At 36.2% G+C, this 255,333-nt stretch overlaps 1 protein-coding gene across 1 annotated transcript; it reads left to right on the plus strand.

Moving 5' to 3' along the window:
- Window positions 1-14,571: 14,571 nt before the first annotated feature.
- LOC150100651 (glucose-6-phosphate 1-dehydrogenase-like) lies at window positions 14,572-236,119 on the plus strand. The gene is made up of 11 exons (XM_090401922.1): window positions 14,572-14,966; window positions 27,270-27,307; window positions 69,421-69,529; window positions 96,160-96,377; window positions 130,092-130,250; window positions 146,848-146,973; window positions 159,672-159,765; window positions 172,522-172,738; window positions 196,923-197,128; window positions 218,616-218,785; window positions 235,504-236,119. The coding sequence occupies exons 1-11, from the start codon at window positions 14,841-14,843 to the stop codon at window positions 235,592-235,594; spliced, it is 1,554 nt and encodes a 517-aa protein (XP_090258048.1). The 5' UTR covers window positions 14,572-14,840; the 3' UTR covers window positions 235,595-236,119.
- Window positions 236,120-255,333: the final 19,214 nt, after the last annotated feature.

A 255,333-nucleotide genomic window follows, 5' to 3' on the forward strand; every position in this document is an offset into this window, starting at 1 on the left:
TCGGCATGAAACATTCAGATCGTAGTTTTCGATCTTAGTTTCGCTTACTAGCTGAAAAACAATAAGGGATTTTTACCCCCTTAACTTGGCAATGAACATGTTAAATAATCTCCAGGAATGGCCCCTCGTTCTCTCCCTTCCCCCACTGGTCTTAAAAATGTCATCAGTATCAATCCTGGAAAATCCTTTTAATAATTTATATGCTTCTATCATATCTCCTCTCCTACATCTATCAGCTAGTTTTTGGAGCCCACATTGCAGCTCGACTCGCCGATATTCGTTTGCGCATGTCATTGAACGTAATAAGTGAATCTGACACTGCTCGTTTGAGCAGTGAGCAGTGTCGCTACATATAAATAGTATGTTTGCGCGCGCTATTTCTGTGAGATACGAAACTTTTGTTATTGGTGTGTATTCGTGGTGAGGGTGAATAATTTTTTGTCAATCTTATTTTATTCTGTTAAAATAACATATAATTATTTATTTATTATAGATACAAGGCTGAATTATGACGAGTGTCACTGTTGAAAAGATGACTAGTGTCAGATTCACTTGTTAGTGAATATGACTGCTCGTTTGAGCAGTGTCAAACAGATCAACTGTATGCATGCGCGCGTTATTTCTGCGAGATACGAAACTTTTATTATTGGTGTGTATTCGTGGTGAGGATGAAATATTTTTAATAAAGCAATTTTTTAATATGTAAATTTATTTATTAATAAATTGGTTATTGATTAGGGAAAAAAATAATATTTTTTATATCCAGCATCACCGGCCGCCGCTGGATTTTATAATGCCATATTTTTGAGATGGATGGTGAGTGGATGTGCTATGGATATAACAACCTGAAAAAGTTGGTTTCTATTAGCCCGCAGTGTAAATGGAACCATCTTGTTTACGTTCGATATGTATATCAAGAAAGAAAATACCTTTTGATTATTCTTTTTCTAGTCTGAACTTGATGAGAGGATGTAGATTGTTGATATTTTTTTTAAAAATGAGAAGGGTTCTTGTTCTGTGTGACTCTGACAGCAAAGAAGTCATCAATATATTGTAGCCAGATTGCTAGTTTAGGACGAAGAGCGAAAATTTTATCTTTTAAGTGCGAAAATTTTATCTTCAATTAAAAAGTTGTCTAAGTTAGGTGATAAAGTGAGCCTATCGCTGTTCCTTCCTCTTGTTTATATATTTTCTCTTGTGAAGTAATTGCAAATTTGAATAAGTCAACAATATTGGGTGGAAACGTTCGCTGTATTTTATTCTTGTAAGGAATTCTATGGACTTTTTTTACTGAAGAAGCTGAGTGGCCAATGAAGGGATGGAGAAGGTTAGAAAAAATCTTGATATTTTATATGTGGGACCGAATATAGAACAGGCCTAAGTTACTATTATGTAATTTAGATGAAATTCATCTTCCCTTTCTTTCTTGAGTTTACAGGACAAAATTCGAATTTCCGACAGAAAACTCCAGTTACCAGTGCCAGAGATCAATTAACTTGGAAATCGATCGTAGGAAGGTTTTAAAAAGTTCCCCTATACGGCACTAAAATTGAACTTAGCTGTTTCTTCCATTGGCCTTGTGCTATAGATGCAAACGCTACTTCCACATGAGATACACACGCCTTTAAAATTATTTAAATATTTAAATTATTTAAGTTGCAAGCATGTGAAAATGGCTATCAGTTCAATGTCAGTGAATGAAAAGTTATGCACTTTGGCATAATGATTTAATTTGGCAAGGAATAGCATGAATTTTAAAGGGAAGTAATGTCTGAACAATTTGCCCATATTTTATAACAATGTTAAAGCTGAGTATGATAAAGGGAATGGCTACACGATGATAATATTGGAATTTGTTAAAGAATTTGATATAGAGAAGCTCTAAAGAAGAGCTATATATATAAAAAAAAAAACTATAAATAGCAGAAATTACTTGAAGGTTGCTACTTCGAATGTAAGAGGTTTGAATAAATCCGGGAAATTGGCTAATGTGATAAGAGAAATGGAGGGACTGAATATTGGTATATTGGGAATAAGTGAAACCTTTTAAAAGGATTCATCTGACTTTGAGTCAAAACTTCAAAATGATCAAACATAAATTTTAATCTTCAGGTGGAGAAATATCAAAGAGAGGTGTAGTGTTCAATGTGGAGAAGAAAATTAGTAACAAAATCACTTATGTAATTAAAAATCAGTTACAGTAATAGCAATTCTAGTGAATGCTAAGCATATCTATGGGCTTGTAAATGAAGTGGTGTATGAAGGTAGCTGGAGGCAAGAAAAACCGAGTTATAAGTGTAACAGGCGACTGGATTCCAAAAGTTGGATCAGAGAGAACATCTAAACATGTGCGACCATTTGGACTTGGAATTCGGAATGACAAAGGACAAAAATTAGTTGACTTGTGCAACAAACACAGTCTCATTAAAACTAACACTTATTTTGAACAAAAACCAACAGCAAGATACACCTGGGAAAATCCTGATGGAAGATATAAAAATTAGTCAGACTATATTGTGATCAATAAGCGCTACTTCAATGGAGTAGGAACTCAAAGGGCATGTCAAGTGCTGACTGTGGATCTGATCATAGACTAGTCCTAGTAATGATAAATATTCGTCTAAAAACAATAAAAATTAAAAGGAAACAAACCTCTAAATGAGATTTACAAATGCTACAAAATGCAACAGTAAAATCAAAATTTAACGAAAATATTTCTGAACAACTGGCTGCATAGTTACAAAAATCGAAGTGAACCTTCCCAATGGAAAAAACTACAAACAGCTATCATTACTTCTGCTAAGAACCATATCAGTAAACATGAAGAAAGAAAGGGGAAAAAAAAACATGGATAACTCAAGAAGTAACTGACCTTATCGATGAAAGAAGAACGTGGAAAAGAAGAGCAAATGAAAAAGAAAGATTAAGATATAAAACAATGGATAAGAGAATTAAATTATGCAAGAGATTGAAAGAAGAATGGATAAATAACTAATTCGCTGAGATATAAGTGCTACAAAAAAAAAGAACAAAACCAGAGAATCATTCCTGAAGGTGAAAGAACTTAATGGAAATGCAAAACGAATACAATCTAACAGCATGAGAGACAAAGAGGGAAACATAGTCGTCGATAATGAAAGATAAATGAGAGGTGGGGGAATATTTATCAAATTTCTATGATGATGAGAACCTGAGCGACGATATGCGACACCTTAGGTTATGTGCAGCAACAGATAACACTCTACCTACAAGAAATGAGATACAACAAATAATCAAGAATCTTCCTAATAATAAATCCCCTGGGCATGATAACATCCCTGTAGAACTGCTGAAAGCTTTGACTGGTTACAATAACACCTACTTAGTAGACATCAATCAGCACATCTATAAAACGATAGAATTATCTGAATCTTTTACAACATCGCTCTGCATACCAATGACAATTTTCACCCATAATGGTGAAGATTACAGAATGGTGAGCCCAATCACTCATGCATCTAAAATCATTTTAACCGCTGTTAGAAAAAGTAATCGAAAGCGCTTTAAACGGTGAACTACGTGAACAACAGAAAGGCTTCAGAACAGAGCTGGGATGAGGATGAGGCAAACGAGGCACTTGCCTCAGATGAACAATGAGAAAGGGTGGCAAATTGGTGAAAAATAAAAATTAATAACTTGCAAAATAAAAAAAATAATAAAAAGCTAAATGTATCTTGCAATGTTCGTCATATACTTTAAGCAAACTAACGATTTGCGTCGCACGCTCTCGCTCGATACACTCGTATGATATCGCCCTAGTAAGCAGTATGGTAAGCGAGTTTGGGCATGTTCGTTGTACATTAATGTGCATTATTTGTGCAGTTTGTTAGTATGACAGCGAACAGAAGGTATTATTTTAAATACGTTAAACTTAAGGTAAGTTTTCTATTATATAAATTTGTAAAAATGTTTCATTGTATGTTACATTATATTATGACTGCAATATTATTTTCCATTTTTATTTGTAATGTAATCAAAAGTGATTACATTACAAATATATAATTTTTCTTTTTCAGATGAACTAATGGCGTCAAGGAAACCCAGTGGTGCTGGATATAAGAAAAGAAGAAAATTGAGAAATGAAACAAATCAACATAGTGTAATACAGTTGCAAAATTGGCTAAAAAACGGAGTACTTTAAATACAAGCAGTTCACTCGAGACAATACCGGTCGAGGCTCAAGAAGAGACGATTGAATTTGAAGAAAACACTACCATTGAAGATCAAGAAAAAGGAAGGAAAGTTGAAGAAGAAGAAATTGAAATACGAGAAAATTCGACAGAACAAGAAAAAGAGGTATTTAATTCTATTAATTTCAACGATCCTCCTTCATGGCCGCCTATTACGGATAAAATTAGATGTGTTCTAATTGAACATGGACCAGAACAAGGAGAAGACGCAGATTTTAGGGAATCTGCTTCAGAGGATGGCAGGAGATTTTCAAAGGAAGGGTTTTTTAAAAAATGTTCCAATGGAGAGCGAGTCCATCGTAACTGGCTCATTTTTTCAAAAATATCTATGTCGATTTATTTTCCATGTATCCTTTTTAGTAAAGGAGGTAAAACGGATTCTGCCATCTGCAATCAAAGTCGAGGATTTAAAGATTGGAAAAAATCTAAATCGATTTTCCGATCATGAAAATTCTGTATTTCATCGCGACACGTATCTCCATTGGAAATGCTTTGAAAAGAAACTTAAAACTGGTGGTTTTATAGACGATTTGTTGCAAAACGCAATACAGACAGAAAAGGAAAGATGGCGAAATATTTTACGTGTTGTGTTGGATGTAATTTTATTTTGTGCAAAGAATAATTTACCTCTTAGAGGTACACAAGAAATTATTGGAAATCCGAATGCAGGAATTTTTCTAAACTTGATTGAATTAATAAGCCGAAATTTCATACTTATCTAATAAGATTCAAGACGAATTTCTTTTACTCTTAGGGAACCATGTTCGAACTGAAATTCTTTCTAGAATTAAAGAATCGAAATACTTTTCCTTGATGTTTGACTGTACACCTGATATATCGCATCACGAACAAATGTGCCAAATTATTCGATATGTAGTTATTAGGAACGATTCTATTACGATTGAAGAAAGCTTTGTAGATTTTATAGCGATAAAAGAAAAAACTGGTAGCGGTTTAGCCTATGAAATTATCAATAAATTAGAAAAAGATGGACTCGATATTCTAATCGTTAGAGGTCAAGGATATGACTGTGGCGAACATGGCGGGTTTATAATGGAGTACAAGCCATAATTTCTCAAAAAAAATTAACAAGCTATGTACATTCCTTGTGCGGCTCACAGCCTTAATTTGGTTTGTAAAAATGCTGCTTCTTCAAATGCTAACATCATCACATTTTTCGGAATCGTTCAGTCGACGACTAGATGGGACAAACTAATGTCTGTATTAAAAACAACTTTAAAAGGTCATACAGACACACGATGGGCCTCAAGAGCAAATGCCATCAAGGAATTGCACCAACAAATACTCCAAGTGTATAAGATATTAATTGATTTGAAAAATGAGCAATCATTGCAATGTGCTGAAATTAAAAGCATATTGAAACAAATAAATTTTAAATTCTTATGTATGTTATCTACATGGAATTTAATATTGCAAGAAGTTGATAAAATAAACAAAACTTTGCAATCAAAAACGATAACTATAATTAAAGCTTCACGTTTAATAGATGGATTATCGAATTCCTTGCAGCAAATGAGAGACACCATATAGAAAAATATTTTTCTAAGAGTGAAAATTCGGCTTCAGAAATGGAATTGTCTACAGATTCTGAAAGCAAACGAAGCCAAATTATTAAATTAGATGATCAATCTCAGCAATCAGTTCCTTATAATGATAAATATTTATTTACAGTAGAAATGAAAGGAGTAATAGATATTTTAATAACACAACTTAGATGGAGATATGAAAAACTATATGGGATTTCCTCTGACTTCGAATTTTTAACAGGTGAAAAATTAAAGTCGATGGATACAGAAAATTAAAAAAAAAAGCAGCTTGTGATTTATCCCTTAAATATCCAAACGATATAAATTCTGTAGAATTATTATCAGAAATAATCCGTTTCAAAAATCACGCAATGATGTTACTTCCAGACCTTAAAGCAGCTACAAATTTAGATCTTTTAAAAGCGATTCGTGAATATAGTTTAGAACACACGCAATTTACAGACATAGAATACCAGTTATGGTGGTGGTGGTGGGCGGTAGATGGCGTTGATTCGTAGTAGAGGTTCGGTGTAGTGGTTGAGACAGTTGTAGGCATCCTCCCGTGATGAGTCTTCGGACTACTTGGAGGTGTCAGGAATAATAATAATAATATTTAAGATCGTCACAGATATGGCAATTTTATCAATCGAACAGGAATTTACAAAACAAATTAATTTTGATAAAATAATTGATGAATTGTCTTCACTAAAAGCAAGAAAATTAAAAATTTAAAAAAAAGATTTTATATTGGGCATTTATTTATATAAGTATTATTAATATTATTTTATCTCTATTATTAAATTAAATTACTGAAAAATTTGTAATATTCTGATTCATCTCATGTGTAATATTTATTTTGTTTTTCTTTTCTTAAGGTTGGAATGATTTTATTTTTAATATGTGTAATTTTATGTTCCTACTACTATTGTACTATTACCGTTCTGTGACTTTTTTATTTACTAATTAATAAATTTATTTTGTTCCCAAAATCATTTATTTATTTATTTTCTTTTAAATACTTATTAGAAATAAAAACTATATACATAGGGGCGAAAATTTATCCTCCTGCCTCAGGTGAAAATTCACCTGAGGCAAGAGGTTAAAAATTCACCCGGCTCTGCTTCAGAAGAGGAATGGAAAGCATTAATGCTATCCTAACATAAAAATATTACCGGAAAAAAAAATCACGTAACGCTTTTTATTCCCTTATAGAACACAGAACAATACTGACTGATGGGTGAAGCATAAATGCTTTTCATATTTATTCCCCTCCATCTGAAAAGGAAAATTCTTTGAGTGGAGAATTATTGAGCTTTAAGCTTGCCCTGAAAGGGCAGTGCGATTAACTGTGTTCAGCTGAGCATAGAATTGATTTGGGTCTCTTGTGATGCAGAAATCTGCATCATTATAGTCTGAAGCTTGCTATCAGTGGATTCGGATGATTAATTGTCTTGATGAAGAACGTTTCAGCTAGGTCGTGAAGGAGGGCTATGATGTAGGGAATGTTGACTTCTCTGAGAATCTGGGAGTTTCTGATAAACCACAGGGCATCCAAACTCGTTGTCAGACATTTGTTCTGTATTCTCTGCAGCTTTTGAATATTTGTGTTCGAGGTATGGCTCCATGCAGGAGATGCGTAAGTGATGACTGGGCGTATTACCATCTTGAATATGAGTAGTTTGTTCTGAGTATCGAATTTACTTTTTTTGTTGATCATTGGGTAGAGCTGCGCTATTACTTTGGATGTTTTTGAACTTATGTGTTCTATATGATTGGTAAATTGTAGTTTTTTTTATCGAGAATTACGCCGAGATATTTGACTGTATTCAGCCATGGGATTTTAACCTCCTAGTAAATGTATATCTTCCTTGATTTGAGGCTTTTTTCTCGTGAACAGTATGGCTGAACTCTTCTGTGGGTTGGCTTGGATTCTCCAGTCCATCAACCATTTCTCTAGTGTGTGAATACTGTTTTGGAGTCTTTTCATAGCTAGTTTGGGGTGCATTATTAGCAAGACCTGAGAGATCTTGCTAATAATGCAGTATTATCTGCATATAATGCAGTGATTGTTGAGCTTGGGTTTTGAGGGATATCAGCAATATAGATAGAAAACAGCAAGGGGGACAAGAGTGAGCCCTGTGGCACTCCTGCCAGAACCTTGCGTCTGGTTGACACAGTTTCGTTTATTTTGACTTGCATATATCTGTCTCTGAGGTATGAGTGAATTATTTTAACTAGATTAGTAGGCATACTGAATGTGATGAGCTTGTAGAGAAGATCCTGATGCCTCACTTTATCAAAAGCCTTTGCAGCATCTAAAAAGACTGCAGCTGTATGAAGGTTCCGGTTGAAGCCTTCGGAGATGAATTCGATCAGCCTGTAGCTGAACGGTGGAGTGGTTTTTTCTAAATCCAAATTGCTCATTTGGGATTATACCTAGTTTATTCGTTTGCGATTGAAGTCTTGTAAGCAGGACCGGCGGAAGCGGGCAGGCAAAGCATGCGGGCGCCGTCGCTGGGGGCACGGTTCATAAGTTCATTTAAAAAAAAAAAAAATTTATCATAAAAACAAAAAATTCTTAGAATGATCAATATTAAAATAAGTAATGCCGGATACACCGAAATAAAAATTTAAACAGTCGGCTTGTTTACAATTTTGCAGCGAGAGCAGGCTAAATGCTTGCCTGCAGATTGTTGTGTCTACTGCAGTCTATCTAAAGTGAAACGGTGAACGGTTTTTATGCGCAGAAACGAATTTTCGTACAAAACATTTGTTGCTAGTTAACCAGTCATATGGTACGCATCTCAGTAGGCTACTGACAGTAGCGTAGTGTGGACTATTATTTCGTATCTGTGTCGTGTTGTGTAATAATTTCTTGTGGGTATAAAATAGAAATGGAATCAAAAATTAAAAAAGTTATCCGGTGCACAAAATCGTAAGCGTCATGCTGCGAAAGAAGCAGATATTAAGAAACAAACTGGGGCTCTTAATAAATTTGTTAAAATATTAAAATATTCTGATGCAGATTGTAACCAACTCGATACATCAGAAATTAGAGTTGAAGAATCATGCACATCATCCAGTTTGCATGAAAGTACTATAGCAATTGTTGAACAAGATAACAAGATGCATGATTTAAGTGAAAAACAGTTAGGAGAAGATTTAGTTGTAGCTGACCACGAAACTAACATATTGTTAGTCTCTGTAAATTTAGAACATCCAGGTGAATGGGGAAATATTGATGAAAAATTACGAGTTGTTTTAATTGAAATGGGGCCTGTTCAAAAGAAAAACATAATATATCCCAGAGATACATAGGGTCGTAAATTTGGCAACACGTATTATAATAGAAAAATGGAAAACGGGGAGCTCGTGCCAAGAACATGGCTCATTTATTCCGAAACTTTAAAGTCTGTTTTTTGCTTTTGTTGCAAATTTTTCGCACCTACTGCAAGTAGTCTTGTAGAAGGTTATAACGATTGGAGAAATGTCAGTACAACTTTGCTTAGATATGCGACTAGCTTAACTCACATGAAAAATTTCTTAAAATGGAAGGACCTTGATAAAAATTTAAAAAACAAAACTACTATTGATTGCAAGACTCAAAGCATGTATGAAATGGAAAAGAAACATTGGACGAGTGTTTTAGAACGCGTGATTGAAATTATAAAATTCCTTGGTAGCCAAAATTTAGCTTTTCGCGGATCATCTGATAAATTATATGAAAGGAATAATGGCAATTTTTTAAAATTAGTCGAGCTGTTTGCGAAGTTTGATCCCGTTATGGAAAATCATGTTGAAAGGGCCCTAAAACGAAACAATAGAGTACACTATTTGAGGAAAGACAGTCAAAATGAAATATTGGAAACTTTAAGTAACGCAATCAGGGATACAATTTTATTATCCATTCAAAAATGTAAATATTATTCCATAATTTTAGACTGCACACCTGATCCAAGTAAAACAGAACAAATGACCATTATTATTCGCTTTGTTTCCTGTGACAATGGAATTGTCAAGATCAGGGAAAAGGTTTTGCAGGTATATCAGATTCGAAACGGACGTGGTTAATGTGCAACAATAATGGAACAACTGGAAAAATGGAACATTCCCATTGAAGTCATGCGAGGTCAAGGGTATGAAAATGGGGCAAATATGAAAGGGAAAAAATATGGGCTCCAAAATTTGCTTTTGAACAAAACTCCTCGAGCGTTTCACGTGCCATGTGCTGCTCATACTCTAAATTTAATCATTAACGATGCAGCCAAAGTGAATGCAGATACAATTAGTTTCTTTGCAATTATTCAAGAAATATAAAATTTCTTTTAATTCTCTTACAAACGTTGGGCAATCCTTTTAAAGTTCGTAAAAAAACTGACATTGAAACAGCCATCAGAAACGTGATGGGAAAGTAAAATTAATGCAATCCGCCCTCTACGATATCAGTTAGGAGAAATTTATGATGCACTTTTTGAAATTTTAATAAAGAAACTCAGCATGAAGCACAAACATTATGTGCTAAAATAAAGGACTACAAATTTATTTGCTCTCTTATAATTTGGCATGATTTACTTAACAGAATAAACTCTGTGAGTAAAATGCTTCAAGACAAAAATATGAACATTACACTTGCTTTAGAATCTATCGAAAACTTTAAAAATGTTCTTACAAGATCAGATACAAATTTTAAAGAAGTTCTAAAAACGGCAAAAGAACTGAGTGAAGAGGTGGATGGAGAACAAGAATTTAAAACTGGTACGGAAGTTCGACGACGAAAGAAGACACGACAATTTGACTACAAGCATCACGACGAAACGCCAGAAGATAAATTTAGAGTGAATGTGTTTTATACACTTCTAGACGTTGCAATGTGTTCGTTCATAGAACGTTTTGAACAACTAAAATCATATTATGATAATTTCACTTTATTGTATAGATTACTACAAATTAATAACGAAGATTTACAAAAAAATTGTGACGATTTAGAAATTCTCTTGAAGGACGGCGACAATAAAAAAGTAAATGCAATAGAACTATATGACGAGTTATGTGCTTTCCGGGATATTTTACGGAAGGATAATTTAAATATTAAATCCTTTCGATATTCTTAATTTTATTGTGTCCAATAATTTATCTTTCCCTAACTTTTCAATTGCTTTAAGAATACTATTAACCTTACCTGTTAGTGTAGCAAGCGGTGAACGTTCCTTTTCCAAGTCAATTGATTAAAACCTACTTAAGTACAAGTATGTCACAAAAAAGGCTTGTTAGTTTGGCGTTAATAGCTATTGAAAATGATATATGTGCGGAATTAGACGTTAAGACCATTATTTCTAATTTTGTGAATATGAAATCAAAAACCCTAAAATTTTAATTAAAAAAATTTCAAGTATATTTATGTAATTTAATTTATTCTAATATGTTCTAATTATTTCTGAATTCTTTTCTTATTTTCTCATCTATCTTGAATTTCTTTTATTTTCCTAGAAGATAGTTCCACTTATAAAAATTATTAAAAAACTTTTACAAGTTACTAAGAATTTAATTGTTGTTGTTGTTGTCTTGTCCTTTGAAGAGTCCTAGATGCCTCCATGTGCTCCCCACACTGCCTTGGCCATGTCTATGATTCTGCTTGTATAGAGCTGTTGTTCAGGATTAGGATCCATTTCTTTCAAGGCCACTGCAATTGCTGCACAGGCAAAGATGTGAGTGGGTGTCAGTTCAGTATTGGGGCGACTCTTCATTAAAAAATTGGATGGCGTTGCCACGTTAGTCATCTTGAAATCGGACCATAAGAAATTTGGTCAAGAGCTTCAAGGGTTCAGGGGAGGGTGCGAGGAGGTGTGGTCGGACTCCCCTCAATAAGAATTTAGTAACTTGAAAAATGCAAGAATTTTTTAAACTTTAGTTGAAATAAATTTTAACTTTCATTAAAATTCATTTTAATTTTGTTAGCGATTTAGGTCGGTGAGAAAGCTATAATCCCTGTATCATTATATTCAACGATTAAAGTGAAGTGGCTTTATCAAAATTTGCTTTAAATTTTGAGAATTTTTTAAATATTCGGGTTTTTAACGATTATCCCGCCTAGTCAACACCCATTTGTTCGTTACATTTAGCGAACCAACATGTGGCTGTTCTGTCAAAATTTATTTAAGAAATTTCAAATAATTTAATTTTTTATTATCATAAAAGAACCACACACGCCCGGATTGTTACAGGGGCACTTAGATTGAAATTGTATGCGGGCAGCAAAGACCCTAGTGCCGGTTCTGGCTGTCTCCATATTGTGCGTCTAAACACAAATACTGGTATCGTCGTCTAAAAAAGTGTCGATTTTTTCTCAAATGGAAGAAAAAGAAAATTTACTTCTGAAGAAAGGTTTCGAAAGCTATCCTTTAACTGACCACTAAATCGAAAACGGTCTTTGTTAGGGCAGTTTAGCATTATGGTAGCAGACACGTTACAAGATTTCGCTCGCTCTTATTGTGAAGGAGAGCATAATATAATCTTATATCTAAATCGAAGATTTTTCATTTGTAAAAAAATAAAGTTAGAAATTAATTTATTATTGTTTATTTTATGTATTATTATTATTATTATTATTATTATTATTATTATTATTATTATTATATTTGCTTTCAAAGAGTCCTTGGACTTATCGTGAAAGGGCACACAACTCACAGTCTCCTCCACTTGATCCTCTTACTACACATTGCCATTTACACACAGCGACATCTATCCACCACTAATAGTATTTTTGTCTGTAAACTGCATGTCCACACACACACACACACACACACACACACACATTCCCCTATATGAGAAGAGAGAGCATGGTAGACAACTACTGCCATCTCGTGGCTCTAAATTACAACACTCGTATTATTGTATACTACTGTGAGTTCTAGGATCGATTTTCTTCAAGTATGGAGTTTTAAAAATAATAATAATAAAACATGTTTCTGGGACGAAACATCATACTATGATGCATTTAGTGGCCATGTTAGAGCATACACACATATGCTGACATCTGATTAGTGAGATATTTGCCTGCTGGTGAGCCAACACAACATTTTTTCAAGCCTTGTACAGTATAAGTGAAATTTTAAAAATCACTTATAATATTGTGGTTTGTTTTTCTTTAGCAGATTATGACTGAAAACGTCGAAAAACAGCGGTATATTTCTTTGTTAAATTTAGTTAAGTAAAAAAATAATCCTAAAAAAAAAAAACAGAATTAACCTAAATTCCCTCCCCTCCCCGGAGCGAAAATGTGAACCTCATAGAAAGTAGAGTTCTCGCTTATTCTGACGTCATCGAGGTTCTGAAGAACGAAGAAGGAAAATAATACAAGACATCAGCAATGAATTATAAATAATGTAACGAGGACATGTTATTTTGTCTACATTTCTTTGTGTACAGTTTCTCTACATTTTGCTAGTTAGCAAAACATGTATTAAGGAAAGGGTGAAATTATCATCTAATTTTTAACAAGTCGATACTGCCTTACTCTATTACTTAATTTATTTTGTTTCACTAAAGCGGCGTAGCTATGATCAGTGACATAACTAGCTTTTAATGGGCTCTCTGCAAGATTTTATTTTTGCCTCCCTCCCTTCTTTTGAAAAAAAATATATATATATATATATATATATATATATATATTGGGTGTGGTATTGGAGAGAATATGAGCAGATTGACCTTGAGATGCGGTGATTAATACACTTGGAGGGTAATGGATGGCATTGCTGTAGCCAATGAAGTTCTAACTGAGGCTCGGCTATTGCTGTTACCCTCCTGCCATGATCAGAGCTTTAATAGCTTAATAACACCTTATCCCTACACTATCCTCTACAGATAACGGGAAAGATGGAAAGCATTCTTGCTTCTTTGTATGTGGACTCCTTGGAGTTGCCCATAATAATAATAATAATAATAATAATAATAATAATAATAATAATAATAATAATAAATACGACAGAAATAGATCGGTTAATTTTTAACTTTAACCAAAAACGTCACGGAATCGGTCCCCGCGGCCGATTTAAAATTAGAAAATTTAATTTTTCAAATTTTAAATCAGCCGTGGGAGTCGATAATAATTTCAAAATTAAAAATTTTTAAATTAATATAATACTGTTTTTTTTTTTTTTTTTTTTTTTTTTTTTGATACTCCATTTCAGGTCCCCTTCGTCCTGGGCGTCTGCACTGGCTATGATTTGAGACAGCTTCCTATAAGACTTTTCCATAGAACTCACTTAGTGAATCGTGCTGAAAATTTGAGCGAGTAAAAAAAAAAACAAAAAAACTTTGGGTTTGTTGAAGGGGAATACGGAGGAGATTTTAAAGGTGGAACCACTGGTCACTTTAATTTCGCAACACTGGTTTCGTTTTCTGTTGGAGAGTACTGATGTAACTAGCAAAAACTGATACTACACTGCGTAGCGAAGCAAAATCAAAAGTTCATTTTATCATTATTTTATTTTTTCTAAGAAAAAGAAAATAGAAAATTTTAACAGATACATAATTTATAATTGACAGATAGTTCTGGGGTGTGTCATGTAGTAATAATAAATAAATAACATGATTGAGGTTTTAGCATCCACACATCAATGTAATTCGCGTTGCTATGAGAGTCAGTAGTGCAAATTGTAGAGCGAGCAACTATTGTCCTCTTTATAGATTACCTGTACTTTATCCTGGCGGAATTTAAAAGTGACCTTCTTTGGCACATGTACCTAACAAGTTTATTAACAACAACAAAATTTCATTGCAGTTGCACCACAGCTCAGGAAAGGCTGTTCCAAAATCGGCATTCTACTTATCATTACGCTCACTTAACCCGTGGTTAGAGTTGTAGCAAATAAGCCAATATCGTATACGTAAATCGTTACAAAACAAGGTAACGTAAACAGTTATAAGTCATAGTTTAAAATTTCGTAATTTGAGTTCTTTACTAATCAGCAATCTGGGGTGTGTTCAGGGCATTTCGTCCAAGCGCACCTTTCATGTGCCCACTGGTGAGCTTGAATGTGCGGAAGTAACAGGTAGTCATTTCGAAATGCCCGGAGAGGATAATACTGTGACATCGCAAGGCATTGCCTTGATTAAGGAATCTATCAATCAGTTAAGAAGTGATTTTAAATCACGTGGTTCATGTTATACATTTGTGATTTTGGGTGCTTCGGTAAGTATTTAATTGAAAACTTTTTTTTTTTAAATCGTCAAAGGAATGAATTTAAAAGTTTGTCTCATATTTTAAATATATGTTTTAGGCATTACAAAAATATTAGTTACAAAAATGGTAACAATAAATATAAAAATAAGTCAAGAAAAATTAAATTGAAGTTAAATTAAAATTTAACTATTATCATTAAAATTTATTAAATATAATAATAATAATATTATTATTAAGTGACACCCCAAACTTAAGTTTCATATGTCACATTTTCACTGAAATGTTCATTTGCTATTTATTTATATTTATATGTTGTATAATGTATTTAAATTGCTTAAATTAATTGTTTATAGAAGAAAAGTGCCTAAAACAACTTTAGTCTTCATTAAAGTTATTAAAAGAAAGAATAATAAATATATCCGTTATTGTTTTATAACCAAGTAACAAAACGATGTTTTCTTTTGAAACTTAAAAATTTGAATTTTTGAACAGTGAATACGACCTCAGCATTGCTCTTAAAAAAGAAAGAAAAAATCAAATCCCATATATTCACCTTTTAGTTGGTCCTTTTGGTTGAGATTTCACTTCCCGACAATCGCTCACCAAATATTTATGAAGCAAAACTCTCTCTCTATCTCTTTACTACTATAGAATGATCAGTAACAGTATCCCACTGAAGGACTCATTTAATGGGATTTTATACTACGATACACGGATTCTGCCGTGTCTGTCTGACAGTTTGGTCATCTTTTAAGAAACGCAATAGTCAGGAACTCCCCATCATTTTCAAAACTTTTAAATTTCATATACAAACATTTGCCAATGAAATATTTATTGTCCTTTCTTTGAATAGTTATTTATGTATTGTACGATGCTGAATTATGTTATTTACTTATGTATTTATTACATAATGTTGGAGTGTGTATTTAATGCATGTATATGTATTATAACACAGTGACGGCTGAACTGGATAAGGGTAATGGGTTTACGGTGATTCTACTGGACCTTGCCAAGGCCTTTGACAGGATACCACATGGAATTCTAATCAGTAAATTGGGGCATATGGGGATGGACATAGGGTTGGTGAGATGGATAGGAGGGTGGTTGACAGAGAGATATCAGAGAGTGGTTTACTCAGGAGTAGAGTCCACAAGACGGCCTGTGACTAGTGGTGTGCCACAAGGATCTGTTCTTGGACCACTGCTGTTTAATTTGTTCATAAATGATATAGGAAAGGATCTGAGAGGAACAGTTCATTTGTTTGCGGATGATGCGAAGTTGGGTAGGGCAATAGTGAATACAGATGACGTCAAATTTTTGCAGGATGATTTGGATAGATGTCTGGGCTAAGGAGAATGGATGTCAGTTTAATGTGGCAAAATGTAAGGTTATGCATTTTGGGGTGAAAAGATTGGAGGCAGTTTACTGCATTGGTGGAACCGTGCTCCAGGAAATTGATGAGGCATGAGATTTAGGAGTGTTGGTAGATAAGGAATTGAAATTTAGGGGACACATTGCAAAAGTGGCCAAATCAGCTCATCAAATCACTTGGTTGCTGAAGAATACGTTGACAAGCAGAGACAAGCAGGTTATTGTTCCTCTGTATCGAGCCTTGATAAGACCCCATCTAGACTACTGTGCTCAGATTTGGTCACCTAGGTTTCTTCTTGATGGGGAGGAGGTGGAGAGGATCCAGAGGCGAGTGACCAAGATGATAGCAGGTCTGTGGAATGAACCGTATGAGAACAGGTTGAGGATTTGTGGGTTGCAAAAATTGGTTGATAGGCGGAGGAGAGGAGATATGATTGAGACATTCAAATTACTAAAGGGTTTCTATAAAATTAATTCAGAAGATATTTTTGAGAACAGGGCTGGTTGTGGGAGGACTAGGGGACATCCATGGAAACTGGGCAAAAGTGTGGTTAGTAAAGGTGTTAGAGCTGGGTTCTTTACTTGTAGAGTAGTGAATGAGTGGAATGCGCTCCCTGAGTCTGTGGTGGATGCTGTGACAGTGAATGAGTTTAAGGCGAGGTATGATAGGTACTGTATGAATGTCAAATAGTTGTGATGAATATGATTTGGGGCCTCCCTCGATGAGTCTAATGACTCCCTGGAGTTGCCCGTAATAATAGTAATAATAATAATATGTTAACCCAAATATATTTTGGGTTAACATATATTGGATTTATGAACATGTGGCTGGATAGTTGCAAACTTTATTATTGGAATTGCTTGTTCATTCAGCAATAAGAATAAATAAATAAATATGTATATATCAATAAATAAATATGTATATATCAATAAATAAATATGCATATAAATAAATATATGTAGTCAATAAATAAATAAATAAATATATGTAGTCAATAAATAAATAAATATATGTAGTCAATAAATAAATATATGTAGTCAATAAATAAATAAATAAATATATGTAGTCAATAAATAAATATATATATATGTCAATAAATAAAATAATATATTTATATGTATATAAAGTACATTATTTACAGTATATATAAAGTAACTCTTTCAACACATTTTAACTCAGAATGTCTGTATTATTTTTGCAGAATTTATCCGATTTTGTGAATCTCGTTTATTTTTGCCTATTGTTGTATGAGTTTATATTCAGCTCTATTATTATATGTACAGTCTTGTTTCAGTTTTGTAGCATTTATTTAACATACAACATCAAGATTATTAAGTGCATTTTTCTTTTTCTTATCCCATATTAAAAACAGCAACAACAAAGTCAAGTTGCTGCTACTCTCTATTCTTGATGACTGAAATTATCAGTATTATTATTATTCGTGACACCTCCAAGGAGTCCGAAGACTCATCGCAGGAGGATACCTACTGTACAACTCTCCATCACTACACCAAACCTCTACTACCAATCATCTATATCAATGGCATCTACCACCCACCACCACTAGTATTTTTTTGTCTGTAAATTGTGTGTGTGTATGTGTGTTCTGAATGGCCGATTTGCCTGTATGCAGGATGAAAAACCCAAGTTTCCAGGAGGGAAAAACCCTGCTCAGCAGTGGCGCACTCAGGATTTAATCTTGGAGGAGGCCGAGCGCTCAGGATTTAACCTTTGGGGGGGGGGGGGAGCGAGTTGAGTAGACGTTTTGCGAATACACACTACACATCGCATACGACCTATAACTGAGCATCTGCAGTGATCGCTAATTCATAAGTAGCACACAACATAATAAAAAAAATGAATTTTAATTAGGAAAAGATTTTTGGAAATTTTTCTAGTGTTTTTTCCTTTTCTTTGGGGTGTGCCCGGGCCCCTTGGCCTCCCCTCTGGGTGCGCCACTGCTGCTCAGTATAGTATTATTTTTATGAACATGTGGCTGGATAGTTCCAAACTTTATTATTGGAATTGCTTGTTCATTCAGCAATAAGAATAATAGAAGGCCCATCTCCAATTATTTCGTTTATAATTTCTTTTATTATATATCCATTGATGATGATATTCGGCTTGTATCTTCCCCACTGCTGGGTGAAGGCCTTTCCTCATTGTAGTAGGGTTAAGTCCACTTCTTCCATAGTGATCCCATATTGGGTGAGAGTATATATATATATATATATATATATATATATATATATATATATATATATATTTGTATAAATGAACGTATGAAAGTGAAAGACAATTACAAACTTCAATGCCACAGATGAGATTTGAACCTACAGCATTTTGGTTGGAGTGTGGATATGCTAACAACTCGACCAACTAGGCTGTCATATGCATTGTTTGACTAAATAAGACGTGTCACCATCATCGTAGACCAGATAATAACTAAAAATATTTAATTATTACTTCTTATATTTTGCTGAAGTTAAATTTGCTTCTTCAAGGAAATCTATTTGTTAGACTCTGAAAATTGCATTCCCTTAATCTCTCTTCATATTCAGTATTCCAGATACCAGAAACTATCTTAGTCAATTGCCCCTTTAACCTTTTCTAACATCTTTTCATTCTTTGAATACCAGGTGACCAAGTCTGCACACAGTAAGTCTGATCAAAGCCTTATATAATGGAATCATAACATCCCTACTCCTGCATGTCATTGTTTGCCACATCATGGACATAATGTGCTGTGCTGTCCTCACAATTTAAGTAAAATTGTGAGGACAGCACCCACCAACACCCACCCCCCAGATACCTCATCTTCTCCACTTCCTCTAAGATATCATCACCAATCATGTGCTCTGCATCCCATCTGTGCTTCCCAAAATTTAAAACTTTACATTTTGCTACATCAAACTGATTGCTCAACTCATTTGCCCATTCACCCAGCATATTCAAGTCCACTTACAAGGCTACAACATCCATTCTACTCTTCATAGTTCTTAACTTTACATCATCTGCACACAACTGTATACCACCATTCAAGCCCTTCGCAGTATCACATATATACAAATTAAACAGCAGTGGTCCCAAAAACAGATCCTCAGGGCACACCACTAGTGTCTTTCCTCTTCTGGGATATAAACACCCCATACACAACACTTGCTGATACCTACCAGACAGCCAGTTTCCAATCCGGCATACTAATCTACTATCCAATACCATCTCTTCCAATTTAATTATCAGCTTATCCAATGTGTTTATGACCTTGTTATAATAAGTAAGAGGATTGCTAAAACATGATTTTCCTTAGCAAATCCATGCTATCCAATAAAAAGAATGCCACTGCTGTCAATCCAATTCTGAATTCTGATTCTCACTTTCTTGGAACATAAATTGCAGGTATTGTTCAGAGAACTAAACTCTAATCCATGTAACCAGTCTGTTATTCATCACTATCTTCTCTTTTTTTTTTTTTTTTTTTTTTGTTGTTGTTGTTTTATATTTATCCCATACACAAGTTGTAGAAGAACCTATTATCAGTGTCTTCTATGGAATGAAGGTGAGTATTGAGAAATAAGAAATCTGTTGACATTTTTCTTGAAGAATTGGAGGTTGTAGTTGTTGGGAAAAACTTTATGAGAATAGCTGTTCCAAAAAGCCGGCCTGGTTGGCTGAGTGGTTAGCATATCTGTCCTAAAACCAAAAGGCTGAGAGTTCAAATCCTGCCATTAGCATGGATATTTGTGATTGTCTGTGAAAATACTAGCTGTGGTGGTGTGTGGTTGGCCTTGGTGTAGATGATGATGATGGTAGTTGCAGTTTGCTGTTGTTGGATTGAGTGGTAGAGACAGAGAGCTGTAGAATAGGTGCGCTCCCTTGATGAGTCTTTGGACTCCTTGGAGGTGTCATGTAAAAGATCAAGGATTCCTTCAAGCAAACCTGTTCAGCAAAAAAGAATGTTGCTGTTGTCAATCCAGTTCTGAATCTGAATCCTGGCTCTCGTTTTTTTGGAACACAACTTGCAGGTTGAGACCAAAACAAATTTTAAAAAAAATCATCAAATTCTTGATATGTATTCTCAGAGTGTGTACAGGATAATTATGATAGTACTACATGAAAAAAAAAAAAAAGTTATACCATTTCTAACTTCTGATCACAATTTTCCTCCAAATGATTCTTTTATCTGTCAAGACTCCAACATTATCAGATATTATATTTCTGTATTTTAAGGCACTTTTTACTGTATCAATCCATCTACATCTTGGTGTTCCTCTGGGATATTTTCTAATATCCTCAAAGAGCATTTGTTTTGCTAAAATTTCCTCTCCTACTCTATTTAAGTGACCATACCACCCGAGATTAACTCTACTAATACATTCCTGAATTTAACAATGAAAAGTTTTTTTCCGAATATCCTCATTTTTAATGTGATACTGCCATTGATGTCATCTGCTCATTCCACTAATCTTTCTCAGAATTCTCATATCAAAGGTTTCCAGTCTTTGATCAGCTGTTTTATTTCTAACCCAGCTCTCAGATCCATAAGTTAAAACTGGTTTGAACAGTCTTGGATACAGCTAATTTAGCTCTTCTTCTTCCTTTTTTTGTATTAGGCCTATTGGCTTGTTAGGGTGGCTAGCCCTATGCCTCCCAGCGTGTCCTATGTCTGTAGATGCATGTGTTCACACGGCCGGTTTGCCTGCTTGCAGGAGGAAAAAACCCCAGATAAACTGGGGAGAAAAACTCTGCAGTCCACACCCAAGACCAGCTAACTTGTCTATGTCTGAGAAAGATCCTTAAGCTCCTCATGTTAGCGACAGGAATCGAACCCAGGATACTCCTTTCCCAGGCATATGATTTTGAAGCATGTAACCACTCGGCTAACTGCATGGACCAGCTAATTTAGCATTTTGACTAATTTCTTTTTTATTCCATATAAATTTTTTCACTTGACTTCCTACCATACGAGCTTTACTAATTCTGTTGTCTATTTGCATATTTAATTTCCATCTTTCCATCATCATCTAAAAATTGTGCTTAAATAGCTGAAATGTTTTACTTGATCTATAGATTCATCATTCACAATACAGTTGATGTTTTCAATGTTTCTGCCTATTTTCATTGTCTTTGTCTTTTTAATGCTGATTCTCATACCAAATTTATTACAACAGTTATTCAATTTAGTCGGGGAATCTTGCAGACTTGTGCTGGATTTATTCAGAAGTATAACATGATCTGCATAAAGTAAAGAGCTAAGATTAACATTGCTAATTTTGATATCATATTTAATACCACTTTCCTTCATAATGTGAACAGTCTCGAGAACTCATTTCCAAATACTGTAATAATACTTCAAATTTTCCTCACAATTGCTGTAAGTGTTGCTAGTTGTGAGAGGAGTTTTTCTAAATAAAGTTGATTACAAATTACCTACATTACTATGAAATAGACTTCGCCAATGTCATCGAAGATTTTGCTAACAGAAAAGCAAGAAAAGTAACATTTTAGAATGTTGAAATTAAAGTTTTACTTAAAAAAAAAAAAAGTGTTTTAATTTATTAATTAATGAGGTGGCAGGGTTTTCATGCTTGAAACTCTGCCACCTCCATTCATTCTGCAAAACAATCAAACTAGCAAGAGAATACTCTTAAAACTGCTTTTCTCTCTCTCTCTCTCTCCCCCTCTCCGTTTTTTGCTATAACAGAGGGAGAGAGGAGGACAGCTTTCAGCTTTTCAAGTGAAGGTAAGTTAATCAGTCCCAAGTGAAAGTGACAGGATTTTTCATCCCGAAAAAGAAGGAAATTAAATTAGTTTTCTTTGTTTTGCCTGTAATTCCAATCCAACCAAACCTTTCTCTTTTCAGTACTAAACAGCTGTCTATAAATGCAGACCTGCTTTGGCAGGATTCTGTATTTACAATATTGGGGATCCACTTTGCTCCCAGTTTCCTAAGTATTGTCCATTTTTCTTTCTGCTTAAGGCCATGTGTGAGATAGTCTATTTATGCTTCTCACTAGTTATTTGTGTAATTCATTGTTTCCATCCATTATTGCCATATTTGCATTCTTTTTTTTTCCCTCACTCTTAAATTAGTCTTATAGCATATCCAGTATATTTTGTTTATGTAGGTATTTTATTTCAAATGTAATGAGTATTTTCTTGTCTCTAGCATATTTAGGTCCCAAAGATTTATAATTGTCATTGGAATTATGGTAAGGTCTTTATTATTATTATTATTATTATTCAGGCCTTCATAGAGTCAAAAGACTCATCGTGGGAGGTCCTTCCTAAGAAACACAGTTTATCAAGACTCATCAAGGGGGGGGGGGAAGGTCCCCCCTAAGAAACACAAAGTCTATCACACCACTCCTTGACCGTTCTCGCTCTCACCACTCCATCAGGCAATGCATTCCATGGTTCAACCTCCCTCTATGCAAAGAAACCACTCCTCACCCTCTTGCTCACAGTTTCCTTTCGTAACTTCCAGGGATGGCCTCTTGTCATCACTCCTTCCTGCTGTTCAACCAAGCGAAATTATTGATTTCAGTTCATGAAGAATTGATACTTCACCAGATCTTCAGTAGTCTTCAATAATATCAAATTATGTTTAACCATTTCTAGGTAGGTTTCCATAATTATTCATTCTAAATAGTTGAATTTCTTCATAACTTGTTTGGAATATTGTTCCTCTGAGTTGATTTTTACAGAGTATCTTGTTTGGTTTACTGATTTTCATTAGTCCTGGTTGAGTTTATGGGCTGTTCTTAAACTTGTGCTTTTTTTTAATATTTTTAATCAGTGTGTAAATGTTTTATTTGATTTAGATAATTTTTCCTTTATTATCTTGACTTTTCCTGATCAGTATCCACTATGAACAACAAATGGTGAAAAGCCAAAGGAGAAAATAAACATCCATACGTCACTTGTATTAAGGAGAACTTGCAAAATCAGAAAATTTTGGCAATGGAATACGATGAGAAACTTTTGATGCAATCTCTGATCAACCTTTGAATGCCTCTGATCCAATCATATTGTTTGTTTCACCCCCCCCCCCAACCACCACTAATTCTCTTGTTCGTTTACTCCTCGTAGTCAAAGCGTCAGTCACCCTGTTCCTTTTCCATCCTGTAAAACAGACCTTGTGAAGAATGATCAGCATGGTAAGGAACTTCAACTTCCTGTCTACTAAAACTCCAAGATCCCTAGGCTCCATCAGTTTCTTCAAGCATAATTCCATCACTATAATACAACATTAGAAATCTAATCACACCAAAGTGCATTACTTCACATTTATTAACATTGAAATCACATCCAGTTTCATATGTCCACAATTCCAGCTTATTCAAATCATTCTGCAAGTACAGCATATCAGCAGCACTACAGATTACCCTACCTATCTTTGCATCATCAGCAAGTTGCTTATGTCACATGTCAAATCCTTCCAGTCATTAATGTGCAGATTGAATAACAATGGACCAAGGACTGATCCTTGAGGTACACCACTGGTTACCTTGTATCTTGGATTTGCACCCCACATATACCACTTTTTGATATCTGTCAGTCAACCATCCTCTTATCCATGCCAATAGTTTATAATTCAATCCCATATTCTCCAATTTATGCAACAGTCTTCCATGTTATATTCTGTCAAAAGCCTTAGCAAAATCCAAAAGCATCATAGTATATCCATTCCCCTTGTCTGAGTGGTAACATTATTATAGAATGTGATCAAGTTGATAAAACACAACCTTCCCTTAGTAAACCCATGCTATTCGTTGCAAAGTGGAGATTCTCTGTCGACCCATTTCTGAATGCAAGCCCTGACCAACTTTTCCAAAATCTTCACCACCACACCCGAGATACTGAATGGTCGATAGTTGGATACATCAGTCTTTGCATTACCCTTGAGATGGGATTACCATACATTCTTTTCACTCCTGTGGAATCTTCCTTGTTCTGAGACCCAAATTATATAGCCTGGTCAAAGGAATAGCTAGTTAAGCTGAACACTTATTTAGCATCCATACTCATATCCCATCAGTTCCCATTGCAGAATTTTTATTCAGTTTGCGCAACAGCTCTAGTAACTTCCTCCTCATCCACATGAGTTTCATCGTATGGTGAAAAGATAGTGGTGAGCTCAATGTTGCATATACCAGGCTGATTGCTTTAAAAAAAATAGCTGCTCATTAGTTGAACAATCACTTCTGCATCAGTCACCTGCATACCATCTGCATTCAGTTGAGTTATTCTTTCAAATTCATTCTTTCTTTTATTTGCATCATAATGATAAAATTATTTTGGGTTTGTCTTTAACTTGCAGAACCAGTAACTCTGTTGCTCATTTATTTCTTATAGTCAAAACATTAATCAACCAGTTCCTTTTCCATCCTGTAGATTTAGAAACCAGCTTGTAGCAGTGCAATGGATGAATGAATTTAAAGGAAGAGGTGTCGTTAGTGCATGGGAGATATTTAAGAAAAAAATTGTTGACAGCAGCGATGATAGATTGTATACCTTGAGTGAAGAAGATAAAGCAATTTGGAGCCAAGTGGATGACAAAAGGAATAAAAGTAGAATTGCAGAAGAAAAAGAGATTATGGAAGGCATATAAAGAGAGAGATGGAGAGCAGTTGCATGAGGAATATAAGGCCTGGTCTAGGAAAGTGATTAGTATAGTAAGGAGAGGAAAATTAGAATATGTGAGGAGACTGGCACTGCAATCCAAGAAGAATCCCAAGGAGTTTTTTCAGTATATGGCAAGCAGGAGGAAAAATGATAATGGGCAGATTATCTTGCAAGATGGAGATGGAAATTGGGTGATCAAAGCAGATGACAGAGTTTAGCTATTTAATTATCACTTTATTAGAGTGTTTCATCCTGGTACTACAGGCTTTATTCCTAAAAGGATAATGAGTGGTGAAGTGTTAGAAATGAACGAAAAGGATGGGCTAGATAGAATTTCACCACATGTTTTAAGGAAATGAACTGACTGTGCTGTTAACTTGGCTGTTTAATGAAAGCCTTGTAATGGGGGTCAGGTTCCTATAGATAGAAGGAGGGTAAGATAGTACCATTGCATAAGGGTAGTGGTAGAATGGAGGTATCAAACTATAGGAGAAATTGGTAAGAACTCATATATAGAATTGGGCAGATGAGAGTAGTATTATGTATGCAGGCTAGCATGGATTTGTTAAAGGGTTCTCTTGCTTTAGTAATCTGGTTACCTTTTACAATAGAGTAACAAGAGCAGTGGATGAAGGTAAGATATTCACTGTCATTTTTTTTTGGATTTTTCCAAGGTATTTGACAGGGTGCCACATGACAAGTTGATTCTCAAGTTGCATCATATGAGTTTGGATATCTGGTTATTGGATTTGGTTGGTGAATGGCTCTCTAATAGATATCAGAGTTATATATTGGGAAGCAGGGAGTAAGAAGGTTACAAGTGGAGTTCCACAGGGTTCAGTCCTGGGACCATTGCTGTTCAATCTTTACATCAGTGATATTGTTACCGGACTACAGGGAGAGGTTTAGTTGTTTGCAGATGATGTCAAGCTTTCGAGGATTATTAGTAATAGTGCTGAAGTTTTAGCTCTTCAAAAGGATTTGAATACGCTGGAAAGGGTGTGCAAATGCATGGGGGATGTCAGTTTAATGCAACTAAATGTAAGGTTTAAAATTTGGGATCCACAGAAGGGATGCTACATACTCATTTGGTGGAGTTATACTGGAAGAAATGGAGGAAGCTAGAGATGATTGTGGATAGATATTTAAAGTTCTGGGGACATGTTGCATAGGTTGTGAAAATATCTCAGAGAATTGTAGCAATGTTGAGAAGAATATTGACCATGAGAAATAAAAGTGTGCTGATCCCATTGTATACAGCTTTGATCAGACCACATCTGGATTTCTGTGGTCAGATCTGGTCACTGGAATTTGAAGGTGATGAAGTAACCTTGGAGAGGGTGCAGAGACGGATTACAAAAATAATGTCATAACTGTATAACGTTGATTATAAGGATAGACTGAGGGCATGCAGACTGCTGAGTTTGGTGGATAGAAGGCAAAGAAGGATATGATTGAGACATTTGTTGAAGGGTTATTATCATATTAACACTGAGGAGATTTTTCATATGGTATAAGGACAATAGGCCATCCCTGGAGGTTGGAAAACGAGGTGGTGAGTAAAATGGCAAGAAGTAAGTTTTTTGCATGGAGAGTGATAGGAGCATGGAACGCATTATCTGAGAGAGTGATGAATGTGCAGACTGTGAATGATAGACTTTGTGTTCATTAGTGTTGGCTCCAAGGGGGACAAGAAAAGAATAATAATAAAAATAAAACAGACCTTATGCACCTTCTCATTTACCATTATCTTGAATAATGGCTTCTATGTACATCATCCATCTTAGTCATTCATTACCTCTTTGTCTCTGCTATCTTTCATTCAATTATTTTTCATCCTTCCATTTACATCTATCATTCTAATTTCATTTTCAAAAAATTTCAACTCCCCAGGTGAGTTGAAGGGTTTTAATGATTTTTTGATGAGTGAATGAAGAGTTAATGAATACTATCCTTTATAACTGGCTGTGTGTGTGTGTGTGTGTGTGTGTGTGTGTGTGTTCTACACATCTTCCACATGCAAGTAGCATAGCATTTTTAATTAATTTTTAGAATATGTTTAAAAGGCCTGGCAATGATCTTCATGACAAATCAGACTTGTAATGCTTTATTTTATTAAGTGTTTTTTTATACTGATTTCGTTTGGAGATTTTAATTTTGCAGTTAATTTATATGTTTTGCTTTTTTTAATGTGCTGTATTTTGTACCTATCAACATTTTAGTGGCATACTTCTAATCTACTCATGAGGACTGAAAGAACAGAATGTCTTTATGGATTTTTATTTCTATTTTTTTTTTCTTTTAAATTATAGGGTGATCTGGCAAAGAAGAAAATTTATCCAACAACATGGTAATAACTTAATTGTATGGTAATAACCTAATTGATAAAGATTAAAAGAAATTAAGCACCAGCCATATTTAATTTTGTTTAATTTTTTTTTATTTTCATTCAAATTATGAGTATTTGTTCAATGGATCAATATGATTTAGATTTCAATGGTTGCAAAATTAATCACACCTCCATAGAATTAAATGACTCAGTGAAGAAGTTTCCACAACCATCTACATTGGGACAGTGGCACCTCTCACTGTCGCCTGTATACCTCATCAAGCCATCTTAAACATATTCACCATGTTCTCAGGCAATGTGTTCTAATCATCTACCACTCTCCATGCAAAAACCTATTCCTCCCATGCTCCACCCTCTATATAAAGCTTCCAGGACCCTGTCTCTCCCCCCATTCAATGAAAAATGTCTTTCACATCAATCTATTAACAACCTCTTACCAAAACTTATATGTCTCAATCATCCTCCTCCCCCCCTCTTCTATTCTCTGAACCTGCAAATTGTATTTCCTCAAGCTGTTTTCATATCCATCATCCCAGAGACCATGAACAACTTTAGTTAACTGTCTTTGGAATCTTTTCAGATTCCAAAGACAGTTAACTAAAGTTGTTCATACTTTTCAGTATATCTTCATCCTTTTGAAATCCAGGTGACCAAATCTCTGCACAGTAATCTCCGAGTATATGTAGGTTGATCAAGACCTTGTTGTCCTCCATACCATTGGATTGCAGTGGTGTTGAGGACATCATAATCCATTATGCTGTCTTCTCAATTTTAGCAGTCTTTCCTAAATTTTAGGTCCTTATCCACCATCATCTCCTCCACTTCCTCTAAGATATCCCACCAGTTGAATACTCTACATCTCATCTTTGCTTCCCAAATTGTAAATTACACTTCTATAGTCTAACCAAGTGCAAAATAAACTTCCAACATCTTTTTCTTAATCCAGAGTAATTTAATAATAGGGTGGTATACCTGTTGGCAACTTGTATAGGTAAATTACAATTCCACCTCTGGGTCTGGCTCCCACTGACGAGACCTCAATAAAGGTCGAAACTGGTCTGGGTAGCGGCCCTTACCTTAATGCATAACATTATACATGTCTGCAAGGAGATGTGCTGTGCATTATGGGAGATACTGAGACCAGGAGTGATGAGAGCTTGGTCCACCTTTGTTGTGAGTTGCCAAAGTGTTGTACCTTACCTCATTCCTGAAGCTATTTTCAGGTGCAAACTTTGTTTGCTTACACTTGGATAAAGGATTAAACTAAATTTATTATTGTAAATTACACTTTGCAACAACTGTTAACCTCACTCACATACCCGTTCATCCAGTCTGTTTGAGTTCTTGTAAAGAAACAGCATCTCCTCTGTTCCTCATACATCTTCCCAATTCTGCATCATCTGTGAAGATCCATATCACTATTCAAATCTATCTCAGCATCATTAATATACACTGGCACACTCAGAATTTAATCTTAGGGAGGGGGGGGGACGAGTTAAGTATACGATTTGAGAATACACACTATGCATTGCATATGACCTATGACTGAGCATCTGCAGTGATTGCCAGTACATGACACCCACGATCTCCTTTGGCCCGCCTCACGTTCAACAGTGGTCGTGATTCTCGAGAGCTATAGGGTATTCCCACCTTATGCGACTGCTAATTCATAAGTAATATAGAAATAGAAGATGTGATCACAATATAAATATAATATGCATCATCATCATGCATATCAAGGATTTAGGCCTAGCATGGCCTATTACGGCCTTAGAGGTCATCGTTGAATCGTTTAAGAGGGCGTCCTGGTTTTCTTTTTCCTAATGGCTTGTATTTTAAGGCTTGTTTTGGTAATCTTTCTGTTTTCATTCTTTGAACGTGTTCCATCCATTTATGTTTATATTTTTTAATTTTTTCTATTACTGGTTCTTGGTTTAATTCTTTCATAATTTCTTCATTTCTTTTGTGATCAAATAGGGTATGCTTTGCAGTTTTTCTCATAAATTGTTAGTCTTTGTTTGTCTTTTTGTTTTATTGTCCAGATTTCGCTTCCATACATTAAGACTGGTTGGGCTAATGTATTGTATACTTTTAGTCTGGTTTGTTTTTGAACTAGGTTTGGTTTAAATATAGAGTTAATTACACCTGTTATTTTTAAATATTTTGCAATTTTTACGTTTATATCTTTTTCAATTTAATATGTGATCGTACATCCTAGGTAGTTAAATGAATTCACCTGTTCTAAGATCTTGTTATCTATTACTATTTTAGTTCTTGCTGGATCTTGTCCTTTAAAGGCCATAGTTTTTGATTTTTCTGTTGATATTATCATACTATAATCTTTGGATATCTCATTTAGATCTAAAATAGCTTTCTGTAGTTTATCTTCAGAATTTGTAATTATTATTTGGTCATCGGCAAAGAGGAGAGTGTTTAAGTTTACTGTAGGAGAAAGTTTAATTCCTTGATGTAAATTTTTATTCCATTTTATTATTATTTCATTTAAGTAGATATTAAAAAGTGTTGCTGAGAGGGGACATCCCTGTCGGATCCCTTGGTTTATCTCTCTCGTATGTGATATCTCGTGATTTAATCTCATTTGTATTTGATTATTTTCATATATACTTCTGATAGCTTTTAGGATATTATTTGGTATTTGTCTTTCTTTTAATATGTTAAATAATATAAATAAAATAAAATAAACAATATAAATAAAAATAATAATTTTAATTAGCAAAAGATTTTTGGAAAATTTTCTAGTGTTTTTTCCTTTTTCTTTTGAGAGGGGCCAGGGCCACCTTGTAGTGGTGCACCCAGGGCCACCCCTTCCCTGGGTGCACCACTGAATATACAAGTTAAATAGAAACAACCACAAAATAGATCATTGGGTCACATCACTGGTGACTTTCCTTTTCTGGGACATTGTTTCCCTGTATGTAACTTGCTGATACTAGATAGCTACTCTCAAATCCAGCACACTAATCTGTTATCCAACCCCATCCATTCCAGCTTAAATTACCAACTTGTCATGAAGAAACGTATCAAATATCTTTTCAAAATATAAATACAGGTAACCCTAGTATAACACGGTACTCATACAACGCGGTTTCAATATAACACAGTGACAGTGTTATAATTTGTATATAAAGGGTAACTATAATGTAACTGTTATAAAGGGTAACTATAATTTGTAGACCGTGTCACGATCTACAAATTATAGTTACCCTTTATCTTCATATATATTTTTCACTGCGTGACTTAAAAATCAAATTTTATCTTTGTTAAATTTGCTTCAGCTCTATCGCGCATGTAGTTATAAGTTGTGAATTTTTAGGTGAAATACCCTTTAGCATGCATGTATCTTTCTCAAGCTATGTGTTAATCGCAAGCTGAGCACTTTATTTTCTAGTGAGTTACATATAATATCTGATGCTTTTTTTATGTAAAAATTTTATTTTTATAATAATGGCCACTTAGAGGGCTTTTGCGATATAGTTGAAAACGAAATTAGTGAATTAATTGATGGGGAAATAGATTTAAATTAGGAGGAATTGGTACAGTTAATAGGTGATCGAACTAAATGGCGGGGAAAGTTCTGCCGAAGATTCTGATTGTGATGAATCCGTTAAAGAATTCAGTTTAAAGAAATTAGCAGGATTGGACTTGGCAAGAAAGTTAGGAAGTTATTTTATGAATAATAATCCCTCAGTGGAGCACTTTGGAAAATTCACAAGACAATTGGATATTTGTTTAGCTCCATATTATGAACTTAATAAAAAATTGCAGCATAGTAGTAAGCAAGATCTTATTACAGACTTTTTGATAACTGAGCCAGACAAAGTATGCAATGAGAATTATACAAATGTTGTCTAAGAGATTTCAAGTGATGACAATGTCCGGCCACTCGGAAATAAAGAACATCTACGAAATGTTATTTTTGAAGACAGTGATGACGATTAAAATATGCATTTTATTTTATTTTGCCTAAAACATTTATGTATTATGCGCAATAAAGTTTACGTACATTTTGTAATTTTTATAATTTTATACTATGTATTTGTTTCATATATGTTTTTATATGTTTTCTTAACTTACATGAATTACCTGAATTAAATAAAATATATTTTTGTTGGATATGTCGCGATATAATATATTTTGGTTGCCTTCGGAATCGAATGCATAACGATGGAAGACAAAATGAAGCTAAGTTTTCATTACTGTATTTAGTTATATTTCATTTTATTTAGTGTACTTAAATGTTTTGTTTTGCTTGTAATTGTTTGTACTTTTTTTCTATTTATTTAACGGAATTTATTAATTGAATAATTAACGATTACGCTACTTGGCAGTAAGTAATGATGACGGATTCAGCAGCAGTCGCAAGTGGTGTATTGCCAAGTACTCTGCCATTTAAGAACTTAATTATTAGCAATATCATAAGGGACTCAGTGGCATGCAGTACTTGCGGTATGTATGCATCTCGGGAATTGGATATGTGGCTTGTGAAAGAGAGCGGAGAGCCTATATGCGCAAAATGCAGGCAGTTGGAGGAAATAAGTGCATTAGAAATATCGATATCCGACTTTGTTGCTCCAGGAATGGGGAATGAATGTAGGAAGACAAGTAGTGTGATAGGAGAGAATGAAAAAAAGATATATATGAATGAGAAAATAATAGTTGATAGTGTGGAAGGTGTGAGTGACTGTGAAAGTTTAGGAGATGGTTTTGTTTGGGAGAGTGAATTTAGATTAAGAGTTACTGACCTGCAGAGGGAGATAGATGAGTTGAAAGAGGAGGTGGAATGTCTTGTGAATGAGAGCAGAAGTATGAAAGATAAGATTAGGAGAATGGAAGAGATAAATGCAAGGAAAATCAGAGCAGGAGAGAGAGAGAATTTAGGGAGTATGAGTGAGAGATTTGGGGGTGCTAGAAGAGGAGAGAATGGAAACAGTAGAAGAGAGGGAATGAGAGAGAGGTATGGGAATGCTAGCAGATGAGAGGATGGAAACAGTAGGAGAGACGGAATGAGAGAGAGATATGGAAGTGCTGGAAGAAGAGAGAATGGAAACGGTAGGAGAGATAGAATGAGAGAGAGGTATGGGAATGCTAGAAGACGAGAGGATGGAAACAGTAGGAGAGACAGAATGAGAGAGGGATATGGAAGTGCTAGAAGTGGAGAAAATGGAAACAGTAGGAGAGAGGGAATGAGAGAGATGTATGGGAGTGCTAGAAGAGGAGACAATGGAAACAGTAGGAGAGAGATGTATGGGAATGCTAGAAGAGAGAATAGCAGTAGAGGAGAGAATGGAAACAGTAGGAGAGAGGGAAAGGTAAAATGTATAATATATGGCGACTCAATGATCCGTGGTGTTCAAGATAGGATGTGTGAGGAGTGTTTGCCAGGAGGAACAATAGAAAGGTTGGCTATGGCAATTAAGAGAGGTGAATGAGATGATTGTGATGGTAGGAACAAATGACTTGAGTGGTAATGAAAGTCAGGCAGCGAGAGATATGAGGTTTTTGCTTGAGACTGTACGGAAGAAGACAGAGAGAGGAAAAATAGTGTGTGTGTTGCCTAGGTATGATAATGATGAGCTGAGCAGAAGAGCGGTGATATTGAATGGCATAATAGCAAGAATGTGTGACAAGAGAGGAATGGTATATGTGGATGCTTGGAGTGCGTTTGAAGAAAGAGAGGAATTGCATGCGAGAGACCGTTTACATTTGAATGAGGAAGGACATAGGCATCTGGAGAGATTGCTGTTCTGAAAGAGTCAGTGTGTCCCAGGGAGGATGATAGCAGGGGTGGCCTCTTGTGGGAATGGATGCTTGGGAGAAGGGAGACGATGTCAGGTAACACTGAGCCCAGTGGAGTCTAGAAGGGATAATGCTGGGTATAGAAACAATGGCATTTATATGCTTTATACTAATGCCAGGAGTATCCGGAATAAGGGAGAGGAATTGGTGGCGCAGATAGCATGAGCCTGGCCAAAAATTATTGGGATCACTGAGACGTGGTTGACAGAAGGGGATATAATAAGAGGAATAGAAGTCGCTGGGTATAGCATTTTTTGTCAGGATAGGAGGGGAAAGCGTGGTGGTGGGGTACTGCTTATGATAAGTGATGACCTATGTCCTCTAAGAGTGGAGGCTTTGGAAGGAAGTGAGACAAATGATTTTGAGAGCATATGGTGTGAGGTAGAGGTGGGCAAGACAGGATATTTAGTGGGGTGTTGCTACAGACCCAGGAGCACGGAGGATGGGGACCAGGAGATGTTTAGACAGTTCAGTTTGGCAAGTGCAAGAAATATGATTGTTATGGGAGATTTTAACTGCAGTAGTATAAATTGGAGAGAGGAAGATGCATGTAGCAATAGTGGAATGGAATTTCTAGAATTCTTGAGGGACAAATGTCTTAGGCAACATGTAACAGAGGGAACAAGAGGTTCAAGAGTTTTAGATTTGGTTATAGCATCAGAAGAGTTGATAATAACTGAGATGACATTTCTCCCACCAGTTGGAGAGAGTGACCATATGGTTTTGACTTGGAAAATGAATAGACATGCAGGAGTATCAAAGAGACGGGAACTTATGTGGAATTATAATGCAGGTGATTATAATAGTCTTAGACGTCAATTTCGGGAAGTTTCATGGAGGGAGGAATTGGAAGGCCGAGATATTGTTAGTGTGTGAGAAATTGTGAAAGAATATTTGTTAGCAGCAATGGTAAGTTGTATACCACGAGTGAAGAAGAGGACACAATTTGGAGTAAAGTGGATGACAAACAATATTAAATAGCAATTGCATGTGAAAAAGAGTCTATGGAAGAGATATAAGGAGAAAGGTGAAGAGAGGATGCGTGAAGAATATAAGGTACAGGCCAGAAGAGTGACTAGTGTGGTAAGGAAAGCAAAACTGGAATATGAGAGGAGATTGGCCCTAAGATCCAAAGAAAATCCTAGGGAATTTTTTAGCTATGTATTTTTTATCCCACAATATCATTCTGTGGAAGAATGATATTGTGCGATAAAAATGGGAATAGAGTGACTGATGCAAAGGACATAGTGGAATTGTTCAATGACCACTTTATTGGAGTATTTCATCCTGGAGGAGTCAGTTTTAATGCTAGAGGGATAGGGCAGGTTTAAGGTTTAGAGGTACAGGAGGAGAGTGTGTTTCAGATACTGAGAACTCTGAATGTCAATAAAGCTTTTGGACTGGATGGTATTTCACCACGAGTTTTGAGAGAATGTGCTAAGGAACTGATAGTGCCTTTAACTTGGCTTTTCAATGAAAGTCTGGCTTCGGCAAAGGTGCCCAGGGAATGGAAGGAAGGTAAGATAGTGCCATTGCATAAGGGTGGTAACAGACTGGAAGTGTCTAATTATAGACCAGTCTGTGTGTCATCAGTAGTTGTTAAGATCTTGGAGAAAGTAGTGATTGACCGTATACAGCACGGGGCAGATGAGGATAATGTTTTCTGTGAGAGTCAACATGGATTTGTGAAAGGACGCTCTTGTTTTAGCAATATGCTAGCCTTTTATAATAAAGTTACAAGAACATTATATGAGGGAAAGGCATATACTGCAATTTTCTTAGACTTAGCAAAGGCATTTGACAGTATGCCATTGATAAACTGATATTTAAGTTGCAACACATGGGTCTGGATGTCAGATTGGTCAACTGGATTCAGGATTGGCTGTCTGATAGGTATCAGAGAGTTGTGTATGGTGAAGCAGTTTCAAAGAGACAGAAGGTTACAAGTGGGGTCCCACAGGGCTCAGTACTAGGACCTATATTGTTTAACCTTTATCAGGATTGGCTGTCTGATAGGTATCAGAGAGTTGTGTATGGTGGAGCAGTTTCAAGGAGACAGAAGGTTACAAGTGGGGTCCCACAGGGCTTAGTACTAGGACCTATAATGCTTAACCTTTATATCAATGACATTGCCAGTGGATTGGAAGGGTGGTATTCAGTTGTTTGCAGATGATGCGAAGCTGGGAAGGATTATTAGTAATAGTGCAGATGTGATAGCCCTGCAAGAGGATTTGAATAAGCTAGATAGATGGGCAAATGAATGAGGGATGTCAGTTTAATGCAGCAAAATGTAAGGTCTTGAGGTTTGGGAAACATCGATGGGATGCTGCATACTCTATGGGAGGTGTTATACTGGAGGAAGTTGGGGAGAGAAGAGATCTGGGGTTGATGATTGATAGAAACCTGAAGTTTAGGGGACATATTGCAAAGGTGGTGAAGGTAACACAGAGGATTGCTGCAATTATGAGAAGGACACTGATCTGCAGAGATAAGAGGGTTATCATTCCGTTGTATAAGTCTCTGATCAGACCACACTTGGATTATTGTTCTCAGATTTGGTCCCCAGGATTTGAAGGGGATAAATTAACTGTGGAAAAGATACAAAGACGGATAACAAAGATGGTCTCAGGACTGTACAAGGATAGTTATGAGAATCGGCTGAGGGAATGTGGACTGCAGAGTTTGGCAGATAGAAGAAGGAGAGGTGATATGATTGAGACTTTTAAACTGTTGAGAGGTGGTTACAGGGTTGACACCGGGGATTTCTTTCACTTGGTTGAACAGCGGGAAGGAGTGATGACAAGAGGCCATCCCTGGAAGTTACGAAAGGAAACTGTGAGCAAGAGGGTGAGGAATTTTTTCTTTGCATGGAGGGTGGTTGAGCCGTGGAATGCATTGCCTGATAGAGTGGTGAGGGCAAGAACGGTCAATGAGTTTAAGGAGTGGTATGATAGATTTTGTGTTTCTTAGGGGGGGGACCTCCCCTCGATGAGTCTTGACAGACTTTATGTTCTTAGGAAGGACCTCCCACAATGAGTCTTTTGACTCCATGGAGGCCTGAATAATAATAACAATAATGTCATTGTTGTTTATATACTTAAAAAAAAAAAAAACGATTTTGGAACATAATCCTACTTTTTCTATGTAATCTAAGTAAGTCTCAGATAACGCAATTTATATAGCATGGCTTTGTGGAACCTAACATCCGCGTTATACGAGGGTTATCTGTATACCACTCTGTATGCTTCTCTGCAGTCCAGTGCATTTGTCACCTTGTTATAACAAGTAGGTAGGTTGGTCAAACATGAATCTCTCCTTTAGTAAACCCATACTGTCCATCAATTTAAAGCCTTAGGCATTAAATTATAAGCCAAATTATAAATTTAAAGCTTATCACCTCCGTTATGAAGTAGAACAATTCTGTCATCTTTCCACTCCTTTGGAACTTGACCCAGTGTAACACTCATGTTAAAAAGATTCATCAAAGCTATTGTTGACTCCCTGGAACATTCTCTCAAAACAAGCAGTGATATCATTGCAATTAAAAAGTTGATCTGCTATGGGTTTTGCCAAAATATTGATTATATCAAGATTCTGCTGCAGAAGAACAACCATTCTGTTTTTGTCCATAGGAAACATATTTAAAACCCAGTGAGGATCCCACTTAAGGAATTTCACTGTTATTTGTAAGTACAGAACTGGAGATGGTCTTGCTCATGGTGGAGCAGCTAGCCTAATGAACAATCATACTCTCTTCCAACAGGTCCAGCTTAATGCTACTCTGGAAGCTGCAGTGATGTGCATATTCCTTGGGATTTCTTCTTACATTATGTTCCATTTATTTACCACTAGGTTATGTGTTAAATGAAATCGATCTTGATAACTTTTATCTTTGGAGTGTTGGTGGATAGGGAGTTGAAGTTTAGGGGACACATTGCAAAAGTGGCTAAATCAGCTTATCAAATCACTTTGACGAGTAGAGATAAGCAAGTTATTGTTCCTCTGTATCGAGCCTTGATAAGACCCCATCTCGACTACTGTGCCCAGATCTGGTCACCTAGGTTTCTTCTTGATGGGGAGGTTGAGAGGATCCAGAGGCGAGTGACCAAGATGATAGCAGGTCTATGGAATGAAACTTATGAAAACAGATTGAAGATTTGTGGGTTGCAGAAATTGATTGATAGGCAGAAAAGGGGAGATATGATTGAGACATTCAAATTGCTGAAGGATTTCTATAGGATTAATTCAGAGGATATTTTTGAGAACAGGACTGGTGGTGGGAGGACAAGGGGACATCCATGGAAGCTGGGCAAGAGTGTGGTTAGTAAGGGTGTTAGAGCTGGGTTTTTTACTTTTAGAGTGGTGAATGAGTAGAATAAGCTGCCAGTCTGTTGTGGGTGCAATGACAGTGAATGAGTTCAAGCCAAAGTATGGTAGATACTGTGTGAATGTCGAATAGTTGTGATGGACATGATGTTTAGGGCCTTTCTCGATGAGTCTAAGGACTCCTTGGAGTCACCCATAATAATAATCTTTAAACTTCCTGAGCCATACTTGTTATGAGTGATTTTAATGGGCACAACAGTCTGTGGGGTAGTACCAACACAAGTGGACAGTTTTGTATCATTTGAGTGAATGCTTGACAATAATGATCTCTCTCCCTTCTGAATAACAGACTCAATACTCTCTTCCATATGCCTCTCTGCTTATATTCTACAATAGATCTTACAGTCTGCTCCCCTGCCATTTTTACACTGCTTGTATGGGATGTCAAAGAGAACATATATGGAAGCAGTCATTTTCTTGTGATTTTCACTACATCCTCACAGTAACCATGTTATTCTACAATAATGGCCATGTGGAAAATTGACCAGGCTTTTCGAAATACTTTTTCCCCATCTTGCAAAATTTTATGCTGAAGCAGTCAGTCAAACACCTTGATATTAATGAAGCAGTGGAGTATGCAATAAATTGTATTATCCAAGCAGCAACAGTTCACAACCACAATTCCAAAATCATTGTCTTGATTTCCACTCTATCCAAAGCCTGGGTGGAATCCTGAGTGCCAAGCAGGGGTGCGGCGATCATATGTGCAATGTATGTGATGCACACAGGCACCAAAGAGGAGGAAATACTTAAAAAAAAACGTTTTTTTACGTGATTTTTTTATTGGAGGGGGATAGGGGCGGCAACTAAGTTTTGCACACAGGCGCTAGACACTACTGGCATGCTACTGGGTATAGGGGCTTCAACTAAAGTTTTGCACACAGGTGCCGGACACTACTGGCGTGCCCCTGGTGCCAAGCAGCCAAAAGAGATCAGAACAGAGCATAGCTGTATATTTTGTAGATATCTAACCACATCATATCTCATTGCTTTCATATGTGCTCAGGCCAAAGCATATGATGTTAGACATCAGAGTCATTAGCAATCTTGAATCCAATTTACTTCATCTGATAATTAAACAAAAGTTCAAAAATTGTATGGCCTAAAATCCAGAAAATGAAAGGTAGATATAGAACACATTTGTCTACCTTGAATCTTAATGAATGTATTGTTGCTTTTGGAAGAAAATTTTGCTAAAATCTCAGTGACAGTTTCATATCGTTCTGAATTTTTGATATTGAAAGAACAACATTAACAACAGCAGCTAAACATTTTTACAAATAGACTAGAGCCATACACTCAGCAATATGTTAAGGAGGAACTAAAAAGAGCACTGTTACTCTCTCTCGTTCCAATTCAGTAGGCCCTGATGATATTCATTATGAGATGATAAAACATTTTCTATCACCTTCTCTGGATTTCTTTCTTTTACTATACAATAGATTACTTATAGAGGAAGAGTTTCTGGATTCTTGGCATGAGTTACTTATCATTGTCATCCAAAAACCAGGAAAGGATTCAACAGCAAACAATTATTGACCTATTGCTCTGATCAACTGCCTTTGTAAGATATTGGAGAAAATGGTAAATACCAGGCTTCTCTGGTACTTAGAAAGCAGTGAACTTTTTTTCAACACACAGCGTGACTTTTGTAGACACTGTTCAGCATTGGACCATTTGATCCGTTTAGAAGTATATATATATAAGAGACACTTTCCTGAAAAATAACATCTGGTTTCAGGCCTCTTTGACACAAAAAATGCTTTCTTCCAGCTGAATCTTCCAAGTCCGAATGGGAAACATGTTGTACCAACCATATCATCAAGAGGATATTCCTCAAGGCTCTGTCTTAGGTGTGATACTTTTTGCTATCTAAGTTAAATCACTGAACAGCTTCCTCCTATAGTAGGCAATGCCCTTTATGTTGAAAACTTCACAATTCACAATATGAAGGGTAATTGAAAGACACCTTCAACAAGCAGTTAATCCTGTCTCTTCCTGGGTTCTTAGTAGCGAGTTCAGGTTTTCCAGCGGAAAAGTCTGTGTACACTTCTGCTAAAAACATATTCTTCATCCAGATCCTGATTTAAGAATGGGACAGAGTATTATTCTAGTACCACCAGAGGCCAAGCTCTTGGGACTCATCTTTGATAGCTTATGCTCCTTACACACAAAAGGGCACTACACATTCTTTACACTCTGTCCTCTACAAGAGGACAGTGTTTGTGTGTGTGGGTGCAGATCAATGTTACTTGCACTTTCATGTACTTGTTTTCTCAAAGCTTGATTATGGGTCTCAATGCTATACTTCTGCAGAGAGTACTCTGTGATGGTAGGATCCTATCCATTATCAAGGTGCTACTGGTGTATTTGGTACATTACCCATTTAGAGTGTTTATGTTGAAAGAAATAAACCTTTCTTTCTCTCACTTGCTCATCATTTATCATGCACTTTTTAATTCAAGCTTGATTATGGATCTGAAGTTTAAGTTCGGCAAGGGAGAGCATGCTCCAATGGTTGGATCCTATTCCTCATCAGGGTATACAACAGCTACTTGTGTTTTTTTTGCACATCACCCATTCAGAGTCTTTATGTTGAAGCAAACAAACCTGCTCTGTTGCTTCAAAGAAAACATAGTTGTCTCTTAATTATGCCCTAAAACTATTTTTTTCCAAAACATCAAACATGGACTAGTATTTTTTCTCTTTAGTGTGCTTGTAAAACAGATTATGCAATCTATTGGCACAGATGTTGACATTACCAGCACCAAACATTACAACATTCCTCCAGTGCAGCTGGCCTAGTTGGCTGAATGGTTAGCATATCCTCTCTCCAACAACAGGTCACAGGTTCCAAGCTGCTGCAGGCATGGATGTTTGTCATTGCCTTAACTTGTGTACAGCTATAACCTTTCATTTCAGTAAAATTATAGCTACAATGGTGTTAAGAATAATTACTTTAATTTCCTGACATTTTGTCCGTCATATAGTTAAAGCATACAAACAACACAAATACATACAATTCACAATTGAGATTGAAAAGCAAAACAAACTTCCATTTCTAGATGCACTTATCACACATCTTCCTTCTGGCAGTCTTTCCTTTGCTGTTTACTGGAAACCAACACATATTGGCCAGTATATACACATAAAATCCTACCACCACCCAATACAAAAACTAGGGGTCATTAATACGCTAAAAAACAGGGCTTTAAAGATTTGCTCCAATGAACACACGCTTAAAGATGAATTAAAAGTTATCAGCAATACCTTCCTAAAAAATGGGTACAGCCAAAATACTATCAAAAATTCTGTACAAGACCTCACTTAAAAACAAAAATAAACTATATTATAATAAAACTGTAATTATTCCACAGATTAAAGGGATATCAGACAAAATAAACAGAATACCACAGAAATACAATCTTAAAGCCACCTTTAAACCAAAATTAAAGATAATAAACCAAAAATACTACAAAATTAAAGAACTTGGTCAATTCATTCAAAGGTTCCACTCCCTCCGCTGGCCCACCCTGGAGTATACCATATTTATTGCACCTGTAATTTGCCATATATAGGGGAAACAGGACATACAGTTCCTATCATAGAAAAGGAACATAAACAACACATTAAATATAATAACTGTTGTCTTTCTGATCATGCCCTGAACACTTTACATAGAATTAACTGGAAAAGCACCTGTTGTTTACATCACACTAAAACATGATATTATTATTATTACGTGACACCTCCAGGGAGTCCAAAGACTCTTCGAGGGAGGGTACCCACTCCACAACTCTCCATCTCCACCACTCAAATTCACTAACTTCCACTGACCATAACTACACCAATGCTATCTACTGCCAACCACCATCACAAGTATTTCCACAGACAATCACAAACATCCATGCCCACAGCAGGATTCCAACCTGCAGCCTTTTGGCTGGAGAGGCTAACCACTCAGCCAACCAGGCTGGCACTTAAATTTAAGGAGGCCTGTGAGATTCTTATCAACCACCCTAATCTTAACAATAATGATGGTCTACAAATCACAAGAATATCACATATTCTACCCACTTAACCTTTCTCCCTAAGAGTTAACTATAAATAGGATCATAGGTAATCCAGGATCTTAAATCTAATATAACAATTGTCATGTTAAATTAGGACATCATTTTTACTGTAACAAACTATCTATATGAAAGAATGTTTCTCTGATATTGTCTTAAATAGAATATAGCTTTGATGTAGTTATTTTATTTCATTTATTTATTGTAATTTTATTTTATTTTCACTAGAGGTCAGGCGAGTAAAATAACTGTTGATCAATTCATTGTCTCTTTAGCATACTATGTGAAATGTAATCAATTTCCGTCATATGCTGTCCAGAATACTTATATTTTTTTTTGCAGGTACATTCCGAATAAAGTTATCCCTTTCATTTTCAAGCCATATTACATTTCAAAGAGTCAAGGTGACAATGATTTGATCAACTGTTATTTTACTGGCCTCTAGTGAAAAAAAAAAAGTACATCAAAGCTATATTCTATTTATAATTTCATCAGAGAACAAATTCATATAAATAAATTTAATACAGCAAAAGTAAAGATGGCTTAATCCATAATTTAACATGAGTGTTATGTTAGAGTTCAAATCTTAGATTACTTACAGTCCTAATTATAATTAACTTTTAGACCAAATGATTAAGTGAGTAGCATTGGTGCACCCAGGGAGGGGGCCAAGGGCCCACCCCCCCAAAAAAGAAAAAGACTAGAAAATTTCCGAAAATCTTTTCCTAATTAAAATTCTTCTTTTTTTATTTATGTTGTGTTCGTGTTTTCTATTTCTATACTACTTATGAATTAATGGTCATAAGGTGGGAATACCCTCTGGCTCTTGGGAATCACGGCCATTGTGATCGCAAGGCGAACGAAGTAGTGCTCGGGCGATACTTTGTTTGCCTGAGCCAGGCCAGAGGAGATCACGGGTATCGTGTATTGGCGATCACTGCAGATGCTCAGTTATAGGTCGTATGCAATGCGTAGTGTGTATTCTCAAATCGTCTACTCAACTCCCCCCCCCCCCTCAAGATTAAATCATAAATGCTCGTCCCCCCAAGATTAAATCTTGAGTACTCGTTCTCCTCTAAGATTAAATCCTGAGTGCGCCACTGGTGAGTATAATATGTGCCATCCATATTCTTGGGATTTTTAGACTACCATTATTGTTAAGATTTGAACAGTTGATAAGAATTTCACAGGCTTCCTTAAATTTATGCTTATACCAAGTTTGGTGTGATCTAAACAACAGGTGACAAGAAAAATTGATGCATTTGAAATGTGGTGCTGGTGGAAACTGTTACAAATATCATGGACAGCCAGGGTGACAAATTCAGAATGCCAGAGCTCATAAAACCAGTGACATCACTGGAAGCTAAAATCGCTAGACTATGACTAACTTACTTTGGCCACGTTATGCATACCAACTCACTAGAGAAATCTGTGATGTTGGGAGTGGTCAGTGGAACCAGAAGAAGGGACCAACAAAGAACACACTGGCTCGATACCATTTGAGCAGATATCAACATGAACATCAAACAGCTGAAAGAAGCAGTGCTTGACAGGACAGCATGGAGAACATTTGTTTACAAAGTCACCAAGAGTCAGACATGACTGAATGGTTAAATCAAACAACAGGTGCCTTTCCAGTCAATTCTATGTAGAGTATTCAGGACATGAACAGAAAGGCCAGATTTACCATAAATTTAATGTGCTTTTTTTTTTTTTGGATAGGAATTGTGCATCCTGTTTCACCTATATAGGGCAAATAATATAGGGCTTGACTAATAAATCACTTTTTTTTTATGTGATGTCTTTAATTTTGTTTACAATACAGTGAATATGGTATACTCTAGGGTGGATCAGTGGAAGAAGCAGATCCTTGGATAAGTCTAATAAGTTCTTTAATTTTGAGGGAGGTTTAAAGGTTCCATTAAGGTTGTATTTCTGTAGTATTCTGTTTATTTTGTCTGTTATGGCTACAGTTTTATTGCAATCCAGTTTATTTTTATTTTTAGGTGGAGTCTAGTGAAGAATTTTGTTGATAGTATTTTTATTGTAGCCATTTTTCAGAAGGGTATTGCTGATAACTTTTAATTCATGTTTAATTGCTTGTTCACTGGAGCAAATGTTCAAAGCCCTGTTTTGTGGTGTGTTAATAACACCTAGTTTTTGTGTTTCATGGTGGTAAGAGTTTATGTGTATATAATGGCCAGTATGTGTAGAGTTACGGTAAACAGTGAAGGAAAGACTGCCAGAAGGAAGACGTTTGACGAGTATATCTAGAAAAGGAAGTGTGTTCTGACTTTAAATTTCAATTGTATGCGTTTGTGTTGTTTGTTTATGTGGTTGAGGAAAGTGTCTAATGTCTGTCCGCATTGGGACCAGATAACGAAAACATCGTCAACGCCTAAGCCAGCCTTTGGATTTTAAAGTATAGGAATCTAGAGCACGTTGTTCAAAAGCTTCCATATAAAAGTTTTCAGTTGAGGGGGGGGGGGTGATAATGGTGAGCCCATGGCTGTGCCTTCTTTTTGCAGGTAAAAAGTATTTTGCCACACAAAATAGACAGAACGTAGTACATGGGCAAAGAGCGCTGTGAGTGGGATTTTTGTCCTATAAAAAAGAAGAATTGTGATTGGCACATTTGTGAAAGGGCAGAGACGTCAAAACTGACTAATAAATCACTTCTTTTTAGTGTGATGTCTTTAATTTTGTTTACAAAATGTGCGTCTTTATTATAGGAGGAATGACCTGCCAACTCTGATTGTTGACGTTAGTTTATTGGATAGATGATAATTGGGGATTATCAATACACTCAAACTATCGGCCGAAGCGTAGTTCCGCTTGTGAACAATCTCAGATAACAGCACCTATCAACTTGTGAACTATAACTCAACTAATTAGATTAAAAAGAAAACAGAAGAATTACTTAAATCAGTCGCATCCTGGCTCGCGGATTCAGTTAAAAAAGTACTTCGTTCGCCGAGAATTTATGGTTTGCCCAAAATTCACAAGCAAAACGTACCGCTTCGGCCGATAGTTGAAACCAAGAAACTAACGTCAACACTCAAGTTGGCAGGTCATTCCCCCCTTCTATATTAAAACACACTCCACACTTTGTAAACAAACTTAAAGACATCACACTAGAAAGAAGTGATTTATTAGCGCTCTTTGCCCATGTACTATGTTCTGGCTATTTTGTGTCTCAAAATACTTTTTACCTGCAGAAAGAAGGCGCAGCCTTAGGCTCACCGTTATCCCCGCCCCCAACTGGTAACTTTTATTATTATTTATTTGACACCTCCAGGGAGGGTTCACGGACAATTCATCGCGCGAAAATTTATCGCAGGGAAAATTCATTGCAGGAAAAAATCATCGCAGAAAAAATTTTGCTGAAAGCGTTATTCGCTAAAGGTGTGTGATATTTGATAATATATTTTATCTGAGAGATACCGCGAACTCCGATGTCAGTATAATATTGGTTTAGTTTTTTTTATTTGTTTCTTTTTTTCCCCAATAATTTCTAGGTGTATCCGAAAATAAATAAACCATAATGTATTATATATGTAGTGTTTATTTTATTTTATTTTATTTTTTATTTTTATTTTTTTTATCGCATTTCAGCACATACTAGTAATGAACGTATCTCTCGGATATGCGACCTAAGCTGCAATTTTTTCGATCGCGCACTTCCGCAGAGTTAAAGAAGGTACCAATGTACTTATCCATATTAGAAATACCGTACTTATTCAAATATAACTCGCATCACGCCTGATTTTACTTTTCGAAAAAAGGAATTAAAAAGTTTCGCATATACCTCGTACATGAAAAAAGCTTAAACACGTGCACGATAGTAACTGCTCCCTCGGTAATCAACACTCCATCCGCAATAGCAACTATATTGCAGGGGCAAGAAAAACAATTAATTTTATTATGTCAGTGAATAAGGCATGAGCAGTCTGTGTTTTATATTTCTCAACAAATAGTGTAATTAGAGGCAACTTGGATAAAAACGACACTAATGAATGAATCACATGTCCTTTCATTCAGAAACTATGCTGTATAGACTCAAGCAAGACCATATGGCAAACACAGTATCTAATTAAATCATCATATTAATTAGATGTGTGTGAGTTCGCAAAGCAGCAATGAAATTCAACCTAATGTGTTAAAATTCATGAACGTGCTAAAACTAAGAAATATATATATATATATATATATATAGAAACTGTTATGGCAGTTTCACATATGGAATTCGGTTGAAGAGAGTTAGCATTTCAACTCAACTGGCGACTTGCTTTTATCTTTCGATCGCGCGATCTTTTGTTAATACCGCACCAGTCATATGCACTTCTAATAACCTGTGTCCGCACGGTTAGCCTAGTGGCTATGCGCTTCACAACCATATGCTTGGGGAAGGAGTGTCCTAGGTTCAATTCCCATCGACGATGGGAGGAGCTCAAGGATCTTCCTCAGCCATAGCCAAGTTAGCCGGTCTTGGGCAGCAGGGTTTTCCCCCAGTTTATCTGGGGTTTTTCATCCTGCAAGCAGGCAAACTGGCCCCGTGAACACACACATGGATTACAGTCATGAATATCACCTTTAGGGGATTCAGCAGAGGAGTGGCGAACCAGCTGCATTAATATGCCAGAAACCCCCTGATTAGGAGGGGACTCAACCCGCCCTAGACAGATGAGAAGGAGAGAGAGGAATAACTTGTCATTGCTGTCTGTTTCCCATTAGGCTTAATTACCGTAAAGGGAGAAAAGTCACAAAACAGAAAAATGTTCCAGGGCCGGGACCCGGAGAGCCCTGGCTGAATTTAACCACTGGTTCCCAGAGTATAAAAGCTGCTGTTTGACTACTATGTTGGAGCTGCTACTGTGAATATATTCCTGCTTAGATATTTGAAAGTGAAGTTCTGTGCTGGAAATTTCAAATTAAACAGTTTTACATCACGTGTTCTCAGAAGTCCGATCCCCGACATTTTTTTCTTTTGGTAAGTGCTTAAAAGTTTGAAGTTTAAGAACCAATTTATAAATTAATTACAATTATTGCACGATGCCTCTGGAATTTATTTTAAGCGAGAAGATGAAGCATAAATTGATTGATAATGGTCATTTATTTATAAAAGACAAAGAAAAAAGAAAAGATTTTTTTTGGAAATGTGATCAGTTTCAAAAAATGCATTGCCATGCACATATTCATACAGCTGGTGACAGCATTTCAAACGAATTAACCAACATAATCATGCTGGTAACATGGCATGGGTTGAAGCAGCGAAGCTACTTAATGAGATTAAAGATCGAACCTGTACAACTAGCGATGGGACTCATCGCTAGTTGTACAGGTTCGATCTTATCATGGAATTATCATGGAAGCATACATAAAAATATCTCCTGCCATCATTGGCCAAATGCCGAGCAATGCCTCTGTAAAGAAGTCTATTTGAAGAACCCAAAATCAAGCAGGACAAGTACCTCCAAATTCGTTAAGTAATTTAATTATTCCACCTATATATAAAATCACCAATGGAAATGAAGAGTTCTTTTTGCATGACAGCAACGATGGCCGCAACAGATTGCTGATATTTTCTACTAAACGAAATCTACAGTTATTGTCGCAATCGACAACATGGTATGTAGATGGCACTTTTAAAACTACTCCACCTCTTTTTCAGCAGCTGTACACAATTCATGGCATTATAAACGATAAAGTGATTCCTGCTGTTTATGCATTGATGCCTCGAAGAAATTAAGATACATACTGTAGAGTTATAAACATGTTAAAAAATTTGGAACCAAATTTGTCACCAAATTTAATCATGACAGATTTTGAAGTGGCTTTAATAAATGCATTTTGTGAAGCATTTCCCAATAGTCAGCAAAAAGGTTGCTTTTTTTTTCACTTTTCCCAGTGTATGTTTTGCAACATTCAAGTAAATGGTCTTCAACAACGATACGAAACTGATTCCAAATATGCAATAAAAATGTGCATAATGTCGGCAATTGCTTTTGTGCCATCTACAAATGTTGTATATGCTTTTGAAGTGTTATGTGAAAATAATGACTATCCTGCTGAAGCTCAGTCTGTTCTGCACTGCGTGGAAGACACCTGGACTGGCAAACCTGATCGTCGATCACTTTGTCGTCCACCTCGCTTTCCCCATGCCTTATGGAATTGTTACTATGCTGCTCTGGAAGGGTTATCAAAGACAAACAACTCATGTGAGGGGTGACATTGTGCGTTCAGCGAACTAATTGGATCTTCTCATCCGACAGTATGGAAGTTTCTAAAAACTTTGAAAGATGAGCAACATTTCAACGAAGGGAAAATAGAGCAATATATAGCTGGCACTCAACCTCCTCCTGGTAAGAAACACTATCGAGATACTGCAAAAAGACTTCAGCTTATCGTTAGTGATTATGAAAATCGTGGAACTCTTGATTACTTAAGAGGAGTTGCCCATAATTTTTTATTTTGAAAACTTTGTGGCTGTGCATTTCACCTTTTTTGTTTCATTTTTTTTCCATACTGCTCAATTTTGAATTACACAATTCAAAATTGAGCAGTATGGAAAAAACAGTCCTTTTCAGGACTACAAATATTGATAGAGAGATGCCTGATTGTATTGATTCCAGTTCCTCTCGGGGATGAATTTTTAAGTTGTTTTAATAACAACAGAATAATAATTGCTTCTTTGAAGTGGCTAATAGTACAATTTTGAAGGAATAAAAACAGAACATCATGACATTCATGCCTTCTAGGTGCACAACACTTGTTTTAACGTGCTTTAGCAGATAACAAGCAGTTCAAATAATTTTAATTTTCACTAATTGATTTCATGTTATCTTTTCATGTATAACATTGTTTATGGTGTTCTTTTACCCCCTAAAAATAAGTCTCGATTATTACAACTGCCGATTGTTGTCAGAAATCTGACAACAATCAGCAGTTAGTTGGATATAACTATTCTCCCTAAATATTCTTAAATATAGTGCTCTTTCTCCCTCACCATCCTATCCTAGTTCTGTAACAATTAATATTCCATCTACAGAGCCTGTAGTAAGAAAGAACATGAATAACTTTATACGTAAATTTAAAAAAAAAAATTTTTTTTTTCACAATATATCCACAATGAATTTTCGTGCGATTAATTTTTCCCACGATTAAATTTCCAGCGATGAATAGTCTCCATGACGAATTTTCCTCCACAATGAATTTCTCCATGATGAAATTTTCCTCATGATGAACTGTGCGGACATGCCTCCAGGGAGCCCAAAGACTCATCGAGGGAGGGCACCTGCTCTACAGCTCTGTCTCTACCACTCAATTCACCAACTGACTGCAACTACACCAATGCCATCTACCGCTGACCACCAGCACTAGTATTTCCACAGACCATCACAAACATCCATGCTCACGGCAGGATTCGAACCTGCAACCTTTTGGCTGGAGAGCGGATACGCTAACCACTTGGCCGTGAGCTACATTCCTATACTTTAAAACTCAAAGTCTGGCTTTGATTATTATTATTATTACGGGCAACTCCAAGGAGTCCATAGACTCATCGAGGGAGGCCCTAACATCATGTCAAGAACAACTATTCGACATTCACACAGTATCTATCATAACTCGCCTTGAACTTATTTACAGTCATGGCACCCACAACAGACTCTGGCAGCTTATTCTACTCATTCATCACTCTCCAAGTAAAAAACCTAGCTTTAACACTCCTGCTAACCACGCTCTTGCCCAGCTTCCATGTATGTTCCCCTAGTCCTCCCACCACTAATGCTATTCTCAAAAATATCTTCTGAATTAATCTTAGAAACCCTTCAGTAATTTGAATGTCTCAATCATATCACCCCTTTTCTGCCTATTGATACATTGACGATGTTTTCTTTATCTGGTCTCATTGCTGCCACACATTAGATACTTTTCTTAGCGACATAAACAAACAATACAAATGCATACAATTGATATTGAAAGTCAGAACACACATCCTTTTCTAGATACACTTATCACACATCTCACATAGACTCTTACCACCACTCAACGCAAAAACTAGGTATCATTAACTCATTAACACACTGAAAAACAGCTTTGAACATTTACTTCAGTGAACAAGCACTTAAACATGAATTAAAAGTTATCAGTAATACCTTCCTGAAAAATGACTACAACAAAAATATTATCAACAAAATTCTTCACCAGACTCCACCTAAAAATAAACGTATCTAAGCCAGCCTTTGGATTTTAAAGTATAGGAATCTAGAACACATTGTTCAAATGCTTCTAGATTGCAGTGGCTGGCTAGATTACAATAAAACTAGCCATTCCATACATTAAGGGAAATATCAGATAAACAGAATACTACAGGAAATACAACCTTAATGCCACCTTTAAACCTCCTGCAAAATTAAAGAATTTATTCAACTCATCCAAGGATCCACTTCCTCCGCTGGCTCCGGTGGTTGATAAGTACTTCAACCACCTTTTGGGTGGTTGAAATACTTATCAACCACCCAAATCTTAACAATAATGGTAGTCTAAAAATCCCAAGAATATGGATGGCACATATTCTACCCACATAATCTTTTGGTCTAAGAGTTAATTATAAATTAGGACTGTAAGTAATCTAGGATCTTAACTCTAATATCACAGCACTCGTTAAATTATGGATGAGGCCACCACTTTTGCTGTATTAAAACTATCTATACGAACTTCTTCTCTGATGATTTTATAAATAGAATATAGCTTCAAAGCTGTATAACTGAGAGGAGACCTCCACATAACCTTTAAAGGAATGAGGAGAACCGACCAGGGCTTCTGACCTAATGTCCAATCCTCACCTTCTCATGGTGCACCCTGTTGGGTATCTACCTGGATACTGAACGAACGAGGATGGGCTGGCAATTTGGGATTTAGCCGACCAAATTGTATTCGTATTGGTTAAACCAAATGGATGTTCCCTACTGAATGTTCCTGGTAAGATATATGCAAATATACTTGAGAAACGGTTGAGAAGAATTGCGGAAGAAAAGCTTGGTGAAGAACAAGCTGGATTCAGGTCAAATATAGGCTGTCAGGATCAGATCTTCACTTTACGACAAATAGTGGAAAAATCATGGGAATATAACAAAGATCTGTATTTAAGTTTTGTCAATTTGGAAAAGGCATATGACAAGGTGCCAAGAGAGAAGCTATTCAATATGCTACAGTTATATGGTGTCAATGGGGCATTATATCAAGCAATACTTAGTCTTTATTTGAGTTGTAAGTCAGCAGTTAGAATTGAAGGAAGTACAGGAAGATGGGTTAATGTTAAATCTGGTGTGAGACAAGGATGTACATTATCCCCGCTGTTATTTATTATCAATATGGATCACATTATGAAGGAAAGTGGTATTAAACATGATATCAAAATTGGAGATGTTAATGTCAGCTCTTTGCTTTATGCAGACGATGCTATACTTCTAAATAAATCCGCTACAAATCTGCAAGATTCTCTGACTAAATTGAATAACTGTTGTAATAGATATGGTATGAAGGTCAGCAATAAAAAGACAAAGACAATGAAAATAGGCAGAATCATTGAATCAACTGTGTTGTGAATGGAGAACCTGTGGAACAAGTAAAACATTTCAGCTACTTAGGCATGATTTTTGCTAAAGATGGTAAATTAAATATGGAAATAGACAACAGAATCAACAAAGCTGGTATGGTAGGAAGTCAATTGAATAAATTCATTTGGAATAAGAGAGAAATTAGTCGGAACACTAAATTAGCTGTATACAAGACAATGTTCATACCAGTTTTAACTTGTGGATCTGAGAGCTGGGTCAGAAGTAAAACACTTGACCAAAGACTAGAGACTGCAGATATGAGAGTCCTTAGAAAGATTATAGGTGTGAATAGATGGCATCAATGGCAATATCATATTGAAAATGAGAATATTAGGAAAGAACTTGACATTGTCAGCATCCAGGAATGCATTAGCAGAGTTAATCTCAGGTGGTATGGTCACTTAAACAGAATGGGCATATAAAGATTAGCAAAACAAGTGTTCTCTGCCAAGTTGGCAGAAAAACGACCCAGAGGAATACCAAGATATAGGTGGATTGATACAGTACAAAGTCCCTTAGACGATAGAAATATTAGATCTGGTAATGTTGGAGTCTTGACAAGTAACAGACTGATTTGGAGGAAAATTGTAGATAGGAAGTTAGTAATGATGTAAATTTTTCATGTAGTACTATCATATCCTGTACACCCCTTGAGGGTACAGGGTAGGAATTTGATGATGTAGTTATTTTTTTTTTCTTTTTTTTTTTTTATTAAATGTCAGACCAGTAGAATAACAGTTGATGAAATCATTGTCACGTTGGCATACTGTTTGAAATGTAATATAGCTTGTCTCTGTATATATATATATATATGTGTGTGTGTGTGTGTGTGTGTGTGTGTGTGTGTGTACACTCCAGATGATGACTTTAATATGAATGGTCGAAATGTTGGGAAATTAAAGTAATTATTCCTATTACAGTTGTAGTCTCCATAATTATACTGAAATGCATGCTGGTCACTATGTAACACTAAAGGGAAGGATGCTGTAACTTTTGATGTGATGCAGTATGATCTTTGCTGTCCTTGTGCCATTAAAACCATAAGTTGTCGTCAACATCCTCCAAGACAGGTTTGCACTCTATCCTGCAGTTTCTCACTATATCAACTACAGAAGTCTCATACTCTCTCTTTCTCTACCTGCAATTATTTAAAGTGCACAGAGCAGTTTACTCTGAATTCTTGCCCGTCTATACTGACATCTCAAGATCTCATTCCTCTTTGGTTTTGCTGCTATGTGATCTTATTATGTCCAATCAGCTGCCACTTAAATGCACCACTACAAAAAATGTATAATTTATACAGATTCATTGATTCTTTATAGGCTATCTCCTCTCCTTTGTATACTCCATGTCCAGTGCTTTAGGAGGTTTTGCAACTGTTGTACAAAATGAAGACCCTTAATTTTGATGGTTGGTTGTGCTGGATTCCCAACCACATTCGATTTAAGGAAAGTGAGATTGCAGATGCAGTTGCTAGATCAGTTCTACTTTTTCCATTTATTGTTTGGCAGTCCCATCTACAGACTATAGACAGTTCAAAAGATCAGAGCTAATTATCCATTGGCAGTCTTCATGGTAGGAAGCATTGACAAATTGCATGAGATTAAGTCTGAAATTAAGCATTGGCAGTCTAGTCATCGTAGAAGTAGAATAGAGGAAGTTGTTCTTGCTAGATTCTGTATAGGTCACAGTCATCTTACATATTCTTATTTACTGAGGACTGAGATCTATGTGCAAAAAAAATGTAGCATGCATCTCACCATTTGTCATATTCCAGCACTTCACACAAGAGAGGAATGAAATTTATACTAAATCTAGATGAATTTATTACTCAGATAAATTGGATGATGTATTTAACTATTTACAAAGAATTAATTGATTTAAACACATTTGATTATGAATTCTATTCATGTGTAGATACTGCATTGCTTGACTTAATTTTTTTTATACATAATACATTATGTACTAATTTATCTCTTTTTTGTATGGCACAGTATGATCTTTGCTGTTTTTTCAGCAATAAACCATAATTCAACCAACCAACCAACCAACTCAGTATAATGCCATGCATTATGGTATAAAATCTACCAGAGCTGTTACATAATAATATATGGTGTCCTCAAGGGGATATAATCAATACTTTCCTTTAAATTTGGATGTTTTTTTTATAGCTTCTGCTCCCACTTCTAGCAGGGTGTGATGTTATGGAGCTACAGATGGAATATTTGAGTTCTGTCCAACACATAGTGCCTTAATCAACCTAATCCCTCCTGTATTGTTTTTGTATCTAATTCAGCCTAATGATTTTTTTTTCTCCTGCTTCACAAACTGTTTTGGTACATTTTCATACCCCCATCACTGTGAAGGTAGATTTCCAGAAATAGTATGAGTTAATTTTACAGTTATCTCTAAAATCATGGGAAGGAGAGCCCATAGCAGTTGCAAAAATTATGCACCAAGTTTTGCAGTTTGCATTTCGCTCTCTCTCTCTCTCTTTAAGCATTTTAACTTCCTTTACTTGTGGTAGATATGCATCTCCTAGGACAGTGTTTCTCAAACTTCAGATATCTGCGGACCCCTTTTTAAATTTTCATTATTACCAAGTACCACCTAATTAATTAAGTAAAAACTTAATTAATTAATTAATTAAAACGTATAATTAATTAAAATTAATAAATTAATTTAAAATATTAAAAAATTAAATATCTATTTTATTTGAATTTATATGTTCATGTAAACAAAAATATGATTTATTTTTAATAGAATAAACTTTATAAAGATACTATAAAGTTTTACTTACTTGAAATAATTTATCATCAATGAGAGATGTGAAATTGCTTATGGTGAGATAAAATTTCAGCAAAATTTGGCTCTATAGTTGTTAATTTCAATCTCAGATGCGGTTCGACATCTATAATGCGATTCCTCTTCTTCGTCTTAATATCTACAAGGGCAAAAAATCCAACTTCGCACAGATATGAACTTGGAAATAGAAAAATGAACCTTAGAGCTTTATCTGCTAATTCAGGAAATTCATTCTATATTTGTAGCCAAAATGATAACGTATTCTCACTGTGTTTATTTTTTAGGAAACCATCAGAAGCTAGTTCTAAAAGTTCTTCTTCTTCTATTGACGATAGACCCTTTGGCATAAATTTGTTTTTATTGAAAGGGTATCTTATCCACTCATTATTAATGTCCAATTCAGGGAAATACTTTTCTAGATTCATTTGTAAGCTATTTAAATGCTGCATGATAGTAATTTTCACATCATCATCAATTTGTTCATTTGAACTTGCGTGCAGTTCATGAGGCGATGGAAACGCTTCAAATTCTCCATTACCAACCTCTTTTTCCATAACTTAATTTTTGCCAACGTGGCGTTCACTTTATCTTGGACATGAAATATAGACATTTTCTTGCCTTGTAAAGATAAATTAAGACTATTTAATACAGGAAATATATCTGCCAGGTATGCTAATTGACTGAGCCATTTCCAATTATGTAAATGTTTTTTCAATTCAAACTTTTCATCAAGAAAAACTTGTAGTTCATTCCGAAGTTCAAATAAACAAGTAAAGACTTTTCCACGAGAAAGCCAACGAACATCGGTATGGAAAAGAAGTTGTGTATAGTTGCTTCCCATTTCTTTGCAAAGTTGAGAGAAAAGTCTGGTGTTTAGAGGACGGCCTTTAATATAATTTATGATTTTTACAGCTTCATCAAGAAATTTTCTTAGGTCTGTAGACATCATATGTGTAGTCAAAGTCTCCCTGTGTATGCAGCAGTGTGTCGACTTTGCATTTGGTGCAACAGCTTGATTCCTTGAAACAAGCCCTTTTTTAGATCCGACCATGGATTTCGCTCCGTCCGTGCTTATTCCAATACAACTTTTTTAATCAAGCTTGTTTTGATGCATAAAGGTATTTATACTGTTGAATATTTCTTCTCCTGTTGTATGTTCTGGCAAGGGTTGGCAATATAAAAGGTCGTCATGAATTTTTTGATTTTTTTTCGTACCTAACGAACACTAGAAAATTTGCAAAATTTGTAATGTCGGTAGATTCATCTACCTGCAACGCATAATAATGACTCTTACGTATATCGGATAACAATGTTTGTTTTATATTTTCAACCATTTCAGTGATTCTTCGATGAACGGTACTATTTGAAAGGCAGATCCGATCAAAAGATCTTTTTGCATTATCTTCGATCATAATTTCCACTATTATTTTTGCTGCAGGCGTGACCAAAGTTTCACCAATTGTTTCCGCTGCACCACTTTTTGCTATTAATAGTGACACACGATATGAAGCTTCTAAAGCTTTCATGTTTTCACCTCCTGACCCGGTCGACATCACTTTTTGAGATTCTTTTAAATTTTAAGTTTATTTTGAAAAAATTTGACAGGTTTGTCCTTGCATTCATTATGTTTCGATTCAAAATGGCAATTTAAATTACATGGTTTCATGCTTTCATTTTTTAAAGTTTCACCGCAAATTACACAAATCACATAATGGAATAGGTTCCTCTTCATTTCCCGTCCATGAAAATCCACATTTCAAATAATTTATATCGTACTTACGAAGTTTTCTCATCTTCTTCCTAGTTGGTTTTTTAGAGATGTCAGACAACACACACTTATCAATTTCACTTGATCCAGGTACAATATCAACATTTTCTTGTTGCTGACAGCTACTTCTGTCTTCTATGTTCCTCTCTTTTGCGCATTTTAAAAATCCAGTCTTTAACCAGTGATCCATACTTAAGAATTTGAAAGCTAAAAAAATTACCGTATTTAACAAACAGTCCTTCAACAAATGGCTAGTGAAAGCAGAAATCAAAACAGACAGCAATGGTAGGCCAGTAGAGATAAAGCAGCTATGAAGACGTTCGTATGATTGGTGCGGTATTAACAAAAGATTGCGCTACTAATTGACAAAGGTAAGCTGACAGTTCAGTTGAAATGCTAATTCTCTTCAACCAAATTCCTTATATAATATCTGAAACACATTCACTATATATTTCTTAGTTTTAACACGTTCACTCAAACAAAACCATATGTTGCTGGTGCACCATATGGTTTTGATTGTGTACTATACAGCATTTTATGTGGGAGGGGTCATGCGATTCATTAGTTAGTTCCGTTTTTACCCAGTTGTCTCTAATTGCACTGTTTGTTGAAAAACATATTACACAGCCTGCAGATGTCTCTGTAGCTTATTCAGTGATACAATAGGAACGTTTTACGATCTCAAACTTAAATTTTATTCCATGCATTAATGATGAATTGCCACGGACCCCCTGAAGACCTTTCGCAGACTCCCGGGGGTCCGCATACCACACTTTGAGAAACACTGTCCTAGGAGATGACAATTGAATGAACCACCACTGGTGGAAGAGGTTTACCCTTCTCAAGTTTTGATCAGAGAGACCCTTCTCCATCCTTATTCAAACATATGTTTCAGAAATGCTGTTTTGTGTTAGTATATGAACAAAATTTATTTATTTTTTTTAAATCTGAGTGTGTTAATGTAAAGTGAGTAGAACATTATTTGGATTATTGACTAATTCTGATATAAGGTACAGACTTTTTTATATAGAAGAGCCTGTGGAGTATTCATAACTGTAAATTCACACTTATGCCACAGTAATTAACTTTTTAATAACATGTAATTACTGTGGCATAGGTGTGAATTTATAGTTAAGGTACAGACTTAACTTGGAGTATGCCAGTTTTCTGAAAACTCTTTTGCACCTAGATTTTTAAATTCCTGGTATATAAATCTCTGTATCAGTGTTGTATCAAAACTTGCTATATTGCTTTTATTTATTGTAATGAACTGATAATCTTCATGAAGTCATGGAAATTATTATGGAAGGGCCCACATTAATTGTTATTTGCACAGTGTCTATCATACATCTCCTTACAGTCATTCATTCATTCATTCACTGATATTGCAGTCAATAGCTACCTTTTGTCACTATCCAAGCAAAATAAATATAATCTTCACATCCTTGTTAGCCACACTTTTACTAAACTTCCAGAGCTGACCTCCTTTTCTTTTCTCTCCAGTTCTTCTTTTTCTTCAACCCGGATCAGTCCACTACTGGACAGAGATCTTCAGCTTTCTCCATTCCATTCTATTTTCAGCTTTTCTCATCCATTGCATTCTAACAATCAACAATTTCATCTTGCCATCTCTTGGTTTTTCCCCTGGGTTTTCATTCTGTCAGTAAGTTAGGCAATGTCCAGCCCATCTCCATTTTGAATGCATAATGTAACTAATGATGTCCTGTATGCCTTCTTTTTTTTTATCTTATTAAATGGGAAGATATCCTGTCTTTAAATATCACACCAAACATATCCCTTTCCATTTTTCTCTGGTAACTTTAAATTTGTGAATTATATTTTGAGTTAAATTCCATATTTCATTGCCATGTTTAATTTCAGGGAAGATACACTGTTCAAAAACTTTTCCCTTCAAACTAATGGAAATATCACTTTTGAAGATACCTTTCATCCTTCCAAAACCATCAAGCCTAGCTGTTATCTTTCTTTTATTTCTTCTATTTTTGTATCTTTAATGTTTATGATTTGTCCTAGATAAATATATGAATCTTCCTTCTCCTATATCTTCCAGTATAATTCTTTTTTGGTGTTCAATTGTTATTCATTTCCTTTTGTTTAAATTCTTCTTCAACCCAATTTGATTGGACATTTGAGCTAATTCTCTTAATTTTATTTCTAGGTCTCTTGCATCTTCTGCATTAGGTATTGAAAAATTTCCCCCACCTGTTTTATAAAATCCTTTTAGCAACCTATATTGAATAATTATTAAAGATTACGCTACTCGGCAGTAAGGAATGATGGCGGATTCAGCTGCAGTCGCAAGTGGCGTATTGCCAAGTCCTCCGCCATTTAAGAACTCTATTATAAGCAATATCATAAGGGACTTTGTGGCATGCAGTACTTGCGACATGTATGCGTCTCGGGAATTGGATGTGTGGCTTGTGAAAGAGAGCGGAGAGCGTATGTGCGTAAAATGCAGGCAGTTGGAGGAAATAAGTGCATTAGAAATATCAATATCCGACCTTGTTGCTCCAGGAACGGGGAATGAATGTAGGAAGACAAGTAGTGTGATAGGAGAGAATGAAAAAAATATATATATAAATGAGAAAATAATAGCTGATAGTGTGGAAGGTGTGAGTGACTGTGAAAGTTTAGGAGATGGTTTTGTTTGGAAGAGTGAATTTAGATTAAGAGTGACTGACCTGCAGAGGGAGATAGATGAGCTGAAAGAGGAGGTGGAATGTCTTGTGAATGAGAGCAGAAGTATGAAAGATAAGATTAGGAGAATGGAAGAGATAAATGCTAGGCGAATCAGAGTAGGGGAGAGAGAGAATTTTGGTGTTAGAAGAGGAGAAAGGAAACAGTAGAAGAGAGGGAATGAGTGAGAGGTATGGGGGTGCTAAAAGAGGAGAGAATGGAAACAGTAGAAGAGAGGGAATGAGAGAGAGGTATGGGAATGCTAGCAGATGAGAGGATGGAAACAGTAGGAGAAACGGAATGAGAGAGAGATATCGAAGTGCTAGAAGAGGAAATAATGGAAACGGTAGGAGAGATGGAATGAGATAGAGGTATGGGAATGCTAGAAGACGAGAGGATGGAAACAGTAGGAGAGACGGAATGAGAGAGGGATATGGAAGTGCTAGAAGTAGAGAAAATGGAAACAGTAGGAGAGAGGGAATGAGAGAGATGTATGGGAGTGCTAGAAGAGGAGAGAATGGAAGCAGTAGTAGGAGAGAGAGGTATAGAAATGCTAGAAGAGAAAATAGCAGTAGAGGAGAGGGAATGAGAGAGACCTATGGGAATGAAAGAAGAGGAGAGAATGGAAACAATAGGAGAGAGAGAATGGTAAGAGGTATAATGTATGGCGACTCGATGATCCGTGGTGTTCAAGATAGGATGCATGAGAAGTGTTTGCCAGGAGGAACAATAGAAAGGGTGGCTATTGCAATTAAGAGAGGTGAAAGGGCGGATGAGATGATTGTGATGGTAGGAACAAATGACTTGAGTGGTAATGTAAGTCGGGCAGCGAGAGATATGAGATTTTTGCTTGAGGCTGTACGGAAGAAGACAGAGAGAGGAAAAATAGTGTGCATATTGCCTAGGTATGATAATGACGAACTGAGCAGAAGAGCAGTAATATTGAATGACATAATAGCTAGAATGTGTGACAAGAGAGGACTGGTATATGTGGATGCTTGGAGTGTGTTTGAGGAAAGAGAGAAATTGTATGCGAGAGACCGCTTACATTTGAATGAGGAAGGACGTAGGCATCCGGAGAGATTGCTGTTCTGAATGAGTCAGTATGTCCCAGAGAGGATGATAGCAGGGGGTGACCTCTTGTGGGAATGGATTCTTGGGAGAAGGGAGATGACATCAGGTAACACTGAGCCCAATGGAGTCTAGAGGGGATAATGCTGGGTATAGAAACAATGGCATTTATATGTTTTATACTAATGCCAGGAGTATCCGAATAAGGGAGAGGAATTGGTGGCGCAGATAGCATCAGCCTGGCCAAACATTATTGGGATTACTGAGACGTGGTTGACAGAAGAGGATATAATAACAGGAATAGAAGTCGCTCGGTACAGCATTTTTCGGCAGGATAGGAGGGGAAAGCATGGTGGTGGGGTACTGCTTATGATAAGTGACGACCTATGTCCTCTAAGAGTGGAGGCTTTGGAAGGCAGTGAGACAAATGAATTTGAGAGCATATGGTGTGAGGTAGAGGTGGGCAAGACAGGATATTTAGTGGGGTGTTGCTACAGACCCAGGAGCACAGAGGATGGGGACCAGGAGATGTTTAGACAGTTAAGTTTGGCAAGTGCAAGAAGAATGATTGTTATGGGGGATTTTAACTACAGTAGTATAAATTGGAGAGAGGAAGATGCATGTAGCAATAGGGGAATGGAATTTCTAGAATTCTTGAGGGACAAATGTCTTAGGCAACATGTAATAGAGGGAACAAGAGTTTCAAGACTTTTGGATTTGGTTATAGCATCAGAAGAGTTGATAATAACTGAGATGACATCTCTTGCACCAGCTGGAGAGAGAGAGTGACCATATGGTTTTGACTTGGAGAATGAATAGACATGTAGGAGTATCAAAGAGACGGGAATTTATGTGGAATTATAAAGCAGGTGATTATAATAGTCTTAGACGTCAACTTCAGGAAGTTTCATGGAGGGAGGAATTAGAAGGCTGGGATATCATTAGTGCGTGGGAAATTTTGAAAGAATATTTGTTAACAGCAATGGTAAGTTGTATACCATGAGTGAAAAAGAGGATACAATTTGGAGTAAAGTGGATGACAAACAATATTAAACAGCAATTGCATGTGAAAAAGAGGCTATGGAAGAGATATAAGGAGACAGGTGAAGAGAAGATGCATGAAGAATATAAGACACAGGCCAGAAGAGTGAGTAGTGTGGTAAGGAAAGCAAAACTGGAATATGAGAGGAGATTGGCGCTAAGATCCAAAGAAAATCTTAGGGAATTTTTTAGCTATGTGGCCAGTAAGAGGAAAAATGACTGTGGGATAAAAATGGGAATAGAGTGACTGATGCAGAGGACATAGTGGAATTGTTCAATGAACACTTTATTGGAGTATTTCATTCTAGAGGAGTCAGTTTTAATGCTAGAGGGATAGGGCATGTTCGAGGTTTAGAGGTACAGGAGGAGAGTGTGTTTCAGATACTGAGTACTCTTGATGTCAGTAAAGCTTTGGGACTGGATGGTATTTCACCATGAGTTTTGAGAGAATGTGCTAGGGAACTGACAGTGCCTTTAACCTGGCTTTTCAATGAAAGTCTGGCTTCGGCAAAGGTGCCCAGGGAATGGAAGGAAGGTAAGATAGTGCCATTGCATAAGGGTGGTAACAGACTGGAAGTGTCTAATTATAGGCCAGTTTGTGTGTCATCAGTAGTAGTTGTTAAGATCTTGGAGAAAGTAGTGAGGGACCGTATACAGCATTGGGCAGATGAGGGTAATGTTATCTGTGAGAGTCAACATGGATTTGTGAAAGGACGCTCTTGTTTTAGCAATATGCTAGCCTTTTAAAATAAAGTTACAAGAACATTATATGAGGGAAAGGCATTTACTGCAATTTTCTTAGACTTAGCAAAGGCATTTGACAGGGTACCACATGATAAACTGATATTTAAGTTGCAGCACATGGGTCTGGATGTCAGATTTGTCAACTGGATTCAGGATTGGCTGTCTGATAGGTATCAGAGAGTTGTGTATGGTGGAGCAGGTTCAAGGAAGCAGAGGGTTACAAGTGGGGTCCCACAGGGCTCAGTACTAGAACCTATATTGTTTAACCTTTATATCAATTGCAAGGGGATATTCAGTTGTTTGCGGATGATATGAAGCTGGGAAGGATTATTAGTAATAGTGCAGATGTGGTAGCCCTGCAAGAGGATTTGAATAAGCTAGATAGATGGGAAAATGAATGGGGGTGTCAGTTTAATGCAGCAAAATGTAGTCTTGAGGTTTGGGAAACATCGATGGGATGCTACATACTCTATGGGAGGAGTTATGCTGGAGGAAGTTGGGGAGACAAGAGATCTGGGGTTGATGATTGATAGAAACCTGAAATTTAGGGGACATATTGCAAAGGTGGTGAAGGTAACACAGAGGATTGCTGCAATAATGAGAAGGACACTGACCTGCAGAGATAGAAGGGTTATCATTCCATTGTATAAGTCTCTGATCAGACCACACTTTGACTATTGTTCTCATATTTGGTCCCCAGGATTTGAAAGGGATAAATTAACTGTGGAAAGGGTACAAAGGCGGATGACAAAGATGGTTTCAGGACTGTACAATTTTGGTTATGAGGATCTGCTGAGGGAATGTGGACTGCAGAGTTTGGTGGATAGAAGAAGGAGAGGTGATATGATTGAGACTTTTAAACTGTTGAGAGGTGGTTACAGGGTTGAGACTGGGTAGTTGTTTCGCTAACAGCGGGAAGGAGTGATGACAAGAGGCCATCCCTGGAAGTTACGAAAGGAAACTGTTAGCAAGAGGGTGAGGAGTGGTTTCTTTGCATGGAGGGTGGTTGAACCATGGAATGCATTGCCTGATGGAGTGGTGAGAGCGAGAACGGTCAGTGAGTTTAAGGAGTGGTATGATAGACTTTGTGTTTCTTATGGGGGGACCTCCCCTCGATGAGTCTTGACAGACTTTATGTTCTTAGGAAGGACCTCTCACAATGAGTCTTTTGACTCCATGGAGGCCTGAATAATAATAATATATGTAGCTATCATATCCTCTCTCTCTTCATTTTACTGACCAATTATCATAACCATAAATCTTAATATTGTTTCATGACAAGTATTCACAGATCTGATGCCACTTTTGTCATCCATCTATGAATCCTCTCCACCACTTTCTCATCTTTAAGAAACTCAGGTGACCAGATCTGAGCACAATAATTCTGATCTAGCTGTATTGTAGCACACTTGGATGTTGAAAAACATCCAAGTGTGCTACTCTTGAGCATATTCTCAATTATTCTATTTACTGCAAACCTGACTTCATGGAGATGAAGTCTGTTAAATGAAAGTGACATTTACTGTTTATTCCAGATGGTAAATGTGACTGATGTAAATGGTTCATGAACCTCATCTTCAAAAAGAAGTTTGCTTATGTATTGCCAAAACTGTTTTCTTGGTCTTCCTCTGTGTCCATTAGTTGGCCTCTAGAGACAAATCTTATAACATCCATTCAGAAGTTTATTGACCTCTATCATATCACCCCTTTTTCTCCTATTAACAAGAGTATGTAGCCCACATACTCGTAATCAGTAATCATAATCTAAATTCCATAATCCCCAATATAATCTTCGCAACTTTTATGTGTACCATTTCCACAGTTTTTTTTTATCCCCTTTGAAGTCCAAATCTGCACAGAGTATTACAGGTGCAGGCTTATTAAGGCCTTTTAAAGAGCAGAATGATTTCTTCATCCTTACATTTCAAGGTTTGCTTCAACATTTCAATTATTCTCTGAGTTGTATTGGCAATTTTTGCTATATGACCTTTGAACTTCCAATTGCTATCCACCATTATGCTAAGATCCTTAGCCTCATCAGTTTCTTGTAGCATAACTCTACTACTATAATATGCTGTTGGGAATCTCATCATGCCAAAGTGCAAAACTTCACTTAATAACATTGAACTGATAACCATTTTCATTTGCCCAAATTTCCAGCCTATTCAAATCATTCTGTAAGTGCTGGATATCAGTATCTCTGATTGCCCTGCTTATGTTGTTCATCTATTAGATCTGGCTTCATGTATAGATTGCAGTGGTCTAAGGACCAAATCCTGGAGTATACCACAGTTCACCTGAAATCTGGAGGATTCACCCCACCATATACCACTTTTGATACCTGTCTGTCAACCATCCACTTATCAAAGTCACTCTTATGATAAGTGATGACTTATGTCCTCTAAGGTTTTGGAAGCATATGGTGTGAGGTAGAAGTGACCAAGACAGGATATTTAGTGGGATGTTGCTACAAACCAAGGGACACAGAGGATGGGGAATAGGAGATGTTTAGGCAGTTGAGCTTGATAAGTGCAAGAAGAATGATTGTTATGGGAGATTTTAACTACAGCAGTATAAGTTGGGAAGAGGAAAATGCATGTAGTAATAAGGGAATGGAATTTCTAGAATTCTTGAGGGACAAATGTCTTAGGCAACATGTAATAGAGGGAACAAGAGGTTCAAGAGTTTTGGATTTGGTCATAGTATCAGAAGAGCTGATAATAAGTGAGATGACATCTCTCCCACCAGTTGGAGAGAGTGACCATGTGGTTTTGACTTGGAAGATGAATAGGCATGCAGGAGTATCAAAGAAAAGGGAACGTATGTGGAATTATAAGGCAGGTGATTATAATAGTCTTAGATATCAATTAAGGGCAGTTTCATGGAGGGCAGAATTGGTAGGCCAGCATATTATTAGTGCTTGGGAAATTGTTAAGGAATATTTGTTAGCAGCAATAGTAAGCTCTATTCCACGAGTTAAGAAGCAGACACAATTTGGTGTAAATTGGTTGACAAACAATATCAAACAGGAACTGCAGTTGAAAAAGAGATTATGGAAGAGATATAAGGAGAGGGGTGGAGGGTAGATGCATGAAGAATATAAGACACAGGCCAAGAGAGTGACTGGTATGGTGAGGAAGGCAAGACTGGAATATGAGAAGAGATTGGCACTAAGATCCAAAGAAAATCCTAGGGAATTTTTTAGCTATGTGACCAGTAGGAGGAGAAATGATTGTGGAAGAATGACACTGCAGGATAAAAATGGGATTAGAGTGACTGATGCAGAGGACATAGTGGAGTTATTTAATGAACGTTTTTTGGAGTATTTCATCCTGGAGAAGTAAGTTTTAATACTAGAGGGATAGGGTAGGTTCGAGGTTTAGAGGTGCAGGAGGAGAGTGTGTTCCAGATACCATGGATGTAAGTAAAGCTGTGGGACTGGATGGTATTTCACCATGGGTTTTGAGAGAATGTGCTAAGAACTGACAGCTCCATTGACCTGGCTCTTCAATAAAAGTCTGGCTGTGGAAAAGTGATCCAAGGAATGGAAGGACTGTAAGATAGTTTCATTGCACAAGGGCAGTAGCAGACCGGAAGTGTTTAATTATAGGCCAGTTTATGTGTCATTAGTAGTTGTTAAGGTCTTGGAGAAATTAGTGAGGGACCATATACAAATGTTGGACAGATGAGGGTGATGTTATCTGTGAGAATTAACATGGATTTGTTAAGGGGTGCTCTTGCTTTAGTAATATGATTGCCTTTTATAATAAAGTGACAAGAGCAGTTGATGAGAGAAAGGCATATACTGCCATTTTTTGGGGGATTTTGCAAAGGCATTTGACAGGGTGATACATGATAAGCTGATATTTAAGTTGCAGCACATGGATTTAGATATCAGGTTAGTCAACTGGATGCAGGATTGGCTGTCTGATAGCTATCCGAGAGTTGTGTATGGTGGGGCAATATCAAGGAGGCAGAAGGTTACAAGTAGGGTCTCACAGGGCTCAGTACTGGGACCTGTATTGTTTAATCTTTATATCAATGACATTGTCAATGGATTGCAGGGCGGGTAATCAGTTGTTTGCCGATGATGTGAAGCTGGGAAGGGTTATTAATAATAATGCAGATGTGGCAGTCCTGCAGGAGGATTTGAATAAACTAGAGACAGATGGGCAAATGAATGTGGGGTATCGGTTTAATGCAGCAAAATGTAAAGTCTTGAAGTTTGGAATCCATTGATGTGAGGCTGCATACTCAATTGGAGGAGCTGTACTGGAGTAAATAGGGAAGACAAGAGATCTGGGGTGATGATTGATAGAAAACTGAAATTCAGGGAGCATATTGCAAAGGTGGTGAAGGTAACCCAGAGGATATCTGCAATACTGAGAAGGACGCTGACCTGCAGAGATAAAAGAGTTATTATAAGACCTTGATCAGACCACACTTAGACTACTGTATTCAAATTTGGTCCCCAGGATTTTAAGGGAATAAATTAACTGTGGAAAGAGTAGAGAGGCAGATAACAAAGATGGTTTCAGGATTGTACAATGTTAGTTATGAGAATTGGCTGAGGGAATGTGGACTGCAGAGTTTGGTGGATAGAAGAAGGAGAGGTGATATGATCAAGACTTTTAAACTGTTGAGAGGCAGTTACAGGGTGGACATTAGGGAGTTCTTTTGCTTTGTGGAACAGTGGGAAGGAGCGATGACAAGGGGCCATCCCTGGAAGTTACGAAAGGAAGCTGTGAGCAAGAGTGTGAGGAGTGGTTTCTTTGTGTGGAGGGTGGTTGAATCCTGAAATGTATTGCCTGAGAGAGTGGTGAAAGCAAGAATGGTCAACGAGTTCAAGGAGTAGTATGATATACTTTGTGTTTCCTAAGAAGGACTTCCCACTATGAGTCTCTTGACTCCATGGAGGCCTAAATAATAATAATAATAATAAACTTATATTCTCTACTTTATGCAACAGCCTTTCATGCAGTATCTTATCGAATCCTATCGAATGCCTTAGCAAATTTCAACCGTATCAGTTTATCCATTCCCTTTATCCAACTCAGCTATAGCAGTGTTATAATATATGAGCAAATTACTGAAACTGATGTTCCTTGCACAGTATAGCTTGTCTGACTACTTATTTCTGTATGTGCATTCTTACCAACTTCTCTAAATCTTCACTACCACACCAGAGGTATTGATAGGTCAGTAGTTGGAGAAATCAGTTATTGTCATCCTTATACCTTGGAACTGTCATATATTCTTTCCATTCCTCTGGTGTCTTTCTTGAGCTGAGACTGAAGTTATACAAACATGTCAAAGAAGACCTAGCCATTTTGGCTGAATATAATTTTAGCATATGTGCTGATATTCTGTTTGACCCTATCGCTGAATTCTTATCCATGTTATGCAACCGCTCCTCAACCTCATTCTTATGCACCTGTAACTCTTCATCCAATGTAGTAGTAGTAGCACTGTGCATCATGTTACATGCACCTGGTGATATCCCCTACAAAAGTGAGCACTCATTAACTGAACAATCACATTAGTTTTTGACACTTGAGTACCATCTGCATTAAGTAAAGTTATTCTTCGACATTCATTCTTTCCTTTGCTTGCAGCATATGATAAAATTCTTTTGGATTGTCTATAGTCTTCATAGCCAATTTCTTTTCAAACTCTGATTTAGCTTTCTGCACAATTTAGCTGACCTGCACTTTATACATTTCATAACTTCTCTTATCCTTATTCTCATGATATTCCTTCCACATGATCATCTTCATGCAGATCTCTTTCTTAATAAAGTTGTACATCCATTTTACTCTCACCCTATTTATTCTTTGAACTCTAGGGATAAATTCAGATACTTCCCTCATTTAAGTACTTTTTTCCAAGATTCCCATGCCCATCTGATAACTTTCCCATAACTGTTCAGCATGCAACCTGTCCTAATTGGAACATCAATATAATTAGCTAATTCCCAGGAAAATACTGCATGATCACTGTCACCAGTGAGTGGTAAAATAGTCATATTCTTAACAGAAACCCTTTTTGATGTTATGAATAAATTTAACACTCTTTAACCTTGAGTTCATTCTTTCACATGCTGCTTGAGAAAGTTGTTTCATAAAAACTCAATAAATTCTACTTCATTCTTATCATGAGATTTCTTGTCTATCCAGTCAGTGCGTGGATAATTAAAGTTTCCCATAATGATCACTCCTTTAGTACCTATCAGAGTAATTTAGCAATGCATTTCCTTGTTCCCTGCAACCGAGTTTCCAGGTCTGTAGCAACACCCCACCATATACTTCACCCTGTTAGCCTCCACTTCCCACTAGATAGCCTCAAACTTACTGCTACATGGGACATTATTGCCAATATTGCTTTCATGCATTTCTACCCTAACTGCACTCAAATCATTGGATATCATTACTAGTATTCCCCATCTTCTCCTTCAGTCTTCTGTCATTCCTAAAAACATTATACACATTACACTTGATCCTAGTTACAACATCTGATTCTGTTAGCTAGTTTTCACTAATGCCAAACATCTTAGGCCACAATGTATTCAATAAAGCAACGAACTCAGTTCCTTTATTCTTATGCTCCTGGCATTTGTGTATAGACATAACAAATTACCACCTGGCCTTTTCCTATACATAGGAAAATATGCAATCTTATTGGCCTTGTTGTAGAACTTTCTCTTTTCCCTCCTGAACACACTTAAAATACGAACCTAAAGCATGCCATCCTTTTGCCAGATACATAGCCATGTCAAATGCCATTCATATCTTTATCACATTGGCATACCAAAGCTGAACTTTCACACACATTCTAATTATTCCTATCATGGTGATTTAGTTTTCCTGACTCTCTGTATTAGGTCTCAACCCAATAAGTAATTTTTCCAGGCTTCTGATGCCAAATCCATTTAAAACTACATTAGAGTTACAAAAGTAATAAAGCAGATACTTATATATGCACTACTTGGAAAGAAGTCAATGGGCACCCCATGGGTAAGGTGCATCGTGCCATGTAATGAGTCATGTGCTTATAGCTGGTATAAATTGGAGGAATATGATGCTTCCAAGTCAGTGCAACTGTGTCCGTGTGAAATGGCTGTGAGAAGAGAATTGACGGAGCTTGAAAGAGATGTTGTGTTAAGATGCTATGTTACAGGCCTGTCTATTTGACAAATTGTTGACAAATTGGGCCATCCCAGGTCAACAGTCAGTGATACCATACTGAGATGGAAGTGCAGAGAGTCACCTGCAGTGGATAACCCACCACATTCATCAAACGTGAGAATAGGGTGCTATGAAGGATAATATGTAAAAACTGTCATTTGTTGGCTGACACATGGAATGCAGAGTTTCAGGCATTGATTGGAACACAAATCTGCACAAACACATCCAAGTTCACAACATAGATGTCCATGGTAGGAAATCCATGTTATGAACCAATTTAACTCCTAAAAGTATAGTCCTTTTAGGTGTTAAATTGCTATTCATCATTACTTCCATTTTGTTAATATTCATCTTCAGCCCAATTTGACTGGACATTTAAGACCAGACACTGCCAAGAGAAGATGCATATATAATTAATAATATAATATAATATAATATAAAATTTATATTATTATTATATACATTTTTAAAGAGCCTCCTTAGCTCAGTCGTTATTATAGACAAAGCCCTTTGGTCGGAAAGAGTTGGTTCGATTCCCATCAGTGACGTGAGGAATCTTTATCTGATCTCTTTTGATAAAAGGTGAGTTAGGTGTCTCCCTTACGAGGTAGGGGTTTTTTCACCTGGAAACTCCAGTTTTTCATCCCTCAGAACAGGAAAACCAGCCCCCATGAACACACGCATTACAGACATAGAACACACTGGTAGGAATATGGCTAACCACCTTATCCACGAGTTACAGTTGCAGTTACAAGAGTAAAAAATCCTTGACACCATAAAAGGTAAAAGAGGAAAAGATTAAGTAGTAGAAGAAGAAATAAATTTTTAAAATTCAAATGGTAATTCAAATGGTGATAAATGTCAGGAAATTTTGCTATTGATTCCAAATTGCAATATGTTTATTTTATAGGTCTTTATTCTGCAATGATCTTCTTCCTGAAAATACTAATTTTGTAGGCTTTGCAAGATCAGCTCTTACAGTGAAAGATATCAGGTCAAAAGTAGAACCATATTTTCAGGTATGTTTTAGGACTTATATGGTATATTTATTAAAAATATTTAAAAAAGAAATGTGAAGCAAACAATTTGAATATTCTATGAAAGATATAAGTTCTACTCAATACTGCTAATTGATCATTCTTAAACAAGGATCCCTATTTGATTTTGCCAGGGAACCAGCTACTGGAACCAATTCTGAAACACACCCCAACTCAACATCACCAAAGTTCAAGATCAGTACTATCAACATAAGAAGCCTGAATGGCAAAGAAATGGAAGATAAGTATCAGATCGACATAATAGAGGTGACTGAAACAAAAAAGACAAAAACTGGTGAGATGTTTCTAAGCAATAAATACAAAATGTTATATTCAGGCAATACAATCAGGGAAAAGAAGGAGTAGCTATAGTATTCAATTCTAAATATGAGGCTAATCTTCTTTAATGGTAGACAATATCAAGTAAAGTAATGTGGGCAAATATCAGAATGGGGAACTGGACAATTAGACTTATTTGTGCCTATGGTTCCACAGAAGGTTCTACTATGGTAGAAGTGGAGGAATTTTTCGAAACTTTAGAGAAAGCAACTGACATAGTGAAAAATGAAAAGTTGGTCCTTGTTGGAGATCTAAATAGCAGAGTAGGAAATGATTGTCAGACATACAAAAATATTTTGGGAAAATTGGAGAAAAGAGCAAAACTAATAATAATGGCAAATATTTCTTGGATTTCTGCTCAGGACATGGACTGATTATTACTAACACAATGCGACGTAAAAATGTGCACATTCACATGGAGGGAAGAGGCAAGGAATAAGAATCAAGTCTCATTGACTATGTTACTGTTGATAATGATGTTTTTTCACTAGTGCAGGACCCAAAAGTATACAGAGAATTTTAAATAGCAATTATGATTTAGTTTTGAACAAAATAAAAATGAATTTCATACTGGGTGGGGATAATGTACGAAAGTTTTAAAAAGAATCAAAGTGGAACACAAGTGGAGTATACAGAGGATTTGAAATTGGAAATGATCACCATTTAGTCTTGAGCAGGATACAATTGAATTTCATATTGAAAAGAAGAATATGTAAGAAATCTTTAAAGTGAATAAAAGTTGAGCAGCTCACAGATGTAAACTGTAGACTAAAATACACAAACATTATTCAAGAAAAAAATGCACAAGTTTTAGAACAGGAACTAAACACCTTGGAGATTCATTGGCTAGCCCTGAAGAAAACATTGATTGATTCAGCCAGAGAGGCATATGGTGAGGTTGTCTGCAAGGATAGAAAAATCAGAACTCCTTGGTGAACACAGGAAGTTAAAGAGACAGTGAAGGAAAAGAAGAAAGCATATCGAAAGTTCCTGTCAGATAAGTCAGCTTGTACTCATAGAGAATACAGAGACAGAAAGCTAATTACTGTGTAAAACTAGCTGAAAAAAAGTCATAGGATGACTTTGGTAAGAACATAGAAAATAAATATCAAGAAGGTAGCAAGATATTCAGGTTATTGAAGAAGCTCAGAAATGGAGGAAAGGGTGCTGTAAAAGGAATTAGAGATGATAAAGGTGACATGAAAACTGGAGAATAAGATATCCTTGATGTATGGAGTAATGACTCCAAAAAATTGCTACATGAAACAAGCAGTGATAGTACAGTGGTAAAAAAACACTCAACAGTCATGCAGTCAGGAATACATATCCATACTTGAAATAGAAAAACCATCAAAAGCCTGAAATGTGCAGCAGGAGTAGATGATATTCAACTAGAAATGCTAAAGTATGGAGGTATAAATGTCTTGCAGTGGTTTCATTGCATAATTCAGAAGGCCTGGATAGAGGGACGAACTCCAGTCGGTTGGAGTAGTGCTCTTATAGTACCAATATATCTTCTTCTTCTTCATGCATTAGATGTAATATCTGTTGCAACCAAGACTTCATCTTCTTTAATAGTATCTTTTAATATTTTTCTAGGTCTTCCTGTTCTTCTCTTATTCTTTGATTTCCAATAGGGAAATAAAACTGAATGTGAGAATTACAGAGGTATTTCCCTCCTGAGTGTTCCTGGTAAGATTTATGCAAGTATACATGAGAAAGGTTGAGAAAGATTGTGGAAGGGAAGTTTGGTGAAGAACAAGCTGGATTCAGGCCAAATAGAGGCGGTCAGGATCAGATTTTCAATTTACGACAAATAGTAGAGAAATCGTGGGAATATAACAAAGATCTGCATTTAAGTTTTGTAGACCTGCAAAAGGCATATGACAAGATGCCAAGAGAAATGCTATTCAAAATGCTGCAGTTATATGGTGTCAATTGGGCATTATATCAAGCAATACTTAGTCTTTATTTGAGTTTTAAGTCTACAATTAAAATTGAAGGAAGTACAGGAAAATTGTTTCATGTTAAATCTGGTGTCAGGCAAGGATGTACATTACCCCATCTGTTATTCATTATCTATATGGATCACATTATGAAGGAAAGTGGTATTAAACCTGATATCAAAATTGGAGATGTTAATCTCAGCTCTTTACTTTATGCAGATGATGTTATACTTTTAGATAAATCTTCTACAAGTCTGCAAGATTTCCTGACTACATTGAATAATAATAAATTTGGTATGCAAGTCAGCAGTAACAAGACAAAGACAATGAAAATAGGCAGAAATATTGAAAATATCAACTGCATTGTGAATGAAGGACCAATACAGCAAGGCAACATTTCAGCTACTGAAGCACAATTTTTAGTGAAGATGGTAAATTAAATACAGAAATAGACAACAGAATGAAAAGCTGGTATGATAGGAAATCAACTGAATAAATTTATATGGAATAAGAGAGAAAGTATTAAAAACACTAAATTAGCTGTATACAAAACAATGTTCAAACCAATTTTAACTTATGGATCTGAGAGCTGGGTTAGAAATAAAAAACTGAAAACAAAGACTAAAGACCACAGATATGAGAGTCCTGAGAAAGATTAGGGTGTGTGTGAACAGATGGCAATATCATATTAAAAATGAGGATATTAGGAAAGAATTTGACATTGTTAGCATCCAGGAACATGTTAGCAGAGCTAGTCTCAGGTGGAATGGTCACTTAAATAGAATGGCAGAGGAAAGATTAATAAAAACAAGTGTTCCCTTCCAGGTTGGCAGGAAGAAGACCAATTTATTATTATTTAACACCTCCAGGGAAGTAACTTGCTCTACAGCTCTGTCTCCACCACGCAATCCACCAGCTACCACACTACACCAACGCCATCTACCGCCGATCACTAGTATTTCCATAGACAATTACAAACATCCATGCCCACGGTGAAGATGTTTGTAGCACTTTTAACTGTATTAATCCACCTATAATAGTGAATTAGTGGATATGCTAACCACTAGGCCAACCAGGCCAGCTATTATAGGTTGATCCACTAATTCACTATTATAGGTGGATTAATACAGTTAAAAGTGCCTTAGAATACAGAAATATAAGATCTGATAATGTTGTAGTCTTGACAGATAGCAGATTGATTTGGAGGAAAATTGTTGATAGGAAGTTAGTAATGATGTAAGTTTTTCATGTAATACTATCACAATATCCTGTACACCATTTTGATGGTACATGTCAGGAATTTGATGATGAGTCTCAGGCATATCGTAAAATGATATGTCTGAGGTCTATTTCATTTTGCAAGTATTGCATGCTACAAAGTCTTTCTCTATTGAAGTGTTGCCATGTGATTCCTATCTGCCTTGAATAGATATATAATTAAATTATATTGGAATTAAGAACAGACTATATTTCCTGGACTGAAATTGTCCAGAAATTGTTTATTATTATTATTACGGGTATCTCCATGGAGTCAGTAGACTCGTCGTGGAAGACCCAAACTAGCAAAACAATATTTGTCATATCTCTTCTTGAATTCATTTACAGACGAAGAGCTCACAACTAAGTTCAGGCAATGAATTCCACTCATTCACCACCCTCCGGGCAAAAAACCTTGTTCTCATACCCTTGTTAACCACACTCTTCTTTAATTTCCACGGAGGACCTCTTGTTCTTCCATCACTATCACACAGCTGAAACATTTCTCCTGCATCAATCCTATAAAAACCTTTCAGTCATTTAAATGTTTCTATCATATCTCCTCTTTTCTGCCTATCAACCAACCTCTGCAATCCACAAGCTCTCAATCTATCAATGTAGGGAGCATTTTTTATATCACTCACCAACTTAGTCACTCTTCTCTGAACCCTCTCCACAGCTTCCTCATCTTCAAGGAAGCCAGATGACCAGACCTGAGCACAGTAATCCAAATGTGGATGTATCAACGTTTTATTTTAAATCATTGTTTCTGTTTTGTCTCCACTATTGAATATATTCATATCTACTGTTTACTCCTGTAGGTTCAGATTGAACCAATTTAAATGGATACACATATCAGCCAAATATGCAGCTATTGTTTAAATGCTCACTTAGTTCAAGTTTATAACCTCTTAAAAATATTCCTATTTTGTTATGCAATAAAAAAAAAAGTAAAAATACATTTATGCAAGATAAAAAGCTACCTATGACCACTTATTACTTCATAAAGAATAGAAGAATAGAAAATATACAGTAATTAAGTATATACTTTATTAAAGTTGACAGTTTTGACCACTTTTTATGGCCACTTATTGCTGGCCTGGTTGGTCGAGTTGTTAGCGTATCCACTCTCCAGCCAAAAGTCTGTGGGTTCGAATCCTGCCGTGGGCATGGATGTTTGTGATCTGTGGAAATGCTAGTGGTGAGCAGTACATATGTATCCTTCTGATGATGACTTAATACAGGGGTCAAAACATCAAGTGTTATTTTATTAATAATTATCAAAATAATCATTTCAACACTTGTGTTTTGTGTCCCTAAATTCATAAATATGAAGGTAGATGCCATTAGTGTAGTTGGTGGAGACAGAGTTGTAGAGTAGGTGCCCTTCCTCAATCAGTCTTTGGACTCCCTGGAGGCATCACATAATAATACCTCAATAAATAATAATGTATTGTCTTCAGTTTTTTGTCTGCTTATGACTACATAATCAGCAATAATAGCATTTAATTATTAATATGGGAGTCTGTCCAAAATTTCCATTATATTTTTGTAACACAGAATCATCTGTACTTATTACATAGGTAAAGTGGATATTAAATCTAACATTATTTCAAAGCTGAATGTTTGTAGAAACTATGAAAGTTTCATAAGTTGAACCGAGAACTTACAGGTATACAATCCTTGGCATCCCCAAGTCACCTTAGTATGGACTACTTAAAAGATATGGGCATGGGCACTGTCCAAGCATCCATATATTTGCGTTTTATTAGTCCATTTGATAAAGGTTTCACTGGCCTGACAGCTGTTTTGAACTGGTTGGTTCTCTTCAGAGACCAGTCAGAAATCTTAAGAGAGCAAAAACTCTTGTACTTACTCCTGTACATTATTATCTGTACTTATTTCTACACATTTTGACCATTCGCTGATATTTGATGTTATAAATTCATTCAAATTTTGAAATATAGCATTATCAGTTTGCTTGTGTGTGTGTGTGTGTGTGTGTGTGTGTGTGTGTGTGTGTGTGTGTGTGTGTGTGTGTGTGTGTGTGTGTGTGTGTGTGTGTGTGTGTGTGTTAATAATGAATTGTATAGAATGAAATGTTGCTGATCATTATTTTTGAAATTGGCACAATTAATTAATTAATTCTTTAATGGTCTGAAGTGTCCACAATTTTAAAAAAAAACTAACGTTGCTTGATACAAAACAAATACTGTTTTTGCATGATTGCACAGCTAAAATACTATTTTTTTAATCGATTTCAAACTTACACAATTTTTTTTTTAGTCATGAAACAATTTCCTTACCCCCACTCATACTGATAACACTACCTTGTTTATTGGAGGAACGAATAGTAAGCTTCTAGTTCGATCTCTAGAGCAGGATTTCCTGATTATCTAGCCCATTTCTCATTCATAACACTAAATGCGCAAACAGCTTTTTAAAAATGAGTGAAATTTGCATTAAAAAAAATATTGTTGGTTGTTTTGAAAACAGTCAAAACATTTTCCTAAAGGTGTTCTTAATTTTTTTTCTAAGGTGTCATTGAAGTTTTGCAGGTTTTATATATTTATTTGACAACAGCTTATAATAAATAACACACAGTTGTGGCTGGTGAATATTCTCAGAACATTTAGATGTGAATTCTTAAGACAGATAGGCTTTGCTACATTTTTATTTTTTTATGTTTAACTTTTGTTTGAATCAGTTCTTTAGAGTATGATAAAGTGAGTCATCATTTGATTTACTATCAGAGACACTACTAGCTTCTGTTATCAGTAAATTTGTTTTTAACTTCTTCTTCTTCTTCTTCTGCAGCTTCTCCCACTTAAGTGGGGTCACTGTTTGTTATGAGTCTCCTCCACACCTTCCTGTCTTGGGCTGTCACCACATCCAAGTTCTTCATCTTCAAGTCCTCTTCTACCAGCTCCCTCCATCTCTTCTTTGGCCGCCCACGCTTCCACCTTCCTTGCACATCCATCTGCATGACCCTTCTTCCCACATATTCATCCTCCCTCCTCATCACATGACCAAACCATCTCAACCTTGCCTCCTGTATTTTCGCTCCTAAGTTCGTAACTTTCACTGTTCCCCTGACATAGTCATTTCTCAGGTGATCCTTTCTGGTCACACCGCACATCCACCTAAGCATTCTCATCTCTGCTACTTCCATCCTGCTGATGTTATTTTTCCTCAGGGCCACAGTTTCTATAGCATATGTCATAGCTGGCCTCACTACTGTCCTATAAATTTTGACTTTCAGATTGATCGGCACCCTCTTATCGCATAACACTCCAGCCATCTCCCTCCAGTTCCTCCAACCCGCTTGTATTCTGCATCCCACTTCCTTCTCAGCTCCTCCATCTTCTTCCACTGTTAAACCTAAGTATCTAAAGTCCCTCACCTTCCTGATGACATTCCCTTCCAGCTCCAGATCTGTCTCCTGGCTGCCGCCCACTGCGCAACACATATACTCTGTCTTACTTCTGCTCAGTCTCATACCTCTCTCTTCCAGTACTTTTCTCCATCTTTCCAGTTTAGTTTCCGCTTCTTCTCTTGAATCTACACACAGCAAGATGTCATCTGCATACAACATTGTCCAAGGTGCATCATCTCTCACCTCCATCACAATATTAAACAGAAACGGACTTAATGCTGACCCTTGATGCAAGCCAACTGTTACTTGAAAACTTTCTGTCTGTCCCAAACAGGTCCGAACACTTGTCTTCACATTTCTGTACATTTCCCGCACCAACCTGACATATTTCTCCAGCACCTTCTTCTCCCTCAGACACCTCCAGACTTCTTGCCTTGGCACTCTATCGTATGCGTTCTCCAGATCAATAAATACCAGATGTAGCTCCCTTTGTTTCTCTCAATATTTTTCCATCATCTGTCGTAACCCAAAGATAGCATCTGTTGTTGATCTACCAGGCATGAAGCCAAATTGTTCCTTTGCAATCTCCACCTCCTCCCTCAATCTACCATCAAGAACCCTTTCTAGGATCTTCATTGTGTGGGACATCAACTTTATTCCTCTGTAATTTTTACAGTCTTGTGCATCCCCTTTACCCTTGTAGATGGGAACAAGAGTACTCTCCCTCCATTCCTCGGGTATATTTTCCTGTTGGCAAACTTTCATGAACAGGTCCCACAGCAGGTCAATTCCCTCTTCCCCCAGTGCCTTCCATGCCTCCACTGGAATTCTTTCGGGGCCCACCGCTTTTCCATTCCTCATCCTCTTCATGGCCTCCGTCACTTCCATTCTACTGATGTTCTGCACCATCCCCTCAGAAGGCTGCCCATCTCCTCTGTGAGTCCTTGCATTTTCCTCATTCAAAAGTCCCTCAAAGTATATTTTCCATCTATTTCTTATGTCCACATCCCTCCATAATACTCTTTCTTCAGCATCTTTGATCTGCCTCACATGTAAGATGTCCTTAGCTGCTTTATTTCTACATTTCGCTAGTTGGTAAATTTTTCTCTGTCCTTCCTTTGTTTCTAATTGATCATACAGATCTTGATATGCCATGGCCTTCGCCTGTGCCACAACTCTCTTGGCTTCTTGCTTTCTCTCTTTGTACACCTCTCTATCCTCTTCCACTCTTGACTCATCCCACTTCTGCTTTGCCTTCCTCTTAGCTGTCACTGCCACTTGTACATCATTATTCCACCACCAACCCTCCTTCTGCTCTCTAATCTTTCTAGATGTCTCACCAAGCACCTCGATGGCACAGCTCAGGATTACTTTTGAATTATGTTTCCACCAATCTTGTACACTTTCCAGTCCATCCGAAATCCTCTCTAACACTCTCTCCCTAAAACGATTCCTCACACTCTCCTCTTTTAAGCGAAACCACTTAATTGTCTATTAATCCATTAATTTAACTATTAATCCATTATTAACACTGACTTATTTATCAAAAATAGTTTTAATTAATGAAGATGATGGTAAGGATATGATAGAAGCAAAGGAAATAATTGAATTATTGAGTGATCATTTTGCAGGTGTGTTCAAATTGGAATAATGCAGTGACATATGTGATTGGAATAGGTGTTCATGATAGATATTAAGTAACCTCATTATGAATACAGTTCATGAGATTGGATAGTATATCAGCTTATGGATGCAATAGGTATTGCAGTGTTCCAAACCAGGCTGTCTAACAAAATAAATAAATAACTTCTCGAGTTTGTATTATTTTGCTGGATTTCTAACCAGTATTTTCCAAGTACAAATCACAACTATGGAAAAACCTACAGCACCCAGTTAGATTATTATTATTTGTCACCTCCAGGGAGTCCAAAGACTCATTGAGGGAGGGCACCTACTCTACAACTCAGTCTCCACCAACTGACCGACACTACACCAACGCCATCTACCACTGACCACTACCAGTAGTATTTCCACAGACAATCACAAACATCCATGCCCACAGCGGGATTCGAACCCACAACCTTTTGGCTGGAGAACAGATATGCTAACCACTCGGCTAGCCAGGCTGGCCAGGCTAGATTGTTGTAGAAACATTTTAGTTCCATAAAAAACCTAAAAACCATAAAAAAACATCAAAGATCCAACAAAAAATCATTAAAAACACAACAGAAATTCAAACAAACAACCCACCAACATTAACTACAATAAAACTTAATGGTATAACTAACACGAAGGGGAAAAATACATTTATTAAACGGTATAACTAACACCAAGGTATGGTATAACTATCTATTAATATTTATTAAACTTTATTATATTTATTAAACGCACTAATATTTCTCTGGTTTGCAACCTGGCATCATCAGAGCACAATGATGACTGTGACAAGCAATGATAAGCCTTTCTTTATGAATCTGCCAACATTAATTCAAAGTTTCCACATCCACTTTGTCAGCATCCATGACCTGAACAGCAATATAAATGATGTACACTGCCACCTATAGTTATCTAAACTAGAATTACTATTCCTATAAGAACCTCAACAACCAAGCACTGTCCACCTCAACTACCCAAACTACACATTACACAGGTCTTTCCACAACAAGGGCAGCACTTATGCCATGCCAGAGTTTGCAAAACCTCCCTATGAAATCAACCTTTCCCTTTCATATGGTCTCTCTATCACTTTCCAAACTCTGTTAACCACTCTGACCTTTTCAACTATCTCTCTCTCTCTCTCTCTCTCTCTCCCCCTAAAGCTTTTGGGGTATTTTGATATTCTGCAATCAAAATACCTCAATAGCAAGGTCTTGGGGACTTGAATATCCACAACTCATATTGCTTCCCTTCTCCAGTTTCACTGATCAAACAGGCAGGGATGCTGAAGTGTTTGCCATTAACAATGACCTATCACAGATCATCATTCTTCCTACCAGAATACCTGACAACCCCCCCTCCAGTTTGCCAACACACTTCACCTCTTCCTAACAAGTTTCCCCTTGGTAACTCATATCATAACCTCATACAAGTCTCTTTTGCCACAGAACAACCTTCACTGACCAGTTCACAGTTGTGTGTCCTTTGATGCTACAAGAGTGCCAAATGGGATAACTTCCATGATTCTGTTCCTCCTTCCCATGGTTCAACTACTGTTTCAGTTCTTCTGATCAATACACCTGCTCAGACTGAATAACAGAAATCATCTTCACAGGAATGAAGGCATTCATTCCTTATTCCACTCCAAATTTTTAGCTACCACCCAAGCCTTGGTTCTCAAAAAAAAAGAGTGTCAACACTGTAAAAGAAAAAAACCTCTGCTTATCACAAATGTCTCAAGACCAAAACACTAGCTGCTTACTCTGCCTATACTGCAACCTGCGACAGTTGTAAAAGAATCACCACCAAATCAGACTTTGAAAGGGTCAAATGCAGCAAACTTAACTCCTATCCAAATGGTAGTTGCTCCTTCTCCCTTTCCAAGGCCATTGGGCACAACTTCTGCCCACCCAGATTTCCACCACTCTCACATCTAGGTGTTACTATAGTTATCTCACCTAAAAACAAGGCTGACTTACTGGCATCACTCTTCTCTTAAAACTCCTACATTGATGACCTGGGCAAAGTTCCCTCCACTCCACCAAGAATGGCTCCCTCCGTGTCACACATAGTCTTCTGCCAAAAAGAAATCCAAAGAATCCTTAATAACCTGAACACAAACAAGGTATCTGGTTTTGATGGTATCCCACCTATTGTGTTAAAAAAAATTGTGCCCCAGAACTAGCCTTTATAATATATAGGCTTTTCAATCTATCCTATTCAACTAGAATCGACCCTACAACATGGAAACAGGTCCACATCTAGCCCATTCCAAAGAAATGTGATAAAAGTCAACCAATGATGACGTTCTCCATAAAATTATGGAGAAGGTTATCAACCACCAACTCTTGAACCACCTAAAGACCTACTAACTAATCAGTGACCACAGTACAGATTCTGGCACTCGCAATATACAACTGATATTCTTCCTTTCACCTCCCACCTCTGTACTCAAGCCATGGAAAAATTTGGAGAAACTTACGTGGTTGCTCTCAACATTTCAAAGGCATTTGATTGGGTTTAGCACAGGGCTTACTTAACAAATTGCTATCCTATAGTCTGCAGCTGGATTGACAACTTTCTCACTGGTTGCTTACTACATATCATGGTGGATAGTTCCTCTCCTTCAGATTTCCCAACTGATGCAGGAGTACCTCAGGGAAAGGTACTCCTGCATCAGTTGGGAGATCTTTCACCCACACTCTTCTTGTATATAAATGACCTGCTCTCACAGACTTCCAATCCTATCCAGAGCTTTGCCAATGACAGTACACTCTATCCCTCCTTTTCATTTGACAAACGTTGTAGTGCTCAAGTATTAGAATCCTCAAGATTTACCATGACCAGTGACCCAAACTCTGATCTAGCTATATCCCAATTGGGGAAAGACAATTTTGTAAACTCCAATGCCACCAAAACTCAGTCCTGTCTGATCTCTAGCAGGAAAGAGCTCACATCCCCCCCCCCCCCAATAATTCAATAATACTGAGATATCCAAACACAATCAAATTTCTCTTCTTGGACTGACCTGCACCACCTTTGGTCTTACCTGACACAATTACATTTCAACTATAGCTAAAAAACTTATACAAACTTATACAAAATTTTGGTGCACCACCCCAAATATGGGGTGGTGCACCAAAATCCTCTCTCTCGCAGACATTCAGTTTCTGCCTTGTGCTTCTTCTCCAGATACTTTCATGAATAGTGCTCTGCTGAATTGGCTACTATTATTCCTCCACTCTCTTCCAAAATCATTAAATCAAGAGCTGCTGCTAACCAACACACTTTTATAGTCCATCTTAAACTCACTGAACCAACTTCACTGCCACCTCTTTCATTCCTTCTACTTCTGTTCTTTGAGACAGTCTCGCTACACATATATACACATTGCCTTCCCCCAAAGATTACAATTCTCAGCTGTTCAAGCAAAATGTGAACAGATTCCTCCTTTCTTTTATTCCTCTTGTCCACACATGACATTAATAGATATACTCTCTATCTAAACATGCTGTTTAGATAGAGAGAATATCTAAACAGCATGTTTAGATATTCTCTCTATCAAATTTGTGTATCACTAATGTACAAGAGAACAGCAGTAGCCAAAGCACGTACCACTGGTCATGCCTTCTCTTTGATTCAGCTCTGCCATAGACTACTCTCCAACACCTGACCATCAGCCAGTCTCTCTCTCTCTCCTCATCCATGCCACCAGCTTCATGTCCACCCTCATTTTCTGTAGCTTACGTAATACATTTCTGTTGGCTATTCTGTCAAATGTCCTTGCAAGATATAGCAGTATCATAGTATTAGTCTTTTCCCTTATCCAACTCAACAGCCACTTTTTTAATAAAAAGTAACTTAAAGCCATGCCGTCCTGCATAAAATACCATATTCCAATCCACCCATTCCTGGATTCTAACCTTAACAAGCTTTTCCCATATCTGAATCATCACTCCTGAGTAACTGGTCTATAATTTGCTACATCTCTCTTAGAAGCTCCTTTATGTGATATGATTATCTTGCTCTCTTTCCACATCCTCAGGACTCTGCCCATTCTGAGACTTTAAGTCTCAGAATGGGCAGAATTAAGTTGCTATACCCAATTAAAGCTATAACAATGGGCTCCAATTTCTCTTATCCTTGCTAACTTCTATCTAGAACACGTGTGTAGAGGCTTATATAGGAAGTATTAAATTCTATTTTAATTCTTTTTGAGTGTTGTAAAAAATCCATTAAGCCTCCAACATGAGATTCTATCTAGAACAATTGTAAGAGTTCAGTCCCATACAACTGCTGGTTATTCTAATTTGGACAAATTAGGCTGATCTGTTTCTATACACATCTCTGAACATCAATCTTAAATTACCTCCAAGAAATGCAGCAAATCTGGTCTAGCAGAAAGGATTACTAATACTAGCAGGATTTCTGGGATGATACCAAATTAATACACAGATGTCCCTTTAAAGAAGCACCCAAGTCCTCCTACACCCCTAATCTCAATCTTAATAATGGACTTTCTATGCCAAAACTTTGGGAAATTATTATCAAAAACTGTATTTGTTCTCACACACACATGCACATTTCATTTGATCCTAATAGTACTGTTTTTTTACCTAGCTGTCTCACGACTGCATACAAAGAAAGATTCTGTTCTCCATGTATCTTTAGTGTATTACAGTTGGAAATTTAAAAAAATCAAACAACAATGAAGGTACATGGAGAACGGAATCTTACAAAGATTGATTGTACTGTACTTCAATCAATCTAACTAAGATTGATTGAAGTAAAGTTTGTGATGCATGTGCTGAAATATCTGTGCTTCAATCAATCTTAGTTAATTCAATGTTCAACATTGATTACATGTAACTGTTTTAATGAAATAGTGGCAGTAGTTTAGAGACAATGTCATGTGAATTAGAGATGGATGAGATGAAATATCTAGTTGAGAGTTGCTATAGACTTGGTAACGTGAAGAGTATTGAGAAAGAAATGTATAGATAAATTACTCTGGCAAATAAGAAAAGTTATAATTTAATTATGGTAATATAGATTGGATTTGATCATCTCATCTGATAATGTTATTATAAATGTGATTGAATCCAGTAAAAGTGACCATGAAATGATCATCTGGATGGCAACCAGTCATATATGAGGACTTCTATGATGCATAACTGTGAGGTTGGTGATTATGAAAAATTCAGGAGACAACTTGAAGCTATATCATGGTATGAGGAATTGGATGGAAAGGAGATCATTGCTGCTTGGACCCTGCTTAGGAACTATCTGCAGAGGAACATAAAACTACACCTGGTATCATCTGTGGCAAGTCAGGACTGGACAGCTATGCTCTGAATACTCTTGCACACAGAATTAAATGGAAAAAAAATGTGCTGCACAGAAGTCACTATACATCTGAGAGACTATTTTTGGTATCAGCAATAAAATACTATCATAACCTCAATAAGTATGGTTGCATTAATTTGCCAAATATCTAGAAGACATTCTAAGACCACATTTAGTCTGACTTTTCTCAATTAAATGTTTCATCCAGTCCCTAGAGTGCACCTTAACAGAACATTAGCTCCTTTTTCAGTTTTGGTTTTAATTGTTTCTGTAACAATTTAATTGAGTGTTGTGTGTTTTACCACAGTTGTAATTTGTGCTCCGAAGATGCTGAGTTGAAATCTAGCAAAATATTAGTAACTTAATAAGTTGTTTATTTATTTCATTCCTCTGCTGTTGGTTATACCATTAAGCACTTTTTAATTTAAGTCTTAACACTGGCATAGTCCCAAGGGATTAGAAAGACAGAAAATAATCCCTTTACACAAAGGAGGTTCCTAGGGAGGGAGAGAGAGAGAGAGAGATGCTGCAAATTACAGACCTGTTGCTCAAGAGTGATGATCAAGATATGGGAAAAGCCAATTGTTAAAGTCAGAATCTAGGAATGGATGGACAGATAGTTCATCCATTCCTGGATTCATCCATGACATTGCTCCCAGTTCTATAAGAAAGTGACTGTTGAGTTTGATAAAGAGACAACACCATGATATTGCTAGACTTTGCAAATTATTTGACCTGACATCACATTCAAGTTATGTGGTATCTTGTTATGTAAGTTGGAGGAAATGTGGATAGACATGAAGTTAGTGACATAGATAAAAGAGTGTGGCTGATCATCAGGTATTAGAGAGCACTATATGATCAGAGTGAATCCAAGAAAAGGCATCACCAGTAGTGTGCCATGTAGTTCTATGCTTTGGCTATTGCTGGTCGCTTTGTGCTTATTTCTCTTCTCTCTGTTGGGAGCATAGGGCCTTGACCATAGATCTGACCATGTTTTGTGCCTCTCTCTTCATTTGTGTCAAATTCTTTCCAGTTTTTCCCAGCTCTTGTTCTATTCCTTTCTGCCAGCTCATCTCTGATTTACTTCTCTTCCTCTTTCCTTGCATATTCCATTCTAATGCCTGTTTGGCTTTGTCTTAGGATAGTGGTGGCAAACCTTTTTATGTACGCATGCCAAAAATTTACAAATCAATTGCTGACGTGGCTGCATGTGCCAAAATTTACCAATCGAGTTGCTGACGTGCCAGGCAGTTTTTAATAGGGGAAAAATTAATAGAAAATTAATCTAACTTTATATATTTATTTATAAATTTAGAATATATATATTTATTTATAATATTTTATAAATAATTATTTATAATTTTATAAATAATTATTTATAATTTTATAAATAATATTTTATTATATATATATATAAATTTATAATATTATTCAGTGTAAAATTGATTATTGTATTATTAAATTGATTTTAATGATGTTGGTTTGAGAAAAAAAACGGTAATGAGAAAAATATTTATGCATTGTAACTCACCATAGAAGTCAGCTGAGCAGGGGAAGTAGCAGAAGGATGTCAATTGTCGGCGAAACGCTTACCGTATTTACTTGAATATAGTATAAGCTGGGAAGAGGAAAATGCAAATAGTAAGAAGGGGATAGAATTTCTGGAATTCTTGAAGGACAAATGTTTTCAGCAGCATGTAATAGAGGGAACAAGAGGTTCAAGAGTTTTGGATTTGGTCATAGCATCAGAAGAGCTGACAATAAGTGAGATGACAGCTCTCCCACCAGTTGGAGAGAGTGACCATGTGGTTTTGACTTGGAAGATGAACAGACATGCAGGAGTATCAAAGAAAAGGGAACATATGTGGAATTATAAGGCGGGTGATTATAATAGTCAGGTATCAACTAGGGGCAGTTCCATGGAGGGCAGAATTGGAAGGCCAGGATATCATGCAATGGCTGTGTAGCTCGGTGGTTGTAGTGTTTGCACTCCTCAGCAGTAAACAGCTTGAAGACAGACTTCGAGGTGTAGTCTAGTCGCCGACTAGAGGAACTTGTACTAAGCCTTGTTTTTTTAAACGCCTCTGTAGAGCAATTGGAAGAACGACGGTATGTTGCGCCCTTCGATTAGAAAAAGCCTAAGTTTGATTCTCGTCATGACGGGAGGAATCTTTATATGGACTTTTTCAATTGAAGGTGAGTTAGCCGATCTCATACGGAGGTAGCAGGGTTTTTTCTCCCGGAAACTCAGGTTTTTCATCCTGCATACAGACAAATCGGCCCTTTAGAACACACACAATTTACAGACAAAAATACTAGATGTGGGGGTGGGGGGGATTGGGCAGTGGATGGCGTTGGTGTGGGTTAGTGGAGACAGAATGTTGTCTAGTGGGTGTCCTCCTGCGATGAGTCTTTGGACTCCTTGGAGGTGTCACGAATAATAATAATAATATCATTAGTGCTTAGGAAATTGTGAAAGAATATTTGTTAGCAGCAATAGTAAGCTGTATTCCATGGGCAAAGAAGCGGACACAATTTGGTGTAAAGTGAATGACAAATGATATCAAACAGGAACTGCAGTTGAAAAAAGAGTAAGCTGTAGTTGAAAACTACAGCTTACTGAAAGTTGAAAAAAGAGTAAGCAATAGTAAGCTGTGTTCCATGGGCAAAGAAGCGGACACAATTTGGTGTAAAGTGGATGACAAATGATATCAAACAGGAACTGCAGTTGAAAAAAGAGATTATGGAAGATATATAAGGAGAGGGGTGGAGGACAGATACACGAAGAATATAAGACACAGGCCAGGAGAGTGACCAGAATGGTGAGGAAGGCAAAACTGGAATATGAGAAGAGATTGGCACTAAGATCCAAAGAAAATCCTAGGGAATTTTTTAGCTATGTGGCCAGTAGGTGGAGAAACGATTGTGGAAGAATGACATTGCAGGATAAAAATGGGAATAGAGTGACTGATGCAGAGGACATAGTGGAGTTGTTCAATGAGCACTTTATTGGAGTATTTCATCCTGGAGGAGGTTTTAATACTAGAGGGATAGGGCAGGTTCAGGGTTTAAAGGTGTAAGAGGAGAGTGTATTCCAAATACTGAGTACTCTGGATACCAATAAAGCTGTTGGACAGGATGGTATTTCACCACCGGTTTTGAGAGAATGTACTAAAGAACTGACAGCTCCGTTGACCTGGCTTTTCAATAAAAGTCTGGCTGTGGAAAAGTGATCCAAGAAATGGAAGGACGGTAAGATAGTGCCGTAGCAGACTGGAAGTGTCTAATTATAGGCCTGTTTGTGTGTCATCAGTAATTGCTAAGGTCTTGGAGAAATTAGTGAGGGACCATATACAAATGTTGGGCAGATGAGGGTGATGTTATCTGTGAGAGTTAACATGGATTTGTTAAGGGGTGCTCTTGCTTTAGTAATATGATTTTCTTTTATAATAAAGTGACAAGAGAGCAGTTGATGAGAGAAAGGCATATATGCCATTTCTTTGGATTTTGCAAAGCCATTTGACAGGGTGCCACATGATAAGCTGATATTTCAGTTGCAGCACATGGGTTTAAATGTCATGTTAGTCAACTGGATTCAGGATTGGCTGACTGATAGGTATCAGAGAGTTGTGTATGGTGGGGCAATATCAAGGAGGCAGAAGGTTACGTGTGGTTCCACAGGGCTCAGTACTTGGACCTGTATTGTTCAATCTTTATATCAATGATATTTTCAATGGATTGCAAGAGGACATTCAGTTGTTTGCGGATGATGTGAAGCTGGGAAGGATTATCAGTAATAGTGCAGATGTGGCGGCCCTACAAGAGGATTTGAATAAACTAGACAGATGGGCAAACGAATGGGGGTCTCAGTTTAATGCAGCAAAATGTAAAGTCTTGAAGTTTGGGATTCATTGATGGGAGGATACATACTTGATTGGAGGAGCTGCACTGGAGGAGGTAGGGGAGACAAGAGATCTCGGGGTGATGATTGATAAAAAACTGAAATTCAGGGAACATATTGCAAAGGTGATGAGGGTAACGCAGAGGATTGCTGCAATACTGAGAAGGACCTGCAGAGATAAAAGAGTTATCATTCCGTTGTATAAGACCCTGATCAGACCACACTTAGACTATTGTTCTCAGATTTGGTCTCCAGGATTTGAAGGGGATAAATTGACTGTGGAAAGGGTACAGAGGCAGATAACAAAGATGGTTTCAAGACTGTACAATAAGTTATGAGGATTGACTGAGGGAATGTGGACTGCAGAGTTTGGTGAATAAAAGAAGGAGAAGTGATATGAACGAGACTTTTAAACTGTTGAGAGGCAGGTATAGGGTAGACATTGGAGAGTTCTTTCACTTGGTGGAACGGCAGGAAGGAGTGATGACAAGGGACCATCCCTAGAAGTTACAAAAGGAGGCTGTGTGCAAGAGAGTGAGGAGTGGTTTCTTTGCTTGGAGGATGGTTGAACCTTGGAATGCATTGCCTGATGATAATAATAATAATAATAATAACTTGTCCTCGAGTATAACTCGCATCCCTGATTTTACTTTATGAAAAAAGACATTAAAAAGTTTTGCATATATCTCGCACACGAAAAATGTTTTGAACATTGGTCAGTGAGTTCAATTATAGGCCTGTATTACATCCTGAATGAAGAACCTTTAAAAGGAAACAATCCATTCAGGATTTAACAAGTCAGAAAAATCAGCTGAGAGAAAAAACTTGTACTCAAGCAGAAGAAATAAAGTACTAACTGTAAATAGAAGTAGAATTACCTCCTTTTAGTAGAATTGTAAGACCATGTAAAGAACTTTGTGAATAAATTGGTATTATATGAATGCGTCATGTATATAATGAATGGGTAAATTAGATGTAAACAATAGTCCAAAGGTCACGGGCGGGCCTGAGGCATTGGCAATCACGGAAAGCGACGCACGTTCGTTTCCCGGAAGACGCTATGAGATCACGCAATGTGTCGAAATTCCGTAGACGAAACAATAGTGGGCAGGAAAAGATCACAAAAAGTAAGAGGGCACTATCACGGCTAGTAACAGGGTGGTAAAAAAAGGGGGGGGGAAGGAAGGGAGAATAAAAAAGGTTTGCACCCCTTTCTCAGGGCTTTTTTCTCGCCTATCGGATGATTATTCGACTTCTCCCGGGGACCGGAAGCTCCTGACGGTGTCTCTTGGCGATAGTACGATATCGGATGCTGCACTTTTCCCTACGATGTCTGAATTTCTGCCAGTACTAAAGCGTGAGATGTTGGCATATGCAGCCTTCGCTGAAAGTTCCGACGGAATAATATCGCAGATGTATATTATGAACCGGCAGCTAGAAACGAGGATGGCCCGAAACAGATCTAGAATAGACAAGGAAAAAATGCTAGGTGCAGAGCATAGTTTAATCTGGTGACCAGAGTTACCCACAACATGGATGCAGGCTTATGGAAGTATCGAGAGGTAATTGAAACAAAGAAGGACAGCTCAGACGGACCTGGAGACAGTTTCTCCTGTAATTATGCTAGTAGGGAAGTTTGCTTCAAAAGAAAAAAAAAATTATAGAGCTTGGAAGGGGATCACATGCACATAAAAGAGAGGGTACTTATATGCATGGAAAACACCAGAGAGAGAGGAAAGGCCCAGACCAACTGAGGGAGACGGTGTGCATAGAGATTCATAAATTCAGAACAGAGTAATGCCTTTTCAACATTGGTCTCAAAGAACCCTGATATATTAGACCATGCAGAAGAAAGGAGACAATCAGATGAAGGTGTTGCAGACAGGGATATGCGTGAAACAAGTGAGAATATACTGGTGATTAACTATGCTGGTATCTGGCAGAGTGTAAGTCAACCCCAGAGAACTGAAGGAAGTATAAAAAAGAAGTTTCTCTGATGAGGCAGAAAACTTTTTTCCCTTAAAGGGGGGGGGGGACCTTTGTTAGATCCTGAATGGAAGATTTTCTAAGAAGTTGTTCATTCAGAATCTAACATGAAAATTCTAACTAATTTAAGATAATACCTGCACACCAGCAGAAATAAGACCTTGTTTGTTGTATAAGAGAATGCGTAGTAATATGTGAATTGTATTAGAAATATTTATAGTCAAAAAGAAAACTAGAGAATTATGTCAGATTAATGATTCTATGTAAAAGAAATATTAGCTTAAATTTGTGTCCTATTAAGCTATCTCAAATAACGTAAGTCACCAGACAGGTAATGAGTAACAGTGCAAAGGTCGCATCTGAAACGCATGTATTGGTCATAATGCCTTAGGCTACAGCGCACGCGGAAAATAACGTAAGCGTGCTTTCCTCGAAGACAGCACCTAATAGCAATAGGGAGAGTAAGGATCATCTTAAAGGCATTAAAACTAAGGGTCATGCGAAAAAAAGGATACAGCAAAAAGAGGGCGCTAGAACATAGAATATAACGATGCACGCCATATTGCAAGGATTTTTTTGTTCCGGATTTCATCTCGAGGATTCTTGACCGGTGGTCGGAGAAAGGACGAGCCAGGATTCTATGATGTCGGACAGCGGGCTGTTTTCCTGATTATGCTGAACAAGATTCCATGCAGATCCATACGCGAATCATCAGCCTATGCAGAAATTGTGCCAGTCACTGGATGTCCCATCGGAAAGGAGCGGAGATAGCCCTCAGTCGCGGAAGAAAATAGTTCGAGTCCGGCAGCAGTAGAAAGGACGACGTAGCCAAAAGCCAGGTGCTGAGATAGCCGGTCGAAGGATGACTGGAACAACACGTGGTAGTTAATAGACCTTCGGATAGAACAAATTTGTCAATATCTGAAGAGGAGACAGCCCCAGAAAGAAATTAGAGGACTTGTTTCTTTTAGCAAGGAATAACCTTTAACAACCAGGGTAAGCACGTGAGTAAAATTAGGAATTGGCTAGAGATATAGAATTTGCTTTCCTTATAGAATGAACACGAAAGAAGTGATACAGATATTCAGGGAAATTTTGTAAGTCTTGTAGTTATTGTAGAGAGGTAAATTCATAAGGGAAATAAATTATTTTAGGAAGAGTAACGACATAACACCTGTAATCCTATACAAGGCAACTCATATATATAGACTAATGATTTCACATCACTTGCCTTAGTAGCCCATAATGCAAAGCACATATCCTTATGGACATATACAATGCTATGGAAATATGACTTCATTACTTCAACTTTGGTTTCACCTCTGAGTCTGGTTCCCACTGAAGAGACCTCAATAAAGGTCGAAACCGGTCTGGGTTGTTACCCTTCCCATACTGCATAGCATTATACATGTCCACAAGGAGATGTGCTTTGCATTATGGGATACTAAGGCAAGTGATGTGAAGTCAGTTCACCTTTGCCATGAGTTTCCCCAGTCCTGAAGATACTTCAGGTGCAAACTTTGTTTGTTCACTTGGATAAAGGATTAAACTAAATATATAATTTATGTCTAACCAAGTGAAAAAACTTCCAACATCTTTTTCTAATCCAGAGTAATATAATAATAAGGTGTGACACCTTTTGGCAACTTGTATAGGAAAATATAACTTCTGCATTACTTCAACCTTAGTATCACCTCTGGGTCTGGCTCCCACTGAAGAGACCTCAATAAAGGTCGAATCGGTCTGGGTAGTGACCCTTCCCATTATGCATAGCATTATACATGTCTGCAAGGAGATGTGCTTTGCATTATGGGATACTAAGGCAAGTGATGTGAATTCAGTCTACTTTTGCCACGAGTTTCCCCAGTCCTGAAGGTGCAAACTTTGCTAGCTTACACTTGGATAAAGGATTAAACTCATCATCATCATTCATCATCATCTTCCTTATACCCTCTTTTACCTTGCGGTGTCGAGGGTCCATTGATCATTGGACCTCACTCCGTTTACAGGATAAGGTGGTCAGCCTTATGCCCCGGTGTATCCTATGGCCTGTAGTGTTGAGTTCTCAAGGCCAGTTTGCCTGCATTGCGGGATGAAAAACCCCAGAATAAACTGGGGGAAAAACCCCGCTGTCCACACCCAAGACTGGCTAACTTGGCTATGGCTGAGGAAGATCCTTCAGCTCCTCACGTCATCGACTGGAATCGAACCTAGGACACTCCTTCCCCAGGCATATGGTTGCAAAGCGCATAGCCACTAGGCTAACCGCACGGACAAGGATTAAACTAAATATATAATTTAATGTTTGAACATGTTCATGTCGAGGCGATAACTTGCTCCCCACAGTTAACAACCACGCCCTCCCCAACAGCCATTATACTGCAGATGCAAGAAAAACAAGTAGTTTTATTGTATCCCTGAATAAGCTACAGAGCCTTTTGCAGTCTGTGTAATATATTTCTCAACAAACAGTGCAATTACAGACAGTTGGAATAAAAATAGTGCTAACTAATGAATCACATGTCCCCTCTCACAGAAACTATGCTGTATAGACTCAAGCAAAACCATATGTTGCATCAGAAACACAGTATCTAACTAAAAGCTATTGCCCAATTTTTCAATTACATGATATAAGTGCTTATTTTATTGCATTTGAAATTCTCGATGTCATTATGACAGATCACAAAGGCTAACTTCAAATAAAATTCTATCATGAATTGAAACATGCCATATAATGCATGTGTGAGTTAATCTGCCAACTCAAATAAACAGCAATAAAATTCAACCAAGGGTTGAAACTTTGTGTGAGTTGAGCCTGCTGGTAATGAGAAGTTCCCTCGGAACGACAAACGACACCCCTTCGTGAATGTGTTAAAACTAAGAAATATATGGTGAATGTTGTTATGACAGTTTTAGATGTTATAGAATTCGGTTGAGAAGAATTAGTATTTCAACACAACAATAGTCGGTTGCCTTTGTCTTTGGGTCGCGCAATCTTTTGTTAATACCGCACCAATCATATGCACGTCTTTATAGCTGCTCTCTCATGTAAAACAAAATTTAACTTGTACACATTGTAACATGTGTACAAGTGAAATGAAAAAAAAAAAAAAATAGGCTGAATAATTTACAAGCGTATAAAAGGATATCACCTGTAAATGGTTGATGTGCCAGCAAAATTCTGAGAAGAATTAGTATTTCAACACAACAATAGTCAGTTGCCTTTGTCTTTGGGTCGCGCAATCTTTTGTTAATACCGCACCAATCATATGCACGTCTTTATAGCTGCTCTCTCATGTAAAACAAAATTTAACTTGTACACATTGTAACATGTGTACAAGTGAAATGAAAAAAAAAAAAAATAGGCTGAATAATTTACAAGCGTATAAAAGGATATCACCTGTAAATGGTTGATGTGCCAGCAAAATTCTCGGATGTGCCACCTTTGGCACGCTTGCCATAGGTTTACCATCTATGTCTTAGAACATGCCCTATTGAAATTGTTCAGTTTTTCTTAGACATAGAATTGTTTTATACATAATTTGAAAATTATATATCAGTTACTCTGATTTCCAGTACTTTGACTGATGTGGTCTTGTATCAGCAACTAGAGAACTCAACAGATGTTTTGCTCTGGGTTGAAAGCTTCTATGTGATCTGAAATGCAACTGAGTATTATGATTAGGATAATTGTCTTTCTTTTCAGAAGCACTTTAAGAAATCTTCATACATTCTTCTATAAGCAAAAGACCATTTGGTTACCTGTACTACTGTGTTACCCTTTTTTGAAATGAAATTCTCTTTACTTGTCTCAGAGGGATAGCAAGATTTTTTATACAAGAAAAGAGAGATGAGAGAGAAAAGAGAGAATGTTGGTGCTGGTAGAATGGCCTCAAACACACAGTGATTGTTATGTTTATACACAAATGTAAGGAGTATTCGAAACAAGAGAGCTGATTTGTGGCATTGATTGAGACACTATGCCCAAAGTAATTGGAATAAGTGAAGCTTGGTTGTCTGAGGAGGATGTGATGTCAGGAATAGAATTAGAAAGATATATAATTTTCTGGAAGGATAGAGATGTGAAATGATGAGGGAGAGTGCTGTTAATATAGACTGGAAGGAGGAGATAGTGTATGGGAACAAGGAGAGCAAGTTTGTGGAATTTCTGAGAGATAAGTATCTTATGCAGCATGTGATTGAAGCAACTGGAGGCTTTAATATTTTGGATTTGGTGATAACTTCACAAGATGTAGTTGTTAGTGAAGTGTTGACACTTCCGCCAGTTGGTGAGATCATGAGATACTTGTTTGGGAAGTGATGAAACAAGAAAAAGGTCACTGCCAAAAATGGATACATGAGAAAGTATAAAGCAGGTGATTATAGGAAGCTCTGTAGTCAATTAGCATCAGTATGCTGGGGAGATGAGCTGAGTGAAAAAGATATTGACAATGCATGAAAACTCACAAGGCAGTATCGGACAAAAGCAATGTAAGACTGCATACTGAGAGTTAAGCAAGTAAATAGAGTGGGAGTGAAATGGATGAAATCAAGCAATTCTGTGCTGGAAAAGAAAATGTTATGGAGGAGGTACAAGACAATTGGTGGTAATCAGATCCATGAAGAGTATAAAGTGCAGGCTAGAAAGGTGATGAGCATGGTAAAGAAGGAAAATGTGCACTATGAGAGGAGATTGGCTGGTCAGGCCAAGATTAACTCAAGAGAATTTTTCTGCTACATGGCAAGCAAGAGGAAGAATAATTATGGCAGACTAACATTGGTGGATAGTCATGGCAGCAGACTAACAGCTGCAAAGGATATAGTAGAATTAGTGAATGAGCACTTTATCAGCATATATCATACTGGAATAAATGATCTGGTACAATATATAGAAGAGAGGCAAGTATTAGGAAAATTGGAAGTGAAACAGAGGTGTATCAGATGTTGGTTGGGTTTGACATGAATAAGGCTATGGGAATGGATGACTTATCACCACATATTCTTAAGCAATGTGTACCACAGTTGGCTATGCCCTTGACCTGTTTATTTAATGAAAGTCTTGCAGTGGGTAGGGTTCCTAAGGAGTGGAAAGAAGGCATAATAGTACCACTCCATAAGCATGATTCTAAGACAGAAGTCTTCAACTATGGGCAGTCTGTATAACTGCAGTTGTGGTCAAGGTGTTGGGGAGATGGTAAGGAATAGAATACAGAATTGGGTTGATGGACATTCTTTATGAATGGTCAGCATGGATTTGTAAAGGATAGGTCCTGCTTTAGTAATTTACTTGCATTTTATGATAAGATGATGAGTGTGTTAGATAAGGGAGAATCGTATACAGTGATATTCTTAGACTTTGAAAAGAGTGTGATAGATAACCACATGATAAGTTGGTGTACAAGCTGCAGAGGATGGGAATTGATAGTATATTGGTTAGATGGATTAGAGATTGGCTCCCTGAACAATACCAGCAGGTTGTGTATGATGGAGCAGTGTCTCACGAAAGAAGGGTAACCAGTGGTGTGCCCCAGGGTTATGTTCTTGGACCCCCTGCTACTTAACTTGTTTGTAAACAATATATCATGTGGACTGACTGGGGATCTTCAGTTATTTGCTGATGATGCAAAGGAAGAATTATAAGTAGCACTGCTAATACTGAATCTCTTCAGGAAGATTTGAATAGACTTTTGACTTGGACAAAAGAGTAGGGTTGTAGTTTTAATATCAATAAGTGCAAGGCGTTGCAGTTTGGAGTGCAGAAATATAAGGCTGTGTACTAAATCGATGGTGCTATACTGCAGGAAGTGGATGAGATTCGAGATTTGGGAGTGATGATTGACAGTAGACTGAAGTTTAGAAGGCATATTGCTGGTGTTGCAAAGGTTGCACATTGTAGTGCTGCTATGATAAGAAATACTCTAACATGCAAGGATAAGGAAGTGGTTGTGCCACTGTATAAGGCACTGGTCAGCCCACAGGACTGTTGTGCTCAGATCTGGTCATCTGACTTTCAATGTGATGTGGAGACATTGGAGAGGGTCCAGAGACAAGTGACTAAGACAATATCAGGAGTTTGGAATGCTGGCTATGGAGAGAGAGAGAGAGAGGGGGGGGTTGAAGAAATGTGGATTGCAGAGTTTGGTGGATAGGAGGAAGAGAGGTGATATGATAGAGACATTTAAGTTAGTGAGAGGATTTTATCAGATTAATCCAGAGGGGATTATAAAAAGAATAGAAGGTGAGAGGGGGAAGAACCAGAGGTCATTCCTGGAAGTTATGTAAAAGTGTGATGAAGAAGGGTGTGAGGAGTAGATTTTTTACATGGAGAATTGTCAGTGAATGGAATGCATTACCAGAATGTGTTGTTCATGCAAGGAGTGTTAAGGATTTTAAGATTCTGTATGATAAATATGTTGTTAGTTGAATGAACCTCCCATGATGAGTCTGACTCCATGGAGGGTGTAATAATACTAATAATAAAACTTTTTTTTTTATTTCCTTCAGACCTAAATTTAAGCTAATGAACATGAACAAATATTAACCTGTATAAACAAAATACATAGAAGTCTTCATTACTTTTCCACTAAACTAGCCAGTCAGATGGTGCATGTGGATATTATGTTTCACCTTGGCATTCAGGATAATGTGGTTTACTAGACAGTCATTTCTTAAAATCCTCTTAGTCCATTTCATAACCTGGGTGAAAGAATGGAACATGACCCACAATATTATTAATTTCAATTTCTTTCTTTCTTTCTTTCTTTCTTTTTTTCCCCCTTATTTAATGACTGTCTTGTTGCAGATTAAAGAAGAGCATAAGGATAAACTAGAAGCATATTTTAAGGTCAACTTTTACATCAGTGGTTCTTATGATGAAGCATCTAGTTTCAAAAAACTTAATGAAGAAATTACAAAACTAGAACTTGGATCGCAAGCAAATCGGCTGTTTTACTTGGCTTTGCCACCAACTGTTTTTCAGAATGTTACAAAGAATATTCATGAACATTGTATGTCAGAAAGGTAAGAAAAAAAAAATCAGAAATTGCTTTTTTTCTCTACAAGAACACGAATTAATTTAGTTATATTAAAAACTAGTAACACACACTTATAGCATTTTATTTTATTATTATTATTTTTTTTTTCATATTGCCTTATAGTTGATGATCTACCAGCTGTATTACTAGATTATATTCAGTTCTTTTATTATACTCGACAAGAACTTATATTCTTGTTTTCTTTCATACTTTACTTCAGTATAAGTAATTAAAAGTTGTACGTAGTATCTCCTATGCAGAACATACTTCCTCACCATAATGTGTAAAAATTGCTTCCTAGTTTGGTTTTAATTTTTATTGAAGTTTCATTAGTTGGAAGCCAGACCTGGGAGATTATATCCATTTTTGGATATAACTATCTGAAATTCTGTAGTGCTGATTTGCCCAGATTCTATTATTATTATTACTGTTATTATTACCCCAAGACCTCATGGAGTCAAAGACTCATCTTGGAGGTCCTTTTATCACACACACAGCTCATCATACCGTGTCTTAAACACACTCAAACTCCTTGTAGACACCTCACTCTCAGACAAGGCATTTCAATCATTTACAACTCTGCACAAAAAAAAATTTGCTTCTCACTCCCCTACTCACACCATCTTTATACAGTTTCCAGGGATGACCTCTGGTTCTCCCCCGATCTCCCACTATTTTCTGTAGAACTTCTCCAGCATTGATCCTATAACAACCCCTTACTAACTTGTAGGTCTCTATCATATCTCTCCTCTTCTTCCTGTCCACCAGACTCTGCAAATTACATCTTCTCAATCTTTCTTCATACTCGACATTCCAGAGGTTAGAAACTACCTTAGTCAGTTGCCTTTGGACCCTTTCCAACACCTCTTCGTCCTTCTGTAAACCAGGTGACCAAATCTGGGCACAATAGTCCATGTGTGGCTAATCAAAGCCTTAATTCAGTGTCCTCCGCATCACTCCCAGAAGCCTTTAAGTTGTCTTCACAATTTTGGCTATGTGTCCCCTTAATTTCAGATCCTTATCCACTATCATCCCCAGATCTCTTATTTCCTCCACCTCCAATAATATATCCTCACTAAGCATAAATTCTGCATCCCATCTTTGTTTTCTAAATTTTAAAACCTTACATTTTGCAACATTGAACTCACATCCCCATTTCCGTGCCCAATTACTCAATTTATTCAAGTCTTCTTGTAAGGCCACAACATCTTCTCTACTCTTCATGGTTCATCCCAACTTTGCATCATCTGCAAACAACTAAATATCTCCATCCAAATCTTCACCCATATCATTAATATACAAGTTAAACAGTAATGGCCCTAAAACAGACCCCTGAGGCACACCACTAGCAACTTTCCTTTTCCTGGATATAGCTCCCCCATACATAACTTGTTGATACCTATTAGATAGCCAGTCTTCAATCCAATGCACCAATCTAATATCCAACCTCAACTGCTCTAGTTTGACTGTTAGCTTATCATGAGGTAATCTATCAAAAGCCTTTGCAAAATCCAAGTATATTACTGTGAATCCTTCTCCTCTGTCCAAGGAAGCAGTCACTTTATTGTAATATGTAAGTAGATTACTAAAACATGACCTCCCTTTAGCAAATCCATGCTGTCCATTAAAGATAATACCATTGTTGTCATTCCAATTCTGGATCTTAGTTCTCACAAGCTTCTCCAACAACTTAACCACAATACCTGACACACAGATAAGCCTATAGTTTGATGCTTGAGTTCAATCACCTCCTTTATGAAGTGGCACAATCTTGCCCTCCTTCCACTCCTTAGGAACTTGACCGAGTGCAAGACTTGTATTAAAAAAATTGTCAAGGCCAGCGTCAACTTCCTGGCACATTCCTTCAGAATACGTGGTGATATATTATCAAGTCCCACAGCCTTATTAACATCTAGTTTACTCAACTCCCCATACACCTCTTGCTCACTTACAGTCAATCTCTCCTCCCCATCATCAACTGCTCTCAATCTCTTCATGAAGTCACTTTCACAGGATTGAAAGACCTTTATGAACTGCTTATTAAGTACCTCCACCACACATTCTGCAACAGCTGTCTTTATACCGTTTTCTCCAATCAATGCCATCCTTCTATAATCATTCTTTCTTTTGCTGGCTACATATCAAAAGAACTCCTAAGGATTCTTTTTGGCTTAATTAGCTAACTGCTGTTCATACGTCTCTTTAGCTACCCTGACCAACCAAGTCACCTGCCTTGCCTGGTCTTTGTAAACCTCATGGAATTGGTTATTTCCACTTCTGTTGTACTGCCTCCATAATGCCCGTTTTCTCTGTATCGCATGCTTAATTTCTTTATTCATCCATCTCACACCTTATTTAACCTTCTCACCCTTGGAATACATTTAGACATTGCATCTACTAGATAGTTTTTGAAAATCCCCCAAGCTGCATTGATCTTTTTTACAGCTAACTCCTCATTCCATGTTACACCCATAAGCTCTTTATACTCCCCCACCCACACACACACTTCCTTGTAGTTCCACATATACCCTTTTCTCACAGAGGTCCTCACACTGCTGGCAACCACCCAGGTAATCACCTCATGGTCACTCTCACCAATTGGTGGATGATTTGACACCTCATTTATAATTACATCCTCTGATGAGATGACCAAATCCAAGACCCTCAATCCTCGCATGCCCTCTGTTACATACTGTCTAAGGTAGTTATCCCTCAAAAACTCAAGAAATTCATTTTCTTTACTTTCAGTTATCTCATCATTCCAGTCTATGTTGTCATAATTAAAATCGCCTATAATGATCACCCTTTTCTTATTTGCCTGGCTAATTTGATCATACATTTCATTATCACCACTATCCACATTACCTGGTCTATAACAACAACATTTGAGGCAGTATCGCACACCATACTGCCTCAAACCACTGGCACTATTTCGCTCTTGCATTTCTACTTTGTATGGACATAAGTCTTTCTCTATCATCAATATAGATTTTTAAAAGATAATCCTGCCCAATAAGGAAAAAGCTGAGATAGAAAAAGTAAATATTTCAATCAAGATGGAAAATGGCATTTTGAGAGGTTCTTAAAGAACTCATCATTTTCTCTTTTGAATTTTTAATGAAATCTGTGTCAGCTGAGTTAAATGCTGTTCAACTTTATCAGCTTGGTTGGCTGAGTGCTTAGCATATCAACTCTCCAAGCAATAGAGGCTGAAGTTCAAATCCTGTCACAGGCATGAATGTTTGTGAGCGTCTTTAGGTGTCTCTTCCTCACTTATTGAAGGCCTGAAGTGGCTTAAAAAAATAAAAAAAAGTTCAATGTTTGGTGAACTTTTTTATTTTTTAATAATAAATAATAAAAGTAAATAACAAAAATATATAAAATATATAAAATTACAGTTTGATGCCTTCATTTTACCAATAACTTTATGCAATGGCACTATCTTACCTTCCTTCCTGCCACTCCTTAGGGAATCTTCCAGTTGAAAAACTCATTAATCATCCAAGTCACTGGCATTACAAATACATTCCTTTAAAACAATTGTGAAATTTCATCCAATTTCCAATGTCTTGTTGAGCATCCATCCAACTTCATTTCCATGTCATCTGCATTCAGTCACCTAACCACCTACCTCATCTAGCAAGGCCAGGTATTGATATTTATTTGTTATTGTAGTCATCCCACAATGAAAAACTCCCTGGGATTTTCCTTTTGATACACCTGTGTGCTTTTAATTATGTGTCTCATTCCTACTTTGAGCCTATTATTGATAATGCAGAAAAATATCTTGTAGTCAATATTAGACAGAGAAATATGTCTCTAGCTGATGATTAAGGTATAATCTCTATTAGGTTTGGAATGAGGACAGTATGGATTGCTATAAATTCATTTGGTATGTCTTCTGATGAGAGAAAATAATTAAACAGTATAACTAGAATGGAAAGAATAAAATCCCAGCCCATGCTGTAAAGTTCTATCTCTAAACCATCAAGTCCTGGGGATTTTTTTGTCTGTCATTCTTTATAAGCCGTGGTAACTTCAGATGCTCTAACGGGTCTGTCAAGCCCATCTCAGATATGAACAGAAAAGCCATTAATGTTTCAAAGAGTTATAATTTCCAGCAGTACTATTGTCTTCAAACAGATATTTATAGTGTTTTTGAAAGCAGTCAAAGATGTACTTAAGAGGTGAACATGTCTTCACTATCAATGCAGATTTGACTGATAGGCCTTTCTTCACAGAATTTAGTGAACTGTCTATTGAAGAATGCATCTGAAGGGCTATGCTAAGCGTTGCTGTATTTTCAAATTTCTTTATTCTACTTGTTTCTGCCTTTCCACTTCTATCTCTATGTTAATGTTTCTAATGATATTGCTACATTCTAAGCCATTGCATTGGTTTGCTACAAACCAGCATCTCTCTATATACAGGTCTTTCAATTTTTTTTCTTTTGAGGAAAGCCTGTTCCTTTCCCCATTCAATCATATTCTGTTTTACTGTTTGTTTGAATTTTAACCACATATCCCAGTTCCAGGTAACATTATTCCAGTTTGAACAGAGAGTCTGGAATTTGGTTGAAAATATCAGTGCTTTGACTAAATTTCAAACTGAATATTTGTTATACAGTGCTTCATCCAAATCCTGCTTCAACGCATCCCTAATGTTAACTAAGTATAGAGAGAGAATCATTAGTTAATACGAAATATGAAAGTGTTGTATGTAATATGATCTGATTTTACAGTAACATGCTGATCCAGTAATAAATATCTAAGTGCATCATAATCAAATTATGATATGTATCCACAAAGGTGTGAGTACTAACTTCCCATTGACAGTTTTCCTCTTAAATTAGTCTTATCTGTGAGGACTCTCATATTTCATTTTTCTGCCTCAATCTTTACTATACTGTTGGCTTCTTAGTAAGTGCTTTATATTTCTCATGCAACTGCTTCCCACTTCTCTTCATCTCTCACTCACTCTTGATACCGTTTTCAACTTTTTTTTTCATCTGCAGTTCCTACTCTTTTTTTATATGAATACTTCCCACAAAAAGGCTATAAATCCAAGTACATTAGTATTAATTTTGTGGATGGGCTGAGGGTAAGATCGAGAAATCCTGCTCTAGAATCCATATGTAGAATACAGAGTATGTAGAGTATAATATACATATTGTGCTCTCTTGGTTTATGAAGAAATATATGTTTATGTGAGCTATGCGAATAATAGAGACTGAATGTTATTTCTTTGTTATAAATATCAAACTGTGCATTAACAGTTACCATACAATTCTGATTCCTATCTGTAGGAATCAGAATTTCTAATATTCTTATCCATTCTACCAAAGCACCCTTTTATGGATAGAAACCACATCATACTACTAACAAGCAATTCAGATCACAGATCTCTTTCCCTACAGTCCATGTCATATGACACGACAAAAATGCCAAATGGGATAATCTCCCAATTTCTCTTTATTTTCCTGATTAAACTTTCAGTCTCCATATCCATTATACAAGCATTGGATCTTCTATAAGTATACCAAGCCAGTCCACAGTGAAAATGAAACATGTCATAAATTGGCTGAGAACTAAAATCCCAGCCTCATTTTAGTCTTTACTAGGATTCTTTACATATATAACAAAGTTTAAAATGCTTATATAAAACCTAAAAACCAATCCAAACCATACTTTGAAAATGCTAAATATGAAAAGTTCCTATTTTTCATTTTTTTATATTAAATCGTACGTACATGAGAAATTACAAAACCTATGGCATATTAGTGCCACGTGTGGCCAAAAAGTTAAGGAGAAAGTACTAACAAGCCTATTGTGGTTCAGCAAATTTTAGTAGCAGGACAGTATATGATGTTAACCACAGCTGTAAATGTTTGTATAGGCATAAAGAAAAGCAGAGCATTGATGATAGCCAGTTCAACAAAATGCTACCTATAGAAAAGGCAGAGGACAAAACAGAACATCTATAAGAGAATGGAATAAATGTGTGTGTGTATGTGTGAGAAAGAGAGAGAGGTCATCAAACATTAGCCTAGTTGGCTGGAGTGGTTTATGTACCTACTCTTCAATCAACACTCTGCGGATTTGAATCCTACTGTGATGAGATAAATTGCATGTTCAGAGTTAGACCCTCCCTGTTTGTTGAGGCTTGAAGTGACATAACATTTCCATGATTAGTCTCTAGAGAAAGGTTTCCAGACTATGCAAAAAAAAAAAAATAAAAATAAAAAATGATAAAATTTCTTAGTTCACTCATGGTACTGATGTACTAAGATTTACAACATTTCATTGGGGGGGGGGGGAGAGTTAGTGTATTATCTTCATGTATTTTATTCTTTCTTTCTAGTCCCTTGCTAGTTCTACTGGTTGCAACTTCTGCCTCTTCTTGCTTTCTTCTTTTACATTCCAACTATGACATTGCCATATGACAGCTATCCTCCTGACATCATATTTTTTCTAACTCCTACATCAGTTAACAAAAAAAAAGGTCTCCATATATTACCCAATACCTCACACTCAGCGCATCTTATAAATTTTCAGCTATGAGAGATCAGGAAAATCTTCAGTAACCTGGATACTAAAAGTTCTAGTTCTGATGTTATCTTTCCTTCTCTCCCACTGGCTGTAAAAATCCTGAGGACATTTAGAGAGAATGGACAATTGAAGAGTAACTTAAGATGGTGGATAAATTCCAGAGCTTACTCCCTGTTTTAAGTGACTTTTAAATCTTTTCTGTTCTATACATATGTAACCTTGCTGCCTAGAAATTAGCCAATATTCAATCCATGCAAAAAAGAAAAGTGGTGACAAAGCTGTACCATTCAACCACAAGCCTCTTGCTCTGTCCTTCCAAACTTTTGTCCTTTCAAAATAATGGAGAAATCAATTAGCAGCCAACTTCTGCAAACCTAGATACTTTCTTCTTTATCATTGATTTCCGGTGTGGATTCTTCCACAGACTCTCCATAACAGATATTCTTTAGTCACCCACCTCTGAGCGCTACGGAAAGATTTAATTAAACCTGGCTCATCATCTTGATGTTATCAGTGCATTTTATTGAATCTGGCACATGGGTCTTTTAAGCAAACTTTCTTCCTATGATCCTTTATCATGCATTTTGTAATTTTATTTATTATGTGAATCTCATGCATGAAGGGCTGTTATTTTATAGTACATTAGTATTAGTGCTATGGGCAGGCTAAGAGTTAGCTAATCTGCGAACCTTGCTTTAGAGACCAAACATGGAACTTTCCCATGCTACTCCAGGCCTCCAGTAAGCAAGGTAGTGGTCTCACATTCATCATCATCAAATTCCTGACATGTATCCTCAAGAGAGTGTACAGGATATTATTTCATGTACTACATGAAAAAAACTTACATCATTACTAACTTCCTACCAACAATTTTCCTCCAAATCATTCTGTTATCTGTCAAGACTCCAACATTATCAGATCTTATATTTCTGTCACCTAAGGTACATTTTACTGTATCAATCCACCTATATCTTAGTCTCCCTCTGGGTCTTTTTCCTGCCAACCTGGAAAAGAACACTTGTTTTGTTAATCTTTCCTCTCCTATTCTATTTAAGTGACCATTCCACCTGAGATTAGCTCTGCTAACATGTTCCTGGATGTTAACAATGTCAAGTTCTTTCCTAATATCCTCGTTTTTAATATGATATTGCCATTGATGCCATCTGTTCATGCCCCCTAATCTTTCTGAGGACTCTCATATCTGTGGTCTCTAGTCTTTGGTCAAGTGTTTTATTTCTAACCCAGCTTTCAAATCCATAAGTTAAAATTGGTTTTGAACATTGTCTTGTATACAGCTAATTTAGTGTTTTGACTAAATTAGCTATATATAAATTTATTCAGTTGATTTCCTATCATACTGGCTTTTCATTCTGTTGTCTCTTTCTGTATTTTCTGCCATCTTCACTAAAAATTGTGCCTAAGTTGCTGAAATGTTTTACTTGTTCAATAGGTTCTCCATTCATGATGCAGTTGACATTTTCATTGTCTGTGGTTCCACGTTACATGATGAAATTTATCTACCACACATTCACAAACATCCATGCCTTCAGTGGGATCTGAACCCACAGCTTAATGGCTAGAGAGTAAATATGCTATCACTCATTCAACTAGGCTAGCATTGGTTGAGTTTCTCCTGCATGAATAAAAACATGGTTTTTATAGTCTCCAGTTTCCAACTTCTCCATTAGTGCTGGGATATCCCAAAGTTTCATTCTTTCATCCTTCTTCATCTTTCCATACATCAGTGATCTTTCTAACTATCAACCTGATTCATTCATAGCTTTGCAGATGACATGCAGCTTTGCACTTTCATTCCCAAAGCCATCTGATATACCAGGTGATTATAAAATAACATCGTCTTCAGAGCCCTCTAGTGAGTAATGTATTGGACGAAACACACCAATATTCGGTAGATGTACACGGTGGAACATGGGGATTCGATTTAACAAAAAAAAAAAAGTACCAAAAGTCGCCAACAGGGGAAATTTTGGCGCTGTTTATCGAGTAAAATGCATTAATTTGCATTATTGCGTTTCTTGTGAACGATCATGCAATAAAAGGAAAGCCTGTGAGATTTCTTATCATTCGTAGACGAACTGCTTTTCGATGCCTCTTACCTTACGTGAGCATGCTTTGTTAGTCAAACTATTATCAGCAGAACAATAATGCCAGTGCTTGTCTTCGTGATTTTTGGCGTTTGAAAAATTTATGAAAAGGACCAATTAGCATAATAAACTTACGAAAACTGATTCGGCGATTTGAAACTACTGAAACTCTAGCAGTGCAGGTAGGCAGGGGGCACAAACCAATCAATCACCAACAAGTTGAACAAGTTGCAATCTCTATTGTGGAACAGAAGATGACGAATGTGCAAGGTACCAGCAGTGCATGAGCAATATCCCTGCAAACAATATCGCATACACAACGGTGTGGAAAATCCTACATCAGATGTTGAAGTTTTAACCCTATAAAATCAGTCATGTTCAAGAATTGCGCCCTGGTGATGCGACCACACGAATTGACTTATCTTTGAGATTCTTAGAGCACATGGAAGTGGATGATGCATGGCCGTGGGAGAATTTATGGAGTGACGAAGCGCACTTTTATTTGGACGGTGATATTAACACACGCAACTGTCGCATTTGGGCTGCAACTAATCCACACGTGTGTCTGCAGATGCCTATCCACTCGCCCAAAGTCACAGTGTGGTGCGGATTTACGGCATCTTTTATCATCGGTCCATACTTTTACAAGGAAAATCGGCATGGACCAGTGACCTGTTCCGTCAATGCTAACAGATATGCCAATATGCTACAGAACTTTGTGGTTCCACAACTGCAGCAAAGAGGATGTCTCGATTCGACCATCTTCATGCAGGATGGTGCACCACCCCACATCAGACTTCAGGTACAGCGTGTTTTGCGACAACATTTCTCTGACAGAAGAATCATTAGTCATGCATTTCCCACGCCATGGCCACCGAGATTGCCTGATCTCAATCCTTGTGACTTTTGGCTGTGGGGATTTCTTAAAAGCATTGTGTATCAAGGACATGTACCTGATATTCCAACTTTGAAAGATCGAATAATGTTACACGCGAGACAAATCAATTCCGATATGTTGCGAGCCACTGTGGAAAATGTCGTGCACCGTATGCAGTTCCTGGAAAATCAGAATGGTGGTCATATTGAACCTCATTTGTAATTAACAATAAACGTCATGAAATTAATGTGTGCTGTCTCTCATTTGCCATTTAGTCATTCATTAGTCACACCTACTAAAATTAATTTGGCAGCACCAAACTTTCCCCTGTTGGTGACTTTTGGTACTATTTTTTTTTCGTTAAATTGAATCCCCGTGTTCCACTGTGTATGTCTACTGAATATTGGTGTGTTTCATCCAATACATTACTAGCTAGAAGGCTCTGAACACTTGACATTATTTTATAATCACCCGGTATATTATTATTGTTGTATGGACATACTCCATGGTGTCTAAATACTCGTTGCAGGAGAATCAAACTATCCATACAATCTGTCATATTTCTCCTTGAATCCAATTAGACAATCCAGTTAGACAATATGCTAACTCTGGCAACCCATTCCATTCATTCACAAATCTCCAACTGAAAAATCTAGCCCTCATGCCCCCTACTAACCACACTTGTACTCAACTTCCAGGGATGACCTCTTGTTCTTCCCCCTCTAGCCAGGTGCTAAAACATTTCCCTTGCATCAATCCTATAAACCCTTTAAGTAACTTAAATGTTTCTATCATATCTCCTCTTTTTTACCTATCAACCAACTTCTGCAGTCCACACGCTCTCAATCTATCCTTATAGGGAACATTCCACAGACCACTCACCATCTTGGTTGCTCGACTCTGAATCCTCTCCACCACTTCCTCATCCCCACGAAACCAGACCTGTGCACAGGAATAACAACTTCCTTATCTTTACTTGTTAGTGTGTGTGTGTGTGTTCTTCAATAGCCAAGTAATCTTATGAGCTACGTTAGCAACCTTAGCAGTATGTCCTCTAAACTTTAGCTTGCTGTCCACCACCCCTAAACTTCATCTATTTCCTGGAGTACGGTTCCATCACTGTGGTACACAGTTGTAATCTGTTTATCCAGAATGCATAACTTTACATTTCTGGACATCAAACTGATACCCATTATTTTTTGCACATACTGACAGCATATTTAAATCATCCTGCAAGCTCTCCACATTGCCTTGATTGACTATTACTCTACCTAATTTTGCATCATCAGCAAACAACTGAATATTTCCTTTCAAGTTATTTTCTGTATCATTTATGTACAAATTAAACAGTAGTGGTCCCAGCACTGAACCTTGCCAGTTTTCTCCTGGATTCTGCTCCTCCGTATACCACTTTCCGATATCTGTCCAGCAGCCCCCCCCCCTCATTTTTTCTAATTTGTGTAACAGAGTTCCATGTGGTATTCAGTGAAATGCCTCTGCAAAATTCAGCAGAATCATTGTGTATCCATTTCCTTTATCCAACCAAGCTGTCACTCTATTATAAAAAGTTGGTAAATTACTAAGGCATAACTGACCCTTCATGTTGCTCTTCATTGAGAACTTTGCTCAGTGAATGAAGCTCTCTAGACACCTAACACCAAAATCATTTCGATGCAGTCCATCAGCAGTATACAAATCTTTCTTTCCGTCAAACACAGATCACAGATTCACAAATCCTACATCATTTCTTCTGCACAACCTATGATTGATTCATTTGCTACCAACATCCTCTTCCTCAATTTGCCTCTATCATAGCATGGCAGGAGACTTACAATCTTCACCTGCTCACTCTTCAGTTTTGCTTCTTCTAACAACTCCTTTACATCCTCCCTCAAAAAAAAAGTAATTCATTCAAAGACAGTCACATATCCACAATTTGTTGAAACAGCAAATCACTGAAGTAGTAAACACAGTTCAGTGAAAAATACCTGAAAGTCAGTTTACTCAGAACATTAGTTGAATGCACCCAAAAGCATTAAGTAACTTTAATAAAAAATATATATTTGTATCACCTAATGTAATGAAAATCTCAGTTATAATCAAGTGGCATTGTACCTAATCTCCCCATAAAATTATAGCTTTTCTCTGTTCTTATCCACATACCTCACACAAAATATTTCAGCTGGTGATTTTTCTTTAATATGTTTAAAATTCAGAAATTTAAATATAAGTTCTTCTACTTCTTTTATTTTATTTTATTTTTTTTTTTTTTGGCCTTTCTTCATCCACTGCAGGACATAGGCCTCCCCCCCCTCCATCTTCTTCCATTTTTTCTTCTCTTTTGTCTCTGACCGCCATTTCACTCCTCTGCATGTCTCTGGATATCATCTCTCTATCTTATTCTCTGTCTACCTCTTTTTCCCCTCTCTTGGTTGCCATTCCATTATCAGTCTTGTCCACCTTTTGTCTCTGATTCTCCCTGCATGACCAACTCATCTCCATTTTGAATTTTTTATCACTTCTATTATATCTCTTACTCCTGTTTGTTTTCTTATTTCTTTATTCTTAATGTTATCATTTTTTAGTAATTTTCAGCATTCTTCTTTCCAGTTTTCTCTGTGCTTTCCTCAGATCTTCTGTGTTATGTTCCTGTGTTATGTTGCATCTGTGTTATGTTCCATACCATATGTAAGCACTGGTATCACACAGCTGTTGAATATTTTCCTTTTTAAACACAATGGTAGTTCTCTGTTATATGTTCTTTCAGTATATTAAAGGCACTATTACCTTGAATGATTCTTCTGTTGATTGCTTTATTTTGTCTTTCTTTAAAACTTACTGTTTGTTTAAGATAGATATATTCTTCTACTTGATCTAGTTCTTTTCTGCCTATAGTTTTTTTTTTTTCATTTTCTTTTGTCATATACTATATTTTTTCTATGTAGAAAGTATTTTTAACTTGGGTATAGTTATGTTAAAGATACCAAGTAATTTTAAACCTGGTTTTACTCCATTTTTTCCAAGTAAGCAAACAGACAAAATGTCAAGTTTGCACCTGCAATATATGCAAGACTAGCTGATCCCACAGGTAGTGCAAGACCAAGGCAACTCGTGGTAGAGGTGGAGCAAGCTCTGATCACTAATCTTAATATTTACCCTTAATGCCAAAACACATCTCCAAGAAGGGGATGTATGATGTTTTGTATTAAAGGCAAGGGGCCACTACCCAGACCGGTTTCGACCTTTATTGAGGTCTCATCAGTGGGAGCTAGGCTAGAAATACCAAGATTTAGTAATGCAGAGCTTGTATTTTACCAAAACGAGTTACCATAAGGTGTTATAACCTTATTAAATAAAAATCTCAGGAGGAGATATAGATGTAGAAAGTATTTTTAACTTGGGTATAGTTATGTTAAAGATACCAAGTAATTTTAAACCTGGTTTTACTCCATTTTTTCCAAGTAAGCACTTGGAAAAAATGGAGTAAAACCAGGTTTAAAATTACTTGGTATCTTTAACATAACTATATTTTTTCAATATTTATTTCAAGTCCCATTTTTAGGTTTCCTGCCATAGTTCATTTGTCATAGATTGTAGTTCTTTGCTCTTTGCAATGAGCACTATGTCATCAGCATAGTACCCAGGTGGTTCAGGTGCTTTCAATTTATATTAATTCCTTTTTCTTCCCAATTTAGTTTCTTAAAATTTATTCCAATGTTGTACTGAATAGTTTGGGTGAAAGTGGATCTTGGATTTCCCTGTTTTATTCCTCTCTTTATTTATTATTAATATTATTATTATTCAGGCCACCATTGAGTCAAAAGATTCATCGTGGGAGGACCTTCCTAGGAAATGCAAAGTCTATCATACCACTCATTGACTAGAGTTCTTGCTCTCACCACTATTAGGCAATGCACTCCATGGTTCAACCATCCTACATGCAAAGAAACCACTCCTCACCCTCTTACTCACAGCTTCCTTTCATAATCTCCAGGGATGGCCCCTTGTCATTGCTCCTTCCCGCTGTTCCGCCAAGCAAAAGAACTGCCTAGTGTCAACCCTGTAACTACCTCTCAACAGTTTAAAAGTCTCAATATATCATCTCTCCTTCTTCTATTCACCAAACTCTGCAGTTCACATTCCCTCAGCTGATTCTCATAACTAATATTGTACAGTCCTGAAACCATTTTTGTTATCTGCCTCTGTACCCTTTCCACAGTTAATTTATCCCCTTCAAATCCTGGTGACAAATTTGAGAACAATAGTCTAAGTGTGGTCTGATCAGGGTCTTATACAATGGAATGATAACTCTTTTATCTCTGCAGGTCATGTCCTTCTCAGTTTTGCAGCAATCCTCTGGGTTACCTTCATCACCTTTGCAATATGTTCCATGAATTTCAGTTTTCAATCAATCATCACCCCCAGATCTCTTGTCTCCTCTACTTTATCCAATACAGCTCTTCCAATCGAGTACAGCCTCCCATCGATGTATGCCAAACTTCAAGACTTACATTTTGTTACATTAAACCGACACTCCATTTCATTTGCCCATCTGCCTAGTTTATTCAAATCCTCTTGCAGGTCTGCCACATCTGCATTATTACTAATAAACCTTCCCAGCTTTGCATCATCTGCAAACAACTGAATATTCCCCTACAATCCATTGACAATGTCATTGATATAAAGTTTAAACAATACAGATCCCAGTACTGAACCCTGTGGGACCCCACCTGTGACCTTGTGCCTCCTTGATATTGACCCACCATATACACCTTTCTGATACCTATCAGACATCCAATCTTGAATCCAGTTGACTAACCCGACATCTAAACCCATGTGCTGCAACTTAAATATCAGCTTATCTTGTATCACTGTGTCAAATGCCTTTGCAAAATCCAAAAAAATGGAAGTATATGCCTTTCCCTCCATCAACTTTATTATAAAAGGCAGTCATATTACTAAAGCAAGAGAGCACCCCTTTACAAATCTATGTTGACTCTCACAGATAACTTCACCCTCATCTGCACAACACTGTATATGGTTCCTCACTAATTTCGCCAAGACCTTAACAACTACTGATGACACACAAACTAGCCTATAATTAGACAGTTCCAGTCTGCAACCGCCCTTGTGCAATGGCACTATCTTACCGTCTTTCCATTCCTTGGATACCTTTTCCACAACCAGACTTTTATTGAAGAGCCAGGTCAAAGGAGCTGTCAGTTCTTTAGTACATTCTCTCGTGGTGAAATACCATCCAGTCCCACAAGTTTTACTTACATCCATATTATTTGGAACACACTCTCCTCTTGCACCTCTAAACCTTGAACCTATCCTATCCCTCTAGTACAAGCATGTCAAACTCAAAGGCTAACACGGGCCAAATAAACGGGGTTTAAGTTTGTGTGGGCTGCAAAAAACAAAAACATCAATTTTCATAAAAACGCAGGTTTATTTTGAAAAGTACAGTATAAAAAAAGAACAAGAACAACGATAAAATTAATGTTTTCTCCCTGACACTTGGCATCTCTTCTCTGCTACTATCTTTCCTACTTCGGGGAAAATCTTGTTCGCAGTGATTACTTTCAAAACTGATCCAAGGTGAATGTCAGTAATTCTGGATCTGACAGGAGACTTATTTCCCTTCATAATTGTAAATGACTGCTCACACCGATAAGTACTTCTAAACATGGATATAGTTTCATATGCGAATTTTCGAGTATTTTTAAATCTGTCAGGTAAATATGTAAAATCCAGGCAAGCCAACTTCACTAAATTTTGCCTTCAAATCTGAATCGCACTGGATCTCAATTACCTCCATTTGCATTTGATTTGATTTAATTGCTGATTCATTATTTATAAAAAAAATCGAAGAAAACAAAAAAACTTGTCTTCCAAAAATTTAAAATCTGCAAACCTTGTTTCAAATTCAGTTCTAAGACTTACAATTTTTTCTGCATATTTTTGATACAATGCAGTTTCACTTAAATTTGATTTGTTCATATTGCATGTCGGAAAGTGCTTTAAATCTTCATTTTTCAACTGTTTTTCCCAAAGAACTAATTTACATTTGAATGCCTTAACTTGGTCACACATGTTTGTAATGATCTAATCTTTTCCTTGCAGTTTTAAATTTAAATCATATAAGCGTTTTGTTATATCAACCATGAAGGATAAATCTTGCAACCACACTGTGTTAAAAAACAGGCTTGTGTTTTGATTTTTAGTTATTAAGAACTGACATATTTCTTCTTTCAAGTCCCAGAATTGTTTAAGAATCTTGGAGCAGGATAGCCAACGTACTTCGGTATAGTAGGACAAACCGGAATATTCGCTGTCTAATTCACTTAAGAAAGCAGAGAACTGTCGCTGATTTAAGCCATGAGATTTTATGGAATTAATGATTTTTTTTGATAGATGTCAACACATTTTCCATGTTTATTACTTTCGCGCATAATACTTCTTGATGTATAATGCAATGCTTATGATGAATCTTGGATATGTCATAAATTTCACTTTGTTTTTTTTTTGCAGTAATACCACGAAACCATGTTTTTTCCGGTCATAGAAGGAGCTCCATCTGTAACTACAGAAGTTAATTTTGACAGAGATAGATTGTATTTTTGCAGAAGTTCAAAAACACAATTAAATATATCTTGTCCTGTACTAGTGTTATGCATTGGTACTAGTTCCAATAATGCCTCAAAAATATTGAAATCTGTGTCGCAAGCACGAAGAAACACAACTAATTGAGCTACACTCCCAATGTCCGTACTCTCGTCACAGGCAATGGAAAAAGCTTCGAAACTAGATGATTTTGCTTTGATCTGAACACTTTTTCGAGACAAAGAGATTGTTTGAAAAGCCTTCATATTTTCAGGACAAATAATTTCTGCAGCTTTAATTAGATTCCTTAATGAAATCACCTTCAGTAAAAGGTTTCAAGTGTTTAGCTATAACTGCGACAAGATGTAGCTTGCATGCACCACCTCTTCACTTTCTGGCGATACTTTAGTAAACATGAACTATTGTTTTTTCAGTCCCGACTTGAGCTCTTTCAACTTTTCTTGTCTCATTAATCCCTCGTAATTATCATATTTTGATTTATGTTGTTCATAGTGACGATTAATGTTGTATAACTTTGATACACTGATAACATTATTACATATTAAGCAGATTATTTTATTTTTTGCTTCACAGCAAAAATACTCCAATTCCCACTTTTCTTGGAAATTTCAATGTTCGTCAGCAATTTTTCATTTATTACTATCACTTGGTTTCGATAGAGACATGCTGAATACAAAGGACTGATAAAAATGAATAATCATTAACATAAAATAATAGAATATTTTAATAAAAACTGATATTTTTTCTTGAACATCAACTTACCAGACACTAAATAACTGCACAAATTAATAAGCGTAACGTAAATAAACTTATTTTTCTTGTTCACCGAAAGCGAAATATTTCCTGTTACACACACCAAACAAGTCAGTTCAAACAAGACTGACGACTAGGCATGGGCATGGCACTGGCACGTGATAGTAGGTATATAATCGGCTGGTAGAAAGATTGGGGAAAATGGTTTGCCTGTGTGCAAAGGAAATGCATGCAACACAGCTATATGTAGTAATCACTTTCATTGGCAAACATTTGGCTGGGCCACAAAAATATTCGTCGTGGGCCGTGAGTTTGACACCCATGCTGTGGTATTAAAACTTACTTCTCCAGGATGCAATACTCCAATAAAGTGTTCATTAAACAACTCCACTATGTCTCCCCATCAGTCACTCTGTTCCCATTTTTATCCTGCAATGTCATTCTTCCACAATCATTACTCCTCCTACTGGCCACACAGCTAAAAAATTCCCTAGGATTTTTTTTGGATCTTAGTGCCAATCTCTTCTCATATTCCAGTTTTGCTTTCCTTACCATACTAGTCACTCTCCTGGTTTGAGTGTTATATTCTTCATTCATCTGTTCTCCACCCCTCTCCTTATATCTCTTCCATAACTTGTTTTTCTCCTGCAGTTCCTGTTTGTTATCCACTACACCAAATTGTGTCCTCTTCTTCACTCTTGGAATGCAACTTACTATTGCTGCTAACAAATTTTCCTTCACAATTTCCCAATCACTAATGGTATCCCGGCTTTCCAATTCTGCTTCATGGAACTGCACCAAGTTGATATCTAAGACTATTATAATCACCTGCCTTATAATTCCACATATGTTCTCTTTTCTTTGATACTCCTGCATGTCTATTCATCTTCCAAGTCAAAACCACATGGTCACTCTCTCTCTCCAACTGGGAGGAGACATGTCACCTCAGTTATTATCAGCTCTTCTGATGCTATGACCAAATCCAAAACTCTTGAACCTCTTGTGTCCTCAGTTACATGTTGCCTAAGACATTTGTCCCTGAAGAATTCTAGAAATTCCATTCCCTTATTACTACATACATTTTCCTCTTCCCAACTTATACTGCTGTAGTTAAAATCTGCCATAACAATCATTCTTCTTGCACTTGCCAAGCTCAACTGCTTAAACATCTCCTGTTCCCCACCCTCTGTGCTCCTTGGCTTGTAGCAACATCCCACTAAATATCGTGTCTTGGCCACTTCTACCTCACACCATATGCTTTCAAAACCATTAATGTCATTGCCTTCCAAAGCCTCCACTCTTAGAGGACATAAGTAATCACTTATCATAAGTAGTACTCCACCACCGTGTTTTCCCTTCCTATTCTGCTGGAAAATGCTGTACCCTGCTACTTCTATTCCTGTTATTATATCATCTTTCGTCAACCACGTCTCAGAGATCCCAATAATGTTTGGCCAGGCTGATGCTATCAGCACCACCAGTTCATCATCTTTATTCTGGATACCCCTGTCATTAGTATAAAACAGTGGTTCTTAACTTTTTTCTACTTGTGTACTCCTTTTAAACCCATTTCTATAAATTGTACCTCTTGTTTTTAAAATAGCTGTTTAAATACTGACACTTTTGTTCAGTGCCTATCTTAATGTAAAATAGTGGAAATGAGGTTTTTCCACGATTACTGATTATTTTTTGTGTACCCCTGGACGGCCCAGCATGTACCCCCGAGGGTATGCATACCACCATTTGGGAATTGATGGTATAAAGCATAAAAATGTCACTGCTTCTCCTGTCATTATCCCCTCCAGACTCCACTGGACTCAGCGTTACCTGATGTTGTCCCCATTCCTACAAGAGGCCACCCCTGCTATCATCCATCCTGGGAATTCTAGTTTCCCTGCACTGACACACCGACTCATTCAGAAAACAGCAATCTTTCCAGATGCCTACATCCTTCCTCATTCAGATGCAAGTGGTCTCTTGCATACGGTTCCTTTCTGTCTTCAAATGCCCCCCCCCCCACCTCCCCAATCCACATATTCCAATCCACTCTTCTGACACATTCTGGCTATTATGCTATTCATTATTGCTGCTCTTCTGCTCATCTCATCATTATCATACCTGGGTAACACACACACACACACACACACACACACACACACACACACACCATCTTTCCTCTCTGCGTTTTCTTTTGTACAACTTCAAACATGAATTTCATGTACTATGTTACGCTACTGTAAGTTAATTGGGAATGACTTTCCTGTGTTTTCTAATTATATTGTAGCTGTTCCTTTTTTGTATAGTTTATTATTAGCCTAATATATTTCTTTTCTATATTATGCCATACTTCTATCATTTTGTTATGAAATATGGAGTCAAGCTTTTGTGTAATCTATAAATATCATATGAAGGTCTATATCGGTTATTGGTATTCATTATTTTTTTTTCTGGGTTTCATTAGTTTTTTAGTTGGTTTATAGAATGAATATAGTCTATTGTAGAAAAATGTTTTCTGAAACCTGCTTGCTTATTGGTTGAGCTTCATCCAACTTTATCATTAATCTATTTAGCATTATTTTTGAACAGTTTATATACTTGTGATAATAGGCTTATTGGTCTGTAATTATTTATCTTTTTTTTTTTTTTTTGTGGATTAGAACCATAATTGCATTGTTCCATTATTAAGGGGTGTTTTCTTGTTTGATGATGTCATTTAACAACAAATTCAGTGCCTTCCATAATATTCTTCCTCCTGCCTTTAGATGTTCAGCCAGTCTTCCATCTTCACCTGGACACTTTTGTTAAATTTCATTTCTGCAATTACTTTCTCCACTTCTTCCACCATTATTTCTGGTATCATCTCATTTTCTTCATTCTCAGTGGGTCCAAGATGGATATTTTCATACATCTTAGTATAAAGTCTTTAATATTTTCATTATTTCATTTCTTTTGTAATTTATCTCCTTGTTTTTATTTCTGGAACATGTAATCCAGTTCTTTCCTTTATTAGTTTCTTTTCTTATTACTTTCAGTGATTTATTCTTTTCTATAATTTTTTTTACTTTATTGATGTTATGGCTTCATGTAGGAGGCTTAATGGATTATATACAGCACTCAGAAAGGATTAAAACAGAATTTAATTCTACTTATATTTCGTCTCAGTCAATGAGACATCTTCAGGGATTACAAAAAAACTAATGTAACATAAATACTAATAACAAACGAGCTAATGTGTTGTTTATTTTTTAACGGTATATATTAGAACACAGAAACTAAGTAAATAATTAATTTATTAACTTATTGCTGATATTTCGCTGGTGTTATAACCAGCATCTTCTGAGCACAAAAACACAGTTTGTCACAATATGCGAGACTATAACAACATGGTGTAATCAACGGACTAGTTAAACAAAATTGTAGCAGCAACACAAAGACTAGAGTCCTGGATTTTGGCGCCCTCTATCTGAAAAAAAAAAAAAAGGTACTAGTTTTTTCTTAAGATGACTGTCTCCCAGATCTTAGGCAAGTTAATACAGCCATATTTGTTGAGATTTGTAGTGTTTCAGGGCTTCTGTTACCTCTAAGAACAATCTCTCTGACTTGTAAGAGCTTCTGTGTAGTACTTTGGTGTTTTTCCAGTTGATCCTCTGTGCAGGGGTATCCAGAGCATGGTCTGCTAGGCCCGACTTGCCATAGTGATAATTCCGGACTTATCTTTTGTGTTCGCTGATGCGGATGTTCATGGTTCTTCCTGTTTGACCAGAAGAACTGTGAACATTACAGGCTTGATTACATGAGCAGGGTACTTGGTAGACTCCTGGATGTGATAAAGGGGGAATGCTGTCCTTGGGTGAGCAGATAAGGGTTGCTAATTTGCTACATGGTCTGAATGTAGTGCGTAGTTTATGTTTATTAAGAATTCTTGAAATCTTATCGGATGTGCCTTTAATGTATGGGGTGGTGACTGTTTTGTTGTAGTTCTCTGTGATGGATGGTGGGAGGGGTTAAAACAGAATTTAATTCTTCCTATATTTCGTCTCAGTCAATAAGACATCTTCAGGGATTACAAAAAAACTAATGTAACATAAATACAAATAACAAACAAGCTAATATGTTGTTTATTTTTTAACAGTATATATTAGAACACAGAAACTAAATAAATAATTAATTTACTTAGTTAACTCCTTAACCCCTCACACCATCCACAGAGAACTACAACAAAACAGTCACCATCCCATACATTAAAGGCACATCCGATAAGATTTCAAGAATTCTTAATAAACATAAACTACGCACTACATTCAGACCATGTAGCAAATTAGCAACCCTTATCTGCTCACCCAAGGACAGCATTCCCCCTTTATCACATCCAGGAGTCTACCAAGTACCCTGCTCATGTAATCAAGCCTGTAATGTTCACAGTTCTTCTGGTCAAACAGGAAGAACCATGAACATCCGCATCAGCGAACACAAAAGATAAGTCCGGAATTATCACTATGGCAAGTCGGGCCTAGCAGACCATGCTCTGGATACCCCTGCACACAGGATCAACTGGAAAAACACGAGTACTACACCGAAGCTCTTACAAGTCGGAGAGATTGTTCTTAGAGGCGACAGAAGCCCTAAAACACACTCCAAATCTCAACAAATATGGCTGTATTAACTTGCCTAAGATCTGGGAGACAGTCATCTTAAGAAAAAACTAGTACCTTTTTTTTTTTTTTTTTTTAGGACTCGAGTCTTATGTGATAGCTACAATTTTTTTTTCTTTTTTTTTTTTTTTTCAGATAGAGGGTGCCAAATCTTGTTTAACTAGTCTGTTGATTACACCATGTTGTTATAGTCTCGTGTATTGTGACAAACTGTGTTTTTGTGCTCTGAAGATGCTGGTTATAACACCAGCGAAATATCAGCAATAAGTTAATAAATTAATTATTTACTTAGTTTCTGTGTTGTAATATATATCGTTAAAAAATAAACAACATCTTTGATGAACATATAAGTCTGTCCACACGTTAAACAAGCTAATAACTAAACCCAACCACGTGGGTGACATTAAAGCCCTATCTAGGTGGAGCGCCCTCCAAGGGCGGTTGTAGGTGGCCTGGAATGTTAAGTGGGACATCTGGTGATAAGCATTTCCCAAATCTTAGGAAGCTTAATGCAACCATATTTGTTAAGATTTGGTTGATTCCTGAGAGCTGCTGCTTATTCTAAGAATAGTCTCTCTCTCTTTTGAATTTGCTGTGGTGGTGCATGGTGTTTTTTTTCCATGAGATCCTGTGGGTTGTATCCAAGACATGGTCAGCCAGACCTGACTGACCATAGTCATGGTTGCAGATGTATGACTTATGTTCCTCCAGGCAGATAGTAGCTGATCTGCCTGTCTGTCCAAAGTATGCCAGTTTACAGGAACAGGGTACTTTATAGACTCCAGGCACTGAGAGAGGATACAACCATGTCTTGGATACTGCCCACAGGATCTCATGGGAAAAAACCACCATGCTCCACCACAGCAAATTCAGAAGAGAGAGACTATTCTTAGAATCAGCAGCAGCTCTTAGGAATCAACCAAATCTTAACAAATATGGTTGCATTAAACTTCCTAAGATTTGAGAAACGCACACCAGATGTCCCACTTTACATTCCAGGCCACCTACAACCGCCCTTAGAGGGCGCTCCACCTAGATAGAACTTTAGTGTCACCCACGTGGTTGGGCTTAGTATTGTTTGTTATTTGTATTTATGTTACATTAGTTTTTTTGTAATCCCTGAAGATGTCTCATTGACTGAGATGAAATCTAGTAAGAATTAAATTCTGTTTTAATTCTGAGTGCCATATACAATCCATTAAGCCTCCAACATGCTGTCCTCACAGACTTAAGCCTCTACAAATGATGTTATGGGTTCTAATATAATTTCTTATTTCTCTTCTCACTAATTTTCTAAATTCAATGAATTCTATTTCTTCCCTAGTTTGTGTTTTTTCCTTCTCAATTCTTCTCTTTTCTTAATCAAGTCTTTAGTATTTTGACTTAATCTGTTAGTTCTTACTTTACTTTTTTGCCATGTTTTTGTCATTTCCACATTAGATTTTTCTATTGATGATATGTTTTCCATTCTTTTTGTTGGATTTAGGTGTTCTTCATTTGAAATAAGTTTTTCTGTCAAAATCTTTTCAAATTTTTTGTACTATGTACTAATAATTTCATTATCTATTTTAACACCAGTTTTTTTTGTTTCTCTCCTATTTTTTCTGTTGTTTAATTTCATTTTAGCTCTGACCATTGCTATATATCAGTACTTATTTAGTACTGATATATATCCTCTATTAATTCTTTTCTGTTGCCCAAAATAAAGTCTGTTTGATTTTTTTTCTAATACCATCAGAATATATTCATTATAAATAGATCCTGACTTTCTGCAGACCTTACTAGCCTTTCTTTTCTTTCATGTCTATTTCCAATACCAAACTTTCCTATACTTGTTTTGCTATTATTATTATTATTATTACCTAAGACCCCATGGAGTCAAAGACTTATCTAGGAGGTCCTTTTATCAAACACACAGCTCATCACACTCAAATTCTCTGCAGATACTGCACTCTCAGACAAGGCATTCCAATCATTCACAACTTTGCATGAAAAAAACCTGTTTCTCACTCCCTACTCACACCCTCTTTATGCAGTTTCCAGGGATGACCTCTGATTCTCCCCTGATCTCTCACTATTTTCTGTAGAACCTCTCCAGCATTGATCCTATAACAACCCCTTAATAGCTTGTAGGTCTCTATCATATCTCCTCTCTTCCTCCTGTCCACCAGACTCTGCTAGTTGCATCTTCTCAATCTTTTCTCATACTCGACATTCCAGAGGTTAAAAACTACCTCAGTCAGTCGCCTCTGGACCCTTTCCACCATCTCTTCGTCCTTCTGAAAAACCAGGTGACCAAATCTAGGCACAATAGTCCATATGTGGCCTAATCAAAACCTTATACCAGGGGGTGTCAAACTGTCAGTCCGTGCGCCTCATGCACCCCCCCGACACCTCAAGGAAAGTTTTAAAAAAAAAGGATGGTTGCTTTTTATAATAAAACAGAAATACCGTATTTACTCGAATATATTGTAACTCACCCTCACATATGACTCGCCCCCCTTGTACCCTGATTTTACTTTATGAAAAAATAAATTAAAAAGTTTTGCATATGCATCACACACGAAAATAAAGTTTAACCACTTTCATGTCAGGGTGAAAACTCGCTTCCCACCCCTTCCCCAACTGCCACTATACTGCAGATGCAAGAAAATCAAGTAGTTTTATTGTACCACTGAATAAAGTACAGAGACATTTGCTGTCTGTGTAATATATTTCTCAACATGTGTAAGATATTTCTTTAGTGCGATTAAAGATAACTGGTATAAAAATGACACTAACTAATGAATCACATATCCTCTCCCACATTAACCATGCTGTTTAGACTCAAGCAAAACCATAAATTGCACCGGCAAACATAGTATCTAACTAAAATCTATTGTTTTTAGTTAGATGTTTGTGAGTCCACCCACTAACTCAAACACAAAGCTGCAATGAAATTCGTAAACATGTTAAAACTAAGACATATAGACTGAATATTGTTATGACAGTTTCAGATATTATGGAATTTAGTTTAAGAGAATTAGCGTTTCAGCTCAAAAATGTCGGCTTGACTTTGTGTTTTGGTAATGCGATCTTTTGTTAATACTGCACCAGTCATATCCACATCTTCATAGCTGTTCTATCTCTATTGGCCTGCTATTGCTGTCTATTTCACGTTCTGCTGTCACCTCTCAGAACATTCGTGAAAGGTGTTCATTACATATCTAAAATCTTGTAAATTACTTGCTGGATAGCATTATTCCAAGTAATTTTTATAGGAATAATGGGAAAGAAGATGCTATTTGGATAGACGACTTTGACAATCGGTACACAATAAATAACGGAAAAAACTCGCGTAGAAAGATTATTTATTAGTATAATTTTCGCCTGTGTGTAAAAAGATTATTTATTAGTATAATTTTCGCCTGTGTGTAAAAAGATTATTTATTAGTATAATTTTCACACAGGCGAAAATTATACTAATAAATAATCTTTCTACGTGAGTTTTTTCTGTTATTTATTGTGTACCGATATGTCTACTCACGGTTTACCTCTTTTAAGACTTTGACAATGCACACAAGGAAACTGCTCTCGAAGCCAGAAGTAGCTATAACGAAGAGGAGATTCTTGGTAAATCATCCCCGTTTTTGTTTTATTTTTTTTCTCCTGAAAACGTTAGTTTCTAAAAATTTCCGCATATATCTCGTACCATGATTTTTTAGCTTTAATTTTGGGGAAAAAAAGTGATACGATAGAAATACGATAGAAAAAAAGAAATACGATATTGATTTATTCGTTTTCATATGACATTTATAGTTACAATATGGATGCAACAATCTGCTATAATATAATTGCAATGATAAAAATTTATGTTGCAATTTACATGTTAGATCCGATCCTAATCAATCGTAAACTATATTTATGCTTTCATTGTTAATTTATAGCACGCTGCTGGTAGCATGCTGAAAAAGTTGAATTCTATTGGCTACCAGCTGTTCACATGACACACAGCATACGCACTCATGTGAATCCAGCTATGAGTTTATAATTGCCTGCTACAGGCAATCAGTGATCTTTGAAGTCAATGCGCCGAACACGATTCAATGACAACCTAGCAGTGAGAGAATCCCTTTTATTATTATTTTTTTTTATTTGCAATAGTATCGTGCACTCGTTTACAGTTTTGTGCATTTTTATTCAAACATTTTTATAAAAATTGTTAATAATATTAATAATATATTTATTCACCAAGGCAATGTCACTTTCCAAGCCAACAAGAAAAAGAAAAATTGAGAAATTTTTCTTTTTCTTGTTGGCTTGGAAAGAGGGGAGAAAATTTCAAGAAAATCGGGAATTGAATTACTTCTGCACTGAAACAAAGGACAAAATTAAGTGCATTATTTGTAATGAAACAATTAGTGTCGTCAAAGAATATAATATAAAAAGGCACTACGATAAAATTCACAGAGAACAATATTCATGTTTTAAGGGTAGACTGAGAGAAGAAAAATTAATAAGTATGAAGAATTCACTTCAAAGTCAGCAACAAATATTTTAAAAATTATGAAAGATAATGAATCAGCAGTGAGAGCCAGTTATGAAATCAGCTATTTATTGACAAAACATTCCAAGCCTTTTAGTGATGGTTCCTTGGTTAAGGAGTGTATGATAAAAGCAGCCGAAAATGTATGTCCCAAAAATGTGCAAATATTTTGAGGTATTTAGTTGTCCAGAAATACTGTGATCGAAAGAATAACCAAAATGGCAGATAATCTGTATGACCAGTTGCAAGAAATATCCGCAAACGTACAGTGCTTTTCAATTGCACTTGACGAAGTTCCGATATTCACGACGTGGCTCAAGTTGCTTTGTTTCTTCGGGCTTGCGACAACAATGTGAATATTACTGAAGAGTTCTTGGAAATGATTCCCATCCATGGAACCACTACAGGGGAAGACATTTTTGATGCCATGTGGGGCATTTTGGAAAAATACCAACTTCCTCTGAACAGGCTCATAGCAGTGACAACTGATGGTGCTCCAGCAATAACAGGCAAAAATAACGATTTTGTGGCAACACTTCGTCAGCAGGTTCTGTGATAAATGCTGTGAACTTAATCTGATCCAGAGGCCTCAATCACTGCCAGTTTGCAGAATTTCTAAAAGACTTGGAGAGTGAATTTGATGGGCTACTTTATTACACAGAAATCTATTGGTTATCTGTTCTAAAAAACTTTTTTTTTTTTACTTTTAGAAGGAGATCAAATTGTTCCTAGAAATGAAAAATCATGATGTTGCATTTCTTAATAATCAGACATGGGGACAAGATCTGGTATTCTTAGTTGATATTACAGGACATCTGAATGATTTGATGTCAAACTTCAGGGAAAAGATCAGTTAATAACACACATGTATGATGCACTGGCAAGTTTTAGATGTAAGTTAGTTTTGTTTCAAAATCATTTAAAACAGAATATTCTAAATTAATTTCCTATGTATGAACAGTTGAACAATAAGAATCAAAGTTTTACATTTTCTCAATATTATCCCAAACTAGAAAAGATAAAAGAAGAGTTTGATAGGCGATTTAAAGATTTTAAGGAGCAAGAAGAAAATTTTTGCTTTTTACAGATCCTTTTTCCTTTAATTTCGAAAAAGCTCCTATTTGTATTCAAATGGAACTTATTGATTTCCAAAATGATTCCATTCTTCTAAAAGCAAAATACCAAGAAGATGGTGTACCAAAAATATACAGTTATTTAGGTCAGAAATATCTGGAAATAAAAAAGTTTGCATCAAATATTCTATGTTATTTTGAAAGTACCTATTTATGTGAACAATTATTCTCATGTATGAAAGGTAACAAAACAGCCCACAGATCAAGATTAACCGACGTCCAACCTTTCTGCCATAATGAAGGTCGTATGCTCACAATCTCTGAGTCCAAATTTTAGCAAGTTGGTTAATAATAAACGTTGTCAAGCGTCGAGAAAAAAATAAAATACTGAAATTAAATTATTATAATTACATTATGCAAGTATATATATATATATATATATATATATATGTCCGCGCGGTTAGCTTAGTGGCTTTGCACTTCGCAACCATATGCCTGGGGAAGGAGTATCCTAGGTTCGATTCCCATCACTGATGTGAGGAGCTAAAGGATTTTCCTCAGCCATAGCCAAGTTAGCCGGTCTTGGGCGGTGAACAGCAGGATTTATTCCACCAGTTTATCTGGGGTTTTTCATCCCGCAAGCAGGCAAACCGGCCCCGTGAACACACAGGGATACAGCCAGGAATACTTCGAGGCAAAGGGTTGACTATCCTATCCTCGTACTTTGGTTACGAAATTCAAGCATGCTTGGAAGGTTGTAAGCCTTAAATGCCTGTTAAAGCCATTGGGATAGGATATATATAGTTTTTTTAACCTGAAAATATTATAATTTTTCCTAAAAAATATTTTCAGTAACATTTAAAAAATTCCCCAGAATATAGACCCCCCCCCCCAAATATATATATATATATATATAGAAGTATTTTATTTCAACACAAACACAAAAAATTTCAAACTAACAGGAGGCTCTGTAAATTTTTGTGATGGTTATTAATAAGAGTTTATACTTTTTTTTTAGAATGTATAAATATATAAATATTTGATTTATTCTAATAAAATTTAATTTCAGTTTAATTTGGATTAAATGCTATCTATTGTAAATATTAATATAATAAAAATATTCTTTATATTATTCTTTTTTGAGTTGTCATGATCATTATACTATTATTTTATATGTCTTGTAATAACTTAGAATAAATAAAATTTTTGTTATTAATTTTCAAATTTATTTATACTCATTTTTTTCACTGTCATTCGATTCTAATTAGTGCAGGTTTTTTTAATCTAAAATCTTTTGCGGCCCACTTGAGATACACTTTTATAGCAAATTGCCCGTGGTCCAATTGAGTTTGACACTCCTGCCTTATACAGTGGAACAAGAATCTCCCTACTTCTACAAGTCAGTGTCCTCTGCATCATCCCCAGAAGCCTTTGTGTTGTCTTCACAATTTTGGCTACGTGTCCCCTAAATTTTAAATCCTTATCCACTGTCATCCCGAGATCTCTTATTTCCTCCACCTCCAACAATATATTCTCACCAAGCATAAATTCTGCATCCCATCTTTGTTTTCCAAATTTTAAGACCTTACATTTTGCAACATTGAACTCACATCCCCATTCCTGTGCCCAATTACTCAATTTATTCACGTCTTCTTGTAAGCTACAGCATCTTCTCTACTCTTCATGGTTCATCCCAACTTTGCATCATATGCAAACAACTGAATATCTCCATCCAAATCTTCACCCATATCATTAATATACAAGTTAAACAGCAATGGCCCTAAAACAGACCCCTGAGTCACACCACTAGTAACTTTCCTTTTCCTGGATATAGGAAAATTTCCCCCATACACAAGTTGTTGATACCTATCAGATAGCCAGTCTCCAATCCAATGCACTAATCTAATATCCAACCCCATCTGCTCAAGTTTGACTGTCAGCTTATCATGAGGTAATCTATCAAAAGCCTTTGTGAAATCCAAGTATATTACTGTGAATCCTTCTCCTCTGTCCATGGAAGCAGTCACCTTATTGTAATAAGTAAATAGATTACTAAAACATGACCTCCCTTTAGTAAATCCATTCTGTCCATGAAAGATAATATCATTGTTGTCAACCCAATTCTGAATCCTAGTTCTCACAAGCTTCTCCAACAACTTAACTACAACACCTGACACACAGATAAGCCTATAGTTTGATGCTTGAGTTCGATCACCTCCTTTATGAAGCGGCACAATCTTGCTCTCCTTCCATTCCTTACGAACTTGACCGAGTGCAAGACTTGTATTAAAAAAATTGTCAAGGCCAGCGTCAACTTCCTGGCACATTCCTTCAGAATACGTGGTGATATATTATCAAGTCCAACAGCCTTATTTACATCTAGTTTGCTCAGCTCCCTATACACCTCTTTCTCGCTTACAGTCAGTCTCTCTTCCCCATCATCAACTGCTCTCAGTCTCTCCATGAAGTCACATCCACAAAATTGAAAGACCTTTATGAATTGCTCATTAATTATTTCTACCAGGGGTGCTTAAGGGTCAAAGCTGTATAACTGAGAGGAGACCTCAATATAGCCTTTAAAGGAATGCGGAGAACCGACCAGAGCTTCTGACCTAATGTCCAATCCTCACCTTCTCGTGGTGCACCCTGTTGGGTATCTACTTTGATACTGAATGAACGAGGATGGGCTGGCAATTTGGGATTTAGCCGACCAAATTGTATTCTTATTGGTTAAACCAAAATAAAAAATGATGGTACAACATGACAAAATTTCATGCCGGCTGGGGTGTCGCCCGGTTAAACAAGGCCCCGTTGTTTTCGCCAGGGAACCATGGCGAACAGCGAAAAGTCAGCTACTGGAACAAATCTGAAAACAAACCCCAACTCAACATCACCAGAGTTAAAGATCGGTACTATTAATGTAAGAAGCCCGAATGGCAAAGAAACGGAGCTAGCTGAGGAATTAGATAAGTACCAGATCGACATAATAGGGCCGATTGAAACAAAAAAGACCAAAACTGGTGAGATCTTTCTGAGCAATAAATACAAAATGTTATATTCAGGCAATGACAATCAAGGAAAAGAAGGAGTAGCCATAGTATTCAACACAAAATACGAGGCTAATCTTCTAGAATGGCAGTCAGTCTCAAGTAGAGTAATGTGGGCAAATATGAGAATGGGGAACTGGACATTGAGACTTATTTGTGCCTATGGTCCCACAGAAGGTTCTACTAAGGTAGAAGTGGAGGAATTTTTTGACGCTTTAGAAAAAGCAACTGACACAATGAAAAAGGAAAAGTTGGTCCTTGTTGGGGATCTAAATAGCAGAGTAGGAAATGATTGTGAGACATACAAAAATATTTTGGGAAAATTTGGAGAAAAGAGCAAAGCTAATAATAATGGCAAATATCTGCTGGATTTCTGCTCAGGACATGGACTGGTTATTACTAACACCATGTTCCAACATAAAAATGTGCACAAATTCACATGGAGAGAAGAGGCTAGGAATAAGAAAAGTCTCATTGACTATGTTATTGTTGATAGTGATGTTTTCTCCCTGGTGCAGGACACCAGAGTGTACAGAGGATTCGAAATTGGAAGTGATCACTATTTAGTCTTGAGCAGGATAGAATTGAATTCATATTGAAAAGAATAACATGTAAGAAAGTTTTAAAGCGAATAAAAGTTGAGCAGCTCTCAGATGTGAACTGTAGACTAAAATACAGAAAGATTATTGAAAAGAAAATGAAATAGTTTGAGAACAGGAATCAAACCTTGGAGATTCAGTGGCAAACTCTGAAGAAAACATTGATTGATTCTGCCAGAGAGGCATGTGGTGAGGTTGTCTGTAAGGATAAAAAAAATCAGAACTCCCTGGTGGACACAGGAAGTTAAAGAGACAGTGAAGGAAAAGAAGAAAGCATATCAAAAGTTCCTGTCAAATAAGTCAGCTTGTGCTCTTAGAGAATATAAAGACAAATGCAAGAATGCTAAACACTGTGTAAAACTAGCTAAACAAAAGTCATGGGAGGACTTTGGCAAGAACATAGAAAATGAATATCAAGAAGGTGGCAAAATATTCTGGAGGTTGTTGAGGAAGCTTAGGAATGGAGGAAAGAGTGCTGTAAAAGGAGTTAGAGATGATAAAGGTGACTGAAAACTGGAGAAAAAGATATCCTTGAAGTATGGAGTAATTACTTTGAAAAACTGCTAAATGAAACAAGCAGTGATGACAGCACAGTGATAAAAAACACTGACCAGGCATGCAGTCAGGAATATATATATCCATACTTGAAGTAGAAAAAGCCATCAAAGGCTTGAAATGTGGAAAGGCAGCAGGAGTAGATGATATTCGACCAGAAATGCTGAAGTATGGTGGTATAAAAGTCTTACAGTGGCTGCACTGCATAGTTCAGAAAGCCTGGTCAGAGGGTCGAATTCCCGATGATTGGAGTAGAGCTCTCATAGTACCCATATATATAAAGGGAAATAAAACTGCATGTGAGAATTACAGAGGTATTTCCCTACTGAGTGTTCCTGGCAAGATCTATGCAAGTATACTTGAGAAACGGTTGAGAAGAATTGTGGAAGAAAAGCTTGGTGAAGAACAAGCTGGATTCAGGCCAAATAGAGGCTGTCAGGATCAGATCCTCACTTTATGACAAATAGTAGAGAAAGCATGGGAATATAACTAAGATCTGTATTTAAGTTTTGTCGATCTGGAAAAGGCATATGACAAGGTGCCAAGAGAGAAGCTATTCAATACGTTGCAGTTATATGGTGTCGATGGGGCATTATATCAAGCAATACTTAGTCTTTATTTGAGTTGTAAGTCAGCAGTTGGAATTGAATGAGGTACAGGAAGATGGTTTAATGTTAACTCTGGTGTGAGACAAGGATGTACATTGTCCCCTCTGTTATTCATTATCTATATGTATCACATTATGAAGGAAAGTGGTATTGGACATGATATCAAGATTGGAGATGTTAATGTCAGCTCTTTGCTTTATGCGGATGATGTTATACTTCTAAATATAAGTTCGCTACAAGTCTGCAAGATTCTCTGACAAATGAATAGCTGTTGTAATAGGTATGAAGGTCAGCAATAAAAAGACAAAGACAATGAAAATAGGCAGAATCATTGAAAATGTCAACTGTGTTGTGAATGGAGAACCTGTGGAACAAGTAAAACATTTCAGCTACTTAGGTACGATTTTTACTGAAGATGGGAAATTAAGTATAGAAATAGACAACAGAATCAGCAAAGCTGGTATGGTGGAAAGTCAATTGAATAAATTCATATGGAATAAGAGAGAAATTAGTCGGAACACTGAATTAGCTGTACAAGACAGTGTTCAAACCAGTTTTAACTTATGGATCTGAGAGCTGGGACAGATATGAGAGTCCTGAGAAAGATTAGAGGCATGAACAGATGGCATCAATGGCAATATCATATTAAAAATGAGCATATTAGGAAAGAACTTGTCATTGTCAGCATCCAGGAATGCGTTAGCAGAGCTAATCTCAGGTGGTATGGTCACTTAAATAGAATGGGAGAGGAAAGATTAGCAAAACAAGTGTTCTCTTCCAGGTAGGAAAATGACCCAGGGGAAGACCAAGATATAGGTGGATTGATATGGTATAAAGTGCCTTAGACGATAGAAATATAAGATCTGATAATGTTGGAGTCTTGACAAGTACCAGACTGATTTGGAGGAAAATTGTAGATAGGAAGTTAGTAATGATGTAATTTTTTCATGTAGTACTTTCATATCCTGTACACCCCTTGAGGGTACATGGCAGGAATTTGATGATGATGATGATGATGATAATGTATCTCTACCACACCTGCAACAGCTGTCTTTATACCATTTTCTCCAGTCAGTATCGTCCTTCTATAATCATTCTTTCTTTTGCTGGCTACATATCGAAAGAACTCCTAAGGATTCTTTTTGGCTTAATTAGCTAACTGCTGTTCATATGTCTCTTTAGCTACCCTCACTAACCAATCACCCACCTTACCTGGTCTTTGTAGTCCTCATGGAATTGGTTATTTGCACTTCTCTTATGCTGCCTCCATAATGTCCTTTTTCTCTGTATCGCATGCTTAATCTCTTTATTCAACCATTTCACGCCTACCTTACTTAACCTTCTCACCCTTGGGATGCATTTAGACATTGTATATACTAGATAGTTTTTTAATAATGGAACACGTATAGACCACAGTAATAACTTTAATTAAATAAAGGTACAAATATTTCGTACTGAAAGTAACAGTACATCCTCAGTGTAGAACAAACATTTAATTAAGTGCATTAGAATATTTGCAATGATTAAACATTGATGAGATAGAAGATACTCATTAACATATGATTTACTGTTTTCATAAATGCTGAAGGGTTATTTCTTTGAAATAAATGTTAAAAATGTTTAAAATGACTAAAATTGTAATAAATGAAATAAAAAGAAATTTTTTTACAGTTTTATAAATTAAAATGATAAAATTCTATAAATAATATATATATTTCTCCCCCTCCTCAGAGGATGGACAAGAGTTATTATTGAGAAGCCATTTGGTAGAGATTCTCAGAGTTCTGCTGAGCTGTCAAATCACCTGTCTTCCTTATTTAAAGAGACAGAATTATATCGAATTGACCATTATTTGGGAAAGGAAATGGTGCAGAATTTAATGACTTTAAGGTTTGTTTTAAGTAATTTTGCTTTGGCTTTGATTTAATGTTTGCTAAATTAAAACTAATACGAGACATTAAAACTTGTAAAAATTTTGTAATTTGCCAGAATTTATTACTATATTAAAAAGATAACAATCACAAGAGATTTTGCAAAGATTTGTTTTATACACAGCATTTCACAAAAGAATGTTGAATGTTCACAGATATTAAACAAAATTCAAATATTTGTTGAAAAAAATTAGAGGTGTAGCAGCAACAGTTTTTATGACTGATGGAGTATTAAGTTTTATTTAAAGTAAAATGTGAGTAGCATGTCTTTCTTTAAATTATAATTCATCTCTTGTCATGCATGTCCCAAGATTTTTGGAATAAGTATAGCTACAGAATTTCTAATTTTGTTTTTTTTTAACTATTATTGTGATGTTATTTTTTTATGTATACACTTTATTCTTTATATAATTCTTTATATATATATATATATATATATATATATATATATATATATATATATATAATATTCATCTAAGCTTGATTTGCTTCCTCAGTCTTAAGTAAAAGGCTGGTTATATTCCACTAATTTGAGCCCTACCCAAGGGTCTATGAATTGTGGAAATACTTTCTGAATATGAATGCTGTACTGAACAAAGTGGCCTTTTTGCAGCTTCCCAATTTTTAATCCATCTAACTCAAGTGCTTATAGATGTTTTTTCAATGTTTTAGGGATGTTCCTAAAGCACCTAATAATAATAGGTGCTTTAGGAGGAAACGAACTATTAAATGGAAATGAACAACTTTCGTTTCCTTTTGCCAGATTCGTTTAACTTCGACTTGCAACTCACGATACTTTGTAATTTTTTCAGTTTCATTGTCGTCAATCCGACTATCTCCTGGTACTGATATTTTGATAAACTGAACACCCTTGTTTTCACCACTTTTTTTCAACCACTGTTATATCGGCTGTATTAGATTCCAAGCTTTTGTCAGTCTGGATTTTATATATATATATTGGTTCGAGGATACATTGTGCTTGGTCAGTAAATTTAGCGCTTGTGTAAAATTCGTGATTTTTGTCTGTTTTATTGTGTTTTTTCCTTAGCAAATTAGTGCTTTATAGTATATTAGTGTAGATTTTAGTGTATTTAGTATTTTATGACATATTTTTATTAAGATATTTCAACAATAAATATAAGTTTAAAACAGCACCAAAAATGCACAAGAAAAGTAATGCTAAAAAAGAACACCGCAAGTGAGAAAGACGGCTATCCCCACTAATGAGGTTATTGGAGTTGTGGAGAAGGTTAATGAAAATGAGTTAACCTACAAAATAGCAAAATTGAAGCAGATCATCAGAGAAATGATGTGAGAATTACAAAAAGTCGAGAGGCGTTTAAATGAGTATAGGGAGAAAATGAAAATTAAGGCAAAATAAGAAACAATTAAGCACGGAAACAGGTAAATCAGGAAGTAATGGAAATCAGGTAAGTGACGTTGTTAGTAAAAAGAAAGAGATTATTTGGTATGGTGACTATAATAAAACATGATGTTGTTGAGTGAGTTATAACTTTGAGTTTTCCTGGAGCGAAAATTAAGAATATAAAGGAAGCAATTGAAAAACAGAAAAGAAAAGTAAATGAAATTGTAATTGTAGTAGGTACTAATGACTTAACTAACGATAAGTTCAGTATGAGAAAGGGTTGTTGGAAGAGGCGAGAGTGGAGGGAGAGAAAGTGAAATTCATCAGTATTTTAACTCGATATGATAAAAATGAATTAAGAAGAATGGCTATGATGGCAAATGATTTGATGCATAGGCTGTGTAGAAGGAATGGATGCGAGTTTTTGGATGCATGGAGTGAGTATGAGGAAAGATTGGATTTGTATAAGAGGGATGGCTTACACCTGAATGCATTTAGTATCAGGAGTCTAGAGACACTAATAACTGGTATGAGACCTAACACAGAGAGTCAGGAAAACTAAATCATAAAGGGAGAAATGGTGAAAATATGAGTGTAAGAGCAACAATGTTTTATATAACTGTGTTAATGATGGGAATGGGCTTTGTCATGGAAATGTTGATGAGGTGAGAACGATTTCAACTTTGTGTTCATCCGGTTTGGACCCATCAAACATGTGGAAAGATGTCTACATGTATAAGGCACTAGAGAAGAATAGAGATCTGCAAGTTGTCCATCTGTGTCATGCAGACAAGAGTATACAAAAGAACATGCAGGTAGATTATTATGTCTGTACATGAATGCCAGGAGTATCAGAAACAAAGGGGTCAAATTTGATGCCTTGGTCAATATGTTGGAACCTTAGATTGTAGGCATTAGTGAGACCTGGCTATCAGAATCAGACATACTAACTATCAAGTGTAAAGGATACACTATTTTTAGGAAGGATAGATAGGAGAGGAGGAGGCGTGCTGCTAATGATATCAGATGACTTGAATCCAGTTAGAGTTGAGGCCTATGATTGTAGTACTACTACTAACAGTATTTCATGTGGCAATGAGTTTGAAGCCATCTGGTGTGAGGTGAAATCTAACAAGATCAATTATAGTGGGGTGTTGTTACAGACCTGGTGGATCAGTCGCTAGTGATGAAGAAATGCATCACCAAATAGGCAAGATGAGCACGAAAAGAGTAATCATAATGGGAGACTTTAATTATCCAAATATTAATTGGATAACAGTAGAATCTCATGAAAAGAATGAAAATGCATTTATTGAGTTATTGTGGGACAACTTCCTCAAGCAGCATGTGACAGAAGGAACTCGAGTGTTAGATTTGATTATAGTGTCAGAGGGCATTTCAGTTAAAGATGTAATTATTTTGGCTCTGGTTGGTGACAATGATCATGCATTACTCACTTGGGAAGTGACTAAGTTTATGAATGTTCCATTCAGGAAAGATTACATGCTGAACTACAAAGCAGGAAATGAAATTATGACCAACTGAGGAGTATACCGAGTTCAGTGGAATGGGATCAGTTGATGGATGGGAAGCATTTAAACAATACTTAAATGATGCGATATCAATGTGCCCTGAGAGTTTGAAGAATAAATAGACAAGAATCAAATCAAATGGATGTGTAATCATGTGGAAGGAATACCATGTGCATTATGAACATTATAATGTGGAAGGAATACTATGTGCATAAGGATAATGTGCATTATGAAAATTATAAGCAGCAGGTTAGAATAGTCACAACTTTTGTACAGAAAGCCAAGTCTGAGCATGAAAAGAAACTGGCTCTTGGTACTAAAGACAATCCACAAGAATTCTAATGATATGCTGAAGTAAAAGAAAGAATGAATATGAAAGAATAACTCTTCTAAATCAGATGGCATGAGGGTTACAGATGCAGAAGAGGTTGTTCAGCTAATGATTTCCCATTTTGTTTAAAGCTATCAACCTGGTGTATGCGACATTGAGTTCACTGCTACCTCTTCACTGGATGAAGAAACTCAGATGTATGAGGACAAGGTATTGGAGCTGTTGCACAAACTGAATAATTGTTGAATAAATTAAACACAAACTAAATAAGTAATTTCCTTACAAATGAATAATTGTTGCACAAACTGGATAAGCAGTAGGGACTGATGGAATATCAGCACGTGTGCTAAAAGAGTGTTCAGCTGAACTGGCTATTCCTTTGACCAGGCCGTTTAATATGAGTCTCAGAACAGGGAAGATTCCACAGGAATGGAAAGAATGTATGGTAATTCCATTGCACAAGGATGGTGCAAAGACCAATGTATCCAACTATTGACCAATTAGTATCTCAGGAGTGGTGGTGAAGATTTTGGAAAAATTGGTTAGGGCTCACATTCAGAAATGGGTTGATGGTGAATCTCTACTTTGCAATGAACAAATGGGTTTACTAAGGGAAGATCATGTTTTAGCAACTTGCTCACATTCTATAACAATATTACCATTGAACTAGACAATTGGAATGGATACACTGTGATACTTTTGGATTTTGCTAAGCTTTTGACAGAATACATCATGGTAGACTTGGATTATAGAATATTAGCGTGGATAAGAGGATGGCTGACTGACAGATATCAAAAAGATACCCTTTCTTTCCTATGTTATGGAGCTATACTTGGGTAGCTCCATCACTATCACTACAGCATCCCATGTGACTTCTATTCCCGCAGTGCGGGGTGTTCGCCAGGATGATCCTCTATCTCCCCTTTTCTTTAACTGCATCATAGATGAGTTTCTTCACTCTCTTCCTAACCATATAGGCTACTCTCTAGGCACTTCTTCCTTTAATGCTATGGCCTTTGCAGATGATCTTATTCTCATAGCCTCTAATAAAGTAGGCTTGCAGAAACTCCTTGACCGGACAGTTGACTTTTTCTCTATTTGAGGCCTTTCTATTAATGTAGAGAAGTCCTGCGCTTTAGCTCTTGTCTCCTCTGGTTGTGACAAGAAGCTTAAGGTCAAGAGTATAGAGTTTTCCCTGCATGGGAGGCCGTTGCATGCTTTGGCCATCCTGGAAGAGTGGAGATACCTCGGTATCATGTTCACCCCAAAGGGAAGATCTCCTATCCCTTCTATCCTAGAAGCCGGGATCGCTTCTTTGAGGAAAGCTCCTCTCAAGCCCCAGCAAAGACTGTTTCTCCTTTCCCACTATCTCCTAGCTCGCTTTTACACAAGTTGGTGCTTGGTAAGACATATATCTCGGTACTGTTCCAAAAGGACAGGGCTGTCTGTTCAGCTGTGAGATCATGACTCTGACTGACACCCCTACTGCATATTTCCATGCGAGGGTGAAGTACGGTGGGCTCAGGGTTCCATCACTTAGATGACTGATTAGACAGCCACGCCTGTGTTTGTCCAGAATCGCAAAGTTAGAACTATCTTCTTCCCCCCATCTGCAAAGAAACTTTTTATAGCCCATTAATACAAGAAGACTTTAGGTGGGCTAAAGGCTGGTCCCATTATCAAGCTACCTTAATTGAGTCAGCACCCACAGAACACAAAAGATGGACATCTCTGCTTCACTGTTCTATAGATGGTGCTCCTTTAAAAGAGTCATATCTGGTGCCTCCCCAGCATGATTGGGTAAGGGATAGCACCAGACTCCTCCCTGGGTTTGAATATATTGACCTTATCAGGACAAGGATCAATGCCCTGCCCACTTGAGTCCGCAAAGCTCAATAGGGTAGTGACGACTCAATCTGTAGGGCTGGCTGCCACTACAGTGAGACATTGTCCCTGCCCATTGTTTCTTCCGCATCCGTGGGGTCCTCGTGCAGAGGCATGATGCTGTGGTCTCCATTCTGAACAACCGCTTTAAGAACAAAGGTTGGGAGACCACAGTGGAACCACATTATAGGACCTCCGCGGGTTTGCGTAAGCCAGACTTAGTGATTAAAAGAGATGGTGACATTTGGGTAGTGATGCCCAGCTGGTGGAAACAGGGTGCCCACTAGCCTATTGCCATAATAATAAGGTAAAGTATTATAAGAATAACCAGGATCTAATTAGTAAGATATAGGAGGAGCATGGGGCAACTCTGAGGTTTACCAGCACCACCATTCTTTACATGACGTATGGAACGCAGATAATTATAAGGACTTAAAACAGCTTGGGCTTACGCAGAAAGATATAAAAGTTCTTTCCTTGAGGACCCTACAGGGCACACTGGTTGCATGGCATTGCCACCAGAGAATGACTACAAAGTCTGGATGTGATGTAAGGGTAGTACTGCCCATAACTAGTACAAAGATTAATAAAATAAAATTAAAAAATAAAAAATAAATAAATAACCAGTGATGTATCACAAGGGTGGTCCACTGTTCTTCAATCTGTACATTAATGATATTAGGAAAGATTTGACAAGCAACATACAGCTATTTGCTAATGATGCAAGAAAGGTAGGGTAATCAGGAATGCTGCTGCTGATATGCAGTACTTGTAGAATGATTTGAATAGGCTGGAATTTTTGGGCATGGGAAAGTGGATGTCAGTTCTATGCCAGTAAATGTAAAGTCATTCACTTCAGCGTGATTAGATATCCAATGTCATATTATATTGGTGGGATTACTTGAAGAAACTGATGAGGTTAGGGATCTTGGTGTGTTAGTAGATAGGAAGTTGAAGTTCAGGGGCCATGTAACAAAGATTGCAAATACAACTCAAAAGATAATTGCAATGCTGAATAAACAATAAAAAGCATACAAAGCATTTTTTTTGCTTTTGAGATGATTGCATTCATAGGAGTGAGCATTTGGGCAGAACTTTTTAAGATAGATTGATAGCATAAAATTTTATAAAACGGTGCTCACTAATGTAAGTTGAATCTATTGTACCATTATCACATTATCAGCTGAGGAATGATTTCTGTTTAAATCGATTAAAATGGAGGTGAATAATAGATTGGTGAAGTGGATAAAGATTAGTTGTATATGAAAGGGATAGGAGTGAATCACCTTTGACAAGAACAACACATGATGTCCTGTAGATTCTGTCCTTGAAAGACTGTTTATTGCAGGAACTGTACTGCAAAATATGAAGGGACATAGGATTTAAGAGTGATGATAAATAAGATAAAGAAATTTCCAATGCAAAAAGCATTCGAAATAAGAGAGAAGAATTTTTGGCATTAGTCAGTGCAATCTCACCAAAAGTTGTAGGCATTAGTGAAACTTGGCTGTCAGCAAAAGATGTGGTCACTGGAATTGAATGTGATGGGTACAGTATTTTTCAGGGAGGATAGAGAGGATAGAACAGGGGGAGAGGTACTGTTGATGACAGCTGATGTTGCAGCCAAAGAAAGTAGTATATATCAAGAGGATAGACATGTGAATGAGAGTTCATTTGAGGCAGTCTGGTGCGAAATAGTGACCAATGTAACCAGATATACAGTTGGATGCTGCTAAAGGCCAGGGGTTACGGGGGGGGGGTAGATATTGAATTCATGCATCAGCAAATTAAATTAGTGCAATGAGTGCAGGTTTAGTGATTATTATGGGGGATTTTAATTATGTTGATATCAATTGGAAGGAGGAAATATCACGTAGCAAAAAGGAAATGGAGTTCATACATCTACGAGATAATTACTTGAAACAGCACATAACTGAAGGGACATGTGGTATGAGAGTGTTAAACCTGGTTATTGGTTCAGAGGATATATGCATAAGTAAGGTGTCCTCGTTACCTCCAATTAGTGAAAGCGATCATGTGGTATTGACTTGGGAGGTTGCAAAATCTGTGAATATTTCTGTTAAGAAGGGGTATATATGGAACTACAGGTTAGGCAATTATAACAAGCTTCGGAGTGAGCTTGCCGCCATCCAATGGCAGAACACATTGCAGGGGAAAGATGTTAGCAGTGCATGGGATAAAATCAGTGGATATCTGAGGAAAACAATATCAGATTGTGTCCCCATGGTCAGGAAGACAAACAAGGTAGGCATTAGATGGATGAGCAGTAGTATCAAGCTTGATCTGCAAAAAAAGAAAATGTTATGGAGAATGTACAAGGAGAAATACAGTCAGTACACCCATGAGCAGTACAAGGCTCAAGCTAGGAAGGTTACCAGCATAGTAAGAAAAGCTAAATCAGATTATGAGAAGACCTTAGCCAAGGAGATCAAGGGTAATCCCAAAGAGTTCTTCCGCTATGTGGCAAGTAAAAGGAAGAATGACTTCGGAAGGATAATTTTAGTGGGTGCTGATGGTATTGAGGTGACAAAATCAGATGTAATAGTCGAGTTACTGAGTGATCACTTTTCAAAAGTCTATCACCCAAGTGAGGATATCTCTGTACCTGTAGCAATAACTAATGTGAGAAATGAAGTTAAGAAATTAGATGTATTTAATATATTGCAAAATTTAAATGCAAATACTGCTGTAGATTTAGATGGAATATCAGCTCAGGTGTTGCGTGAATGTGCAAAGGAATTGTCAACCCCTCTTACTTGGATATTTAACTTAAGTTTGAACTCTGGTATGGTCCCTAGGGAGTGGAAGTTAGGCAAAGTGGTTCCTTTGCATAAAGGTGGCTCTAAAACTGCAGTAGTTAATTACAGACCAATCACCATCTCAGGAGTAGTGGTAAAAGTATTGGAAAAGTTGGTTAAAGACAAAATTCAAAAATGGGTGGATCAGGATATGATACTCTATAGAGGCCAACATGGTTTTGTTAAAGGTAGATCCTGCCTTAGCAATCTATTAACTTTTTATAATAGAATGACATCTGAGTTAGACAAAGGAACTGGCTACACAGTGATACTTCTGGATTTTGCTAAGGCTTTTGACAGGATACCCCATGGAACACTGTTACGCAGATGGGAATGGATACTAAATTGGTGATGTGGATAGGAGAATGGCTCAGGGAGAGATATCAGAAGGTGGTGTATGGAGGAGCTGAGTCCAGGATGAGGCAGGTGACCAGTGGTGTGCCTCAGGGCTCTGTGCTTAGGCCATTGTTGTTTAATTTGTATATAAATGATATAGGAAATGGCTTAAAGGGAGATATTCAGTTGTTTACTGATGATGCAAAGTTGGCTAGTGCAATAAAAAATCAAGCTGATGTTGAAAGTTTGCAGGATGATTTAAATAAGCTGGTAGAATGGGCAAAAGGTAATGGATGTCAGTTCAATGTGGAAAAGTGTAAAGTTATGCATTTTGGGATTAAAAGATTACCAGCTGTGTGCTACATTGATGGAACAGTACTCCAAGAGATTGATGAGGCTAGGGACTTAGGGGTGTTGGTAGATAGAGAGATGAAGTTCAGAGGACACATTGCTAAGGTGTCCAAGATTGCACATAGGATTACTTGGTTGTTGAGGAACACACTGACATCCAGAGATAAAGAGGTTATTATTCCCCTTTATAAAGCGTTGATACTTCCACATTTGGATTATGTGGAAGTATCAATGTGCTCAGGTCTGGTCACCTGGATTCCTTGGAGATGAGGAGGCTGTGGAGAGGGTTCAGAGAAGAGTGACTAAATTGGTGAGTGATATAAAAAATGCTCCCTACATTGATAGATTGAGAGCTTGTGGATTGCGGAGGTTGATTGATAGGCAGAAAAGAAGGGATATGATAGAAACATTTAAATTACTGAAAGGTTTTTATAGGATTGATGCAGGGAAATGTTTCAGCTGTGTGATAGTGATGGAAGAAAACAAGAGGTCATCCCTGGAAATTAAAGAAGCGTGTGGTTAACAAGGGTGTCAGAACAAGGTTTTTTGCCTGGAGGGTGGTGAATGAGTAGAATTCATTGCCTGACTTAGTTGTGAGTTCTTCGTCTGTAAATGAATTCGAGAAGAGATATGACAGATATTGTTTTGCTAGTTTGGGTCTCCTGCAATGAGTCTACCGACTCCATGGAGATACCCGTAATAATAATAATAAAGCTGCAAAGACAAAGGTGGTGGGGGGATGATTGTAGCAATAATGAGAAGAATGATAGAGAAATAGTTTTTGCATATTATAATAAGTTGATCGGTTGAGCCCACACTATATAACAAAATATTCATTTATACCACAATGCAAAAAGTTGGTCACCTGGAATATGCAAATGAGGAAACTCTAGAACCATTCCTGTGATGAATGATAAAAATACAGTAACATTAAGACTAGTAAAATTTTGGATTCTGAGATAGACACCAGAATGCAAATTACAAAAACTGTTGAGTATGAGAAAACTAGTGATATGATTGAAATGTGCATGTCAGAATTGATTCTGGTGGAATAATTTACAGGCTAGAAAGAGAAGAACAAGTTATTTCTAAAATGCTGTTGGTCAGGATGTAGTGAATCCAAAGTCTCGAAATGAATTAAAATATGCACAGTATCTATATAATATGTATCTATATATCAGTATCTATATATCTATATCTATATAATATAATATGCATAGTATTTATTCAAAGCTGAATAAATGAAGTACTACTGTGAGTCTTTTTACTTTAATTTATTAAATAAATTTTTAAATATTTTCCAAAAATACAACTGTATGGGGTTAAATAAAGCCTATAGCATATTAGCACCTTGCATATGCAAGTAGTTAATAAGAAAGAAGGAATCTGTTGATGTTTTTCTTGAACAACTGAATGTTATAGTCTTTTGGTAACGATATGTGTGGCAGGCTCTTCCAGAGGGCAAAGAATATCCCAAATGAAAGAAGAGTACAGGAAGCTAGTTTGAATTTAAACTGTGAATTTATGTTGACCAGCAGCTGTTTGCAATTTAACAGGTATCAAGGAAAGTGGAAGGATGATTTAAGTCAGTTCAGTAGAACTTAGCTCATGAAAATACCCATAAAAAAGACAGAGCAAAAACCGAATATCTATATGAGTCATGTTCACTTCTGAATGACATCAAGAATTTTTAGTGAGGGTTTTTTGGTGTATTGCTCCAAATATGAGAACAGCATTCTAAAGCTTATCAGTGGGGATGTGTATAGGATGAGTAACTCTGTAAGTTGAGGAGAATATAGTATAGTATTGTTGAGCAGAAACGGATATCCATTGGGAAAAAAAAGGGGGACACTGTGCAGATAGCATAACTATAACTCTCAGGCTCTAAGTTTTTTTGGAGGCTGACAAGACTATGGATATAGGGCCATCAGTAGTTACATAACATAATAATGATATGCTGCTTTTCATAATCCATTCTCATGATCTTGATCTCTTTAGCACTCTAAAGAACACTGGGCTTTTGTCTGCATTTCCTAATTCATTTAATGCATAGTTTTGTTTTTTTCCTCAACTGAGTTGTGGTGCTGGAGATTAAGCTACTTTTTGTTTAGTCATTAAAAGATTTTGACAAATAGACACAGTGCTTTAACTGTATTCCCACACAATGCATGAATCATCCACATCAATCTCTCATTGCTTTGAAATTTCTTTCATCTATTCTTAGGAATATAGCAATTTCTCCTGTCGTAATTTAAATTATTTGGTATGTGATAGGTAATCCTGTTGTGCCTGCTCAGTAACAAAACATAATAAGTTTCATCCACTTGTGGTTATCTTCCTTTGTTAGGTCCTGTAAAGCCTTTGTTGTTATGTGCAAGAGAATGGAATTGTGATAATTTATTCAACCGTGAATATGCCAAAGAAATGTAGAGGCTGAATAAGAGAAAAGAACTGTGGTTATGTAGGAAATTCAGTATTCTGATGGACCATGAGACTTGCTTAAATATGAGTAGAGAACACGGTGTCGTAACTGACATAGCAGTTGTAGTGTGTGTGAATGTTCAGAGAGTGTGTAGAAGTGATAGCAAGGAAAAAAAAGTTTCTTGATGATAAAGTGGGTGATAATGATGTTAAAAAACAGAGTGAAATTAACAATAAAGTAGGCAATAATGACAATGAAAAACAAAACAGTTAACAGTAAGGTAGTGAATGGGATTGACTGCAAAGTGTGTGACTGGCGATAAAATAGCAAGAGTGAATGATAGTGAAAAAAGGATGCAAGATTTGAAAGTTGAGTTGGTAAAGATGAGGTGGACACAGAGTGAAAGGAAAAAAATTGCAATATGTGTGGAAGAGTGAAGAAGACAAAAACAAATGATGTTGGTATGAAAAAGGTAATGACAAAAATTGCAAAGAAAGTCCCATGAGTGGTATTGTATGGTGATTCAATTATTAGTGGTGTGGTAAATGAGAAGATGCACAAGGTTTGTTTACCAGGAGGGAAAATGAATAGAGTGATTAGGCATTAGATATGAGGAGTAAGCAAGCAAAGGAGTTGGTAGTAGTAGGAACGTAAGATGATAGTGTGATAGGAAAGGTAGTCAGTGTGTTGCTTAGGTATGACAGTAATGAGAAGAGGCAGAGAGCAAGAATTATGAATGATATCTTAGCAGAAATCTGTGAAGAGAAAAGAGTGCAGTTTGTTAATGTGTTAAAGAATTGAACTGTATAACTGTATAATTGAACGGACTGTATTTGAATGGTTTTGGTGTGTGAGTCATTTGGAGAAACTGCTGCTGGAAGGAACAGTACTTTGTTCAGAGAATGAATTTGAGCAAGTAAGAAGCAATGTGAAAGAGTGGAAGAATAAGGAAGGAGAGACTGAAGTGGTGCTTATGAATGAAGAAGTGGGTAGCATGAGTGTAGAGAATGAGAAAACAAGTATGAAAAACAAACAGGGGAATGGAGAGACTCAGGACAGACAGAGTAACACAGCATGAGAAAGGTCAATGCTCCAAGAGGATGTGAATGTATGTGTAGACAAAAAAAGGGAAAGGGATGACCTGGGATGTAGGGAAAACAGTTGGATTTGAAGGTGGTTCTGGGATGCATAAGGAGAAAAAGAAATGGCTCGAGAAAAGTATGGAGAAGTCGCATCTAATAAGTGGTATATATATATATCAGTGAAACTTGTTATAGATCCATTTCTTTCTTTTAAGGTTATACAGTGGTCAGCATTCATAGTGAAGAATTTATGGAGACACAACACACGTGTTAGAATAATTACTTAAACTTTAGGAAAGTAACATTGGACATTTCAACCTCTGTATTGAGGTCATCATCAGGAAAAATGCATATGTATAAGATACAAGCTACACGACACTGCACTATACAAAAGTAAGATGAATCTAAATGCTTGTTAATTATTTAAGCTAGCCGACCTCTTGTGAAAAAAATAAATAAATAAAAATAAAATAAATTAAATTAAATAAAAATTAATTTTAAATAAAAACAAAATATAAACAGAACTACATTAAACATTTCTAAAGTCCTCTCGTATTTAGATCTGTTTGGGCTTGTTCTTATTGCTATACGGATTGCAGATGGGTCCTCCATATTCTTGGAATGATTAATCCATCATTTTTGTTCAAGTTTGGATAATGTTTCAGCATTTTACAAGCTTCTTTGAATTTTCTTTCAAACCAGGTTTTGGTGCAGTGTACGAACTTAATGCCTTTCCAGTCAATTCTGTGGAGGTTTCAAGTGTGTGATCTGAACACCTGCTCAAACTTGTATAGCTTGTATCTTATACATATGTATTTTTCCAGATGATGACTTCAATACAGAGTTTGAAACATTGAATGTTACTTTCCGAAAGTTTAAGTAAAGTAATTATTCTAGCACGTGTTGTGTCTCCATAAATTCTACACCGTGAATTGTTATAGATCCAGGAATGAGCTGTTATGTTTCTATATGAATGCTAGAAGTATCAGAAACAAAGGAAATGGCATTGATTGAGTTCATTCACCTAAAATTGTTGGAATAAGTGAGACATGATTGGATGAGAATGACATCCTGACAGGAATAGAGATGGAAGGGTATGATATAGTTCATGAAGATAGAAAGGATTTAAAAGGGAGGTGGAGTGCTATTGTTGATAGAAAAAAAAAAGTTATGTCCATACAGGATAAAGATGCAAGGGAGAAATAGTGGTAGTGGTTTTGAGGCAGTATGGTGTGAGATAGACGTGAATAGAATGAAATACTTTGTTGGATAGATCTGGTAATGTGGATGGTGACCAGGAAACGTATAAAGAAATTAGCCAAGCAAATGGGAAAAGCATGATCATTATTGGTGATTTTAATTATAGCAATATAGATTGGGATAATGAGATAGCAACCAGAAGTAAAGAAAATGAGTTTCTTGAGTTTTTGAGGGACAACTACCTCAAGCAGTATGTAATAGAGGGCATGCAAGGATTCAGTCTTGGATTTGATCATCTCATCAGAGGATGTTATTATAAATAAGGTGTCAAATCTCCCTCCAGTTGGTGAGAGTGACCATGAAGTGATTACCTAGGTGGTCGTCAACCATGTGAGCACTTCCTTGAAAAAAGGATATATACAGAACTACAAGGCTTATGAGAAGGATTGCAAGGATTATGAGAAGCTCAGGAGACAACTTGAAGCTGTAGCATGAAATGAGTAGTTGGGTGGGAAGGAGATCACTGTTGCTTGGGTTATATTCAAGAACCATCTAGTAGAAGCAATGTCTAAATGTATTCTGAAGGTTAAATAAGGTGGCTGTGAAATGGATGAATGAAGAGAATTAAGCATACAATACAGAGAAAAAAGGTATTATGGAGGCAACATAAGAGGAGTGGTACTAATCAGTTCCATGAGGAATACAAAGAACAGACAAGGAGGGTGACTCGATTTGGTAAGGGTAATAACAGAAGTCAATATGAGCAGCAGTTAGCAAAAAAAAAAAAACCTAGTGAGTTCTTTTGATATATACCCAGCAAAAAGAAGAATGATTATTAGGATGGCATTGATTAGAGAAAATGATATAAGGATAACTGCTGTGGAGGATATAGTTGAGATATTTAATGAGCAGTTCATAAAGGTCTTTCATCCTTGTGAACATGACAACATGGAGAATTTGCCAGCAGTGGATGATGAGGAGGAGAGACTGACTATGAGTGAGGAAGTGGTATATGAAGAATTAAGCAAACTTGATATTAATAAGGCTGTGGAACTTGATGAAATATCCCATGTATTTTGAAGGAATGTGCTGGGGAGTTGACATCTTCTTTGATATATTTGTTTAATATGATTCTTACATTGAGTCAAGTTTTCCAAAGGAGTGAAGGAAGGCAAGATTGTACCATTTCATAAAGGAAATGACAGAATTCAAGCATCAAATTATAGGCCAATCTGTGTGGTTAAAGTGTTGGAAAGGGCTAGTGAGAATCAGGATCCAGAATTGGGTTGACAACAATGGTACTATTTTTGATAGCACGGATTGCTTAAGGGAGGTCATGTTTTAGTAATCTACTTACTTATTACAATAAGGTTACAGCAGCATTGGGTGTGGATGGATGTACAGTAGTATACTTAGACTTTGCAAAGGCTTTTGATCGATTACTGCATGATAAGTTGAATGATAAGTTGATAGTCAAACTAGAGTGAAAGAGGTTGGATATTAGACTAGTGCATTGGATTGGAGATTTGCTGTCTGATGGGTATCAAACAGCAAAACAAGTTGTGTATGGTGGAGCAATATTCCAGAAGAGGAAAGTCACTAGTGGTATGCCTCAGGGGTCTGTTTTATAGCCATTGCTGTTTAACCTGTATGTTAATGTCATTTGTTTGCAGATGATGCAAAGTTGGGATGAACTATGAGGAGTAGAGCAGATGTTGTGGCCTTACAAGAAAACTTGAATAGACTGAGTGAATGGGCATGGAAGTGGAGATGTCAGTTCAATGTTGTGAAATGTAAGGTTTTAAAATTTGGAAAAACCAAGATGGGATGTAGAATTTACTCTTAGTGAGGATATATTGTTGAAGGTGGAGATAAATAAGAGATTTTGGAGTGATGATGAATAAGGATCTACAATTTAGAGCACATATTGCCAAAATTGTGAGGCCAACACAACGAATTCTGGCAATGACATGGAAGATGCTGTCTTGTAGAAGTAAGGAGATTCTTGTTCCATTGTATAAGGCTCTGATTAGGCCACATATGGACTACTGCGTACAGATTTGGTCACCTGATTTTCAAAAGAAAGAATGAAGAAATGTTGGAAAGCATCCAGAAACAATTGACCAAAATAGTTTCTGATCTCTGGAATTTTTGAATATGAAGAAAGGTTGTGATGATGCATTTTGTATAGTCTAGCAGATAGGAAGAATAAGGGTGATGTGATAGAAACGTATAAGTTGGTAAGGTGTTATAGAATTGATGTTGAGGAGATTTTTCATAAAATGTCAGGAGATTGGCGGAGAACAAGTGGTCATTCCTAGAAGCTGTATAAGGAGAGTGTGAGCAAGGGAGTGAGAAGCAGGTTTTTTGCATAGAAAGTTGTGAATGATTGGAATGCATTGCCTGAGAGCACAGTGTCTGCAGAGAATTTGAATGTGTTTAAGGTAGAGTATGATGAGCTGTGTGTATGACAAAAGGGACCTCCCTGATGAGTCTCTGACTCCATGGTGCAGGGGTCTTAGGATAATAATAATAATATTTCCTTCACTATTACTAAATTATATACATAAAGATGTGTGTGTAATAATGTTCCTTTTCTATGTGGCATCATAGTATAAACTTTTTAGGCATTTTAAGTGGCAATTGGGAATTCAAATTTTTGTTAACATGCGACACTCAACTGTAGTGACAACAGGATTGCCAGATATGAACAAGGGTGCTGATTATAACAACTATTACAGGACTGTGACCCCTTCCCCAACAACCACTCTTCTTTCCCACTTGTTGATCGGTAACTTAAAAAAATTTTTTTTTTTTCATTTTTTGACAGCAGTTGTAAGACATCATTGATTGTAAGATGTATTCTGATTTTAGACATTAAAATGTGAAAAAATTTGCATCTTAGAATCAGAAAAATACAGTAAATGCATCATGATTTTGGTATAGTGATCCCCTCCCCCCTTCTTCATACACCAGTATGAAGTAGCAATATAATTAAGATGAATGATGAGGTTTACAAGAGCATATGGAGTACCACATTAAAGGCTATATATGAAAATGTTAAAGAAATGTATCACAGAAGAGCACAAAGCTATTGTTTTTTATTTGAATCATCTATGAGATAGGTAAAGAAAGCTTTCTATTCTTTCATAGCACATTTCCTTAACATATGTTTGTATAAAAAGCAACAGAAGATATATGTTCATTGACTTTATTTGGTCTATTCCTTTCAGATTTGGAAATCAGATTTTTGCACCTATCTGGAATAGAGAAAATATTGATAGTGTGATGATATCATTTAAGGAACCTTTTGGTACTCAAGGCAGAGGAGGATACTTTGATAGCTTTGGTATTATAAGGTCAGTATTATTTTATATTTCTTTAAGTTAAACATTTTATAATTTGTTTCCAAATATACAAATGAATTTTCTCTCTCCCTCTCTTTTATATGGAGAAGTGTTCTGATAAATGATATAATATACATTTTATCATCCAGCCAACCACTATAGCACACAACTGCTGCCATCTTGTGATCCTAAACACTAAATTTCATCGTTTGTAATAATGTGAGCTCTACTGTCAAATTTTATCCAATTTGGGTTAAAAAAATAGAATTTCTGAGAAGAAAAACTCTCTTTCCCTGCACCAAAGATCGACTAAATCAGGAACTGACTAAAGAAAGGCATAGAAAAATTTCCTCTAGTTGGCAGCTACAATTGAGTCTGATCTCTAATAGTTTCAGAAGGTTATTTAAAAACGTGTTACAGAAGCCAGAGTGATCAGCCGTGTATTTCCCACTGCATGGATGCCTCATTCCAGACCTGACCCCCCCCCCCCTAACTTCTGGCTCTGGGGATTTCTCAAAGACAGGGTTTATCAGGATCATTCTGATAACTTGCCATTGCTGAAAGACAGTATAATGCAGCATGTGCCCAACATCAGTTCCAACCAGCTGCACACACACACACTGTGCAAAGGATGCAGTTTGTGGCATACTGGAAGGACATCACATTGAATAGTACAGCCAATGAGCGCATAATGGAAATGAATAAAAATGTGTTATTTATGTTGTGTTGCTTTTCTCCATACATACACAGAAAAATTACTACATCTACATTCAGTGTTGGTGAGTTTTGGAACTTTTTTATCCCTCAGATATTACTTCTGTATGATACACAATGCATTCCTGCAAAGTTTCACAGCATTTGGATCACTGGGTGGCACTCCACAAGGCCTTAAACAGGGATACTTTAAGTTTGATTGCCCTATCCTTCTGTCCTCCCTAAAGATACTATATCTCTTGCCTTCTATTCCTATGACCATTCCTCAGTCAACCACTAATGCCAATAATATTTGGCCAAGTTGTGTTAACTAATGCCAAAAACTCCTTAACCTTATTTTGAACACTTCTGGCATTAGCATACATAAACGGCAATATCCCCCCTTCATCCCACAACCTTCCTTACACTTTGTGTTTAGCCCACTAAAACCTGGGGTGCTACATTTTGCATCATGTGATCACTCTCACACTTCCTAACCTCTAGGCTTCCTGAACCCATGTTCACCTGCATCCCCCGCTCAAACATTCTAGTTTCCTTGACATTGTACTTTCAAACTTTCACTGAACAATACTTTCTCAAAAGTGCCGACACCAAATCTGTTTAGATGCAAACTATCCACCTTATATAAATTCTTTCTCTCATCAAACTCACTCACAAGTTTACAAACTCGACACCATTTCAGCTTGCCTTTCTCATTCCATAGCAACAGAATATTTTAATATTGAAAGACCAAGTGATCACTTTGTGGTTGCTCTCACCAACTAGAGGTCCATTTGACATTTTACTTCTTCTTCTTCTTCGTCTATGATCTCTTATGCTTTTAAGCGTCGAGATTTTGCCAAAGAGATTTCCATGCCGTCCTGTCCAGGGTTTGTTGTTTTGCTTCTTTCCAGTTAATTCCCTTCTTTTCCAATTTTTCTTTAATTTCCTTTTGCCAACCTTTCCTGGGTCTGCCTATGTTTCTTTTTCCTATTTTCTGGCTTTTGTATACAGTTTTTGCTATTCTTCCTTCTTCCATTCGATTGAGATGTCCAAACCATCTCATTTGGGCTTGAGTCATGAATTGATTCAGAGGTGCAACTTGAAGGCTGTCTCTTATGGTTTGATTTCTTATTCGGTCTAGTCTTGTTTTTTGTGCCACTTTCCTGAGATGTTTCATTTCAATTGTTTATAGTTTATTTCTGTTTCCTGTTGTTAAACACCAAGACTCACAACTGTATGTTAATGTTGGTAGAAACACTGAACGGTACACTGCCATTTTGGTATTTTGGGTGACTTCTTTCTTTCTTATCTAGGAGTGGGCCTTTCATTGCATAGAATAGCTTTGTTCCCCCGGTTATCCTGTTGTTAATTTCTGTGTCTAGTCTACCATCTTCTTGTATATATGATCCCAAGTATTTAAAGGAGTGGACTTGCTCCAGTTGGTGATTCTCTATTTTTATTATGTGTTTTTGTTGGTTTCTAGATATGATCATTGTTTTAGTTTTGTTTATATTTATGGTCATATTCTTTTCTTTGTTTCTTCATACCAAATGTTGATATTGTACTGCAGATCTTCAGCTGTATTTGCTAGAATTACTACATCATCTGCAAAAGCCATATGTGAAATCCTGGTTTCTTTCAGTTTCCTGTATCCTAAGTGGAATTTTTTTGTTTTTGTTTGGCATGCCTTTAAAATTTCATCCATTACTACGATGAAGAGAAGAGGGCTGAGGATACAGCCTTGCCTCACTCCTACATTTGTTTCAAATTCTTTTGATCTATTATTACTGGTTCTTACATAATTTCTATTACTTTTGTAGAGGCTTTGTATGACTGCTATTAAGTTATCTTGTATCTTGTTTTTCTTTAATGTTTGCCATATTAAGTGTCTGGGAACTCAGTCAAAGGCCTTTTCAAAATCTATAAAACATGAATGTAGTTCTTTTCCATATTCCAATGTTTTCTCTGATATTTGTCTAAGACTGAAGATAAGATCCTGTGTGCTTCTATTTTTTCGAAAGCCATATTGCATTTCATCCAGTGTGTCCTCTATTTGATTCCTAAGCCTCGCTTCTAAAATGCGGGTATATAATTTTCCTGGAACGCTTAAAAGCGAAATTCCTCTATGGTTTTCACATTTGCGGTTGTCTCCTTTCTTAAATATAGGGATTATTATAGCTACTTCCCAGTCTTTGGGAATAATTTTCTTTTTCCATACAACATTGAATAGGTGTAAAAGAAATTTTATGGCTTTCGTTCCTAAATTCTTTATCATTTCTGGTGTTATTTGGTCATGGCCTGCTGATTTGCCCAGTTTTATTTTATTTATTGCTGCTAACAGTTCATTTGCATGAATTTCTTCACTCTGATCTTCTATTTTGCTTGTGTGTCTTGCTCTTAGGGTTCTATTTTTTCTGTGTCCTGCATCTTCCAATAATTCTTGAAAGTACTGTTTCCATCTTTCCATGATGTCTTCGGAATTTGTGAGTAACTTTCCATCCTTATTTTTGATAAACTTTATGGGGCATTCTTTCTTTGACCTCATTCTTCTTAAAACATTATAGAAGAGTTTTTGGTTTCCTTTAAAATTTTGTTCTAAAGTATGTCCGAAGTCTTCCCATCATTTTCTTTTCTCTGCTTTCACTAAGGTTTTAACTTTATTTCTTTGGTTGTTGTATAGTTCTCTATCAACCTGCAGCTTTGATATTATATATCTCTTCCATAATTGCTTTTTCTTTTTAATTTCTTCTTTTAGTTCTTCAGTCCACCAGGGTGTTTTATATTTCTTCTGTTTATTATTTAATGATACACCACAAATTTCTTTGCTTGTTTCTAGAAGAAGTGTTTTGAATCTGTACCATAGGTTTTCTACATCTTGGTCTTCATATATCTCTTTTTCTACTTCTTTCATCTTCTCTTCTATTTTACTTTTATACTCAATGGCTGTTTCTTCTTTCTTTAGTTTGTAGTTCTTTATCTTAACATTTATTTCCTTGCTACTTTTTCTACATTTTTCAACTTTTATTTTATGGATTGTTTCCAATACTAATAAGTAGTGGTCACTGCCTATTTCAGGACCTCTGTAGACTCTTGCATTTTTTGTATACTTCCAGTATGATCTGCTTATGATGGCGTAGTCAATTATAGATTTTTCGTTTCTATTGGGCTCTTCCCTGGTAAACTTATGGATTTCTTTATGCTTGAACATAGTATTCGCTATTACTAAATTATTTGTAAGGCAAAGATTTATTATTCTTTCTCCATTATTATTCCGGTTTATTTCTCCTTGTGATCCCAACACTTGTTTCGTTTCTTCATCTACTTGATTCCCTACTCGGCCATTAAGGTCTCCTAGTAGTATGATATGCCCTTGAACTTCTTCAATTGTTTTTTGTAAGAGTTCGAAGAATTCATCTTTAATTTCTTTATTGGCATTATCGTTTGGGCCATATGCAACAATTACAGTGAATACTTGGTTGTCTGATTTAAAATCTATAGTAATTGTCAACAACCTTTCGTTTATTAGTTGCTATTTAGTAATATATTCTTTGAGATCTGGTTTAATTATGCAAGCTACCCCTTGTTTTCCCCATTCTCTTGGGTTTACCCCTGAGTAGAAAAGTATATACCCATCTTTCATTTTCTGGCAGCCTTGACCTTTCTTTTTTGTTTCTGTGACTGCTAGCAAATCCAATCTTGATTTTTTAAATTCATCTATTAATTCGTTTTCCTTTCCATGTAGGCTTTTAATGTTCCATGTTCCGTATCTCATGTACCTTTTTCCTCGCTTTGTCGTTAACCATTTAGGCAGTTCGGCTATCTCTTTGTTATTTCTTTTAATGAGTGAAATTTTAAGGTGTGCAGGGGATTAGCCTTCAGCACCCGAGTCTGGTGGTGGGGCTGCCACCTTCGAGGCCCCCAGACCAGCCTATGAGGGAAGTGCTATCCTGTTGGTCCACGGGAGGTATTTTATTTCCCTTCTACCGTTCATAGTAAACTATGACGAGCCTTCCCCGATCCGCCACCAGGGGACGCGCCCGATGGGGGTTACAGCCTTGTAACCGACATCCTTTATCTTATCTCAGGAACCTTTAAAAGAAAGAACTACCTTCAGGAAAACTCAGTTTTGTCATTCTCTCCTCAAGGACTCCTTGTATCAATGAATCACCAAACAAAATCCAATCCTTATTGTCATGCTTTTGTACTTTCGTGCTCTTCTTTTTCTCCCCTGTCTTTTGCTTCTGTGTCATACCATCTACCAGGTGTTTCTCCAACCATTCAGTCTTATGTTTTGTTCTGTGAAGAACTCCGTGTGAGGGCACAATCTTAAGAGAATGACCAGAAGGTCATTCTCTTCATATGTCATTCATACAGTCATTCTTACCACTTGCAACACTAACTATGCCAATCGCATTATCATGTATTTCATGTTTCAACTCACAACAAACATTTTCTCCACTTTTATTCTCTTTCCAAAAATCATTCTGCGAAGACCATACATTTCGCACATTCTGCAGCAAACATAATCACACACATTAAAATCATCCACCATTGTTTTGTGCATTGGTGTCATGCTACACAATATAGTGTATTACAAGGAAACAAATATTAAGCCTTTAAAACTGAGTAAATTAAACTCACTAATGACAAGTATAACATGTATTATATATGACAAGTAGCCTATTCATGATGATACTTCACTTGCAAACTTATTTGTTTGCACTTGGGGTAAAGGATTAAAAGAATGTAATTTCTTGTCAAATAACATTTACTTTATAACTAAGTGAAAATATTTTCTAGAACTATCAAGTTTATTCAGTTTCTCATATACCTCCTGCTCACTCACATCAGTGCCTCCTTCTCCTTTCCTAATGTACTCAAATTCTGCATGATATTGCATTCATGAGGATGAAATACCTTTATAAATTGAACATTTAATATTTCAACTATATCATCAGCAGTGGTTATTGTTCTACCATTTTCACCACCCAGTATCATCCTTCTATAGTCATGTTTTCTTCTACTGGCCATGTATTGAAAGAACTCCCTGGGATTTTTTTTTTTTTTGCCTCATTAGCTAATTGCTGTTTATACTACATATTTATTACCCTTATCAAGCAAGTCACCTTCCTTGCCTGTTCTTTGTACTCCTCATTACTGCTCATATTGTGATGCCTCCATAATGCCTTCTTCTTCCAAACTGCATGCCTCACCTCTTCATATATTCATTTCACACCTACCTTATTTAACCTCCTGTTTAGACATTCCTTCTGCCAGATAGCTCTTGAGTAGGGGGAAAACAGCATTGATCTCTTTTCCATCCAATTCCTAATCTCATGATATAGCTTGTAGCTATGTCATGGGATGAAAAGACCAAGTGATCACTTCATGGTTGCTCTCACCAGCTGGAGGTCTGTTTGACATCCTATTTATAATAACAGCCTCTGATGAACTGATCAAATCTAAGAACTTTCAATCTTTGTGTGCCCTGTGTTTTTACTGCCTAAGGCAGTTGCCTCTAAAAACTCAAGAATTTCATTATTTTATGCTTCCAGATAATTAAAATCACCCATAATAATCATTCTTTTCTTATTTGCCTATGCATTTCCTTTACATTGCACTCCACATTACCAGGTCTACAGCAACACTCAACTAGATATTCCATTCTGTTAAACTCTACCTCACACCATACTGCCTCAAATCCATTTCCACTATTTGCCCTTCACATCTCCACCTTGAATGGGAATAAATCCTACTCCTCCCTTTCTGTCCTGTGTCTTACAAAAAAAAAATCATATCATCTTCATTCAGTTAGACTCATTTATTCAGAGTTTTTGGCAAATGAACTTGATCAATGCAACAATTTTTTCCCTTTATTTGGTTTCTTTGGGATGTTTCTGGCATTCATAAACAAACACAGTAGCTTATTTTGGATTCTATAACAAGTCCCACTGACACCATTTCTCAGATGTGACTCCTGCATTCCTGCCTCTGTCCATTCCTCTGTATCACCACTGATCCCGCTACCCTACCCATACCTAAATGCTTCCCTCCCACATCCCATTCCATTTCAATCCTTTCTTGCCTACTCACACATTCATTTCTGCATCTAATATCCACATTTCTCATACTGTGTCTTCCTGTCCACTCTAACTCCCCTTCCCCCACATTTCCTTATCTGTCTTGTGTTCCTGCTCTCTCATTCTCTTCACTCATGCTACTCACCTCTTCAACATCTGTTCATTATGGTCATTATTTTCCCTTCTAGCAACAGTTTCTCCAGTTACTCACCAAAACCATTTGAATGCAGTTCATCTCACTTATACAGTTTCTTCCATCCATCCCTGAAATTCATCTCACACATTCACAAAATGCACTCCTTTCTTCTCAGCTCACCATTCATGATCTTCACTTTCCATCCCAACTCGTCACTATCATACTTGGACAACACACTGACTATCTTTCTTACTACACAATTATCTCTGTTATCTTTTACTCTTCTCAACATCCTCCTAATGTCTGTTTTCACATTCTCCTTGTACCTAACTAAGCCATTTGTTCTTACTACTACTACCAACTCTTTTGCTCACTTAATCCTCATATCCAATGCCCCAGTCACTCTGTACCCACAGGAAAGCAAACCTTTTGCACTTCTCATTAACCACAACTCTGATAATTGAATCTCCACATACAGATACATGTGCTACAGAGCCATGGCTATCTTTAATTCTCCTCATTTCACTCTACATGTGCTATCTGATCTCTTGCCTCATGATGTAACTTTTTCATGTAGTACTGTTATAATTATTCTGTACACTCCTTGAGGGTATATATATGAAGAATTTGATGATGATGATTAATAAAACTTCAGTCTTTCTGAAAAAGCTTTGTCTTTCTTTTTTTCAGAAAAAAAAATCAGCTAATGCCTTTTTATTCCCGTATATATAGGGAGTAGGCGAAGCCATTTTTAGCCCTATCTAACTTTTGGAGACTGAGTGGGCAGTTCAATCTCCACTGGTACCCAATCGGAGATAGCTGGCCCAAGGCTATCACTAATTAAGCGGCACGCAGTGAAGAGAGACGGCGCTCAACAAGTGCTGCCATCTCGTGGTCCCTAACTCTAACACTCATATTTAATGTCTGAAATAATGTGGATTCTACAGTCGATTTTCTTGAGTTTATGGGACGAAAAACCCGAGTTTCCAGGAGAAAAAAACCCGCTTGCCCGTGCCAGAGATCGACTAACTCGGGAACTGGTCAAAAAAAGGCTTAGAAAAACTTTCTAAGCTTTTTTTCGTCAGAGAAGAATAAATTCGTCAGAGAAGTTCTTCTTTTTAAGTCAGAGAAGAATAAATGTACTTTATTCTTCTCTGACTTTTAACTCATCATATCCATAAAACTTGTATGGTTCTGTAATTGAAAATGATTTTCTACTGTAAACAGTTAATATGTGATATTGTACTATTACTTACTCTGCATATATATAACACTTCTGATTTCTGTTTAGCTCATCATGATTGCAGTAAGTCAACTCAGTTATGAGGGATGGTTCAAGTATTCTGTGTGTGTATCATTTCACACAGAGTACTTGAACACAGCTGATCTTTTCACATTCAGCTTATGTGAACACATGAACCTAACACATGTAGTGTTCATTAATAATATTTTTATCACATATTAATGAAATTATAATACAATTAACAATTAATTATAATGCAATTAACAATTAATTTTACATTCTAAAGATTAAATATGAACAAACTTGGTTGTACAGCAAGGAAGTGGTGATGCCTATAAATTTATTGCCTAGTTTCACACTAGAAATTTATGAAGTACATTGTCTTACAGTGTAATTATATTAAGGCATTTTATATGATTACAGAATGTTAAGTAATTAAATTTACTATAAATAAATATAACTAAACTAAACAAAAGTCTGCACCCTTTTGGAATAACTTGGAAATACCCAAGTTTGAACCCCATTTAGGATTGTAAAGATTGTATGAAGATGCAGGGAAATCTAGCAGCTAGAGGCATGTCCCATACTGCCAAGCACATGGCAAAGAGTTTTTATGGTTCTCCTGCCCAAAGATTATTTACAAACTTAGAATACATTTTGGACCGATATGGGATAAGCTTTTTTTTCTATTTTTATCAATTTATATATATATTTTTCTATTATATGTAATTTATTTTTTATGTAGTCTGGAAACCTGCTATAGACCAAATATAGAACTTTTTTAAGCCATTTCATGCCTAAAATAAACAGGATCATGATCTCACACAAGGTGATGAAATTCAAAAGGTTAAATATTAAGAAACTTTTACAGCAAGGTAAAGTGATATCAATAAATGCAACTGTGAAATGGCATCTACCAACAGTAACATCTATCCAGTAACATGGCTATTTCTATAAAAAGCTACACATTTCCAATGATGGGAATACAAAATCTTTCATGGCAAGATGTTACTGCCATTAAATAGGTTACATCCAACTGGATGTGGGACTGATCAGTAGAAGATCACCCATAAGTGACGATAGAATGAAGGATATTGCGGTAGGTAAACAATCATGAAGAATGATTGTTTTCATGATTGTCTTTGGCTAGCACACTAAACCTCTTGAAAAGAGTATTGCTGAACAATTCTGCTTTTCCCCTAGTAAGTGACAATAAAGAAAATTAAAATAAAGACAGACTAAGAGACAATAAAGCACACAGTGACTTAATGCTTGTTCATGGCAGGGAAAGGACCAAAGCTTCCCAGGTTGTAAACCATTGTAAAATCCTTGTATGTTCATTAGGAAATGGAATGCGAGAACCCTTGTACAAATCGGAAAGTTAGAAAACCTAAAGAGTGAAAAATGGATAGATTAAAAATAGTCATAATTAGGAATTAGTAAGATGAGACAGAGTGATGACTGTAGAATTTTTTTTTATTCAGTAACAAGACAGCAAAAAAAAAGAAAAAAGAATTCGATAGTCCTTGATAAGGAATAGGGGAAGAAGATTAATCAACTCAATGAAATATAACAGCGGACTGATAATGGTAAAACTTGAAGCAAAACAACAAATATAATATTAATAATTCAAGCTTATTTCGTACCAGTGACCACACTAATGATGAAATTGAAAGGGTATATGCAGATAATTGAAACTCACCAAAAGTGAAGACAATCTCATTGTCGTTCATTGGAGTGCACTCATTGGAGAAGGAAAAGACAATAAAGAGGTCAGAAAATATGGACTTAGATGCTGAAATGACAGTGGCTGTAAGCTTCTAGATTCTACTACCAATTTAATCTGATAATTACCAACACTTGGATTGATATGAGGTGCCAAAAAAGAAAAATATATATTTAGAAATGCCAGAGGATATATGAAAATATCGAATAGATTATATTTTAATAAGAAATAGATTTAAAAATCAAATAAAATCATACGAAAGTTATCCTGGAGCAGATGCAGACAGTGACCACAGTTTGGTTTTATTGAAATGCAATTTGAAATTTAAAAAGTTGTCAGGACCAAGGAAAGGGCCCAAATGGAATGTAGATAACCTTAAAACAGAGGAAACCATAGAATCCATAAAGAGAAGACCAATGAAAACATTAAAATTGGAGGAAGAGAGAGAGCAGAAAGAAAAAAATGACTTAAAATGAGCCATTGACTGCATAGAATTAAAGAACAGATAAAGAATAAAGCCATGGATCACTCGAGACATTCTAAACCTAAGAGATGAAAGAAGAAAATACAAAACCTCTCTAAATGAAGAAAGTAAGAAAAAATATAAACAGCTAAAAATATGATAAACAGAAATTGTAAAGAAACAACAAATGAATGATGGTATATAGAGAAGTGCAAAGAAAGTTTTGAAAAAAAAAGATTTAATGAAGACTGAGAGAATCAATGAAGCATATAACATTATTAAAAAAAAAAAAAACAAGAAGCACATTATCAAAAACAAACATGAGAGCATTTCTATAGATAAGGAAGAATTTTCTGAAAGATGGAAGGAGTACTTAGAAAAACTGTATAAATGATCTGATCCAGACAATGAAGCTATAGAAGATGCAACAAGACTCTTGATGCAGTAGTCTGCTAAGACACCAGGTGTTGATAACATTCCTTCAGAATTAGTTATATTTCTTGAATATTTTATTAAGTCATATCTATTCAAGATCATAAGGGATATATTATTATTATTATTACATAACACCTACAGGGAGTCCAAAGACTCATCGAGGGAGGGTACCTACTCTACAACTCTCCGTCTCCACCACTCCATCAGCCGCAACTACCTTCATCATCTACACTAACGCCATCTACCCCCGACCACCACCACCACTAGTATTTTCAGAAACAAACATACATGCTCGCGGCGGGATTCGAACCCGCAGCCTTTTGGCTGGAGAGAGGTTACGCTAACCACTCGGCCAACCAGGCTGGCATATATATGAAATGGGAATCATCCCCAAAGACTACATAATGTTTTGTCATTCCCATTTCTAAAATAAATAATGCAGGCAAGTGTGAAAATCATTGAATAATAAGTTTAATTTCACACACTTCAACAATATTACTAAAAATATACAAAAAATAATAATAAATATGGCTGAAGAATATATTGGCAATGACTGATTTTGGTTCAGGATACAACAAGGGATAAGCGATGCAATCCTAACTCTTAGAATGATTATGGAAAGAAGATTTGAGACAGCAATAATACGCAAAGGTGTAAAACAAGAGTGTTTTCTTTGTCCAATACTGTTTAATCCCTACATTGAAGAAATAAATAAATTAAAGAACTAACAGAGATATGAATTAAGATAAATGGAATTGAAAATTAAGACATTTTCACACATTATGGCCTGAAATTAATTATAAGAAAACTAAACTGCTAATCACATGTAAAATGAATCCTATGAAAATGAATTCAGAAATAAATAACAACTCAATACAACAGGTAACTTCCTTTAAATATCTTTGCAGTCTTATCATGGAAGATAGAAGAAACCAATCGGATATAAAAGCGAGAATAGGCTTGGCCAAAAAAAAGGTTTTCTATAATAGAAGAAACACTTTTACTAGTGAAGGACTCAGCATTCAATTTAAAAAAAGAGACTGGTGAAAACATACACATGGAGCATAACATTATATATGGTTGTGGGACTTGGAATTTAATAAAACAAGACACCAAAAAAGTTGGAAACATTTGAACTTTGGTGCTGGAGAAAGATGATGACAATTGGTTGGATAGAAAGAAAGACCAATGAAGAAGTTCTTCATTAGTGTACTTACAAAAATAATGCAGGGACTGTGGAAGGAAAGAATCCAAGAGGCAGACCAAGAATTTCCTATATAAATAACAACTGGAGCTAAAATTACAAAGAAATAAAAAGGAAGACACAGGATAGAATGTTATGACATGTTACCTCCACTAACTAGGCTTCAGATTGATGCACTCAAGAAGAAGAAGAAGAAATCAGTCCAAGCCTCATCATTTGTATAAGTCCTCAGAGAACATACTGAGAATTCACATGCATGGAGGGTGATGGTGGCACTCTTTATGGTAATATTCTGTATTTACTGCTGATGCAAAAGTAGTGCGGTGTACCAAAATTTGTGTAGGAACTGCTAAGGGCTGATGCACAATATATAGTCTTCCCCAACCCCTATCTCCCTTCTGGCAGTATAGACTTTTCCACAAATAGAGACTCTAGCAAGCATGTGTCATTTATACACCATTTGCGTGCAAACTTGATGGTACTGTAAAATTTGTTAATGACAGTGAGATTTCCATTTTTTTAAGCACAAAATTAATGCCTTTTTTTTTTTTCAATTACTTGGTTTTTCAGTCTGTCCCAAAAGGACACAGATATATATCAATATAATATCGATGCAATAATCCCTTATATCTAATCCACATGTGATATTCCAGTTTATTTATAAAAATGACATTTATACATCTTGAAATAGATGCATATAATATTCAGTAGAGAAATATACTTTCAGGGATGTCATGCAGAATCACTTACTTCAGATATTATGCTTAGTTGCCATGGATAAACCTGTTACTACAAGTGCTGAAGATATTCGAGATGAAAAGGTGATATTTTGATTTGAATTTGTGAGATACATGAGAATAAATTAAAAAGTATTATTAAAATTAGCATTCCAGGAAGTGCACAAATACATCATTTCTCAGTAGAACTCTACCACTTACCCATTCTCTCTCTCTCACACACACACACACACACACATGTGCACATGCATACCTGAATTTTTATAAGACCTTCTTTCTTGAACAGCTGCATGTATAGATGAAACAAAACAGGCCAGTGAGAAGTTGGTCCAACAGCTGCTTATATGTTTTTACAAGAGTTTAGAGGAATGTTTTAGAAATGGTAATGGATAATTCATGAAAGTTATGTATAGTGGGAGCAGCATCCTTGACAATACCTTCAGAAAAGATGTAATCCAGAAATAGAGCATCTATGAGAAAGATCTATGAGAACATATGGATCAATGGCAATATCATATTAAAAATGAGGATATATTAGAAAGAACTTGATATTGTCAGCATGCAGGAATGCATTAGTAGAGCTAATCTCAGGTGTTCACTTAAGCAGAATGGAAAAGGAAAGATAGTAAGATTAGCAAAACAAGTGTTCTCTATCACGTTGGCAGGGAAAAAAAAACAGAGGAAGAGCAAGATATAGATGGATTGATACAGTAAAAAGTGCCTTAGAAGACAGAAATATAAGACCTGATAATATTGGAGTCTTTATAGGTAACAGACTGATATGGAGGAAAATTGTAGATAGGAAGTTAGTAATGATGTAAATTTTTCATGTAGTACTATCATATCCTGTACACTCCTTGAGGGTATATATATCAGGAATTTGATGATAATAAAAAAATACTATTGTTGGTGATGAAGGGCGATAAATGGCATTTATGATAGTGGGCTGTAGTTGGAGAATTAGGTAGTAGTGTAGAGGATGAGATGTATTTAGTGAATTAGGGTAGTGTGCCCTCCTACGTTGAGTCCTTGGACTCCCTGGAGGTGTTACGTAGTAATAAAAGTAAAAATCTGATCCTGTCAACCACTGTTTGGCCTGAATCCAGCTTGTTCTTTACCAAACTTCTGCGTGGAAAGGCTTATGTGTTCGTCACTCACGTTGAAACAGGATTTTAACGGTATTGATGCAAACACAGATTGATAAGAAAATAACTATTTATTAAGTTATTATTATTATTATTATTATAAGCTTCCCTTCCACACTTCTCAACTGTTTCTCAAATATACTTGCATAAATACCTCTGTAATTCTCACATTCAGTTTTATTTTCTTTTTTATATAGGGTACAACATGACAAAATTTCATGCCAGCTGGGGCGTCGCTTGGTTAAACAAGGCCCCCGTTGTTTTTGCCAGGGAACCAGGGTGAACAGCGAAAAGTCAGCTACTGGAACAAATCTGAAAACAAACCCCAACTTAACATCACCAGAGTTAAAGATCGGTACTATCAACATTAGAAGCCTGAATGGCAAAGAAATGGAGCTAGCTGAGGAATTAGATAAGTACCAGATCGACATAATAGCCCCTATTATGTCGATCTTTATTATTATTATTATTTCTGACTGGAACAAAAAAGACAAAAACTGGTGAGATCTTTCTGAGCAATAAATACAAAATGTTATATTCAGGCAATGACAATCAAGGAAAAGAAGGAGTAGCCATAGTATTCAACACAAAATACGAGGCTAATCTTCTTGAATGGCAGTCGGTCTCAAGTAGAGTAATGTGGGCAAATATGAGAATGGGGAACTGGACATTGAGACTTATTTGTGCCTATGGTCCCACAGAAGGTTCTACTAAGGTAGAAGTGGAGGAATTTTTTGAGTCTTTAGAAAAAGCAACTGACACAATGAAAAAGGAAAAGTTGGTCCTTGTTGGGGATCTAAATAGCAGAGTAGGAAATGATTGTGAGATATACAAAAATATTTTGGGAAAATTTGGAGAAAAGAGCAAAGCTAATAATAATGGCAAATATCTGTTGGATTTCTGCTCAGGACATGGACTGGTTATTACTAACACCATGTTCCAACTTAAAAATGTGCTCAAATTCACATGGAGAGAAGAGGCTAGGAATAAGAAAAGTCTCATTGACTATGTTATTGTTGATGGTGATGTTTTCTCCCTGGTGCAGGACACCAGAGTGTACAGAGGATTTGAAATTGGAAGTGATCACTATTTAGTCTTGAGCAGGATAAAATTGGATTTCATATAGAAAAGAATAACATGTAAGAAAGTTTTAAAGCAAATAAAAAGCTCTCAGATGTGAACTGTAGACTAAAATACACAAAGATTATTGAAAAGAAAATGAAAGAGTTTGAGAACAGGAATCAAACCTTGGAGATTCAGTGGCAAACTCTGAAGAAAACATTGATTGATTCTGCCAGAGAGGCATGTGGTGAGGTTGTCTGCAAGAATAAAAAAAATCAGAACTCCCTGGTGGACACAGGAAGTTAAAGAGGCAGTGAAGGAAAAGAAGAAAGCATATCAAAAGTTCCTATCAAATAAGTTAGCTTGTGCTCTTAGAGAATACAGAGACAAATACAAGAATGCCAAACACTGTATAAAACTAGCTAAACAAAAATCATGGGAGGACTTGGGCAAGAACATAGAAAATAAATATCAAGAAGGTGGTAAGATATTCTGGAGGTTGTTGAAGAAGCTTTGGAATGGAGGAAAGAGTGCTGTAAAAGGAGTTAGAGATGATTAAGGTGAAATGAAAACGGGAGAAAAAGATATCCTTGAAGTATGGAGTAATTACTTTGAAAGGCTGTTACATGAAACAAGTAGTGATGACAGCACAGTGGTAAAAAAACACTGACCAGGCATGCAGTCAGGAATACATACTTGAAGTAGAAAAAACCATTAAAGGCTTGAAATGTGGAAAGGTCGCAGGAGTAGATGATATTCGACCAGAAATGCTGAAGTATAGTGGTATAAGAGTCTTACAGTGGCTGCACAGCATAGTTCAGAAAGCCTGGACAAAGGGACGAATTCCCGATGATTGGAGTAGAGCTCTAATAGTACAGATATATAAAAAGGGAAATAAAACTGAATGTGAGAATTAAAAAGGTATTTCCCTACTGAGTGTTCCAAATAGAGGCTGTCATGATCAGGTCTTCACTTTACGACAAATAGTCAAGAAAGCATTGGAATATAACAAAGATCTGTATTTAAGTTTTGGCGGTTTGGAAAAGGCATATGACAAGGTGCCAAGAGAGAAGCTATTCAATACGCTACAGTTATATGGTGTCAATGGGGCATTATATCAAGCAATACTTAGTCTTTATTTGAATTGTAAGTCAGCAGTTGGAATTGAATGAGGTACAGGAAGATGGTTTAATGTTAACTCTGGTGTGAGACAAGGATGTACATTGTCCCCTCTGTTATTCATCATCTATATGTATCACATTATGAAGGAAAGTGGTATTGGACATGATATCAAGATTGGAGATGTTAATGTCAGCTCTTTGCTTTATGCGGATGATGTTATACTTCTAAATATATCCGCTACAAGTCTGCAGGATTCTCTGGCTAAATTGAATAACTGTTGTAATAGATATGGTATGAAGGTCAGCAATAAAAAGACAAAGACAATGAAAATAGGCAGAATCATTGAAAATGTCAACTGTGTTGTGAATGGAGAACCTGTGGAATCCACTGGAACAAGTAAAACATTTCAGCTACTTGGGAACGATTTTTACTGAAGATGGTAAATTAAATATAGAAATAAACAACAGAATCAGCAAAGCTGGTATGGTGGGAAGTCAATTGAGTAAATTCATATTGAATAAGAGAGAAATTAGTCGGAACAAACCAGTTTTAACTTATGGATCTCAGAGCTGGGTCAGAAGTAAAACACTTGACCAAAGACTAGAGATTGCAGATATGAGAGTCCTGAGAAAGATTAGAGGCATGAACAGATGGCATCAATGGCAATATCATATTAAAAATGAGGATATTAGGAAAGAACTTGACATGGTCAGCATCCAGGAATGCGTTAGCAGAGCTAATCTCAGGTGCTATGGTCACTTAAACAGAATGGGCGAAGAAAGATTAGCAAAACAAGTGTTCTCTGCTAGGTTGGCAGCAAAATGACCCAGAGGAAGACCAAAATATAGGTGGATTGATACAGTACAATGTGCCTTAGACGATAGAAATATAAGATCTGATAATGTTGGAGTCTTGACAAGTAATAGACTGATTTGGAGGAAAATTGTAGATAGGAAGTTAGTAATGATGTCATTTTTTTCTTGTAGTACTATCATATCCTGTACACCCCTTGAGGGTACATGGCAGGAATTTGATTATGATGATGATGATGATATATGGGTACAATGAGAGTTTACTCCAATCATCTGGAATTCATCTCTCTATCCAGGCCATCTAAACTATGCAGTACAGCCATAGCAAGACTTTAATATCTGCATACCTGAGCATTTCTGGTCAGATATCATATACTTCCACTGCCTTTCTACATTTCAGGCTTTGATGATTTTTTCTACTTCAACCATGTATATGTATTCCTGATTGTATGCCTGTTGAGTATTTTTTTACCACTGTGCTGTCACAGTGGTAAAAAGATATTGGAGCAATTTCGAAGTAATTACTCCATACATCAAGGATATCTTATTCTCCAGTTTTCACGTCATCTTTATCATCTCTCATTCCTTTTACAGCACTCTCTCCTCCATTTCCTCCAGAATATTTTGCCACCTTCCTGATATTTATTTCTATGTTCTTACCAAAGTCTTCCCACGACTTTTGTTTAGCCAGTTTTACACAGTGTTTAGCTTTCTTACATTTGTTTCTGTATTCTCTAAGAGCACAAGCTGACTTAATTGCCAGTAACAATATGCTTTCTTCTTTTCCTTCACTGCCTCTTTAACTTCCTGTATCCACCATGGAGTTCTGATTTTTCTATCCTTGCAGACACCCTCACCAATATGCCTCTCTGGCTGAATTCAATCAATGCTTTCTTCAGGGCTTGCCACTGAATCTCCAAGGTTTGGTTCTTGTTCTCAAACTGTTTCATTTTTTCTTGAATAATGTTTGTGTATTTTAGTCTACGGTTCACATCTGAGAGCTGCTCAACTTTTATTTGCTTTAAAGCTTTCTTACATATTCTTCATTTCAATATGAATTTCAGTTTTATCCTGCTCAAGACTAAATGGTGATCACTTCCAATTTCAAATCCTCTGTACACTCTAGTGTCTTGCACCAGGGAGAAAACATCAACAATAACATGGTCAATGAGACTTTTCTTATTCCTTGCCTCTTCTCTCCATGTGAATTTGTGTCCAGTTTTATGTTGGAACATTGTGTTAATAATAAGTGCTTCCTTTAAGTGAAAAAGTGAAAGTTCTCGAAAGGAAAGAAAAAAAATTGTATTCTGAGGTTACTAAGATTCCATTTACATTACTTTTGTTACAGTACATTGTTATAATTTTTCTATTTTATTGTTAGTTATTGTTGTTAATCTCTTATTGTGCCTAATTTATAAATTAAACTTTATCATCGGTATGTATGTATAGGAAAAACATAGTATGTGGAGGGTTCAGTACTATCTGCAGTTTCATGTATCCACTGGGGGATCTTGGAATGTATTCCCCTCAGATAAGTGGGGCTGTCTACTGTAATAACCATCTATTAACTGCATTGTGCGAGATGTTAATTGTGCACACCATATTTTACAAATAGTTAATATTAATATTAACCTGCATTGAAAATGTTTTTGATTTATCAAAATACTGGTGGAACACACCAAATTGGAAGTAAATTTATAAATTATTTTTGCTCCATTTACCAATAAACTACTTTACTGGTATTGCAATCCGTATAATCCACTTTATTAAGATTTGTGGCTTTAACATGAACAGAAGTGATATGCACCACCATCACTCACATGCATCTAAAACCAGAAACAGACCTGCCATTTCTCACAGAATTTCAACTGATAGTCTCAGCTACTATTGTTAAACTCGGTAATCCAAACTACACTTTATATGATTCTTCAATAAAAGGTGGTATACATGTGCATTTATCAGACCTGACATTCTGTATCAGTGAGGGCTAAACCTAGAATCCTCTGTTTATTGTCTGGTTTATCTCAAATTTCCTATTTTCTTGCCACACAGTGTTGCATTCATTTGCTTTACCACCCACCAAATACTGATAATTACTGAGATTATTTCTCTCTCTCTCTGAAGCTCGTTTTTCTGCACTCCAGTTATCTGAACAGTGAGATAATCTTCCTTGAGACTTCATTGTTCATAATTCAAACTAACTTCCATTCTCTTACTCCACTATCATACTGGAATAAACGATGAAGTGTTTGCTGCTAGTAATGACCTAACACAAATTATCTGTCTATTCTCCAGAATACTGAATAATCTTCACCATCCTTCAACACCTGGGACCTTTTATACTCTTCCACACCTACCTCTCACACACATCCAGATGTTACTATTCAAACATCATCCAAAGATAAGACTGACCTTCTGGCATCAGACTTCTCTCTCAATTCTTGTATAGATAAAGCAAATCAACTCCTGCTATAAAAACAGCTTATTGCATTTTCACCAGCAAGAACTCAGAGAAATCTTGACTGGTTTGAGTACCAATATGTGCCCTTGTCTAAATGGTATCTTCTTCCTCATTATGTGAATCACTCATGATATATTCAAGGCATTTGATGAGGTCTAGTATGGAGGCCTGCTTCTTAGCAAGCTACTGTCTTATGGTCTACTTTCTTCTCTTTTCCAGTGTATACTATGATTATTTGCTGTGTGTCATGATGGATAGTTTCTGCTCTTCAGATTTTCTCAGAAATACCAAATTACCTCAGGGCCTGGCACTTTTCTACTCTTCAGTCCTTTATATTGATGACTTTTCTCACTAACTTCAATCATATGCATAGTTTTGTGATTATTCTTCAATGCCTTTCTCTACTTCATTTGACAGTTCCATAACCAATGACTTCAACACTTCTCCTTACTGTTCTTCAGCAGGATGAGTATACAACTTTAATGAATTTCAGTGCTACCTAAAACAGTCCTGTTTTCTTTCTCATGAGAAAGCTTTCTTACTTTCCCTTACCTCTGATAATTTCCAGATGTTTAGTCAGGATCACATTTATCTTCTCAGGCTGGTTACATCGCTAGCCTTTCCTGGCTCAAATATATCCTTCTCAGTCCTGAGAAAAAAAAAAAATTGTTCTCTTTTTTCCAAGGTGCTACTTCTCATTTTGTACAACTCCAAACTATATGAACTGCAAATTTCCCAACCTTGAAATACTTCTTTTACACATTTGATGCTTAGTATCAGAAATCTTCCTTAAAATTCTTGATGTTGTTCTGAAGAGGGCAGTCCTTAATAGATAGCAATACAATCATTTCTATCACAGATTTATTTGAATCACTTTCTCAGACATTCCCTTTCTGTCTTATGCTTTTTCTACTGGTATTTTCTTGGCCCCTGATCTACTAAATTTGCCACAGTCATTCTTCCACTTTTCTCTAAGCATGTAAAAATATGCTTAGAGAAAACTGGAAGAAAAAAGTGTAAAAATCAGCTGTTTGGTCAACTTTTTATTCTCCATTTTCATCCCATCTTCTTCCTTACACCAAGGACTATAATCTCTGCCTGTTCAAAAATCACATCAGCAGGTTCCTTCTGTCTCCTTAACCACTTACCTCTACCCCCCTCACTCACAGTGCTCTTGTGTTATGGGTTTTGTGATCTTTTGTGTGTGAGGTTGGCATAAAAAAAAAGTTAATAAATAAACATGCTCAACCAATTTTGCTATTGCCGAACTCAACATTTCCAGTTCTTTAAGAACATCCTATTTTGCATACCATTCTACTTTGCTTTACATCAACTAGGCTAAAAATCCATCACACATACTGCCATTTTTTACCTCCACTCTTGAATGGTACAGTTTGTCATGATAACAACACTGCCCCTCCTCGTTTTCCTTTATCATTCTTCAGGGAAAATATCCTTCATTTTTTTTTTTCCCTCATCTGTATAGCATTCACAGTTAACTAGATTTCACTTATGTCATTCATCCTTTAGAATACTGACTCAGTCAATGCCACAAACTTAGTGCCCTTGTTTCTAATAATCCTTGCTTTCTTTATCATAAGTCATACTCATATGATATTCTCTTATTCTGCTTCAGTGATAGAAAGGGAAGAATGAAGTGTTGGGGATCAGATACTGGATCCTACCTTGCCATCTCATCACTGTATTTTTATACCTCTCTGTTCAGGACTATCCTATTTATACCCAGAGGGGTATAAATTTATACAGAAAGGTATAAAAATACAGTGATGAGATGGGAAGGATGGCAAGGTAGGATACAGTATCTGACTATCCTATTTATAATTTATACCCTTATCTCTCTCTCTCTCTCTCTATATATATATTTTTTTTTTTTCCTACTCTAGTTACTGTATGTGTTGTATATACTTTTCTTCTTCCTCTCATATCCATGTTCCTTACTCTCATCTACTGCTTCACACTTATATATTCTACCACTGTACCTACCATAATCATTCCTCCTCATCCACCTCCCAGTTGTCCTTGAATTTCTGTAGCTTAGGAATGATAGTACCCTTTGATTCGAAAAACTTGGTTTAAATCTGATCTAAGATGTGAAATATTAAAAAAAAAAAATTATTTATGTTTTTCTGTTTTACTGCATCTAAAATTTTTGTACCACAAGTATTAGTTTCTTTCCAATATCTATAATTTATTTATCCTACAAGAATATTAATTTACCCCCCCCCTCCATCTTAAATAAATCTTAAATAAATAAATGGCCTGTTCTGGTCTTAGAAGTCGTTGAATCGTTTAAGAGTATGTCCTGGTTTTCTTTTTCCTAATGGCTTGTACTTTAAGGCTTGTTTTGGTAATCTTTCTATTTCATTCTTTGAAAGTGTTCCATCCATTTATGTTTATATTTTTTAATTTTTTTCTATTACTGATTCTTGGTTTAATTCTTTCATAATTTCTTCGTTTCTTTTGTGATCAAATAGAGTATACTTTGTAGTTTTTCTCATAAACTTCATTTCTGCTGTTATTAATCTTTGTTTGTCTTTTTGTTTTATTGTCCAGATTTCACTTCCATACAATAAGACTGGTAGGGCTAATGTATTGTATACTTTTAGTCTGGTTTGTTTTTGAACTAGGTTTGGTTTAAATATAGAGTTAATTACACCTGTTTTTTTCATATGTGATCATATGACATCCTAGGTAGTTAAATGAATTCACCTGTTCTAAGATCTTGTTATCTATTACTATCTTAGTTCTTGCTGGATCTTATCCTTTAAAGGCCATAGTTTTTGATTTTTAGGAAAAACAACATGTAAAATAAATTTTCAGGTAAAGGAAACAGTGTTATTATACAGTTACCAGTCTGTTAAAGTAAACGAATGATAAGTTCTTGGCATTCCCTTAATGAAATACTATAGTTCTTAAATTTTGAAAATTGTCAAACTCTTTGTGCTGTAGCTGTATGTCATCATTATGAACCACTCACCAAAGTTTATCATTACTGTATAACATAACATAAGTTACAAAAAACTTTAAATCTTATGAAATAGCCTTATTAACAAACTTTTCTTTATTCTTTTTGGAGATAAAAATAAGTAAATTTAATTTATGATTCCATGCCAGTGCTTTTCTTTTCAAACCTGTTTCTCATGCACCTCAGTTCTCTCTCTGATATTTATCCATACTCACTTTATGCTGCCTCTTTATCTCTTGCATTATCTCTTTGTCTCCGAAAACAGCAGTTGCTCAAGTTTACACCAAACCATTCAAATGCATCCCATCTCTTTTCAACCATTCCAACTTCTTCAAATTTGTTCTATACTTTCACAAATTACCCAGCCTAACAATATACTATTCATCTTTACTCTCTCTTTTTCATCTCATTTGTGAATTCCATCTATAAAAGGTTGTAAATTTATAACACATTACCATTGATGGATTAAGGGTTAATCTGAAAATCCTATTCTAGAAACCAAACATGAAACTTTTTCAAACCATTTCAGGTCTCCAATAAGTAGGATGGTAGTTTTGTACTAGGCAATGAAATGTATGTTCCTCCTAAAGACATTTACAAAGCATCCATACCACAGTGAGATTCAAACCTATAGCCCATTGGTTGGAGAGTGGGTACACTATCGAGTCATCTAATTGGACCAGATAATAACTGTATTATTATGCTTCATCTGCAGTAGCTTCTTAAATTTCATTTGTCAGTCTATTTCTCATCTTCCAATTCAGTTGTGCTTTTCTTCTACCACTGAACTTTTATTCATTCCTTCTGCATTAAGTCTCAGTTATTCATTTCATTGTGGCACCTGGAAAACACCTCCAACAATTAAATTCTTTGACAGTGCCATATGATCATCCTTTAGTACCGTCTTCACTTTAAAAAACTTCATCTGATCTCATTCACACTAACTATTTGTCTCTTCAAGTGGAAGATTTCATCCTTTATATGCTTCATTTTGCTCTTCATTTTCACCATCTCTCACCCCCTAAGTTCTTCTGTCTTGCATTTTATCATTATCACCATTATTGTTATTTTCTTTTTCACTCTCAAACATACTGTTCTTTTTTCTTAAATGCTCCAGTCTACATATAATTAGAAATTGTTATAGATTATCGAACATTATTGATCTTGCTGATATTCAGAATTATTTCACTTTCTTACCATAATAGAACTCTATATTATAATTAGCCCTTAACATAACACTATGTTCGATAATTATGTCTTTTTTTACATCAAAGCCACACACAAAAAAAGTTGCAAAATCTATAGCATATTAGGACAGTGTTTCCCAACCTGTGGTCCACGGACCCCCAGGAGTCCGCGAATAATTCAAAGGGAGTCCGCGGGATAGTTTATTTCCATTAAACTTTATCTTATCATGTTGCTCACACCTGTTGTTCATGCCTGGCCTAATTGATATGTTCATATTCTTCCAAATATCTCCATTTATAACAGTATTGCATTGTCATAAATGACACATTTAGTGTTGTAAAATTGTAATTTATTACTTCACCTTTATGATATGTAAAATATAAAAAATTTCCATTTTGAATTTTATGGGGGCTGCGGTGAATTAACATTCGCTACAAGGGGTCTGTGACATATTAGCATTCGTTATAGGGGGTCCACGACTTCAAAAAGGTTGGGAAACACTGTATTAGGAATTAAGGTAAGAAATTAAGAAGAAATAAAGAATATATCAGTGCATTTCTCAAACACCTGAAGGTTGTAGTCTTTGGGGGAAACAGAAATGTGGGAACTGTTTTAAATGACACAGGTAGGACATGGATCTTGCTGATATTTTTAATTCAGTACACTTTGTTACTGTAATAGAACTCTCTTCATATTACAGCTAAACATTAACAATATATTTGGTGTGTGTGTGTGTATGTGTGTTCTGTGTATATATATTTATTTCAAGACCACTATTCATAATAAAAGGAATGAAAAAGGAGAAAAAGAAGAAGAAAAGTTGGTGTGGTAGGTTCGAAATTGGAGAATAAATGGACACTGACCAGCATCTGCTCATATTCTTTACAGCTTTCAAAGAAAAGGGAGAATGATTGTGGCCAGTTATTCAGAACATTGTCTGTGAATGTACCTATAGAAGAGATAAGATAGAAACTGAATGTCTTTGAAGCTGATTGGAGTCTAACTTAAAGAGAGGGGATTTAATTAGAATGTTAACTGTGTGAATATGACAGAAAGAGAGAAAGGGATTATTATTCAATCATGTGATAGTCGTGTGTTTTTTCAAACTCTTTCATGGCTTATGTCCAAAGATGGGCAGTGATGATTAGCTGTGGGCTGTTAATTTATGGCTCCAGGTGGTGACAAAGTTGACTCTGGATGACTTTCTCCATGACTTTTGAAAGAAACAGAAGTGAAAGCAACTTTTTTTGTGTGTGTGTGTGGGGGGGGAGATGAGCTGAATATAAGCTTCTTTCCATGCTGTAGGATTGATGCCACTCGAGTAGCAAAAATTGAAAGGGCAAAGTAAATTAGGTGTTCTGGTTAGCACAACAGGATGGATGCTATCAGGATCATGTTACTTGTTCATGTCTAAGTTATTCAGGATTCTTCTTATTTCTTTTTATCAACAGCACAACAGGAGGAGGCATAGAGTGGGTGGTTCTTACTATTGTGGGAAATAATTTGCCATGGCCATTGATGCAGGAGTTGGAGGAGAAGAATGATGTCCAGAGATTTTTCTTTAGGTTATGCTGCATTAGTGGCATTAGAATAAGTGAGAGATGTGAACACAGAAGTGCAGAAATTTCAGCCTAAAACTTTGGAAAGAGACTAGAAAGCTAGATTGCTATTTGAACAGAGAGGTGATTTGCTGTACTTGACCATTTCACAATCAGATTTGGATTTATTGAGATAGTGTTTGCATCTTCTGAGTGTGATGTTGCAGTTTGGTCTCTCAAGCCACTTGTAATATGCTGGGTTTTTATCTTGGATTACCTTTTCATGCTTGTTTTAGAAGAAAGATTTGTATAGTAGTTGGAGTTTATATGTGGAAGGGAATGAAGATCTTCATTCCAGTTAGATTATTTTTGTTATTCATCAGAGCATAGAAGTATTTTTGTTATATGTAGCAAATTTTAGATCTGAATTTGGAACTAGTCACATCTGGTATTATTATCAACTTTTTTTTTTAAACTTTTATTAATAAACTATGCTTATTTAACATGCTGTGTTTTTGCTTGCCAGGTTAAAGTTTTGCGATACATGCCAGAAATGAGATTTGAAGATATTGTTTTGGGACAGTATATTGGCAATAAAAAAGGACAAGGAGAATCTACTCAAGGATATCTTGATGATCCTTCTGTTCCAAGAAACTCCTACACACCAACTTATGCTATAGCAGTTTGTTTTATCAACAATGAAAGATGGGAAGGAGTTCCTTTTTTTCTGCGTTGTGGCAAAGGTAGCATTAAAGTAAATCATTTTTTTTTTATATCATCTGGAAAATATAATGAAACTTTTGATATATTCAACCTAAAGAATTAAAATGGTTCAGTTCTTTATATGTTCATTTAATTGATAATTTTTGAAGGGAAATTTCTAGTTGTTGGTAATTAATGCAAACAAGAAGAGTGATAGAATTTTGTAGATTTCACAGGCTGCTTTGATTATTTGCAGTTTGTTTGTGTGTGTGTGTGTGTGTGTGTGTGTGTGTGTGTGTGTGTGTGAGAGAGAGAGAGAGAGAGACAGGAGTCTGAGGTTGAAGGTCTAGGAATTGACTTCTTTCTCTCTTCTCCCTACCCTATTACAACTCCTCCAGTCTTTATTAGACTCTACCAAATTTACAAGTGAAAAACTGATGTGACCAGCTGGTATATGACTAGAAAATGCATTCATTAATAGTCTTATTTATATGATGGTGGCTGTGAGATGCTTATAATGATCGGAATATGTAACTTTTTTTTGTATAATATGCAAAGCTTTTTTTTTGGAGGGAGGGGGGGAAGTATCCTCATCTTTAGATGACACAGTGATTGTAATGATTATTATCATTAATTTCAAGGCCATGTGTATATGAAATTATTTCACATATATGCAATATTTTATTGTGTGTGTGTGTGTGGGGGGGGAATGGAGACCAAGCTGCTGTGTGCAAACATCGTTCAGGCAAGTAAGTGGAAGTGTGAACATATGATGTTTAAGTAGTTCTTCTGGTTCTGAAATTGAGTAGATTAGACAACACAAAGTGTAAAGGAGGTTGCAGGATGAAGGAGATATTCAGTTTGTCTTCTAATGCCAGAAACATTTTGAATAAGGAGATAGGATTTTTGCCTTTAGTTATAAGTATTAGTGAGACTTGGCAGACAGCGGATGATATAGGAATAGAATGCAAGGGGTATGTTATTTTCAGAGGAGATACAAGGAACAGAATGAGATTGCTAATGATAGAATAACTGAATCCAAAAAGAATAGGAGTACATCAAGAGGATGCTGTGTGCACTGCATTTGAGGCTATCTGGTGTGAGATAAAAGCCAACAGGATGAAATGTATAGTTTGTTTTGGTATAGGCTAGGCGGTTACAAGGGAGAATGTGGATGACATGTATTGGCAAATTAGAACAGTAACTGAAGGACAAGTAATTATAATGGGCTCATCTATGGAGACTTTAATTTGTAAGAAGAAACAGTCATAGCAAGAAAGAAAATGGAATTTATATAGCTGCTAAGAAATAAGTTCTTATTACTTGACCAAGGACTTTATGTGAAAGAATTCTAAATCTGGTGATGACATTGAAGAAAGTGGTAGTAACCAAGGAAGCAGCTTTTAGTTTGACTGGAAAGTGATCGTGCAGTCTTGGCCTGAGAGATTTCCAAATGGAATTTTCAGTTAAGAGGCGATAAATGTGGAATTGCAAAGAGAGAGATTATGACAAACTCAGAAGTCAGCATGAAGTCAGCTAGGAGGATAAACCAAGTTGGAGTTAGATGGATGAACAGCATCATTAAGTAAGAGTTACACAAAAAGAAAAATTTGTGGATGGTTTATAAAGAGAAATCAATCACATACTCATGAGCAGTACAAGGCACAGGCCAGAAGGTTGATAAATACTTGCAGAATGTCACTTAATAAAAAAAAAATCACCTAACACCTTTTATTCATGTATAGGGAGTAGGCGAGGCCATTTTAGCCCTATCTAATATTTGGAAACTGAGTGGGCAGTCCAGTCTCCACTGGTAGCCAGTCAGAGATAGCTGGTCCAAAGCTATTACTAATTTAATCGACACGCAGTGGCTAACAAGTGCCACCATCTCATGTTCCCTAACCTTAACACAATATTTCTAATGTGTAAAAATATTGTGGGTTTGACAGTCGATTTTCTTGAGTTTACAGGACGAAAAGCCCTAGTTTTCAGGAGGAAAAACCCACTTGCCCATGCCAAAGATTGACTAACTCAGGAACTGGTCAAAAAAAGGCTTAGAAAATGTTCCTCTAATGTTCCAAATGCCACTTCCACTGAGCTACACAGGCTCACTCACTTTTTTTTTCTTTTTTTTTTTTTTAAACTATATACTTTTCCAAAATTTTTCAGAAATAGAATTTGGTACTTTTTTATAATAAAGTGAACAATTGAGTTGGATAAATGAAATGGCTACTCAATGATACTGCTGGACTTTTCAAAGGTTCAAACTGCGAACTCTTGAGCATTTTGGAGCATATGGCATTAGATATGAAGCTGATGATATGGATGAGAGAGTGGCTAATAATAAATAATGGATAGATAATAAAAAAAAGTAGTATACGTGAGAAACTGAATCCAGGAGAAGATAGCTGACTATTAGTATGCCACAGGCTTTATTCACCTCAAAATTATTGGAATAATTGAAACATGGGTTGAATGAAGATGTTATCCTAACCGGAATAGAAATGGAAGGATACAGTAATTTTTTGCGAAGATAGAAAGGACAAGAAGGGAGCAGGAGGAGGGAGGTGCTGATTATGATAGCATGAGGATTATGTCCACATAAGGTAGACACGAAAGAAGGAAATAGTGGCAATGGTTATGAGGCAGTGTGGTGTAAAGTGGAGGTTGACATATTTAGTTGGATGTTGCTATAGGCCAGTGAATGTGAAGGGTGGTGATATACAAATGTATAAACAACTTGGATTAGTAAACAAAAGAATTTAAAAAAATGCCCATAATTATTATGGGCAATTTTAATTATGGCAGTATAGATTAGAATGAAGCGATAGCATTTGGGAATAAGGAAAATTAATTTCTCAAGTTCTTGAGAGATAACTATCTCAGGCAGCATGTAAAGTAGGACACACGAGGATTGAGAGTTTTAGATCTGATTATTTCATCAGAGGATGTAATTGTAAATGGGATTTCACACTTTCCTCCAGTTGGTGAGAGTGATCATGAAGTGATCACCTGGGTTGTGGCTCTAACCATATGCAGACTTCTGTGATGAAAGGATATATGTGGAAGTGCAAGGCTGGTGATTATGACAAGCTTAGGAGACATCTTGAACCTATAGCGTGGAATAAGGAGTAGAGCAGGAAGGGAGGAGATCAATACTGTTTTGGAACTAACAAAGAAATACATAATAGCATCAATGTATGAATGTGTTCTGAAGGCCATAAGGCTGAATAAAGTAGGTGTAAAATGGATGAATGAGAGGTTTAAGCATGAAATCTGGAAGAAGAAACTTTGGAGGCAGTACAAAATGAATAATGGTAATCATCAGTTATATGAAGTATAAAGAACAATCCAGAAGTGTGACTCAGTTAGTAAAGAAAACAAAAGTGCAATATGAGTAAAAGTTGGCAAATCATGCAAAGAAAAACCCTAGAGTTTTTTAGGTATGTCAAGTAGATGGAAGAATGATTATAGTAAGATGATGAAAACAGTGGAATGGTAACTGCTGCAGGAAACATTGTTGAGGTATTCAGTGATCAATTTATGAGGGTGTTTCATCCTGATCAGGATGGAATCATGAGGAACTCAAGTGTAGAGAACATGGGAGAGGATGGCTTAATTGTGAGTAAGGTATTTGAAGAAATAAATAACCTTGATGTCTATAAGGCAATAGGATTTGATGACATATCACCATGCATCTTAAAGGAATGTTCCAGGAAATTGGCAGTGGTATTTGCATGCCTGTTTAATAAGTCTTAAAATAGCACAGTTTCCAAGGGAGTGGAAAGAATGTAAAATTTTTCCACTGCATAAAGGTGGTGATAAGGCTGTGGCTACAATCTGTAGTATAGTATTTGTAATATCTGTATATTTGGTGAGAAGTAGGATACAGAAATGAGTTGATAACAGCAGTATTCTCTGTGGTTATCAGCATGGGTTTGTTAAAGGGAAATCAAGTTTTACTAACTTACCTATGTACTATAACAAGGTGACAAATACCTTGGACAGAGAAAATGTATATACAGTGGTGTACTTGGATTTTGCAAAAGTTTTTGATAGACTGCCACATGACAAGCTGTTAAATAAATTGAAACAGATGAGTTGGATCAGTGACTGGCTGTCAGATAGGTATCAGAAAGTTGTATATAGGGAAGAAGAAAGTCACTAGTGGTGTGACCCATGGGTCAGTTTTGGGATCATTGTTTTTCAATTTGTACATTAATGATATTGGGATGGGTTTAACTAGGGATATGCAACTGTTTACAGATGATTCAAAATTGGGGAGAGCAGTCTAGAGTCAAGTGGATGTTATGTCCTTACAGAAGAACTTGAATATTCTGAATCTGACTTTGTTGTGAGCTCTTCATCTGTAAATGAATTCAAGAAGAGATATGACAGATATTGTTTTGCTAGCTTGGGTCTCCCGCGATGAGTCTACTGACTCCATGGAGATACCCGTAATAATAATAATAATAATAATAATAATAGATTGCATGAATGGGCAGGTAAGTTGAACTGTCAGTTCAATGTTGCAAAGTGTAAGGTTTTGAAATTTGGTAAGCAACAATGGGATGCAAAGTATACACTTGATGGGGAAACCTTAAAGGATGTAGAGGAAATGAGAGATCTGAGAGTGGTGGTGTACAAGGACCTGAAATTCAGGGGCCACATTGCACAAGTTGGTGAAGATGTCACATTGAATAATGGCAATGATGTGGAGGATCCTGACAAGCAGAAATAAATAAATCGGGCTCACTCCTTTTGTTCTTCAGACGATCTTTTACAGAAAGAACTACAATATATAACTTCTTCCTTTCTATCTAATTGTTATAAGAATTGCTTCATTAAAAGAACTTTGAGTAGTTTTAATATGTCTTCCTCTTCAAACACAGAAGAAATAACGGGCATTCCCATCCCTTATGTACAAGGCATCAGTGAATTTATAGCAAAAGTTTTAAAACCACTGAATATTTTTGTTGCCTTTTGACTGTTTAGAAAAATCTCCACCTTTCTCACTTCTCCTAAGGACAAGCTTCCACATCTTAATCATCCAGGTGTCTACCAGATTCCATGCTCTTGTGGATTATCTTATTTCGGACAAATGGGAAGATCTGCCTCTATTCAGCTAGAAGAACACCAATCTTATATTGAATACTTTAAACCTGAAAGGTCTGGACTTGCAGAACATGCCATCTTCACTAGACATAGAGTTCATTGGAGAAAGACAAGAGTTCTTTACAAAAGTCGGTTCCTCATGGAACGCCTTTATAAAGAAACATGTGAAACTCTGTTTCATTCTCCTAACTTAAACAGATCCGACGGCTTATGTCTATCCCCTTTATGGGAGATAGTACTTTACAAATCAGCTAATCTTTCCTAACTTTTTTTTTTTTTTTTTTTTTTTTTTAAGGAAATGTATTGACCTTTTTAGTTATCTTACACCAGCTACTTAGGTGGCACTTTTTGGAATTGTCAGTTATTTTTAATTTGAGCTTAATATGTACTGAAGATGCCTCATACTTTTAAATTATACTATTAAATTATACTATTAAATAATCTTTGTACGTTAGTTTTTTCCGTTATTAATTTTGTATCGATATGTCTACTCACGGTATACCTCTTTTAAAACTTAGAAATAAATAAGTTATGATGGCATTGTATAAAGCCTTGATCAGGCCTCGTATGAATTATTGTGCACAGATTTAGTTGCCAAGTTTTCATGGTGACAAGGATATGTTGGAAAGGATCCAGAGATGATACAAAAAGGTGGTCAGTGGTCTTTGAAATGTGGAGTATGAGGACAGATTGAGAGAATGTAAATTTGAAAGCCTTGTGAATAGGAGGAGGAGGGGGGGTATATCATCGTCATCATCATCATGCGTATCAAGGATTTAGGCCTAGCATGGCCTGTTCCAAGCCTTAGAAGTCATCGTTGAATCGTTTAAGAGGGTGTCCTGGTTTTCTTTTTCCTAAAGGCTTATACTTTAAGGCTTGTTTTGGTAATCTTTCTGTTTTCATTCTTTGAACGTGTTCCATCCATTTATGTTTATATTTTTTAATTTTTTCTATTACTGGTTCTTGGTTTAGTTCATTCATAATTTCTTCATTTCTTTTGTGATCAAATAGAGTATACTTTGCAGTTTTTCTCATAAACTTCATTTCTTCCTTTGTTAATCTTTGTTTGTCTTTTTGTTTTATTGTCCAGATTTCGCTTCCATACATTAAGACTGGTAGGGCTAATGTATTGTATACTTTTAGTCTGATTTGTTTTTGAACTAGGATTGGTTTAAATATAGAGTTAATTAACCTGTTCGTCATCATCAAATTCCTGACATGTACCCTCAAGGGGTGTACAAGATATGATAGTACTACATGAAAAATTGACACCATTACTAACTTCCTATCTACAATTTTCCTCCAAATCAGTCTATTACTTGTCAAGACTCCAATATTATCATTATCAGATCTTATATTTCTATCATCTAAGGCACATTGTACCGTATCAATCAACCTATATCTTGGTCTTCCTCTAGGTTGTTTTCCTGTCAACCTGGCAGAGAACACTTGTTTTGCTAATCTTTCTTCACCCATTCTGTTTAAGTGATCATACCACCTGAGATTAGCTCTGCTAACGCATTCTTGGATGCCGACAACGTCATGTTCTTTCCTAATATCCTCGTTTTTAATATGATATTGCCATTGATGCCATCTGTTCACGCCTCTAATCTTTCTCAGGACTCTCATATCTGCGGTCTCTAGTCTTTGGTCAAGTGTTTTACTTCTGACCCAGCTCTCAGATCTATAAGTTAAAACTGGATTGAATACAGCTAATTTAGTGTTCCGATTTATTTCTCTCTTATTCCATATGAATTTATTCAATTGACTTCCTACTATACCAACTTTGTTGATTCTGTTGTCTATTTCCATATTTAATTTACCATCTTCACTAAAAATCGTGCCAAAGTAGCTGAAATGTTTTACTTGTTTCACAGGTTTCCTGTTCACAACACAGTTGACATTTTCCACAATTCTACCTATTTTCATTGTCTTTGTCTTTGTAATGCTGACCTTCATACCATATCTATTACAACAGTTATTTAATTTAGTCAGGAAATGTTGCAAACTTGTAGGGGATTTATTTAGAAGTATAACATCGTCCGCATAAAGCAAAGAGCTGACATTAACATCTCCAATTCTGATATCATGTTTAATACCACTTTCTTTCATAATGTGATCCATATAGATAATGAATAACAGAGGGGATAATGTACATCCTGGTCTCACACCAGATTTAACATTAAACCATCTCCCTGTACTTCCTTCAATTCTAACTGCTGACTTACAACTCAAATACAGACTAAGTATTGCTTGATATAATGCCCCATTGACATATAACTGTAGCGTATTGAATAGCTTCTCTCTTGGCACCTTGTCATATGCCTTTTCCAGATCGACAAAACTTAAATACAGATCTTTGTTATATTCCCATGCTTTCTCGGCTATTTGTCGTAAAGTGAAGATCTGATCCCGACAGCCTCTATTTTGCCTGAATACAGCTTGTTCTTCACCAAGCTTTTCTTCCACAATTCTTCTCAACCTTTTCTCAAGTATACTTGAATATATCTTGCCAGGAACACTCAGCAGAGAAATACCTCTGTAATTCTCACATTCAGTTTTCTTTCCCTTTTTATATATGGGTACTAGGAGCGCTTTACTGCAATCATCGGGAATTCATCCCTCTGTCCAGGCTTTCTGAACTATGCAGTGCAGCCACTGCATGACTTTTATACCACCATACCTCAGCATTTCTGGTCGAATATCACCTACTCCTGCTGCCTTTCCACATTTCAAGCCTTTGATGGCTTTTTCTACTTCAAGAATGGATATGTATTCCTGACTGTATGCCTTTTGAGTGTTTATTACCACTGTGCTATCACTGCTTGTTTCATTTAGCAATTTTAGAAGTAATTACTCCATACTTCAAGGATATCTTTTTCTCCTCTTTTCATGTCACCTTTATCATCTCTAACTCCTTTTAAAGCACTCTTTCCTCCATTTCTAAGCTTCTTCAATTACCTCAAGAATATCTTACCACCTTCTTGATATTTATTTTTTATGTTCTTGCCAAAGTTCTCCCATGACTTTTGTTTAGCTAGTTTTACACAGTGTTTCGCTTTCTTACATTTGTCTCTGTATTCTCTAAGAGCAAAAGCTGACTTATTTGCCAGGAACTTTTGATATGATTTCTTCTTTTCCTTCACTGCCTCTTTAACTTCCTGTGTCCACCATGGAGTCCTGATTTTTCAATCCTTGCAGACAACCTCTCCACATGCCTCTCTGGCTGAATCAATCAGGGTTTTCTTCAAGGCTTGCCACTGAATCTCCAAGGTTTGATTCCTGTTCTCAAACTCTTTCATTTTTTCTTCAATAATCTTTGTGTATTTTAGTCTACAGTTCACATCTGAGAGCTGCTCAACTTTTATTCGCTTTAAAACCTTCTTACATGTTATTCTTTTCAATATGAAATGCAATTTTATCCTGCTCAAGACTAAATAGTGATCGCTTCCAATTTCAAATCCTCTGTACACTCTGGTGTCCTGCACCAGGGAGAAAACATCACTATCAACAATAACATAGTCAATGAGACATTTCTTATTCCTTGCCATGTGAATTTGTGCACATTTTTATGTTGGAACATGGTGTTAGTAATAACCAGTCCATGTTCTGAGCAGAAATCTGATATATGCCATTATTATTAGGTTTGCGCTTTTCTCCAAATTTTCCCAAAATATTTTTGTATGTCTGACAATCACTTCCTACTCTGCTATTTAGATCCCCAACAAGGACCAACTTTTCCTTTTTCATTGTGACAGTAGCTTTCTCTAGAACCTCAAAAAATTCCTCCACTTCTACCTTAGTAGAACTTTCTGTGGGACCATAGGCACAAATAAGTCTCATTGTCCAGTTCAGCATTCTCATATTTGTCCACATCACTCTACTTGAGACTCCTGCCATTCAAGAAAATGAGCCTCATATTTTGTGTTGAATACTATGGCTACTCCTTCTTTTCCTTGATTGTCATTTCTTGAATATAACATTTTGTATTTATTGCTCAGAAAGATCTTACCAGTTTTTGTCTTTTTTGTTTCAGTCATCCCTATTATGTCGATCTGGTACTTAACTAATTCCTCAGCTAGCTGCATTTCTTTGTCATTCAGGCTTCTTATATTCATAGTACCGATCTTTAACTCTGGTGATGTTGAGTTGGGGTGTGTTTTCAGATTTGTTCCAGTAGCTGACTTTTCGCTGTTTGCCCTGGTTCCCTGGTGAAAACAACGGGGGCCTTGTTTAACCGGGCGATGCCCCAGCCAGCATGAAATTTTGTAATGTTGTACCATCATTTTTTATTTTGGTTTAACCAATAAGAATACAATTTGGTCGGCTAAATCCCAAATTGCCAGCCCATTCTCGTTCGTTCAGTATCCAGGTAGATACCCAACAGAGTGCACCACGAGAAGGTGAGGATTAGACATTAGGTCAAAAGCCCTGGTCGGTTCTCCGCATTCCTTTAAAGGCTATGTGGAGGTTTCCTCTCAGTTATACAGCTTTGACCCTTAAGCACCCCAAATTAACCTGTTATTTTTAAATATTTTGTAATTTTTGCATTTTTATCGTTTTCATTTTCATATGTGATCATACATCCTAGGTAGTTAAATGAATTCATCTGTTCTGAGATCTTGTTATCTATTACTATTTTAGTTCTTGCTGGATCTTGTCCTTTATATGTCATAGTTTTTGATTTTTCTGTTGATATTATCATACCATAATCTTTGGATATCTCATTTAGATCTAAAATAGCTTTCTGTAAGTTATCTTCAGAATTTGTAATTATTATTTTGTCATCGGCAAAGAGGAGAGTGTTTAAGTTTACTGTAGGAGAAAGTTTAATTCCTTGATGTAAATTTTTATTCCATTTTATTATTATTTCATTTAAATAGATATTAAAAAGAGTTGCTGAGAGTCCCTGTCGGACGCCTCGGTTTATCTCTCTCGTATGTGATAGCTCGTGATTTAATCTTATTTGTATTTGATTAATTTCATATATACTTGTGATAGCTTTTAGGATATTAATTGGTATTTGTCTTTCTTTTAATATGTTAAATAATATGTTTCTTTTAACTTTTTCAAATTCTTTTTGAAAGTCAATAAATGCAATATGTGTTTCTAAATTGTATATGATTGAGACATATAAGTTAGTCAGGGGTTGTTATCTGGTTGACATGGAAGAGATTTTTCATAGAATGGGAGAGGAGACATAGAACAAGAGGCCATTGCTGTAAACTGTATAAGGTGGGTGTGAACAGAGGAGTGAGGAGAAGGTTCTTTGCATGGAGACTGTTTCATAAGTGGAATGCATTGCCTGAGTGTGTTGTGAATGTAGACACATCGAATCATTTTAAGGTGTGGTTGGATGAACATTGTGTGTGTGATAGTGTGTACCTCCCATGAGGAGTCTCTGACTCCATGGAGGTCAGATGTTAATAATAATAATAATGCATGAATGTATTATTTAATTATTAATGCACACTGAAATTGCAGTAGTTTCCAAGCCTAATTATTTTCTTCTAGATGATTTTTGCCATTAGAAACTTTTTTTTTTTTTTTTTTGCACAAACTTTCATTTGCTATGTATTGATTTTTTTTGTCTTCTCTTAAATGTTTGGCTAAATAATTCAGTATTGTCAAAAACTGATTGGTGAAAATTAATTTCATTAGGTTACCATCTTGGTTTTGAAGCTAATCTACATAATTCTGATGACAAACTTTTTACTTCAGAAAAAATTACAATACTTGACATGTATTCTCTTTATATTAACATGGTGTAACCAGTGGCCCACACCATAACTGCAAATGAATTATTTTGAAGAGATTGTGAAAAATATTCATGTACATTGGATGACTAATTAAAATAATAATGTATATTATCCAGATATTAAAATACATGTAACCACTTAAAGATAAAGATTAAACTATTGACATACAGATATTTTGATTTGTAAATCGGAACCCTGCATCATTAGAGAATAAACAATGGTAAATTCAAACAATAACACATTGAAATTACATGATATAAACAATGGCTATCTTATGTGCAGTCACAAAGGTGCCAGTTTGTAAACTGTTTGGATCCTAAAAAAATAAATTATGAAATTATGGTTGCTGTTAACATTTCCCCAGGTTCTGGACATATATAAAGCCAGAATTTGTAAAATAGTTATTAGCAACCATATGTCATAATTTTTTAGGTTCCTAATAGTTTAATAGTTTACAACCTGGTGCCCTCATAACTGCACAGAATAAGATGGCTTATATTGTTCCACTTCACAAAGATGGTGATATGACTGAGGCTACAAATTGTAGCCCAATCTTTATATCTTATGTTGTAGTTAAAGTGTTAAAGAGGCTGGTGAGAGTTAAGATACAGAAGTGAGTTGTTAACAGCAGCCATGCTTGTCTGCATGGCTTTGTTAAAGGGAGTTCATTTTTACTAATTTGCTTATGTACTATAACAAGGTGATGAATGCATTGGACAAAGGAGGTGCATAAACAGTGATATACTTTGATTTTGCAAAGGCTTTTGATAGGTTGCCACACAACAAGTTGGTAACTAAATTGGAACAGGTGGGATTGGATAGATTAATAAATTAGATAGGTGACTGGCTCTCAAATAGGTATCAGCAAGTCCTGTATGGCCTTGATCAGGCCTCATATGGATATGGTCATATGATTTTATATTATTATTATTATTATTATTCAGGCCTCCATGGAGTCAAAAGACTCATCGTGGGAGGTCCTTCCTAAGAACATAAAGTTGTCAAGACTCATCAAGGGGAGGTCCCCCCTAAGAAACACAAAGTCTATCATACCACTCCTTAAACTCATTGACCATTCTCGCTCTCACCACTCCATCAGGCAATGCATTCCACGGTTCAACCACCCTCCATGCAAAGAAACCACTCCTCACCCTCTTGCTCACAGTTTCCTTTCGTAACTTCCAGGGATGGCCTCTTGTCATCACTCCTTCCCGCTGTTCAACCGAGTTTATGGTAATGAGGATATATTAGAAAGGTTCTAGAGAAAATTGACTGAGGTAGTAGTTACTCTTTGCAACATGGAGTATGAAGACAAATTAAAGGAATGTAATTTGCAAAGCCTTGTAAATAGAAGGAGGACAGGAGATGTGATTGAGATATAAGTTGGTAAGGGTTTGTTACCTGGTTAATGTGGAAGAAATTTTCATAAAATGGTAGAAGAGGTAAAACAAGAAGCCATCCCTGGAAACTGTATAAGGAAAGTGTGAGCAAGGAAGTGAGGAACAGCTTCTTTGCATAGGGATAATATTATTATTATTATTGTTGTTGTTGTTGTATGGACATCTTCATAGAGTGAAGACTGATCACAGGTGACCCAAACTATCCACACAATCTATCATATCTCTCCTTGAACCCATTAACAGACAAAGCATTCACAACTGACTCTTGCAACCCATTCATTTACAATGTTCAAAGCAAAAAATCTAGGCCTCACATCCCTACTAATATGATTGAAGATGTGGAAGGCATTGCAAAACAGTGTGATGATGCAGACACATTGAATGAATTTAAAGCACAATTTGATGAGTGTTATGTGATGTTGTGTATTCTCCCTCAATGAGTCTTTTGAGTCTATGGAGGTCTGGTAAGATAACCATTTTTTATATCACATAGTTTCAGTGTATTCTATAAACAATTTAATCTATACTCCAATATCCAAACCATAAATATCTATATGTTAACAGTCTGTTATGAAAATATCTTTCTGGTTCTGTATTTTCCTATCAGAATGAATTTTTTACAGTTTTTTTCTCCATGAAGATCCAAACATATAAATCTAGAACAAAATTTGGGATGTGTCATATTTTTATTATTTTTTTTTTGTGTGTGGTTCCCATCCACAAAAGGTTATTATAAACTTATAGTATGTCGTGTACCATAGGTGGACTAAGAATTTTTTTTTTTTTTTTGCCATTTTTATCAATTTTATATATTTTGTTGTAATTTTTTGGTATTTATTTTTACAGTCTGGAAACCCTGCTCTAGAGACCAAACATGGAACTTTTTCAATCCACCTCTGGCCTCCAATAAGCAGGGAGGTGGTTTCATACTGGATGATGAAATTCATCCCCCATCTAAAGACAATTACGAACATCCATGCCCACGACAAGATTCAAATTGCAACCTGTTAGTTGAAGAGCAGGTACGCTAACCACTCGGCCAACCTAGCTGGGAATGTATTTTTCTTTTGTGTGTGTATGTGTAGATTTTATTATTATTATTATTAATATCTAACCCTCTATAGAGTCAAAGGACTCATCACGGGAGGTCCACACTTGGAGGTCATGCCAGATTGATCAGCAAACATGATTTGAACCTATTCATGTTTGCTGATCAATCAGCCTCCACACTCACCTAAGGTACTAAATAAATACTGCAATATGTATTGCAGTCGTTTCATGTATTATAGTATATTTTGACTTTCCACTACATGTACTGTGTATGTAGTAAATACTTTAATGCCTAAGAGTAACATCACAGGGTGCTTAAGGGTCAAAGCTGTGTAACTTGAGAGGAGACCTCCACATAGCCTTTAAAAGGAATGCGGAGAACCGACCAGGGCTTCTGACCTAATGTCCAATCCTCACCTTCTCGTGGTGCACCCTGTTGGGTATCTACTTGGATACTGAACGAACGAAGATGGGCTGGCAATTTGGGATTTAGCCGACCAACTTGTATTCTTATTGGTTAAACCAAAATAAAAAATGATGGTACAACATGACAAAATTTCTTGCCGGCTGGGGTGTCACCCGGTTAAACAAGGCCCCTGTTGTTTTCATCAGGGAACCAGGGCGAACAGCGAAAAGTCAGCTACTGGAACAAATCTGAAAACAAACCCCAACTCAACATCACCAGAGTTAAAGATCGGTACTATCAACGTAAGAAGCCCGAATGGCAAAGAAATGGAGCTAGCTGAGGAATTAGATAAGTACCAGATCGACATAATAGGGGTGACTGAAACAAACAAGACCAAAACTGGTGAGATCTTTCTGAGCAATAAATACAAAATGTTATATTCAGGCAATGACCATCAAGGAAAAGAAGGAGTAGCCATAGTATTCAATACAAAATACGAGGCTAATCTTCTTGAATGGTAGTCAGTCTCAAGTAGAGTAATGTGGGCAAATATGAGAATGGGGAACTGGACAATGAGACTTATTTGTGCCTATGGTCCCACAGAAGGTTCTACGAAGGTAGAAGTGGAGGAATTTTTTGACACTTTAGAAAAAGCAACTGACACAATGAAAAAGGAAAAGTTGGTCCTTGTTGGGGATCTAAATAGCAGAGTAGGAAATGATTGTGAGACATACAAAAATATTTTGAGAAAATTTGGAGAAAAGAGCAAAGCTAATAACAATGGCAAATATCTGTTGGATTTCTGCTCAGGACATGGACTGGTTATTATAACACCATGTTCCAACATAAAAATGTGCACAAATTCACATGGAGAGAAGAGGCTAGGAATAAGAAAAGTCACATTGACTATGTTATTGTTGATAGTGATGTTTTCTCCCTGGTGCAGGACACTAGAGTGTACAGAGGATTTGAAATTGGAAGTGATCACTATTTAGTCTTGAGCAGGATAAAATTGAATTTCATATTGAAAAGAATAACGTAAGAAAGTTTTAAAGTGAATAAAAGTTGAGCAGCTCTCAGATGTGAACTGTAGACTAAAATACACAAAGATTATTGAAGAAAAAATGAAAGAGTTTGAGAACAGGAATCAAACCTTGGAGATTCAGTGGCAAACTCTGAAGAAAACATTGATTGATTCTGCCAGAGAGGCATGTGGTGAGGTTGTCTGCAAGGATAAAAAAAATCAGAACTCCCTGGTGGACACAGGAAGTTAAAGAGACAGTGAAGGAAAAGAAGAAAGCATATCAAAAGTTCCTGTCAAATAAGTCAGCTTGTGCTCTTAGAGAATATAAAGACAAATGCAAGAATGCTAAACACTGTGTAAAACTAGCTAAACAAAAGTCATGGGAGGACTTTGGCAAGAACATAGAAAATGAATATCAAGAAGGTGGCAAAATATTCTGGAGGTTGTTGAAGAAGCTTAGGAATTGAGGAAAGAGTGCTGTAAAAGGAGTTAGAGATGATAAAGGTGACATGAAAACTGGAGAAAAAGATATCCTTGAAGTATGGAGTAATTACTTTGAAAAACTGCTAAATGAAACAAGCAGTGATGACAGCACAGTGATAAAAAACACTGACCAGGCATGCAGTCAGGAATACATATCCATACTTGAAGTAGAAAAAGCCATCAAAGGCTGGAAATGTGGAAAGGCAGCTGGAGTAGATGATATTTGACCAGAAATGCTGAAGTATGGTGGTATAAGAGTTTTACAGTGGCTGCACTGCATAGTTCAGAAAGCCTGGATAGAGGGACGAATTCCTGATGATTGGAGTAGAGCTCTCATAGTACCCATATATAAAAAGGGAAATAAAACTGAATGTGAAAATTACAGAGGTATTTCCCTACTGAGTGTTCCTGGCAAGATCTATGCAAGCATACTTCAGAAAGGATTGAGAAGAATTGTGGGGGAAAGGTTGGTGAAGAACAAGCTGGATTCAGGCCAAATAGAGCTGTCAGGATCAGATCTTCACTTTACGACAAATAGTTGAGAAAGCATGGGAATATAACAAAGATCTATATTTAAGTTTTGTCGATTTGGAAAAGGCATATGACAAGGTGCCAAGAGAGAAGCTATTCAATACACTACAGTTTTATCGTGTCAATGGGGCATTATATCAAGCAATACTTAGTCTTTATTTGAGTTGTAAGTCAGCAGTCAGAATTGAAGGAAGTACAGGAAGATGGTTTAATGTTAAATCTGGTGTGTTACAAGGATGTAAATTATCCCCTCTGTTATTCATTATCTATATGGATCACATTATGAAGGAAAGTGGTATTAAACATGATATCAGAATTGGAGATGTTAATGTCAGCTGTTTGCTTTATGCGGATGATGTTATACTTCTAAATAAATCCGCTACAAGTCTGCAAGATTCTCTGACTAAATTGAATAGCTGTTGTAATAGATATGTTATGAAGGTCAGCAATAAAAAGACAAAGACAATGAAAATAGGCAGAATCATTGAAAATGTCAACTGTGTTGTGAATGGAGAACCTGTGGAACAAGTAAAACATTTCAGCTACTTAGGCATGATTTTTACTGAAGATGGTAAATTAAATATAGAAATAGACAACAGAATCAGCAAATCTAGTATGGTGGGAAGTCAATTGAATAAATTCATATGGAATAAGAGAGAAATTAGTCAGAACACTAAATTAGCTGTATACAAGACAGTGTTCAAACCAGTTTTAACTTATGGATCTGAGAGCTGGGTCAGAAGTAAAACACTTGACCAAAGACTAGATTCCGCAGATATGAGATTCCTGAGAAAGATTATAGGCATGAACAGATGGCATCAATGGCAATATCATATTAAAAACAAGGATATTAGGAAAGAACTTGACATTGTCAGCATCCAGGAATGCGTTAGCAGAGCTAATCTCAGGTGGTACGGTCACCTAAACAGAATGGGTGAGGAAAAATTAGCAAAACAAGTGTTCTCTGCCAGGTTGGCAGCAAAACGACCCAGTGGAAGACCAAGATATAGGTGGATTGATACAGTATAAAGTGCCTTAGACGACAGAAATATAAGATCTGATAATGTTGGAGTCTTGACAAGTAACAGACTGATTTGGAGGAAAATTGTAGATAGGAAGTTAGTAATGATATAATTTTTTCATGTAGTACTATCATATCCTGTACACCCCTTGTGGGTACATAGCAGGAATTTGATGATGACGATAATGATGATGAGTAACATCACCAATGTCTATAACTTAACAGCCTTCTCATTACCAGGGCAACAAGCTACAATTAAACCAAAGTTATATTTTATTCATATTTTTGCACTGTATTTTATAATGATTAAATACACTCACTGAATATAGTAAAATGTAATATTATGCATTTATGTGCATTTATTATTAAACATAGTTAATTCTGTGATTTATCCTCCTTTCAAATATGTATATATATTAAGTACCAACATGATGTCATCCACATTAACTTTTTGGAATATTTTTTGTATGTAATATCCAGTTTATAAAAATAGGCTAGTAATGAAGCAAAATCCTTTTATGTATATCATAAAAAACACTGAGTATAAAATTCTAGTACCCTTTTATACTTAAATGTGAAGTTAAAAAAGTAAGCAAAATTATGTTATTGAGTGGTGGTGATGGAGGTGGTTTTTCCTCTTCAGTCGTTTCCGACCCTAGGTGACTTTGTAGGCATTAACCACAAAGTGTTCCTGGGGAGATTTTTACAGGGTAGTTCACCATTTCTTTTCCCAACCCCCTCCAAATTTTATCCAGGCTCAGGACTGGCATATAGCTTCGACGTATTCATGACTGTAATCCATGTGTGTTCACTGATCCAGTTTGTCTGTTCTGGGAGATGAAAAATCCTAGTTTCTTCAATAAAAATAAGTTCTATTTTTCTCTTTTGTCTGTGGTACTATAGAAATAAAGTGATTATGTGTGAACTCACTTTTATTATTACTGCAATCAGAGCCCATATCTCATGCTCATTATATTATTACGGTTCTTATAATTAGTGCTCTCAATCTCTTTATTCATACATGTCCTTTCAGACTATTAACATGACATCTGCATAAATATTACCTAAGGAAAAAGATGACAATTTCAAAGCTACATATCTGAAATTAAAGTGAGAAGTAGATACATTAAAAATATTAATCTCAATAATGACATTACATATCCATCAAATAACACAAATGCATAGGGAAGATGTACACTTCAGATAGTTTTATTCTGACAGCATATTATTGTTATTATTATTACCCAAGACCTCATGGTCAAAGACTCATCTGAGAGGTCCTTTTATCACACACACATCTCATCATACCTTGTCTTAAACACAAACTCCTTGCAGACACCACACTCTCAGGCAAGGCATTCCAATCATTCACAACTCTGCACGAAAAAAACCTGCCTCTCACTCCCCTACTCACACCCTCTTTATACAGTTTCCAGGGATGACCTCTGGTTCTCCCCTGATCTCCCACTATTTTCTGTAGAACTTCTCCACCATTGATCTTATAACAACCCCTTACCAACTTGTAGGTCTCTCTATCATATCTCCCCTCTTCCTTCTCTCCACCAGACTCTGCAAATTACATCTTCTCAATCTTTCCTCATACTCAACATTCCAGAGGTCAGAAACTACCTTAGTCAGTCGCCTTTGGACCCTTTCCAACATCTCTTAATCCTTCTGAAAACCCGGTGACCAAATCTGGGCACAATAGTCCATGTGTGTCCTAATCAAAGCCTTATACAATGGAACAAGAATCTCCCTACTTCTACACATTAGTGTCCTCCGCACCATTCCCAGAAGTCTTTGTGTTGTCTTCACAATTTTGGCGATGTGTCCCCTAAATTTTAGATCCTTATCCACTATCGCTCCCAGATCTCTTATTTCCTCTACCTCCAACAATATATTCTCACCAAGCATAAATTCTGCATCTCATCTTTGTTTTCCAAATTTTAAAACCTTACATTTTGCTGTTTCTTATACTTCTAGCATTGGTATACAAACACAACAGCTCGTTTCTGGATCTACAGCTAGTTCCACTAGATCTCTCCATGCTGGACTGGGGCCATTTCCCTTTCTGCTTCTTCATTTTAGAACCCTTTTCAATTCCATCTGTTTCCTCTTGATCCCTGGTCATCCCATTTCTTTCCTGCCTACACATGCTCTCACCTCCTCTTGGGGCATCCACCTTTCTCACGCTGTGTACCCCTGTCAACCCTGAGCCTCCCCGTTTCCCTGCTCCTCTTGCACACCCATTCTCTCATTTTCTATAATCATACCACTCACTTCCCCATTCATAACCACCTCTTCAATCTCTCCTGCTCTTCCACATCACTTCCCACTCGATCTGATTCATTCTCTCTATTCACTTCTCTACCTTCCAGCAGCAGTCTCTCCAAGCGACTCACACCATAACCACTCAAATGCAGTCCATCGCTCCCTTACTGCTCACTTCGTCCCTCAAACTCATTCCACACATTAACAAACTGTACTCCTATCTCCTCACACATTTCAGCCAGAATATCATTCATAATCCTTACTTTCCGCCTCGTTTCACCACAATCATACCTAGGCAGCACACCGACTACCCTTCCCATCACACTATTCTCTTTTATCTTTCCAAGCAGCCTATATAAACAAGTACTGTATATATGTTAGATTTTTCTTGCTAGCTCTATTTTAAAATATATAAAACAGGAAAAACAAACAAGCAAACAATGAAATTTACTTAGTTATACATTTTAACTCTATTAAGATGTGTATTCATTTTCAGAATGTCTCCAAATTTGATATGCCATATAATAAAATTATTAAATAATTTACTTAATTATTTAATTAAATAGTTAAAATTATTTAAATAATTTTAAATAAACTGTAAAATGATTTAGATGCTAGCATATACAAGTATATTTGCTTTAGAGAGAACTTGCAACTACAAGATATTGTATTTATAGTCAAATAATATTCTGAGTACATCGCAATTTTGAGGAGGAAGTTTAACTACTGAAATATGAATAACAACGCTGTCCAAGTAAAGCATAATCAGTTTCATTCTTTCTTTGATTACGTATTGCTTATTCTTGCAGTTTAAATTCTTAGAAACTCACAGAAGTGATTTTTATTATTCTTATTACATGACACCTCAAGGAATCCACAGACTTATTGCCTGTATAATTTTGGAATAACATTCAGTTAAATTTTTAGTAGGTTATTGTTCTATATTTTTTATATCGGCTGTATAGCATTTCCCAATTCTTGCATTTATTCTGTGTTCTACTTCATAATGCATTTGTAGTCTCAGCCAAAACACCAAGATAACACAATACAAGTTCAAATGAATTTTAACGTATGAATCTAAAAGTTTGGTTAGAGGTAAAATACTTGATTAGTGATTAGAGATCAGTGATATGAGTTCTGAGAACCATAATAAAAAAAATAAAATAAAATAAAATAACATAACTTACCATTATTAATATTCAAGAAGGTTTAAGAAGAGCTCAGTGGGATTCAGTGAATTCCATTGAGAATAAAAATCCACAGGTTTGAATCTATTTGGAGAGCAGATAGACTAACCACTTGGCCAACTAGGCTGGCAGAGCCACAACAAACACTCTTATATATCTGACATTTAAATCATTTTAGTGGATCAGGGACAGTAGAACCTAACAGGACAGCTGAGATATACTACTTTAACTAAGGATCCCATTTTTTGAAAACAAAAAACCGGGACACAATAAATTTTGTAGAATTAAGGGTTAAGAAAAATAAATTTTATTCGTTAATAACATTATGTATTTTAAAATAAAATAAAAAATATCAATTTGAATTTGAATTTGATTTATTAATGTAGATAACATAAATGTTTATACATACGTCAAATAAATAGAATTCTAATAACAACACTTAAACACAGATGGCAATATTTAAACACGTAACACTTAAATCAAACATTAATAAGTATATGAAATATAAAGACATAGATTTTTCATTGAAATTACACTTTCTTTTGGGCATTTTGTAACAAACAGTATAACTTTATTAATTTAAAAAATACAGTATTCACAATTAATACGAGAATGCAAAAATACGAAATGAACAGTTCAAAACTTCTCTACAGGTTATATCACATACCCTGTAGCGATATAAAAACAATTTAGCGCCTGACACGTGAAGCTTAGTTCACATAGTGTACGATATCTGACGGTATGAAATGTTTCTCATTGGTTGAAAGAAAATGAACTATCGTGGCGCATTAATATTCAAAAACATGTTGACCAATGAGAAACATTTCGGACCGTCAGATATCGTATGCTATGCGAACTAAGCTTGAGACAAAAGATTGCTAAAAATTTACGGCCGACCAGATGAACGAAATAGATGCCGTGGTTATGATTAGTTAAACATACAGTTGGGTGACTGTCTCCCTCATTCTGACATTCTTTTCTCTGGCTGAATGAAATGTATGGAACTAAATCGTTTTCCCAAAATTCTAACATTCTGGTAATTCACCGAACTATAAAATAAATATGTCTCTGTTTTTTGTTTTGTAAACATACATTTTTAAAAGCACCCAAAAATATTACCACTTGTACTTATTCTTATTAGACATGTTAATATTTTTATATTCTAAAATATCCGGGACATTTAGTGTCCCAAAAACATATCGGGACAGCGGTACAGAAGTAATAAAACCGGGACATATGGGATCCCTAACTTTAACTGATGCTGGGGGTGTGGGTGTGTCAAAAGTAAGGGTGATATTCTTGGTCTGAACCAGATAATCAATCACCTTATTTATTAGGATGCACCTCATACTTGTCACTCCTTGATCTTAAACTCTAAACATATCTCCTTACCTATAACCTCAAGGAGATCCCAGTTTGATATCTCACTTCTAGAAGAGTTAAATATTTTATGAGGTAACTGTACAGGGTGTTCGGGATAAATTTGACAGTTTCGTAAGGAAAAAGAAAATCTTCTTTGTATCTATTAAATTTAATGAATTGACAAAAAAACATTACAGGCAGAGTTAATTACAATACTATCAACAAGATTTACTCAAAATAACCACCATTAGCATCGATCACAGCTTCAATTCTGCTTCGGAACCTCGAACAAGCTGATGCTACAGTCTCCCTGGGAAGGGCCGCAAAAACTGTTTTAATTTTATCCATTAACTGGGCTTTTGTATTACTGGAAGTGCGATTGGTGTCTTTTTCAACTGCGCCCCATACAAAATAATCCATGGGGTTAAGGTCTGGGGAGTTTGGAGGCCAAACATTTGGACTGGTGAAGTCGTAGAAATTTTCAGACAACCATTTTTGACTTTTCCCAGAGGTGTGGCAAGGGGCCGAATCCTGCTGCCATACATACGGCCTACCATTGGCTACCCTTGTTATCCAGGGCTTGACTACAGTTAGCAACTCCACGAACAAAGCCCGAATTCCAATGCCAGGGTTCTTCAACACCTGTTCCTGCAGATTTGCGAGGAATTCTGCTGTACGAACGCAATCAGATCGTCTGCTAGGGATCTTTCTTCTTGCTACATCCTCGTAGTCACCATTGCAAGTCTCTAGTTCATGCCTGATTGTTTTTACTGTATTCAGGGAGCATTGGGCAGCAGTCGTAATATCCTTATTTTGATGGCGGGCACGAATCATCATGATACAAGTTATTCTCTTCCATGATTCAGGTGGGTTCCAGCTATCCATCCTTTCTGACATCTTGTATATGAATGAAGAAGGGTCCAAACTTTTAAATGAAGAGAAGTGTGTGTTAATACATGTAACTTACGGAAAAATATAATTAATTATAAATATGTCAAATTTATCCCGAACACCCTGTATATCTCATGATTGTGTTCTCCCTACTGATGTTACTCACTGTAGTTTTTCTTAGTGTTGCTGATATGATGTTTCAAAAAGAATATCACCAGAACATAGTTTTGAACACCATAGAACACCAGGCCAACATTTTTTTTCTTAATTTCTTAAGAAAAATTTTGGCATTTTTCCTAATAAGGTTGCACATCTATTTCAATTCCATCCTGTTTTTTCTTTGAGCTCTGTCCACACATTCAGATACTGCATCATGTAAGCATCTTTTCACTGCATTTTCCCATGCTGTGCTTATATCCTTCCCATTCAGTAACTGATACCATGGGACTGAGCTAGAAGAGATACCAAGGTGATCTTTTTTTTTTTTTTTTGTGCAAAACCAGTTGGCAACCTAATTTGCATTCTCACATTCGTATTGTTTCTTTCATAAATATTCACATAAAAAGAGACAAGTCAAAGATTGGTATCTCTTCTAGGTCCGGTTCCCACTGATGACATTTATTAATGCTCATCATTGGATTTGCTTGCTTCTTTGGGAGAGGGGATGGAGAGATTCTACTTGTAACTCCCTAAACTCATTCACCATTGGGACGCTCACAACTACCTCTGGCAATCTATTCCACTCATTTGCTACTCTCGAACCAAAGAATCTAGTCTATATACACTCTTACTAACTGACTCTTACACAATTTCCAGGGATGACCCCCTTGTTTTTTCCCTTTTCCCTCATGTGTTAAAACGTTTCTTTTGTGTCAATCTTATAGAATCCCTTTAGTAACTTATAAGTTTCTATCATGTCCCCCCCCCTCTCCTCCACCTGTTTACTAAACTCTGCAATCGCACACCTTCAATCTGTCCTCATAGGGAGCATTCCACAGACCTGTCACCAGCTTGGTCACTTGTCTCTGAATCCTCTCCACTGCCTCCTGATCCCCAAAAAACCGTGTCACTAAATCTGTGCACAGTGGTCAAGATGCAGCCAAATTATAGCCTTATAAAGAGGGATAAAAATCTCTTCTCTTTACTTGTCAGTGTGTTCTTCAGCACCTAAATAATCCTTTGAGCTATTTTGCGAACTGTTGCAATATGCTCTCAGAACTTCAAATCTTAAAAAATTTTCAGCAACTAGCTCTGACCTGGAGTATTTTAATAAGGTGTTGCACAGTTTTATTGCTTGTGTATGGGAAATATATGACTTGCATTACTTCAACCTTGGTATCTCTTCTGGGTCTGGCTCTCACTGATGAGTCATCAATAAAGGTCAAAACTGGTCTGGATAGTGTCTTTTCCCATAATATATAGTGTTATACCCAGCAGAAATGATATGTGCTTTGCATTATGGAACACTGAAGAATTAATGTGAAGCCTTAATATACAAGTGGCCTAGTTGTGAAGATACTTCATGTTCAAACTTTGTTTGTTTGCACTTAGATAAAGGATTAAACAAGCATATAATTTTTTGTCATCTTTCATTTATAACCAAGCGAAAAAACTTTCAAAAAATAGATTGTACATATTTTATTTGAAGAAAAAGTTAAAAAATTCTTTCATTAAAAGAAAAATTGTGAATTCTTTATATGTAGATTTTTTTTTTCTTATTCACAGCCCTCAACGAAAGGAAAGCTGAAGTGAGAATTCAGTTTAAAGATGTTCCAGGGGATATATTCCATGGCCAGTGCATGCGCAATGAATTAGTAATTCGAGTCCAGCCGGGTGAAGCTGTATATGTAAAATTGATGACTAAAAAGCCAGGAATGTCTTTTGAAATGGAAGAATCTGAACTGGATCTTACATATGGAAGTAGATATAAGGTAGGAAAGGTTGTAGAACTAGTAATAATACTATGTTAAGGTGTTAAAAGTGAACAACCACGCAGTAAGATAAAATGTGACTCATTTGGTTCATGTTGATTACTCTTAACAAAATGGCAAAAGAAAATATGCTATGTCTGCTTTATGTTAACTTTAAGATGTGTGGAATTTGAACAGCCCATATTGTTATGTTATAATACTGTGTGTTTGTACTTAATATGATATAAAATTCTTGTTGGCAGTTTGTTGTCCAAGTTCAATCTGTGTATACATATACACAGATTGAACTTGGTTAGAACTCAAAATGTTGTTGTTTCAGAATTTCAGGCAAGACATTAAGACTATGAAGGCAAATGCATTGTCTTTAATTGCATATATTCTCTTGCTGTTTGCCAATTTTGCAAGATGAAAGATCCCTTGTTGATTGGATTTTTTAAGTATAGATGCGAACACAGATTGATAAGAAAATAACTATTCATTAACTTAAATGCTAATATTTCGCTGGTATTATATCCAGCATCTTCAGAGCATACAAACAAAGTTTGTTACAGTAGTGAGACAACCGCAATCTGGTGTAACAGTGGGACTAGTATGAGTAATTGTAGCGTGCAACACAAAGACTGAAGTCCTAATTAGGCACCGTCTAAGTTAAAAAAAAAAAAAAAAACATATTAATTTGGTCTTAGGATGACTGTCTCCCAAATCTTTGGTATATTTTTACAGCCATACTTGTTGAGGTTTGGAGTATGTTTTAGGGCTTCTGTTGATTCCAGGAACAACCTCTCTGACTTGTAAAAGCTTCTGTGCAGTACTTTTGTTTTTTTTCAATTGATCCTGTGTGCAGGGGTATCCAAAGCATGGTCTGCCAGACCCAGCCTGCCATAGCGAAAGTGCCGGATATATTTTTTGTTTTCACCGAGGTGGATGTTCACAGTTCTTCCTGTCTGTCCGTAGTAGTCTCGATGACATGAACAGGACACTTCATAGACTCCTGGATGCAATAAAGGAGAGAATCTGTCCTTAGGTGAATAGATGAGAGTTGCCAATTTCACATAAGGTTTAAATACAGTGCATAGTTGGTGTTTGTTAAGCACCCTAGATATCTTTTCAGATGCGCCTTTAATGTATGGGATGGTGATAGTTTTGTTGTAGTCATCTGTGGTAGATAGTGGGGGGGGGATTTGGGGGAGCATTTAGTATTTTATATATCTTATGGGGATTATAGCCATTGGTCAGGAAGGTGTAACGCAGTTGAGAAAGTTCAGCAGTGAGAGCAATGTCATTGGAACAAATTGCTCTAGCTCTATGGGTTAGTGTTTTTAAGATACCATATTGTTGAGAAGAGTGATGGTGTGATTGTTTGTGTAAATATCTCCCTGTATGTGTGGGTTTTCTATAAACCGAGAATGATCAAGAACCTTCTGGAAGACGTGTGATAAGTATGTCCAGGAAGGGTAGAGTCATTGGCTTCTAGTTCCATTGTAAAGTGGATTTTAGGGTGTTGGCTATTTGTGAAATGTATTCAATGTGTCTGGGCCATATGGCCAAATAGCAAACACATCATCAACATAGCATAGCCAGAGACTAGGTTTGAGAGTGGCTGTGTTGATAGCTAGCTTTTCCAGATGTTCTATGTAGAAGTTGGCTGGGGGGGGGTAGAAAAAGGATTGCATAGCTGTTCTGTCTAATTGTTTGTATATTTTCCCTTTCCATGTAAAATAACCTGCCTGTACTGTGAATTTAAATAGCTGAAATATATCAGGGAGAAAATGTGAATTTAGTAAGTTAAGAATTTCATGAATAATGAGGTGATATCAAAACTCACCATTAAGTGTCTTAACTTTTTTAAGGTGTGGTTTTCTAAAATACATTTTAGGTGGGTAGAATTTTTAAGAAAAGAGGGAGAATGTTTATGCAAGTGGCTAGTAGTTTGGCTAAATGTTTAGCAAGTTTATCTGTGGGACTGTTTATACAATCTACAATAGGATGTAAAGGTGTACCTTGTTTGTGAATTTTTGGAGCTCCATATATCCTGGGTGTTGTAACGTGGAGAGATTTGAGTTTGTTGACTGTTTCTTTTGGCCAGGAAGTGACTTTGTTCAATAATTTGCACACCTTATTCTTTTGTGAGTTGGTGGAATCTCGATCTATAATTTGATATGTTGATTGGTCTTGGAGAAGTGTGTGCATTTTGCTTTCATATTCTGTTGTATCCATCAATACAGTTGCGTTTTCTTTGTCTGATTATAATAATATATATTATTATAATTATTATAATCAGGCAAAGGAAATTATAATAATATATATATTATATTATTATAATGAGACAAAGGAAACACAACTGTAGTGATGGATACAACAGAATATGAAAGCAAAATGCACGCACTTCTCCAAGACCAGTCAACATATCAAATTATAGATGGAGATTTCACCAACTCACAAAAGAATAAGATGTGCAAGTTATTGAACAAAGTCACTTCCTGGCCAAAAGAAACAGTCAACAAACTCAAATCTTTCCACGTTAAAACACCCAGGATATATGGAGCTCCAAAAATTCACAAACAAGGTACACCTTTACATCCTATTGTAGATAGTATAAACAGTCCCACAGAGTTTCCTTTGTCTGATTTGGTTATGGTAATGTGGTTATTATTGCATAGTTCTTTTAGAGCCATGATTTCTTTATGTGGGATATTATTTTTGGGAAGCTTAGAATGGATTAGGTTGTTGGCCACGTCTAATCGAATATTATTGGCTATTGCTGGAGGCAGGTCGTATATCCCACGCTCAACGGAAGCCATTATTTTGGCTTTTGGAATTTTGCATAGCACTGCATTGTTGGAGGATATTAAATTTCTTCTGGTGCCAGTTTTTAACTTTGGCAAATTCTTTATTGGCTGTAGAGTCGGAGATGCTATCCAGGATATCCCATAGTTCTGGGTTCAAAATGTTAGATAGTATATCACGTACCGCACTGATGGAAGAATTTATTTTTGTTAGTTCTCAGCGAGTAGCATATAACTGTTCCCATAATAATGCTAAACTCGCTCTTTTATAAATACGTTGGGCTTTCGCCGAGTGAAACTTGTTCTTAATTTTTATACAGTTTGGTATTAAATTGGTATCTTGGCACCTTTTTAAGAAGGCTAACCTGTTCATTTGCCTTGCCAATTTTACTTTCCACTTACCATATTGTCGTGCTTTGTGTACGATATAGTCTCCGTGAAGAATACTTATTCGTCACACATGTTGATTGGATTTTTAACAGTATAGATGTGAACACAGATTGATATGAAAATAACTATTTATTAACTTAAACGCTAATATTTTGCTGGTATTATATCCAGCATCTTCCGAGCATACAAACAAAGTTTGTTACAGTAGCGAGACAACCACAATCCGGTGTAACAGTGGGACTAGTATGAGTAATTGTAGCTTGCAACACAAAGACTGAAGTCCTAATTAGGTGCCATCTAACTTAAAAAAAAAAATCAATCTGTGTTCGCATCCATACCGTTAAAAATCCAATCAACATCTGTGACGAACACATTAGCCTTTCCACACGATGAAAGATCCCTGTTTTACAGAGGAATACACTGTCACCCTATATGAGACAATCTAACTCACGTTTAATTAAAAAAACATTATGAAGTTTTCTCATATTCTAGATAGGAATCAGATCAATTTCTTTCAAGACAATATCTATGCTGACTGAACTACAGATATCCCCTCCTACACACACACATGTGCACTAAATGTTTTAATATTTCAGAAATATACAAATTTTGTAATATTTGTATTACAAAATTTGTATGTTTCTGAAATATGAAAACATTACCTCTGGACTGGAATAAGGTAGTAGTTGTAATAAGTTGAAGTAAGGAAGTAGTAATAATAATAAGCTTGAAAATATGTTTGCTTTCTAGAGCAGTGATTTTCAACCTTTTTCATAATAGGGCACACTAAGACTAATTATTAAAATTCTGTGGCACACTAAAAATATATTATTTTAATTTTTTTATGATCTGGCAAAAAATATGCATAATTTTGATTTACACACACACAAGAAGATGGAAGACCAGACACTAATAAATAAATGCACAAATTACAACATTATTTCTTTCAATTAATTTGTTATCATAAATCTTGCGGCACACCGGTTGAAAATCGCTGCTCTAGAGGATAGTTCCTGGATTAACCTTAGTCCTTCTAGAAGAGTCTTATAGAACTACATATATGATAATTTTATGACCTTTTGTAGACAGGATTTACATTAAAAAACCCAAAAAACATACATGTTATTATTACATTATTATTATTAGATGACACCTCCAAGTAGTCCAAAAACACATTGTGGAAGGGCACTCTACCTTACATAGCCTACTTATATACCACTTAATCTTCCATATACACACTACTATCTACCACCCACTAATAATATTTCTGTCTACAAATTGCATGTGTGCTCTGGCTGATTTGCCTGTATATGGGATGAAAAAAGCCACATTTCCAGGAGAAAAAATCTTGCTACCTCCATACGAGATTGGCTAACTCACTTTCAGCTGAAAATGTCCATATAAAGATTCCTCTTATCATGACCAGAATTGAACTCGGGTCTTTTCCATTTGAAGGGCTCAGTGCTCCATCATCTTCCACTATATATAGTAGCATTATCCACCATCTACACCTATGCCATCTTCTACCCACCAATAGTATTTTTGTCCATAAATTGTGTATTCTTTTAGCCATATTTGGTGGCCCTAACTCTTATCATTTAGATAAATTTCACTAGAATTTGGTTGGGTCCCATAGGAATAGGAGGATCAAAACTTTTTTGTTTTAAATTTTGATAAGAGGAAGTCAAAAGCCAAATTTGGTGGTCTTAGCTCTTGCAGTTGAAGAAAAATCTACAAGAGGCTTTGGGGAGAGAGAAATCCCAGCTAAACTTCTGTATTGCTTTTAAGTTATGATTAGAGGAATCTGGATGTCATATTTAATTATTCTAGTTTTATATTTATTTATAATCTGCAAGAGTTTGGTCGATTCCTTCCTGAGGTAAGATACAAAACTCAACTTCTCTCTCTCTCTCTCTCTCTGCCACTAAAAATGGGTTGTGTCTTCTGGTTAGAAGTGAACAGCCATTTTTGATGCAGAAGAGGAATGGCCAGCTTGCCATTCCTCTGCTGTATCTCTTAAGAGGAAGTATGTTACATCTGTAGATGTGTGTTCATGGCGTCAAATTTCCCTGTTCACCAGAGTCAAAAACCCAAGTAACTAGGGGGAAAAAATCCTGCCACTTCTGTATAAGATTGGCTAACTTGATAGTTGAAAAGCCTTTATATAGACATGTCCTAGGCATGATTTTGAACCTAGGGTTTTCCAACCAAAACTCATTATCATCACCAGCTGAGCTATACAGGCTTTATTAACTATTACAGAATCATAAAGAAGTACAAATCAAATTTGTTGGCCTCGTTAAATTTCTGAACTCACTGTTTTAAAGTGCAGTGACCTTTTATACAAACTATTTCATTATTCAAGAATCTTCATCGGAGTCTTAAGACTCATATTTTTGTACATCTAGGTGGGAAAAATAAAATGTATTCTATAAATTCATAATTATTAATCAGTATTAATCATTAGTGTGTTTTTTCTTTTCTTTTCATTTAGTTGAAATGAAAAGAAAATCAACTGATTACAGTAATTCTCCTTTTGAAACAAGAAATTTGACCATTGCTTTTTTTTTTTTTTTTTTAAATCATTCATTTGCAATTATTTTAATCAGTATCAAAAACAGAGTTATTATCTAATGAAGTTTACTGACTGACAAAAATTTGTAACTGGCTGCCACTACTTATTCAGTTAAGAAATTCCCACTAGTCCAAAATTATGTGTGTTTGGTCAGTACACTCTGCTTTATGACTTTATATACATAGTCATGCACACACTATCCAGAACTGTGCAAGCCCAGCTCTGTTAGTTGCATCGTGCACAGCTAACATGTGCATTTTTATTAATAGAGAGAAAGAGAGTTGTCTAGTTATGCAGGTTAACATGCAGTGGGGAGATTTTGAGAACTGTGTAACTGTAATAGCACTTCACAAGTTGGAATGCAGCCATCTGTTCTTTTCAACATGCTGAAAATACTCAGGATCAGTGGGATGTTTGTGTATTGAACTGTTAACTGCTATTATGATACAGAAGACGTATCTGACTGTTGAAGAAGGTCAGTCACATTGTGTTAGGATACAACAGCTCGTGAAGGCATATCTCTGCCATAATCCCATGAGAATTATGGCAGAAAGTGATATCACAGAAATGAACATTTTGTAGAGAACGATGTCACTTATGCTGACTGATGACCTGTGGGTGAAAACATATTGACATTCTATTGGACACTTCCTAACACCACAACTTATGCTGCAGAGGGTGATAAAATCAAAGGCACTTCTCCAGCCATATGCAAACAACAGACAGAGATATTCTCTTCACAGATGAGATTTTGACCACTGAAGGGTATATGTCCCAGATGGTCATAGCACCCAGGATTCGGAGAGGTCATCACCCCACATCAGTGTTGGTTTGGTGGGGTGTCGTATTTGGGGGGGGGGAATATCCAAGTTGCATTTCTGCAAGAAAGAGGTCCAAACCTCTGCCAAACTGTATCAAAACACCATGCTGGAACCTGTGGTATGGCTCCTGAACAGCATCTTCTTTCACAGTAGGCAGTGGACCTTCCAATAAGACTCGGGGCAAGGACCACACAACAGTGGTTGGAGATGAATGTGCGTGACCATATATCACTGTGTCCTCAAGCTCCAACCATAATTCGTATTATGGTTGGAGCTTGAGAGAGTAGCCTGCAAGAAACAACACCCCAGTATCGCCAGCCTTAAGGTGGATTTGCGGCATGCACTGGCAGTGTTTCTGTTGGGTGCTGTGCATGCTGCTATCAATATGTGGCCTCACAGACCTAGGGCATGTGTGAAAGGGGGGGGGGACATTTCAAACATTGAGTGCTACTATATACACTTTATACATGTGGTTTGTGTTATGCATGTGCTGAACGCTGTAAATGATTTACTAATAGATTAAAAGTTTATGCACTGTTAAAGTTGTAATAGTATTTATGGATAGACTAGGTGTGTATGAGGATGGTCTGAAAAGTTCTCGGCCTTGACCATAGATGGCAACGCTATCGGCAAGATTATTTTTTCTAAGTTGGTACATCTGTCATAAGCAACCATGTGCTTCCATCTCAGATATCATACTGAGATGGAAGCACAGGGAGTCAACTGCAAGTGTTGCCTGCAGCAGATGACCTACCACACTCACCGAACATGACTGTTGGGTGCTACGAAGAATGATACGTAAAATCTGCCATTCGTCAGCAGGAATGTTGCATTCGGAGTTCTAGGAATCAACTGGAACGCATATCTGCACAAAAACATTCAGAACCGAGGTTCAGAACATCTGTTTCCATGGTTGAACCACAATACGCAAGCACCACGAGGTTGTTTGCTTGCAAAGTGCAAGCAAACAACCTTATGTCATAGTAATATGTCTGTTGGTCTGACATATTACTTTGGCAGTCTTGTGGTTTTATACTCTGTCCTGTTTTTATGTTTCAGTAAGTTTTGCAGTTTGTTGCTTGCTAGTGGTGAAGACAGTTTTGTGGTCAGAATATTTGAAGATGCATTTGATGACTTTGTAGATGTTATGGATATATGGGGAATTTTAAGACTATGCAAGAGTTAGATATTTTGGGAAGAAGGTACATAATTTTGGGCTAAGTGAATGGCATAATTTATTTGTTCTTGGGCATATTATTGAGATCAGGGATATCTTTCAGTCATGTGATTTCTTGGTTTAAAACAATGACTGATGAGGGGAATTTGTAAAGGTTAATGAATTATGCTAAATATAACAGATATTTTGATATGGTAAGGATGATAAGAGGAATAAGAGGAAAAGTGTAAGTAATTTCCACTATGAGTGGATTTGTAGTATACTTTAGTGGTGATATGATAATGATATAATCTAGTTAGTGTCAAATTTAAGAAGTCTTCTTTATATTTGATAGAGAGTTATAATCGGTGGCTAAACACTTTCAAAGAATGAAATAGAACATCATCCACACATCTACCATAGTAAGAGAGATGAAATGGGAAGAGAGAGGAATAGGTATTGTGTTTCCATTTGGGCAACATGAAGTTCATTATGTTGACTTCTAATATTTTAGCCTATTTATCGCTCTTCATCACTGCAAAAGCCATCACTTACAGTATCCACCTAAATCACACAAGAAACGAACATCATCTGTCACTCACCTAAGTCAGAAAAATATCTCTGGTATCTTTGAAGACAGCTGCACTACAGACTATTCCTAGAATACCACTACCACAGAGAATGAGGAACTCTATCCACGTTTGTGGAAAAATTGAATTCAACTGCCATCCTTTTTCAACATCGAAGAAGGTGATATGAATATTCTCATCCCCCCCAACCAACAAAATAACTTCATCATTCTTGTGATGAAGTCTGTAGTTTAATTTTTGTATCGATGAGAAGTTACCCAGAACTGCAGTGCAGTGTGTTCTCTGCATCAATAGATGCTTATTAGATGCTTATCTTTCCTTTTTACTTGATTTTTGTTTTTCTAAAATTTAAAAATAATCCTTACCCTTTTATATTTATTTTGTAAAATGTAACTAGTTTGTTCTTCCTGTTCTTCAAATGTATATTATTATTATTATGTAACACCTCCAAGGAGTCCAAAGACTCATTGAGGAATGGAACTACTCTACAACTTTTTACTGTTCATCATCATCATCACCATCATCAAATTCCTGACATGTACCCTCAAGGGGTGTACAGGATATGATAGTACTACATGAAAAATTTACGTCATTACTAACATCCTATCTAACAATTTTCCTCCAAATCAGTCTGTTACTTATCAAGATTCCAACATTATCAGATCTTATATTTCTATCGTCTAAGGCACTTTGTACCGTATCAATCCACCTATATCTTGGTCTTCCTCTGGGTCGTTTTCCTGCCAACCTGGCAGAGAACACTTGTTTTGCTAATCTTTCCTTGCCCATTCTGTTAAAGTGACCATACCACCTGAGATTAGCTCTGCTAATGCATTCCTGGATGCTGACAATGTCAAGTTCTTTCCTAATATCCTCGTTTTTAATATGATATTGCCATTGATGCCATCTGTTCACACCTATAATCTTTCTCAGGACTCTCATATCTGCAGTTCTCTAGTCTTTGGTCAAGTGTTTTACTTCTGACCCAGCTCTCAGATCCATAACTTTAAACTGGTTTGAACACTGTCTTGTATACAGCTAACTTAGTGTTCTGACTAATTTCTCTTTTATTCCATATGAATTTATTCAATTGACTTCATACCATACTAGCTTTGTTGATTCTGTTGTCTATTTCCATATTTAATTTACCATCTTCACTAAATATCGTGTCTAAGTAGCTGAAAAGTTTTACTTGTTGCACAGGTTCTCCGTTCAAAACACAGTTGACATTTTCAATGATTCTACCTATTTTCTTTGTCTTTGTCTTTTTATTGCTGACCTTTATACCATATCTATTACAACAGTTATTCAATTTAATCAGGAAATCTTGCAAACTTGTAGTGGATTTATTTAGAAGTATAACATCATCTGCATAAAGCAAAGAGGTGACATTGACATCTCCATTTCTGATATCATGTTTAATACCACTTTGCTTCATCATGTGATCCATATAGATAATGAATAACAGAGGAGATAATGTATATCCTTGTCTCATATTAGATTTAACATTAAACCACTTAAGGAATTGAACAACGTAGATACGAATATAAATTAAATTATACTTTAATAAATATTTCAGCAACGTCACATTGCCATCTTCAAAAGGAACTTACAAAAAAGGCACATGCACGTAGGCACTACAAAACAGTAACTGAGAATGAAGTGATGAAGCTATTGTTCTCCTAAAAGTCCTGATGGTGCCCTCTAGCAGGCTAAGTAGGTGTTCTTGGCCGTTGGGCTGAAGGTCTGCTGATGTAAACTTCCCAAATTTGGGGCAGTCGCATACAACCAAATATGTTGAGGTTTGGAGAGTTTCTTAGGGCTGAGGTTGATTCCATAAATAGTCTTTTGAATTTGTATTTGCTAGTGTATTACTGTAGCTTTCTTCCACCATAATTTGTGGCATGTATCCAGAGCATGATCTGCAAGACCAGAATGGCTGTACTTGTGAAAACGGATGTAGTCCTTGTGTTCAGAAATCCTGATATTCACTGTCCTGCCTGTTTGGCCAAAGTAGGACAGTTTACAGCTGCAAGGGACCTGGTATACACTAGGTAGGTCTAGGGGAAGTGATTGGTCTTTAGTAGAGCAGATAAGGGATGCCAATTTTCTGTATGGTCTGTAACAGGAGGTCAGGTCATGTTTTTTTAAGATTTTGGTAATTTTTTCCGAGGTGCCTCGGATGTAGGGAATGGTGATGGATTTAGAGTAATCCTTGTTGTGGAGGTGGGTTGTGGTTTGTAGGTTTTAATATTTTTTGGAGGGGGGGTAGCCATTGACTGAGAAAGTGTTGAGGATGTGATTTAGTTCAGTGTTTAGGGCCATGTCGTTAGAACAGATTAGTTTAGCCTTGTTGTATAGTGTTTTCACCACTCCATATTGTTGTGAGGGGGGGGGGAGGATTGTTGGTGAATGTACCTGCCTGTATGGGGTGGGTTTTCTATAAACTGAGAAAACCAAAGTTCCATCAGGCTGGTGGGTGACTAGTGTGTCTAGGAAAGGGAGGCTGTTGTTTTCCTCTTTTTCCAGGGTGAACTTGATTCTGGGGTGTTGGTTGTTTAAGTGTGTTAAGAAGGAGAGGAGTGTATCAGAGGAATGTGGCCAAATGACAAACACATCATCAAAGTAGTGAAGCCATATGGTTGTTTTTTGTGGGTCAGAGGTTAGGGCTTTTTCTTCAAAGGTCTCCATAAAGAAATTGGCCAAGGGTGGGGAGAGTGGTGAACCCATGGCTGTCCCCTCTATTTGTTTGTAGAATTTTCTCTGCCAAACGAAATAGCCTGAGTTCATTGTGAACTGAAATAGAGCTGAGATATTGGGAGAAAATTTAGCTTGGATTAGCGCTAAAGTTTCCTTGAGTGGGACATTTGTGAATAAGAAGGAGACGTCAAAGCTGACCATTATGTCAGTATGTTGGAGTGTAAGGTTTTCTATGCTGGCTTTGAAGTGGGCTGAGTTTTTTATGTGTGATGGTGTGTTGCCAGTATAGTGTGTGAGCACTTTGGCCAAATGTTTAGCTAATTTGTATGTGGGGGAAGAATCGATACCATCCACTATGGGACGTAATGGCACATTTTCTTTATGTATTTTTGGGAGTCCGTAAATACGGGGGGGGGGGTATAGAGTTAAACAGCTTTAATCTTTTGGTAACTTCTACAGGCCAAGAAGCGACTTTCTTAAGGAGCCTGTGAAGTTTTCTCATTTGTGAGTTGGTGGGATTGTATTCGATAGGGAGGTAAGTAGCCCGATCTTAATAGAAGAGCATTAAGCTTAACTGTGTAGTCCTTTTGGTTTACAGTTGCATTTCCCTTATCCGCTTTGGTGATAACTATTTCTTTATCATTCCTCATTTCCCACAGAGCTTTATATTCTTTATTGGATAAGTTGGTTTTGGGTGGTCTTGCTTTGGAAAGGACACAAGCTACATCCAGTCTTACACCGTTGGCGATTTGATGTAGAAGGTGGCAGATTCCGCTTTCGATCTGGATCATAATATTCTCACTAGGTATTTTTCTGGGAGCAATGGCAAAGTTGTGGCCACGTGAAAGCGCGTTGGTTGTTTCAGGCTTCAGGGTGACTGAAGAAAGGTTGATTACGGTGATGGTAGGAAGTTTTGGATTGATGGTAGAGTTCTTTTTTAATTTTTTGAATTTTTTCATCTGTTGGCCTCGTATTTTCGTATCTATGTTGTTCAATTCCTTAAGTGATTTAGTAATGCATAACCAACGTATAAGCCTGTCTACGAGAATTAACATTAAACCTGTACTTCCTTCAATTCTAACTGCTGACTTGCAACTCAAATAAAGACTAAGTATTGGTTGATATAATGCCCCATTGACACCATATAACTGTAGCGTATTGACTAGCTTCTCTCTCTCTTGGCACCTTCTCATATGTCTTTTCCAGATTGACAAAACTTAAATACAGATCTTTGTTATATTCCCATGCTTTCTCAACTATTTGTCGTAAAGTGAAGATCTGATCCTGACAGCCTCTATTTTGCCTGAATCCAGCTTGTTCTTCGCAAAGCTTTTCTTCCACAATTCTTCTCAACCGTTTCTCAAGTATACTGGCATAAATCTTGCCTGGAACACTCAGTAGGGAAATACCTCTGTAATTCTCACATTCAGTTTTCTTTCCCTTTTTATATATGGGTACTAGGAGCGCTTTACTGCAATCATCGGGAATTCATCCCTCTGTCCAGGCTTTCTGAACTATGCAGTGCAGCCACTGCATGACTTTTATACCACCATACCTCAGCATTTCTGGTCGAATATCACCTACTCCTGCTGCCTTTCCACATTTCAAGCCTTTGATATGTCCTGAGCAGAAATCCATTATTTGCGATTATTATTAGCTTTGCTCTTTTCTCCAAATTTTCCCGAAATATTTTTGTATGCCTGACAATCGCTTCCTACTCTGCTATTTAGATCCCCAACAAGGATCAACTTTTCCTTTTTCATTATGTCAGTAGCTTTCTCTAGAGTCTCAAAAAATTCCTCCACTTCTACCTTAGTAGAACCTTCTGTGGGACCATAGGCACAAATAACTCTCATTGTCCAGTTCCCCATTCTGATATTTGCCCACATCACTCTACTTGAGACTGCTTGCCATTCAAGAAGATTAGCCTCGTATTTAGTGTTGAATATTATGGCTACTCCTTCTTTTCCTTGGTTGTCATTGCCTGAATATAACATTTTGTATTTATTGCTCAGAAAGATCTCACTAGTTTTTGTCTTTTTTGTTTCAGTCACCCCTATTATGTTGATCTGGTACTTATCTAATTCCTCAGCTAGCTCCCTTTCTTTGCCATTCGGGTTCTTATGTTGATAGTACCGATCTTTAACTCTGGTGATGTTGAGTTGGGATGTGATTTCAGATTTGTTCCAGTAGCTGACTTTTTGCTGTTCGCCCTGGTTCCCTTGTGAAAACAATGGTTTTCGCAAGGCGACGCCCCAGCCGGCATGAAATTTTGTCATGTTTTACCATCATTTTTTATATTGGTTTCAGCCAATAAGGATACAATTTGGTCGGCTAAATCCCAAATTGCTAGGCCATCCTTGTTCGTTCAGTATCCAGGTAGATACCCAACAGGGTGCACCATGAGAAGGTGAGGATTGGACATTAGATCAGAAGCCCTGATTGGTATTCCGCATTCCTTTAAAGGCTATGTGGAGGTCTCCTCTCAGTTATATAGCTTTGACCCTTAAACACCCCCTTTTGACTGTTTATTGAAAATAAATGATAAAAAAACCCAAAAAATATCTGGATCTCTTTCATGATGTTTTTACTTTAAACACCTGTTTTGCTAATCTTCACCTTCATCTGATTACTGACAATGCCTTTTTGGAACAGCTCTGCCTTCATATTTAATAATTTTATGCCATTGATACTATTTTTTTTTTAATGTGAAGCCTACACAAGAAAAAACTGTTAGCCTATATTGAACTTTTTTATATCATCCAACCCACAAAATTGTAAGCCTATAGTACATTAGTACCATGCACAGAATAAGGATTTTTTATGATTTTTTTAAATTTTATTTATTTTTTAAAATATGTTTTCCATAGTCTCCGAACCTCACTCTAGAGACCAAACATGGAGATTTTTCAAGCCACTTCAGGCCTCCAGTAAACAGAGTGGAGGTCTCACACCAGAAAATAAAATTCATATCCCACTAAAAGCAATCACAAAAATCTGTACCCATTGCAGGGTTCAAACTCCCAGCCTTTTAGTATAAGAGTGAGTTTAACCACTCTTGACTGTGCTTCTCCAGTAACAGCCTTTCTACCATGATCCTGCTGTTGCTAACTTTTAGTCTACCCTTGACTGTAAGTTCACAACCTTTTGTGGACAGGGTTCACATAAAGGTGCTACATAAATAGTGTACTGGATTATTTTAGTTTCCTTATGGTAATTTGACAGTTAGCATCCTCATTATTCATCTCTATGCAATGTCAGTTATCAAGGAGAGATTGAGGGAATGCAATTTGCAGAGCCCTGTGAATAGAGAGAGGGAAGGGGATATGATGGAAGCATATAAGTTGATGAGGGGTTGTTACCAGATTAATGTGGAGGAGGTTTTTTTATAGAGTAGAGGGAGACAAAGTTAGAACAAGAGACTATCCCTGGACGCTGTATAAGGAGAGTGTGAGCAGTGGAGTGAAAAGCAGGTTCTTTGCATGTAGATTGATTGGTGAGTGGAATTCATTGCCTGAAAGTGTGGTGAGTGCAGAAGCTGTGAATAGGTTAAGACATGATTTAATAATCTTTTTTGAATGAGAGAGTATGGACCTCCTGCAATGAGTCCTTTGACTCCATAGAGGTCACATGTTAATAATAATAATAATAATAGACTGTCATATTATTGGAAGTTATAAAGTTAGACTCTACACAGTCTTTGTAGTAAACCATATCATCTATCTGTTGATCTAGTTAGCTAAAATCCAGATTACTTGTACCAGACTGTGAAGGTTACTTTGTGTGTGTGAGTGAGAGAGAGAGAGAGAGAATATACATTACATTGACTTACTTTCTTATCTAAATAGAACTTAACTGTGCATTTATGTTTAGTAAAACTGTTTTTCAGTATAGTTTACTTGATCTTTCTAAAAAGAAAGCACAGTTTTTTTTCCTGTTTTCTGTATTGATATATATCATTATCATCATCATCATCATCGTCATCCATTGTTGATCCACTGCTCGCTGATGGCCTTTCCAAGATTACTCCAAAACATTACTCTGTCCTTGGCTCTCCTTTCCCATGTCACTCCTGCAAATTTCATGATATCATCAATCCACCGTGATTTAGGGTGATTTAGGTCAGCGTCGTGGTCGTTGTTCCTCTTGTGGAATCCAATCCAGTACTTCTTTTGTCCATCGTTGATCTTGTCTTCGAGCAATATGCCCATTCCCACTTCAGATGTTTCACTCTTCCTATGATGTTCAAACAGTTTGGACAGATTTCTTATCCACATATTCCTTTTGTAATCCAATTTTGTGATACCAAGCATACTTCTTCTTTCCATACTAAATTGTGTTGTTCTTAATTTTTGAATTTCCTTTGCATTTAGTGTCCATGTTTCACAGCCATATGTCAATATAGGAAGAATACAGTGGTTAAAAACTTTACTTTTCAGGCATAATGGTATTTGGCTTTTGAATATTGAATGTAATTTTCCAAATGCTTTCCACCCAAGCATCGTGCATCTTTTAATTTCATCCATGACATTTTGTTTCATTGATATCTGTTGTCCTAAGTATATGTAATGATCTACTTTAATTTCATCATTATTGATTTCTACATGGACATAGCTATTGAACATAACTTGGGTTTTCTTTAGGTTTATCTTTAGTCCAGCTGTTTTGCTAGCAATTTGGAGTTCTTGGATACGTCTGTAATTCATGAGCAGTTGAAGCAAAGATAATTATGTCATCTGCAAAGTGTAAATGGCTTAAATATCTTCCATTTATCTTGAGACCTGTCCCAGTCAAGAAGTTTGAAAATTTCTTCTAGTTACGCTGTGAATAATTTCAAAGATATTGTGTCACCCTGTCTTACACCTTTCTGTATTTCCACATTAGAGATTTTTCCATTGAAATGAATTGCTGTGGCATTGGTGTATGCTGATTTCATGGTCCTGAGGTATGGCTCCTCCACGTGTTGATTTCATAATGCTTTAAGCATTGCACAAGTTTTTTCCGAATCCAAGGCTTTCAATAAAACCAAGACATAATGGTAACTGATATTCATTACATCACTCAATAATCTGTTGTACAACTTAAATATATTCCCTTGTACTAAAGCCACTTCGAAAACCTGCCTGTTCTTTTGGTTGTGCTAGGTCCAGAGTTGTACAAAGCCTATGTGCTAAGACTTGTTCAACTATAACTCCATCCATCGAGCCACTTCAGACCTCACACCAGATGGTGATATTCATCTCCTACCTAAAGACAAACACAAACATTCATGTCTGCAGTGGGGTATAAACTCGCAGCCTGTTGGTTGCAAGTTCGAATCCCGCTCGGTTAATCAGGCCAGCAACAAGGCACAGCATGAGAGATCCATTCTAACTGTTACTATTTTTGTCATAACTTTAAATTCATTCACCATGCATTCATGCCAGTTCACAATCTTACTGACAACGCATTACACTTGCCCATTACATTCCATGTTTTTTTTTATGCATAATATTTTTATATATTACAGCAGTGGCCCTTTGTTCTTATGGTTGTTTTGCCTCCTGTCCTGTTATATTTTAATTCATATTTAATTGCAATATCAAATCCTAAAATGATGTAAAAATAGTATCAGTGAATTTTCTTTTAATCTGATTGTTCTCATGCTTACTATATACATATTACATATACAATATTAACCTTGCAAAGTGTGGTTAATAGGTGTCAACAAAGTTCCATGCTATGGAAAACCAAACTGTTTAAAACATTATTATAATGTATTATAGTGTAATACATTCCAAACAATTACAGTATTGGTGGGGGAGGAGGAAATTATTACACATCATTTGTTTACTGCAGGCTCACCAGAAATACTAATTAATGTGCACAGAAAAATTAAAAAGGATTAAATAAAATGAAAAAATAGTAAAGATTTTTATTGTTGATAACTGAACACAAGTTTTTATTTGGAAAAAAACTGCATTTAGACAATGTTGTTTGCACAAGTTTTTTCTTCATTTTATTTGCATGCTTATCTTTGTAACATAAATAGTATTTTGATGCATACTGAACTTTAATGCTTTGTCCAGAATTTGAATTGGCATTCATAAGAAAATCAAATTCTCATTTAATGAGAATTTTTTGTAGGCACTTTAAAGACAGTTTCATCTAATTTATTTTTCTCTTCATAGTGTTACATTTACATTTGTTAGGTTCACAAGCTTTGTTGCATTTTCTCTTCCCTCATAATATTACATTCCATGTTTTTATATATTGTATATAAAAGGTTACTTGTATGTGATAAAAAATAAAATTTCATAGAGCAACAACTTTGCTGTGCCAAAGTTGAAATAATATTAAATGGTGCATCAATACAGCCATTACTGCAATATGCCAAATCATTACGGTATTGTTTTTAGTAAAATCGGAATATTAATGCAGTACCGAACCGTACTACTCTTAAATTTTTTCAAATTGTTAAAAATTATGAAATGTGCACTGTTTAAAAGTACAGCAATGTATTGCTGTACTTTTATATCAGAAGTGCCATATATATATATATATATATATATATATATATAGTCCACATGGTTAGCCTAGTGGCTATGCACTTTGCAACCATATGCCTGGGGAAGGAGTGTTCCTAGGTTCGATTCCCATTGATGATGTGAGGAGCTTAAGGATCTTCCTCAGCCATAGCCAAGTTAGCTGATTTTGGGCGTGGACAGCAGGTTTTTTTGTCCCTGTTTATCTGGGATTTTTCATCCTGTGAACACACACAGATTACAGTCATGAATATCGCCCTTAGAGGATGCAGCAGAGGAGTGGCGAACCGGCTGCATTAATATGCCAGTAACCTCTCATTAGGAGGGGACTCAACCTATCCTAGGACAGACGAGAGGGATAGGAGGAGGATGTATATATATATCAGAGGCAGCTCATGTCCATTTCTGTTAGGTGTGCTGTCGTGTGGCTTATGCAACCCATGCTACAAAATTCCTGTCAATTTGACTGTATGATTGCATTATTATTGATGTATGAAAATTTTAAGACTGCACAGCACATCAGCACTCATCTTAATTGGTCTAATACAATTAATTGTAGGATAATTTTGAATACTTTAATTTATCAATTAATTGTAACCAAATCTGCATAGAGTGGGAGAACAATGTGTTTGCTTTAAGATATATTAGAAAACAATAATGAAGGAGAATGCTATATTTGATTCATATATTTGAATTACTCGGAGGTGTAAATATGAACCTTTATTAATGTGATGGAAATGTAAAGGAAAGAATAAGTATGAGTAGAAATATTTCGTTGATGGCAAATGATTTATTAATAATTAACATTTGTGATATGTGTGTCCTATAATTAAAAATTAGAAAATTAAAAATAGTGGGAGATCAGGGAAGAACCAGAGGTCATCCCTGGAAACTGTATATAGAGGGTGTGAGTTTTTTTGTGAGAGTGTGGTGTCTGCAAGGAGTTTGAGTGTGTTTAAGACACAGTATGATGAGCTGTGTGTGATAAAAGGACCTCCCAGATGAGTCTTTGACTTCATGAGGTCTTGTGGTAATAATAATAATAATTAATTTCCTGGGTAGAGTGAATAGCATGTGATCCTATAAAGTCTAGTAGACATGAATAAGTGAATTTATGATGGCATAATTAAAAAAAAAAAACTTATGAGGAGAGGGAAAGAGATTTGTTTGCAAAGTATAAATAACTAACCAATAATAAACAGTCACTGTATTAGTAGTTCAGTTAAAAACTATAGGGAGAGGTTAATCCAGTGAACTAATAATGTTGATTAGATGATTCATTTAGCATGGCAGTAATATATGTGGTTTGATGGAGCAGAAAATCATCTCATAAAATTTGAAATTTGTTGTTCATGTTACATGTATTTCTCTGTTTATGTATATTTTGCTTTGTTTTCTAAGAATTTTCTTTTGTTTACTGAAACTCGGTATGCATTTTACATAATATTTCATTATTAAGTTGACAATGAAATAATAATATTTCATTGTCAATGATTTTTGGGAATACCATTCATTAGTTTTTTTTTTCTTTTTGTTATTTATTTATTTTTTTTTTTAGTGTCAGCAGCTCTTTTGTCTTATCAAGACAGAAGAGCTGCTGTCTTGATAAGACAGAGAATTTTGTTGTAGATTGACAACTTCTTGTAATACACAGAGGTATTCATTTTTATTCAGGAATAGATTTTTACTATGTCTGTTGTTTCCGTGCACTAGAATAAAAATGTTCCTAAATCGTGAAATGCATGCAAACAGAACAGATTTGTTGTAACAGTAAACATAGCAGCTAACTAAACACATTTGTCCTAACAATAACCAATCACAACCACAGATTTCTAGGTGCTATTGTCTCAGTGCTCACCCTGCCTCGCCTTCTGACAGTATAAAACCACTGGATTGCTAAGAATTTGACCCATTGTGCCATCTGTGTATCTGTTCAAAGGGCTCAAAGCTGTATGCATTTGTGACCACACACCCAGGCTGTTAATGCAAGTGTGATGCAATGTTTATGTGTCAAAGTAACTCTTCATGAAGCAATAGTATATTACATTTAACTTTAGGAATCCCACGAAGCCAGGGAACAAATAATATTGGTGATATTGCTATACCATGGAGTTGCACCGTACACCTTACACACCCTGGATATTTGCTCCTGATATATACATAGAAAGTTTTTTACTTTGGTCTACATCTTACTCTCATCCTGAGATTTTTTTTTTAATGAGGTTAAAGCACCTTGTCGCAACTTGTTTAGGTAAAATTTATAAGCTCTGTATTACTTTAACCTTGGCATTTTTAGGTCTGGCTCCCACTGACGAGACCTCAATAAAATCGGTCTGGGTAGTAACCATTACCTTTAATGCATAGCATCATACATCTCCGCAAGGGAATGTGCTTTGCATTAGGGGAAAATACTAAGGAAAGTGATCTTAGCTTACTCCACCTTTACCACGAGTTGCCTCAGTCTTGCACTACGTGCAGGCGCAAACTTGACTTACTTGTTTGTCAAGTTTGCGCCTTGACTTTTCCCAAGTAAGCAAACAAACATTGTTAGTTTGCTTACTTGGGAAAAAGGATTAAAAACCTAGTTTATAAAATTGCTTGGTATCTTTAACATATATATATAATGTTTTGAATGTTTAGCAGGTTATTGGTATATATTACTGAGTGATAATTTATATATATATAATATATATATATATATATATAATGTTTATATAATGTTTTGAATGTTTAGCAGGTTATTGGTATACAGTGATATCTCACTAATCCGAACTAATAAAAACCGTACTCATTCGGATTAGCGAATTTCTCCCCAAGAGACAACAATGACTAGCATTTAAGACAAAAATAATCAGATTCTAATGGTATATCAATTTAATTCTGTAAATAAATTAACTGATAGAAAAAAAGCTACTGTACTGTAATATAAAACAAAAAAAATAATAATAATAATATGGTACACAAGTTTATTTTAGTAAAAAATTTAATTTGTATGTACCTGTATTGTTGAGGATTCTGATTTAATAAAATTGCATAGTTCAATACGTAACTTAATTTACGTAAAAAATATCACTTTCTTGTACACAACACAAAAAAGTTTCACAAAATAGCACAAAAAAAAAGTTTTTTTTTATTTCTTTGTAAAAAAGTCCCTGATTTTCTTTTGCTTCTTTGAAGCTAAACTTTTTTCGAATGCTTCTTCTCGGAGCTGCATTAGCAACAAAATTTTGTGCAATGGCTTATCATTCTGCTTAGTCCATTCTATACACATATTAAACCTGTCAGCTGCCTCTTCATGTTTTACTTTTTTTTCTTCGAGTTCTTCATCGAAGAACTCAAAGAATAATTTCATCATCTGATTTGATTTCGAATTCACTTTCGGTTCTATCTGTATTCCATTCTGCAACATCTGTTTGTGAAATTTCAACATCTGGATTTATATTTTTAACCAAATTATGCACGTTTTGAATTTCCTCTTTTTGTGTATATTTGTGATTCATGCCGAAAATACAGTACGTACTGTTCAGTATAAAAAAGCAAATGTGAATACACAATAAATCAAAATAGTCCTCCAGTATAACCGTACAATCGAAAGTATGAAAAAAATACTGTACCGTAATAATAATAAAATAAATAATAATAGTTAAAATAATAATTATTAATTAAAAATAATAGTACACAAAATAATAATACGTAATAAATAAAACTTTTTTCTTTTAAACCGCAGTTCGGATTAGCGAGATACCACTGTATATCACTGAGTGATAATTTATATATATATATATATATATTTATTTTTTTATATTTTTTTTTTTTTTTTTCAAAAGTGAAAGAATATAATTTTAGGAGACTTTATCTATAATTTATGATTTAATTAACTTGGAAAAATTTAAAATAATAAAATTTTTTATAAACATTTGTAACTGAAACTTTATGTTGCATTAGAATGTCATTCTCCCTGATGCATATGAACGCTTAATATTGGATGTATTCTGTGGAAGCCAAATGCATTTTGTTCGTAGTGATGAGCTGGCAGAAGCCTGGCGTATCTTTACACCATTATTGCATCACATTGAAAAAGAAAGAATTAAACCACTTCCATATGTATTTGGGAGGTAGAGTATAATCTTTATTACTACAGCATTAATTTTTGAACTAACTAAAATTGTGTAATCATTCATGGCCTTTTTTAATAGGAGTACCAGTTTTCATTAATTTTTCATTTATTCATAATTTTTATTTCTGATGTTTGTTTGTATAATGTGCCTTAATAAGTTAGGATTATTTTTTTCCAATTCCTAATTGAGAATATATATATATATATGAGGGCAACATAAAAAATATATATTTTTTCTTTTGCCCTCACCCATTTGCAAACCTATAGTACATTTGGTACTGCAGGTGTGTTTGGAATTTTTTTCTATTTTTTATCAATTTTATATATTTTTTGTACTTTTAATTTATATTTTTTACATAGTCTGGAAACCCTGCTCTAGAGACCAAACATGGAACGTTTTCAAGCCACTTCAGACCTCCAATAAGGAGGTCTGAAGTGGCCTAAAACACTGGGCAATGAAATTCATCTCTCACCTAATGATAATCACAAACATCAATGTCTATGACAGGATGATTTGAATCTGCAGCCTGTTGATTGGAGAGTGGGTATGCTAATGAAGTAAGTAATGATTTATTGGTTGGAGAGTGGGTATTACTATATGAAGTAAGTAATGATTTATTACTTAGATATTTGAATGAAAACAAGATTGGATCTCATTTTTATTTAAAGCATAAGTTTCCTAAAAGTACCAGTTTCCTAAAAATGAAAATTCTTGCTAAGTGACGTGTGATAGATTAGAGCAAGATCATAAAGAGTTAAGGGGGGGTACACACACACACACACACACACACACACACACACAGTAAAACCCCTTTTTTACACTTTTCAGGGGACTGATGGAAAAAAGTGTAAATAGCAGGATATTTAAAAAAAGGCTAAAAGATCACTTACTGCTAGTATGTGAGTCTACATACTAGATTACAAAATTTAATAACTGAAAATAAATGAATTTACAATTACGTATATTTATCTATTTAAAAAAAATCTTTAATTGTTGATTGTTTTTGCTTTTCGTTTTTTTTTTCACATAGCGCCAGATTGCTTTGCATTAAGTTCAATGCATGACCTGTTTTTTACTATCGTGTTCAAAGTGGACACGGAGAGTCCAAGATCTTTTGCTAAATGCACATGTGTTCTGGCATTCCAATTTACACGTCGCAGAATTGCCATCTTTTCTTCTACCGAAATACATTTTCTGTCTTTTTTCTCCATATTACTAACATGGATCATCCACCACGCCAACTTGAAAGCAACTTTCACACGCTAAATTACGTAGCAGAAATTCTGCAATATCAATTCGTAGTGTGATTGAAAAATCACGGTATCACTACATCACTGCTGCAAGAGTGCAAGTCACAGTGATGGCAGAAACGAAACTACAGCCAAAAGCAATACCATCTGGGAACAGAAATGAGCAGATTTCTGCAGAAATCGATTCGAAAATCAGTATTGCCACCTGAGAAAAAAAACGCAAATCATGGGAAATAACGTCCACATCAAGTTGTTAATGGCAGGAAAACAATATATCGTAAGAATAGGCCTTGAGACGGGACCAGCGGAAAATGGCGTAAATGGCAGGAAAACGTAATTTGCGGGAACGTAAAAACAGGGTTTTAATGTATATATATATATATATATATATATATATATATTAGGGTTACTAAGTAATTTTATAAATTTAGTTATTTTATTCCTAATCCCAAGTAAGCAAACAGTTAAGTTTGTGCCTGAACGCAGTTCAAGTCTAAAGGTGGTGCAACTCATAGTAAAGGTGGGTAAAGCTCTGATCACTATTCTTAGTATTTTCCATAATGTAAAGCATATCTCACTAAGAGATGTATACTGCAATACATTATGGGTGGGATCACTACCCAGACCGATTTCAACCTTTTTTGAGGTCTCCTCAGTGAGTAGCTAGACCCTAAATACCAGGGTTTTAGTAATACAGAGCCTTATCAACTTTACCTATGCAAGTTGCAACAAGGTGTTTTTATTTTTAATAAAAATCTCTGGAGGAGATATATTTCAACCTTTTTTTGAGGAGACCTCAAAAAAGGTTGAAACCGGTCTGGGTAGTGACCCCACCCACAATATATTGCAGTATACATCTCTTAGTGAGATGTGCTTTACATTATGGAAAATACTAAGAATAGTGATCAGAGCTTTACCCACCTTTACTATGAGTTGCACCACCTTTAGACTTGAACTACGTTCAGGCGAAAACTTAACTGTTTGCTTACTTGGGATTAGGAGTAAAATAACTAAGTTTATAAAATTACTTAGTAACCCTAATATACATTACCCAAGGTAAAAAAACCAATTTACATATATATATATATATATATATATGTGTGTGTGTGTGTATTTTTTTTTTTTTTTTTTTATTCTAATTATGTTATTTTGGACAACATGAATGTATGCAATATTTAAAAGCTGCTACATTAGGAATGAATAATTCATACCTTAACTGTGTCAAAAACTCTAAAATAAAACAGAATACACAACCGGTTTTTTCTTGTCATGACAAAGCTAATTTCGATTGGGATAAAAATGACAGTCATTTATCTGCCAGATGCTTATTAAATTTTCATTAAGTAAAACTTTTGATGACCAAAAAAATTTATTTTATTCAATACTAATATTTTAATCAAATATGCTTATTGCTTACCCCATGTATCTGGTTAAGTTAGAGAATTATAATATCAAGACAAAATAGCAGGATCGTACATGATATCTGATCATATGCAGAGATGTGCAATTCAATTTCATTTCTGTTGAGAGGGAATGGACAACTGCATGTACAGTCATCTTGAGGCAAAATGAAAATGCAAGAATTTTGAATTTAGTTCTTAGTTTTCAATGGAGAAATCATTAAAAAATGTGAAGATGGATACCTTAGGTCCAAGAGGATATTGCAATTTATGTATACTAATTCTTGATGCCAGAAGTATTAGGTATAAGGGAGAGGAATTTGGGACATTAGTTTGTGTGACTTGGCCAAAAGTTACATAAATTAGTGAAACTTGCTTGAGGAGGAGGATAAGTTACAGGGAACAAAATATCAGGAATAATGTACTTTCAGGAAGGACAGAGAAAAAAAACAGGATAGGGGAAAGGGTATTACTGATGACAGTAGAAGACCTGCAGCAAGCATAGAAGTTCCACAGATAAACAGTTATAAGAAGTCTCTGTCTCAACATTATCTATCTATCCCAATGGCTTTAACAGGCCTTTAAGGCCCACAACCTTCCAAGCAAGCTTGGATTTCGTAACCGAAATACGAGGATAGAATGGTCACTCCTATGCCTCAAGGTATTCTTGGCTGTATCCATGTGTGTTCACGGGGCCGGTTTGCCTGCTTGCGGGATGAAAAACACCAGATTAACTGGCGGAAAAAACCCTATTGCCCGCGCCCAAGACCGGCTAACTTGGCTATGGCTGAGGAAGATCCTTCAGCTCCTCACGTCGTTGACGGGAATCGAACCTAGGACACTCCTTCCCCAGGCATATGGTTGCAAAGCACAAAGCCACTAGGCTAACCGCGCGTCTCAACATTAGCTAGTCTCAAATGTGCTTAAGGAGCATAAGCAAATAATTATTATGACCTGAATTATTGTCTCCTTCCAGTCTATATCCTCTGTTGATGGAAGAAGGAAAAGAACATGGGAGGAGAAGGTTAGAACATGGAATTTATGCAGCTGCTGAGAGAAGTAATTACTTAACACTGCATGTGAGGGTGGGAAACTAGAGTCAAGAGTTCTTGATGTGGTAATAGCATTAGATGATTTTTCCATAACTGTGGATAATTATTTTGCATTCGTTTGGGCATAGTGATGTCGTTTTTGAATGTACGAAATTTTCAGTTAATAATGACTGCTTTTCATGTCATGACACTGCTCCAAGCTTCGTCCTAAGTTTTTCATAATACTGGCTAGATCTAGATGCACCAAACCAGGATTTGGCCTTAGCACTAATTATTTGGCTAAAGCATACTGAATTAAATTTTATAAACAAATATTTTGAAAATAAAAAATACACTAATTAAAAATTTATAAATTTTTTAAATATAATAAAACATTTGTTCATAAATTTAATTCTCAATGTTTAAAATTTAATTAATTATGCTTTAGCTGAATAATCAGCACTTTGGTCAAATTGCAAAATAAATAAAGATAAAAAAAAAGTGTAATAATACTTCACTTAATCATGTGACCAAATGGGGAAAAAATGCATACATACATACATACATATATATATATATAAAGTTTTAAAGTTTTAAAAACAAACCAAAGATTTTATGGAAATACAATCTTTGACATTGGAGTTGCCTTATAATCACTCTTTATTAGTTCTTCTGATAAGGCTGGCTTGGTTGGCCATGTGGTTAGTGTATCCGCTCTCCAACCAAAAGACTGTGGGTTCGAATCCCGCCATAGGTGTGATGTTTGCTATTGTTTATGAAAATACTAGTAGTGGTAGTGGTTGGCAGTAGATGGTATTGGTGTAGATATGAAGGTAGTTGAGGTTAGTGGAGTACTGGAGACGGAAACTTATAGAATAGATGCTCTCCCTAGATGAGTCTTTGGACTCCCTGGAGGTGTCACGTAATAATAAAGGTTTCACTGGCCTTGCAGCTGTTTCAAACCGTTCGTTCTTCAATGAGAACCAACAGTTCACACAGAAACTTTAAGAGACAAGAATCTTCATTCAATACAAAAGCAATTCGTTTTAGAGAATTGTAAAAGTAAGCACTGATGCTTACTCTTAAGCATCAGTGGTTAAGAGTAATTATCAAAGAAGAACTTAAATGTAGTCATCATGGAGTTGTAAAATAAACAGATCAATCCATATTTCATGTGCTACTTAAGAAACTTGGGAAGTTTTTTAAGTAGCAAGCTAAGACAACGGATTGCATTCTCATGCCGAGGATTGTATTCTCATAAACTCTCTTGTCTTTATCTGAATTTCTCCAAGTTTCTCTCTCTCTCTCTGTATATATATATATATATATATATATATAATAATTGTCAAATATTTATTTATAAATCTCAGCATTAAAAATTTCTAGCATCTCAGCTGTAAATATACAGCTGAGATGCTAGAGCTAGGTTTCTGGATTATGTAAAAATTATTATTTTTATTATTATTATACTGGCACCTCCATGGAGTCTGAAGACTCATCATGGGAGACCCAATCTATCCACACAATCTATCACACCTCTCCTTGAACCCATTAACTGATAAAGCACTCTGGCAACCCACTCCATTCGTTCACCACTCTCCAAGCAAAAAATCTAGTCCTCACATCCCCTACTGACTACACCTTTATTCAACTTCCAGGGATGACCCACTTGTTCTGGTCCCTCTAGCCAAGTGCTGAAATATTTTCCCAGCGTTTATCCTATAAAATTATTTAAGCAACTTAAATGGGCAACTTTCATTCATCACTATCCACACAATCTATCATACCCCTCCTTGAACCCACTAACAGATAAAGCACTCATAAATGACTCTGGCAAACCATTCCACTCATTCACCACTCTGCAAGCAAAAAATCTAGTTCTCACACCCCTACTGACCACACTTTTATTAAACTTCCAGGGATGACTCTTTGTTCTGGTCCCTCTGGCCAAGTGCTGAAACATTTCCTGCATATCCCCTCTTTTTCTCCTATCAACCAACTTTGCAATCCACACACCTTCGATCTATCTTCATAGGGAACATTCCACTCACAATCTTGGTCGCTTGCCTCTGAATCCTCTTCACTGCTTCCTCATCCCTAAGAAACCCAGGGAACCAGACTTGAGCACAGTAATCCAGATGTGGGCATATTAAGACCTTATAAACAGGAATTACAAATTCCTTGTCTCTACTTGTTAGTGTGTATTCTTCAATAGCCAAGTAATCTTATGAGCTATGGTAGCAACCTTAGCAATATGTCCTCTAAACTTTAACTGTCTGTCTACCACCACCCCTAAATCTCTAGCTTCATCTGTTTCCTGGAGTGCAGTGCCATCAATATGATAACACAGCTTGTAATCTATTTATCCCAAAATGCATAATTTTACATTTCTTGACATTAAACTGACACCCATAACTTTTGCTCATTTAAATCGTCCTGAAAGCTTTCCACATTGCCTTGATCAACTATTATTACCCAGCTTCGCATCATCAGCAAACAACTGAATATTTCCTGTCAGGTTATTTCCAATATCATTTATGTACAAATTAAACAGCAATGGTCCCAGCATTGAATCTTCTGGCACACCACTAGTCACCTATTTTTGCCTCGATATCACTTTTTGATATGTTCAACAGCCATCCTCTTATCCACTTGATTTGTGTCATTATCCATCCCCATTTGTTTTAATTTGTGTAACAGTGTTCCATGTGGTATTCTGTTAAATGCCTTTAACAGAATACCACATGGTATTCTGTCCTTCACAAAGCCATGTTGACCCTCATACAGTATCATATTTTTATCTACCCATTCTTGAAATCTCGTTTTTACCAATTTTCTACTACTTTTACCATGCCTGAGATACTGATTGGTCTATAATTTGCTACTGCAGTCTTAGAACCTCTAAGACTGTAGTAGCAAGGAATTATTTTGTCCTTTTCCCACTCCCTTGGAACGCTACCTGAGCTGAGACTTAAAGAGCCTAGTCATTGCCAGTTTCATTGCACATTCTTGCAAAATCCTAGCTGTGATATCTCATCTAATCCCACAGCTGTATTTACATTTTGATTCTGCAATATCCTAAGAACCTCCAATTCATCAACCTCTGTTCCCACATTAGTATCTGTTATATAGGTTAACATGTTCATTGCCAATCAAGCGATATCACGTGATGCGAGTTCTCACCAAACGGCCGATCACGCGTTATCGCGTAGACGTCACTAACTAAATAAATAAAAAAAAAATTTGGCCACCACACGAAATTCCAATTTTCAGTTTGGCAATGAATGATATCGCGCGATCATGCGATATCGCGTGATGCGAGTTCTCGCCAAACGGCCGATCACGCGTTATCGCCTGGACGTCGCTAACTAAATAAAAAAATAAAAAAAATTTGGCCACCACACGAAATTCCAATTTTCAGCTTGGCAATGAAAGTGTTAAAGCAGCAACCTCACTAGGAATATATATGCTTGCAAAGTGGTCACTCAGTAACTCAACTATTTTATCTGCTTCTGTCTCCTCATGACCATCATCACTCATTAAGGTTAATCTTCCATAGTCATTCTTCCTCTTACTTGCCACATAATGAAAGAACTCTTTAGGATTTCCTTTGGCCTGCTCGACTAAATTCTTTTCATAATCTGATTTTGCCTTCCTTGCCATTCTAGTCATCTTTCTCTTTATATACCCTCCACAGCATTTTCTTCTTCTGCAGCTTGTACTTAATGATATCACTCATCCATCTAACTCCTATCCAATTAACCCTCCTTACTCTAGGTATAGAATTTAATACAGCTTCCTCTAGATGACCGTTAACTATATTCCATGCACTACTCACATCCTTATCTGCATGTTTTATGCCATGTACAGATTTAAACTTTATCCTAAGCATGTCATAATCACCTGCCTTGTAGTTCCACAAATATCCCTTCTTGATAGAATATTTCTCATGTTTTACAATCTCCCAAGTCAAGATCGCATGGTCACTTTCACCAATTGGAGGCAATGTTGTCACCGTGATTATGGATAGCTCTTCTGATCCTATAACCAGGTCCAATATTCTCCCAACCTAGTTCCCTCCATCACATGCCACCTTAAGTAATTATCTCTCAGTAGGTGTATAAATTCTATTTCCTCTCTGCCATGTGATCTTTCTTCCTTCCAGTCTATATCTCCATAGTTGAAGTCCCCCATAATAATCACTCGATCCGTATTCATTGTACTAATTTGGCGATGCATGCCTTTCAGATCATCTGTGGAACTCCCTAGCCTATTGCAACAACCAACTGTATATTTTGTCGTATTGGTGTTAATCTCACACCAGATTGCTTCAAATGAACAGCCACCCTTCCACCTGTCTCCTATTCTTTTTGGTTGCAATTCATCTGCTATCACCAGCAGTACTCCTTCCCCCATCCTATCCTCTCTATCTTCCCTGAAAATACCAAACCCTTCACATTCAGTCCCTGTAACTACATCGTCTGCTGTTAGCCAAGTCTCACTATTGCTTATAGCTTTTGACAAGGTTGCACTAACCAATGCCAAAAACTCTTCCCTCTTGTTCCTGATAATCCCCCCCATTACTTTCTGAATTGACTATCCTATTCAATATTTTTGCTTCAGAGAGAGACACTAGATTCATCACTTGGTCATTCTCACATTCACTTGCTTCATGGGTGCCTTCACACAACTCACTTGCTTCCGCTCTAATTGCTTACGTTTCCCTGAATTTGTAGCATGCTCACTGCACAAAGCTCTCTCCAGATACCTAATGCCAAAACCATTCAGATGCAGTACATCCGCATTGTACAAATTCTTCTTTCCATCAAACAAATTCTACATCATTCCTTTTGCACAATTTACATATAGACTCATTGGCTATCAATGCCCTCCTCAGTTCGCCTCTGTCACAGCGTGGTAGAAGACTTATAATCTTCACCTTCTCGCTCTTCAGTTTTGCCTCTTCTAACAACGCCTTTACATCTTCCCTCATAGAATATTTCTCACCTCTCAAATTATTGGTACCAACCAAGACAATAATTTCCTTCGACTTACTTTTTTGCATCCGGATGGCATGGCTAATATCATGAATTTTTGCTCCTGGGAAATGCGATTTTGTCATACTTTCATTAAGTACTCCCCTGATCATTGAGTCTCCGTACATAATTTTCTCCTTATCTTGTTTTTTTTTTTCGGTCAGTTTTTATTATTCTTTTGGATCACCTGCTTCTTTCTTTTTTCAGCCCTGCTTAACTCTTGCCACTTCTGCAGTTTTTCAAATTTACGCTTTGTCTTATGAAGGATAACATTTAAGCATGCTATTTCTTTATTAATATCCATTTCATTCTCCTCTATTTCCATGGTCGCACGTTCAATATTATTAACATCAGTTTCCATCTTATTGTCACCTAACAGACACTTACATTTAAAATATACTTAATATTGGAAGTTTTTTTTCCCACTTGGTTAGACTATAATAAATTTAGTTTAATCCTTTATCCAAGTGTAAGCAAACAAAGTTTGTGCCTGAAATATCTTCAGAACTGAGGCAATTCATAGTAAAGGTGGACCAAGCTCTCATCACATGTCCACAAGGAGATGTGCTTTGCATTATGGGAGATACTGAGAAGCACATCTCCTTGTGGACATGTATAATACTATGCATTGAGAGAAGGGCCACTATCCAGACCAGTTTCGACCTTTATTGATGTAAAGGTGAAGCGGGCTCTAAAAATAAGACGATGCCGAAAGATCACCCAACTTGCCGCCGTTGTTCCACTGAGTGACAGGCTCACCCTGTCACCGAGAAGAACTTCTCAGCATTGGCTCTACCCAGTGGCAGGCTCACCCCACCACCACCAAGCAGAGCCATAATCTCAGTGGTGGCCCCACTCAGAGACAGGCAAAAACCTAACCCCAAGCAGAGCCTCTCGGAGCCAGGTTCAGACTGGTTTCGACCTTTCTTGAGGTCTCTTCAGTGGGAGCCAGACCCAGAAGTGGTGATACTGAGGCAGAAGCAATGGAGAAGTCATATTTACCTATATGAGTTGCCAAAAGGTGTACCACCTTATTGGCAACTCATATATTGGTTAGACTATAATAAATTTAGTTTAAACCTTTATCCAAGTGTGAGCAAACAAAGTTTGTGCCTGAAAATATCTTCAGGATTGAGGTAAGGTAGTACAACACCAGGCAACTCACAGCAAAGGTGGATAAAGCTCTCAACTCCTTGTCTCAGTATTTCCCATAATGCACAGTACATCTCCTTGCGGACATGTATGCTGCTATGAGTTGCAGCATTAAGGGAAGGGCCATTACCCATACCAGTTTCGACCTTTATTGAGGTCTCGTCAGTGGGAGCCAGGCCCAGAGTGGAGATACTAAGGCAGAAGCAATAGGAGAGGTCATCCTTACCTATAAGAGTTGCCAAAAGGTGTGCCACCTTATTATTAAATTACTCTGCATTTAGAGAAAGATGTTTGAAAGTTTATTTTTCACTTGGTTAGACTATAATAAATTTAGTTTAATCTTTTATCCAAGTATAAGCAAACAAAGTTTGCACCTGAAAATATCTTCAGGAAGGTTGCACACCTTTTGGCAACTCCTATAGGTAAGGATGACCTCTCCTATTGCTTCTGCCTTAGTATCTCCACTCTGTGCCTGGCTCTCACTGACGAGACCTCAATAAAGGTTGAAACCGGTATGGGTAGTGGCCCTTCCCTTAATGCTTAGCAGTATATATACATGTCCGCAAGGAGATGTGCTGTGCATTATGGGAGATACTGAGACAAGGAGGTGAAAGCTTCATCCACCTTTGCTGCGAGTTGCCTGGTGTTGTACTACCTTACCTCAGTTCTGAAGATATTTTCAGGCGCAAACTTTGTTTGCTCACACTTGGATAAAGGATTAAACTAAATTTATTTTAATAAATTTAGTTTAATCCTTTATCCAAGGAGCCAGTGGGTCTGGCTCCCACTGACGAGACCTCAATAAAAGTCGAAACTGGTCTGGGTGGGTAGTGGCCCTTCCTTTAATGCTATGCATTAAACTAAATTTATTATAATAAATTTAGTTTAATCCTTTATCCAAGGAGCCAGTGGGTCTGGCTCCCACTGACGAGACCTCAATAAAAGTCGAAACTGGTCTGGGTAGTGGCCCTTCCTTTAATGCTATGCATTAAACTAAATTTATTATAATAAATTTAGTTTAATCCTTTATCCAAGGAGCCAGTGGGTCTGGCTCCCACTGACGAGACCTCAATAAAAGTCGAAACTGGTCTGGGTAGTGGCCCTTCCTTTAATGCTATGCATTAAAGGAAGGGCCACTACATGTCCGCAAGGAGATGTGCTTTGCATTATGGGAGATACTGAGACAAGGAGTGATGAGAGTTTGGTCCACCTTTACTACGAGTTACCTCAGTCCTGAAGATACTTCAGGCACAAACTTTGTTTGCTTACACTTGGATAAAGGATTAAACTAAATTTATTATACGTAATATATACTCTCTCTCTCTCTCTCTCCAGTTTCAGTTTGCTTCCATGTGTTCTTTAATTTTCTCAGCACATACACTGCAGTGAATAATATCCCATAAATTCAAATTGCTGGACAACGTGGTCCTTGCTGCCATTGTACATTGCATTGGTACCATGCTGACAGTATCACAATAAAAATGTTATAAATATATTAATACTCTAAAAATCTGAAAATCTACACTAATGCACTATAATACTCTAATTTTCTGATGGAAAAAACACAACAAAACAGATAAAAATTGCTGATTTCACATGAGCGCCAAATTACACGACCACTCACAATATAAAACAAAATATAAACAAATATGTAAAAAAAAAATTGAAAGTAGCCTTTAACCCATTTACTTTACTACAGTACTATGGGTTTATAACCTTTCATAGGTGAGAAACATAAAAAAATTGAAATGGGCTACTGAGTGACTCATTTAATGTGAATGCACTTAAGAAGATGTATGACAGGAATTGTGTGAATAGTGATTAGCTTCTTGAAATGAGCTTTGGGAACCTTTGGAGATAGCTGGATACTTGACAAGATTATATTATTGTTTTAATCCCTTACACAAGCATAAGCAACAATGTTTGTATGTGAAGTATTTTCATCTCATCTTTTATATAGAGGGCTGTTGACTTCATATCTACTGAATATATCGTGTAATTTTATACTTTAGTTCATAAAGGTTTGAAAGTGGGTCATGGTGGAATACCCATTCCTTCAATATACTCCAAATGAAGGCATCAAGTGATCTCACATCACTTGATGCCTTCTTTACATTCAGCTGAATGTAAAGGGTATGGGAATTCTTTGAACCTCGAAATAAGCCTCCCAGGGAAGTGATCTGATAAATAGGCTATAGTTGTGAGCAACCTGTCATATGTGATGTGTGACAGGCTGAACCATTCTTTTGGAATACCTGTGCACAAAATGGCATGACACATTCTATGCAAATACTGATCAGAACCAACACATTTTTGAACAATAGCCTTTTTATTCAAGGTCACAGTTACACCACCACCCTCTTCAGTGAAGTAGGGCCCAATTATTGCCATGGCTGGAAACTAACTGCACACTATATAGTGACTTTCTCATTGTGAAAAGGTTTCTCTTGGACAAATTCAGGTCTCGAGAAACTAAGAAACCTGTAGGTTCATCTGTTTACATGACCAGTTAGATGGAAATATGCTTTGTCTCCAAGAACCAGACATTATGGATGAAGGACAGATCTTCATAGATACTGGCGAGCACACGTGCACAGTATTCCCACCATGCATCGTAATCCGTTGCTGTTAAACACTGACCACCTGAATGACATGTGAAAAGGCATCCAGCTCGTAAGGGATTCTCTGCAGTGACTGCCTCGGTATCCCAAATTTTGTCACTTTAAATCTGCCTGCATTTTGAAGACTGTAACACTTGCTCCAGCACAGACACCTGTGATTCTTATTTGTGCTAACAGTTCGTTGTGTCCCCGAATGCCCTTTGCATTGTGGCAGAACACTCCTGGTATGTCGGAACCTCTCGATTAAGGCAATGATGGCACTATTGCTTGGGACATGCTTATGGAAACAACAAACAAATTGCTCACTAACATTTTGTAGGCTTGGACCATTTGCTCTACCAACTCCATATAAATGAAAATAAAAATCAACAATAATCGTCGTTGTTTCTGTCAACACCGTTGCTACAGCTAAATGTAATGGCGTAGGCTCAACGTGTTCTTCTACTAATGTCCATACAGTCAAATGGCATATCTCATGGCACATGTACTGAAGTTGGGGGTGTCAAAGTTCAGTACTGTTGTTTTTTTTCATGCCAACCATACCATATTATGGAGCACTTGGCTCACCCATTGTGTACTGACCAACAGTGTTTTTTTTTTTTTTTTTTTTTTTAATATATATATATATATATATATATTATTTGTTCCGTATAGTTTTTTGGGGACATCTCCTGAGATATATTTTTGTTTTAGTCTGGGTAGACCATAACAGACTTGGTATATTATTGAGCCTTTGGCTCATCCATTTTGAGCTTCAGGCAGTGGGTTAAAAAAAAAAAAATTAAAAAAAGACTTACCTGTTCAGTATGTTTATGTTTTGCAGGGTCATGCTCACTGTAATCTACTGCTTGGCATATTAATTGGTTAAGGTGAATATCAGCATTTGCAAAAAATTTTGGAGCCTTTTCATGTAAGAATGTTTTCATCTCAGGGATTATCAGCTTCTTGATGAAGCTATATATTTCTTGCAAATCATGGTGCATCAAACACTATTTTGTAAACATTTGCTTTAGATTATCTGTAATATGCTAATGTTTGAATCTGCTGTATGCAATTCCATGCAGGCCAGCCATACATCAAGACTGGCATGATCAGCATCTTGTATATCAGCAGTTCTGTGCTTAGCCGGCTACGATGATTCAGTAACGAATATAGTTGCCCCATTGCTCTGTTTACTTTTGAGCTGACATGATTAATATGAGTTGTGAAGTGAAGCGTCCTTTAACTAGTTGGATCCCTAAATATTAAGCTATTGTACCATGGAATAGGGTGCCAAGCATGACCACTTTGCCTTGTAGGAACACTCACCTTGTAAATAGCACTGCACTGCTCTTCTCTGCATTAACATCTGTTTGTCATTTTTATTAATCATTGTTCCAGTTCTGAGACTGTATTTTGCAGTTTCAGTTGCCAGTCTAGGTTGCAGAATCATCTGTATATTGGTCCATTGTGTTGGCAACTGTGCATAGGATGCCTGCTATGATTTTGTATTCAGATGATCTGATTCCCTATAGCTTCACTTGGAGTTTGCATTCATTGTACCATATTTTGTCAAATGCTTTTGTGACATCCAACTGGATCTTCCCTGTGTGCTGCTTCCAATTGAACCCTATGCTGATGTTTTCCATGACTGAGAACTTGTTCTGTGGAGTGGTTTCCGTAGAATCCAAATTTTTTGCTTATCGAGGATGATATTTAATTCTTTAGTGACCTTCTGCAGTCTTATTAGTATTACCAACTTGCTATTTTTCCTAGGTAGGAAAACAGGCTCATTGGTCAAAAGTTTTGGGGAAGATTGTGCTACTTTTTTCTGGTTTTGGGATTAAGATTACATATGCTACTTTTCATTGTGCAGGGAAGTAGTGATATCTTAATATTGCATTAATAATAGCAACAATGTGCACTATGGCTTTATGTGGCAGGCATTGGATGATTTTGTTAAAAATCCCATTTGGACCTGGTGCTTTCCTGTTCTTAAGTTTGATGCTTTCATGTACCTTAGCAGGTGATGTCAGTTGAATGGGATTTATGTGCTCTGTGCATTTTAGCATACAATGTACATAAGCATGTACTTTACTGATGAAGTCTAGATCTGCATGAATTCTGCAGTCTGAATTCTGAATTCTAGATCTGCAAGTTTAGGCTGACATCAGAAGTTTAAACTTTGTCTATGTCATAGTCACCATGAATTGGTGGGAGGGGTTTATGTTCTATGCATATTGCTTTGGTTATTTTCCAGAGCATCTGATCTTCCATGTTTAAGGACTGAAGTTTTATCTTCTGCTGTTGATTTTGATAGTTTTTAAGCGCATATCGAACTCCCTTTGTAGCACTAATGAGTGCTTACCAGTGTTCTTGAGGTATGTATTCTCTGGTATCAGCTCCTGGCTCTGTTCTTTTCACAGATCAGGTTTTTAATCTTATTCGGAAGTCAGTCAGAGTTTGTTCATGGCACATCTGCAGTGGCAACTGTTAATGACATTGTTATCTGCTTTTCCAAGCTCAAAATTGAGTCTTCCTGTTTTTCCTTTGAGTCAATGGTTGGAACTGAGCCTACCGATTTATGTAGAGCAGTTGTTAATTTTGTCCATTTGAAAGTTGGGACCCGATCTGAGATATTTTCGCGTTGTGAGCTCAGTTGCAGTAAAATCGGGTTGTGGTCAAAGCTGAGGTTGTCCATCACACTTATTTGGTATTGATGCATAATATTTTGTAGTATCACTATGTCAAGAACATCAGGAAATCCTGCTACAGTGCAGTACATGTTCTTAAGGTCCTATAATCACAGTGTTTCTGAAAGCAGCAAAGTCATCGAGGGTTCTACCATTCTGATTTGTAGTTCTGCTGTTCCAGGCTATTTCAGATACCAAGGTTTAAACCAGTGTAGAAATCATATATATACATGTACAAGTAGTAAAATGGTGTATCACCATATTATTAATTGAGATTAGAGAGTAATTCCAGATCAGAGATAATGGTAGAAAGTTTCATCCTAGTTTAAAAAATATATTATACTAGACAAGAAATTATATTCCTGTTTTAATCCTTTACTCAAGTGTAAGCAAACAAAGTTTATGTGCGAAGTGTCTTCATAAATAATGTACTTGTATGTACAGGGTTAACTTCATATCAGTTGCCTCAGTATCTATAATGCAAAATTATTATGGGAAGGTCACTACTGAAACCTTTTGATCTTTACTGAGGTCACATCAGTGGGAGCCAGACCCAGGAAGATACCAAGATTAAAATGCAGAAGTCATATATCTTCTATATACAAGTGTAAAATGATATATCATCATTTTACACTTGTATTTATTTATTTATTTATTATATTATTAAATACTCCAGATCAGAGATAGTTGTAGAAATCCCTCCTCTCATGCTCCAGTTTTGATTTTATTTAGCATTGCAATTCCCATAGTCAGTCTAAAGTTGCTGATTTTGAAGGTTCTGCCTTTATTTTCTGATGAATTATACTTTTGTAGGCACATTCTTTTATTATTACAGTTTTAAATGAATGGTAATATGTGGATTAATAACATCCTTTTCAGTGAGTGATTGTAGAAGATAATTCATTTTTACAAGAGGCTTTTACAAGCTATGCCTTGGATTACTCTGAACATAAAAGATGATTAAAAAAATTTTTTTAACCTGGTCATAAACACCGTCTCATTACATTTGCTGTGTAAATGATAATTTGTCCTTTCAAATTTGGAATTTTGTTCCATCATTTTCTGATAACTTATGATAACTGCACACACACATGCATGCACACATATTGTAAAATGATTAGAACTCGGTATAAAGTTATTTGATATGAATCAAATAAAAACTTTAAAGCCCAATACAGTTTTACAATGAATGATATTTTTCTACAAAATATGCAATAATCTGTTAAATTCATGTTTGTTTGTCCATCCCATATCTATATGGATGGATCTTATTTATTTAGTATAGGATGACAAAAGTAGACATACCATCCAAAATAATGCAAAATTATATCCTGTATGTCTATGATACACAAACAAAAAATAGTTCTTCATTCATTTGCTATAATGATGAATGTTACCTTCACTATACAAAAAAGTTTTTTGCAAAATGCTCTTTTAAAATTGTGATTCTTTTGGATAATTTTTTTATATAATTAGGATAAAGTATTCTATCTGAAAACAGCTGTCTGTTTGGTTAATTATTCTTTTTTTTTTTTTTTACTTTCTTATCCTAGTCGAGGCCCAAAAGAAAGTGATGACTTGTGCATGCAATATGGCTTCAAGTTTTATGGAACTTATAAATGGATAAAACCCTCACAAATGTAGATGTATACCTGAACCCAATTTTCATGTAATTTTCTTTTGTATCATTTGTTTTTGGCTAGAATTCATAATTTCAAAATGTTCAAATTATTAACATATTATAGATAGCTATATAAGCATATGAAAAGTAAATTAATTAAAATTATAAAGCAATAAAAAACAAAGATGCATACAAAACAGGCTCTAATAGTAAATTAACAAGCAAAAATATGTAACAGAGTGATATTTATCTTCCTTGCTTTATGTTTAAAAAAAAAAAAAAAAATGGGGTGAGGAGAATAAACAAATTGTTGTCAGTATTAAATTTGAAACTATATTTCTCTTTAAGAACAGTATATTATATGATGGTAATGAAAATCAAATGCATAATATAAAATCTTTATTATACAATGAAACCTGTAGGGAATCCAGGAATAAACAAATACATGTAATAACCACAGTAATAAATTTTAATAAGTAAATATTTCATCCTAAGTATCCTAGGACATTGTCAGTACAGTTAATTCAAACAATACTAGGAATAACATACAGTTAGGGCACATGATTACATGGAATCCCAATATGCGTGCAGTAGCATGTTATAGAATTAAATTAAAATATGTCTGGAGGAAAAAAAAAATTACATTAAAATAAGATAACATATTAAAATTATTTTACACAATTTTGTATGACAATTTCCCATACTTTAGGAATAGCAAGAACGTCATTATGGTTTAGATTTGGCCTGTGAAGTAGGGCTTCAGCACTTTCTTTATATAAACGTTCATGTTTATATAAAGATCTATGTAGAAATTTGATCTTTTTTCCCAATGGATTCTATGGTTTGGGTTTTCAACTCCGTGTTGAGCGAGACCAGATTTCTGCGGTTTGATAAGACAGATATGGTCTTGATGTTCCGAAATACGTTTCTGAACAGATCTACCTGTCTGTCCATAGTAAGACAGTTTACAGGAGTATGGAACCTCGTACACACCAGGTAGCTTCAGAGGTGAGAGTTTGTCTTCAGGAGAAGGTAACAAGTTATAGATCTGATTGATGGGTTTTTAGGTAGTAGCAAGATTGTATTTCTTCATAATTTTTGAAAGACGTTCAGAGATGCCCTTGACATAAGGTATGGAAATTCTATGGGCTTGTTCTTAGTGTTTCAAAAAATTCAGGGATCAAAGCATTTGATAAAAGTAATATTAATCTACATAAAAAATACCATAATTGGTTAAATCGATCTAAGAAAAATATCAACAAATTACCGACCAAACAATGGGTTGTCAACTTATCTAACCATCCACTAACAGAAGATGAATTAAATGTTCTAGCAAGAGGGTATAAATTTGCCATTTCACCTAAATGCTTTCCATATTTAGATTTTACACACAACATTGAAAGACACATCGGCCATCTTTCCAGTATTGAAGCCAACAGACTTCGTTTCGAAATAGCCAAAATAATCTATGATGCCAAACCTTCTGACTTAAATATCCCACCATCAGAATTGAAAGCTCTTACCTCCTTAAAATGTAATAAAAACATAATCATCACCAGAGCCGACAAGCGAAATACCACTGTGGTTCTAGATATCGATTTGTATGACCAAAAATTGAATTTACTACTCCGAGATCGAAATACTTATGCCAAACTTGATTATGATCCTACAAAAAGACAGCTCAAGAAACTGAACAAGTTACTTGATGAAATCACTTCCTTAGATGAAGAAACAATAAAAAAACTCAGGACATACCATGCTAGATCTCCTAGAATATACGGTTTACCTAAGCTTCACAAGAATAACGTTCCACTCAGACCAGTCGTGGATTCTATTAACAGCCCGACTTACAAGTTATCAAAATTTTTATCTAACCTTCTCCATCCTCTAATAGGCCACTCAGCCTCATCAATTAAAAATTCCACAGAGTTTCATGCAAAAATAAAAGACATTGAACTGTTGGAAACTGACATGCTAATTAGCTTTGACATTGTCTCCCTCTTCACTAATATTCCCCATAAGGAAACAGTAGACTTGTTAACTCAAAAATTTCCGTATGATATTGTTGAATTATTCAAATTTGTTATTACATCCAGTTACTTCACTTGAAAAGAAAAAATTTACAAGCAAGAGGAAGGAACAGCAATGGAGTCTCCCTTATCACCAAACCTGTTTCTAGAATACCTTGAAGAGAAAATTTTCATGTCTAAACCCAATCCAAAAATTTGGCTTAAGATATGTTTGTCACGTCTTTGCTGTCAGGGGTCATTCCGAACAAGAACTACATCTGTTTCTAGATAAAATAAACTTTCTTCATCCTTGCATCAAATATACACCAGAAAAAGAATCTCCACAGGGTATCTCCTTTCTGGATTTACACATCCAAAGAAAAGAAGAATGGTTCCGTCTCCACTTCTGTCTATTTGCAAGCCAACATTTTCAGGTCACTACATTCACAATTCTTCTGCTCATCATCCATCTCAAAAATTTGGCATCATTAAATCTTTAGTAACCAGAGCACACAGATTCTGCTCCTCTGAAGAATTGCAAACCAAGAATTGGAAATAATCAAAAATACAGCCATACTAAATGGATACCAGTGGCACACTCAGGATTTAATCTTGGAGGGGGGGACTGAGTATTCAAGATTTAACCTTGGGAGGGGGGGAAGAGCACTCATGATTTAATCTTGGGGGAGCAGAGTTGAGGAGACGATTTGAGAATACACACTACACATTGCATGCGACCTATAACTAAGCATCTGCAGTGATCGCCAATACATGATACCCGTGATCTCTGGCCTGGCTCGGACAAACAAAGTATCGCCCGAGCACTACTTCGTTCACAACGGCTGTGATTCCCAAGAGCCGGATGGTATTCCCACCTTATGTGACCGCTAATTCATAAGTAGTATAGAAATAGAAGACACGACACAACATAAATTTAAAAAAAAAAAAAGAATTTTAATTAGGAAAATATTTTTGGATATTTTTCTAGTCTTTTTTTTCCTTTTTTTTTGGGGGGGGGAGACTTGGCCCCCTCCCTGGGTGCACCAATGATGGATACAATCTTAAAACAACTCAAAAAATCATCAGTCACTTCCCCACACATCAACCTAGACAAGAACAAGCACATAGGATTCCTATACCTTATGTCAAAGGCATCTCCGAACGTCTTTCAAAAATTATGAAGAAATGCAATCTTGCTACTACCTACAAACCCATCAACCAGATCTATAACTTGCTACTTTCTCCTAAAGACAAAGTCTCACCTCTGATGCTACCTGGCATGTATGAGGTTCCATTCTCCTGTAAACTGTCTTACTATGGACAGACAGGTGGATCTGTTCAGGAACTCATTTCAGAACATCAAGACCATATCTGTCTTATCAAACCACAGAAATCTGACCTCGTTCAACACAAAGTTGAAAACCCAAACCATAGGATCCATTAGGAAAAGACCAAACTTCTACATAGATCTTTATATAAACATGAACGTTTATATAAAGAAAGCGCTGAAGCCCTACTTCACAGACCAAATCTAAACCATAATGACGTTACTGTTCCTAAAGTATAGGAAATTGTCATACAAAATTGTTTAAAATAATTTTTATATATGTTATCTTATTTTAATGTAATTTTTTCCCCTCCAGATATATTTTAATTTAATTCTATAACATGCTGCTGCATGTACATTGGGATTCCATTATAATCATGTGCCCTAACTGTATGTTATTGCTAGTATTGTTTGAATTAACTGTACTGACAATGTCCTAAGATACTTAGGATGAAATATTTACTTATTAAAACTTATTACTGTGGTTGTGTTTGTTTAGTCATTATATAAAACCTAGTTAATAGATCCAATTTTTCCAATCAACTTCTAGAGTTAATTCTGAGTTCTGAAATAGCACATAAGCACAAAAACAAAACCACAAATATCTTTCCTATAAGAAATAACCACTTGTTATCTTCTTGATTTACAAATTCCATAAGGCACACAAAATTAGTCTTTTTAACACTCGTAAAAACTAAAAATTCTTTACAAATGCTAGCCTGGTTGGCGAATCAAACAGCATACTCACTTTTCAACAGGCTGCAAGTTTGAATCCTGCCATGGGAATGGATATTGGTGGTTACTTTAGGCAAAGATGAATTTCATTGTCCATTGTGAAACAGCCATTCTGCTTATTAAAAGTGGGAAGTGACAAAATGTCATGCTCAGTCTCTCTCTCGAGCAGGGTATTTCCAGATTATGTAAAAAATAAATGAAAGATACAAAAAGTCAATAAAAAATTATTAGTTCACTCATGATACCAATGTATTATTGGTTTACAACTTTTGTAAGTAGGAGTTATATGAAAAAAAATAGATAAAGTTATTTCTTTTTGAGAGTGAGGGCAATTATTTTAAAAAACCACATCAGTAAAATACCTTGAGAAGTTTCACAGACCGTAAACATTACTTGTTTCTTAAAAGCCTATAATTATTCATTACACTTATGGAATTATGAGTATTTCTGTGTCCTTCCTTCTGGTTTTTCTAATAAAAATTCAGGTTGAAATATATTTGAGAAACATAGACAGAAATTGTAAAATTATATTATAATTGCATCAAAAAAAGAGTGAACAGGGTTACTGTAATAAGTTATTTGTTTACTGTGGATCAAAAAACATATATAAAGAACAAACTAATTTAGTGACAGTTCTAAGTAATTATTTCTCAGAATTTCTGTAGATATAGATATACAGTCTGAATGATTTAGATTGGGTAGTGAACCATTGCTTCATAGAGTTGCAAAAAAAAATATAGTTTGCATTAACTTCTATACAATATGTTTACTGTGGATCAAAAAACATATATAAAGAACAAACTAATTTAGTGACAGTTCTAGGTAATTATTTCTCAGAATTTCTGTATAGATATAGATATACAGTCTGAATGATTTAGATTGGGGTAGTGAACCATTGCTTCATAGAGTTGCAAAAAAAAATATAGTTTGCAGTAACTTCTATACAGTATAACTGGGCTGATCAGCAAAGCAAATTGTAATGGTATCTCCATGCCATGAGGCTGTGGGTTCAAGCCTCAAGTAAGCAGGATAGTAGTTTCATGCTAGGTGGACTATCATCTGCTATCTGAAGAAATTCACAAATATTCATACCATAGTGGGATTTAAAGAAAAAAATGGCAAATAAAATTTTGTGTCTAGTATTAGTGATATGGGATGCAGATTGATTTATCAGCATAATACCAGTTTTTGCATTCATCAACATTTAAAACAGAAAGAAATTCACTGGAACCAAATGAAGATAATATTCTGAAGCTGATTAAATTATAAAGTTTCTGAACGGAATCATTCAGACTGCATGCCTATATTGACATTATGTGAAGTAATTATTTTTCACTATCACTGAGTTTGCTCTTGTTCGTTCTTTTTTAAATATATCTGTATTTTTCATTTATTTTTGTATATTTTTATGTAGCTTTATATGTTAAGGGAAACATGAGATGTATTTTTTGAATTGCTGGTTATTGTGAGATATTTAAATACTATATTAATATATAATAAAAACAGATGAAATCTTTTGTATTTAATTAAAGAGCAATTTTTATTATATATGTAGATTGACACATTTCTCTTAGATGTGCATTTCAGACAATAAACAAGGAATCAGATATTCTGAAAACATAAATAAATAAACAGAAAAAAAAGTAGCCCAGAGAAAATCATCCACTGAAGGGCCATGTCAGTAGAACGGCCATCTCTGTTTAAATGCAAGGAGAGCTTCTCCAAAAACTAGGCAAATTCTTCCAATCACCTTAACCTCTGTGAGTCACCCCAAGGATCATTTTAACTCATTAACTCTCAATCCCTGAACGATCCTCAGCAGTGGTTCTACTCAGTGAAAGCACACTTTACCACCGAGCAGAACTGCTCATCTCCCAAGAATAAGTAATCACCAAAGGACCCCAATAAAGGCACATCAATAGATCATACCATAGGTAAGCATCTAATGGATTGCAGTAATCGAGACCACTTCAGCAGTCCTACATCCATGGAAAAGCTGTTTAAGTAGGAGCAGTGGTGTAGCTAGAGCCTTTGCTGCCTGGGGCGGTCCCTGAGTTTGCTGCCCCTCTCAATACACACCAAAAATACTACAGAAAGTCAAAACAACGTGTAGGGAAATAAATTAACACACTATGTTTATTTTTGAAGTAAAACTTTAATTTCAACATTCTAAAATGTTATTTTTCTTGCTTTTCTGTTAGCAAAGTCGTCGATGACATTGGTGAAGTCTACTTTATAGTAATGTCGGTAATTCTTAATCAATTTTATTTAGAAAAACTCCTCTCACAACTAGCGACACTTACAGCAATTGTGAGGAAAATTTGCAGTAGTATTACAATATTTTGAAATGAGTTCTCGAGACTGTTTTTTAGAATTAACTGTAAAAGTTCAAAAAAGTTCAGTGCTGCCAGGGGCGGACGGACCACCCCCTCTTCCCCCTTCTAGCTATGCCTCTGAGTAGGAGCCTTCTCCAAAAACTAGGACAATCTCTCAGATAACCCACCCCTAATGAGTGACTCGGCAGTGGTCTACTGAGCAACAGACTCACCCTGCCATCGAGCAGATATGCTCATCTCCCAAGAAAAAGCATCCACCAAGGGAGCCCTGATGAGACCACATCAGTAGATGCTATACCATAGGCAAGCATCCATTGGAATGCAGTGAACGACATTTCAGCAGATCCCACATCCATGGACGGTTTAGGTGCAGGGGATTCTCCAATAACTTGGACAATCCCTCAGATCACCCAAGCAATGAGTGACATGAAGGATCATTTAATTCAGTTACTTCAGCAGACTTCCCACCATCCTGGGAAATGTCACCCCCAGACCCAGAAGAGATACTAAGTTTGAATTAATGCATAAGTCATATACATGTAATAGAAAGGTGTATCACCTTATTATTAAAATACTTCAGATCAGAATTTTTTTTCACTTAGTTACAAAATAAATTAAACTTTCCAAAAATTATATTCTTGATTAATCTTTTATCCAAGTTTAAGCAAACAAATTGTGTGTGTGAAGTATCTTTATTACTATGCTACTTATATATATAGAGGCTGATGACTTCAGATCAACTGCCTTAGTATGAAGTTATCACGAAGACTTTTTGCATGCAAGCTTTGTTTGCTTACACTTGAATAAAGGATTAAACAAAAATATAATAATCTTTACAAATTTCACACGTTGACTGTCAACTATGAGTTATCACTTATTATATTTGCATATCTCAAGATATTGACACTGGCAGCAAGTTTACATATTAGGCTAATGGCTGCCAACATATTAAATTAAGCTTGCATACTGAAAAGTCTGCTATTTTCTGATTGATAAAAAGTAAACTTCAGCATACAATAAACAGTCACTTCAGTCTCACATCTGTGAAGAAGCAGGTACTTGTTTAATTCTTTACTTTTGATTATGTTAGAAATTCCAAACACAGATGCTGAAAATTTTAATTAAATTGATTTTATACGATCACTGAAAGAAATTAAGTTATCGTTTCGTTGTTCTAGAAGGTTCATTAAAATGATTTGATTAAATGAAATGAAGCCATTTCTCTCTCTCTCTCTCATGCGTGTGTGTGTGCGCGTGCGCACGCGCGTGCATGCACTTCTAAAGAATTAGAAGAGAAGACTATCAAAATGCTCCTTGAATATAAAAACATACATAGGTTACATACTCGGTTTTCATCCTTTGTTGTAAATAAACAAAAATTCTCACTCAGAGCAATCTTTTTGCACTTGTATTCTAATTACTTAATGGGAAAACAAACTAAGTCAATTTCCTTTTCGAATATTCTGACTTATCTTTCTTGATGTAAACAAATTTATTTTTTTCTAATAAATGCACTCCAAGTGATTAAATGAAAATATTAAGTTATTTTCTTCCTTTTTACATTTGATGAAGGAGAACACCCAAGTTACAAACATTGACAAAGGCCTACAACAAGTCCAGTTTGAGTGCTAATGTATAAATATCATATGATTGCTCTTGACATTTGCATTGGTGTTAAATTGATTACAGCATAGACGGCCCATTTATCAAGTTACCATCTTATGATCTGCATTCCACACTTTGCAGTTGGATTGCCAATGTGTCTTCTGGTCAGTTATTATATGTTATAGCATATACTTTCTCTGATTTCCCTACAGATGCTGGAGTAGTTCACTGGTCTTTGCTTGCACCTGCATTCTTCCAACTATATATATGTAACACCATTTATCAATGTCCTCCTCATTAACCTCAAATCCTATTGATATTCTTGCTGTTGAAATTTATTTGATTTGATTTTCGCCTCATCATCATTAAATTCAATGATTTTAGCTATCATGGCCTCTAAAGAGTAGCTTGCTTTTCTTTTTTTTTTTTTTTTAAACTGAATTATATTGAAGTACTTCTTCAGGCAGCACTCTCTTTTTTGCATTCTTTTAAAATGGTCCATCCAATTGCATTTATATGTCTTTATTCTGATTCATTTTTGCTTTTGCTTTTATGATCAAATAGGGTATTTTTGTTATTTTTTTCTCATGAATTCCATTTCAGCTACTTAATCTTTGACTTTTTTGTTTTATTCTATATATTTCACTTCCTTTTATTTTATTTTAACAAATTTATTATTGTTGTTGTTGTTAATGTCACTATATGTACACTATCTGTCCAGACATCCTTGTTATTTGAAGTTATGGAACATTCCAGGTTTGTTAATGGCAAACCGGTGTACAGATAGTAGGAAACAGTATTTCATCATAGCAGTTGAATACAGGCGATATGGCAACACAACTTGAACTCAGTGACTTCGAGAGGTGTCATCGTGGGCTGTCACATCGGTAGCATGTCCATACATGCTATCGCCACTCAACTGGAGAATCCAAAACCAATGGTTGGCGATGTGATCAACAAATGTGAGTGTTCTGGCATCACTAGTGCAGGAAAATACTCAGGGTGTTGTACCTACTGACTGACAGGGACAGGAGGGTGTTAAAATGGGTGACATGCAAACACCGGCTACAGTCAGCACAGATCATCCGTGATGAGGTCCAGAGTGTCAGTAACACCATGGCAAGCACTAATACTGTATGAAATGAACTCCATTTACTAGGTTTCCATGGAAGAGCAGTGGCACACAAGCTGAACATCACAACAACAAACAAGGCAGCTCATCTAGCCTGATGCAAAGAGTGTGTGAACTGGACAATTGATCAGTGAAAACAGTACTCTGGAGTGATGAATTAAGGTTCACTTGTTTCCAGTGTGATGGCAGGGTGTGGAGGTAGCTTGGTGAGCTACCTCCTACCACAATGCTTGTTACCACAGTGTGTTGTACCTATTGATGGGTACAATACACAGTGTTAGGTGCATTCAACTGGTTTGGAGTGACCACTGGTTGTTGTCTGTGGTTCCAAGAAGGCAGCTTAGTACCTTGATATTCTGGATAATCAAGTGCTGCCTACACTGTGGAGTTTTTATGGAACAGAACCCGTGTTACTATCAAGACAATGCCCCATACCCCAAAGCTGTAGTAGTCATGGAATGGTATGAAGAGAGATGTTAATTGACTGCCCACGCCTGCATAGAATCCTGACCTTGAGCCTATTGAACATCTGTGGGACAAATTGGAGGCTGATTGAGGTTCAGAGCACACATCCTCGATCTATCGCTGAATTTACTTCCAGTGCTGCTTTGATGGAGGAATGGAGACAAATTTCATCTGATGTCTACTGCACATGAAACCTCCCCTAACGCATGCAGGAGCTGATCAAAGCCAAAGGCAGACATGCTGATATTAGGGTTCGCCTGAGGGTATCAATAGTAAATTGCTAACGTTTTTGGACAATTATTGGTAAATAGTGTATGTGTGTATTTCAGAAAAATCAGAACTTCATGGTGGACACAGGAAGTTAAAGAGGCAGTGAAAGAAAAGAAGAAAGCATATCAAAAGCTCCTGGCAAATAAGTCAGCTTGTGCTCTTAGAGAATACAGTGACAAATGTAAGAAAGCTGAACACGGTGTAAAACTAGCTAAACAAAAGTCATGGGAGGACCTTCGTATGAACATAGAAAATAAATATCAAGAAGGAAACAAGACATTCTTGAGGTATGTTGAAGAAACTCAAAAATGGAGGAAAGAGTGCTATAAAAGGAATTAGAGATGATAAAGGCGAAATGAAAACAGGAGAAAAAGATATCCTTGAAGTATGGAGTAATTACTTCGAAAAATTGCTAATTAAACAAGTAGTGAAAAACACTGACCAGGCATACAGCCAGGAATACATATCCACACTTGAAGTAGAAAAAACCATCAAAAGCCTGAAATGTGGAAAGGCAGCAGGAGTAGATGATATTCGACCAGAAATACTGAAGTATGGAGGTATAAAAGTCTCACAGTGGCTGCACTGCATAGTTCAGAAGGCCTGGACAGAGGGATGAATTCCAGATGATTGGAGTAGAGCTCTTATAGTACATATATGAAAAGGGAAATAAAACTGAATGTGAGAATTACAGGGGTATTTCTCTACTGAGTATTCCTGGTAAGATATATGCAAGTATACTTAGAAACAGTTGAGAAGAAATGTCGAAGGGAAGCTTGGTGAAGAACAAACTATATTCAGGCCAGATAGAGGCTGTCAGGATCAGATTTTCACTTTACAACAGATTATTATTATTATTCGTGACACCTCCAAGGAGTCCGAAGACTCATCGTGAGAAGACACCTATTGTACAACTCTCCGTCTCCACCACTACACTGAACCTCTACTACCAATCATCAACATCAGCGCCATCTACTGGCCACTGCCACCATCACCACAGCTAGTATTTTTTTGTCTGTATGCAGGATGAAAAACCTGAGTTTCTGGGCTAAAAAAAACCCTGCTACCTCCATATGAGATCGGCTAACTCACTTTCAATTGAAAACGTCTATATAAAGATTCCTCCCATCATGACGAGAATCGAACGTAGGTCTTTTCCAATTGAAGGGGGCAACGTGCTGTCATTCATCCAGTTGCGCTATGGAGGCAAGAAATAGTTTAGAAATCATGGGAATATAACAAAGACCTGTATTTAAGTTTTGTACATCTGGAAAAGGCACATGACGAGGTGCCAAGAGACGGAAGCTATTCAAAATGCTACAGTTATATGGTGTCAATGGACCATTATATCAAGCAATACTTTGTTTTGAGTTGTAAGTCAGTAGTATTAGAATTGAAGGAAGTACAGGAAGGTGGTTTAGTGTTAAATCTGGTGTCAGACAAGGACGTACATTTTCCTCTCTGTTATTCATTATCTATATGGATCACATTATGAAGGAAAGTGGTATTAAACATGATATCAAAATTGGAGATGTTAATGTCAGCTCTTTGCTTTATGAAGATGATGTTATACTTCTAAATAAATCTGCTATACGTCTGCAAGATTCCCTGCCTAAAGTGAATGACTGTTGTAATAGATATGAAGATCAGCATTAAAAAGACAAAGACAATAAATATAGGCAGAAACACTGAAAACATTGATCAAATACATGCAGAATTCTTAAAAGCAGGAAAGGAACAATGTTTGGAACCATTAAAAACATTATTTGAAAGGATCTACAAAAACGAAGCAGTGTCTACTGATTGGACCAACTCAGTCATAACTCCTATATACAAAAAAGGAGATAAAACAGAATGCAATAATTACAGAGGCATTAACCTCCTCGGTATTCCAAGTAAGGTTTTTACGAAAGTACTCCAAAAACAAATTAAGCCATATATAGAACTGGCACTAAGAGAAGTACAAGCCGGTTTCAGACCAGTGCGAAGCACAATTGATCAACTATTCACCTTAAGACAGCTAATAGAAAAGACACTGGAGTACTACCAAATTTGCTACATAAATTTCATATACTTTTGTCAGGCATTTGATTCAATCTGTAGAAGAAAACTATGGAAGAATTTGGAATTCCCAACAAAACCATAAGAATAACAAAGAATCCGCAGGAGAAATCTGAAAGTGCAGTACGAATGGAGGACACCTTAACCAACTGGTTCCACACAGAGAGCGGAGTAAGACAGGAATGCAATCTGTCACCAGACCTGTTCATTCTAACACTGGAAGAAGCAACCAATAGGGCCTTAAACAATGAAGATGAAGACTCCGGAATCAAAATGTATGGGGGAAAATGTGACAAATTTAAAATTTGCAGACGACATTGTATTACTTGCAAGCACAGAAGAAAATCTACAGTGAATTTCTGATAAAATAAAGGAGTGTATAAAATCTGGATTAAACATAAATATAGCAAACATAAACAAAACAAAAATTATGCAAATAGGAAAAAAGCACCAATCAGAAACTTGAAATTGATAGTAAGAATCTAGAGCAGATAGAAAGCTTCACCTACCTTGGAGGAGTTATTGAGTACAGTGGTGAAATTATAAAAGATATAAACAGACGAATCAGTCAAACGTTGGAATTAGATTCCAAGACTGCAAAGCTGATTGATTTCTTCACACAAGTTCCACAACATTATATACCAATTCCTGATCAGAGCCAATCTCCGTCATTAGAAGTGGACACAAATACCACTTTGATCACTTCAAAATCAAAATATGATGATGTTGGAATCATCAAGGAGTCACAAGCAGGTTCATCTAGCACATGTCTCACTACTGACCTCGCTTTGTCTGTAAATTCTCTTGATATCTCTACTACAAATGTTGATACATTCTGAGGTTGAAATAATTGCTGAAAATGAAATTTTAGTGGGCCATGGTGATGGTGGTGAAATGATTCAGTCTGCAAAAGATGAAATAAATATAGCAAAAGATCCAGGGTTGTGGATTGATTTCTCTGCTGATGACGTGACTTATTGGACTGCTTTTGGACTCAGTGACCGTCAACAGCACAATGGGCCATTTGACAAGTCTTACCGACATTTCAATAGTGGCAAACCAGTAAGATGCTGTTCGCAGAAACTTTTTGTTGGGACAAAAGCCAATGGTGAGGAATACATGAGAGAGAGTGGTTATTGTATTCACCATCAACGGGATCAGTTTATTGTTTTGTTTGTAAACTGTTTGCTCCTAAAAATTTCCTACATTTTGTTACAAGAGAAGGGTTCAGTGACTGGCGAAATACTATTGTAATTGATCAACATGAAAAATGCACTACTCACCGAGACTCTATGCTAACATACTTAACTCGCAGACAAGGTGTAGGGTTGGGACAACAGTTGGAAAAACAAATTCAGGAAGAGTGTGATTACTGGGAACATGTCCTGAGGCATATCATAGCTGTTATTCGTACGTTAGCTGAACGTGGCTTGACTTTTCGAGGAACAGAAGAACGATTTGGATCATTGCAAAATGGGAACTTTTTAGGCTGCTTGAGCTCATAAGTCAGCTTGTTCCATTTTTAGCAGGTCACATTGCGAAATATGGAAATTGTGGCAAAAGAAATCCTTCCTATCTGTCTAAAGCCACCTGTGAGGGCCTCATTCAACTGATGGCTCAAAAGGTCCACGTGCTTATTGTTGATGAAGTAAAATCTTCTGGTTATTTTAGTTTGTCAGTTGATTCAACACCAGATCTGTCACATATCAACCAGTTAAGTGTTGTACTTAGGTACTTAAAAGATGGACAGCCTATTGAACGCTTTTTAACTTTTCTGGAAATGAAAAGCCATACCGGTGAGGAAATGGCAAATCAGGTGTTGCAGTACTTACGCAAAGTTTGTCAGCTAAACTTTTCAAAATGTAGAGGTCAGTCTTATGACAACGCTGCTAACATGTCTGGGCGTTATAAGGGGATGCAGCAAAAAATTTTAGAAACAAACAAGTTTGCTATATATGTGCCCTGTACAGCTCATTCACTAAATTCGGTAGGCCGAAGTGTTGTTGACTGCTGTCAAGAGGCGGTTAATTTCTTCTCTACAATGCGGTATACTTTTTCAGCCTCAACCAGCCGGTGGACAATTCTTAAAGGTTGTATTGGAAATTAACATTTCTTAAAATCCCTCTCTGATACCAGATGGGAGGCACATGCTATGGCAACAGCAGCAATTTTGAAATCTTTCCTTCAAATTTTAGAAGCGTTAGACTCTATAGCCGAAGACCAATATAGCAGAAGACAAAAGGGAGACACTAGAAGAGAAGCAGATAACATTGCAAATAAGATGCAAGAGCTAGAATTCGTTTTTATGTTGAATTTTTGGGATGAGATTTTGCAAAATTTTCATAGAGTAAGCCAAGTTCTACAGAATGAGGATGTCAATTTAAAAACATATGCAGATCTGTATGGATCATTAGCTGACCAATTGTGCACTTCACGAAATGAATTTTAAAGATATGAAGCAGCTACAAAGGAAGTGTTACAGATGTTGATTACAAGGCAGCTCAAACTCGCAAACGTATCAGAAAGAAGGTACCCAATGACGGAGATGCTCCAGAAGTATATCTGAATGCCAGCGATAAATTTCGTATCACACAATTGTTGACAAACTTCAAACTGAAACGAGAAGAAGAGGAGCGATATACAAAGAAATATCGGAGAGATTTTCTTTTATAACTGATGTGCCACATAATGCTACTTCAGTGACTTCATCATCTACTGAAATTGATAGGTATTCTCAGTGTTGTCAAAAGCTGATTGATGCTTACCTAGAGGATTTGAACACTAATTTCTCGGCTGAGCTTCAGCAGTTTCACTCATATGTGCGCCACAAGTTCAGTGCAACAAAAAATCTAAAAACAAGATTCAGTCATACTGAACTTTATAAAATAATTGTAGAAGACAATATTGAGTGTGCCTTTCGTATATTTTTAACATTAATGGTCACAAATTGCTCAGCTGAGCGTTCATTTTCTCAGTTGAAGCATATTAAAAATCCCATCAGAACAACTATGCAACAAGGCAGGTTGAATGTCTTATCTCTACTAAGCATAGAAGCAGATGTGTTACGTAAGATTAATTCTGAGGATCTGATCAAAGACTTTGCAATTAAAAAAAGTAGGAGAAAATTTTTCAAATCTAAATAAAGTTGAAGTATACAAAACTAAACATTATTTTTCATCTTACTATAAGTTTTGTTTCATTTTGAAAAATAAAAATTTATTTTATGGTTTATTATTGTTTATATTTTGAATTACATATATATGGGGCACCAAAATCTTTTAAGTGTTTAGGGCCTCTATGGGTCTTAATCCGGCCCTGGATGTGACCAAACCATCTCAGTTGATGCTTAATGATTGTATCTATTATGTCATCTGGGAAGTTTAAATCTATTCTGACTTTATCATTAGTCTTGTGTTGCATCCAGTGAGTGTTATTAATTTTTCTGAGGCATTTCATTTCAAATGCTTGAAGTTTCTGAAGCATGAGTAGCCGAGGGGATGAAAATTGTTTTATATAATTTTAATTTTAGACTTGTTGGGAATTTTTTATTTTTCCATATTTTATTTAGTTTATTCATGCTGGTCCATCCTAGGTTTAGCCTGTGTTTTACTGTTTCCATATTGTTGAGGTTACTAGAAATGAGACTACCAAGATAAACATATTTATTAACTTGTTCCAACGGGTGATTTTCGAGATTTATGGAAATATTTTCTTCTTCTCTACCTATCTTTATTATTTTTGTTTTATGAAGATTTATTTTCATACCATAAGTTTTACAGGAGTCATTTAGAATATTAATAGTTTTTTCTAACTGTGATTTAGAATCTTCTAGGATAATGATGTCATCAGCGTATTTAATGTAGTTAATGTTCGTACCATTGATTTTTACAACTGGTTCATCAGTTATGGTTTTACAGACTACTTCTAGGAAGATGATAAAGAGTTGAGGTGAGAGAGAGAGAGGGGGGGGGCAACCGTGCATTACACCTTTCTCAACTCTGAAATCCTTGGTTTTAATGTTGTTCGTTTTAACAAAAGCTTTGGTGTATACATAATAATGTGTAATTAATGTTGAAATATCCGAATCCATTTTTACGTTTTTTCAGATAGTGATCAATTTGTTTCTATTAACGGAATCAAAGGCTTGCTTGAAATCTATGAGACAACAGTATATGGGCAGGTTGCATTCCCAATATTTTTCTGCTATATTATTAATGGTGAAGATGTGGTCTATAGTGGATCTATGTGGCCTGAATCCTGCTTGGTTTTCCCCTATGATTTTTTTCTGTAAGCACCTGCGTTCTCTTTTTTATAATTCGGATGAATAGTTTATAACTATGACTTAAGAATGTTATGGGCCTATAATTTTCATATATTCTTTAGTCTCCATTTTTGTGAATTGGTATAATAACTCCTGTTTTCCAGTCAGTTGGAATTACTCCAGTATAAAGAATTTGATTAAATAATTTCATTAAGAAGTTAATGGCTTCCTTACCACCATATTTCCAGAGTTCTATAGATATTTCATCCTTGCCCGTAGCTTTCGAAAGTTTCATTTGGTTTATTGCATTTATAATTTCGGCTGTAGTTATGGGTGGTGCCTTTTCATATATCATCTCTTCTGTTACACTTTCTTCCTCATAATCTTTTTGAAATGATATTTGATAGTAGTCCTTCCAAATTGTTTTAATATTTTGTATTGATTCAATTTCTAGATTATTTTTATCTTTCATTGTTAGTGGTTTATCTTTATAGATCTTAATTAATTCTTTTATAATTTTATATACAGTTTTATTGTAATTTCTTTTATTAGCTTCTTCGCACGTTTTACTTTTTCTTCCAACCAATTATTTTTAGCAGATATGCACATTTTATCAATTTTGTTTTTAAGAATCTTATAATGCTGTTTATTTTCTTCTGTATTTTTTATATTTAATATATGCTTTGCTGCTCTTTTTTTCTTCTAAAGTATTTAGAATTTCAGGGGTTATCCATTCATGTTTGACCTTGATGTTGTACTAAGTATGTTTCTTGCTGTACTTGTAACAATTTTTTTATCTTGATTCCATGTATTTTCTATATTATCATAGGTTAATCGTCTAAGATCATTTCCTATTAGTATTTGATAGTTGTCTTGCATAAATTTCTCTTTCCGTTTTGCCAGGTCCATTTTGTTGATAAGAGCTCACGATTTATGGTACTTGAATTTTAGTTTAATTTTTGCCGCAAGCAGTTCATGGTCAGTGTTGAAGTCTAGAGTTTTTAAAGTTCTAACATTTTGCACTGATGATTTCCAATTGCGTTTGATTAAAATGTAATCAATACAGTTCTTTATTGTACCATCTGGTGAGGTCCATGTGTATTTGTGTGGAAGGTCTATGGGGAATTAAGGAATTAAGGAAAAAAAAAGGGTATTACAGATAAATAGATTATTTGCTTTACAAAATTCTAATAATCTTTCTCCTCTTTCATTTCTGTTATCAACTCCAAACCTGCCCATCACATCCTCCATGCCTTGGGTGAACTTCCCAATTTTGACATTAAAATCTCCCATCACGATTAATATATCTTTCTTATTAGGCTTGTCTATTAAATCTTGCAACTCATCATAAAAAGTGTCGATTTCTTCATCTTCATGTGACTGGTCAGGGGCGTAGATTCAACATTTTTCTCTTTACTTTTTAATCTAATAGCGATCATTCTTGAGCCATGTAGTTCTATGGCCATGACTGCATTTTGTAAACTGTTATTCACTAAAATGGCGACTCCTTCTTTACGTATATTATCCTCTCTTCCCGAGTAAAATAATTTTCCTGAATTTAGGTTTTTAACTTCTTCTCCTGTCTAGTGGGTTTCCGCCAAGCCCACAATATCCCATTTAATCCCAGCAAGTTCTTTTTCCATCAGATTCGTTTTCCCAGGTTTTAGCAGCGTCCTTATATTTAAAGTTAAGACATGAGAAACTCTATTGGCTGACCACATAACATCCTTCTCAACTGCTCCCTGTGCTCCCTGTGATCTAGGAGCACTCACGTCGGCTTCCTCGGACGCAGTAACGTTCTCTTGACACAGTGGAGATTCCTGATTCATGGGGTTTAATGACAAATAGCTTTATTGACGGCGGAACTATATACTGCAGTTCTATTTTCTACAGACTAAGTTCTACAAATCTCTCTCTCCCTGTGTGTGTGTGTGTGTGTGTGTGTGTGTGTGTGTGTGTGTGTGTGTGTGTGTGTGTGTGTGTGTGTGTGTGTGTGTGTGTGTGTGTGTGTGTGTGTGTGTGTGTGTGTGTGTGTGTGTGTGTAAGCTTGTACAGACAGTACTACTCTTGCCAGCATGGAAGGGGCATGAAACTGTGTGAAGTGCACCTTTATGACATAATTGGCTGTTAGAATTCTGGGCATTTTTGAAATATCTGCAAACATATAAAACTCACATACATGCGACATCTCGTTTTCATACTTCGCTGAAAGATTATTCATTCCGCCCACACTATTTTCGCTTGGACACTGTACTTACAGTGTGTATGTATATTCCAAATGTTACAGCGCCTCCACGATTTCCACGAGCCGCCACTGGTGGATTCATATCTGAAGATCGTGCTGGCCATTCATATGGCCCATCTCTGCCTATCGAACTGCTAGGACACTCACTATTGAAATATTCCCTAGGTAGAAAATGCATTGGCATTCCATCATGCAGGAACCGTATGTTTAGGCATGTTGTTAATGTCCTTAAAACGCCAGTAGTTCCACCTCAAAGAAGAAGTACGGTACTACTGGCCATTTAATCTGTGGCAAAAGAACAACCGACCGATGAAGAAGACCAAAGTGATGATGATCCAACTTCACATGGAGTGTTGAATAACAAAAAGCTTGATTCCATGCAGATTAACCTGCTCTCAATTTTGTAAGTACTGTTAATGTAAAAAAGTTAACTTCGCATTGGTGAAGTTCACGTGAATTTCAATTCACAAACGAACTGAAATTCATTGTGGATTGATATTAAAAGCACATTGTGGAGAAAATCGAGTTCAGAACACTTGTAAAAGCCATTGAGCAAATCAGACTCAAGGAGTAAAATCCCTTGGTGAGAGCACCTGTGTCCTTTGCACCTGATATGGATGCAGTTGCTTCTGATGACAGATAAGTCACAAGTAGAATGGGAAGCGGCCACCTCTACAGTTATCTCTCTCTCTGACAAAGTGCTTATGCATGCGTTTACATGTGCACTGCTTGGAAGGAAATCAATAAACACCCCCCCCCCCCAATGGGCAAGATTCATTGTGCTATGTAACGAGTCACGTGTTTGTAGCCAGTATAAATTGAAGGAATATGATTCTCCTAAATCAGTAGAACCGTGTCTGGGTGAAATGGGCAAGAGAAGGAAACTGATAGAATTTGAAAGAGGCATTGTGATAGGATGCCATGTTGCAAGTCCATCTGTCCGACAAATTCTTGACAAATTGGTACATCCAAGGTCAACAATCAGTGATACCATACTGAGATTGAAGCGCTGGGAGTCAATTGCAAGTGCTACCCACAACAGACGACCTACCACACTCACCGAACATGACCTTAAGCTGCTATGAAGAATATCATCTAAAAAATTGGCATTCGTTGGCCAGAACTTTGAATATGGAATTCAAAGTTCTGGCCAACGAATCAACTGGAAGACGAATCTGCACAAAAACATTCAGAACCGAGGTTCAGAACATTGGTTTCCATAGTAGAACTGCAAAGAGCTTGTACAGTTGGACATGTAAGATTGAAAAACTCTGCTATGGAACGACAGATTACGCTTACCGCGTAATACCGAGTAA

Source organism: Typopeltis vanoorti, chromosome 12 (genome assembly GCF_054136105.1).
Source record: "Typopeltis vanoorti isolate ZY-2024b chromosome 12, IOZ_Tvanoo_1.0, whole genome shotgun sequence".
In the NCBI taxonomy this organism is placed as follows: Eukaryota; Metazoa; Arthropoda; class Arachnida; order Uropygi; family Thelyphonidae; genus Typopeltis; species Typopeltis vanoorti.

Bases quoted from the DNA above. Each gene is read 5' to 3' on its own strand.
- LOC150100651 (XM_090401922.1), top strand. From the start codon at position 14,841: ATGCCCGGAGAGGATAATACTGTGACATCGCAAGGCATTGCCTTGATT. The intron at 69,530-96,159 runs GTATGTTTTAGG...GTCTTGTTGCAG, and splicing joins AAGTAGAACCATATTTTCAG to ATTAAAGAAGAGCATAAGGA. The intron at 96,378-130,091 runs GTAAGAAAAAAA...CCCCCTCCTCAG, and splicing joins GAACATTGTATGTCAGAAAG to AGGATGGACAAGAGTTATTA.